Source organism: Mobula birostris, chromosome 9, assembly GCF_030028105.1.
Source record: "Mobula birostris isolate sMobBir1 chromosome 9, sMobBir1.hap1, whole genome shotgun sequence".
NCBI classification, from domain to species: domain Eukaryota; kingdom Metazoa; phylum Chordata; class Chondrichthyes; order Myliobatiformes; family Myliobatidae; genus Mobula; species Mobula birostris.
The window spans coordinates 101,556,988-101,845,345 of record NC_092378.1 but is presented as its reverse complement, the minus strand read 5'-3'; positions in this window follow the sequence as shown (position 1 = coordinate 101,845,345).

Below are 288,358 nucleotides of genomic sequence, written 5' to 3'. Positions count from 1 at the left end.
AATTGAACCCCGGTCACCTGTACTGCAAAGCACTGTGCTAACCATGCCAAATTTACTTTGGATCCCATGGATTATTCATACTTGGACCAGTCTCCCATATGAAACCTTGTCAAAGATTTTACTGCCATCCATGTGACTACATCAACACAGTGCCCTCATCAAAATACTTTGTCACTTCTTTGAAAATTCTAAGCAGTTGGCCAGACAAGATCATGGTTTTTATTAAAAACCATGCTTTCGGTTAAACCCTGTTTTCTTCAAATGTGGATGAATCCTCATTCTTTTCCAATAACATTCACTGTTGTTACACTTGCAGTCCTTTAATTACATGGTTTATTCCTGCTGCCCTTTGAGAACAATAGTAATCGATCGTTTGACCAGGTCATCCCTCCCTGACCACAGTCTCTATGTAGCCAATAGCCCATGCTTTGAAGCCAGCCTATCTTGGTCATTCTCCTAAACTTGTTGAATCCAAAACTTCTTTTTGTTCTCCATTCTGACTTACATGATCTCCACAGGTAAAATCTGTGATGTCTCCCTTATTCACAGGCTGTAAATCTTCAGTTGTCAAGTCTCAACTTTCCAAACCACCTGGACATCAGTACACAAGAAGTCAGCTCAAGCTAGGCCGAAGACATTCTAAGGAACCAGATATATAAGCATTTGGATAGAAAAGGATTGATTATAGATAGTCAACGTGATAATGTATAGGAGGTCATGTCTAACCAGTCTTACAGAGTTTTTCAAGAACTTAGTAGGAAATTTGATGAAGGAAAGGCAGTAGATGTCTGCATAGACTTTAGTAAGCACTTTAACAAACTCCCTTCTGGGAGGCTGGTCAAGAAGGTTCAGTCATGTGGCGTTCTGAATGAGGCAGTAAATTGGATTCAACTTTGACTTTGCGGGAGAAGCAACAGAGAGGTGGGTAGGTGCTTGCCTCTCCGGAGGCCTGTGACTAGTGGTATACCACAGGAATCAGTGCTGGGTCGTTTGATGCTTGTCTTCTGTATCAATAATCTGGTTAATGGGTTCACCAAATTTGTGGATGACACCAAGTTTGGGGTTCTGATGGACAGCAAGGAAGACTATCGAAGCTTGCAGCAGGATCTGGACCAACTGGAAAAATGGATTGAAAAATGGCAAATGGAATTTAATGCAGGCTAGTGTAAGGTGTTGCACTTTGTGAGGATAAACCAGGGGAGGTCTTACACAGTGAACAGTAGGGCACTGTGGGATGTGGTAAAACAAAGAAATCTGGGAATACAGATCCTTAATTCCTTGAAAATGGCATCACAGGTATTTGGGTCATAAAAGGAGCTTTTGGCACATTGGCCATTAGTCAAAATGTTGACTGCAGGAGAAGGGATGTTATGTTGAAGTTGTAGAAGGCAGTGGTGAAGACTAACTTGGTGCAGTTGTGATAACCTATCTAAAAGAAATAGATCAGTAAGATTCAAAGAGTACAGAAAAAAATTATAAGGATATTGCCAGGACTTGAGAACCTGAGTTATAGGGAAAGGTTGAAGAAGTTATGACTTTATTCGCTGGAGTATAGGAGAATGAGGGGAGATTTGATAAAGACATACAAAAATATGAGGGGTATAGATAGGGTAAATGCAAGCAGGCTTTTTCCACCGAGATTGGATGAGACTAAAACTGGAGGTCATAGGTTAAGGGTGAAAGGTGAAATATTGAAGAACCTGATGGTGAACTTTTTCATACAGATGGTGTTGTGAGCATATACATAAATAGCACCAGCTGCTGTTGGAAGTGGTGCATATGGATTCAATTTAAATATTGAATGGGAACATATGGAGTGCTATGGTCCAATTGTGGGTCAATGGGACTCATCATCATGATCAGGTGCCATGCCCAGTTTGAGCTTTGACTGCCATGGCCCACACACTCCTGTTTCGGATCAAGTGGATCAATTCATTGGTATTCATTTCCAGTTCTCTGGCTACTGTCTCCATCATCATTTGTCTTTCTCTTCCTCTTGCTTTCTTCCCTTCAATCCTTCCCATAATTACCATGCATTCTAACTCCTCTTTCCTAATCACATGCCCAATGAAGTTATGTTGCCTTTTCATGATCTCACACATTGTTTCTCTTTTTGTGTTTGCTCTGTTCATGACATCCTCATTAGATATTCAGTGGGACTAAGCAGAATAATAGTTTAGAACAGACTAGATGGGCCGGGCAGCTGTTTCTTTGCCACGGTGCTCTATGATTCTATGACTCTAATTCAGCAGAACAATCTTAATGAAGATATATTTTATTTGTTCAATTAATTTGGGTAATGCTGTATGTTTATCCACAGTCTTCGGTTGTTTTGCCACTCTTGTCTTTAACCTTATGCTGTTTTCTTGTCCATCCATAAACTTAGTGAACAGTCCACTGACACTCAGGAAATGCCACTTTTTAATGTTCAAATACCATCACAACGTGAGGAGGAAAGTCTGAATTTATCAGCATTTTGTATGTTGGTGTATGAGTCTTTCTCTTGTGATGACTTTGACATTAACACTTTAAAAGTTGGGAGAAAAATAAGCTTGGTGGAAGCATACTTGATACTTATTTACTGACTTTGTGACAGTTATACTCCAAGGGTTCAGAGAAACAGATAACTGATTCTCCATCCTGCTTGTAGTTGTCGTACAGAATTTCCTCTAAAAGTTGCTCTAAAAGTTCATTAAAAAGCCCTTTGATTAATTGCTGCATGGTGATGTATGGAACGTAATAATTTTTATGTGTGGAAAACAGAAATCTGCCTTTAAAATACAGCCTCCTGACCCAGTTACTCTTTATCTTAAGGTAAATAAGCTCCTGCTGCAGTTTTGGTTACACTGTCCAACCTGGGCTGATCAACATTCCTTCAGGTGTAGATTACACTTGACAACAATTTTTTTCAGAAGTGCTGCTTCCTCAGAAATCTTAGCTGCTATGATAGACTGATTTGAAGCTGAACATGAATATAATTTTAGACTACTTGCATCACATAGGAATTTGAAGAAACAAGAAATGAATCTTTATTGAATATAATACATTTCATTGCATAACGGTGCTAACGCTTTGCAATAGTTCAACTAAGCTAAAGATATTTTGCTGATGATTTTCATTCGCACTCAGTATCTGAGGCTTCTCTCTGAAGTATCCAACAATAATCAGCCAGAGTTGAGGGATTCCAGTTGCCTTGATACCGTTTCTCCATGACCGCAATGTCCTGGTGAAACCTTTCACCGTGCTCATCACTGACAACGACAAGATTTGCACGGAAGCAGTCTACAAGGGAATGCAGAAAATGAATCTTAAGTGACATGTTACACTTCATGGTTTTGTATGCTTGAAGCATGTTGTCAACCAGCTGCAGGTAGTTTGGTGCTCTGTACTTGCTAAGATATTTTTCAACAACAACTTTGAATGCCTTCCGTGCAATTTTCTCTGGTCCCACTAGATGTTCTTTGAATTGCCTATCCTTGATGTCCTGTTTGATTTGTGGACCAACAAAAATGCCTTCCTTAATCTTGGCATCAGTTATTCTGACTGGAATTATGAATTGAAATAATAAATATTGTACATGCAATTTTTTAAAAATGGTACACAATAGAGAAATTTCATGGTGATTTTCATGATCAGCAGCCCAAAACTCATAAGATGCACCCAGAAGTATTCAGGAAGCAAAACCTTTGTTATCAGATGCATTAATTGAAGATTAATCTATTGAATATCCAGTGCTGTTAAATGCTTTCTGGAGCACATTTCTGAAGCATGTATACTGCTCGATTGTGTACTCACATCTGCAGATGCCTTAACGCTGCATCATTTTAACACAAATTCTAGACAGTTACATAAAAAGAGATGGAATTGTAACAATCTGTGGACACATGATTGTAACAGCTTCCATTACCATCCTTACTGACGAATAACCCCTGAATAATCAAACAAAAGAAGCCATCAGTTGGAATTCTAAACCTAATACACAATTCAATCAAACAGATTCCATTGAGGAACTTTTTGAAATGAAAATAGAAGAATAAGAGGAGATTTGATAGATGCATAGAAAATTATGAGGGGTATAGAGTTGGGTGGGACTACAATTAGAGGTCATGGGTTAAGGGTAAAAAGTGAAAAGTTTAAGGCAAACATGAGGGGAAACATCTTCACTCAGAGGGACATGAGCATGTGAAATGAGTTGCCAGCACAAGTGGAGCATGTGAGCTCAATTTCAACATTTAACAGAGGCTTGGATACGTACATTGATGGGAGGGGAATGGAGGGCTATAATCCCAGTGCAGGTTAATAGCAGTAAGCAGTTTAAATGGTTTTGGCATAGACTAGATGGGCCAAAAGACCTATTTCTGAGCTGTACTTCTCTATGACTCTAAAAGAATATTCTGCTTGTGAAAAGAATCTTTAAGTGCCCTCCTGAATATTACAATATGACTTACATCTAACAAACCTTTATAAGATATTTCCACGAATCCTACTGGCACTACTGGGTTTGGTGCCAGCAGTTTCTCAATCAAAAATCATCCAGAAAAGAAAAATAATCAGAAATCTTCCCAGTGGGCTAATGAAAAGCAAATGAGGCAACCAGTTACAAGTGGCCTCTGCACCCCTGTTTGAAGGAGGCAAAAGAATCAACCACTGGCCCACAGGTCCCTCGGAACATTCATCATTATGATCCTCACATTAGAAAAGTTACAGTCCTGTCAGTGAGTGTATTCATCGCCAAATAATCAACTGGAGACCAAATGGACTTGCAAGTGAGAAGGTATCCTTGAATGTAATCATCCTTCCTTTGGTTGAGATGCCTTCAATTGCCAATGTAAACGCTCTGGTAAACACTTCCTAATCTTTTCTGTTTCTTTGTCTCACACTTCCTGCAAGAAGAAAGAAGTCTTCTTCCTCTTCTTCCAGACTCTTCTTGACACCATCAATTTTGTCCATCATTCCAATTACCCATTCATGTGTCTTGGCTAGTCATTTCTGAGGTTCATTCACATGAACACTGAAGTCCAGTACTTCCTGAGGAGTTCTCACTCCTCCCATCCTGAAGGCACTCTGGTGTTGGTCTCCAAATGGAATCCAGTGGTGAGGCAGCAGCTCCCAGAAAATTCCCAGCAGAGAGTCCATGCCACCCAACCCTCTGAATTTGTGGCATTCTGAGCCCCTGTACACACTTGTACTTTTCTCTTTCCTATTATCCTTTCAGAAGTGACAAAACCATCTCCTCTGACTTCCCTGAAACTGTAACTGTCTTTTGCATAGATGCTGCCGGGCCTGCTGAGTTCCTTCAGCATTTTGCTGCTGTCTTCATCCTCCTTGGTCACACACTACCCCTGTTGTTCTTGCCTGACATTAGCATCTTTCTCTGCGCTGACAGCTCTTATAGCATCAACAGACTTTTAAACTTCCTCAGCACTGCAATGCAGTCCTCTCTTAAAGCGTCCAGCTCTTGGTTCAGACCATGCATCAACTCCATGAACAAAAATATTGTCAACACAGAACTCTTGCCCAGTTTTCTGATCACCCTTGGAATAGTCATTACCTCACTACTATGCACGATGCTCTTCCATCTCACACCTCCCACTTTACTCGTGAATTCTCATAATCACATGACGCTGCAGTCAACCAGCTCAGTCACACTTCCAAGCAAATTCTGGACTCTCCCTTCTAACCATGGAACATAGAACATAGAAATTCTACAGCACATTACAGGCCCTTCGGCCCACAATGTTGTGCCGACCATGTAACCTACTCTAGAAACTGCCTAGAATTTTCCTACTCTTAGTATTTTATTTTTCTATGCTCCATGAATCTATCCAAGAGTTTCTTAAAAGACCCTATTGTATCTGCCTCCATCACCATCACTGGCAGTGCATTCTATGCACCCACCACTCTCTGTGTGAAAAACTTACCTCTGACATCCCCCTTGTACCTACTTCCAAGCACCTATGCTCCCTCGTATTAGCCACTTCAGCCCTGGGAAAAAGCCTCTGGCTATCCACACGATCAATGCCTCTCATCGTCTTACACACCTCTATCAGGTCATTTCTCATCCTCTATCAAGGATTGCTGGTTCTCACATCCTCCAAAAATGCTTCTCCACAGTTCAATATGCTCTAGACTTCACTGCTCCCAATGGACTACCCTTCATTCAGCAACATCTCATCTTGCTCCAAGTCTTTGGCTTGCCCATTGCCTTTCTTTGCATGCTGCTCCAATAAAGGAAGGATGTGGAGGTTTTGGAAATGCTGCAAAAGAAGTTTACCAGGATACTGCCTGGATTAGAGTGGATGAATCACAAGGAAAGGTTGGACATTCGGACTATTGTCTCCAGACCACCAAGCACTGAGTGAAGCCCAGACAGAAATTTATAAAATTATGATAGGTCTAGATAGGGTAGGCAGTCAAGGTCTTTCTCCCAGGCTATAAGTGTCAGATGGATTTAAGGGGAAAGAAGCGAAACGCTTATACGGGATGCATGGGCGAAGCTTTTTTTTCACACAGAGCATGTAGATGTCTGGAATAAGCCGCCAACAATAGTAGTGGAAGGAGTGACGTACATTCAAGAGGCTGTTTGGTAAACACATGAATATGCAAAGAGTGAAGAGATATGGATCATGTGCAGTCAGGAAAGATTTAGTTTAATTTTACATCATATTCAATACAGACACTGTGGGATAAGGAAGCTGTTCCTGTGCTGTACTGTCTGGGTTCTGTGTTTTTCTCAACCTTGTGGCCTCCACAGATACTTTGGTGAGGGTCTTCTTCTACCTTCTGCCCCACCTACTCTGATATACTGCAATATCTGCTTCAGTTGCCACCCCATTGTGAAACAGCCTTGTCCCGAGTCTACTGGGAGAGACAAGAGCAACTAGTCCTACAAACCTACTGTACAGAATGCCTTTAATATTCTCTCTGTGCCTTCAAAGGAAGGTTCTTTGTTGAGACACAAGAGTTCAGGTTTATTGTCATGAGCATACATACCCAGGATATTAATGCCATGAAAATTACCTTTTTGCAGTGGCAGCACAATACATTACAAACATGACAAACATCAATTACATCAACTTAAATTAGCATAAATTATTCATAATTTACATGATAGAATAAACAAATGATTGCCAGTGCTGGAATCTGGAGCAAAAGATAAATTGCTAGAGGAACTTAGTTGGTTAGTTAACAAACGTGGAGACAAAGGGATGGGTCACATCTGAGAGTGTAGAGCAAAGATAGCCAGCATATAGAAGTGTGAGGGAGAGGTGAAGCAAAAAAGTAGCGTGTTGAAACAAGAGAAGAGGGAAAAACAAGGTAAGTGTATGGAGCCAGGTAGAGGAGAAGAGGAGGAACACTGGAGGCTTCCTATTCTAAGTCAATGCTATTCAGCCTGGTGATTTCTACCATGTTGACTGATGCCTTCAGAGATGGCAATGTAGGCCTCGGCATTAGATTCCACACTGATGGGAAACTGTTCAAACTCAGGAGACTCCAAGCAAAAACTAAGGTAATGACAGACATCGTCAGTGACCTCCATTTTGCTGATGATGTACCAACTTTAGGCTTAAAAACAACACCAAGAAGACAGAAGTAATGCATCAACCAGTTCCAGGGAAATCATACATTGAACCAAACATCACAATCAATAGTCAAAGACTCAACCCAGTGAACAGGTTCGCATACCATGGCAGCACTGTGTCCCAGAACATCGTCAGCGATGATGAAGTAAATGCCAGGATCACCAAAGCAAGTGAAGCCTTCGGCAGACTGTATACCAATGTCTGGAGCAGAAGAGGCATAAGTCTACAGATGAAGCTGAAGATTTATAAGGCCATAGTACTTCCCACTCTGCTTTACACCTGCGAAACATGGACAATGTACTAACAGTATGTCAAGAAACTGAACCATTTCCACACAGTCAGTCTCAGAAAGCGCCTCAAAATTAAGAGGCAAGACAGAATCCTTGACACTGAGGTACTTACCAAGGCAGGCCTGTGCAGTATTTACATCATCCTGATGCAGTCCCAGTTACGCTGGGCAGGCCATGTAGCTCATATGCCAGACCGGGGGCTGTCAAAGAGACTGCTTTATGGTGAACTACAGAAGGAAAGCGTTCCCATGGAGACCAAAGGAAACACTATAAAGGCACCCTGAAAACTTCAATAAAAGCCTTTGGCATCAACACAGACACAAAGGAGCTTAATGCCTAGGATGGGGTTGAGTGGCACTTCTCCCTCCACAGAGGTGCAATGACACATGAAGCAGAAGGGACAGTTGCAGCAGAAAGATGTAGGCTAGCCAGGAAAGCCCGAGCCAGCAACCCCCAGCCCAACATGGCTGCCGTCTTTGTCCACATTGCCAAAGAACCTTTCGAGCATGGATTGGCTTCCCCAGCCATCTGCATATCCACAGACCAGTCCAGCCCCAACAAATCTCGGATGAATAGAGTGGTTCTCTTCGTTGTACAATGGACGAATGAATGAAAAGTAGAAAGTAATTGCCTAACTAAACCAATCCCTTCTGCCTACTGAGTGTCCACATCCTTTGATTCTCTACACATTCAAAGGTTTCAAAGGTACATTTAATGTCAGAGAAATGTATACAATATACATTCTAAAATGCTTTTTCTTCACAATCATCCATGAAAACAGAGGAGTGCCTCAGAGAATGAATGACAGTTAAATGTTAGAACCCCAAAGACCCCCGCCCCAGCTCCCCCCACCCTCCCACGGGTAAACAGCAGCAAGCAACAATCCCCCCTCCTCCTACTGGTAAAAAAAAACATCAGCACCTTCCACCGAGCACACAAGCGTGAGCAAAGCAACAGCAAAGATACAGACTTGGAGGATTCCAAAGAGTACTTGATCACCCGGTATTCGACATACCACAGGCTCTCTCACTCTCCCTAATAAGGGAGAAAGAGGAGTCTCCATTTCATCATCATGTACTCTGTGTCTCCATTCATGTACTTATCAAAGAGACACTTAGGTGTCTCGATCATATTTGCTCCTTCTACCGTCTAGCACCTTCCAGACACCCAGCACTCTGGGTAAAAAACTTCCCCACTCATCTCCCTTGAACTTAGCCCCCTCATATTAAATGCATGCCCTTTAACATTAGACATTTCGACCCTTGTGAGAAAGATACCAGCAGTCTATCCATGACTCATAATCTGATTAAGTTCTATCAGGTCTCCATTCTGCCTCTGCAGAGAAATTAACCCACGTTTGGACAATTTGCCCTCAGAAGCGTCTGCATCCTTCCTACAACGGGGCAACCAGAACTGAACCCAATAATCCAGCTATGGTCTAACCAGAGTTTTATAAACTGCAACACAATTTCTTGCTTGACCTTTGTGTAACACCTGCCATCTATTGGGCCTGAAACCTTGACATCATGATGAAAGCATCATTGCACAACTCCTCAATTTGATCTGTTCTCAGTTAACAATATTTAACTCTGACAGATCCAATTCTGTAAACGTCAGCATGCTTTGGTGAGAGTTGATAATGAAAACACTGCACAGTCCTTATCAGATAAACCCTGGGGTCAGAGGTCCTGCAATAGTACTGTTAATGAACGTGTACAGTTTGCTGCTGGCCTCTAGTCAACGTGATGTGTTCTACATACGACAGAGGTGTGGATAAATGAAACTTATATGCTTTGGACCTTTAATGAACTAAATGTTGTTCAAGACAGTGGCTTGTCGAATATACACCACCTTTGTGGTTAATAAATGAGCAAAGTTCATTGCTCCAAGTATTTTTCTCTCTATCTTGTTGTAATGCTGTTTTGTTTCTTTTATTGTTTACTTTGCACAGATGTAAATAATGTATGATATTCTGTAGGCTAATTTAAGTTAATTTCAGGTTTTGGCCCAAAACGTCAACTATACTCTTTTCCCAGATGCTGCCTGGCCTGCTGAGTTCCTCCAGCATTTTGTCTGTGTTCCTCAGATTTCCAGCATCTGCAGATTTTCTCCTGTTTATATTTTAACTTCTGTTTGTATTCAACTTGCAATGTACTATGCTGCTACTATAAAAAGCGAGTTGCAGTTTCCATCGAGGTCACATTTACAGTGGTTGCTTTTCAGCTGTTACTTTAGGTTCATAGAGATAGTTTTTGAGGGCAGAGGGGGTATTGGGGGTCAGGTTAGAGCTTAGGGACAGGGATGTGGGGAATTTGAGGTCACACTGGTGCCTGAGCCTCCACTCTGCATCCAACGGCCAGCAACACGAGCACAGGACAACTGTGGTTGGATGTTGGATGTCAGGCCAGCAGAGAGGCGTGGACAAGGGCTTGTTGTCATTCCCCCTCCTCGGGTCACTGAGTTGTCAGTGAGTTCCAGAGTTGGGATTCCAAGTGGGCAAGAGGAGCGGTTAATAGCCCCCTAGGTATGCAAATCACTAAGACCAGAGTTCAAGGCCTAGTTGTTTGAGGTCCTATCCTTGGCTCGGCAAACCTCGAGTTTGAGGCCTCGTTTCAGGGATCTGTGGGTCCTGGGGTCAATGCTGAGGATCAAGGCTCAGGGATCAATTGGAAGTCCGGAAATCAAAGCGTGAGCCCAAGTCTGTAGATCTCAGCGAGTCCATTGGGGAAATGGGAGCTCAGTGTCTGCAGGCCCAAATCTGAGTCCACTGGAGAATAGAGGCTGAAAACGGCCCGTCCTGGGTTTGGAAGTGTGTGTGTGGGGATGTGTTTGTGTGTGTGTGTGTGGAATGGGCTTGTTTTCCTGTTACAAGCAAGAGAAATTCTGCAGGTGCTGGAGATCCAAAGCAACACACACAAAATGCTGGAGGAACTCAGCAGGCCAGGTAGCATCTATGGAAAAGAGTACAGTCAACATTTTGGGCCAAGACCCTTCATCAGGACTGGAGGAAAAAGATGAGGAGTCAGAGTTAGAAGGTGAGGTGGGGGAGGAAGAAACACAAAGTTTTAGATGAAACCGGGAAGGGGAGGGGTGAAGTAAAGAGCTGGGAAGTTAATTGGTGAAAGAGATACAGGGCTAGAGAATGGGGAATCTGATAGGAGAGAACTGAAAGCCGTGGAGGAGAAAGAAAAGGGGGATGAGCACCAGAGAGAGGTGGTGGGCAGGTAAAGAGAGAAGGAGAGAGAGAGGAAAAGGAATGGGAAATGGTCGGGGGGAAGGGATGGATTACCGGATGTTCGAGAAATTGATGTTCATGATAGGAGAGGGTTGAAGAACATGGAAGAAAGGGAAAGAGAGGAACACCAGAGGGACATGATGGGCAGGTAAGGAGATAAGGTGAGAGGGGGAGATGGAAATGGGGCATGACGAAGGAGAGGAGGGCAGGGGACAATTACCGGAAGCTCAAGAAATTGATGCTCATGCCATCAGGTTGGAGGCTACCCAGCTGTAATATGAGGTCTTGTTCCTCCAACCTGAGTGTGATATTATGACAGAAGAGGAGGCCATAGACTGACATGTCGAAGCGAGAATAGGAAGTGGAATTAAAATGGGTGGCCAACTTGAGAACCCGCTTTTCCTGGCGGACGGAGAGTAGGTGCTCGGCGAAGCAGTCTCCCAATCTGTGTCGGGTCTCCCTGATATACAGGAGGCCACACCGGGAGCACCGGACACGGTGTTGCTGTTATTGTATTCTTGCTTGTTGTGTTCGGCGTTGTTCTGCCGAGCTTTGTAAGCATGTTATGTTGGCACTGGAACGTGTGGCGAAACTTGCGGGCTGCCCCCAGCATACCTTCAGCGGTGTTGTTTGTAAACACCAACAACGCATTTCACTGTGTGTGTTAATGTATATGCAATAAATAAATTTGAATCCTGCAGCTTGAGTTTTGATCTTGATCTTAAAAAGCTAATTGTCAAGGCATTAATATCCTGGGTATGTTTAATTATGACAACAATAAACTTGAAGTACAGGTGATGCCACTGGCTAATCTCAGTCCCAGCTCAACATCGGTGCAAATGATCTGCAAGAACCTGCTGTTGTTGTCAATGTGACCCACCAACTCGGAACCTCACACTCTTGATCTGCTTCTACAGCTCCAGTTCTCTTACTGTGATTACTGAAGCCTTGGTCCAGTGATCCTGCAGGTCCCCTTTCCCTCCATGACTGTGCCTACCCGAACCGTGTCAAAGATTCGCTAGCACTAAAGGACTTCCTTCGGCACGGTTCCGTGCAAGTTAATAATGAAAGCACCATGCAGAGCTAATCAGATAAACCCCAGGAGACAGAAGGCCCTGCAATATTATTCATAATGAATGTGCACAGTTCATGGCTGAGCAACTGCAGCTAATACATTGTGCTCTACATAAAACAGAGATATAGGTGGATAAAACTCTGTCATCGCAAATATCAGTCATAACCGATCTACAGTATAAAGTAAACATTGTTTTTATAGCATCTTATTAATTTAAAGAATTTAAAACTAGTCATAAAGCTTGGTTTTGATTAATTAATCTAAAAATGAAAATATTCTGGGTCTGATGAAGAAAGTCTCATTATTATGCCACTCAATGCCTTTCGCACAGATCCACAGAGTGGTAACAGCTCGAATTCTGAGTGAAAATGTAAGTTCTAATTAGTGAGTACAAATCATCAGCACATTGTCAATGTTTCTTGGAGTCCCTCTGCCTTTACCCATAGAACTGATTTAGAGTTCTGCTCCCCTGAGAAAGACTAGCTTCCGAATTGTTCGGAAGTATTTACATGGCAAATATTTAGCATGGCATTAGAGTACTGGGAGGTTTGCAAGGAAGGCTAGGATTTCTCTGAGTGAATCATTTGACTGGGACTTGTATCCAATGCTTGGGGACTCGAGTGCAATAGTGCAGACGGGCACCTCAGCATAGGAGTGAGGGTGTTACTCTGGCAGAGGTGCTGTCTTGAGTGAAATGTTAAACCTAATCCCCACCTGTTCCCTCAACAGAGACTGGAAGTACCAAGGAGAGCATGATTACTGGCCAGTAGTTATCCCAGGCATGATCACAAAAACTGATTATCTTCGTAACCTCAAGACTTGACCAGGGCCATTGCAGACAAGGTGGTTACCACTGTACGAGTTCTATGAAAGGCAATGTGAGAAATCCCCCAATAACTTGCTTCTACATAGAACATAGAACAGTACAGCCCAGGAACAGGCCCCTGATCCTACAATGCACCAGCTAAGAAAATTAAAGAAAACAAATCCCCCTACCTACACAATGTCTACATCCCTCCATATTCCTCATATTCTTGTGTCTATTTAAATGTCTCTTAAAGCCTCTAATGTATTTGCCTGTACCACCTTAGCAGGCAGACCCTTCCAGGCATCACCACTCTCTGAGTAAAAAATTTACCCCTCGCATCCCCTCGTATACCAATTCTTATTTGTATGAGCTGTAAGCTCAAAGTGTGGACATCAATCAGGACACCTACTTTTTAACTGGGCTTTGACAATATCGTCCCCTAAGGCTAAAAGCCACCTTCCTTGAATGCAGATTGAAATCTGGTTCTTGCTGTTGCTGCTCACCCTGGTCATTGTCCTGTGGTTTACATTCTACTTTGGGTGAGAGGTTTCTTAGCCCAGATCTGGGAACCTAAGGGCAGTTTTGTAATTGCATTGTTCAACGAGGGGGAGAAGCACCCAGGATTCAGCATTTGCAGCACAGAATGCTCTTCCCCGTGGGGGCAAAACGGAAGCAGAGCATTTGGTGCACCACTTTACACTTTACATCACTGATCAGGGTTTGATTCCTGCCGTACGTTCTCCCTGTGACCATGTGTGTTTCCGCCAGATGCTCCAGTTTCCTCCCACATTCCAGATATATAGGGTTATGGTCTGGGTGAGTGAGTTGTGGACATGCTATGTTGGCACCAGAAGCATGGCAATGCTCGTGTGTAGACCCCAGCACAATCCTTGGACTGCTTTGGTCATTGACACAAAACAAAGCATTTCACTGTATGTTTCGATGCAAACGTGGCAAATAAAAATAATCTTTCAAAGTGATCTTCACTGTGTAAACAGAAATGATCATTTAGTGGCACTCAGTCCCAGAGGGAGCTGGTGATAACAGGACTGGAACGAGTAGACATACAGTGTGAGTCCCAAAGTTCACCTCCTGGTTATCAAACCAAAAGTGTAACCATGGGAATTTGTATGGATACAAGCTATGCCTGTTTTTTGTCAGCTTCCTAGAACAGTCCATGTTCCAAGCCTACTGCAGTAGCTCTTCCCAGCTCTTCAAACCAAAGGTATAGCTATTGGCACTCATATGGAGCAACACACATCAAAGTTGCTGGTGAACGCAGCAGGCCAGGCAGCATCTCTAGGAAGAGGTACAGTCGACGTTTCAGGCCGAGACCCTTCATCAGGACTAACTGAAGGAAGAGCTAGTAAGAGATTTGAAAGTGGGAGGGGGAGGGGGAGATCCGGAATGATAGGAGAAGACAGGAGGGAGAGGGATGGAGCCAAGAGCTGGACAGGTGATTGGCAAAAGGGAGATGAGAGGATCATGGGACAGGAGGCCCAGGGAGAAAGAAAAGGGGGAAGGGGGGGAACCCAGAGGATGGGCAAGGGGTATAGTCAGAGGGACAAAAAGGAGAGTGAGAGAAAGAATGTGTGTATAAAAATAAATAACAGATGGGGTATGAGGGGGAGGTGGGGCATTAGCGGAAGTTAGAGAAGTCGATGTTCATGCCATCAGGTTGGAGGCTACCCAGACGGAATATAAGGTGTTGTTCCTCCAACCTGAGTGTGGCTTCATCTTTACAGTAGAGGAGGCCGTGGATAGACATATCAGAATGGGAATGGTATGCAGAACTAAAATGTGTGGCCTTTGGGAGATCCTGCTTTCTCTGGCAGACAGAGCATAGGTGTTCAGCAAAGCGGTCTCCCAGTCTGCGTCGGGTCTCACCAATATATAGAAGGCCACATCGGGAGCACCGGACGCAGTATATCACCCCAGCCGACTCACAGGTGAAGTGTCACCTCACCTGGAAGGACTGTCTGGGGCCCTGAATGGTGGTAAGGGAGGAAGTGTATGGACATGTGTAGCACTTGTTCTGCTTACAAGGATAAGTGCCGGAAGGAGATCAGTTGGGAGGGATGGGGGGGACGAATGGACAAGGGAGACACGTAGGGAGCGATCCCTGTGGAAAGCAGAGAGAGTGGGGGAGGGAAAGATGTGCTTAGTGGTGGGATCCCGTTGGAGGTGGTGGAAGTTACGGAGAATAATATGTTGGACCCGGAGGCTGGTCGGGTGGTAGGTGAGGACCAGGGGAACCCTATTCCTAGTGGGGTGGCGGGAGGATGGAGTGAGAGCAGATGTACGTGAAATGGGGGAGATGCGTTTAAGAGCGGAGTTGATAGTGGAGGAAGGGAAGGCCCTTTCTTTAAAAAAGGAGGACACCTCCCTCGTCCTAGAATGAAAAGCCTCATCCTGAGAGCAGATGCGGCGTAGACGGAGGAATTGCAAGAAGGGGATGGCGTTTTTGCAAGAGACAGGGTGAGAAGAGGAATAGTCCAGATAGCTGTGAGAGTCAGTAGGCTTATAGTAGACATCAGTGGATAAGCTGTCTCCAGAGACAGAGACAGAAAGATCTAGAAAGGGGAAGGAGGTGTCGGAAATGGACCAGGTAAACTTGAGGGCAGGGTGAAAGTTGGAGGCAAAGTTAATAAAGTCAACGAGTTCTGCATGCGTGCAGGAAGCAGCGTCAATGCAGTCGTCGATGTAGCGAAGGAAAAGTGGGGGACAGATACCAGAATAGGCACGGAACATAGATTGTTCCACAAAGCCAACAAAAAGGCAGGCATAACTAGGACCCATATGGGTGCCCATAGCTACACCTTTAGTTTGGAGGAAGTGGGAGGAGCCAAAGGAGAAATTATTAAGAGTAAGGACTAATTCCGCTTGACGGAGCAGAGTGGTGGTAGAGGGGAACTGATTAGGTCTGGAATCCAAAAAGAAGCGTAGAGCTTTGAGACCTTCCTGATGGGGGATGGAAGTATACAGGGACTGGATATCCATGGTGAAAATAAAGCGGTGGGGGCCAGGGAACTTAAAATCATTGAAAAGTTTAAGAGCATGAGAAGTGTCACGAACATAGGTCGGAAGGGATTGAACAAGGGGGGATAAAACCGTGTTGAGGTATGCAGAAACGAGTTCGGTGGGGCAGGAGCAAGCTGAGACAATAGGTCGGCCAGGACAGGCAGGTTTGCGGATCTTGGGTAGGAGGTAGAAACGGGAAGTGCGAAGTGTGGGAACTATAAGGTTGGTAGCAGTGGATGGGAGATCCCCTGAGCAGATAAAGTCAGTGATGGTGTGGGAGACAATGGCCTGGTGCTCCTCAGTGGGGTCACGATCGAGGGGTAAATAAGAGGAGGTATCCGCGAGTTGTCACTGTGCCTCGGCAAGGTAGAGGTCAGTACGCCAGACTACAACAGCACCCCCCTTATTGGCGGGTTTAATGATAAGATTAGGATTAGTGCAGAGGGAGTGGAGAGCAGAGCGTTCCGAAGGAGTGAGGTTGGAATGGGGACAAGGTGCGGTGAAGTCGAGACGGTTGATGTCCCGTCGGCAGTTAGCGATAAAGCGATCCAGAGCAGGCAGAAGAACAGAGCGGGGTGTCCATGAAGAAGAGGAGGGTTGAAGATGGGAGAAGGGGTCATCGGTGGAATGGAAGGGTCCTTGCCGAAGAAGTAGGCTCAGAGACGGAGACGGCGGAAGAAGAGTTCCGCATCGTGGTGAACACGGAACTCGCTGAGGTGTGGGCGAAGGGGGACAAAGGTGAGGTTCTCAAACGCATCTCCCCCATTTCACGTACATCTGCTCTCACTCCATCCTCCCGCCACCCCACTAGGAATAAGGTTCCCCTGGTCCTCACCTACCACTCCACCAGCCTCCGGGTCCAACATATTATTCTCCGTAACTTCCACCACCTCCAACGGGATCCCACCACTAAGCACATCTTTCCCTCCCCCCCCTGCATTCTGCAGGGATCGCTCCCTACACAACTCCCTTGTCCATTCATTCCCCCCCATCCCTCCCCACTGATCCCCCTCCTGGCACTTATCCTTGTAAGCGGAACAAGTGCTACACATGTCCATACAATTCCTCCCTTACCACCATTCAGGGCCCCAAACAGTCCTTCCAGGTGAAGCGACACTTCACCTGTGAGTCGGCTGGGGTGATATACTGCGTCCGGTGCTCCCGATGTGGCCTTCTATATATTGGTGAGACCCGACGCAGACTGGGAGACCGCTTTGCTGAACACCTATGCTCTGTCCGCCAGAGAAAGCAGGATCTCCCAGAGGCCACACATTTTAGTTCTGCATACCATTCCCATTCTGATATGTCTATCCACGGCCTCCTCTACTGTAAAGATGAAGCCACACTCAGGTTGGAGGACCAACACCTTATATTCCGTCTGGGTAGCCTCCAACCTGATGGCATGAACATCGACTTCTCTACCTTCCGCTAATGCCCCACCTCCCCCTCGTACCCCATCTGTTATTTATTTTTATACACACATTCTTTCTCTCACTCTCCTTTTTCTCCCTCTGTCCCTCTGACTATACCTCTTGCCCATCCTCTGGGTTCCCCCCCCCTTGTCTTTCTTCCCGGACCTCCTGTCCCATGATCCTCTCGTATCCCTTTTGCCAATCACCTGTCCAGCTCTTGACTCCATCCCTCCCCCTCCTGTCTTCTCCTATCATTTTGTATCTCCCCCTCACCCTCCAATTTTCAAATCCCTTACTCACTCTTCCTTCAGTTAGTCCTGACGAAGGGTCTCGGCCTGAAACGTCGACTGTACCTCTTCCTAGAGATGCTGCCTGGCCTGCTGCGTTCACCAGCAACCTTGATGTGTGTTGCTTGAATTTCCAGCATCTGCAGAATTCCTGTTGTTGGCACTCATATGGATATCGGCTAAGCCTGGTTTATTGTCAGCTGCATGGAACAGTCCATGTTCCAAGCCTACACCAGTAGCGCTCACCAGCTGTTCCTATGCTACATCAACCACTGCAATGGTGCTGCTTCTTGCACCCATGCTGAGTTCATCAACTATCAATTTTGCCTCCAACTTTAACCCTGCCCTCAAACTTACTTGGTCCATTTCTGACACTTCCTTCCCTTTCTCGATCACCCTGTGTCTGTCTCTGGAGACAGTCTATCCACTGATATATTTTATAAATCTGCTGATTCTCACTGCGAGCTGGACTATACCTCTTCCCACCCTGTCACTTGTAAAAATGCCATCCTTTCTCTCATCCTTTCTCCGCCACATCTGCTCTCTGGATGAGGCTTTTCACTCCCGAGCTCGTTAGATGTCTTCAAAGTAAGGCACTCTCTTTCCTAAACCATTAACAATGCCCTCACCCACATCTCTTCACTTTCACACACGGCTGCCCTCACTGCATCTTCCCACCAAAATATCAGGGATAGGGTTCCTCTTGTCCTCACCTATCCCCCCTCCCATTAGCCTCCACATCCAACACATAATTCTCCGTAAGTTCCACCATCTCCAACAGGATCCCACCACCAAGCACATCATTCCCTCCCCACCATTTTCAGCTTTCCAAAGGGATCACTCCCTCCATGTCTCCCTTGTCCATTTGTCCCTCCCCACTGATCTCCCTCCTGGCACTTACCCTTACAAGCGGAATAAGTGCTACACCTGCCCCTACACTTCCTCCTTCACTACCACTCAGGGCCCCTAACAGTCCTCCCAGGTGAGGTGATATTTCACCTGTGAGTATGTCAGGGTCATATACTGTGTCTGGTCCTCCCAGTGTGGCCTCCTGTATATCAGAGAGACCTGGCATAAAATTGTGAGACTGCTTCACCGAGCACCTGTGCTCCACACACCGGAAAAAGCGGGATCTCCTGGTAGCCACCCATTTCAAGTTTTCCCATTCGGACATGTCAGTCCATGGCCTCATCTACAGCCGCAATGAGCAAAACTCAGGTTACAGGGGCAGCGCCTGATATTCTGTCTAGGTAGCCTCCAGCCTGATGGCATGAACATCGATTTCTTGAACTTCCAGTAAATGCTCCCTCTTCACCATTCCCCATTCCCGTTTCCCCCCTCACCATTTTCCTTACCTGCCCATCACCTCCCCCAGGGTTCCTCCCCCTTCCCTTTCTTCCATGGTCTTCTGCCCTCTCCGATTAGATTCTCCCTCCTTCAGCCCTGAATCTCCTTCACCAATCAACTTCCCAGCTCTTTACTTTCATACTGACTTCTCATCTTTTTTTTCAGTCCCGATAAAGGGTCTTGGCCCGAAACATCGGCTATTCATTCTTTTCTTTAGCTGCTGCCTGGCCTGCTGAGTTCCTCAAGCATTTTGTGTGTGTTGTCCAGGTTACCTCGTTTCATTTAATTTTGAGAAGCAGAAACACATAGAAAACCTACAGCACAATACAAGCCCTTCAGCCTGTGATGCTGTGCCGAACAAGTTCCATGCTATTAGTTTGAAATACTTATTTTTCCCTGTATTGGAAAATCTCTGATCCCAAAGAACAGCATGGGGGGGGCACAGTAGCGTAGTGGTTAGTACAGCATTTTACAGTGCCAGTGACCTGGGTTCAATTCCCACCACTGCCTGAAAGCAGTTTGTGCATTCTCCTCATAACCGTGTTGGTTTCCTCTGGGTGCTCTTGTTTCCTCCCACAGTCCAAAGGCGTACCAGATGGTAGGTTAATTTGGTCATTATTAATTGTCTGGGAATAGTCTGGGGTTAAATCAGGGGTTTGCTAGGCAGCTCGGGTCAAAGGCTCTACTCTGCACTGTAGCTCAATAAATAAATAAATAACTGTACAGCCATTAGGGGCCTAGCATAGCTGATCACTCTTAATCCCTTTCTTCCCACCCATGTTAAAAGTGATGGGGCACCTGCAATAGGCTGGGGTCAGGTTTCACTGTGGGTACAGGTCACTGGGGAGTGACAAATTTTGATGCACACTGACACAATCTCTTTGATACGAGTGTCTCACATGGAGGTCTACTGGTACCCGAATTATATTGGCTAAGCTGGGACCTCAGAGTGTATTCAAGTGCTGATACGGTCGATGCTCTCCATGCCCTCTAGCTGAAGCCACCTGAATTTCCCCTTGGATTCACCAAGAATTACCCACGAAGTCTATGAAAATCATAAGGTTCCGACTGTGCAGGTACTTGTGTTAATGAGGGCTAAACCTGCTGCTAGAACACCTGACAACTTCTATAGAGAACGCTGGAGAACGCTGGAGAACGCTGGAGAATGCTGGAGAATGCTGGAGAACACCGGAGAACACTGGAGAACACTGGAGAACACTGATCCACAAAGCAACCAAGGTCTATGGAAATCATAAGGTTCCGACTGTGCAGGTACTTGTGTTAATGAGGGCTAAACCTGCTAGAACACCCAACAACTTCTATAAATGAACCAGGGAGAACATTCTGACAGGCTACATCACTGTCTGATGGAGTGGCGGGGGACTATTGCACAGGATCGAAAGAAGATACAGAAACTTGTAATATTTGTCAGCTCCATATACAGTATAAACTTGCTGTCCTGTCACCAAGGTTGAGCAGTTCACCTACCTGGACAGCGAGCGTCATCTCCAACGATGCTATGGTAGTAAGGGATGTTGACAATCGACTCTCCGGAGCCAGCAGTGCCTTCAGGCGCCTCCAGAAACAGGTGTGGAAGAATCACCAGCTGCATCTGTCCAGGCTGCTGTCACCACAACACTGCTACGTGGCTCCGAAACCCGGGTCTCATACCACAAGCAAATCCGGTTGCTCGAGGTCTTCCATCAGCACTGCCTCCGCTCCAACATGGGTATCAGCTGGCAGGATTGTGTCTCCAACAACAAGGTCCTGGAGAGGGCTCAGCTTCCAAACTTGGGAACCACTTTGCTGCTCAAGCAGCTCCGCCAGCCAGGCCCCACATCTCAAGTGGACAGCTCCAGGTTACAGAAAGCAGTACCCTACGGAGAAGTCTCTCAGGGAAAGAGGTACAAAGACCAACTTAAGCAGCAGCTCTCTCAGGCAAATATCGAGGTCAAGGAGTGGCAGCTGCCGGCTTGTGACAGAGACCGCTGGAGAACGCTGATCCACAAAGCAGCCAAGCATTTTGAGGAATGCAGAAGAGTGACTACTGAAGAAAAGAGGAGACGCAGGAAGGATCCTACTACACAAGAGCCCACATCCCAACCGTTCCCTGCTACTTCAAAGTCGGCAGATCCAAAATCGGCCTCCACAGTCACTGACAATCATGCAGTCGCTCATGAGGAATCTTCTTCCCTCCTGATATTCACAAGCAAACACCCAGCCATTGTCATCAACACTTCCCGTAATTCACTTATTTATTTTTCTCTATATTTATCATGTATTGCATTGTACCACTGCTACTAAGTTAACAAATTTCACCGTATATGCTGGTGATATTTAACCTGATTCTGATTGTCTACTTGTATTAGCTCTTTGTTTTGGAAAGGGCATTGATACAAAATGAACTGGCTGCTCACCTCCATTCACCGCACTGTATGACGAGAGAACTATAAATGAAAGCATCTCAGGACAACAACTGGCTGAGGAGACACTTAACTGAGGTGGGTAAAATTATGAGGGGCTGAAAGAGTGGGAACCCTCATCCCATTGAAATAGTACTTGGGTGTGTATGTGAAGATATATACCCTGCAGGGCTATAGAACAAGTGCTAGGCTGTGGAATTAGACTGAGAGACTCTTTTCTGATTGATACAGACACGATGGGCCAAGTGGCATCCTTCCCTGTGGCAGTTTTCTATGTTTCCGTGATTTGTGCAAAAAGTTTTCATTCCACAGATTCAATCTGCACCTCCATTAAACATTGAAGGAATTTAAAATGCCAGCTGTGGTTATTTTGGTCTGTGATATGTAACAACACAATCAAAACAATCTTGAAAGAGTAATTCATAAAATTCGATTTGATCTCTTTAAACCATGCTGCTCCAAACCTCCAGAGAGAAAAAAAATCTCACAGAAGGCAAACAGCTTCGTCTCTTGTCATTCTCAGTGCCATTTACCCAGATGAGTAAAATCAACACTCACAATGCATTGCACTACATAGGAAACCATTTTAATTTTGCACGAATCATCCATCAAGGTAAGATCACAATAGATCAGCTACATGGGTCTTGAGTTATCATTGCTGGGGTAAGGCCTAGCTATACTGGTACTTGTAAAACATCGAGGCACTGAGCCTTAGACTGTTACCGATGAAGGTTCAGTAAAAACAATTGTTCAGAAACTCTATTATCTGATGCTGCAGACTTCATCGGAATTAACTTACAGACTTAGAGAAGTCCTTATACAGGATTTAGGACCCCAATGCAATGTACAGGAGACTACAGAGAGAGCTTACAAGCACGGTGATACCCTTTCGTTTGGATAAAGCACATCTTAGTATCTCAACCCGTACCCCGGAAATCTAAACTCCACACAAGCAGCCTGAGGTCATGTTAATGATGCTCCTCAATTTTATTGACTTACATCTATCCCAGAGTGAAACAAAGATCAAGAGTCAAACTGGAAGAAGCCACAGATAAAATTTCAACAAGGAAAAGTGGCTTACTTCTCTTGACTTAATTAGGAGCCATACCTAATTAAGCATTTCAACACATGCCAGGTCAGGACATAACTATTTTGCCTGCCCTTGCTCCTCACGGAAAGGTACATTAGCAGGAGATCTGTTGCCTGCCAGCGTGTAGGAGGCATGCAGAGCCAGTGACAGCAGGGAGATGGGGGGCTGTATCCTTGGAGTTGCACAGCAGACACCTGCCAGCCTGTCCCAAGGTCAAGTAGCCGGGCTTGAGGAAATGTACCTGGGGTGGGGGCAAAGGCTTCCCATTGGGGATGACTAATCCACTAGGGTGGGGATTTTGAATGGACAATCCTACTTGCTGAGGTGATTCACTTTGTGGAGACGATTCCCAGATGGCTTCCCGCTAAGTAAGAAACGCTCCTTTGAAAGAGGAAGGGGATCCCAGTGTTGTAGAGATTGTACTGGGGAGGGAGTAGATCTCACTAATGGAGGATTCCTGAGGGGGAGTGCCACATGGTAGCATAAAGGGCAGCACGTTAGTGCGCAAACTCTGATCAGGGTTCCATTGCCTGTGAGGAGTTTATACGCTCTCTCCGAATGATGTGGGTTTCCAGTCTGTTTTCTGTTCGTCCATCACTGTCTGGTTTGGATCAGCTATCAAGCAAGACAAGAACAGACTCCAAAGAACAATCAGGGCTGCAAAAGGATTATTGGTGTGAAGCTTCCCTTGATCCAGGACTGACATGCATCGAGAGTCAGGAAGCGAGCAAGCAACATCATTGTAGACCCATCACACCCTGGACATCACCTGTTCCAACTCCTTCCTTCTGGTAGGCGCTTTAGATCACTGTATGCCAGGACAAATAGGTACAAGAACAGTTTCTTTCCGTATGCCATCAGTCTAATGAACACTTGAGTTTTAGTCTATTATAAACCAAGATAACCTGTACATACACAGGTATACTTCATTGTATATAGTTCACGATTATTTACACTATTGTTTGCTTTTTGATTCTGTACAGCGAGAGCTCAGGGAAACTGGCATCAAGTTCCCTGTATGTGTCCACATACTTGGTGATAATAAAGGATTCTGATTCTGATTCCTCTGGGTGCTCTGGTTTTATTCCACTTTCCAAGGTTGTACAGGATAGAGTCAGTGAGTTGTGGGCAAACTCTTTAGGAAGCATGGTGACACTTGCAGGATGCTTCGCTGATCTGATTTGACAGAAACACCTCATTACACAGTACATTACAATATTTTGGTGTACACGTGACAAATAAAACTAATCTTAATCTTTGTTTATCTCCCACTGGTGAGGAGCATCACACTGGGGAGGAGATTCATGTTGAGAAGATCCCGAAGGTGCTTCCCATTGAAAGAGGGACTACACAAAGGGAGAAGCACCACGATCCGGAAGGGAATTCCAGCCAGAGGGAAGTGTCCTTCAGGATGAGAGTTCCGGAATGCTTTCCTACTGTGGAAAGGATAACTTGCTAAATGACCTACTCTCTGTGGGGTGCAGGCTCTCCCAAGGAGTAGAGTTTCCTTTGGGGAGAGATGCTGAGGGGCTCTCCAAGGAGGTCACCTTTCCATAATTAAAAAAAACCTAGTCCCTAGAGGAGCCAGTGACCTACTCCTGCTCCTATTCAAGGTCCAAGATCTGCAAGATTCAAGATTGCTTATTGTTGTTCTTCAGTACATGAGTGTAAAGGGGGATCAAATGATTGCTACTCTGGATCCGATACAGCATAATAAAAGAGAAAAACATTAAAAATATAAATATAAACGCAATGAAAGGGGTGGCACAGTAGCATAGCGGTTAACATAACGCTTTATAGTACAGAAGACCTGGATTCAATTTCCACTGCCGCCTTTAAGGAGTTTGTACATTCCACCTGCGTGTTTCCTCTCTGTGATCGAGTTTCCTCCCCCCGTCCAAAGACGTACCGGTTGGTTAATTGGTCACTGTAAATTGACCTGTGATTAGACTAGGATTAAATGAAGGGATTACTGGGTGGTGTGGCTCGAAGAGTTGAAGATGCCTATTCCGTGCTGTATCTCAATAAATAAAAATTCTATAAAACACAATGTATAACTAACTGCTTAAATGTACCTTATATACATAGTCTGATTCTAGGTACTGTACATAAATTGACGCTAGGTACAGGAATACCTGTACATAAGGTGGCTGGCAGGAAATTATGAAGTGCTGAAGCGACTCTTGGTAAGAGGAATTCTTCTTGGTAGCAGCAGGACATGTGGAAACACCTTATGACAGTAACTGTGTGGTGTAGGCGTGAGGAGTGGAAACACTGCAGAACAGTGACTGTGTCAGTGTAGCTGTGAGGAGTGGAAACATTGTAGGACTGTGACTGTGTCAGATTAGGTGTGAGGAGTGGAAACACTGTAGGACAGTGACTGTGTCAGTGTAGGCGTGAGGAGTGGAATCACCGTAGGACAGTGACTGTGTCAGTGTAGGTGTGAGGAGTGGACCCACCGTCGGACAGCGACTGTGTCAGTGTAGGTGTGAGGAGTGGAAACACCGTCGGACAGTGACTGTGTCAGAGTAGGTGTGAGGAGTGGAAACACCTTATGACAGTGACTGTGTCAGTGTAGGCGTGAGGAGTGGAAACACCATCGGACAGTGATTGTGTCAGTGTAGGCGTGAGGAGTGGAAACACCGTCGGACAGCGACTGTGTCAGTGTAGGCATGAGGAGTGGGAACACCGTAGGACAGTGACTGTGTCAGTGTAGGCGTGAGGAGTGGACCCACCGTCGGACAGCGACTGTGAGAGTGTAGGCGTGAGGAGTGGGAACACCGTAGGACAGTGACTGTGTCAGTGTAGGCGTGAGCACTGGAAACACCGTCAGACAGCGACTGCGTCAGTGTAGGCGTGAGGACTGGGAACATTGTCGGACAGCGACTGTGTAAGTGTAGGCTTGAGGAGTGGACCCACCGTCGGACAGCGACTGTGTCAGTGTAGGTGTGAGGAGTGGAAACACCTTATGACAGTGACTGTGTCAGTGTAGGTGTGAGGAGTGGAAACACAGTCGGACAGCGACTGTGTCAGTGTAGGCGTGAGGAGTGGGAACACTGTAGGACAGTGACTGTGTCAGTGTAGCCGTGAGGAGTGGGAACACCGTCGGACAGCGACTGTGTCAGTGTAGGCGTGAGGAGTGGAAACTCCGTAGGACAGTGACTGTGTCAGTGTAGGTGTGAGGAGTGGAAACACTGTAGAACAGTGACTGTGTCAGTGTAGGCGTGAGGAGTGGAAACACCGTTGGACAGCGACTGTGTCAGTGTAGGCGTGAGGAGTGGGAACACCATCGGACAGCGACTGTGTCAGTGTAGGCGTCAGGAGTGGAAACACCGTCGGACAGCGACTGTGTCAGTGGAGGCATGAGGAGTGGAAACACCGTCGGACAGCGACTGTGTCAGTGTAGGTGTGAGGAATGGAAACACTGTCGGACAGCGACTGTGTCAGTGTAGGCGTGAGGAGTGGGAACACTGTCGGACAGCGACTGTGTCAGTGTAGGCGTGAGGAGTGGAATCACCGTCGGACAGCGACTGTGTCAGTGTAGGAGAGAGGAGTGGAATCACCGTCGGACAGCGACTGTGTCAGTGTAGGCGTGAGGAGTGGGAGCACCGTCGGACAGCGACTGTGTCAGTGTAGGCGTGAGGAGTGGGAGCACCGTCGGACAGCGACTGTGTCAGTGTAGGCGTGAGGAATGGGAACACCGTAGGACAGTGACTGTGTCAGTGTAGGCGTGAGCACTGGAAACACCGTCAGACAGTGACTGTGTCAGTGTAGGCGTGAGGAGTGGAAACACCGTCAGACAGCGACTGCGTCAGTGTAGGCGTGAGGACTGGGAACATTGTCGGACAACGACAGTGTCAGTGTAAGCGTGAGGAGTGGACCCACTGTCGGACAGCGACTGTGTCAGTGTAGGTGTGAGGAGTGGAAACACCTTATGACAGTGACTGTGTCAGTGTAGGTGTGAGGAGTGGAAACACAGTCGGACAGTGACTGTGTCAGTGTAGGCGTGAGGAGTGGGAACACTGTAGGACAGTGACTGTGTCAGTGTAGCCGTGAGGAGTGGGAACACCGTCGGACAGCGACTGTGTCAGTAGGCGTGAGGAGTGGAATCACCGTTGGACAGCGACTGTGTCAGTGTAGGCGTGAGGAGTAGAAACTCCGTAGGACAGTGACTGTGTCCGTGTAGGTGTGAGGAGTGGAAACACTGTAGAACAGTGACTGTGTCAGTGTAGGTGTGAGGAGTGGAAACACCGTTGGACAGCGACTGTGTCAGTGTAGGCGTGAGGAGTGGGAACACCGTCGGACAGCGACAGTGTCAGTGGAGGCGTGAGGAGTGGAAACACCGTCGGACAGCGACTGTGTCAGTGTAGGTGTGAGGAGTGGAAACACTGTCGGACAGCGAATGTGTCAGTGTAGGCGTGAGGAGTGGGAACACTGTAGGACAGTGACTGTGTCAGTGTAGGCATGAGGAGTGGAATCACCGTCGGACAGCGACTGTGGTAGTGTAGGCGTGAAGAGTGGAATCACCGCCGGACAGCGACTGTGTCAGTGAAGGCGTGAGGAGTGGAAACACTGTCGGACAGCGACTGTGTCAGTGTAGGCGTGAGGAGTGGAATCACCGTCGGACAGCGACTGTGTCAGTGTAGGAGAGAGGACTGGAATCACCGTCGGACAGCGACTGTGTCAGTGTAGGCGTGAGGACTGGGAACACTGTAGGACAGTGACTGTGTCAGTGTAGGTGTGAGGAGTGGAAACACCTTATGACAGTGACTGCGTCAGTGTAGGTGTGAGGTGTGGAAACATCGTCGGACAGTGACTGTGTCAGTGTAGGCGTGAGGAGTGCGACCACCGTCGGACAGCGACTGTGTCAGTGTAGGCGTGAGGAGTGGAATCACCGTCGGACAGCAACTGTGTCAGTGTAGGCGTGAGGAGTGCAAACACCGTCGGACAGTGGCTGTGTCAGTGTAGGCGTGAGGAGTGGGAACACCGTCGGACAGCGACTGTGTCAGTGTAGGTGTGAGGAGTGGAAACACCGTAGGACAGTGACTGTGTCAGTGTAGGTGTGAGGAGAGGGAACACCCTCGGACAGCGACTGTGTCAGTGTAGGTGTGAGGAGTGGGAACACCGTCGGACAGCGACTGTGTCAGTGTAGGCGTGAGGAGTGGAAAGTCTGTAGGACAGTGACTGTGTCAGTGTAGGAGAGAGGAGTAGAAACACCGTCGGACAGCGATTTTCTCAGTGTAGGCGTAAGGAGTGGGAACACTGTAGGACAGTGACTGTGTCAGTGTAGGGGTGAGGAGTGGAAAAACCGTCGGACAGCGACTGCGTCAGTATAGGCATGAGGAGTGGGAACACCGTTGAACAGCGACTGTGTCAGTGTAGGCGTGAGGAGTGGTAACACCATCGGACAGCGACTGTGTCAGTGTAGGTGTGAGGAGTGGAAACACCTTATGACAGTGACTGCGTCAGTGTAGGTGTGAGGAGTGGAAACATCGTCGGACAGTGACTGTGTCAGTGTAGGCGTGAGGAGTGCGAACACCGTCGGACAGTGACTGTGTCAGTGTAGCCGTGAGGATTGGGAACACCGTCGGACAGCGACTGTGTCAGTGTAGGCGTGAGGAGTGGGAACACCGTCGGACAGTGACTGTGTCAGTGTAGGTGTGAATAGTGGAAACACCGTGGACAGTGACTGTGTCAGTGTAGGCGTGAGGAGTGGAAACACCGTCGGACAGCGACTGTGTCAGTGTAGGCGTGAGGAGTGGAATCACCGTCGGACAGTGGCTGTGTCAGTGTAGGCGTGAGGAGTGGGAACACTGTCGGACAGCGACTGTGTCAGTGTAGGTGTGAGGAGTGGAAACACCGTAGGACAGTGACTGTGTCAGTGTAGGTGTGAGGAGAGGGAACACCCTCGGACAGCGACTGTGTCAGTGTAGGTGTGAGGAGTGGGAACACCGTCGGACAGCGACTGTGTCAGTGTAGGCGTGAGGAGTGGAAAGTCCGTAGGACAGTGACTGTGTCAGTGCAGGAGAGAGGAGTAGAAACACCGTCGGACAGCGATTTTCTCAGTGTAGGCGTAAGGAGTGGGAACACTGTAGGACAGTGACTGTGTCAGTGTAGGCGTGAGCACTGGAAACACCATCAGACAGTGACTGTGTCAGTGTAGGCGTGAGGAGTGGAAACACCGTCAGACAGCGACTGCGTCAGTGTAGGCGTGAGGACTGGGAACATTGTCGGACAGCGACTGTGTCAGTGTAGGTGTGAGGAGTGGAAACACCTTATGACAGTGACTGTGTCAGTGTAGGTGTGAGGAGTGGAAACACAGTCGGACAGTGACTGTGTCAGTGTAGGCGTGAGGAGTGGGAACACTGTAAGACAGTGACTGTGTCAGTGTAGCCGTGAGGAGTGGGAACACCGTCGGACAGCGACTGTGTCAGTAGGCGTGAGGAGTGGAATCACCGTTGGACAGCGACTGTGTCAGTGCAGGCGTGAGGAGTAGAAACTCCGTAGGACAGTGACTGTGTCCGTGTAGGTGTGAGGAGTGGAAACACTGTAGAACAGTGACTGTGTCAGTGTAGGTGTGAGGAGTGGAAACACCGTTGGACAGCGACTGTGTCAGTGTAGGCGTGAGGAGTGGGAACACCGTCGGACAGCGACAGTGTCAGTGGAGGCGTGAGGAGTGGAAACACCGTCGGACAGCTACTGTGTCAGTGTAGGTGTGAGGAGTGGAAACACTGTCGGACAGCGAATGTGTCAGTGTAGGCGTGAGGAGTGGGAACACTGTAGGACAGTGACTGTGTCAGTGTAGGCATGAGGAGTGGAATCACCGTCGGACAGCGACTGTGGTAGTGTAGGCGTGAAGAGTGGAATCACCGCCGGACAGCGACTGTGTCAGTGAAGGCGTGAGGAGTGGAAACACTGTCGGACAGCGACTGTGTCAGTGTAGGCGTGAGGAGTGGAATCACCGTCGGACAGCGACTGTGTCAGTGTAGGAGAGAGGACTGGAATCACCGTCGGACAGCGACTGTGTCAGTGTAGGCGTGAGGACTGGGAACACTGTAGGACAGTGACTGTGTCAGTGTAGGTGTGAGGAGTGGAAACACCTTATGACAGTGACTGCGTCAGTGTAGGTGTGAGGTGTGGAAACATCGTCGGACAGTGACTGTGTCAGTGTAGGCGTGAGGAGTGCGACCACCGTCGGACAGCGACTGTGTCAGTGTAGGCGTGAGGAGTGGAATCACCGTCGGACAGCAACTGTGTCAGTGTAGGCGTGAGGAGTGCAAACACCGTCGGACAGTGGCTGTGTCAGTGTAGGCGTGAGGAGTGGGAACACCGTCGGACAGCGACTGTGTCAGTGTAGGTGTGAGGAGTGGAAACACCGTAGGACAGTGACTGTGTCAGTGTAGGTGTGAGGAGAGGGAACACCCTCGGACAGCGACTGTGTCAGTGTAGGTGTGAGGAGTGGGAACACCGTCGGACAGCGACTGTGTCAGTGTAGGCGTGAGGAGTGGAAAGTCTGTAGGACAGTGACTGTGTCAGTGTAGGAGAGAGGAGTAGAAACACCGTCGGACAGCGATTTTCTCAGTGTAGGCGTAAGGAGTGGGAACACTGTAGGACAGTGACTGTGTCAGTGTAGGGGTGAGGAGTGGAAAAACCGTCGGACAGCGACTGCGTCAGTATAGGCATGAGGAGTGGGAACACCGTTGAACAGCGACTGTGTCAGTGTAGGCGTGAGGAGTGGTAACACCATCGGACAGCGACTGTGTCAGTGTAGGTGTGAGGAGTGGAAACACCTTATGACAGTGACTGCGTCAGTGTAGGTGTGAGGAGTGGAAACATCGTCGGACAGTGACTGTGTCAGTGTAGGCGTGAGGAGTGCGAACACCGTCGGACAGTGACTGTGTCAGTGTAGCCGTGAGGATTGGGAACACCGTCGGACAGCGACTGTGTCAGTGTAGGCGTGAGGAGTGGGAACACCGTCGGACAGTGACTGTGTCAGTGTAGGTGTGAATAGTGGAAACACCGTGGACAGTGACTGTGTCAGTGTAGGCGTGAGGAGTGGAAACACCGTCGGACAGCGACTGTGTCAGTGTAGGCGTGAGGAGTGGAATCACTGTCGGACAGTGGCTGTGTCAGTGTAGGCGTGAGGAGTGGGAACACTGTCGGACAGCGACTGTGTCAGTGTAGGTGTGAGGAGTGGAAACACCGTAGGACAGTGACTGTGTCAGTGTAGGTGTGAGGAGAGGGAACACCCTCGGACAGCGACTGTGTCAGTGTAGGTGTGAGGAGTGGGAACACCGTCGGACAGCGACTGTGTCAGTGTAGGCGTGAGGAGTGGAAAGTCCGTAGGACAGTGACTGTGTCAGTGTAGGAGAGAGGAGTAGAAACACCGTCGGACAGCGATTTTCTCAGTGTAGGCGTAAGGAGTGGGAACACTGTAGGACAGTGACTGTGTCAGTGTAGGGGTGAGGAGTGGAAAAACCGTCGGACAGCGACTGCGTCAGTATAGGCATGAGGAGTGGGAACACCGTTGAACAGCGACTGTGTCAGTGTAGGCGTGAGGAGTGGTAACACCATCGGACAGCGACTGTGTCAGTGTAGGTGTGAGGAGTGGAAACACCTTATGACAGTGACTGCGTCAGTGTAGGTGTGAGGAGTGGAAACATCGTCGGACAGTGACTGTGTCAGTGTAGGCGTGAGGAGTGCGAACACCGTCGGACAGTGACTGTGTCAGTGTAGCCGTGAGGATTGGGAACACCGTCGGACAGCGACTGTGTCAGTGTAGGCGTGAGGAGTGGGAACACCGTCGGACAGTGACTGTGTCAGTGTAGGTGTGAATAGTGGAAACACCGTGGACAGTGACTGTGTCAGTGTAGGCGTGAGGAGTGGAAACACCGTCGGACTGTGACTGTGTCAGTGTAGGCGTGAGGAGTGGAAACACCGTCGGACAGTGACTGTGTCAGTGTAGGCGTGAGGAGTGGGAACACCGTCGGACAGTGACTGTGTCAGTGTAGGTGTGAATAGTGGAAACACCGTCGGACAGTGAATGTGTCAGTGTAGGCGTGAGGAGTGGAATCACCGTCGCACAGTGACTGTGTCAGTGTAGGCGTGAGGAGTGGAAACACAGTCGGACAGCGACTGTGTCAGTGAAGGCGTGAGGAGTGGAAACACCGTCGGACAGCGACTGTGTCAGTGAAGGCGTGAGGAGTGGAATCACCGTCGGACAACGACTGTGTCAGTGTAGGCGTGAGGAGTGGAATGACTGTCGGACAGCGACTGTGTCGGTGTAGCCGTGAGGAGTGGAATCACCGTTGGACAGCGACTGTGTCATTGTAGGCCTGAGGAGTGGGAACACTGTAGGACAGTGACTGTGTCAGTGTAGGCGTGAGGAGTGGAAACACCGTCGGACAGCGACTGTGTCAGTGTAGGTGTGAGGAGTAGAATCACCGTCGGACAACGACTATGTCAGTGTAGGCGTGAGGAGTGGAATCACTGTCGGACAGCGACTGTGTTGGTGTAGCCGTGAGGAGTGGAATCACCGTTGGACAGCGACTGCGTCAGTGTAGGCGTGAGGAGTGGAAACACAATCGGACTGCGACTGTGTCAGTGTAGGCGTGAGGAGTGGAAACACCGTCGGACAGCGACTGTGTCAGTGAAGGCGTGAGGAGTGGAATCACCGTCGGACAGCGACTGTGTCAGTGTAGGCGTCAGGAGTGGAAACACCGTCGGACAGCGACTGTGTCAGTGGAGGCATGAGGAGTGGAAACACCGTCGGACAGCGACTGTGTCAGTGTAGGTGTGAGGAATGGAAACACTGTCGGACAGCGACTGTGTCAGTGTAGGCGTGAGGAGTGGGAACACTGTCGGACAGCGACTGTGTCAGTGTAGGCGTGAGGAGTGGAATCACCGTCGGACAGCGACTGTGTCAGTGTAGGAGAGAGGAGTGGAATCACCGTCGGACAGCGACTGTGTCAGTGTAGGCGTGAGGAGTGGGAGCACCGTCGGACAGCGACTGTGTCAGTGTAGGCGTGAGGAGTGGGAGCACCGTCGGACAGCGACTGTGTCAGTGTAGGCGTGAGGAATGGGAACACCGTAGGACAGTGACTGTGTCAGTGTAGGCGTGAGCACTGGAAACACCGTCAGACAGTGACTGTGTCAGTGTAGGCGTGAGGAGTGGAAACACCGTCAGACAGCGACTGCGTCAGTGTAGGCGTGAGGACTGGGAACATTGTCGGACAACGACAGTGTCAGTGTAAGCGTGAGGAGTGGACCCACTGTCGGACAGCGACTGTGTCAGTGTAGGTGTGAGGAGTGGAAACACCTTATGACAGTGACTGTGTCAGTGTAGGTGTGAGGAGTGGAAACACAGTCGGACAGTGACTGTGTCAGTGTAGGCGTGAGGAGTGGGAACACTGTAGGACAGTGACTGTGTCAGTGTAGCCGTGAGGAGTGGGAACACCGTCGGACAGCGACTGTGTCAGTAGGCGTGAGGAGTGGAATCACCGTTGGACAGCGACTGTGTCAGTGTAGGCGTGAGGAGTAGAAACTCCGTAGGACAGTGACTGTGTCCGTGTAGGTGTGAGGAGTGGAAACACTGTAGAACAGTGACTGTGTCAGTGTAGGTGTGAGGAGTGGAAACACCGTTGGACAGCGACTGTGTCAGTGTAGGCGTGAGGAGTGGGAACACCGTCGGACAGCGACAGTGTCAGTGGAGGCGTGAGGAGTGGAAACACCGTCGGACAGCGACTGTGTCAGTGTAGGTGTGAGGAGTGGAAACACTGTCGGACAGCGAATGTGTCAGTGTAGGCGTGAGGAGTGGGAACACTGTAGGACAGTGACTGTGTCAGTGTAGGCATGAGGAGTGGAATCACCGTCGGACAGCGACTGTGGTAGTGTAGGCGTGAAGAGTGGAATCACCGCCGGACAGCGACTGTGTCAGTGAAGGCGTGAGGAGTGGAAACACTGTCGGACAGCGACTGTGTCAGTGTAGGCGTGAGGAGTGGAATCACCGTCGGACAGCGACTGTGTCAGTGTAGGAGAGAGGACTGGAATCACCGTCGGACAGCGACTGTGTCAGTGTAGGCGTGAGGACTGGGAACACTGTAGGACAGTGACTGTGTCAGTGTAGGTGTGAGGAGTGGAAACACCTTAAGACAGTGACTGCGTCAGTGTAGGTGTGAGGTGTGGAAACATCGTCGGACAGTGACTGTGTCAGTGTAGGCGTGAGGAGTGCGACCACCGTCGGACAGCGACTGTGTCAGTGTAGGCGTGAGGAGTGGAATCACCGTCGGACAGCAACTGTGTCAGTGTAGGCGTGAGGAGTGCAAACACCGTCGGACAGTGGCTGTGTCAGTGTAGGCGTGAGGAGTGGGAACACCGTCGGACAGCGACTGTGTCAGTGTAGGTGTGAGGAGTGGAAACACCGTAGGACAGTGACTGTGTCAGTGTAGGTGTGAGGAGAGGGAACACCCTCGGACAGCGACTGTGTCAGTGTAGGTGTGAGGAGTGGGAACACCGTCGGACAGCGACTGTGTCAGTGTAGGCGTGAGGAGTGGAAAGTCTGTAGGACAGTGACTGTGTCAGTGTAGGAGAGAGGAGTAGAAACACCGTCGGACAGCGATTTTCTCAGTGTAGGCGTAAGGAGTGGGAACACTGTAGGACAGTGACTGTGTCAGTGTAGGGGTGAGGAGTGGAAAAACCGTCGGACAGCGACTGCGTCAGTATAGGCATGAGGAGTGGGAACACCGTTGAACAGCGACTGTGTCAGTGTAGGCGTGAGGAGTGGTAACACCATCGGACAGCGACTGTGTCAGTGTAGGTGTGAGGAGTGGAAACACCTTATGACAGTGACTGCGTCAGTGTAGGTGTGAGGAGTGGAAACATCGTCGGACAGTGACTGTGTCAGTGTAGGCGTGAGGAGTGCGAACACCGTCGGACAGTGACTGTGTCAGTGTAGCCGTGAGGATTGGGAACACCGTCGGACAGCGACTGTGTCAGTGTAGGCGTGAGGAGTGGGAACACCGTCGGACAGTGACTGTGTCAGTGTAGGTGTGAATAGTGGAAACACCGTGGACAGTGACTGTGTCAGTGTAGGCGTGAGGAGTGGAAACACCGTCGGACAGCGACTGTGTCAGTGTAGGCGTGAGGAGTGGAATCACCGTCGGACAGTGGCTGTGTCAGTGTAGGCGTGAGGAGTGGGAACACTGTCGGACAGTGACTGTGTCAGTGTAGGTGTGAGGAGTGGAAACACCGTAGGACAGTGACTGTGTCAGTGTAGGTGTGAGGAGAGGGAACACCCTCGGACAGCGACTGTGTCAGTGTAGGTGTGAGGAGTGGGAACACCGTCGGACAGCGACTGTGTCAGTGTAGGCGTGAGGAGTGGAAAGTCCGTAGGACAGTGACTGTGTCAGTGCAGGAGAGAGGAGTAGAAACACCGTCGGACAGCGATTTTCTCAGTGTAGGCGTAAGGAGTGGGAACACTGTAGGACAGTGACTGTGTCAGTGTAGGCGTGAGCACTGGAAACACCGTCAGACAGTGACTGTGTCAGTGTAGGCGTGAGGAGTGGAAACACCGTCAGACAGCGACTGCGTCAGTGTAGGCGTGAGGACTGGGAACATTGTCGGACAGCGACTGTGTCAGTGTAGGTGTGAGGAGTGGAAACACCTTATGACAGTGACTGTGTCAGTGTAGGTGTGAGGAGTGGAAACACAGTCGGACAGTGACTGTGTCAGTGTAGGCGTGAGGAGTGGGAACACTGTAAGACAGTGACTGTGTCAGTGTAGCCGTGAGGAGTGGGAACACCGTCGGACAGCGACTGTGTCAGTAGGCGTGAGGAGTGGAATCACCGTTGGACAGCGACTGTGTCAGTGCAGGCGTGAGGAGTAGAAACTCCGTAGGACAGTGACTGTGTCCGTGTAGGTGTGAGGAGTGGAAACACTGTAGAACAGTGACTGTGTCAGTGTAGGTGTGAGGAGTGGAAACACCGTTGGACAGCGACTGTGTCAGTGTAGGCGTGAGGAGTGGGAACACCGTCGGACAGCGACAGTGTCAGTGGAGGCGTGAGGAGTGGAAACACCGTCGGACAGCTACTGTGTCAGTGTAGGTGTGAGGAGTGGAAACACTGTCGGACAGCGAATGTGTCAGTGTAGGCGTGAGGAGTGGGAACACTGTAGGACAGTGACTGTGTCAGTGTAGGCATGAGGAGTGGAATCACCGTCGGACAGCGACTGTGGTAGTGTAGGCGTGAAGAGTGGAATCACCGCCGGACAGCGACTGTGTCAGTGAAGGCGTGAGGAGTGGAAACACTGTCGGACAGCGACTGTGTCAGTGTAGGCGTGAGGAGTGGAATCACCGTCGGACAGCGACTGTGTCAGTGTAGGAGAGAGGACTGGAATCACCGTCGGACAGCGACTGTGTCAGTGTAGGCGTGAGGACTGGGAACACTGTAGGACAGTGACTGTGTCAGTGTAGGTGTGAGGAGTGGAAACACCTTATGACAGTGACTGCGTCAGTGTAGGTGTGAGGTGTGGAAACATCGTCGGACAGTGACTGTGTCAGTGTAGGCGTGAGGAGTGCGACCACCGTCGGACAGCGACTGTGTCAGTGTAGGCGTGAGGAGTGGAATCACCGTCGGACAGCAACTGTGTCAGTGTAGGCGTGAGGAGTGCAAACACCGTCGGACAGTGGCTGTGTCAGTGTAGGCGTGAGGAGTGGGAACACCGTCGGACAGCGACTGTGTCAGTGTAGGTGTGAGGAGTGGAAACACCGTAGGACAGTGACTGTGTCAGTGTAGGTGTGAGGAGAGGGAACACCCTCGGACAGCGACTGTGTCAGTGTAGGTGTGAGGAGTGGGAACACCGTCGGACAGCGACTGTGTCAGTGTAGGCGTGAGGAGTGGAAAGTCTGTAGGACAGTGACTGTGTCAGTGTAGGAGAGAGGAGTAGAAACACCGTCGGACAGCGATTTTCTCAGTGTAGGCGTAAGGAGTGGGAACACTGTAGGACAGTGACTGTGTCAGTGTAGGGGTGAGGAGTGGAAAAACCGTCGGACAGCGACTGCGTCAGTATAGGCATGAGGAGTGGGAACACCGTTGAACAGCGACTGTGTCAGTGTAGGCGTGAGGAGTGGTAACACCATCGGACAGCGACTGTGTCAGTGTAGGTGTGAGGAGTGGAAACACCTTATGACAGTGACTGCGTCAGTGTAGGTGTGAGGAGTGGAAACATCGTCGGACAGTGACTGTGTCAGTGTAGGCGTGAGGAGTGCGAACACCGTCGGACAGTGACTGTGTCAGTGTAGCCGTGAGGATTGGGAACACCGTCGGACAGCGACTGTGTCAGTGTAGGCGTGAGGAGTGGGAACACCGTCGGACAGTGACTGTGTCAGTGTAGGTGTGAATAGTGGAAACACCGTGGACAGTGACTGTGTCAGTGTAGGCGTGAGGAGTGGAAACACCGTCGGACAGCGACTGTGTCAGTGTAGGCGTGAGGAGTGGAATCACCGTCGGACAGTGGCTGTGTCAGTGTAGGCGTGAGGAGTGGGAACACTGTCGGACAGCGACTGTGTCAGTGTAGGTGTGAGGAGTGGAAACACCGTAGGACAGTGACTGTGTCAGTGTAGGTGTGAGGAGAGGGAACACCCTCGGACAGCGACTGTGTCAGTGTAGGTGTGAGGAGTGGGAACACCGTCGGACAGCGACTGTGTCAGTGTAGGCGTGAGGAGTGGAAAGTCCGTAGGACAGTGACTGTGTCAGTGTAGGAGAGAGGAGTAGAAACACCGTCGGACAGCGATTTTCTCAGTGTAGGCGTAAGGAGTGGGAACACTGTAGGACAGTGACTGTGTCAGTGTAGGGGTGAGGAGTGGAAAAACCGTCGGACAGCGACTGCGTCAGTATAGGCATGAGGAGTGGGAACACCGTTGAACAGCGACTGTGTCAGTGTAGGCGTGAGGAGTGGTAACACCATCGGACAGCGACTGTGTCAGTGTAGGTGTGAGGAGTGGAAACACCTTATGACAGTGACTGCGTCAGTGTAGGTGTGAGGAGTGGAAACATCGTCGGACAGTGACTGTGTCAGTGTAGGCGTGAGGAGTGCGAACACCGTCGGACAGTGACTGTGTCAGTGTAGCCGTGAGGATTGGGAACACCGTCGGACAGCGACTGTGTCAGTGTAGGCGTGAGGAGTGGGAACACCGTCGGACAGTGACTGTGTCAGTGTAGGTGTGAATAGTGGAAACACCGTGGACAGTGACTGTGTCAGTGTAGGCGTGAGGAGTGGAAACACCGTCGGACTGTGACTGTGTCAGTGTAGGCGTGAGGAGTGGAAACACCGTCGGACAGTGACTGTGTCAGTGTAGGCGTGAGGAGTGGGAACACCGTCGGACAGTGACTGTGTCAGTGTAGGTGTGAATAGTGGAAACACCGTCGGACAGTGAATGTGTCAGTGTAGGCGTGAGGAGTGGAATCACCGTCGCACAGTGACTGTGTCAGTGTAGGCGTGAGGAGTGGAAACACAGTCGGACAGCGACTGTGTCAGTGAAGGCGTGAGGAGTGGAAACACCGTCGGACAGCGACTGTGTCAGTGAAGGCGTGAGGAGTGGAATCACCGTCGGACAACGACTGTGTCAGTGTAGGCGTGAGGAGTGGAATGACTGTCGGACAGCGACTGTGTCGGTGTAGCCGTGAGGAGTGGAATCACCGTTGGACAGCGACTGTGTCAGTGTAGGCGTGAGGAGTGGGAACACTGTAGGACAGTGACTGTGTCAGTGTAGGCGTGAGGAGTGGAAACACCGTCGGACAGCGACTGTGTCAGTGTAGGTGTGAGGAGTAGAATCACCGTCGGACAACGACTATGTCAGTGTAGGCGTGAGGAGTGGAATCACTGTCGGACAGCGACTGTGTTGGTGTAGCCGTGAGGAGTGGAATCACCGTTGGACAGCGACTGCGTCAGTGTAGGCGTGAGGAGTGGAAACACAATCGGACTGCGACTGTGTCAGTGTAGGCGTGAGGAGTGGAAACACCGTCGGACAGCGACTGTGTCAGTGAAGGCGTGAGGAGTGGAATCACCGTCGGACAACGACTGTGTCAGTGTAGGCGTGAGGAGTGGAATGACTGTCGGACAGCGACTGTGTCGGTGTAGCCGTGAGGAGTGGAATCACCGTTGGACAGCGACTGTGTCAGTGTAGGCGTGAGGAGTGGGAACACTGTAGGACAGTGACTGTGTCAGTGTAGGCGTGAGGAGTGGAAACACCGTCGGACAGCGACTGTGTCAGTGTAGGTGTGAGGAGTAGAATCACCGTCGGACAACGACTATGTCAGTGTAGGCGTGAGGAGTAGAATCACTGTCGGACAGCGACCGTGTTGGTGTAGCCGTGAGGAGTGGAATCACCGTTGGACAGCGACTGTGTCAGTGTAGGCGTGAGGAGTGGAAACACCGTCGGACAGCGACTGCGTCAGAGTAGGTGTGAGGAGTGGAAACAGCGTCGGACAGCGACGGTGTCAGTGTAGGCATGAGGAGTGGAAACACCGTCGGACAGCGACTCTGTCAGTGTAGGCGTGAGGAGTGGAAAAACCGTCGGACAGTGACTGTGTCAGTGTAGGCGTGAGTAGTGGAAACACCGTCGGACAGCGACTGTGTCAGTGAAGGCGTGAGGGGTGGAATCACTGTCGGACAGCGACTGTGTCGGTGTAGCCGTGAGGAGTGGAATCACCGTTGGACAGCGACTGTGTCAGTGTAGGCGTGAGGAGTGGGAACACTGTAGGACAGTGACTGTGTCAGTGTAGGCGTGAGGAGTGGAAACACCGCCGGACAGCGACTGTGTCAGTGTAGGTGTGAGGAGTGGAATCACCGTCGGACAACGACTGTGTCAGTGTAGGCGTGAGGATTGGAATCACTGTCGGACAGCGACTGTGTCGGTGTAGCCGTGAGGAGTGGAATCACCGTTGGACAGCGACTGTGTCAGTGTAGGCGTGAGGAGTGGGAACACTGTAGGACAGTGACTGTGTCAGTGTAGGCGTGAGGAGTGGAAACACCGTCGGTCAGCGACTGCGTCAGTGTAGGTGTGAGGAGTGGAAACACCGTCGGACAGCGACTGTGTAAGTGTAAGCGTGAAGAGTGGATTCACCGTCGGACAGAGACTGTGTCAGTGTAGGAGAGAGGAGTGGAATCACTGTCGGACAGCGACCGTGTCAGTTTAGGCGTGAGGAGTGGAATCACCATCGGACAGCGACTGTGTCAGTTTAGGAGAGAGGAGTGGAAACACCGTCAGACAGCGACTGTGTCAGTGTAGGAGAGAGGAGTGGAATCACCGTCGGACAGCGACTGTGTCAGTGTAGGAGAGAGGAGTGGAAACACCTTATGACAGTGACTGTGTCAGTGTAGCCGTGAGGATTGGGAATACCGTTGGATAGTGACTGTGTCAGTGTAGGCGTGAGGAGTGGAAACACAGTCGGACTGCGACTGTGTCAGTGTAGGCGTGAGGAGTGGAAACACCGTCGGACAGCGACTGTGTCAGTGAAGGCGTGAGGAGTGGAATCACTGTCGGACAGCGACTGTGTCGGTGTAGCCGTGAGGAGTGGAATCACCGTTGGACAGCGACTGTGTCAGTGTAGACGTGAGGAGCGGGAACACTGTAGGACAGTGACTGTGTCAGTGTAGGCGTGAGGAGTGGAAACAACGTCGGACAGCGACTGCGTCAGTGTAGGTGTGAGGAGTGGAAACATCGTCGGACAGCGACTGTGTAAGTGTAAGCGTGAAGAGTGGAATCACCGTCGGACAGCGACTGTGTCAGTGTAGGCGTGAGGAGTGGAATCACCGTCGGACTGCGACCGTGTCGGTGTAGGCGTGAGGAGTGGACTCACCGTTGGACGGCGTCTGTGTCAGTGTAGGAGAGAGGAGTGGAATAACCGTCGGAGAGCGACTGTGTCAGTGTAGGAGAGAGGAGTGGAAACACCGCCGGACAGCAACTCTGTCAGTGTAGGCGTGAGGAGTGGAAACACCATCGGACAGCGACTGTGTCAGTGTAGGAGAGAGCAGTAGAAACACCGTCGGACAGCGACTGTGTCAGTGTAGGCGTGAGGAGTGGCATCACCGTCGGACAGCGACTGTGTCAGTGTAGGAGAGAGGAGTGGAAACACCTTATGACAGTGACTGTGTCAGTGTAGGCGTGAGGAGTGGAAACACCGTTGGACAGTGACTGTGTCAGTGTAGGCGTGAGGAGTGGAATCACCGTCGCACAGCGACTGTCTCAGTGTAGGCGTGAGGAGTGGAAACACAGTCGGTCTGCGACTGTGTCAGTGTAGGCGTGAGGAGTGGAAACACCGTCGGACAGCGACTGTGTCAGTGAAGGCGTGAGGGGTGGAATCACTGTCGGACAGCGACTGTGTCGGTGTAGCCGTGAGGAGTGGAATCACCGTTGGACAACGACTGTGTCAGTGTAGGCGTGAGGAGTGGGAACACTGTAGGACAGTGACTGTGTCAGTGTAGGTGTGAGGAGTGGAATCACCGTCGGACAACGACTGTGTCAGTGTAGGCGTGAGGATTGGAATCACTGTTGGACAGCGACTGTGTCGGTGTAGCCGTGAGGAGTGGAATCACCATCGGACAGCGACTGTGTCAGTGTAGGAGAGAGGTGTGGAAACACCGTCGGACAGCGACTGTGTCAGTGCAGGCGTGAGGACTGGACCCACCGTCGGACAGTGACTGTGTCAGTGTAGGTGTGAATAGTGGAAACACCGTCGGACAGTGACTGTGTCAGTGTAGGTGTGAGGAGTGGAATCACCGTCAGACAGCGACTGTGTCAGTGTAGGCGTGAGGAGTGGAATCACCGTCGGACAGTGACTGTGTCAGTGTAGGCGTGAGGAGTGGGAACACCGTCGGACAGTGACTGTGTCAGTGTAGGTGTGAATAGTGGAAACACCGTGGACAGTGACTGTGTCAGTGTAGGCGTGAGGAGTGGAAACACCGTCGGACTGTGACTGTGTCAGTGTAGGCGTGAGGAGTGGAAACACAGTCGGACAGTGACTGTGTCAGTGTAGCCGTGAGGATTGGGAACACCGTCGGACAGCAATTGTGTCAGTGTAGGCGAGAGGAGTGGGAACACCGTCGGACAGTGACTGTGTCAGTGTAGGCGTGAGGAGTGGGAACACCGTCGGACAGTGACTGTGTCAGTGTAGGTGTGAATATTGGAAACACCGTCGGACAGTGAATGTGTCAGTGTAGGCGTGAGGAGTGGAATCACCGTCGCACAGTGACTGTGTCAGTGTAGGCGTGAGGAGTGGAAACACAGTCGGACAGCGACTGTGTCAGTGAAGGCGTGAGGAGTGGAAACACCGTGGGACAGCGACTGTGTCAGTGAAGGCGTGAGGAGTGGAATCACCGTCGGACAACGACTGTGTCAGTGTAGGCGTGAGGAGTGGAATGACTGTCGGACAGCGACTGTGTCGGTGTAGCCGTGAGGAGTGGAATCACCGTTGGACAGCGACTGTGTCAGTGTAGGCGTGAGGAGTGGGAACACTGTAGGACAGTGACTGTGTCAGTGTAGGCGTGAGGAGTGGAAACACCGTCGGACAGCGACTGTGTCAGTGTAGGTGTGAGGAGTAGAATCACCGTCGGACAACGACTATGTCAGTGTAGGCGTGAGGAGTGGAATCACTGTCGGACAGCGACTGTGTTGGTGTAGCCCTGAGGAGTGGAATCACCGTTGGACAGCGACTGTGTCAGTGTAGGCGTGAGGAGTGGAAACACAATCGGACTGCGACTGTGTCAGTGTAGGCGTGAGGAGTGGAAACACCGTCGGACAGCGACTGTGTCAGTGAAGGCGTGAGGAGTGGAATCACCGTCGGACAACGACTGTGTCAGTGTAGGCGTGAGGAGTGGAATGACTGTCGGACAGCGACTGTGTCGGTGTAGCCGTGAGGAGTGGAATCACCGTTGGACAGCGACTGTGTCAGTGTAGGCGTGAGGAGTGGGAACACTGTAGGACAGTGACTGTGTCAGTGTAGGCGTGAGGAGTGGAAACACCGTCGGACAGCGACTGTGTCAGTGTAGGTGTGAGGAGTAGAATCACCGTCGGACAACGACTATGTCAGTGTAGGCGTGAGGAGTGGAATCACTGTCGGACAGCGACTGTGTTGGTGTAGCCGTGAGGAGTGGAATCACCGTTGGACAGCGACTGTGTCAGTGTAGGCGTGAGGAGTGGAAACACCGTCGGACAGCGACTGCGTCAGAGTAGGTGTGAGGAGTGGAAACAGCGTCGGACAGCGACGGTGTCAGTGTAGGCATGAGGAGTGGAAACACCGTCGGACAGCGACTCTGTCAGTGTAGGCGTGAGGAGTGGAAAAACCGTCGGACAGTGACTGTGTCAGTGTAGGCGTGAGTAGTGGAAACACCGTCGGACAGCGACTGTGTCAGTGAAGACGTGAGGGGTGGAATCACTGTCGGACAGCGACTGTGTCGGTGTAGCCGTGAGGAGTGGAATCACCGTTGGACAGCGACTGTGTCAGTGTAGGCGTGAGGAGTGGGAACACTGTAGGACAGTGACTGTGTCAGTGTAGGCGTGAGGAGTGGAAACACCGTCGGACAGCGACTGTGTCAGTGTAGGTGTGAGGAGTGGAATCACCGTCGGACAACGACTGTGTCAGTGTAGGCGTGAGGATTGGAATCACTGTCGGACAGCGACTGTGTCGGTGTAGCCGTGAGGAGTGGAATCACCGTTGGACAGCGACTGTGTCAGTGTAGGCGTGAGGAGTGGGAACACTGTAGGACAGTGACTGTGTCAGTGTAGGCGTGAGGAGTGGAAACACCGTCGGTCAGCGACTGCGTCAGTGTAGGTGTGAGGAGTGGAAACACCGTCGGACAGCGACTGTGTAAGTGTAAGCGTGAAGAGTGGATTCACCGTCGGACAGAGACTGTGTCAGTGTAGGAGAGAGGAGTGGAATCACTGTCGGACAGCGACCGTGTCAGTTTAGGCGTGAGGAGTGGAATCACCATCGGACAGCGACTGTGTCAGTTTAGGAGAGAGGAGTGGAAACACCGTCAGACAGCGACTGTGTCAGTGTAGGAGAGAGGAGTGGAATCACCGTCGGACAGCGACTGTGTCAGTGTAGGAGAGAGGAGTGGAAACACCTTATGACAGTGACTGTGTCAGTGTAGCCGTGAGGATTGGGAATACCGTTGGATAGTGACTGTGTCAGTGTAGGCGTGAGGAGTGGAAACACAGTCGGACTGCGACTGTGTCAGTGTAGGCGTGAGGAGTGGAAACACCGTCGGACAGCGACTCTGTCAGTGAAGGCGTGAGGAGTGGAATCACTGTCGGACAGCGACTGTGTCGGTGTAGCCGTGAGGAGTGGAATCACCGTTGGACAGCGACTGTGTCAGTGTAGACGTGAGGAGCGGGAACACTGTAGGACAGTGACTGTGTCAGTGTAGGCGTGAGGAGTGGAAACACCGTCGGACAGCGACTGCGTCAGTGTAGGTGTGAGGAGTGGAATCTCCGTCGGACAGCGACTGTGTCAGTGTAGGAGAGAGGAGTGGAATCACCGTCGGACAGCGACTCTGTCAGTGTAGGGGAGAGGAGTGGAATCACTGTCGGAGAGCGACTGTGTCAGTGTAAGAGAGAGGAGTGGAAACACCGCCGGACAGCGACTGTGTCAGTGTTGGTGTGAGGAGTGGAAACACCATCGGACAGCGACTGTGTCAGTGTAGGAGAGAGGAGTGGAAACACCATCAGACAGCGACTGTGTCAGTGTAGGCGTGAGGAGAGGGAACACTGTAGGACAGTGACTGTGTCAGTGTAGGCGTGACGAGTGGAAACACCGTCGGACAGCGACTGTGTCACTGTAGGTGTGAGGAGTGGAAACACCTTCGGACAGCGACTGTGTCAGTGTAGGCGTGAAGAGTGGAAACACTGTCGGACAGCGACTGTGTCAGTGTAGGCGTGAGGAGTGGAAACACCGTCGGACAACGACAGTGTCACTGTAGGCGTGAGGAGTGGAAATACTGTCGGACAGCGACTGTGTCAGTGTCGGCGTGAGGAGTGGGAACACCGTCAGACAGTGACTGTGTCAGTGTAGGTGTGAATAGTGGAAACACCGTCGGACAGCGACTGTGTCAGTGTAGTCGTGAGGAGTGGAATCACCGTCGGACAGTGACTGTGCCAGTGTAGGCGTGAGGAGTGGAATCAACGTCGGACAGTGACAGTGTCAGTGTAGGCGTGAGGAGTGGAATCACCGTCGGACAGCGACTGTGTCAGTGTAGGAGAGAGGAGTGGAATCACCGTTGGACGGCAACTGTGTCAGTGTAGGAGAGAGGAGTGGAAACACCGTCGGACAGCGACTGCGTCAGTGTAGGTGTGAGGAGTGGAAACACCGTTGGACAGCGACTGTGTCAGTGTAGGCGTGAAGAGTGGAAACACTGTCGGACAGCGACTGTGTCAGTGTACGCCTGAGGAGTGGAAACACCGTCGGACAGCGACTGTGTCAGTGTAGGCGTGAGGAGTGGAAAAACCGTCGGACAGCGACTGTGTCAGTGTAGGCGTGAGGAGTGGGAACACCGTCGGACAGTGACTGTGTCAGTGTAGCTGTGAATAGTGGAAGCACCGTCGGACAGTGACTGTGTCAGTGTAGGTGTGAGGAGTGGAATCACCGTCAGACAGCGACTGTGTCAGTGCAGGTGTGAGGAGTGGAAACACCTTATGACAGTGACTGCGTCAGTGTAGGTGTGAGGAGTGGAAACACCGTTGGACAGCGACTGTGTCAGTGTAGGCGTGAAGAGTGGAAACACTGTCGGACAGCGACTGTGTCAGTGTACGCCTGAGGAGTGGAAACACCGTCGGACAGCGACTGTGTCAGTGTTGGCGTGAGGAGTGGAAAAACCGTCGGACAGCGACTGTGTCAGTGTAGGTGTGAGGAGTGGAAATACTGTCGGACAGCGAATGTGTTAGTGTAGGCGTGAGGAGTGGGAACACCGTCGGACAGTGACTGTGTCAGTGTAGGTGTGAATAGTGGAAACACCGTCGGACAGTGACTGTGTCAGTGTAGGCGTGAGGAGTGGAATCACCGTCGGACAGGGACTGTGTCAGTGTAGGCGTGAGGAGTGGAATCACCGTCGGACAGCGACTGTGTCAGTGTAGGAGAGAGGAGTGGAATCACCGTCGGACAGCGACCGTGTCAGTGTAGGCATGAGGAGTTTAATCACCGTCGGACAGCGAATGTGTCAGTGTAGGAGAGAGGAGTGGAATCACCGTCGGACAGCGACTGTGTCAGTGTAGGAGAGAGGAGTGTAAACATCGTCGGACAGCGACTGTGTCAGTGTAGGCGTGAGGAGTGGACCCACCGTCGGACAGCGACTGTGTCAGTGTAGGCGTGAGGAGTGTAATCACCGTCGGACAGCGACTGTGTCAGTGTAGGAGAGAGGAGTAAAAACACCGTCGGACAGCGACTGTGTCAGTGTAGGCGTGAGGAGTGGGAACACCGTCGGACAGTGACTGTGTCAGTGTAGCTGTGAATAGTGGAAGCACCGTCGGACAGTGACTGTGTCAGTGTAGGTGTGAGGAGTGGAATCACCGTCAGACAGCGACTGTGTCAGTGTAGGCATGAGGAGTGGAATCACCGTCGGACAGCGACTGTGTCAGTGTAGGAGAGAGGAGTGGAATCACCGTCAGACAGCGACCGTGTCTGTGTAGGCGTGAGGAGTGGAATCTCCGTCGGACAGCGACTGAGTCAGTGTAGCAGAGAGGAGTGGAATCACCGTCGGACAGCGACTGTGTCAGTGTAGGAGAGAGGAGTGGAATCACTGTCGGAGAGCGACTGTTTCAGTGTAGGAGAGAGGAGTGGAAACACCGTCGGACAGCGACTGTGTCAGTGTAGGTGTGAGGAGTGGATACAGCATCGGAGAGCGACTGTGTCAGTGTAGGAGAGAGGAGTGGAAACACCGTCAGACAGCGACTGTGTCAGTGTAGGCGTGAGGAGTGGAATCACCGTCGGACAGTGACTGTGTCAGTGTAGGCGTGAGGAGTGGAATCACTGTCGGACAGCGACTGTGTCAGTGTAGGAGAGAGGAGTGGAATCACCGTTGCACGGCAACTGTGTCAGTGTAGGAGAGAGGAGTGGAAAAACCGTCGGACAGCGACTGTGTCAGTGTAAGCGTGAAGAGTGGAAACACTGTCGGTCAGCGACTGTGTCAGTGTAGGCATGAGGAGCGGAAACACCGTCGGACAGCGACTGTGTCTGTGTAGGCGTGAGGAGTGGACCCACCGTCGGACAGCGACTGTGTCAGTGTAGGCGTGAGGAGTGTAATCACCGTCGGACAGCGACTGTGTCAGTGTAGGAGAGAGGAGAAAAAACACCGTCGGACAGCGACTGTGTCAGTGTAGGCGTGAGGAGTGGGAACACCGTCGGACAGTGACTGTGTCAGTGTAGCTGTGAATAGTGGAAGCACCGTCGGACAGTGACTGTGTCAGTGTAGGTGTGAGGAGTGGAATCACCGTCAGACAGCGACTGTGTCAGTGTAGGCGTGAGGAGTGGAATCACCGTCGGACAGCGACTGTGTCAGTGTAGGAGAGAGGAGTGGAATCACCGTTGGACGGCAACTGTGTCAGTGTAGGAGAGAGGAGTGGAAACACCGTCGGACAGCGACTGTGTCAGTGTAGGTGTGAGGAGTGGAAACACCTTATGACAGTGACTGCGTCAGTGTAGGTGTGAGGAGTGGAAACACCGTTGGACAGCGACTGTGTCAGTGTAGGCGTGAAGAGTGGAAACACTGTCGGACAGCGACTGTGTCAGTGTACGCCTGAGGAGTGGAAACACCGTCGGACAGCGACTGTGTCAGTGTAGGCGTGAGGAGTGGAAAAACCGTCGGACAGCGACTGTGTCAGTGTAGGTGTGAGGAGTGGAAATACTGTCGGACAGCGAATGTGTTAGTGTAGGCGTGAGGAGTCGGAACACCGTCGGACAGTGACTGTGTCAGTGTAGGCGTGAGGAGTGGAATCACTGTCGGACAGCGACTGTGTCAGTGTAGGAGAGAGGAGTGGAATCACCGTTGGACGGCAACTGTGTCAGTGTAGGAGAGAGGAGTGGAAACACCGTCGGACAGCGACTGCGTCAGTGTAGGTGTGAGGAGTGGAAAAACCGTCGGACAGCGACTGTGTCAGTGTAAGCGTGAAGAGTGGAAACACTGTCGGTCAGCGACTGTGTCAGTGTAGGCATGAGGAGTGGAAACACCATCGGACAGCGACTGTGTCTGTGTAGGCGTGAGGAGTGGACCCACCGTCGGACAGCGACTGTGTCAGTGTAGGCGTGAGGAGTGTAATCACCGTCGGACAGCGACTGTGTCAGTGTAGGAGAGAGGAGTAAAAACACCGTCGGACAGCGACTGTGTCAGTGTAGGCGTGAGGAGTGGGAACACCGTCGGACAGTGACTGTGTCAGTGTAGCTGTGAATAGTGGAAGCACCGTCGGACAGTGACTGTGTCAGTGTAGGTGTGAGGAGTGGAATCACCGTCAGACAGCGACTGTGTCAGTGTAGGCGTGAGGAGTGGAATCACCGTCGGACAGCGACTGTGTCAGTGTAGGAGAGAGGAGTGGAATCACCGTTGGACGGCAACTGTGTCAGTGTAGGAGAGAGGAGTGGAAACACCGTCGGACAGCGACTGTGTCAGTGTAGGTGTGAGGAGTGGAAACACCTTATGACAGTGACTGCGTCAGTGTAGGTGTGAGGAGTGGAAACACCGTTGGACAGCGACTGTGTCAGTGTAGGCGTGAAGAGTGGAAACACTGTCGGACAGCGACTGTGTCAGTGTACGCCTGAGGAGTGGAAACACCGTCGGACAGCGACTGTGTCAGTGTAGGCGTGAGGAGTGGAAAAACCGTCGGACAGCGACTGTGTCAGTGTAGGTGTGAGGAGTGGAAATACTGTTGGACAGCGAATGTGTTAGTGTAGGCGTGAGGAGTGGGAACACCGTCGGACAGTGACTGTGTCAGTGTAGGCGTGAGGAGTGGAATCACCGTCGGACAGCGACTGTGTCAGTGTAGGAGAGAGGAGTGGAATCACCGTCGGACAGCGACCGTGTCAGTGTAGGCATGAGGAGTTTAATCACCGTCGGACAGCGAATGTGTCAGTGTAGGAGAGAGGAGTGGAATCACCGTCGGACAGCGACTGTGTCAGTGTAGGAGAGAGGAGTGGAAACATCGTCGGACAGCGACTGTGTCAGTGTAGGCGTGAGGAGTGGACCCACCGTCGGACAGCAACTGTGTCAGTGTAGGCGTGAGGAGTGTAATCACCGTCGGACAGCGACTGTGTCAGTGTAGGAGAGAGGAGTAAAAACACCGTCGGACAGCGACTGTGTCAGTGTAGGCGTGAGGAGTGGGAACACCGTCGGACAGTGACTGTGTCAGTGTAGCTGTGAATAGTGGAAGCACCGTCGGACAGTGACTGTGTCAGTGTAGGGGAGAGGAGTGGAATCACTGTCGGAGAGCGACTGTATCAGTGTAGGAGAGAGGAGTGGAAACACCGCCGGACAGCGACTGTGTCAGTGTTGGTGTGAGGAGTGGAAACACCATCGGACAGCGACTGTGTCAGTGTAGGAGAGAGGAGTGGAAACACCATCAGACAGCGACTGTGTCTGTGTAGGCGTGAGGAGTGGACCCACCGTCGGACAGCGACTGTGTCAGTGTAGGCGTGAGGAGTGTAATCACCGTCGGACAGCGACTGTGTCAGTGTAGGAGAGAGGAGTAAAAACACCGTCGGACAGCGACTGTGTCAGTGTAGGCGTGAGGAGTGGGAACACCGTCGGACAGTGACTGTGTCAGTGTAGCTGTGAATAGTGGAAGCACCGTCGGACAGTGACTGTGTCAGTGTAGGTGTGAGGAGTGGAATCACCGTCAGACAGCGACTGTGTCAGTGTAGGCGTGAGGAGTGGAATCACCGTCGGACAGCGACTGTGTCAGTGTAGGAGAGAGGAGTGGAATCACCGTTGGACGGCAACTGTGTCAGTGTAGGAGAGAGGAGTGGAAACACCGTCGGACAGCGACTGTGTCAGTGTAGGTGTGAGGAGTGGAAACACCTTATGACAGTGACTGCGTCAGTGTAGGTGTGAGGAGTGGAAACACCGTTGGACAGCGACTGTGTCAGTGTAGGCGTGAAGAGTGGAAACACTGTCGGACAGCGACTGTGTCAGTGTACGCCTGAGGAGTGGAAACACCGTCGGACAGCGACTGTGTCAGTGTAGGCGTGAGGAGTGGAAAAACCGTCGGACAGCGACTGTGTCAGTGTAGGTGTGAGGAGTGGAAATACTGTCGGACAGCGAATGTGTTAGTGTAGGCGTGAGGAGTGGGAACACCGTCGGACAGTGACTGTGTCAGTGTAGGCGTGAGGAGTGGAATCACTGTCGGACAGCGACTGTGTCAGTGTAGGAGAGAGGAGTGGAATCACCGTTGGACGGCAACTGTGTCAGTGTAGGAGAGAGGAGTGGAAACACCGTCGGACAGCGACTGCGTCAGTGTAGGTGTGAGGAGTGGAAAAACCGTCGGACAGCGACTGTGTCAGTGTAAGCGTGAAGAGTGGAAACACTGTCGGTCAGCGACTGTGTCAGTGTAGGCATGAGGAGTGGAAACACCGTCGGACAGCGACTGTGTCTGTGTAGGCGTGAGGAGTGGACCCACCGTCGGACAGCGACTGTGTCAGTGTAGGCGTGAGGAGTGTAATCACCGTCGGACAGCGACTGTGTCAGTGTAGGAGAGAGGAGTAAAAACACCGTCGGACAGCGACTGTGTCAGTGTAGGCGTGAGGAGTGGGAACACCGTCGGACAGTGACTGTGTCAGTGTAGCTGTGAATAGTGGAAGCACCGTCGGACAGTGACTGTGTCAGTGTAGGTGTGAGGAGTGGAATCACCGTCAGACAGCGAATGTGTCAGTGTAGGCGTGAGGAGTGGAATCACCGTCGGACAGCGACTGTGTCAGTGTAGGAGAGAGGAGTGGAATCACCGTTGGACGGCAACTGTGTCAGTGTAGGAGAGAGGAGTGGAAACACCGTCGGACAGCGACTGTGTCAGTGTAGGTGTGAGGAGTGGAAACACCTTATGACAGTGACTGCGTCAGTGTAGGTGTGAGGAGTGGAAACACCGTTGGACAGCGACTGTGTCAGTGTAGGCGTGAAGAGTGGAAACACTGTCGGACAGCGACTGTGTCAGTGTACGCCTGAGGAGTGGAAACACCGTCGGACAGCGACTGTGTCAGTGTAGGCGTGAGGAGTGGAAAAACCGTCGGACAGCGACTGTGTCAGTGTAGGTGTGAGGAGTGGAAATACTGTTGGACAGCGAATGTGTTAGTGTAGGCGTGAGGAGTGGGAACACCGTCGGACAGTGACTGTGTCAGTGTAGGCGTGAGGAGTGGAATCACCGTCGGACAGCGACTGTGTCAGTGTAGGAGAGAGGAGTGGAATCACCGTCGGACAGCGACCGTGTCAGTGTAGGCATGAGGAGTTTAATCACCGTCGGACAGCGAATGTGTCAGTGTAGGAGAGAGGAGTGGAATCACCGTCGGACAGCGACTGTGTCAGTGTAGGAGAGAGGAGTGGAAACATCGTCGGACAGCGACTGTGTCAGTGTAGGCGTGAGGAGTGGACCCACCGTCGGACAGCAACTGTGTCAGTGTAGGCGTGAGGAGTGTAATCACCGTCGGACAGCGACTGTGTCAGTGTAGGAGAGAGGAGTAAAAACACCGTCGGACAGCGACTGTGTCAGTGTAGGCGTGAGGAGTGGGAACACCGTCGGACAGTGACTGTGTCAGTGTAGCTGTGAATAGTGGAAGCACCGTCGGACAGTGACTGTGTCAGTGTAGGGGAGAGGAGTGGAATCACTGTCGGAGAGCGACTGTGTCAGTGTAGGAGAGAGGAGTGGAAACACCGCCGGACAGCGACTGTGTCAGTGTTGGTGTGAGGAGTGGAAACACCATCGGACAGCGACTGTGTCAGTGTAGGAGAGAGGAGTGGAAACACCATCAGACAGCGACTGTGTCAGTGTAGGCGTGAGGAGTGGGAACACTGTAGGACAGTGACTGTGTCAGTGTAGGCGTGACGAGTGGAAACACCGTCGGACAGCGACTGTGTCACTGTAGGTGTGAGGAGTGGAAACACCTTCGGACAGCGACTGTGTCAGTGTAGGCGTGAAGAGTGCAAACACTGTCGGACAGCGACTGTGTCAGTGTAGGCGTGAGGAGTGGAAACACCGTCGGACAGCGACAGTGTCACTGTAGGCGTGAGGAGTGGAAATACTGTCGGACAGCGACTGTGTCAGTGTCGGCGTGAGGAGTGGGAACACCGTCAGACAGTGACTGTGTCAGTGTAGGTGTGAATAGTGGAAACACCGTCGGACAGCGACTGTGTCAGTGTAGTCGTTAGGAGTGGAATCACCGTCGGACAGTGACTGTGTCAGTGTAGGCGTGAGGAGTGGAATCAACGTCGGACAGTGACAGTGTCAGTGTAGGCGTGAGGAGTGGAATCACCGTCGGACAGCGACTGTGTCAGTGTAGGAGAGAGGAGTGGAATCACCGTTGGACGGCAACTGTGTCAGTGTAGGAGAGAGGAGTGGAAACACCGTCGGACAGCGACTGCGTCAGTGTAGGTGTGAGGAGTGGAAACACCGTTGGACAGCGACTGTGTCAGTGTAGGCGTGAAGAGTGGAAACACTGTCGGACAGCGACTGTGTCAGTGTACGCCTGAGGAGTGGAAACACCGTCGGACAGCGACTGTGTCAGTGTAGGCGTGAGGAGTGGAAAAACCGTCGGACAGCGACTGTGTCAGTGTAGGCGTGAGGAGTGGGAACACCGTCGGACAGTGACTGTGTCAGTGTAGCTGTGAATAGTGGAAGCACCGTCGGACAGTGACTGTGTCAGTGTAGGTGTGAGGAGTGGAATCACCGTCAGACAGCAACTGTGTCAGTGTAGGCGTGAGGAGTGGAATCACCGTCGGACAGCGACTGTGTCAGTGTAGGAGAGAGGAGTGGAATCACCGTTGGACGGCAACTGTGTCAGTGTAGGAGAGAGGAGTGGAAACACCGTCGGACAGCGACTGTGTCAGTGCAGGTGTGAGGAGTGGAAACACCTTATGACAGTGACTGCGTCAGTGTAGGTGTGAGGAGTGGAAACACCGTTGGACAGCGACTGTGTCAGTGTAGGCGTGAAGAGTGGAAACACTGTCGGACAGCGACTGTGTCAGTGTAGGTGTGAGGAGTGGAATCACCGTCAGACAGCGACTGTGTCAGTGTAGGCGTGAGGAGTGGAATCACCGTCGGACAGCGACTGTGTCAGTGTAGGAGAGAGGAGTGGAATCACCGTTGGACGGCAACTGTGTCAGTGTAGGAGAGAGGAGTGGAAACACCGTCGGACAGCGACTGTGTCAGTGTAGGTGTGAGGAGTGGAAACACCTTATGACAGTGACTGCGTCAGTGTAGGTGTGAGGAGTGGAAACACCGTTGGACAGCGACTGTGTCAGTGTAGGCGTGAAGAGTGGAAACACTGTCGGACAGCGACTGTGTCAGTGTACGCCTGAGGAGTGGAAACACCGTCGGACAGCGACTGTGTCAGTGTAGGCGTGAGGAGTGGAAAAACCGTCGGACAGCGACTGTGTCAGTGTAGGTGTGAGGAGTGGAAATACTGTCGGACAGCGAATGTGTTAGTGTAGGCGTGAGGAGTGGGAACACCGTCGGACAGTGACTGTGTCAGTGTAGGCGTGAGGAGTGGAATCACTGTCGGACAGCGACTGTGTCAGTGTAGGAGAGAGGAGTGGAATCACCGTTGGACGGCAACTGTGTCAGTGTAGGAGAGAGGAGTGGAAACACCGTCGGACAGCGACTGCGTCAGTGTAGGTGTGAGGAGTGGAAAAACCGTCGGACAGCGACTGTGTCAGTGTAAGCGTGAAGAGTGGAAACACTGTCGGTCAGCGACTGTGTCAGTGTAGGCATGAGGAGTGGAAACACCGTCGGACAGCGACTGTGTCTGTGTAGGCGTGAGGAGTGGACCCACCGTCGGACAGCGACTGTGTCAGTGTAGGCGTGAGGAGTGTAATCACCGTCGGACAGCGACTGTGTCAGTGTAGGAGAGAGGAGTAAAAACACCGTCGGACAGCGACTGTGTCAGTGTAGGCGTGAGGAGTGGGAACACCGTCGGACAGTGACTGTGTCAGTGTAGCTGTGAATAGTGGAAGCACCGTCGGACAGTGACTGTGTCAGTGTAGGTGTGAGGAGTGGAATCACCGTCAGACAGCGAATGTGTCAGTGTAGGCGTGAGGAGTGGAATCACCGTCGGACAGCGACTGTGTCAGTGTAGGAGAGAGGAGTGGAATCACCGTTGGACGGCAACTGTGTCAGTGTAGGAGAGAGGAGTGGAAACACCGTCGGACAGCGACTGTGTCAGTGTAGGTGTGAGGAGTGGAAACACCTTATGACAGTGACTGCGTCAGTGTAGGTGTGAGGAGTGGAAACACCGTTGGACAGCGACTGTGTCAGTGTAGGCGTGAAGAGTGGAAACACTGTCGGACAGCGACTGTGTCAGTGTACGCCTGAGGAGTGGAAACACCGTCGGACAGCGACTGTGTCAGTGTAGGCGTGAGGAGTGGAAAAACCGTCGGACAGCGACTGTGTCAGTGTAGGTGTGAGGAGTGGAAATACTGTTGGACAGCGAATGTGTTAGTGTAGGCGTGAGGAGTGGGAACACCGTCGGACAGTGACTGTGTCAGTGTAGGCGTGAGGAGTGGAATCACCGTCGGACAGCGACTGTGTCAGTGTAGGAGAGAGGAGTGGAATCACCGTCGGACAGCGACCGTGTCAGTGTAGGCATGAGGAGTTTAATCACCGTCGGACAGCGAATGTGTCAGTGTAGGAGAGAGGAGTGGAATCACCGTCGGACAGCGACTGTGTCAGTGTAGGAGAGAGGAGTGGAAACATCGTCGGACAGCGACTGTGTCAGTGTAGGCGTGAGGAGTGGACCCACCGTCGGACAGCAACTGTGTCAGTGTAGGCGTGAGGAGTGTAATCACCGTCGGACAGCGACTGTGTCAGTGTAGGAGAGAGGAGTAAAAACACCGTCGGACAGCGACTGTGTCAGTGTAGGCGTGAGGAGTGGGAACACCGTCGGACAGTGACTGTGTCAGTGTAGCTGTGAATAGTGGAAGCACCGTCGGACAGTGACTGTGTCAGTGTAGGGGAGAGGAGTGGAATCACTGTCGGAGAGCGACTGTGTCAGTGTAGGAGAGAGGAGTGGAAACACCGCCGGACAGCGACTGTGTCAGTGTTGGTGTGAGGAGTGGAAACACCATCGGACAGCGACTGTGTCAGTGTAGGAGAGAGGAGTGGAAACACCATCAGACAGCGACTGTGTCAGTGTAGGCGTGAGGAGTGGGAACACTGTAGGACAGTGACTGTGTCAGTGTAGGCGTGACGAGTGGAAACACCGTCGGACAGCGACTGTGTCACTGTAGGTGTGAGGAGTGGAAACACCTTCGGACAGCGACTGTGTCAGTGTAGGCGTGAAGAGTGGAAACACTGTCGGACAGCGACTGTGTCAGTGTAGGCGTGAGGAGTGGAAACACCGTCGGACAGCGACAGTGTCACTGTAGGCGTGAGGAGTGGAAATACTGTCGGACAGCGACTGTGTCAGTGTCGGCGTGAGGAGTGGGAACACCGTCAGACAGTGACTGTGTCAGTGTAGGTGTGAATAGTGGAAACACCGTCGGACAGCGACTGTGTCAGTGTAGTCGTTAGGAGTGGAATCACCGTCGGACAGTGACTGTGTCAGTGTAGGCGTGAGGAGTGGAATCAACGTCGGACAGTGACAGTGTCAGTGTAGGCGTGAGGAGTGGAATCACCGTCGGACAGCGACTGTGTCAGTGTAGGAGAGAGGAGTGGAATCACCGTTGGACGGCAACTGTGTCAGTGTAGGAGAGAGGAGTGGAAACACCGTCGGACAGCGACTGCGTCAGTGTAGGTGTGAGGAGTGGAAACACCGTTGGACAGCGACTGTGTCAGTGTAGGCGTGAAGAGTGGAAACACTGTCGGACAGCGACTGTGTCAGTGTACGCCTGAGGAGTGGAAACACCGTCGGACAGCGACTGTGTCAGTGTAGGCGTGAGGAGTGGAAAAACCGTCGGACAGCGACTGTGTCAGTGTAGGCGTGAGGAGTGGGAACACCGTCGGACAGTGACTGTGTCAGTGTAGCTGTGAATAGTGGAAGCACCGTCGGACAGTGACTGTGTCAGTGTAGGTGTGAGGAGTGGAATCACCGTCAGACAGCAACTGTGTCAGTGTAGGCGTGAGGAGTGGAATCACCGTCGGACAGCGACTGTGTCAGTGTAGGAGAGAGGAGTGGAATCACCGTTGGACGGCAACTGTGTCAGTGTAGGAGAGAGGAGTGGAAACACCGTCGGACAGCGACTGTGTCAGTGCAGGTGTGAGGAGTGGAAACACCTTATGACAGTGACTGCGTCAGTGTAGGTGTGAGGAGTGGAAACACCGTTGGACAGCGACTGTGTCAGTGTAGGCGTGAAGAGTGGAAACACTGTCGGACAGCGACTGTGTCAGTGTACGCCTGAGGAGTGGAAACACCGTCGGACAGCGACTGTGTCAGTGTTGGCGTGAGGAGTGGAAATACTGTCGGACAGCGAATGTGTTAGTGTAGGCGTGAGGAGTGGGAACACCGTCGGACAGTGACTGTGTCAGTGTAGGTGTGAATAGTGGAAACACCGTCGGACAGTGACTGTGTCAGTGTAGGCGTGAGGAGTGGAATCACCGTCGGACAGGGACTGTGTCAGTGTAGGCGTGAGGAGTGGAATCACCGTCGGACAGCGACTGTGTCAGTGTAGGAGAGAGGAGTGGAATCACCGTCGGACAGCGACCGTGTCAGTGTAGGCATGAGGAGTTTAATCACCGTCGGACAGCGAATGTGTCAGTGTAGGAGAGAGGAGTGGAATCACCGTCGGACAGCAACTGTGTCAGTGTAGGAGAGAGGAGTGGAAACATCGTCGGACAGCGACTGTGTCAGTGTAGGCGTGAGGAGTGGACCCACCGTCGGACAGCGACTGTGTCAGTGTAGGCGTGAGGAGTGTAATCACCGTCGGACAGCGACTGTGTCAGTGTAGGAGAGAGGAGTAAAAACACCGTCGGACAGCGACTGTGTCAGTGTAGGCGTGAGGAGTGGGAACACCGTCGGACAGTGACTGTGTCAGTGTAGCTGTGAATAGTGGAAGCACCGTCGGACAGTGACTGTGTCAGTGTAGGTGTGAGGAGTGGAATCACCGTCAGACAGCGACTGTGTCAGTGTAGGTGTGAGGAGTGGAATCACCGTCGGACAGCGACTGTGTCAGTGTAGGAGAGAGGAGTGGAATCACCGTTGGACGGCAACTGTGTCAGTGTAGGAGAGAGGAGTGGAAACACCGTCGGACAGCGACTGTGTCAGTGTAGGTGTGAGGAGTGGAAACACCTTATGACAGTGACTGCGTCAGTGTAGGTGTGAGGAGTGGAAACACCGTTGGACAGCGACTGTGTCAGTGTAGGCGTGAAGAGTGGAAACACTGTCGGACAGCGACTGTGTCAGTGTACGCCTGAGGAGTGGAAACACCGTCGGACAGCGACTGTGTCAGTGTAGGCGTGAGGAGTGGAAAAACCGTCGGACAGCGACTGTGTCAGTGTAGGTGTGAGGAGTGGAAATACTGTCGGACAGCGAATGTGTTAGTGTAGGCGTGAGGAGTGGGAACACCGTCGGACAGTGACTGTGTCAGTGTAGGCGTGAGGAGTGGAATCACCGTCGGACAGCGACTGTGTCAGTGTAGGAGAGAGGAGTGGAATCACCGTCGGACAGCGACCGTGTCAGTGTAGGCATGAGGAGTTTAATCACCGTCGGACAGCGAATGTGTCAGTGTAGGAGAGAGGAGTGGAATCACCGTCGGACAGCGACTGTGTCAGTGTAGAAGAGAGGAGTGGAAACATCGTCGGACAGCGACTGTGTCAGTGTAGGCGTGAGGAGTGGACCCACCGTCGGACAGCGACTGTGTCAGTGTAGGCGTGAGGAGTGTAATCACCGTCGGACAGCGACTGTGTCAGTGTAGGAGAGAGGAATAAAAACACCGTCGGACAGCAACTGTGTCAGTGTAGGCGTGAGGAGTGGGAACACCGTCGGACAGTGACTGTGTCAGTGTAGCTGTGAATAGTGGAAGCACCGTCGGACAGTGACTGTGTCAGTGTAGGTGTGAGGAGTGGAATCACCGTCAGACAGCGACTGTGTCAGTGTAGGCATGAGGAGTGGAATCACCGTCGGACAGCGACTGTGTCAGTGTAGGAGAGAGGAGTGGAATCACCGTCAGACAGCGACCGTGTCTGTGTAGGCGTGAGGAGTGGAATCTCCGTCGGACAGCGACTGAGTCAGTGTAGCAGAGAGGAGTGGAATCACCGTCGGACAGCGACTGTGTCAGTGTAGGAGAGAGGAGTGGAATCACTGTCGGAGAGCGACTGTTTCAGTGTAGGAGAGAGGAGTGGAAACACCGTCGGACAGCGACTGTGTCAGTGTAGGTGTGAGGAGTGGATACAGCATCGGAGAGCAACTGTGTCAGTGTAGGAGAGAGGAGTGGAAACACCGTCAGACAGCGACTGTGTCAGTGTAGGCGTGAGGAGTGGAATCACCGTCGGACAGTGACTGTGTCAGTGTAGGCGTGAGGAGTGGGAACACCGTCGGACAGTGACTGTGTCAGTGTAGGTGTGAATAGTGGAAACACCGTCGGACAGTGACTGTGTCAGTGTAGGCGTGAGGAGTGGAATCACCATCGGACAGGGACTGTGTCAGTGTAGGCGTGAGGAGTGGAATCACCGTCGGACAGCGACTGTGTCAGTGTAGGAGAGAGGAGTGGAATCACCGTCGGACAGCGACCGTGTCAGTGTAGGCATGAGGAGTTTAATCACCGTCGGACAGCGAATGTGTCAGTGTAGGAGAGAGGAGTGGAATCACCGTCGGACAGCGACTGTGTCAGTGTAGGAGAGAGGAGTGGAAACACCGTCGGACAGCGACTGTGTCAGTGTAGGCGTGAGGAGTGGACCCACCGTCGGACAGCGACTGTGTCAGTGTAGGCGTGAGGAGTGTAATCACCGTCGGACAGCGACTGTGTCAGTGTAGGAGAGAGGAGTAAAAACACCGTCGGACAGCGACTGTGTCAGTGTAGGCGTGAGGAGTGGGAACACCGTCGGACAGTGACTGTGTCAGTGTAGCTGTGAATAGTGGAAGCACCGTCGGACAGTGACTGTGTCAGTGTAGGTGTGAGGAGTGGAATCACCGTCAGACAGCGACTGTGTCAGTGTAGGCGTGAGGAGTGGAATCACCGTCGGACAGCGACTGTGTCAGTGTAGGAGAGAGGAGTGGAATCACCGTTGGACGGCAACTGTGTCAGTGTAGGAGAGAGGAGTGGAAACACCGTCGGACAGCGACTGTGTCAGTGTAGGTGTGAGGAGTGGAAACACCTTATGACAGTGACTGCGTCAGTGTAGGTGTGAGGAGTGGAAACACCGTTGGACAGCGACTGTGTCAGTGTAGGCGTGAAGAGTGGAAACACTGTCGGACAGCGACTGTGTCAGTGTACGCCTGAGGAGTGGAAACACCATCGGACAGCGACTGTGCCAGTGTAGGCGTGAGGAGTGGAAAAACCGTCGGACAGCGACTGTGTCAGTGTAGGTGTGAGGAGTGGAAATACTGTCGGACAGCGAATGTGTTAGTGTAGGCGTGAGGAGTGGGAACACCGTCGGACAGTGACTGTGTCAGTGTAGGCGTGAGGAGTGGAATCACCGTCGGACAGCGACTGTGTCAGTGTAGGAGAGAGGAGTGGAATCACCGTCGGACAGCGACCGTGTCAGTGTAGGCATGAGGAGTTTAATCACCGTCGGACAGCGAATGTGTCAGTGTAGGAGAGAGGAGTGTAAACATCGTCGGACAGCGACTGTGTCAGTGTAGGCGTGAGGAGTGGACCCACCGTCGGACAGCGACTGTGTCAGTGTAGGCGTGAGGAGTGTAATCACCGTCGGACAGCGACTGTGTCAGTGTAGGAGAGAGGAGTAAAAACACCGTCGGACAGCGACTGTGTCAGTGTAGGCGTGAGGAGTGGGAACACCGTCGGACAGTGACTGTGTCAGTGTAGCTGTGAATAGTGGAAGCACCGTCGGACAGTGACTGTGTCAGTGTAGGTGTGAGGAGTGGAATCACCGTCAGACAGCGACTGTGTCAGTGTAGGCATGAGGAGTGGAATCACCGTCGGACAGCGACTGTGTCAGTGTAGGAGAGAGGAGTGGAATCACCGTCAGACAGCGACCGTGTCTGTGTAGGCGTGAGGAGTGGAATCTCCGTCGGACAGCGACTGAGTCAGTGTAGCAGAGAGGAGTGGAATCACCGTCGGACAGCGACTGTGTCAGTGTAGGAGAGAGGAGTGGAATCACTGTCGGAGAGCGACTGTTTCAGTGTAGGAGAGAGGAGTGGAAACACCGTCGGACAGCGACTGTGTCAGTGTAGGTGTGAGGAGTGGATACAGCATCGGAGAGCGACTGTGTCAGTGTAGGCATGAGGAGTGGAAACACCGTCGGACAGCGACTGTGTCTATGTAGGCGTGAGGAGTGGACCCACCGTCGGACAGCGACTGTGTCAGTGTAGGCGTGAGGAGAGTAATCACCGTCGGACAGCGACTGTGTCAGTGTAGGAGAGAGGAGTAAAAACACCGTCGGACAGCGACTGTGTCAGTGTAGGCGTGAGGAGTGGGAACACCGTCGGACAGTGACTGTGTCAGTGTAGCTGTGAATAGTGGAAGCACCGTCGGACAGTGACTGTGTCAGTGTAGGTGTGAGGAGTGGAATCACCGTCAGACAGCGACTGTGTCAGTGTAGGCGTGAGGAGTGGAATCACCGTCGGACAGCGACTGTGTCAGTGTAGGAGAGAGGAGTGGAATCACCGTTGGACGGCAACTGTGTCAGTGTAGGAGAGAGGAGTGGAAACACCGTCGGACAGCGACTGTGTCAGTGTAGGTGTGAGGAGTGGAAACACCTTATGACAGTGACTGCGTCAGTGTAGGTGTGAGGAGTGGAAACACCATTGGACAGCGACTGTGTCAGTGTAGGCGTGAAGAGTGGAAACACTGTCGGACAGCGACTGTGTCAGTGTACGCCTGAGGAGTGGAAACATCGTCGGACAGCGACTGTGTCAGTGTAGGCGTGAGGAGTGGAAAAACCGTCGGACAGCGACTGTGTCAGTGTAGGTGTGAGGAGTGGAAATACTGTCGGACAGCGAATGTGTTAGTGTAGGCGTGAGGAGTGGGAACACCGTCGGACAGTGACTGTGTCAGTGTAGGCGTGAGGAGTGGAATCACTGTCGGACAGCGACTGTGTCAGTGTAGGAGAGAGGAGTGGAATCACCGTTGGACGGCAACTGTGTCAGTGTAGGAGAGAGGAGTGGAAACACCGTCGGACAGCGACTGCGTCAGTGTAGGTGTGAGGAGTGGAAAAACCGTCGGACAGCGACTGTGTCAGTGTAAGCGTGAAGAGTGGAAACACTGTCGGTCAGCGACTGTGTCAGTGTAGGCATGAGGAGTGGAAACACCGTCGGACAGCGACTGTGTCTGTGTAGGCGTGAGGAGTGGACCCACCGTCGGACAGCGACTGTGTCAGTGTAGGCGTGAGGAGTGTAATCACCGTCGGACAGCGACTGTGTCAGTGTAGGAGAGAGGAGTAAAAACACCGTCGGACAGCGACTGTGTCAGTGTAGGCGTGAGGAGTGGGAACACCGTCGGACAGTGACTGTGTCAGTGTAGCTGTGAATAGTGGAAGCACCGTCGGACAGTGACTGTGTCAGTGTAGGTGTGAGGAGTGGAATCACCGTCAGACAGCGACTGTGTCAGTGTAGGCGTGAGGAGTGGAATCACCGTCGGACAGCGACTGTGTCAGTGTAGGGGAGAGGAGTGGAATCACCGTTGGACGGCAACTGTGTCAGCGTAGGAGAGAGGAGTGGAAACACCGTCGGACAGCGACTGTGTCAGTGTAGGTGTGAGGAGTGGAAACACCTTATGACAGTGACTGCGTCAGTGTAGGTGTGAGGAGTGGAAACACCATTGGACAGCGACTGTGTCAGTGTAGGCGTGAAGAGTGGAAACACTGTCGGACAGCGACTGTGTCAGTGTACGCCTGAGGAGTGGAAACACCGTCGGACAGCGACTGTGTCAGTGTAGGCGTGAGGAGTGGAAAAACCGTCGGACAGCGACTGTGTCAGTGTAGGTGTGAGGAGTGGAAATACTGTTGGACAGCGAATGTGTTAGTGTAGGCGTGAGGAGTGGGAACACCATCGGACAGTGACTGTGTCAGTGTAGGCGTAAGGAGTGGAATCACCGTCGGACAGCGACTGTGTCAGTGTAGGAGAGAGGAGTGGAATCACCGTCGGACAGCGACCGTGTCAGTGTAGGCATGAGGAGTTTAATCACCGTCGGACAGCGAATGTGTCAGTGTAGGAGAGAGGAGTGGAATCACCGTCGGACAGCGACTTTGTCAGTGTAGGAGAGAGGAGTGGAAACATCGTCGGACAGCGACTGTGTCAGTGTAGGCGTGAGGAGTGGACCCACCGTCGGACAGCAACTGTGTCAGTGTAGTCGTGAGGAGTGTAATCACCGTCGGACAGCGACTGTGTCAGTCTAGGAGAGAGGAGTAAAAACACCGTCGGACAGCGACTCTGTCAGTGTAGGCGTGAGGAGTGGGAACACCGTCGGACAGTGACTGTGTCAGTGTAGCTGTGAATAGTGGAAGCACCGTCGGACAGTGACTGTGTCAGTGTAGGGGAGAGGAGTGGAATCACTGTCGGAGAGCGACTGTGTCAGTGTAGGAGAGAGGAATGGAAACACCGCCGGACAGCGACTGTGTCAGTGTTGGTGTGAGGAGTGGAAACACCATCGGACAGCGACTGTGTCAATGTAGGAGAGAGGAGTGGAAACACCATCAGACAGCGACTGTGTCAGTGTAGGCGTGAGGAGTGGGAACACTGTAGGACAGTGACTGTGTCAGTGTAGGCGTGACGAGTGGAAACACCGTCGGACAGCGACTGTGTCACTGTAGGTGTGAGGAGTGGAAACACCTTCGGACAGCGACTGTGTCAGTGTAGGCGTGAAGAGTGGAAACACTGTCGGACAGCGACTGTGTCAGTGTAGGCGTGAGGAGTGGAAACACCGTCGGACAGCGACAGTGTCACTGTAGGCGTGAGGAGTGGAAATACTGTCGGGCAGCGACTGTGTCAGTGTCGGCGTGAGGAGTGGGAACACCGTCAGACAGTGACTGTGTCAGTGTAGGTGTGAATAGTGGAAAGACCGTCGGACAGCGACTGTGTCAGTGTAGTCGTGAGGAGTGGAATCACCGTCGGACAGTGACTGTGTCAGTGTAGGCGTGAGGAGTCGAATCAACGTCGGACAGTGACAGTGTCAGTGTAGGCGTGAGGAGTGGAATCACCGTCGGACAGCGACTGTGTCAGTGTAGGAGAGAGGAGTGGAATCACCGTTGGACGGCAACTGTGTCAGTGTAGGAGAGAGGAGTGGAAACACCGTCGGACAGCGACTGCGTCAGTGTAGGTGTGAGGAGTGGAAACACCGTTGGACAGCGACTGTGTCAGTGTAGGCGTGAAGAGTGGAAACACTGTCGGACAGCGACTGTGTCAGTGTACGCCTGAGCAGTGGAAACACCGTCGGACAGCGACTGTGTCAGTGTAGGCGTGAGGAGTGGAAAAACCGTCGGACAGCGACTGTGTCAGTGTAGGCGTGAGGAGTGGGAACACCGTCGGACAGTGACTGTGTCAGTGTAGCTGTGAATAGTGGAAGCACCGTCGGACAGTGACTGTGTCAGTGTAGGTGTGAGGAGTGGAATCACTTTCTGACAGCGACTGTGTCAGTGTAGGCGTGAGGAGTGGAATCACCGTCGGACAGCGACTGTATCAGTGTAGGAGAGAGGAGTGGAATCACCGTTGGACGGCAACTGTGTCAGTGTAGGAGAGAGGAGTGGAAACACCGTCGGACAGCGACTGTGTCAGTGTAGGTGTGAGGAGTGGAAACACCTTATGACAGTGACTGCGTCAGTGTAGGTGTGAGGAGTGGAAACACCGTTGGACAGCGACTGTGTCAGTGTAGGCGTGAAGAGTGGAAAAACTGTCGGACAGCGACTGTGTCAGTGTACGCCTGAGGAGTGGAAACACCGTCGGACAGCGACTGTGTCAGTGTTGGCGTGAGGAGTGGAAAAACCGTCGGACAGCGACTGTGTCAGTGTAGGTGTGAGGAGTGGAAATACTGTCGGACAGCGAATGTGTTAGTGTAGGCGTGAGGAGTGGGAACACCGTCGGACAGTGACTGTGTCAGTGTAGGTGTGAATAGTGGAAACACCGTCGGACAGTGACTGTGTCAGTGTAGGCGTGAGGAGTGGAATCACCGTCGGACAGGGACTGTGTCAGTGTAGGCGTGAGGAGTGGAATCACCGTCGGACAGCGACTGTGTCAGTGTAGGAGAGAGGAGTGGAATCACCGTCGGACAGCGACCGTGTCAGTGTAGGCATGAGGAGTTTAATCACCGTCGGACAGCGAATGTGTCAGTGTAGGAGAGAGGAGTGGAATCAGCGTCGGACAGCGACTGTGTCAGTGTAGGAGAGAGGAGTGGAAACATCGTCGGACAGCGACTGTGTCAATGTAGGCTTGAGGAGTGGACCCACCGTCGGACAGCGACTGTGTCAGTGTAGGCGTGAGGAGTGTAATCACCGTCGGACAGCGACTGTGTCAGTGTAGGAGAGAGGAGTAAAAACACCGTCGGACAGCGACTGTGTCAGTGTAGGCGTGAGGAGTGGGAACACCGTCGGACAGTGACTGTGTCAGTGTAGCTGTGAATAGTGGAAGCACCGTCGGACAGTGACTGTGTCAGTGTAGGTGTGAGGAGTGGAATCACCGTCAGACAGCGACTGTGTCAGTGTAGGCGTGAGGAGTGGAATCACCGTCGGACAGCGACTGTGTCAGTGTAGGAGAGAGGAGTGGAATCACCGTTGGACGGCAACTGTGTCAGTGTAGGAGAGAGGAGTGGAAACACCGTCGGACAGCGACTGTGTCAGTGTAGGTGTGAGGAGTGGAAACACCTTATGACAGTGACTGCGTCAGTGTAGGTGTGAGGAGTGGAAACACCGTTGGACAGCGACTGTGTCAGTGTAGGCGTGAAGAGTGGAAACACTGTCGGACAGCGACTGTGTCAGTGTACGCCTGAGGAGTGGAAACACCGTCGGACAGCGACTGTGTCAGTGTAGGCGTGAGGAGTGGAAAAACCGTCGGACAGCGACTGTGTCAGTGTAGGTGTGAGGAGTGGAAATACTGTCGGACAGCGAATGTGTTAGTGTAGGCGTGAGGAGTGGGAACACCGTCGGACAGTGACTGTGTCAGTGTAGGCGTGAGGAGTGGAATCACCGTCGGACAGCGACTGTGTCAGTGTAGAAGAGAGGAGTGGAAACATCGTCGGACAGCGACTGTGTCAGTGTAGGCGTGAGGAGTGGACCCACCGTCGGACAGCGACTGTGTCAGTGTAGGCGTGAGGAGTGTAATCACCGTCGGACAGCGACTGTGTCAGTGTAGGAGAGAGGAGTAAAAACACCGTCGGACAGCGACTGTGTCAGTGTAGGCGTGAGGAGTGGGAACACTGTCGGACAGTGACTGTGTCAGTGTAGCTGTGAATAGTGGAAGCACCGTCGGACAGTGACTGTGTCAGTGTAGGTGTGAGGAGTGGAATCACCGTCAGACAGCGACTGTGTCAGTGTAGGCATGAGGAGTGGAATCACCGTCGGACAGCGACTGTGTCAGTGTAGGAGAGAGGAGTGGAATCACCGTCAGACAGCGACCGTGTCTGTGTAGGCGTGAGGAGTGGAATCTCCGTCGGACAGCGACTGAGTCAGTGTAGCAGAGAGGAGTGGAATCACCGTCGGACAGCGACTGTGTCAGTGTAGGAGAGAGGAGTGGAATCACTGTCGGAGAGCGACTGTTTCAGTGTAGGAGAGAGGAGTGGAAACACCGTCGGACAGCGACTGTGTCAGTGTAGGTGTGAGGAGTGGATACAGCATCGGAGAGCGACTGTGTCAGTGTAGGAGAGAGGAGTGGAAACACCGTCAGACAGCGACTGTGTCAGTGTAGGCGTGAGGAGTGGAATCACCGTCGGACAGTGACTGTGTCAGTGTAGGCGTGAGGAGTGGAATCACTGTCGGACAGCGACTGTGTCAGTGTAGGAGAGTGGAGTGGAATCACCGTTGGATGGCAACTGTGTCAGTGTAGGAGAGAGGAGTGGAAACACCGTCGGACAGCGACTGCGTCAGTGTAGGTGTGAGGAGTGGAAAAACCGTCGGACAGCGACTGTGTCAGTGTAGGAGTGAGGAGTGGAATCACCGTCGGACAGCGACTGTGTCAGTGTAGGAGTGAGGAGTGGAATCACCGTCGGACAGCGACCGTGTCAGTGTAGGCATGAGGAGTTTAATCACCGTCGGACAGCGAATGTGTCAGTGTAGGAGAGAGGAGTGGAATCACCGTCGGACAGCGACTGTGTCAGTGTAGAAGAGAGGAGTGGAAACATCGTCGGACAGCGACTGTGTCAGTGTAGGCGTGAGGAGTGGACCCACCGTCGGACAGCGACTGTGTCAGTGTAGGCGTGAGGAGTGTAATCACCGTCGGACAGCGACTGTGTCAGTGTAGGAGAGAGGAGTAAAAACACCGTCGGACAGCGACTGTGTCAGTGTAGGCGTGAGGAGTGGGAACACTGTCGGACAGTGACTGTGTCAGTGTAGCTGTGAATAGTGGAAGCACCGTCGGACAGTGACTGTGTCAGTGTAGGTGTGAGGAGTGGAATCACCGTCAGACAGCGACTGTGTCAGTGTAGGCATGAGGAGTGGAATCACCGTCGGACAGCGACTGTGTCAGTATAGGAGAGAGGAGTGGAATCACCGTCAGACAGCGACCGTGTCTGTGTAGGCGTGAGGAGTGGAATCTCCGTCGGACAGCGACTGAGTCAGTGTAGCAGAGAGGAGTGGAATCACCGTCGGACAGCGACTGTGTCAGTGTAGGAGAGAGGAGTGGAATCACTGTCGGAGAGCGACTGTTTCAGTGTAGGAGAGAGGAGTGGAAACACCGTCGGACAGCGACTGTGTCAGTGTAGGTGTGAGGAGTGGATACAGCATCGGAGAGCGACTGTGTCAGTGTAGGAGAGAGGAGTGGAAACACCGTCAGACAGCGACTGTGTCAGTGTAGGCGTGAGGAGTGGAATCACCGTCGGACAGTGACTGTGTCAGTGTAGGCGTGAGGAGTGGAATCACTGTCGGACAGCGACTGTGTCAGTGTAGGAGAGTGGAGTGGAATCACCGTTGGATGGCAACTGTGTCAGTGTAGGAGAGAGGAGTGGAAACACCGTCGGACAGCGACTGCGTCAGTGTAGGTGTGAGGAGTGGAAAAACCGTCGGACAGCGACTGTGTCAGTGTAAGCGTGAAGAGTGGAAACACTGTCGGTCAGCGACTGTGTCAGTGTAGGCATGAGGAGTGGAAACACCGTCGGACAGCGACTGTGTCTGTGTAGGCGTGAGGAGTGGACCCACCGTCGGACAGCGACTGTGTCAGTGTAGGCGTGAGGAGTGTAATCACCGTCGGACAGCGACTGTGTCAGTGTAGGAGAGAGGAGTAAAAACACCGTCGGACAGCGACTGTGTCAGTGTAGGCGTGAGGAGTGGGAACACCGTCGGACAGTGACTGTGTCAGTGTAGCTGTGAATAGTGGAAGCACCGTCGGACAGTGACTGTGTCAGTGTAGGTGTGGGGAGTGGAATCACCGTCAGACAGCGACTGTGTCAGTGTAGGCGTGAGGAGTGGAATCACCGTCGGACAGCGACTGTGTCAGTGTAGGAGAGAGGAGTGGAATCACCGTTGGACGGCAACTGTGTCAGTGTAGGAGAGAGGAGTGGAAACACCGTCGGACAGCGACTGTGTCAGTGTAGGTGTGAGGAGTGGAAACACCTTATGACAGTGACTGCGTCAGTGTAGGTGTGAGGAGTGGAAACACCGTTGGACAGCGACTGTGTCAGTGTAGGCGTGAAGAGTGGAAACACTGTCGGACAGCGACTGTGTCAGTGTACGCCTCAGGAGTGGAAACACCGTCGGAGAGCGACTGTGTCAGTGTAGGCGTGAGGAGTGGAAAAACCGTCGGACAGCGACTGTGTCAGTGTAGGTGTGAGGAGTGGAAATACTGTCGGACAGCGAATGTGTTAGTGTAGGCGTGAGGAGTGGGAACACCGTCGGACAGTGACTGTGTCAGTGTAGGCGTGAGGAGTGGAATCACTGTCGGACAGCGACTGTGTCAGTGTAGGAGAGATAAGTGGAATCACCGTTGGACGGCAACTGTGTCAGTGTAGGAGAGAGGAGTGGAAACACCGTCAGACAGCGACTGCGTCAGTGTAGGTGTGAGGAGTGGAAAAACCGTCGGACAGCGACTGTGTCAGTGTAAGCGTGAAGAGTGGAAACACTGTCGGTCAGCGACTGTGTCAGTGTAGGCATGAGGAGTGGAAACACCGTCGGACAGCGACTGTGTCTGTGTAGGCGTGAGGAGTGGACCCACCGTCGGACAGCGACTGTGTCAGTGTAGGCGTGAGGAGTGTAATCACCGTCGGACAGCGACTGTGTCAGTGTAGGAGAGAGGAGTAAAAACACCGTCGGACAGCGACTGTGTCAGTGTAGGCGTGAGGAGTGGGAACACCGTCGGACAGTGACTGTGTCAGTGTAGCTGTGAATAGTGGAAGCACCGTCGGACAGTGACTGTGTCAGTGTAGGTGTGAGGAGTGGAATCACCGTCAGACAGCGACTGTGTCAGTGTAGGCATGAGGAGTGGAATCACCGTCGGACAGCGACTGTGTCAGTGTAGGAGAGAGGAGTGGAATCACCGTCAGACAGCGACCGTGTCTGTGTAGGCGTGAGGAGTGGAATCTCCGTCGGACAGCGACTGAGTCAGTGTAGGAGAGAGGAGTGGAATCACCATCGGACAGCGACTGTGTCAGTGTAGGAGAGAGGAGTAGAATCACTGTCGGAGAGCGACTGTTTCAGTGTAGGAGAGAGGAGTGGAAACACCGTCGGACAGCGACTGTGTCAGTGTAGGTGTGAGGAGTGGATACAGCATCGGAGAGCGACTGTGTCAGTGCAGGAGAGAGGAGTGGAAACACCGTCAGACAGCGACTGTGTCAGTGTAGGCGTGAGGAGTGGAATCACCGTCGGACAGTGACTGTGTCAGTGTAGGCGTGAGGAGTGGAATCACTGTCGGACAGCGACTGTGTCAGTGTAGGAGAGAGGAGTGGAATCACCGTTGGACGGCAACTGTGTCAGTGTAGGAGAGAGGAGTGGAAACACCGTCGGACAGCGACTGCGTCAGTGTAGGTGTGAGGAGTGGAAAAACCGTCGGACAACGACTGTGTCAGTGTAAGCGTGAAGAGTGGAAACACTGTCGGTCAGCGACTGTGTCAGTGTAGGCATGAGGAGTGGAAACACCGTCGGACAGCGACTGTGTCTGTGTAGGCGTGAGGAGTGGAAAAACCGTCGGACAGCGACTGTGTCAGTGAAGGCGTGAGGAGTGGAATCACTGTCGGACAGCGACTGTGTCGGTGTAGCCGTGAGGAGTGGAATCACAGTTGGACAGCGACTGTGTCAGTGTAGGCATGAGGAGTGGAAAACCGTCGGACAGCGACAGTGTCAGTGTAGGTGTGAGGAGTGGAATCACCGTCAGACAACGACTGTGTCAGTGTAGGCGTGAGGAGTGGAATCACTGTCGGACAGCGACTGTGTCGGTGTAGCCGTGAGGAGTGGAATCACCGTTGGAAAGCGACTGTGTCAGTGCAGGCGTGAGGAGTGGGAACACTGTAGGACAGTGACTGTGTCAGTGTAGGCGTGAGGAGTGGAAACACCGTCGGACAGCGACTGCGTCAGTGTAGGTGTGAGGAGTGGAAACACCGTCGGACAGCGACTGTGTCAGTGTAGGCGTGAAGAGTGGAAACACTGTCTGACAGCGACTGTGTCAGTGTAGGCATGAGGAGTGGAAACACCGTCGGACAGCGACTGTGTCAGTGTAGGCGTGAGGAGTGGAAAAACCGTTGGACATCGACTGTGTCAGTGCAGGTGTGAGGAGTGGAAATACTGTCGGACAGCGACTGTGTCAGTGTAGGCGTGAGGAGTGGGAACACCGTCGGACAGTGACTGTGTCAGTGTAGGTGTGAATAGTGGAAACACCGTCGGTCAGTGACTGTGTCAGTGTAGGCGTGAGGAGTGGAATCACCGTCGGACAGCGACTGTGTCAGTGTAGGCGTGAGGAGTGGAATCACCGTCGGACAGCGACTTTGTCAGTGTAGGAGAGAGGAGTGGAATCACCGTCGGACAGCGACCGTGTCAGTGTAGGCGTGAGGAGTGGAGTCACCGTCGGACAGCGACTGTTTCAGTGTAGGAGAGAGGAGTGGAATCACCGTCGGACAGCGACTGTGTCAGTGTAGGAGAGAGGAGTGGAAACATCGTCGGACAGCGACTGTGTCAGTGTAGGCGTGAGGAGTGGACCCACCGTCGGACAGCGACTGTGTCAGTGTAGGCGTGAGGAGTGGAATCACCGTCGGACAGCGACTGTGTCAGTGTAGGAGAGAGGAGTAGAAACACCGTCGGACAGCGACTGTGTCAGTGTAGGCGTGAGGAGTGGGAACACCATCGGACAGTGACTGTGTCAGTGTAGCTGTGAATAGTGGAAACACCGTCGGACAGTGACTGTGTCAGTGTAGGTGTGAGGAGTGGAATCACCTTCAGACAGCGACTGTGTCAGTGTAGGCGTGAGGAGTGGAATTACCGTCGGACAGCGACTGTGTCAGTGTAGGAGAGAGGAGTGGAATCACCGTCAGACAGCGACCGTGTCGGTGTAGGCGTGAGGAGTGGAATCTCCGTCGGACAGCGACTCTGTCAGTGTAGGAGAGAGGAGTGGAATCACCGTCGGACAGCGACTCTGTCAGTGTCGGACAGAGGAGTGGAATCACTGTCGGAGAGCGACTGTGTCAGTGTAGGAGAGAGGAGTGGAAACACCGTCAGACAGCGACTGTGTCAGTGTAGGCGTGAGGAGTGGGAACACTGTAGGACAGTGACTGTGTCCGTGTAGGCGTGACGAGTGGAAACACCGTCGGACAGCGACTGTGTCAGTGTAGGTGTGAGAAGTGGAAACACTGTCGGACAGCGACTGTGTCAGTGTAGGCGTGAGGAGTGGAAACACCGTCGGACTGTGACTGTGTCAGTGTAGTCGTGAGGAGTGGAATCACCGTCGAACAGTGACTGTGTCAGTGTAGGCGTGAGGAGTGGAATCACCGTCGGACAGCGACTGTGTCAGTGTAGGAGAGAGGAGTGGAATCATCGTTGGACGGCAACTGTGTCAGTGTAAGAGAGAGGAGTGGAAACACCATCGGACAGTGACTGCGTCAGTGTAGGTGTGAGGAGTGGAAACACCGTCGGACAGCGACTGTGTCAGTGTAGGCGTGAAGAGTGGAAACACTGTCGGACAGCGACTGTGTCAGTGTAGGCATGAGGAGTGGAAACACCGTCGGACAGCTACTGTGTCCGTGTAGGCGTGAAGAGTGGAAACACTGTCGTACAGCGACTGTGTCAGTGTAGGTGAGAGGAGTGGAAATACTGTCGGACAGCGACTGTGTCAGTGTAGGAGAGAGGAGTGGAATCACCGTCGGACAGCGACTGTGTCAGTGTAGGAGAGAGGAGTAGAAACACCGTCGGACAGCGACTGTGTCAGTGTAGGCGTGAGGAGTGGGAACACAGTCGGACAGTGACTGTGTCAGTGTAGCTGTGAATAGTGGAAACACCGTCGGACAGTGACTGTGTCAGTGTAGGTGTGAGGAGTGGAATCACCGTCAGACAGCGACTGTGTCAGTGTAGGCGTGAGGAGTGGAATCACCGTCGGACAGCGACTGTGTCAGTGTAGGAGAGAGGAGTGGAATCACCGTCAGACAGCGACCGTGTCGGTGTAGGCGTGAGGAGTGGAAACTCCGTCGGACAGCGACTGTGTCAGTGTAGGAGAGAGGAGTGGAATCACCGTCGGACAGCGACTGTGTCAGTGTAGGAGAGAGGAGTGGATTCACTGTCGGAGAGCGACTGTGTCAGTGTGGGAGAGAGGAGTGGAAACACCGCCGGATAGCGACTGTGTCAGTGTAGGTGTGAGGAGTGGAAACACCATCGGACAGCGACTGTGTCAGTGTAGGAGAGAGGAGTGGAAACACCATCGGACAGCGACTGTGTCAGTGTAGGCGTGAAGAGTGGAAACACTGTCGGACAGCGACTGTGTCAGTGTAGGCGTGAGGAGTGGAAATACTGTCGGACAGCGACTGTGTCAGTGTAGGTGTGAGGAGTGGAATCACCGTCGGACAACGACTGTGTCAGTGTAGGCGTGAGGAGTGGGAACACTGTAGGACAGTGACTGTGTCAGTGTAGGTGTGAGGAGTGGAAACACCTTATGACAGTGACTGCGTCAGTGTAGGTGTGAGGTGTGGAAACATCGTCGGACAGTGACTGTGTCAGTGTAGGCGTCAGGTGTGCGAACACCGTCGGACAGCGACTGTGTCAGTGTAGGAGAGAGGAGTGGAATCACCGTCAGACAGCGACTGTGTCGGTGTAGGCGTGAGGAGTGGAATCTCCGTCGGACAGCGACTCTGTCATTGTAGGAGAGAGGAGTGGAATCACCGTCGGACAGCGACTCTGTCAGTGTCGGAGAGAGGAGTGGAATCACTGTCGGAGAGCGACTGTGTCAGTGTAGGAGAGAGGAGTGGAAACACCGTCAGACAGCGACTGTGTCAGTGTAGGCGTGAGGAGTGGGAACACTGTAGGACAGTGACTGTGTCAGTGTAGGCGTGACGAGTGGAAACACCGTCGGACAGCGACTGTGTCAGTCTAGGTGTGAGGAGTGGAAACACCTTCGGACAGCGACTGTGTCAGTGTAGGCATGAAGAGTGGAAACACTGTCGGACAGCGACTGTGTCAGTGTAGGCGTGAGGAGTGGAAACACCGTCGGACTTTGACTGTGTCAGTGTAGTCGTGAGGAGTGGAATCACCGTCGGACAGTGACTGTGTCAGTGTAGGCGTGAGGAGTGGAATCACCGTCGGACAGCGACTGTGTCAGTGTAGGAGAGAGGAGTGGAATCATCGTTGGACGGCAACTGTGTCAGTGTAGGAGAGAGGAGTGGAAACACCATCGGACAGTGACTGCGTCAGTGTAGGCGTGAGGAGTGGAAACACCGTCGGACAGCGACTGTGTCAGTGTAGGCGTGAAGAGTGGAAACACTGTCGGACAGCGACTGTGTCAGTGTAGGCGTGAAGAGTGGAAACACTGTCGGACAGCGACTGTGTCAGTGTAGGCATGAGGAGTGGAAACACCGTCGGACAGCGACTCTGTCCGTGTAGGCGTGAGGAGTGGAAAAACCGTCGGACAGCGACTGTGTCAGTGTAGGTGTGAGGAGTGGAAATACTGTCGGACAGCGACTGTGTCAGTGTAGGCGTGAGGAGTGGAATCACCGTCGGACAGCGACTGTGTCAGTGTAGGAGAGAGGAGTGGAATCACCGTCGGACAGCGACCGTGTCAGTGTAGGCGTGAGGAGTTTAATCACCGTTGGACAGCGAATGTGTCAGTGTAGGAGAGAGGAGTGGAAACATCGTCGGACAGCGACTGTGTCAGTCTAGACGTCAGGAGTTGACCCACCGTCGGACAGCGACTGTGTCAGTGTAGGCGTGAGGAGTGTAATCACCGTCGGACAGCGACTGTGTCAGTGTAGGAGAGAGGAGAGGAAACACCGTCGGACAGCGACTGTGTCAGTGTAGGCGTGAGGAGTGGGAACACCGTCGGACAGTGACTGTGTCAGTGTAGCTGTGAATACTGGAAACACCGTCGGACAGTGACTGTGTCAGTGTAGGTGTGAGGAGTGGAATCACCGTCAGACAGCGACTGTGTCAGTGTAGGCATGAGGAGTGGAATCACCGTCGGACAGCGACTGTGTCAGTGTAGGACAGAGGAGTGGAATCACCGTCAGACAGTGACCGTGTCTGTGTAGGCGTGAGGAGTGGAATCTCCGTCGGACAGCGACTGTGTCAGTGTAGGAGAGAGGAGTGGAAACACCGTCAGACAGCGACTGTGTCAGTGTAGGCGTGAGGAGTGGGAACATTGTAGGACAGTGACTGTGTCAGTGTAGGCGTGACGAGTGGAAACACCGTCGGACAGCGACTGTGTCAGTGAAGGCATGACGAGTGGAAACACTGTCGGACAGCGACTGTGTCAGTGTAGGCGTGAGGAGTGGAAACACCGTCGGACAGCGACAGTGTCATTGTAGGCGTGAGGAGTGGAAATACTGTCGGACAGCGACTGTGTCAGTGTCGGCGTGAGGAGTGGGAACACCGTCGGACAGTGACTGTGTCAGTGTAGGTGTGAATAGTAGAAACACCGTCGGACACTGACTGTGTCAGTGTAGGCGTGAGGAGTGGAATCACAGTCGGACAGTGACTGTCTCAGTGTAGGCGTGAGGAGTGGAATCACCGTCGGACAGCGACTGTGTCAGTGTAGGAGAGAGGAGTGGAATCACCGTTGGACGGCAACTGTGTCAGTGTAGGAGAGAGGAGTGGAAACACCGTCGGACAGCGACTGCGTCAGTGTAGGTGTGAGGAGTGGAAACACCGTCGGACAGCGACTGTGTCAGTGTAGGTGTGAAGAGTGGAAACACTGTCGGACAGCGGCTGTGTCAGTGTAGGCATGAGGAGTGGAAAACACCGTCAGACAGCGACTGTGTCTGTGTAGGCGTGAGGAGTGGAAAAACCGTCGGACAGTGACTATGTCAGTGTAGGCGTGAGGAGTGGAATCACAGTCGGACAGTGACTGTGTCAGTGCAGGCGTGAGGAGTGGAATCACTGTCGGACAGCGACTGTGTCAGTGTAGGAGAGAGGAGTGGAATCACCGTTGGACGGCAACTGTGTTAGTGTAGGAGAGAGGAGTGGAAACACCGTTGGACAGCGACTGCGTCAGTGTAGGTGTGAGGAGTGGAAACACCGTCGGACAGCGACTGTGTCAGTGTAGGCGTGAAGAGTGGAAACACTGTCGGACAGCGGCTGTGTCAGTGTAGGCATGAGGAGTGGAAACAACGTCGGACAGCGACTGTGTCTGTGTAGGCGTGAGGAGTGGAAAAACCGTCGGACAGCGACTGTGTGAGTGTAGGTGAGAGGAGTGGAAATACTGTCGGACAGCGACTGTGTCAGTGTAGGAGAGAGGAGTGGAATCACCGTCGGACAGCGACTGTGTCAGTGTAGGAGAGAGGAGTAGAAACACCGTCGGACAGCGACTGTGTCAGTGTAGGCGTGAGGAGTGGGAACACAGTCGGACAGTGACTGTGTCAGTGTAGCTGTGAATAGTGGAAACACCGTCGGACAGTGACTGTGTCAGTGTAGGTGTGAGGAGTGGAATCACCGTCAGACAGCGACTGTGTCAGTGTAGGCGTGAGGAGTGGAATCACCGTCGGACAGCGACTGTGTCAGTGTAGGAGAGAGGAGTGGAATCACCGTCAGACAGCGACCGTGTCGGTGTAGGCGTGAGGAGTGGAATCTCCGTCGGACAGCGACTGTGTCAGTGTACGAGAGAGGAGTGGAATCACTGTCGGACAGCGACTGTGTCAGTGTAGGAGAGAGGAGTGGATTCACTGTCGGAGAGCGACTGTGTCAGTGTGGGAGAGAGGAGTGGAAACACCGCCGGATAGCGACTGTGTCAGTGTAGGTGTGAGGAGTGGAAACACCATCGGACAGCGACTCTGTCAGTGTAGGCGTGAAGAGTGGAAACACTGTTGGACAGCGACTGTGTCAGTGTAGGCGTGAGGAGTGGAAACACAGTCGGACAGCGACAGTGTCACTGTAGGCGTGAGGAGTGGAAATACTGTCGGACAGTGACTGTGTCAGTGTCGGCGTGAGGAGTGGAAACACCTTATGACAGTGACTGCGTCAGTGTAGGTGTGAGGAGTGGAAACATCGTCGGACAGTGACTGTGTCAGTGTTGGCGTGAGGAGTGGAAACACCGTCGGACAGCGACTGTGTCAGTGAAGGCGTGAGGAGTGGAATCACCATCGCACAGCGACTGTGTCAGTGTAGGTGTGAGGAGTGGAATCACCGTCGGACAACGACTGTGTCAGTGTAGGCGTGAGGAGTGGGAACACTGTAGGACAGTGACTGTGTCAGTGTAGGTGTGAGGAGTGGAAACACCTTATGACAGTGACTGCGTCAGTGTAGGTGTGAGTTGTGGAAACATCGTCGGACAGTGACTGTGTCAGTGTAGGCGTGAGGAGTGGAAACACCTTATGACAGTGACTGCGTCAGTGTAGGTGTGAGGTGTGGAAACATCGTCGGACAGCGACTGTGTCAGTGTAGGAGAGAGGAGTGGAATCACCGTCGGACGGCGACTGTGTCAGTGTAGGCGTGAGGAGTGGACCAACCTTCGGAGAGCGATTGTGTCAGTGTAGGCGTGAAGAGTGGAATCACCGTTGGACAGTGACTGTGTCAGTGTAGGCGTGAGGAGTGGAATCACCGTCGGACAGCGACTGTGTCAGTGTAGGAGAGAGGAGTGGAATAATCGTTGGACGGCAACTGTGTCAGTGTAGGAGAGAGGAGTGGAAACACCATCGGACAGTGACTGCGTCAGTGTAGGTGTGAGGAGTGGAAACACCGTCGGACAGCGACTGTGTCAGTGTAGGCGTGAAGAGTGGAAACACTGTCGGACAGCGAATGTGTCAGTGTAGGCATGAGGAGTGGAAACACCGTCGGACAGCTACTGTGCCCGTGTAGGCGTGAAGAGTGGAAACACTGTCGGACAGCGACTGTGTCAGTGTAGGCGTGAGGAGTGGAAACACCGTCGGACAGCGACAGTGTCACTGTAGGCGTAAGGAGTGGAAATACAGTCGGACAGCGACTGTGTCAGTGTCAGCGAGAGGAGTGGGAACACCGTCGGACAGTGACTGTGTCAGTGTAGGTGTGAATAGTAGAAACACCGTCGGACTGTGACTGTGTCAGTGTAGGCATGAGGAGTGGAATCACCGTCGGACAGCGACTGTGTCAGTGTAGGAGAGAGGAGTGGAATCACCATTGGACGGCAACTGTGTCAGTGTAGGAGAGAGGAGTGAAAACATCGTCGGACAGCGACTGCGTCAGTGTAGGTGTGAGGAGTGGAAACACCGTCGGACAGCGACTGTGTCAGTGTAGGCGTGAAGAGTGGAAACACTGTCAGACAGCGACTGTGTCAGTGTAGGCATGAGGAGTGGAAACACCGTCGGACAGCGACTATGTCCGTGTAGGCGTGAGGAGTGGAAAAACCGTCGGACAGCGACTGTGTCAGTGTAGGTGTGAGGAGTGGAAATACTGTCGGACAGCGACTGTGTCAGTGTAGGCGTGAGGAGTGGAATCACCGTCGGACAGCGACTGTGTCAGTGTAGGAGAGAGGAGTGGAATCACCGTCGGACAGCGACCGTGTCAGTGTAGGCGTGAGGAGTTTAATCACCGTTGGACAGCGAATGTGTCAGTGTCGGAGAGAGGAGTGGAAACATCGTCGTACAGCGACTGTGTCAGTGTAGGCGTCAGGAGTGGACCCACCGTCGGACAGCGACTGTGTCAGTGTAGGCGTGAGGAGTGTAATCACCGTCGGACAGCGACTGTGTCAGTGTAGGAGAGAGGAGAGGAAACACCGTCGGACAGCGACTGTGTCAGTGTAGGCGTGAGGAGTGGGAACACCGTCGGACAGTGACTGTGTCAGTGTAGCTGTGAATAGTGGAAACACCGTCGGACAGTGACTGTGTCAGTGTAGGTGTGAGGAGTGGAATCACCGTCAGACAGCGACTGTGTCAGTGTAGGCGTGAGGAGTGGAATCACCGTCGGACAGCGACTGTGTCAGTGTAGGAGAGAGGAGTGGAATCACCGTCAGACAGCGACCGTGTCGGTGTAGGCGTGAGGAGTGGAATCTCCGTCGGACAGCGACTGTGTTAGTGTACGAGAGAGGAGTGGAATCACTGTCGGACAGCGACTGTGTCAGTGTAGGAGAGAGGAGTGGATTCACTGTCGGAGAGCGACTGTGTCAGTGTGGGAGAGAGGAGTGGAAACACCGCCGGATAGCGACTGTGTCAGTGTAGGTGTGAGGAGTGGAAACACCATCGGACAGCGACTCTGTCAGTGTAGGCGTGAAGAGTGGAAACACTGTTGGACAGCGACTGTGTCAGTGTAGGCGTGAGGAGTGGAAACACAGTCGGACAGCGACAGTGTCACTGTAGGCGTGAGGAGTGGAAATACTGTCGGACAGTGACTGTGTCAGTGTCGGCGTGAGGAGTGGAAACACCTTATGACAGTGACTGCGTCAGTGTAGGTGTGAGGAGTGGAAACATCGTCGGACAGTGACTGTGTCAGTGTTGGCGTGAGGAGTGGAAACACAGTCGGACTGCGACTGTGTCAGTGTAGGCGTGAGGAGTAGAAACACCGTCGGACAGCGACTGTGTCAGTGAAGGCGTGAGGAGTGGAATCACCATCGCACAGCGACTGTGTCAGTGTAGGTGTGAGGAGTGGAATCACCGTCGGACAACGACTGTGTCAGTGTAGGCGTGAGGAGTGGGAACACTGTAGGACAGTGACTGTGTCAGTGTAGGTGTGAGGAGTGGAAACACCTTATGACAGTGACTGCGTCAGTGTAGGTGTGAGTTGTGGAAACATCGTCGGACAGTGACTGTGTCAGTGTAGGCGTGAGGAGTGGAAACACCTTATGACAGTGACTGCGTCAGTGTAGGTGTGAGGTGTGGAAACATCGTCGGACAGCGACTGTGTCAGTGTAGGAGAGAGGAGTGGAATCACCGTCGGACGGCGACTGTGTCAGTGTAGGCGTGAGGAGTGGACCAACCTTCGGAGAGCGATTGTGTCAGTGTAGGCGTGAGGAGTGGAAACACCGTCGGACAGCGACTGTGTCAGTGTAGGCGTGAAGAGTGGAATCACCGTTGGACAGTGACTGTGTCAGTGTAGGCGTGAGGAGTGGAATCACCGTCGGACAGCGACTGTGTCAGTGTAGGAGAGAGGAGTGGAATAATCGTTGGACGGCAACTGTGTCAGTGTAGGAGAGAGGAGTGGAAACACCATCGGACAGTGACTGCGTCAGTGTAGGTGTGAGGAGTGGAAACACCGTCGGACAGCGACTGTGTCAGTGTAGGCGTGAAGAGTGGAAACACTGTCGGACAGCGAATGTGTCAGTGTAGGCATGAGGAGTGGAAACACCGTCGGACAGCTACTGTGCCCGTGTAGGCGTGAAGAGTGGAAACACTGTCGGACAGCGACTGTGTCAGTGTAGGCGTGAGGAGTGGAAACACCGTCGGACAGCGACAGTGTCACTGTAGGCGTAAGGAGTGGAAATACAGTCGGACAGCGACTGTGTCAGTGTCAGCGAGAGGAGTGGGAACACCGTCGGACAGTGACTGTGTCAGTGTAGGTGTGAATAGTGGAAACACCGTCGGACTGTGACTGTGTCAGTGTAGGCATGAGGAGTGGAATCACCGTCGGACAGCGACTGTGTCAGTGTAGGAGAGAGGAGTGGAATCACCATTGGACGGCAACTGTGTCAGTGTAGGAGAGAGGAGTGGAAACATCGTCGGACAGCGACTGCGTCAGTGTAGGTGTGAGGAGTGGAAACACCGTCGGACAGCGACTGTGTCAGTGTAGGCGTGAAGAGTGGAAACACTGTCGGACAGCGACTGTGTCAGTGTAGGCATGAGGAGTGGAAACACCGTCGGACAGCGACTATGTCCGTGTAGGCGTGAGGAGTGGAAAAACCGTCGGACAGCGACTGTGTCAGTGTAGGTGTGAGGAGTGGAAATACTGTCAGACAGCGACTGTGTCAGTGTAGGCGTGAGGAGTGGAATCACCGTCGGACAGCGACTGTGTCAGTGTAGGAGAGAGGAGTGGAATCACCGTCGGACAGCGACCGTGTCAGTGTAGGCGTGAGGAGTTTAATCACCGTTGGACAGCGAATGTGTCAGTGTCGGAGAGAGGAGTGGAAACATCGTCGTACAGCGACTGTGTCAGTGTAGGCGTCAGGAGTGGACCCACCGTCGGACAGCGACTGTGTCAGTGTAGGCGTGAGGAGTGTAATCACCGTCGGACAGCGACTGTGTCAGTGTAGGAGAGAGGAGAGGAAACACCGTCGGACAGCGACTGTGTCAGTGTAGGCGTGAGGAGTGGGAACACCGTCGGACAGTGACTGTGTCAGTGTAGCTGTGAATACTGGAAACACCGTCGGACAGTGACTGTGTCAGTGTAGGTGTGGGGAGTGGGAGCACCGTCGGACAGTGACTGTGTCAGTGTAGGTGTGAGGAGTGGAGTCACCGTCGGATAGCGACTGTGTCAGTGTAGGTGTGAGGAGTGGAATCACCGTCAGACAGCGACTGTGTCAGTGTAGGAGAGAGGAGTGGAAACACCGTCAGACAGCGACTGTGTCAGTGTAGGAGAGAGGAGTGGAATCACCGTCGGACAGCGACTGTGTCAGTGTAGGAGAGAGGAGTGTTAACACCATCGGACAGCGACTGTGTCAGTGTAGGTGTGAGGAGTGGAAACACCTTATGACAGTCACTGCGTCAGTGTAGGTGTGAGGAGTGGAAACATCGTCGGACAGCGACTGTGTCAGTGTAGGCGTGAGGAGTGGAAACACCATCGGACAGCGACTGTGTCAGTGTAGGAGAGAGGACTGGGAACACCGTCGGACAGTCACTGTGTCAGTGTAGGCGTGAAGAGTGGGAACACTGTCGGACAGCGACTGTGTCAGTGTAGGCGTGAGGAGTGGAAACACCGTCGGACAGCGACTGTGTCAGTGTAGGCGTGAGGAGTGGAAAAACCGTCGGACAGCAACTGTGTCAGTGTAGGAGAGAGGAGTGGAATCACCGTCGGACAGCGACTGTGTCAGTGTAGGCGTGAAGAGTGGAAACACTGTCGGACAGCGAATGTGTCAGTGTAGGCATGAGGAGTGGAAACACCGTCGGACAGCTACTGTGCCCGTGTAGGCGTGAAGAGTGGAAACACTGTCGGACAGCGACTGTGTCAGTGTAGGCGTGAGGAGTGGAAACACCGTCGGACAGCGACAGTGTCACTGTAGGCGTAAGGAGTGGAAATACAGTCGGACAGCGACTGTGTCAGTGTCAGCGAGAGGAGTGGGAACACCGTCGGACAGTGACTGTGTCAGTGTAGGTGTGAATAGTGGAAACACCGTCGGACTGTGACTGTGTCAGTGTAGGCATGAGGAGTGGAATCACCGTCGGACAGCGACTGTGTCAGTGTAGGAGAGAGGAGTGGAATCACCATTGGACGGCAACTGTGTCAGTGTAGGAGAGAGGAGTGGAAACATCGTCGGACAGCGACTGCGTCAGTGTAGGTGTGAGGAGTGGAAACACCGTCGGACAGCGACTGTGTCAGTGTAGGCGTAAAGAGTGGAAACACTGTCGGACAGCGACTGTGTCAGTGTAGGCATGAGGAGTGGAAACACCGTCGGACAGCGACTATGTCCGTGTAGGCGTGAGGAGTGGAAAAACCGTCGGACAGCGACTGTGTCAGTGTAGGTGTGAGGAGTGGAAATACTGTCAGACAGCGACTGTGTCAGTGTAGGCGTGAGGAGTGGAATCACCGTCGGACAGCGACTGTGTCAGTGTAGGAGAGAGGAGTGGAATCACCGTCGGACAGCGACCGTGTCAGTGTAGGCGTGAGGAGTTTAATCACCGTTGGACAGCGAATGTGTCAGTGTCGGAGAGAGGAGTGGAAACATCGTCGTACAGCGACTGTGTCAGTGTAGGCGTCAGGAGTGGACCCACCGTCGGACAGCGACTGTGTCAGTGTAGGCGTGAGGAGTGTAATCACCGTCGGACAGCGACTGTGTCAGTGTAGGAGAGAGGAGAGGAAACACCGTCGGACAGCGACTGTGTCAGTGTAGGCGTGAGGAGTGGGAACACCGTCGGACAGTGACTGTGTCAGTGTAGCTGTGAATACTGGAAACACCGTCGGACAGTGACTGTGTCAGTGTAGGTGTGGGGAGTGGGAGCACCGTCGGACAGTGACTGTGTCAGTGTAGGTGTGAGGAGTGGAGTCACCGTCGGATAGCGACTGTGTCAGTGTAGGTGTGAGGAGTGGAATCACCGTCAGACAGCGACTGTGTCAGTGTAGGAGAGAGGAGTGGAAACACCGTCAGACAGCGACTGTGTCAGTGTAGGAGAGAGGAGTGGAATCACCGTCGGACAGCGACTGTGTCAGTGTAGGAGAGAGGAGTGTTAACACCATCGGACAGCGACTGTGTCAGTGTAGGAGAGAGGAGTAAAAACACCGTCGGACAGCGACTGTGTCAGTGTAGGTGTGAATAGTGGAAACACCGTCGGACAGTGACTGTGTCAGTGTAGGTGTGAATAGTGGAAACACCGTCGGACAGTGACTGTGTCAGTGTAGGTGTGAGGAGTGGAAGCACCGTCAGACAGCGACTGTGTCAGTGTAGGCGTGAGGACTGGAATCACCGTCGGACAGCGAATGTGTCAGTGTAGGAGAGAGGAATGGAAACACCGTCAGACAGCGACTGTGTCAATGTAGGTGTGAGGAGTGGGAACACTGTAGGACAGTGACTGCGTCAGTGTAGGCGTGAGGAGTGGAAACACCGTCGGACAGTGACTCTGTCAGTGTAGGCGTGGAAACACTGTCGGACAGCGACTGTGTCAGTGTAGGCGTGAGGAGTGGAAACACCGTCGGACAGCGACAGTGTCAGTGTAGGCGTGGAAACACTGTCGGACAGCGACTGTGTCAGTGTAGGCGTGAGGAGTGGAAACACCGTCGGACAGCGACAGTGTCAGTGTAGGCGTTAGGAGTGGAAACACCGTCGGACAGCGACTGTGTCAGTGTAGGTGTGAGGAGTGGAAATACTGTCTGACAGCGACTGTGTCAGTGTAGGCGTCAGGAGTGGGAAAACCGTCAGACAGTGACTGTGTCAGTGTGGGTGTGAATAGTGGAAACACCGTCGGACAGTGACTCTGTCAGTGTAGTCGTGAGGAGTGGAATCACCGTCGGACAGTGACTGTGTCAGTGTAGGTGTGAGGAGTGGAAGCACCGTCAGACAGCGACTGTGTCAGTGTAGGCGTGAGGACTGGAATCACCGTCGGACAGCGAATGTGTCAGTGTAGGAGAGAGGAATGGAAACACCGTCAGACAGCGACTGTGTCAATGTAGGTGTGAGGAGTGGGAACACTGTAGGACAGTGACTGCGTCAGTGTAGGCGTGAGGAGTGGAAACACCGTCGGACAGTGACTCTGTCAGTGTAGGCGTGGAAACACTGTCGGACAGCGACTGTGTCAGTGTAGGCGTGAGGAGTGGAAACACCGTCGGACAGCGACAGTGTCAGTGTAGGCGTTAGGAGTGGAAACACCGTCGGACAGCGACTGTGTCAGTGTAGGTGTGAGGAGTGGAAATACTGTCTGACAGCGACTGTGTCAGTGTAGGCGTCAGGAGTGGGAAAACCGTCAGACAGTGACTGTGTCAGTGTGGGTGTGAATAGTGGAAACACCGTCGGACAGTGACTCTGTCAGTGTAGTCGTGAGGAGTGGAATCACCGTCGGACAGTGACTGTGTCAGTGTAGGTGTGAGGAGTGGAAGCACCGTCAGACAGCGACTGTGTCAGTGTAGGCGTGAGGACTGGAATCACCGTCGGACAGCGAATGTGTCAGTGTAGGAGAGAGGAATGGAAACACCGTCAGACAGCGACTGTGTCAATGTAGGTGTGAGGAGTGGGAACACTGTAGGACAGTGACTGCGTCAGTGTAGGCGTGAGGAGTGGAAACACCGTCGGACAGTGACTCTGTCAGTGTAGGCGTGGAAACACTGTCGGACAGCGACTGTGTCAGTGTAGGCGTGAGGAGTGGAAACACCGTCGGACAGCGACAGTGTCAGTGTAGGCGTGGAAACACTGTCGGACAGCGACTGTGTCAGTGTAGGCGTGAGGAGTGGAAACACCGTCGGACAGCGACTGTGTCAGTGTAGGCGTCAGGAGTGGGAAAACCGTCAGACAGTGACTGCGTCAGTGTAGGTGTGAGGAGTGGAAACATCGTCGGACAGTGACTGTGTCAGTGTTGGCGTGAGGAGTGGAAACACAGTCGGACTGCGACTGTGTCAGTGTAGGCGTGAGGAGTAGAAACACCGTCGGACAGCGACTGTGTCAGTGAAGGCGTGAGGAGTGGAATCACCATCGCACAGCGACTGTGTCAGTGTAGGTGTGAGGAGTGGAATCACCGTCGGACAACGACTGTGTCAGTGTAGGCGTGAGGAGTGGGAACACTGTAGGACAGTGACTGTGTCAGTGTAGGTGTGAGGAGTGGAAACACCTTATGACAGTGACTGCGTCAGTGTAGGTGTGAGTTGTGGAAACATCGTCGGACAGTGACTGTGTCAGTGTAGGCGTGAGGAGTGGAAACACCTTATGACAGTGACTGCGTCAGTGTAGGTGTGAGGTGTGGAAACATCGTCGGACAGCGACTGTGTCAGTGTAGGAGAGAGGAGTGGAATCACCGTCGGACGGCGACTGTGTCAGTGTAGGCGTGAGGAGTGGACCAACCTTCGGAGAGCGATTGTGTCAGTGTAGGCGTGAGGAGTGGAAACACCGTCGGACAGCGACTGTGTCAGTGTAGGCGTGAAGAGTGGAATCACCGTTGGACAGTGACTGTGTCAGTGTAGGCGTGAGGAGTGGAATCACCGTCGGACAGCGACTGTGTCAGTGTAGGAGAGAGGAGTGGAATAATCGTTGGACGGCAACTGTGTCAGTGTAGGAGAGAGGAGTGGAAACACCATCGGACAGTGACTGCGTCAGTGTAGGTGTGAGGAGTGGAAACACCGTCGGACAGCGACTGTGTCAGTGTAGGCGTGAAGAGTGGAAACACTGTCGGACAGCGAATGTGTCAGTGTAGGCATGAGGAGTGGAAACACCGTCGGACAGCTACTGTGCCCGTGTAGGCGTGAAGAGTGGAAACACTGTCGGACAGCGACTGTGTCAGTGTAGGCGTGAGGAGTGGAAACACCGTCGGACAGCGACAGTGTCACTGTAGGCGTAAGGAGTGGAAATACAGTCGGACAGCGACTGTGTCAGTGTCAGCGAGAGGAGTGGGAACACCGTCGGACAGTGACTGTGTCAGTGTAGGTGTGAATAGTAGAAACACCGTCGGACTGTGACTGTGTCAGTGTAGGCATGAGGAGTGGAATCACCGTCGGACAGCGACTGTGTCAGTGTAGGAGAGAGGAGTGGAATCACCATTGGACGGCAACTGTGTCAGTGTAGGAGAGAGGAGTGAAAACATCGTCGGACAGCGACTGCGTCAGTGTAGGTGTGAGGAGTGGAAACACCGTCGGACAGCGACTGTGTCAGTGTAGGCGTGAAGAGTGGAAACACTGTCAGACAGCGACTGTGTCAGTGTAGGCATGAGGAGTGGAAACACCGTCGGACAGCGACTATGTCCGTGTAGGCGTGAGGAGTGGAAAAACCGTCGGACAGCGACTGTGTCAGTGTAGGTGTGAGGAGTGGAAATACTGTCGGACAGCGACTGTGTCAGTGTAGGCGTGAGGAGTGGAATCACCGTCGGACAGCGACTGTGTCAGTGTAGGAGAGAGGAGTGGAATCACCGTCGGACAGCGACCGTGTCAGTGTAGGCGTGAGGAGTTTAATCACCGTTGGACAGCGAATGTGTCAGTGTCGGAGAGAGGAGTGGAAACATCGTCGTACAGCGACTGTGTCAGTGTAGGCGTCAGGAGTGGACCCACCGTCGGACAGCGACTGTGTCAGTGTAGGCGTGAGGAGTGTAATCACCGTCGGACAGCGACTGTGTCAGTGTAGGAGAGAGGAGAGGAAACACCGTCGGACAGCGACTGTGTCAGTGTAGGCGTGAGGAGTGGGAACACCGTCGGACAGTGACTGTGTCAGTGTAGCTGTGAATAGTGGAAACACCGTCGGACAGTGACTGTGTCAGTGTAGGTGTGAGGAGTGGAATCACCGTCAGACAGCGACTGTGTCAGTGTAGGCGTGAGGAGTGGAATCACCGTCGGACAGCGACTGTGTCAGTGTAGGAGAGAGGAGTGGAATCACCGTCAGACAGCGACCGTGTCGGTGTAGGCGTGAGGAGTGGAATCTCCGTCGGACAGCGACTGTGTCAGTGTACGAGAGAGGAGTGGAATCACTGTCGGACAGCGACTGTGTCAGTGTAGGAGAGAGGAGTGGATTCACTGTCGGAGAGCGACTGTGTCAGTGTGGGAGAGAGGAGTGGAAACACCGCCGGATAGCGACTGTGTCAGTGTAGGTGTGAGGAGTGGAAACACCATCGGACAGCGACTCTGTCAGTGTAGGCGTGAAGAGTGGAAACACTGTTGGACAGCGACTGTGTCAGTGTAGGCGTGAGGAGTGGAAACACAGTCGGACAGCGACAGTGTCACTGTAGGCGTGAGGAGTGGAAATACTGTCGGACAGTGACTGTGTCAGTGTCGGCGTGAGGAGTGGAAACACCTTATGACAGTGACTGCGTCAGTGTAGGTGTGAGGAGTGGAAACATCGTCGGACAGTGACTGTGTCAGTGTTGGCGTGAGGAGTGGAAACACAGTCGGACTGCGACTGTGTCAGTGTAGGCGTGAGGAGTAGAAACACCGTCGGACAGCGACTGTGTCAGTGAAGGCGTGAGGAGTGGAATCACCATCGCACAGCGACTGTGTCAGTGTAGGTGTGAGGAGTGGAATCACCGTCGGACAACGACTGTGTCAGTGTAGGCGTGAGGAGTGGGAACACTGTAGGACAGTGACTGTGTCAGTGTAGGTGTGAGGAGTGGAAACACCTTATGACAGTGACTGCGTCAGTGTAGGTGTGAGTTGTGGAAACATCGTCGGACAGTGACTGTGTCAGTGTAGGCGTGAGGAGTGGAAACACCTTATGACAGTGACTGCGTCAGTGTAGGTGTGAGGTGTGGAAACATCGTCGGACAGCGACTGTGTCAGTGTAGGAGAGAGGAGTGGAATCACCGTCGGACGGCGACTGTGTCAGTGTAGGCGTGAGGAGTGGACCAACCTTCGGAGAGCGATTGTGTCAGTGTAGGCGTGAGGAGTGGAAACACCGTCGGACAGCGACTGTGTCAGTGTAGGCGTGAAGAGTGGAATCACCGTTGGACAGTGACTGTGTCAGTGTAGGCGTGAGGAGTGGAATCACCGTCGGACAGCGACTGTGTCAGTGTAGGAGAGAGGAGTGGAATAATCGTTGGACGGCAACTGTGTCAGTGTAGGAGAGAGGAGTGGAAACACCATCGGACAGTGACTGCGTCAGTGTAGGTGTGAGGAGTGGAAACACCGTCGGACAGCGACTGTGTCAGTGTAGGCGTGAAGAGTGGAAACACTGTCGGACAGCGAATGTGTCAGTGTAGGCATGAGGAGTGGAAACACCGTCGGACAGCTACTGTGCCCGTGTAGGCGTGAAGAGTGGAAACACTGTCGGACAGCGACTGTGTCAGTGTAGGCGTGAGGAGTGGAAACACCGTCGGACAGCGACAGTGTCACTGTAGGCGTAAGGAGTGGAAATACAGTCGGACAGCGACTGTGTCAGTGTCAGCGAGAGGAGTGGGAACACCGTCGGACAGTGACTGTGTCAGTGTAGGTGTGAATAGTGGAAACACCGTCGGACTGTGACTGTGTCAGTGTAGGCATGAGGAGTGGAATCACCGTCGGACAGCGACTGTGTCAGTGTAGGAGAGAGGAGTGGAATCACCATTGGACGGCAACTGTGTCAGTGTAGGAGAGAGGAGTGGAAACATCGTCGGACAGCGACTGCGTCAGTGTAGGTGTGAGGAGTGGAAACACCGTCGGACAGCGACTGTGTCAGTGTAGGCGTGAAGAGTGGAAACACTGTCGGACAGCGACTGTGTCAGTGTAGGCATGAGGAGTGGAAACACCGTCGGACAGCGACTATGTCCGTGTAGGCGTGAGGAGTGGAAAAACCGTCGGACAGCGACTGTGTCAGTGTAGGTGTGAGGAGTGGAAATACTGTCAGACAGCGACTGTGTCAGTGTAGGCGTGAGGAGTGGAATCACCGTCGGACAGCGACTGTGTCAGTGTAGGAGAGAGGAGTGGAATCACCGTCGGACAGCGACCGTGTCAGTGTAGGCGTGAGGAGTTTAATCACCGTTGGACAGCGAATGTGTCAGTGTCGGAGAGAGGAGTGGAAACATCGTCGTACAGCGACTGTGTCAGTGTAGGCGTCAGGAGTGGACCCACCGTCGGACAGCGACTGTGTCAGTGTAGGCGTGAGGAGTGTAATCACCGTCGGACAGCGACTGTGTCAGTGTAGGAGAGAGGAGAGGAAACACCGTCGGACAGCGACTGTGTCAGTGTAGGCGTGAGGAGTGGGAACACCGTCGGACAGTGACTGTGTCAGTGTAGCTGTGAATACTGGAAACACCGTCGGACAGTGACTGTGTCAGTGTAGGTGTGGGGAGTGGGAGCACCGTCGGACAGTGACTGTGTCAGTGTAGGTGTGAGGAGTGGAGTCACCGTCGGATAGCGACTGTGTCAGTGTAGGTGTGAGGAGTGGAATCACCGTCAGACAGCGACTGTGTCAGTGTAGGAGAGAGGAGTGGAAACACCGTCAGACAGCGACTGTGTCAGTGTAGGAGAGAGGAGTGGAATCACCGTCGGACAGCGACTGTGTCAGTGTAGGAGAGAGGAGTGTTAACACCATCGGACAGCGACTGTGTCAGTGTAGGTGTGAGGAGTGGAAACACCTTATGACAGTCACTGCGTCAGTGTAGGTGTGAGGAGTGGAAACATCGTCGGACAGCGACTGTGTCAGTGTAGGCGTGAGGAGTGGAAACACCATCGGACAGCGACTGTGTCAGTGTAGGAGAGAGGACTGGGAACACCGTCGGACAGTCACTGTGTCAGTGTAGGCGTGAAGAGTGGGAACACTGTCGGACAGCGACTGTGTCAGTGTAGGCGTGAGGAGTGGAAACACCGTCGGACAGCGACTGTGTCAGTGTAGGCGTGAGGAGTGGAAAAACCGTCGGACAGCAACTGTGTCAGTGTAGGAGAGAGGAGTGGAATCACCGTCGGACAGCGACTGTGTCAGTGTAGGCGTGAAGAGTGGAAACACTGTCGGACAGCGAATGTGTCAGTGTAGGCATGAGGAGTGGAAACACCGTCGGACAGCTACTGTGCCCGTGTAGGCGTGAAGAGTGGAAACACTGTCGGACAGCGACTGTGTCAGTGTAGGCGTGAGGAGTGGAAACACCGTCGGACAGCGACAGTGTCACTGTAGGCGTAAGGAGTGGAAATACAGTCGGACAGCGACTGTGTCAGTGTCAGCGAGAGGAGTGGGAACACCGTCGGACAGTGACTGTGTCAGTGTAGGTGTGAATAGTGGAAACACCGTCGGACTGTGACTGTGTCAGTGTAGGCATGAGGAGTGGAATCACCGTCGGACAGCGACTGTGTCAGTGTAGGAGAGAGGAGTGGAATCACCATTGGACGGCAACTGTGTCAGTGTAGGAGAGAGGAGTGGAAACATCGTCGGACAGCGACTGCGTCAGTGTAGGTGTGAGGAGTGGAAACACCGTCGGACAGCGACTGTGTCAGTGTAGGCGTAAAGAGTGGAAACACTGTCGGACAGCGACTGTGTCAGTGTAGGCATGAGGAGTGGAAACACCGTCGGACAGCGACTATGTCCGTGTAGGCGTGAGGAGTGGAAAAACCGTCGGACAGCGACTGTGTCAGTGTAGGTGTGAGGAGTGGAAATACTGTCAGACAGCGACTGTGTCAGTGTAGGCGTGAGGAGTGGAATCACCGTCGGACAGCGACTGTGTCAGTGTAGGAGAGAGGAGTGGAATCACCGTCGGACAGCGACCGTGTCAGTGTAGGCGTGAGGAGTTTAATCACCGTTGGACAGCGAATGTGTCAGTGTCGGAGAGAGGAGTGGAAACATCGTCGTACAGCGACTGTGTCAGTGTAGGCGTCAGGAGTGGACCCACCGTCGGACAGCGACTGTGTCAGTGTAGGCGTGAGGAGTGTAATCACCGTCGGACAGCGACTGTGTCAGTGTAGGAGAGAGGAGAGGAAACACCGTCGGACAGCGACTGTGTCAGTGTAGGCGTGAGGAGTGGGAACACCGTCGGACAGTGACTGTGTCAGTGTAGCTGTGAATACTGGAAACACCGTCGGACAGTGACTGTGTCAGTGTAGGTGTGGGGAGTGGGAGCACCGTCGGACAGTGACTGTGTCAGTGTAGGTGTGAGGAGTGGAGTCACCGTCGGATAGCGACTGTGTCAGTGTAGGTGTGAGGAGTGGAATCACCGTCAGACAGCGACTGTGTCAGTGTAGGAGAGAGGAGTGGAAACACCGTCAGACAGCGACTGTGTCAGTGTAGGAGAGAGGAGTGGAATCACCGTCGGACAGCGACTGTGTCAGTGTAGGAGAGAGGAGTGTTAACACCATCGGACAGCGACTGTGTCAGTGTAGGTGTGAGGAGTGGAAACACCTTATGACAGTCACTGCGTCAGTGTAGGTGTGAGGAGTGGAAACATCGTCGGACAGCGACTGTGTCAGTGTAGGCGTGAGGAGTGGAAACACCATCGGACAGCGACTGTGTCAGTGTAGGAGAGAGGACTGGGAACACCGTCGGACAGTCACTGTGTCAGTGTAGGCGTGAAGAGTGGGAACACTGTCGGACAGCGACTGTGTCAGTGTAGGCGTGAGGAGTGGAAACACCGTCGGACAGCGACTGTGTCAGTGTAGGCGTGAGGAGTGGAAAAACCGTCGGACAGCAACTGTGTCAGTGTAGGTGTGAGGAGTGGAAATACTGTCGGACAGCGACTGTGTCAGTGTAGGCGTGAGGAGTGGGAACACCGTCGGACAGTGACTGTGTCAGTGTAGGTGTGAATAGTGGAAACACCGTCGGACAGTCACTGTGTCAGTGTAGGCGTGAGGAGTGGAATCACCGTCGGACAGCGACTGTGTCAGTGTAGGAGAGAGGAGTGGAATCACCGTCGGACGGCGACTCTGTCAGTGTAGGAGAGAGGAGTGGAAACACCGTCGGACAGCGACTGTGTCAGTGTAGGCGTGAGGAGTGGAATCACCGTCGGATAGCGTCTGTGTCAGTGTAGGCGTGAGGAGTGTGAACACCGTCGGACAGCGACTGTGTCAGTGTAGGCGTGAGAAGTGGACCACCCGTCGGACAGCGACTGTGTCAGTGTAGGCGTGAGGAGTGGAATCACCATCGGACAGCGACTGTGTCAGTGTAGGAGAGAGGAGTAAAAACACCGTCGGACAGCGACTGTGTCAGTGTAGGTGTGAATAGTGGAAACACCGTCGGACAGTGACTGTGTCAGTGTAGGTGTGAATAGTGGAAACACCGTCGGACAGTGACTGTGTCAGTGTAGGTGTGAGGAGTGGAAGCACCGTCAGACAGCGACTGTGTCAGTGTAGGCGTGAGGACTGGAATCACCGTCGGACAGCGAATGTGTCAGTGTAGGAGAGAGGAATGGAAACACCGTCAGACAGCGACTGTGTCAATGTAGGTGTGAGGAGTGGGAACACTGTAGGACAGTGACTGCGTCAGTGTAGGCGTGAGGAGTGGAAACACCGTCGGACAGTGACTCTGTCAGTGTAGGCGTGGAAACACTGTCGGACAGCGACTGTGTCAGTGTAGGCGTGAGGAGTGGAAACACCGTCGGACAGCGACAGTGTCAGTGTAGGCGTGGAAACACTGTCGGACAGCGACTGTGTCAGTGTAGGCGTGAGGAGTGGAAACACCGTCGGACAGCGACAGTGTCAGTGTAGGCGTTAGGAGTGGAAACACCGTCGGACAGCGACTGTGTCAGTGTAGGTGTGAGGAGTGGAAATACTGTCTGACAGCGACTGTGTCAGTGTAGGCGTCAGGAGTGGGAAAACCGTCAGACAGTGACTGTGTCAGTGTGGGTGTGAATAGTGGAAACACCGTCGGACAGTGACTCTGTCAGTGTAGTCGTGAGGAGTGGAATCACCGTCGGACAGTGACTGTGTCAGTGTAGGTGTGAGGAGTGGAAGCACCGTCAGACAGCGACTGTGTCAGTGTAGGCGTGAGGACTGGAATCACCGTCGGACAGCGAATGTGTCAGTGTAGGAGAGAGGAATGGAAACACCGTCAGACAGCGACTGTGTCAATGTAGGTGTGAGGAGTGGGAACACTGTAGGACAGTGACTGCGTCAGTGTAGGCGTGAGGAGTGGAAACACCGTCGGACAGTGACTCTGTCAGTGTAGGCGTGGAAACACTGTCGGACAGCGACTGTGTCAGTGTAGGCGTGAGGAGTGGAAACACCGTCGGACAGCGACAGTGTCAGTGTAGGCGTTAGGAGTGGAAACACCGTCGGACAGCGACTGTGTCAGTGTAGGTGTGAGGAGTGGAAATACTGTCTGACAGCGACTGTGTCAGTGTAGGCGTCAGGAGTGGGAAAACCGTCAGACAGTGACTGTGTCAGTGTGGGTGTGAATAGTGGAAACACCGTCGGACAGTGACTCTGTCAGTGTAGTCGTGAGGAGTGGAATCACCGTCGGACAGTGACTGTGTCAGTGTAGGTGTGAGGAGTGGAAGCACCGTCAGACAGCGACTGTGTCAGTGTAGGCGTGAGGACTGGAATCACCGTCGGACAGCGAATGTGTCAGTGTAGGAGAGAGGAATGGAAACACCGTCAGACAGCGACTGTGTCAATGTAGGTGTGAGGAGTGGGAACACTGTAGGACAGTGACTGCGTCAGTGTAGGCGTGAGGAGTGGAAACACCGTCGGACAGTGACTCTGTCAGTGTAGGCGTGGAAACACTGTCGGACAGCGACTGTGTCAGTGTAGGCGTGAGGAGTGGAAACACCGTCGGACAGCGACAGTGTCAGTGTAGGCGTGGAAACACTGTCGGACAGCGACTGTGTCAGTGTAGGCGTGAGGAGTGGAAACACCGTCGGACAGCGACTGTGTCAGTGTAGGCGTCAGGAGTGGGAAAACCGTCAGACAGTGACTGCGTCAGTGTAGGTGTGAGGAGTGGAAACATCGTCGGACAGTGACTGTGTCAGTGTTGGCGTGAGGAGTGGAAACACAGTCGGACTGCGACTGTGTCAGTGTAGGCGTGAGGAGTAGAAACACCGTCGGACAGCGACTGTGTCAGTGAAGGCGTGAGGAGTGGAATCACCATCGCACAGCGACTGTGTCAGTGTAGGTGTGAGGAGTGGAATCACCGTCGGACAACGACTGTGTCAGTGTAGGCGTGAGGAGTGGGAACACTGTAGGACAGTGACTGTGTCAGTGTAGGTGTGAGGAGTGGAAACACCTTATGACAGTGACTGCGTCAGTGTAGGTGTGAGTTGTGGAAACATCGTCGGACAGTGACTGTGTCAGTGTAGGCGTGAGGAGTGGAAACACCTTATGACAGTGACTGCGTCAGTGTAGGTGTGAGGTGTGGAAACATCGTCGGACAGCGACTGTGTCAGTGTAGGAGAGAGGAGTGGAATCACCGTCGGACGGCGACTGTGTCAGTGTAGGCGTGAGGAGTGGACCAACCTTCGGAGAGCGATTGTGTCAGTGTAGGCGTGAGGAGTGGAAACACCGTCGGACAGCGACTGTGTCAGTGTAGGCGTGAAGAGTGGAATCACCGTTGGACAGTGACTGTGTCAGTGTAGGCGTGAGGAGTGGAATCACCGTCGGACAGCGACTGTGTCAGTGTAGGAGAGAGGAGTGGAATAATCGTTGGACGGCAACTGTGTCAGTGTAGGAGAGAGGAGTGGAAACACCATCGGACAGTGACTGCGTCAGTGTAGGTGTGAGGAGTGGAAACACCGTCGGACAGCGACTGTGTCAGTGTAGGCGTGAAGAGTGGAAACACTGTCGGACAGCGAATGTGTCAGTGTAGGCATGAGGAGTGGAAACACCGTCGGACAGCTACTGTGCCCGTGTAGGCGTGAAGAGTGGAAACACTGTCGGACAGCGACTGTGTCAGTGTAGGCGTGAGGAGTGGAAACACCGTCGGACAGCGACAGTGTCACTGTAGGCGTAAGGAGTGGAAATACAGTCGGACAGCGACTGTGTCAGTGTCAGCGAGAGGAGTGGGAACACCGTCGGACAGTGACTGTGTCAGTGTAGGTGTGAATAGTAGAAACACCGTCGGACTGTGACTGTGTCAGTGTAGGCATGAGGAGTGGAATCACCGTCGGACAGCGACTGTGTCAGTGTAGGAGAGAGGAGTGGAATCACCATTGGACGGCAACTGTGTCAGTGTAGGAGAGAGGAGTGAAAACATCGTCGGACAGCGACTGCGTCAGTGTAGGTGTGAGGAGTGGAAACACCGTCGGACAGCGACTGTGTCAGTGTAGGCGTGAAGAGTGGAAACACTGTCAGACAGCGACTGTGTCAGTGTAGGCATGAGGAGTGGAAACACCGTCGGACAGCGACTATGTCCGTGTAGGCGTGAGGAGTGGAAAAACCGTCGGACAGCGACTGTGTCAGTGTAGGTGTGAGGAGTGGAAATACTGTCGGACAGCGACTGTGTCAGTGTAGGCGTGAGGAGTGGAATCACCGTCGGACAGCGACTGTGTCAGTGTAGGAGAGAGGAGTGGAATCACCGTCGGACAGCGACCGTGTCAGTGTAGGCGTGAGGAGTTTAATCACCGTTGGACAGCGAATGTGTCAGTGTCGGAGAGAGGAGTGGAAACATCGTCGTACAGCGACTGTGTCAGTGTAGGCGTCAGGAGTGGACCCACCGTCGGACAGCGACTGTGTCAGTGTAGGCGTGAGGAGTGTAATCACCGTCGGACAGCGACTGTGTCAGTGTAGGAGAGAGGAGAGGAAACACCGTCGGACAGCGACTGTGTCAGTGTAGGCGTGAGGAGTGGGAACACCGTCGGACAGTGACTGTGTCAGTGTAGCTGTGAATAGTGGAAACACCGTCGGACAGTGACTGTGTCAGTGTAGGTGTGAGGAGTGGAATCACCGTCAGACAGCGACTGTGTCAGTGTAGGCGTGAGGAGTGGAATCACCGTCGGACAGCGACTGTGTCAGTGTAGGAGAGAGGAGTGGAATCACCGTCAGACAGCGACCGTGTCGGTGTAGGCGTGAGGAGTGGAATCTCCGTCGGACAGCGACTGTGTCAGTGTACGAGAGAGGAGTGGAATCACTGTCGGACAGCGACTGTGTCAGTGTAGGAGAGAGGAGTGGATTCACTGTCGGAGAGCGACTGTGTCAGTGTGGGAGAGAGGAGTGGAAACACCGCCGGATAGCGACTGTGTCAGTGTAGGTGTGAGGAGTGGAAACACCATCGGACAGCGACTCTGTCAGTGTAGGCGTGAAGAGTGGAAACACTGTTGGACAGCGACTGTGTCAGTGTAGGCGTGAGGAGTGGAAACACAGTCGGACAGCGACAGTGTCACTGTAGGCGTGAGGAGTGGAAATACTGTCGGACAGTGACTGTGTCAGTGTCGGCGTGAGGAGTGGAAACACCTTATGACAGTGACTGCGTCAGTGTAGGTGTGAGGAGTGGAAACATCGTCGGACAGTGACTGTGTCAGTGTTGGCGTGAGGAGTGGAAACACAGTCGGACTGCGACTGTGTCAGTGTAGGCGTGAGGAGTAGAAACACCGTCGGACAGCGACTGTGTCAGTGAAGGCGTGAGGAGTGGAATCACCATCGCACAGCGACTGTGTCAGTGTAGGTGTGAGGAGTGGAATCACCGTCGGACAACGACTGTGTCAGTGTAGGCGTGAGGAGTGGGAACACTGTAGGACAGTGACTGTGTCAGTGTAGGTGTGAGGAGTGGAAACACCTTATGACAGTGACTGCGTCAGTGTAGGTGTGAGTTGTGGAAACATCGTCGGACAGTGACTGTGTCAGTGTAGGCGTGAGGAGTGGAAACACCTTATGACAGTGACTGCGTCAGTGTAGGTGTGAGGTGTGGAAACATCGTCGGACAGCGACTGTGTCAGTGTAGGAGAGAGGAGTGGAATCACCGTCGGACGGCGACTGTGTCAGTGTAGGCGTGAGGAGTGGACCAACCTTCGGAGAGCGATTGTGTCAGTGTAGGCGTGAGGAGTGGAAACACCGTCGGACAGCGACTGTGTCAGTGTAGGCGTGAAGAGTGGAATCACCGTTGGACAGTGACTGTGTCAGTGTAGGCGTGAGGAGTGGAATCACCGTCGGACAGCGACTGTGTCAGTGTAGGAGAGAGGAGTGGAATAATCGTTGGACGGCAACTGTGTCAGTGTAGGAGAGAGGAGTGGAAACACCATCGGACAGTGACTGCGTCAGTGTAGGTGTGAGGAGTGGAAACACCGTCGGACAGCGACTGTGTCAGTGTAGGCGTGAAGAGTGGAAACACTGTCGGACAGCGAATGTGTCAGTGTAGGCATGAGGAGTGGAAACACCGTCGGACAGCTACTGTGCCCGTGTAGGCGTGAAGAGTGGAAACACTGTCGGACAGCGACTGTGTCAGTGTAGGCGTGAGGAGTGGAAACACCGTCGGACAGCGACAGTGTCACTGTAGGCGTAAGGAGTGGAAATACAGTCGGACAGCGACTGTGTCAGTGTCAGCGAGAGGAGTGGGAACACCGTCGGACAGTGACTGTGTCAGTGTAGGTGTGAATAGTGGAAACACCGTCGGACTGTGACTGTGTCAGTGTAGGCATGAGGAGTGGAAACACCGTCGGACAGCGACTATGTCCGTGTAGGCGTGAGGAGTGGAAAAACCGTCGGACAGCGACTGTGTCAGTGTAGGTGTGAGGAGTGGAAATACTGTCAGACAGCGACTGTGTCAGTGTAGGCGTGAGGAGTGGAATCACCGTCGGACAGCGACTGTGTCAGTGTAGGAGAGAGGAGTGGAATCACCGTCGGACAGCGACCGTGTCAGTGTAGGCGTGAGGAGTTTAATCACCGTTGGACAGCGAATGTGTCAGTGTCGGAGAGAGGAGTGGAAACATCGTCGTACAGCGACTGTGTCAGTGTAGGCGTCAGGAGTGGACCCACCGTCGGACAGCGACTGTGTCAGTGTAGGCGTGAGGAGTGTAATCACCGTCGGACAGCGACTGTGTCAGTGTAGGAGAGAGGAGAGGAAACACCGTCGGACAGCGACTGTGTCAGTGTAGGCGTGAGGAGTGGGAACACCGTCGGACAGTGACTGTGTCAGTGTAGCTGTGAATACTGGAAACACCGTCGGACAGTGACTGTGTCAGTGTAGGTGTGGGGAGTGGGAGCACCGTCGGACAGTGACTGTGTCAGTGTAGGTGTGAGGAGTGGAGTCACCGTCGGATAGCGACTGTGTCAGTGTAGGTGTGAGGAGTGGAATCACCGTCAGACAGCGACTGTGTCAGTGTAGGAGAGAGGAGTGGAAACACCGTCAGACAGCGACTGTGTCAGTGTAGGAGAGAGGAGTGGAATCACCGTCGGACAGCGACTGTGTCAGTGTAGGAGAGAGGAGTGTTAACACCATCGGACAGCGACTGTGTCAGTGTAGGTGTGAGGAGTGGAAACACCTTATGACAGTCACTGCGTCAGTGTAGGTGTGAGGAGTGGAAACATCGTCGGACAGCGACTGTGTCAGTGTAGGCGTGAGGAGTGGAAACACCATCGGACAGCGACTGTGTCAGTGTAGGAGAGAGGACTGGGAACACCGTCGGACAGTCACTGTGTCAGTGTAGGCGTGAAGAGTGGGAACACTGTCGGACAGCGACTGTGTCAGTGTAGGCGTGAGGAGTGGAAACACCGTCGGACAGCGACTGTGTCAGTGTAGGCGTGAGGAGTGGAAAAACCGTCGGACAGCAACTGTGTCAGTGTAGGAGAGAGGAGTGGAATCACCGTCGGACAGCGACTGTGTCAGTGTAGGCGTGAAGAGTGGAAACACTGTCGGACAGCGAATGTGTCAGTGTAGGCATGAGGAGTGGAAACACCGTCGGACAGCTACTGTGCCCGTGTAGGCGTGAAGAGTGGAAACACTGTCGGACAGCGACTGTGTCAGTGTAGGCGTGAGGAGTGGAAACACCGTCGGACAGCGACAGTGTCACTGTAGGCGTAAGGAGTGGAAATACAGTCGGACAGCGACTGTGTCAGTGTCAGCGAGAGGAGTGGGAACACCGTCGGACAGTGACTGTGTCAGTGTAGGTGTGAATAGTGGAAACACCGTCGGACTGTGACTGTGTCAGTGTAGGCATGAGGAGTGGAATCACCGTCGGACAGCGACTGTGTCAGTGTAGGAGAGAGGAGTGGAATCACCATTGGACGGCAACTGTGTCAGTGTAGGAGAGAGGAGTGGAAACATCGTCGGACAGCGACTGCGTCAGTGTAGGTGTGAGGAGTGGAAACACCGTCGGACAGCGACTGTGTCAGTGTAGGCGTAAAGAGTGGAAACACTGTCGGACAGCGACTGTGTCAGTGTAGGCATGAGGAGTGGAAACACCGTCGGACAGCGACTATGTCCGTGTAGGCGTGAGGAGTGGAAAAACCGTCGGACAGCGACTGTGTCAGTGTAGGTGTGAGGAGTGGAAATACTGTCAGACAGCGACTGTGTCAGTGTAGGCGTGAGGAGTGGAATCACCGTCGGACAGCGACTGTGTCAGTGTAGGAGAGAGGAGTGGAATCACCGTCGGACAGCGACCGTGTCAGTGTAGGCGTGAGGAGTTTAATCACCGTTGGACAGCGAATGTGTCAGTGTCGGAGAGAGGAGTGGAAACATCGTCGTACAGCGACTGTGTCAGTGTAGGCGTCAGGAGTGGACCCACCGTCGGACAGCGACTGTGTCAGTGTAGGCGTGAGGAGTGTAATCACCGTCGGACAGCGACTGTGTCAGTGTAGGAGAGAGGAGAGGAAACACCGTCGGACAGCGACTGTGTCAGTGTAGGCGTGAGGAGTGGGAACACCGTCGGACAGTGACTGTGTCAGTGTAGCTGTGAATACTGGAAACACCGTCGGACAGTGACTGTGTCAGTGTAGGTGTGGGGAGTGGGAGCACCGTCGGACAGTGACTGTGTCAGTGTAGGTGTGAGGAGTGGAGTCACCGTCGGATAGCGACTGTGTCAGTGTAGGTGTGAGGAGTGGAATCACCGTCAGACAGCGACTGTGTCAGTGTAGGAGAGAGGAGTGGAAACACCGTCAGACAGCGACTGTGTCAGTGTAGGAGAGAGGAGTGGAATCACCGTCGGACAGCGACTGTGTCAGTGTAGGAGAGAGGAGTGTTAACACCATCGGACAGCGACTGTGTCAGTGTAGGTGTGAGGAGTGGAAACACCTTATGACAGTCACTGCGTCAGTGTAGGTGTGAGGAGTGGAAACATCGTCGGACAGCGACTGTGTCAGTGTAGGCGTGAGGAGTGGAAACACCATCGGACAGCGACTGTGTCAGTGTAGGAGAGAGGACTGGGAACACCGTCGGACAGTCACTGTGTCAGTGTAGGCGTGAAGAGTGGGAACACTGTCGGACAGCGACTGTGTCAGTGTAGGCGTGAGGAGTGGAAACACCGTCGGACAGCGACTGTGTCAGTGTAGGCGTGAGGAGTGGAAAAACCGTCGGACAGCAACTGTGTCAGTGTAGGTGTGAGGAGTGGAAATACTGTCGGACAGCGACTGTGTCAGTGTAGGCGTGAGGAGTGGGAACACCGTCGGACAGTGACTGTGTCAGTGTAGGTGTGAATAGTGGAAACACCGTCGGACAGTCACTGTGTCAGTGTAGGCGTGAGGAGTGGAATCACCGTCGGACAGCGACTGTGTCAGTGTAGGAGAGAGGAGTGGAATCACCGTCGGACGGCGACTCTGTCAGTGTAGGAGAGAGGAGTGGAAACACCGTCGGACAGCGACTGTGTCAGTGTAGGCGTGAGGAGTGGAATCACCGTCGGATAGCGTCTGTGTCAGTGTAGGCGTGAGGAGTGTGAACACCGTCGGACAGCGACTGTGTCAGTGTAGGCGTGAGAAGTGGACCACCCGTCGGACAGCGACTGTGTCAGTGTAGGCGTGAGGAGTGGAATCACCATCGGACAGCGACTGTGTCAGTGTAGGAGAGAGGAGTAAAAACACCGTCGGACAGCGACTGTGTCAGTGTAGGTGTGAATAGTGGAAACACCGTCGGACAGTGACTGTGTCAGTGTAGGTGTGAATAGTGGAAACACCGTCGGACAGTGACTGTGTCAGTGTAGGTGTGAGGAGTGGAAGCACCGTCAGACAGCGACTGTGTCAGTGTAGGCGTGAGGACTGGAATCACCGTCGGACAACGAATGTGTCAGTGTAGGAGAGAGGAATGGAAACACCGTCAGACAGCGACTGTGTCAATGTAGGTGTGAGGAGTGGGAACACTGTAGGACAGTGACTGCGTCAGTGTAGGCGTGAGGAGTGGAAACACCGTCGGACAGTGACTCTGTCAGTGTAGGCGTGGAAACACTGTCGGACAGCGACTGTGTCAGTGTAGGCGTGAGGAGTGGAAACACCGTCGGACAGCGACAGTGTCAGTGTAGGCGTGGAAACACTGTCGGACAGCGACTGTGTCAGTGTAGGCGTGAGGAGTGGAAACACCGTCGGACAGCGACAGTGTCAGTGTAGGCGTTAGGAGTGGAAACACCGTCGGACAGCGACTGTGTCAGTGTAGGTGTGAGGAGTGGAAATACTGTCTGACAGCGACTGTGTCAGTGTAGGCGTCAGGAGTGGGAAAACCGTCAGACAGTGACTGTGTCAGTGTGGGTGTGAATAGTGGAAACACCGTCGGACAGTGACTCTGTCAGTGTAGTCGTGAGGAGTGGAATCACCGTCGGACAGTGACTGTGTCAGTGTAGGTGTGAGGAGTGGAAGCACCGTCAGACAGCGACTGTGTCAGTGTAGGCGTGAGGACTGGAATCACCGTCGGACAGCGAATGTGTCAGTGTAGGAGAGAGGAATGGAAACACCGTCAGACAGCGACTGTGTCAATGTAGGTGTGAGGAGTGGGAACACTGTAGGACAGTGACTGCGTCAGTGTAGGCGTGAGGAGTGGAAACACCGTCGGACAGTGACTCTGTCAGTGTAGGCGTGGAAACACTGTCGGACAGCGACTGTGTCAGTGTAGGCGTGAGGAGTGGAAACACCGTCGGACAGCGACAGTGTCAGTGTAGGCGTGGAAACACTGTCGGACAGCGACTGTGTCAGTGTAGGCGTGAGGAGTGGAAACACCGTCGGACAGCGACAGTGTCAGTGTAGGCGTTAGGAGTGGAAACACCGTCGGACAGCGACTGTGTCAGTGTAGGTGTGAGGAGTGGAAATACTGTCTGACAGCGACTGTGTCAGTGTAGGCGTCAGGAGTGGGAAAACCGTCAGACAGTGACTGTGTCAGTGTAGGTGTGAATAGTGGAAACACCGTCGGACAGTGACTCTGTCAGTGTAGTCGTGAGGAGTGGAATCACCGTCGGACAGTGACTGTGTCAGTGTAGGCGTGAGGAGTGGAATCACCGTCGGACAGCGACTGTGTCAGTATAGGAGAGAGAAGTGGAATCACCGTCGGACGGCGACTGTGTCAGTGTAGGAGAGAGGAGTGGAAACACCGTCGGACAGCGACTGTGTCAGTGTAGGCGTGAGGAGTGGACCCACCGTCGGACAGCGACTGTATCAGTGTAGGTGTGAGGAGTGGAATCACCGTCGGACAGCGACTGTGTCAGTGTAGGCGTGAGGAGTGGAATCACCGTCGGACAGCGACTGTGTCAGTGTAGGAGAGAGGAGTAGAAACATCGTCGGACAGTGACTGTGTCAGTGTAGGTGTGAGGAGTGGAAACACTGTAGGACAGTGACTGTGTCAGTGTAGGTGTGAATAGTGGAATCACCGTCGGACAGTGACTGTGTCAGTGTAGGCGTGAGGAGTGGAAACACTGTAGGACAGTGACTGTGTCAGTGTAGGCGTGAGGAGTGGAAACACCGTCGGACAGCGACTGTGTCAGTGTAGGAGAGAGGAGTGGGAACACCGTCGGACAGTGACTGTGTCAGTGTAGGCGTGAGGAGTGGAAACACCGTCGGACAGTGACTGTGTCAGTGTCGGCGTGAGGATTGGAAAGACCGTCGGACAGTGACTGTGTCAGTGTAGGCGTGAGGAGTGGGAGCACCGTCGGACAGTGACTGTGTCAGTGTAGGTGTCAATAGTGGAAACACCGTCGGACAGTGACTGTGTCAGTGTAGGTGTGAGGAGTGGAATCACCGTCAGACAGCGACTTTGTCAGTGTAGGAGAGAGGAGTGGAAACACCGTCAGACAGCGACTGTGTCAGTGTAGGAGAGAGGAGTGGAATCACCGTCGGACAGCAACTGTGTCAGTGTAGGAGAGAGGAGTGTTAACACCATCGGACAGTGACTGTGTCAGTGTAGGCGTGAGGAGTGGAATCACCGTCGGACAGCGACTGTGTCAGTGTAGGAGAGAGGAGTGTTAACACCATCGGACAGCGACTGTGTCAGTGTAGGTGTGAGGAGTGGAAACACCTTATGACAGTCACTGCGTCAGTGTAGGCGTGAGGAGTGGAATCACCGTCGGACAGCGACTGTGTCAGTGTAGGAGAGAGGAGTGGAATCACCGTCAGACAGCGACCGTGTCGGTGTAGGCGTGAGGAGTGGAATCTCCGTCGGACAGCGACTGTGTCAGTGTACGAGAGAGGAGTGGAATCACTGTCGGACAGCGACTGTGTCAGTGTAGGAGAGAGGAGTGGATTCACTGTCGGAGAGCGACTGTGTCAGTGTGGGAGAGAGGAGTGGAAACACCGCCGGATAGCGACTGTGTCAGTGTAGGTGTGAGGAGTGGAAACACCATCGGACAGCGACTCTGTCAGTGTAGGCGTGAAGAGTGGAAACACTGTTGGACAGCGACTGTGTCAGTGTAGGCGTGAGGAGTGGAAACACAGTCGGACAGCGACAGTGTCACTGTAGGCGTGAGGAGTGGAAATACTGTCGGACAGTGACTGTGTCAGTGTCGGCGTGAGGAGTGGAAACACCTTATGACAGTGACTGCGTCAGTGTAGGTGTGAGGAGTGGAAACATCGTCGGACAGTGACTGTGTCAGTGTTGGCGTGAGGAGTGGAAACACAGTCGGACTGCGACTGTGTCAGTGTAGGCGTGAGGAGTAGAAACACCGTCGGACAGCGACTGTGTCAGTGAAGGCGTGAGGAGTGGAATCACCATCGCACAGCGACTGTGTCAGTGTAGGTGTGAGGAGTGGAATCACCGTCGGACAACGACTGTGTCAGTGTAGGCGTGAGGAGTGGGAACACTGTAGGACAGTGACTGTGTCAGTGTAGGTGTGAGGAGTGGAAACACCTTATGACAGTGACTGCGTCAGTGTAGGTGTGAGTTGTGGAAACATCGTCGGACAGTGACTGTGTCAGTGTAGGCGTGAGGAGTGGAAACACCTTATGACAGTGACTGCGTCAGTGTAGGTGTGAGGTGTGGAAACATCGTCGGACAGCGACTGTGTCAGTGTAGGAGAGAGGAGTGGAATCACCGTCGGACGGCGACTGTGTCAGTGTAGGCGTGAGGAGTGGACCAACCTTCGGAGAGCGATTGTGTCAGTGTAGGCGTGAGGAGTGGAAACACCGTCGGACAGCGACTGTGTCAGTGTAGGCGTGAAGAGTGGAATCACCGTTGGACAGTGACTGTGTCAGTGTAGGCGTGAGGAGTGGAATCACCGTCGGACAGCGACTGTGTCAGTGTAGGAGAGAGGAGTGGAATAATCGTTGGACGGCAACTGTGTCAGTGTAGGAGAGAGGAGTGGAAACACCATCGGACAGTGACTGCGTCAGTGTAGGTGTGAGGAGTGGAAACACCGTCGGACAGCGACTGTGTCAGTGTAGGCGTGAAGAGTGGAAACACTGTCGGACAGCGAATGTGTCAGTGTAGGCATGAGGAGTGGAAACACCGTCGGACAGCTACTGTGCCCGTGTAGGCGTGAAGAGTGGAAACACTGTCGGACAGCGACTGTGTCAGTGTAGGCGTGAGGAGTGGAAACACCGTCGGACAGCGACAGTGTCACTGTAGGCGTAAGGAGTGGAAATACAGTCGGACAGCGACTGTGTCAGTGTCAGCGAGAGGAGTGGGAACACCGTCGGACAGTGACTGTGTCAGTGTAGGTGTGAATAGTGGAAACACCGTCGGACTGTGACTGTGTCAGTGTAGGCATGAGGAGTGGAATCACCGTCGGACAGCGACTGTGTCAGTGTAGGAGAGAGGAGTGGAATCACCATTGGACGGCAACTGTGTCAGTGTAGGAGAGAGGAGTGGAAACATCGTCGGACAGCGACTGCGTCAGTGTAGGTGTGAGGAGTGGAAACACCGTCGGACAGCGACTGTGTCAGTGTAGGCGTAAAGAGTGGAAACACTGTCGGACAGCGACTGTGTCAGTGTAGGCATGAGGAGTGGAAACACCGTCGGACAGCGACTATGTCCGTGTAGGCGTGAGGAGTGGAAAAACCGTCGGACAGCGACTGTGTCAGTGTAGGTGTGAGGAGTGGAAATACTGTCGGACAGCGACTGTGTCAGTGTAGGCGTGAGGAGTGGAATCACCGTCGGACAGCGACTGTGTCAGTGTAGGAGAGAGGAGTGGAATCACCGTCGGACAGCGACCGTGTCAGTGTAGGCGTGAGGAGTTTAATCACCGTTGGACAGCGAATGTGTCAGTGTCGGAGAGAGGAGTGGAAACATCGTCGTACAGCGACTGTGTCAGTGTAGGCGTCAGGAGTGGACCCACCGTCGGACAGCGACTGTGTCAGTGTAGGCGTGAGGAGTGTAATCACCGTCGGACAGCGACTGTGTCAGTGTAGGAGAGAGGAGAGGAAACACCGTCGGACAGCGACTGTGTCAGTGTAGGCGTGAGGAGTGGGAACACCGTCGGACAGTGACTGTGTCAGTGTAGCTGTGAATACTGGAAACACCGTCGGACAGTGACTGTGTCAGTGTAGGTGTGGGGAGTGGGAGCACCGTCGGACAGTGACTGTGTCAGTGTAGGTGTGAGGAGTGGAGTCACCGTCGGATAGCGACTGTGTCAGTGTAGGTGTGAGGAGTGGAATCACCGTCAGACAGCGACTGTGTCAGTGTAGGAGAGAGGAGTGGAAACACCGTCAGACAGCGACTGTGTCAGTGTAGGAGAGAGGAGTGGAATCACCGTCGGACAGCGACTGTGTCAGTGTAGGAGAGAGGAGTGTTAACACCATCGGACAGCGACTGTGTCAGTGTAGGTGTGAGGAGTGGAAACACCTTATGACAGTCACTGCGTCAGTGTAGGTGTGAGGAGTGGAAACATCGTCGGACAGCGACTGTGTCAGTGTAGGCGTGAGGAGTGGAAACACCATCGGACAGCGACTGTGTCAGTGTAGGAGAGAGGACTGGGAACACCGTCGGACAGTCACTGTGTCAGTGTAGGCGTGAAGAGTGGGAACACTGTCGGACAGCGACTGTGTCAGTGTAGGCGTGAGGAGTGGAAACACCGTCGGACAGCGACTGTGTCAGTGTAGGCGTGAGGAGTGGAAAAACCGTCGGACAGCAACTGTGTCAGTGTAGGTGTGAGGAGTGGAAATACTGTCGGACAGCGACTGTGTCAGTGTAGGCGTGAGGAGTGGGAACACCGTCGGACAGTGACTGTGTCAGTGTAGGTGTGAATAGTGGAAACACCGTCGGACAGTCACTGTGTCAGTGTAGGCGTGAGGAGTGGAATCACCGTCGGACAGCGACTGTGTCAGTGTAGGAGAGAGGAGTGGAATCACCGTCGGACGGCGACTCTGTCAGTGTAGGAGAGAGGAGTGGAAACACCGTCGGACAGCGACTGTGTCAGTGTAGGCGTGAGGAGTGGAATCACCGTCGGATAGCGTCTGTGTCAGTGTAGGCGTGAGGAGTGTGAACACCGTCGGACAGCGACTGTGTCAGTGTAGGCGTGAGAAGTGGACCACCCGTCGGACAGCGACTGTGTCAGTGTAGGCGTGAGGAGTGGAATCACCATCGGACAGCGACTGTGTCAGTGTAGGAGAGAGGAGTAAAAACACCGTCGGACAGCGACTGTGTCAGTGTAGGTGTGAATAGTGGAAACACCGTCGGACAGTGACTGTGTCAGTGTAGGTGTGAATAGTGGAAACACCGTCGGACAGTGACTGTGTCAGTGTAGGTGTGAGGAGTGGAAGCACCGTCAGACAGCGACTGTGTCAGTGTAGGCGTGAGGACTGGAATCACCGTCGGACAGCGAATGTGTCAGTGTAGGAGAGAGGAATGGAAACACCGTCAGACAGCGACTGTGTCAATGTAGGTGTGAGGAGTGGGAACACTGTAGGACAGTGACTGCGTCAGTGTAGGCGTGAGGAGTGGAAACACCGTCGGACAGTGACTCTGTCAGTGTAGGCGTGGAAACACTGTCGGACAGCGACTGTGTCAGTGTAGGCGTGAGGAGTGGAAACACCGTCGGACAGCGACAGTGTCAGTGTAGGCGTGGAAACACTGTCGGACAGCGACTGTGTCAGTGTAGGCGTGAGGAGTGGAAACACCGTCGGACAGCGACAGTGTCAGTGTAGGCGTTAGGAGTGGAAACACCGTCGGACAGCGACTGTGTCAGTGTAGGTGTGAGGAGTGGAAATACTGTCTGACAGCGACTGTGTCAGTGTAGGCGTCAGGAGTGGGAAAACCGTCAGACAGTGACTGTGTCAGTGTGGGTGTGAATAGTGGAAACACCGTCGGACAGTGACTCTGTCAGTGTAGTCGTGAGGAGTGGAATCACCGTCGGACAGTGACTGTGTCAGTGTAGGTGTGAGGAGTGGAAGCACCGTCAGACAGCGACTGTGTCAGTGTAGGCGTGAGGACTGGAATCACCGTCGGACAGCGAATGTGTCAGTGTAGGAGAGAGGAATGGAAACACCGTCAGACAGCGACTGTGTCAATGTAGGTGTGAGGAGTGGGAACACTGTAGGACAGTGACTGCGTCAGTGTAGGCGTGAGGAGTGGAAACACCGTCGGACAGTGACTCTGTCAGTGTAGGCGTGGAAACACTGTCGGACAGCGACTGTGTCAGTGTAGGCGTGAGGAGTGGAAACACCGTCGGACAGCGACAGTGTCAGTGTAGGCGTGGAAACACTGTCGGACAGCGACTGTGTCAGTGTAGGCGTGAGGAGTGGAAACACCGTCGGACAGCGACAGTGTCAGTGTAGGCGTTAGGAGTGGAAACACCGTCGGACAGCGACTGTGTCAGTGTAGGTGTGAGGAGTGGAAATACTGTCTGACAGCGACTGTGTCAGTGTAGGCGTCAGGAGTGGGAAAACCGTCAGACAGTGACTGTGTCAGTGTAGGTGTGAATAGTGGAAACACCGTCGGACAGTGACTCTGTCAGTGTAGTCGTGAGGAGTGGAATCACCGTCGGACAGTGACTGTGTCAGTGTAGGCGTGAGGAGTGGAATCACCGTCGGACAGCGACTGTGTCAGTATAGGAGAGAGAAGTGGAATCACCGTCGGACGGCGACTGTGTCAGTGTAGGAGAGAGGAGTGGAAACACCGTCGGACAGCGACTGTGTCAGTGTAGGCGTGAGGAGTGGACCCACCGTCGGACAGCGACTGTATCAGTGTAGGTGTGAGGAGTGGAATCACCGTCGGACAGCGACTGTGTCAGTGTAGGCGTGAGGAGTGGAATCACCGTCGGACAGCGACTGTGTCAGTGTAGGAGAGAGGAGTAGAAACATCGTCGGACAGTGACTGTGTCAGTGTAGGTGTGAGGAGTGGAAACACTGTAGGACAGTGACTGTGTCAGTGTAGGTGTGAATAGTGGAATCACCGTCGGACAGTGACTGTGTCAGTGTAGGCGTGAGGAGTGGAAACACTGTAGGACAGTGACTGTGTCAGTGTAGGCGTGAGGAGTGGAAACACCGTCGGACAGCGACTGTGTCAGTGTAGGAGAGAGGAGTGGGAACACCGTCGGACAGTGACTGTGTCAGTGTAGGCGTGAGGAGTGGAAACACCGTCGGACAGTGACTGTGTCAGTGTAGGCGTGAGGAGTGGGAGCACCGTCGGACAGTGACTGTGTCAGTGTAGGTGTCAATAGTGGAAACACCGTCGGACAGTGACTGTGTCAGTGTAGGTGTGAGGAGTGGAATCACCGTCAGACAGCGACTTTGTCAGTGTAGGAGAGAGGAGTGGAAACACCGTCAGACAGCGACTGTGTCAGTGTAGGAGAGAGGAGTGGAATCACCGTCGGACAGCAACTGTGTCAGTGTAGGAGAGAGGAGTGTTAACACCATCGGACAGTGACTGTGTCAGTGTAGGCGTGAGGAGTGGAATCACCGTCGGACAGCGACTGTGTCAGTGTAGGAGAGAGGAGTGTTAACACCATCGGACAGCGACTGTGTCAGTGTAGGTGTGAGGAGTGGAAACACCTTATGACAGTCACTGCGTCAGTGTAGGTGTGAGGAGTGGAAACATCGTCGGACAGTGACTGTGTCAGTGTAGGCGTGAGGAGTGCGAACACCGTCGGACAGTGACTGTGTCAGTGTTGGTGTGAATAGTGGAAACACCGTCGGACAGTGACTGTGTCAGTGTAGTCGTGAGGAGTGGAATCACTGTCGGACAGTGACTGTGTCAGTGTAGGCGTGAGGAGTGGAATCACCGTCGGACAGCGACTGTGTCAGTGTAGGAGAGAGGAGTGGAATCACCATCGGACGGCGACTGTGTCAGTGTAGGAGAGAGGAGTGGAAACACCGTTGGACAGCGACTGTGTCAGTGTAGGCGTGAGGAGTGGAATCACGGTCGGATAGCGTCTGTGTCAGTGTAGGCGTGAGGACTGGGAACACCGTCGGACTGCGACTGTGTCAGTGTAGGCGTGAGGAGTGGACCCACCGTCGGACAGCGACTGTATCAGTGTAGGTGTGAGGAGTGGAATCACCGTCGGACAGCGACTGTGTCAGTGTAGGAGAGAGGAGTAGAAACATCGTCGGACAGTGACTGTGTCAGTGTAGGCATGAGGAGTGGGAGCACCGTCGGACAGCGACTGTGTCAGTGTAGGAGAGAGGAGAGGAAACACCGTCGGACAGTGACTGTGTCAGTGTATGTGTGAGGAGTGGAATCACCGTCAGACAGCGACTGTGTCAGTGTAGGAGAGAGGAGTGGAAACACCGTCAGACAGCGACTGTGTCAGTGTAGGAGAGAGGAGTGTTAACACCATCGGACAGCGACTGTGTCAGTGTAGGTGTGAGGAGTGGAAACACCTTATGACAGTCACTGCGTCAGTGTCGGTGTGAGGAGTGGAAACATCGTCGGACAGTGACTGTGTCAGTGTAGGCGTGAGGAGTGGAATCACCGTCGGACAGCGACTGTGTCAGTGTAGGCGTGAGGAGTGGAAACACAGTCGGACAGCGACTGTGTCAGTGTAGGCGTGAGGAGTGGAAACACAGTCGGTCAGTGACTGTGGCAGTGAAGGCGTGAGGAGTGGAATCACCGTCGCACAGCGACTGTGTCAGTGTAGGTGTGAGGAGTGGAATCACCGTCGGACAACGACTGTGTCAGTGTAGGTGTGAGGAGTGGAAATACTGTCGGACAGCGACTGTGTCAGTGTAGGCGTGAGGAGTGGGAACACCGTCGGACAGTGACTGTGTCAGTGTAGGTGTGAATAGTGGAAACACCGTCGGACAGTGACTGTGTCAGTGTAGGCGTCAGGAGTGGAATCACCGTCGGACAGCGACTGTGTCAGTGTAGGAGAGAGGAGTGGAATCACCGTCGGACGGCGACTGTGTCAGTGTAGGAGAGAGGAGTGGAAACACCGTCGGACAGCGACTGTGTCAGTGTAGGCGTGAGGAGTGGAATCACCGTCGGATAGCGTCTGTGTCAGTGTAGGCGTGAGGAGTGGACCACCCGTCGGACAGCGACTGTGTCAGTGTAGGCGTGAGGAGTGGAATCACCGTCGGACAGCGACTGTGTCAGTGTAGGAGAGAGGAGTAAAAACACCGTCGGACAGCGACTGTGTCAGTGTAGGTGTGAATAGTGGAAACACCGTCGGACAGCGACTGTGTCAGTGTAGGCGTGAGGACTGGAATCACCGTCGGGCAGCGAATGTGTCAGTGTAGGATAGAGGAATGGAAACACCGTCAGACAGCGACTGTGTCAATGTAGGTGTGAGGAGTGGGAACACTGTAGGACAGTGACTGCGTCAGTGTAGGCGTGAGGAGTGGAAACACCGTCGGACAGTGACTCTGTCAGTGTAGGTGTGAGGAGTGGAAACACCATCGGACAGCGACAGTGTCAGTGTAGGCGTTAGGAGTGGAAACACCGTCGGACAGCGACTGCGTCAGTGTAGGTGTGAGGAGTGGAAATACTGTCTGACAGCGACTGTGTCAGTGTAGGCGTCAGGAGTGGGAACACCGTCAGACAGTGACTGTGTCAGTGTAGGTGTGAATAGTGGAAACACCGTCGGACAGTGACTGTGTCAGTGTAGTCATGAGGAGTGGAATCACCGTCGGACAGTGACTGTGTCAGTGTTGGCGTGAGGAGTGGAATCACCGTCGGACAGCGACTGTGTCAGTATAGGAGAGAGAAGTGGAATCACCGTCGGACGGCGACTGTGTCAGTGTAGGAGAGAGGAGTGGAAACACCGTCGGACAGCGACTGTGTCAGTGTAGGCGTGGGGAGTGGACCCACCGTCGGACAGTGACTGTGTCAGTGTAGGTGTCAATAGTGGAAACACCGTCGGACAGTGACTGTGTCAGTGTAGGTGTGAGGAGTGGAATCACCATCAGACAGCGACTTTGTCAGTGTAGGAGAGAGGAGTGGAAACACCGTCAGACAGCGACTGTGTCAGTGTAGGAGAGAGGAGTGGAATCACCGTCGGACAGCGACTGTGTCAGTGTAGGAGAGGTGTGTTAACACCATCGGACAGCGACTGTGTCAGTGTAGGTGTGAGGAGTGGAAACATCGTCGGACAGTGACTGTGTCAGTGTAGGCGTGAGAAGTGCGAACACCGTCGGACAGTGACTGTGTCAGTGTAGGTGTGAATAGTGGAAACACCGTCGGACAGTGACTGTGTCAGTGTAGTCGTGAGGAGTGGAATCACCGTCGGACAGTGACTGTGTCAGTGTAGGCGTGAGGAGTGGAATCACCGTCGGACAGCGACTGTGTCAGTGTAGGAGAGAGGAGTGGAATCACCGTCGGACGGCGACTGTGTCAGTGTAGGAGAGAGGAGGGGAAACGCCGTCTGACAGCGACTGTGTCAGTGTAGGCGTGAGGAGTGGAATCACCGTCGGATAGCGTCTGTGTCAGTGTAGGCGTGAGGACTGGGAACACCGTCGGACTGCGACTGTGTCAGTGTAGGCGTGATGAGTGGACCCACCGTCGGACAGCGACTGTATCAGTGTAGGTGTGAGGAGTGGAATCACCGTCGGACAGCGACTGTGTCAGTGTAGGAGAGAGGAGTAGAAACATCGTCGGACAGTGACTGTGTCAGTGTAGGCGTGAGGAGTGGGAACACCGTCGGACAGCGACTGTGTCAGTGTAGGCGTGAGGAGTGGGAGCACCGTCGGACTGCGACTGTGTCAGTGTAGGCGTGAGGACTGGGAACACCGTCGGACAGTGACTGTGTCAGTGTAGGAGAGAGGAGTGGAGTCACCGTCGGACAGCGACTGCGTCAGTGTAGGAGTGAGGAGTGGAAACACCATCGGACAGCGACTGTGTCAGTGTAGGCGTGAAGAGTGGAAATACTGTCGGACAGCGACTGTGTCAGTGTAGGCGTGAGGAGTGGGAACACCGTCGGACAGCGACTGTGTCAGTGTAGGAGAGAGGAGTGGAAACACCGTCAGACAGCGACTGTGTCAGTATGGGAGAGAGAAGTGGAATCACCGTCGGACAGTGACTGTGTCAGTGTAGGAGAGAGGAGTGGAATCTCCGTCGGACAGCGACTGTGTCACTGTAGGCGTGAGGAGTGGAAACACCGTCGGACAGCGACTGTGTCAGTGTAGGCGTGAGGAGTGGGAACACCGTCGGACAGTGACTGTGTCAGTGTAGGTGTGAGGAGTGGAATCACCGTCAGACAGCGACTGTGTCAGTGTAGGAAAGAGGAGTGGAAACACCGTCAGACAGCGACTGTGTCAGTGTAGGAGAGAGGAGTGTTAACACCATCGGACAGCGACTGTGTCAGTGTAGGTGTGAGGAGTGGAAACACCTTATGACAGTCACTGCGTCAGTGTCGGTGTGAGGAGTGGAAACACCTTATGACAGTCACTGCGTCAGTGTCGGTGTGAGGAGTGGAAACATCGTCGGACAGTGACTGTGTCAGTGTAGGCGTGAGGAGTGCGAACACCATCGGACAGTGACTGTGTCAGTGTAGCCGTGAGGATTGGGAATACCGTTGGACAGTGACTGTGTCAGTGTAGGCGTGAGGAGTGGAATCACCGTCGGACAGCGACTGTGTCAGTGTAGGCGTGAGGAGTGGAAACACAGTCGGACTGCGACTGTGTCAGTGTAGGCGTGAGGAGTGGAAACACCGTCGGACAGTGACTGTGGCAGTGAAGGCGTGAGGAGTGGAATCACCGTCGCACAGCGACTGTGTCAGTGTAGGTGTGAGGAGTGGAATCACCGTCGGACAACGACTGTGTCAGTGTAGGCGTGAGGAGTGGAATCACTGTCGGACAGCGACTGTGTCGGTTTAGCCGTGAGGAGTGGAATCACCGTTGGACAGCGACTGTGTCAGTGTAGGCGTGAGGAGTGGGAACACTGTAGGACAGTGACTGTGTCAGTGTAGGCGTGAGGAGTGGAAACACCGTCGGACAGCGACTGTGTCAGTGTAGGTGTGAGGAGTGGAAACACCGTCGGACAGCGACTGTGTCAGTGTAGGTGTGAGGAGTGGAAACACCGTCAGACAGCGACTGTGTCAGTGTAGGCGTGAAGAGTGGAAACACTGTCAGACAGCGACTGTGTCACTGTAGGCGTGAGGAGTGGAAACACCGTCGGACAGCGACAGTGTCAGTGTAGGCGTTAGGAGTGGAAACACCGTCGGACAGCGACAGTGTCAGTGTAGGTGTGAGGAGTGGAATCACCGTCGGACAGCGACTGTGTCAGTGTAGGAGAGAGGAGTAGGAACATCGTCGGACAGCGACTGTGTCAGTGTAGGCGTGAGGAGTGGGAGCACCGTCGGACAGTGACTGTGTCAGTGTAGGTGTGAGGAGTGGAAATACTGTCGGACAGCGACTGTGTCAGTGTAGGCGTGAGGAGTGGGAACACCGTCGGACAGCGACTGTGTCAGTGTAGGAGAGAGGAGTGGAAACACCGTCAGACAGCGACTGTGTCAGTATGGGAGAGAGAAGTGGAATCACCGTCGGACAGTGACTGTGTCAGTGTAGGAGAGAGGAGTGGAATCTCCGTCGGACAGCGACTGTGTCACTGTAGGCGTGAGGAGCGGAAACACCGTCGGACAGCGACTGTGTCAGTGTAGGCGTGAGGAGTGGGAACACCGTCGGACAGTGACTGTGTCAGTGTAGGTGTGAGGAGTGGAATCACCGTCAGACAGCGACTGTGTCAGTGTAGGAAAGAGGAGTGGAAACACCGTCAGACAGCGACTGTGTCAGTGTAGGAGAGAGGAGTGTTAACACCATCGGACAGCGACTGTGTCAGTGTAGGTGTGAGGAGTGGAAACACCTTATGACAGTCACTGCGTCAGTGTCGGTGTGAGGAGTGGAAACACCTTATGACAGTCACTGCGTCAGTGTCGGTGTGAGGAGTGGAAACATCGTCGGACAGTGACTGTGTCAGAGTAGGCGTGAGGAGTGCGAACACCATCGGACAGTGACTGTGTCAGTGTAGCCGTGAGGATTGGGAATACCGTTGGACAGTGACTGTGTCAGTGTAGGCGTGAGGAGTGGAATCACCGTCGGACAGCGACTGTGTCAGTGTAGGCGTGAGGAGTGGAAACACAGTCGGACTGCGACTGTGTCAGTGTAGGCGTGAGGAGTGGAAACACCGTCGGACAGTGACTGTGGCAGTGAAGGCGTGAGGAGTGGAATCACCGTCGCACAGCGACTGTGTCAGTGTAGGTCTGAGGAGTGGAATCACCGTCGGACAACGACTGTGTCAGTGTAGGCGTGAGGAGTGGAATCACTGTCGGACAGCGACTGTGTCGGTTTAGCCGTGAGGAGTGGAATCACCGTTGGACAGCGACTGTGTCAGTGTAGGCGTGAGGAGTGGGAACACTGTAGGACAGTGACTGTGTCAGTGTAGGCGTGAGGAGTGGAAACACCGTCGGACAGCGACTGTGTCAGTGTAGGTGTGAGGAGTGGAAACACCGTCGGACAGCGACTGTGTCAGTGTAGGTGTGAGGAGTGGAAACACCGTCAGACAGCGACTGTGTCAGTGTAGGCGTGAAGAGTGGAAACACTGTCAGACAGCGACTGTGTCACTGTAGGCGTGAGGAGTGGAAACACCGTCGGACAGCGACAGTGTCAGTGTAGGCGTTAGGAGTGGAAACACCGTCGGACAGCGACAGTGTCAGTGTAGGTGTGAGGAGTGGAATCACCGTCGGACAGCGACTGTGTCAGTGTAGGAGAGAGGAGTAGGAACATCGTCGGACAGCGACTGTGTCAGTGTAGGCGTGAGGAGTGGGAGCACCGTCGGACAGTGACTGTGTCAGTGTAGGTGTGAGGAGTGGAGTCACCGTCGGATAGCGACTGTGTCAGTGTAGGTGTGAGGAGTGGAATCACCGTCAGACAGCGACTGTGTCAGTGTAGGAGAGAGGAGTGGAAACACCGTCAGACAGCGACTGTGTCAGTGTAGGAGAGAGGAGTGGAATCACCGTCGGACAGCGACTGTGTCAGTGTAGGAGAGAGGAGTGTTAACACCATCGGACAGCGACTGTGTCAGTGTAGGTGTGAGGAGTGGAAACACCTTATGACAGTCACTGCGTCAGTGTAGGCGTGAGGAGTGGAAACATCGTCGGACAGCGACTGTGTCAGTGTAGGCGTGAGGAGTGGAAACACCATCGGACAGCGACTGTGTCAGTGTAGGCGTGAGGAGTGGAAACACCGTCGGACAGTGACTGTGGCAGTGAAGGCGTGAGGAGTGGAATCACCGTCGCACAGCGACTGTGTCAGTGTAGGTGTGAGGAGTGGAATCACCATCGGACAACGACTGTGTCAGTGTAGGCGTGAGGAGTGGAATCACTGTCGGACAGCGACTGTGTCGGTTTAGCCGTGAGGAGTGGAATCACCGTTGGACAGCGACTGTGTCAGTGTAGGCGTGAGGAGTGGGAACACTGTAGGACAGTGACTGTGTCAGTGTAGGCGTGAGGAGTGGAAACACCGTCGGACAGCGACTGTGTCAGTGTAAGTGTGAGGAGTGGAAACACCGTCGGACAGCGACTGTGTCAGTGTAGGTGTGAGGAGTGGAAACACCGTCAGACAGCGACTGTGTCAGTGTAGGCGTGAAGAGTGGAAACACTGTCAGACAGCGACTGTGTCACTGTAGGCGTGAGGAGTGGAAACACCGTCGGACAGCGACAGTGTCAGTGTAGGCGTTAGGAGTGGAAACACCGTCGGACAGCGACAGTGTCAGTGTAGGTGTAAGGAGTGGAATCACCGTCGGACAGCGACTGTGTCAGTGTAGGAGAGAGGAGTAGGAACATCGTCGGACAGCGACTGTGTCAGTGTAGGCGTGAGGAGTGGGAGCACCGTCGGACAGTGACTGTGTCAGTGTAGGTGTGAGGAGTGGAAATACTGTCGGACAGCGACTGTGTCAGTGTAGGCGTGAGGAGTGGGAACACCGTCGGACAGCGACTGTGTCAGTGTAGGAGAGAGGAGTGGAAACACCGTCAGACAGCGACTGTGTCAGTATGGGAGAGAGAAGTGGAATCACCGTCGGACAGTGACTGTGTCAGTGTAGGAGAGAGGAGTGGAATCTCCGTCGGACAGCGACTGTGTCACTGTAGGCGTGAGGAGCGGAAACACCGTCGGACAGCGACTCTGTCAGTGTAGGCGTGAGGAGTGGGAACACCGTCGGACAGTGACTGTGTCAGTGTAGGTGTGAGGAGTGGAATCACCGTCAGACAGCGACTGTGTCAGTGTAGGAAAGAGGAGTGGAAACACCGTCAGACAGCGACTGTGTCAGTGTAGGAGAGAGGAGTGTTAACACCATCGGACAGCGACTGTGTCAGTGTAGGTGTGAGGAGTGGAAACACCTTATGACAGTCACTGCGTCAGTGTCGGTGTGAGGAGTGGAAACACCTTATGACAGTCACTGCGTCAGTGTCGGTGTGAGGAGTGGAAACATCGTCGGACAGTGACTGTGTCAGTGTAGGCGTGAGGAGTGCGAACACCATCGGACAGTGACTGTGTCAGTGTAGCCGTGAGGATTGGGAATACCGTTGGACAGTGACTGTGTCAGTGTAGGCGTGAGGAGTGGAATCACCGTCGGACAACGACTGTGTCAGTGTAGGCGTGAGGAGTGGAAACACAGTCGGACTGCGACTGTGTCAGTGTAGGCGTGAGGAGTGGAAACACCGTCGGACAGTGACTGTGGCAGTGAAGGCGTGAGGAGTGGAATCACCGTCGCACAGCGACTGTGTCAGTGTAGGTGTGAGGAGTGGAATCACCGTCGGACAACGACTGTGTCAGTGTAGGCGTGAGGAGTGGAATCACTGTCGGACAGCGACTGTGTCGGTTTAGCCGTGAGGAGTGGAATCACCGTTGGACAGCGACTGTGTCAGTGTAGGCGTGAGGAGTGGGAACACTGTAGGACAGTGACTGTGTCAGTGTAGGCGTGAGGAGTGGAAACACCGTCGGACAGCGACTGTGTCAGTGTAGGTGTGAGGAGTGGAAACACCGTCGGACAGCGACTGTGTCAGTGTAGGTGTGAGGAGTGGAAACACCGTCAGACAGCGACTGTGTCAGTGTAGGCGTGAAGAGTGGAAACACTGTCAGACAGCGACTGTGTCACTGTAGGCGTGAGGAGTGGAAACACCGTCGGACAGCGACAGTGTCAGTGTAGGCGTTAGGAGTGGAAACACCGTCGGACAGCGACAGTGTCAGTGTAGGTGTGAGGAGTGGAATCACCGTCGGACAGCGACTGTGTCAGTGTAGGAGAGAGGAGTAGGAACATCGTCGGACAGCGACTGTGTCAGTGTAGGCGTGAGGAGTGGGAGCACCGTCGGACAGTGACTGTGTCAGTGTAGGTGTGAGGAGTGGAGTCACCGTCGGATAGCGACTGTGTCAGTGTAGGTGTGAGGAGTGGAATCACCGTCAGACAGCGACTGTGTCAGTGTAGGAGAGAGGAGTGGAAACACCGTCAGACAGCGACTGTGTCAGTGTAGGAGAGAGGAGTGGAATCACCGTCGGACAGCGACTGTGTCAGTGTAGGAGAGAGGAGTGTTAACACCATCGGACAGCGACTGTGTCAGTGTAGGTGTGAGGAGTGGAAACACCTTATGACAGTCACTGCGTCAGTGTAGGTGTGAGGAGTGGAAACATCGTCGGACAGCGACTGTGTCAGTGTAGGCGTGAGGAGTGGAAACACCATCGGACAGCGACTGTGTCAGTGTAGGAGAGAGGACTGGGAACACCGTCGGACAGTCACTGTGTCAGTGTAGGCGTGAAGAGTGGATACACTGTCGGACAGCGACTGTGTCAGTGTAGGCGTGAGGAGTGGAATCACCGTCGGACAGCGACTGTGTCAGTGTAGATGTGAGGAGTGGAAACACCGTCGGACAGCGACAGTGTCAGTGTAGGTGTGAGGAGTGGAATCACCGTCGGACAGCGACTGTGTCAGTGTAGGCGTGAGGAGTGGAGTCACCGTCGGACAGTGACTGTGTCAGTGTAGGAGAGAGGAGTAGGAACATCGTCGGACAGTGACAGTGTCAGTGTAGGCGTGAGGAGTGGAATCACCGTCAGACAGCGACTGTGTCAGTGTAGGAGAGAGGAGTGGAGTCACCGTCGGATAGCGACTGTGTCAGTGTAGGTGTGAGGACTGGAATCACCGTCAGACAGCGACTGTGTCAGTGTAGGAGAGAGGAGTGGAAGCACCATCAGACAGCGACTGTGTCAGTGTAGGAGAGAGGAGTGGAATCACCGTCGGACAGCGACTGTGTCAGTGTAGGAGAGAGGAGTGTTAACACCATCGGACAGCGACTGTGTCAGTGTAGGTGTGAGGAGTGGAAACACCTTATGACAGTCACTGCGTCTGTGTAGGTGTGAGGAGTGGAAACATCGTCGGACAGTGACTGTGTCAGTGTAGGCGTGAGGAGTGCGAACACCGTCGGACAGTGACTGTGTCAGTGTAGGTGTGAATAGTGGAAACACCGTCAGACAGTGACTGTGTCAGTGTAGTCGTGAGGAGTGGAATCACCGTCGGACAGTGACTGTGTCAGTGTAGGCGTGAGGAGTGGAATCACCGTCGGACAGCGACTGTGTCAGTGTAGGAGAGAGGAGTGGAATCACCGTCGGACGGCGACTGTGTCAGTGTAGGAGAGAGGAGTGGAAACACCGTCGGACAGCGACTGTGTCAGTGTAGGCGTGAGGAGTTGGATCACCGTCGGATAGCGTCTGTGTCAGTGTAGGCGTGAGGACTGGGAACACCGTCGGACTGCGACTGTGTCAGTGTAGGCGTGAGGAGTGGACCCACCGTCGGACAGCGACTGTATCAGTGTAGGTGTGAGGAGTGGAATCACCGTCGGACAGCGACTGTGTCAGTGTAGGAGAGAGGAGTAGAAACATCGTCGGACAGTGACTGTGTCAGTGTAGGCATGAGGAGTGGAAACACCGTCGGACAGTGACTGTGTCAGTGTAGGCGTGAGGAGTGGAATCACCGTTGGACAGCGAATGTGTCAGTGCAGGAGAGAGGAGTGGAAACACCGTTGGACAGCGACTGTGTCAGTGTAGGAGAGAGGAGTGGAATCACCGTCGGACAGCGACTGTGTCAGTGTAGGAGAGAGGAGTGTTAACACCATCGGACAGCGACTGTGTCAGTGTAGGTGTGAGTAGTGGAAACACCTTATGACAGTCACTGCGTCAGTGTAGGTGTGAGGAGTGGAAACATCGTCGGACAGCGACTGTGTCAGTGTAGGCGTGAGGAGTGGAAACACGATCGGACAGCGACTGTGTCAGTGTAGGAGAGAGGACTGGGAACACCGTCGGACAGTCACTGTGTCAGTGTAGGCGTGAAGAGTGGAAACACTGTCGGACAGCGACTGTGTCAGTGTAGGCGTGAGGAGTGGAATCACCGTCGGACAGCGACTGTGTCAGTGTAGATGTGAGGAGTGGAAACACCGTCGGACAGCGACAGTGTCAGTGTAGGAGAGAGGAGTAGGAACATCGTCGGACAGTGACAGTGTCAGTGTAGGCGTGAGGAGTGGAATCACCGTCAGACAGCGACTGTGTCAGTGTAGGAGAGAGGAGTGGAGTCACCGTCGGATAGCGACTGTGTCAGTGTAGGTGTGAGGAGTGGAATCACCGTCAGACAGCGACTGTGTCAGTGTAGGAGAGAGGAGTGGAAACACCGTCAGACAGCGACTGTGTCAGTGTAGGAGAGAGGAGTGGAATCACCGTCGGACAGCGACTGTGTCAGTGTAGGAGAGAGGAGTGTTAACACCATCGGACAGCGACTGTGTCAGTGTAGGTGTGAGGAGTGGAAACACCTTATGACAGTCACTGCGTCTGTGTAGGTGTGAGGAGTGGAAACATCGTCGGACAGTGACTGTGTCAGTGTAGGCGTGAGGAGTGCGAACACCGTCGGACAGTGACTGTGTCAGTGTAGGTGTGAATAGTGGAAACACCGTCGGACAGTGACTGTGTCAGTGTAGTCGTGAGGAGTGGAATCACCGTCGGACAGTGACTGTGTCAGTGTAGGCGTGAGGAGTGGAATCACCGTCGGACAGCGACTGTGTCAGTGTAGGAGAGAGGAGTGGAATCACCGTCGGACGGCGACTGTGTCAGTGTAGGAGAGAGGAGTGGAAACACCGTCGGACAGCGACTGTGTCAGTGTAGGCGTGAGGAGTTGGATCACCGTCGGATAGCGTCTGTGTCAGTGTAGGCGTGAGGACTGGGAACACCGTCGGACTGCGACTGTGTCAGTGTAGGCGTGAGGAGTGGACCCACCGTCGGACAGCGACTGTATCAGTGTAGGTGTGAGGAGTGGAATCACCGTCGGACAGCGACTGTGTCAGTGTAGGAGAGAGGAGTAGAAACATCGTCGGACAGTGACTGTGTCAGTGTAGGCATGAGGAGTGGAAACACCGTCGGACAGTGACTGTGTCAGTGTAGGCGTGAGGAGTGGAATCACCGTTGGACAGCGAATGTGTCAGTGCAGGAGAGAGGAGTGGAAACACCGTTGGACAGCGACTGTGTCAGTGTAGGCGTGAGGAGTGGAATCACGGTCGGATAGCGACTGTGTCAGTGTAGGAGAGAGGAGTGTTAACACCATCGGACAGCGACTGTGTCAGTGTAGGTGTGAGGAGTGGAAACACCTTATGACAGTCACTGCGTCAGTGTCGGTGTCAGGAGTGGAAACATCGTCGGACAGCGACTGTGTCAGTGTAGGCGTGAGGAGTGGAATCACCGTCGGACAGCGACTGTGTCAGTGTAGGCGTGAGGAGTGGAAACACAGTCGGACAGCGACTGTGTCAGTGTAGGCGTGAGGAGTGGAAACACAGTCGGACTGTGACTGTGGCAGTGAAGGCGTGAGGAGTGGAATCACCGTCGCACAGCGACTGTGTCAGTGTAGGTGTGAGGAGTGGAATCACCGTCGGACAACGACTGTGTCAGTGTAGGTGTGAGGAGTGGAAATACTGTCGGACAGCGACTGTGTCAGTGTAGGCGTGAGGAGTGGGAACACCGTCGGACAGTGACTGTGTCAGTGTAGGTGTGAATAGTGGAAACACCGTCGGACAGTGACTGTGTCAGTGTAGGCGTCAGGAGTGGAATCACCGTCGGACAGCGACTGTGTCAGTGTAGGAGAGAGGAGTGGAATCACCGTCGGACGGCGACTGTGTCAGTGTAGGAGAGAGGAGTGGAAACACCGTCGGACAGCGACTGTGTCAGTGTAGGCGTGAGGAGTGGAATCACCGTCGGATAGCGTCTGTGTCAGTGTAGGCGTGAGGAGTGGACCACCCGTCGGACAGCGACTGTGTCAGTGTAGGCGTGAGGAGTGGAATCACCGTCGGACAGCGACTGTGTCAGTGTAGGAGAGAGGAGTAAAAACACCGTCGGACAGCGACTGTGTCAGTGTAGGTGTGAATAGTGGAAACACCGTCGGACAGCGACTGTGTCAGTGTAGGCGTGAGGACTGGAATCACCGTCGGGCAGCGAATGTGTCAGTGTAGGAGAGAGGAATGGAAACACCGTCAGATAGCGACTGTGTCAATGTAGGTGTGAGGAGTGGGAACACTGTAGGACAGTGACTGCGTCAGTGTAGGCGTGAGGAGTGGGAGCACCGTCGGACAGCGACTGTGTCACTGTAGGCGTGAGGAGTGGAAACACCGTCGGACAGCGACAGTGTCAGTGTAGGCGTTAGGAGTGGAAACACCGTCGGACAGCGACAGTGTCAGTGTAGGTGTGAGGAGTGGAATCACCGTCGGACAGCGACTGTGTCAGTGTAGGAGAGAGGAGTAGGAACATCGTCGGACAGCGACTGTGTCAGTGTAGACGTGAGGAGTGGGAGCACCGTCGGACAGTGACTGTGTCAGTGTAGGTGTGAGGAGTGGAGTCACCGTCGGATAGCGACTGTGTCAGTGTAGGTGTGAGGAGTGGAATCACCGTCAGACAGCGACTGTGTCAGTGTAGGAGAGAGGAGTGGAAACACCGTCAGACAGCGACTGTGTCAGTGTAGGAGAGAGGAGTGGAATCACCGTCGGACAGCGACTGTGTCAGTGTAGGAGAGAGGAGTGTTAACACCATCGGACAGCGACTGTGTCAGTGTAGGTGTGAGGAGTGGAAACACCTTATGACAGTCACTGCGTCAGTGTAGGTGTGAGGAGTGGAAACATCGTCGGACAGCGACTGTGTCAGTGTAGGAGAGAGGACTGGGAACACCGTCGGACAGTCACTGTGTCAGTGTAGGCGTGAAGAGTGGAAACACTGTCGGACAGCGACTGTGTCAGTGTAGGCGTGAGGAGTGGAATCACCGTCGGACAGCGACTGTGTCAGTGTAGATGTGAGGAGTGGAAACACCGTCGGACAGCGACAGTGTCAGTGTAGGTGTGAGGAGTGGAATCACCGTCGGACAGCGACTGTGTCAGTGTAGGCGTGAGGAGTGGAATCACCGTCAGACAGCGACTGTGTCAGTGTAGGAGAGAGGAGTGGAAACACCGTCAGACAGTGACTGTGTCAGTGTAGGAGAGAGGAGTGGAAACACCGTCAGACAGCGACTGTGTCAGTGTAGGAGAGAGGAGTGGAATCACCGTCGGACAGCGACTGTGTCAGTGTAGGAGAGAGGAGTGTTAACACCATCGGACAGCGACTGTGTCAGTGTAGGTGTGAGGAGTGGAAACACCTTATGACAGTCACTGCGTCTGTGTAGGTGTGAGGAGTGGAAACATCGTCGGACAGTGACTGTGTCAGTGTAGGCGTGAGGAGTGCGAACACCGTCGGACAGTGACTGTGTCAGTGTAGGTGTGAATAGTGGAAACACCGTCGGACAGTGACTGTGTCAGTGTAGTCGTGAGGAGTGGAATCACCGTCGGACAGTGACTGTGTCAGTGTAGGCGTGAGGAGTGGAATCACCGTCGGACAGCGACTGTGTCAGTGTAGGAGAGAGGAGTGGAATCACTGTCGGACAGTGACTGTGTCAGTGTAGGCGTGAGGAGTGGAATCACCGTCGGACAGCGACTGTGTCAGTGTAGGAGAGAGGAGTGGAATCACCGTCGGACGGCGACTGTGTCAGTGTAGGAGAGAGGAGTGGAAACACCGTCGGACAGCGACTGTGTCAGTGTAGGCGTGAGGAGTTGGATCACCGTCGGATAGCGTCTGTGTCAGTGTAGGCGTGAGGACTGGGAACACCGTCGGACTGCGACTGTGTCAGTGTAGGCGTGAGGAGTGGACCCACCGTCGGACAGCGACTGTATCAGTGTAGGTGTGAGGAGTGGAATCACCGTCGGACAGCGACTGTGTCAGTGTAGGAGAGAGGAGTAGAAACATCGTCGGACAGTGACTGTGTCAGTGTAGGCATGAGGAGTGGAAACACCGTCGGACAGTGACTGTGTCAGTGTAGGCGTGAGGAGTGGAATCACCGTTGGACAGCGAATGTGTCAGTGTAGGAGAGAGGAGTGGAAACACCGTCAGACAGCGACTGTGTCAGTGTAGGCGTCAGGAGTGGACCCACCGTCGGACAGCGACTGTGTCAGTGTAGGTGTGAGGAGTGTAATCACCGTCGGACAGCGACTGTGTCAGTGTAGGAGAGAGGAGAGGAAACACCGTCGGACAGCGACTGTGTCAGTGTAGGTGTGAGGAGTGGAATCACCGTCAGACAGCGACTGTGTCAGTGTAGGAGAGAGGAGTGGAAACACCGTCAGACAGCGACTGTGTCAGTGTAGGAGAGAGGAGTGTTAACACCATCGGACAGCGACTGTGTCAGTGTAGGTGTGAGGAGTGGAAACACCTTATGACAGTCACTGCGTCAGTGTAGGTGTGAGGAGTGGAAACATCGTCGGACAGCGACTGTGTCAGTGTAGGAGAGAGGACTGGGAACACCGTCGGACAGTCACTGTGTCAGTGTAGGCGTGAAGAGTGGAAACACTGTCGGACAGCGACTGTGTCAGTGTAGGCGTGAGGAGTGGAATCACCGTCGGACAGCGACTGTGTCAGTGTAGATGTGAGGAGTGGAAACACCGTCGGACAGCGACAGTGTCAGTGTAGGTGTGAGGAGTGGAATCACCGTCGGACAGCGACTGTGTCAGTGTAGGCGTGAGGAGTGGAATCACCGTCAGACAGCGACTGTGTCAGTGTAGGAGAGAGGAGTGGAAACACCGTCAGACAGTGACTGTGTCAGTGTAGGAGAGAGGAGTGGAAACACCGTCAGACAGCGACTGTGTCAGTGTAGGAGAGAGGAGTGGAATCACCGTCGGACAGCGACTGTGTCAGTGTAGGAGAGAGGAGTGTTAACACCATCGGACAGCGACTGTGTCAGTGTAGGTGTGAGGAGTGGAAACACCTTATGACAGTCACTGCGTCTGTGTAGGTGTGAGGAGTGGAAACATCGTCGGACAGTGACTGTGTCAGTGTAGGCGTGAGGAGTGCGAACACCGTCGGACAGTGACTGTGTCAGTGTAGGTGTGAATAGTGGAAACACCGTCGGACAGTGACTGTGTCAGTGTAGTCGTGAGGAGTGGAATCACCGTCGGACAGTGACTGTGTCAGTGTAGGCGTGAGGAGTGGAATCACCGTCGGACAGCGACTGTGTCAGTGTAGGAGAGAGGAGTGGAATCACTGTCGGACAGTGACTGTGTCAGTGTAGGCGTGAGGAGTGGAATCACCGTCGGACAGCGACTGTGTCAGTGTAGGAGAGAGGAGTGGAATCACCGTCGGACGGCGACTGTGTCAGTGTAGGAGAGAGGAGTGGAAACACCGTCGGACAGCGACTGTGTCAGTGTAGGCGTGAGGAGTTGGATCACCGTCGGATAGCGTCTGTGTCAGTGTAGGCGTGAGGACTGGGAACACCGTCGGACTGCGACTGTGTCAGTGTAGGCGTGAGGAGTGGACCCACCGTCGGACAGCGACTGTATCAGTGTAGGTGTGAGGAGTGGAATCACCGTCGGACAGCGACTGTGTCAGTGTAGGAGAGAGGAGTAGAAACATCGTCGGACAGTGACTGTGTCAGTGTAGGCATGAGGAGTGGAAACACCGTCGGACAGTGACTGTGTCAGTGTAGGCGTGAGGAGTGGAATCACCGTTGGACAGCGAATGTGTCAGTGTAGGAGAGAGGAGTGGAAACACCGTCAGACAGCGACTGTGTCAGTGTAGGCGTCAGGAGTGGACCCACCGTCGGACAGCGACTGTGTCAGTGTAGGTGTGAGGAGTGTAATCACCGTCGGACAGCGACTGTGTCAGTGTAGGAGAGAGGAGAGGAAACACCGTCGGACAGCGACTGTGTCAGTGTAGGTGTGAGGAGTGGAATCACCGTCAGACAGCGACTGTGTCAGTGTAGGAGAGAGGAGTGGAAACACCGTCAGACAGCGACTGTGTCAGTGTAGGAGAGAGGAGTGTTAACACCATCGGACAGCGACTGTGTCAGTGTAGGTGTGAGGAGTGGAAACACCTTATGACAGTTACTGCGTCAGTGTAGGTGTGAGGAGTGGAAACATCGTCGGACAGTGACTGTGTCAGTGTAGGCGTGAGGAGTGCGAACACCATCGGACAGTGACTGTGTCAGTGTAGCCGTGAGGATTGGGAATACCGTCGGACAGTGACTGTGTCAGTGTAGGCGTGAGGAGTGGAATCACCGTCGGACAGCGACTGTGTCAGTGTAGGCGTGAGGAGTGGAAACACAGTCGGACTGCGACTGTGTCAGTGTAGGCGTGAGGAGTGGAAACACCGTCGGACAGTGACTGTGGCAGTGAAGGCGTGAGGAGTGGAATCACCGTCGCACAGCGACTGTGTCAGTGTAGGTGTGAGGAGTGGAATCACCGTCGGACAACGACTGTGTCAGTGTAGGCGTGAGGAGTGGAATCACTGTCGGACAGCGACTGTGTCGGTTTAGCCGTGAGGAGTGGAATCACCGTTGGACAGCGACTGTGTCAGTGTAGGCGTGAGGAGTGGGAACACTGTAGGACAGTGACTGTGTCAGTGTAGGCGTGAGGAGTGGAAACACCGTCGGACAGCGACTGTGTCAGTGTAGGTGTGAGGAGTGGAAACACCGTCGGACAGCGACTGTGTCAGTGTAGGTGTGAGGAGTGGAAACACCGTCAGACAGCGACTGTGTCAGTGTAGGCGTGAAGAGTGGAAACACTGTCAGACAGCGACTGTGTCACTGTAGGCGTGAGGAGTGGAAACACCGTCGGACAGCGTCTGTGTCAGTGTAGGCGTGAGGAGTGGAAAAACCTTCGGACAGCAACTGTGTCAGTGTAGGTGTGAATAGTGGAAACACCGTCGGACAGTGACTGTGTCAGTGTAGGTGTGAATAGTGGAAACACCGTCGGACAGTGACTGTGTCAGTGTAGGTGTGAGGAGTGGAAGCACCGTCAGACAGCGACTGTGTCAGTGTAGGCGTGCGGACTGGAATCACCGTCGGACAGCGAATGTGTCAGTGTAGGAGAGAGGAGTGGAAACACCGTCAGACAGCGACTGTGTCAATGTAGGTGTGAGGAGTGGGAACACTGTAGGACAGTGACTGCGTCAGTGTAGGCATGAGGAGTGGAAACACCGTCGGACAGTGACTCTGTCAGTGTAGGTGTGAGGAGTGGAAACACCATCGGACAGCGACTGTGTCAGTGTAGGCGTGGAAACACTGTCGGACAGCGACTGTGTCAGTGTAGGCGTGAGGAGTGGAAACACCGTCGGACAGCGACAGTGTCAGTGTAGGCGTTAGGAGTGGAAACACCGTCAGACAGCGACTGTGTCAGTGTAGGTGTGAGGAGTGGAAATACTGTCTGACAGCGACTGTGTCAGTGTAGGCGTCAGGAGTGGGAACACCGTCGGACAGCGACTGTGTCAGTGAAGGCGTGAGGAGTGGAATCACCGTCGCACAGCGACTGTATCAGTGTCGGCGTGAGGAGTGGAATCACCGTCGGACAGCGACTGTGTCAGTGTAGGAGAGAGGAGTGGAGTGTAAGCATGATGTGGCAGTGCATGGGGAGAAGACGGGTGCTGACAGGCTGTGCAGGAAAGTGTCTGATGCGTATGTTGTGGTGGTGGGGAGGGTTAATGGGTGGAGGTGTGATCAGCCTGATGGGTTGGGGGACATTACTCAGGGATGCAGCTATGTGGAGTTCGCATGTTCACCTTGTGACCATGTGGACATCCCCCATTTTGTTCCCTCTCCTCCCACATCCCATATATGCACCGGCTGGTCAATTAGTTGCCCCCTTCAGATTGTCCGTGATGTGCAGGTGAGGGGTAGAACCTGAGGGGTGCTGATGGGAGTTTGGTCAGAATAAGTGACCGGGAAAATGAGAGAGAATGGGGTTACCGGCATGGACACAATAGGCTGACTGGCCTCTTTCTGTTTCATAAGGAAGCATGAAAGTGCATTCATGCTTTAAGAAATAGCATATGGAGTTCTCGCTGCTGTCCAAGTCAGCAGAAATTTCATTCAACAGCACCTAGAGTGAACACAGGCTCATGCTGTATGGGGCAGCTGGCCATGGATGAGTTGGCCAATGAACTTCCTACATTGTTGCACACATCACATCCAATAATGTAAAATTGCCCTGGAAAGGTAGTCTGGAAATACAAGTCTTTCATCAAAACTCTTCATTTTGTTTGTGCCTCTTGTGCATAAGTTTCTATAAGATATAGGAGCAGAGTTCAGCCTTTGGCCCGTCCCGTTTGCTGTGCCGTTTCATCACAGCTGGTTCAATTTTCCTCTCAGCCCCAATCTCTTGCCTTCATGCCCTGACCAATCAAGAATCTATCAAACTCTACCTTAAATATTCATAAGACTCAGCCTCCACTGCTACCTGTTGCAAAGAATTCCACAGGTTCATCCCTCCCCATCGATAGAAATTCCTCCTCATCTCTGTTCTGAAAGGACACCTCTCTCTTCAGAAGCTGTGTCCTCTGGTCATAGACTCTCCCACCATAGGAAACATACTCTCCACATCCACTCTATTAAACCCTTTCACCATTGATAGGTTTCAATGAGGTCACCCCTCATTCTTCTGAATTCCAGTGAATACAGGCCTAGAGCCATCAAATGCTCTTCATATGACAAGTCATTCAATCCCAGAATCATTTTTGTGAACCTTCTTTGAGCCATCTCCAATTTCAGCACATCCTTTCTAAGGGGCCCAAACCTGTCCACAACAAGTGAGGCTTCACCAGTGCTTTATAAAGTCTCAACATTACATTCTTGCTTTTATATTCTAGTCCTCCTGAAATGAATGCTAACAATGCATTTGCCTTCCACACCATAGACTCAAACTGCAAACTAATCTTTAGTGAATCCTGCACAAAGACTCTCAAGTCCTTTTGCACCTCAGTTTTTTTTACATTTTCTTTCCATTTAAAAAAATAGACAACCCTTTCATTTGTTCTACCAAAGTGCATGACCAGACACTTCCTAACACTGTATTCCATCACTTCACTGCCCATTCTTCTAATCTGCCTAAGTCCTTCTGTAGCCTCTCTACTTCATCAAAAATATCTACCCCTATCCCAATCTTCATATTGTCTGCAAACTTTGCAACAAAGCCATCAATTCCATCATCCACATCATTGACATATGACATATAAAGTATTGGTCACAACACAGACCCTTGCAGAACACTGCTAGTCACCAGCAACCAGCCAGAAAAGGCTCCCTTTATTCCCACACTTTGCCTCCTGCCAATCAGCCACTGCTTTATCCATGCTCGAATTTTCCTCATAATACCGTGGGCTCATTGCTTGTTAAGCAGCCTCATGTGTTGTCAAAGACCTTCTGAAAATCCAAGTACACAACATCAACTGACTCTCCTTTGTCTATTCTGCTTGTTATTTCTTCAAGAATTCCAACAGATTTGTCAGGCAAGATTTTCCCTTGAGGAAACCACGCTGACTACGGCCTATTTTATCATGAGCCTCCAAGTACCCTGAGACTTCATCCTTAATAATTGACTCCAATATCTTCCCAACCACTGAGGTCAGACTAACTGGCCTATAGTTTCCTTTCTTCTGCCTGTCTCCCTTCTTGAGGAGTGGAGTGACGTTTGCAATTTTCCAGTCTTCTGGAACCATTCCAGAATCTAGTGATTCTTGAAAAATCATTACCAATGCATAGATGATCTCTTCAGTCACTACTTTGAGAACCCTAGGGTGTACACCATTTGATCCAGGTGACCTACCTACCTTCAGACATTTCAATTTCCCAAGAACCTCCTGTCTACTAATGGTAACTTCACTCACTTCATGCCTCCTGACACCTGAAAATTCCACCATACTGCTAATGTCCTCCACAGTGAAGACTGATGCAAAATATTTATTCAGTTCATCCCTCATTTCCTTGTCCCCCATTACTACCTCTCCAACATCATTTTCCAATGGTTTGAAATCCACTCTCACCTTTTAGACTTCATGTATCTGAAGAAACTTTTGGTATCCTCTTTAATATTATTGACTAACTTAGTTTGGTATTCCATCTTTACCTTATTACTGACTATTTTAGCTACCTTCTGTTGTTTTTTAAAAGCTTCCCCAATCCTCTAACTTTCCATTATTTTTCTCTATTACATGCCCACTCTTTGGCTTACATGTTGGCTTTGACTTCTCTTGTTAGCCATGGTTGTGTCATCTTGCCTTTAGAATACTTCTCCCTCTTTGGGGTGTATACCTCCTGTGCCTTCCAAATTGCAGCCAGAAATTCCAGCCACTGCTGCTCTGCTGTCAATCCTGCCAGTGTTCTTTTCCAGTCAGTTCTGGCTCACTCTTCTCTCATCACTTTGTAATTTACTTTACTTCACTGTAATACTGATACATCTGACTAGCTTCTCCTGCTCAGATTTCAGGGTAAACTCAATCATATTATGATCACTTTCCCCTAAGGGTTCTTTTACCTTAAGCTGTCTATCAATTCCGGTTCACTGCACAACACCCAGTCCAGAATAGCTGACCCTCTAGTGGGCTCAGCCACGCGCTGCTCTAAAAAGCCATAAAAGCCATCTTGTAAGCATTCTAGAAATCCCCCCTCTTGTAATCCAGCACCAACCTGATTTTCCCAATCTACCTGCATGTTGAAATCCCCAATGACTATTGTAACACTGCCCTATTGGCATGCATCTTCTTCCCATTCTTTGGATCTATTCCCTCAGCTTCATAATTTCCAATCCATCTGTGTCCAGCACACTGGCCTCTGAACCTCATGGAATCAAGAAAATTACAGCATTCAAACAGGCCTTGTGACCCATCTAGTCCATTCCAAATCCAGTTAAGCTGCCTTCTCCCATCGACCTGCACCTGGACCATAGCCCACCAAACCCCTGCCATCCACATACCTATCCAAACTTCACTTAAAAGTTGAAATCGAGCTCTCATGCACCACTTGTGCTGGCAGCTCATTCCACACACTCATTACCCTCTAAATGAAGTTTCCCCTCATGTTCCCCTTAAACTTTTCACCTTTCACCCTTAACCAATGACCTCTAGTTGTCGCCCTGCTCATCCTCTGTGGAGAAATTGACTTTTTCATAACATCTTCTCTTATCATTGGCCGCATAAATTCTTCTAACCATCTCACTTATTCTAAGCAGTCCCCAGTTGAATTGTCAGTGCTTCCTACACTAAGGCCCAACTTAAACATTATCCTCAAATTGGAAAGGTCAGATGTATCACAGATATAGAGTCGAATAACAGAGAAACAGGCCTTTCAGCTGTTAACTCCATGCTGACCCATCTACACCAATGCTGCACTGATCCCATTTCATTCTCCCCACATTCCTCCCACCAGCTTCCTCCAGATTTTACCACTCACCAGACACAGAGAACAATTCACAGTGGGAGGTGGGAGGACGCCAGTGCCCCCAAATGTAAGCTCCATGCAGACAGCACCAGAGGTCAGCTTGGAACCGGGTAACTGGAGTTGTGAGGCAACAGCCCCACTATCTGCCCTACTACTGACAAACAGATGTCCCCCCGCAACTGTGGAAGCTGATTGGCACCCGCTGACACTGCTCTCTGGGCCATGATCACTGAACGTCCCCCCAGGCTTTTTTAAATTTCCATTGAAGCCCTTCCCTCATTACACTATAGTATTAGAACATAAGAACTGGAAATAAATGGTCATTTATCAATCATTCCCTCACCCCCCCCCCGCCCCATCAATTGCTTGCTGTACCATTCAATTAGATCATGGCTGACATTTTATCTCAGTTCTACTTCTCTGTTAGATAACCCTTGATTTTCTTAAGGTCTAATAGTTCAGTGTGGTGTCACCTGGTCCTGATGTAACAACAGCACATCTCAATCTTGCCCTTGAATTCTCTTGAAATATGGGGCAGCATATAGATTCCATTCCTATTTGCTTTAAAGATGAACTATTGTCCTCTATCTTATTATCATTTAACCTTGCACTTTATTGTCTACCAGCACTGCACTTTCTCTGTACTACATCACAGTTTGCACTGTCTTCTATCCCCTTTTCTGTTACCTTGATGTTGTTATGTTTTCCCAGTTCCGTATTCCCAGTTCCTCCGTCTCTGCCACATCTGCTCCCAGGATGAGGCTTTCCGTTCAAGGACATCTCAAATGTCCTCTTTCTCTAAGGATCGTGGTTTCCCTTCTGCCGTCATCAATGATGCCCTCACCCGCAGCTCCTCCATTTCCCGCACTTCGGCCCTCACCCCATCCTCCCGTCACCACAACAGGGACAGAGTTCCCCTTGTCCTCACCTACCACCCGACCAGCTTCCGGATCCAGCACATTATCCTCCGCAACTTCCGCCACCTTCAACAGGACCCCACCACTAAGCACATCTTTCCCTCTCCACCCCTCTCCGCTTTCCGCAGAGATTAGTCCCTCCGCGACTCCCTGATCCACACGTCCCTCCCCACAGATCTCCCACCCAGCACTTATCCCTGTAAGCATAAATGCTACACCTGTCCCTACACCTCCTCTCTTGCCACCATTCATGGCCCCAAACAGTCCTTCCAGGTGAGACAACACTTCACTTGTGAGTCTGTTGGAGTCATCTATTGCATCCGGTGCTCCCGGTGCAGCCTCCTCTACATCGGTGAAACCCGACACAGATTGGGGGACCACTTCGTCGAGCACCTCCGATCTGTCCGCCACAACAGACAGGATCTCCCGGTAGCCACCCACTTCAACTCTGCTTCACATTCCCATTCAGATATGTCCATACATGGCCTCCTCTACTACCATGATGAGGCTAAACTCAGGTTGGAGGAGCAACACCTCTTATACCGTCTGGGTAGTCTCCAGCCCCTGGGCACGAACATTGAATTCTCCAACTTCTGGTAATTCCTTCCTCCTCCCCTCTCCCAACCCAGTTTCACTCTGCCCTCTCCCCCAGCTGCCTATCACCTCCCTCATGGTTCCGCCTCCTTCTACTACCCATTGTGCTTTCCCCTATTCTTCCTTCACCTTTCCTGCCTATTCCCTCCCTGCTTCCCCTCCCCCACCCCTTGATCTTTCCCCTTACTGGTTTTTCACCTGACACCTACCAGCCTTCTCCCTCCCACCCTCCCCCCACCTTCTTTATAGGGCCCCTGCCCCCTCTCTCTTCAGTCCTGACGAAGGGTCTCGACCCAAAACGTTGACTGTTTGTTTCCACGGATGCTGCCCGACCTGCTGAGTTCCTCCAGCATGTTGTGCATGTTAGTTATGTTTTAAGCTGATGTGTGTGGATAGGCAAAACAGTCTTTTGACTGATTCTCAGCACATGACAGTAATGAAACAATTACACTGGACAACAAAGATTTGGCTTCCTGGATATTTTTGGGTGTATTCTAGGGATTTTGAGCTGCTGATCATGAAAATCACCATGAAATTTCCCTATCACGCACCAATTTTTTGAAATCACCTACATCTGTTATTTCAATTCATAAATCGAGTCAAATAAAATGTTACGCACGATGTAAGCTATAAGTTTTCTGTCTTGTCCGGACATGCCTGGGCATACTTAGGCAGGGTGGATGCTGCTTGGCAGGACAGGACACGCACCCACTGTTCTATGCATTGTGTATACCTGTGTATCGGTTTGTGATCACACTGATGCGCATGCTCTATGCACATAGGATATTGTTTGTATTCATTATAATACAGCAATTGTATTTTCAGGAGTACTTCTGATAGCAAAATGTCTCGCCAATGTTGCAACAGGTGTGATACTTTATATTATCATGGAGGGTTGGAGGGTTGTGGATGTTGTTCCTTTATTAAAGAAAGGGAGTAGAGATAGCCCAGGAAATTGGTTACGAGATTTGGACGTATCTTTAAACCCTCATTGGGTAAATCTTGAATCTAATTCATCACAAGGGTTTTCCTTGGATTCAGTTTTAGGAACTTCACTTCCTTTTACTTCTTTTAAATTATATAAACAAATGAATAACCCAATAATTAAGCATACTTTACGTATATGGTTTCAATTCCGAAGATTTTTTGGGTTTAATCAATTTATTCTAGCAAGTCCCATTATATCAAATTTTCTTTTTCAACCTTCCACGATGGATCAAGCTTACTTTGATTAGAAAACCAAAGGTATAATATCTTATCGCGATTTATTTTTGGATAATTGTTTTATGTCTTTTGATCAACTCTCTAGTAAACATAATTTACCCAGATCTCACTTTTTTAGATATTTACAGATTAGAAACCTTTTAATTACTGTTTCCCCTAATTTTCCACACCCATATCCAATGGACATTTTGGAAAAAATCTTAGATTTAAATCTCTCTCAGAAAAGTGTAGTAGCAATTATATATAATATAATTATGAATTTATGTCCTGATGCTTCTAATAAAATTAAAGCTGACTGGGAAAGAGAACTTGAGATTAATATACCGACTGAAAAATGGGAAAAAATTCTTCAGTTGGTGAATTCATCCTCTGTATGTGCTAAGCATAGGTTGATACAGTTTAAAGTAGTGCACAGGGCTCATATGTCCAAAGATAAACTATCTCGTTATTACTCATATTAATCCAATATGTGACAGATGCCAGTCTGAGATAGCTTCTTTAACCCACATGTTTTGGTCATGTCCCTTGTTGGTGAAATATTGGAAAGATATTTTTGATATTATTTCAACAGTCCTAAACATAGACTTACAACCTCATCCAATTACTGCTATCTTTGGACTACCAATGATAGACTTAAATAATTTAACCTCTTCATCACGAAGGATGATTGCATTTCTTACTTTAATGGCTAGAAGGTCCATTTTGTTGAATTGGAAAGAGATTAACCCTCCTAAGGTATTTCAATGGTTTTCACAAACTATGGTGTGTTTGAATTTGGAGAAAATTAAAAGTGCAGTTTATGACCCTTCCATTAAGTTTGAAAAAACTTGGAGGCCATTCATTCAGCATTTTCATTTGATGTAATTTGATCATTTCCAAACTTGTTTTATCTCTCTGTACTGTTGTTGGAGGGGAATGGAGTCGTCGACACTAAGGTTTTCTTCTTTTCCATTTTTAAGTTGTTAGTTTTGCCCAAGTCTTTTAGTTTAGTTGATTAATTTTGTTTTTCTTTGGGGATGGGTTTGTTTTTTTTTTTGGTTTTGTTTTTTTTTCTTTTTTCATGATTTTTTTCCAGTTTTTTTTTTGATTTGTATTATCCATTGTCAGTTCTACATGATTGGGAGCTTTGTTAACTTACACTATTTGATTTTACAATTACTTTTCCTAAGTGTAACAATATATCTCCTACTGTTTGTATTATTGCTATGTTTTGTTTCTATATTTCAAAATTAATAAAAAGATTGAAAAAGAAAAAGAAATTATAGACCAGTGAGTATTACTTCAGTGGTTGGTAAGTTGATGGAGAAGATCATGAGAGGCAGGATTTATGAACATTTGGAGAGGTATAATGTGATTAGGAATAGTCAGCATGGCTTTGTCAAGGGCAGGTTGTGCCTTACAAGCCTGATAGAATTTCTTGAGGATGTGACTAAACACATTGATGAAGGAAGAGCGGTAGATGTAGTGTATATGGATTTCAGCAGGGCATTTGATAAGGTACCCCATGCAAGGCTTATTGAGAAAGTAAGGAGGCATGGGATCCAAGGGGACATCGCTTTGTGGATCCAGAAATGGCTTGCCTACAGAAGGCAAAGAGTGGTTGTAGACGGGTCATATTCTGCATGGAGGTCAGTCACCAGTGGAGTGCCTCAGGGATCTGTTCTGGCACCATTACTCTTCGTGATTTTTATAAATGACCTGGATGAGGAAGTGGAGGGATGGGTTAGTAAGTTTGCTGATGACACAAAGTTTGGAGGTGTTATGGATAGTGTGTAGGGCTGTCAGAGGTTACAGCAGGACATTGATAGAATGCAAAACTGGGCTGAGAAGTGGCAGATGGAGTTCAACCCAGATAAGTGTGAAGTGGTTCATTTTGGTAGGTCAAATATGATGGCAGAATATGGTACTGATGATAAGACTCTTGGCAGTGTGGAGCATCAGAGGGATCTTGGGATCCGAGTCCATAGGACACTCAAAGTAGCTGCACAGGTTGACTCTGTGGCTAAGAAGGCGTACAGTGTATTGGCCTTTATCAATCATCGAATGGAATTTAGAAGCTGAGAGGCTTCTATAGGACCCTGGTTAGATCCCACTTGGAGTACTGTGGTCAGTTCTGGTCGCCACACTACAGGAAGGATGTGGAAGCCATAGAAAGGGTGCAGAGGAGGTTTACAAGGATGTTGCCTGGATTGGGGAGCATGCCTTATGAGAATAAGTTGAGTGAACTCGATCTTTTCTCCTTGGAGTGACTGAGGATGAGAGGTGACCTGATAGAGGTGTACAAGATGATGAGAGGCATTGATCATGTGGATAGTCAGAGGCTTTTTCTCAGGGCTAAAATGGTTGCCACAAAAGGACACAGGTTTAAGGTGCTGGGGAGTAGGTACAGAGGAGATGTCAGGGGTAAGTTTTTCATTCAAAGTGTGGTGAGTGCATGGAATGGGCTGCCAGCAACGGTGGTGGAGACAGATATGATAGGGTCTTTTAAGAGACTTTTGGATAGGTACATAGTGCTTAGAAAAATAGAGGGCTATAGGTAAGCCTAGTAATTTCTAAGGTAGGGACATGTTCGGCACAGCTTTGTGGGCTGTAGGGCCTTTATTGTGCTGTAGGTTTTCTATGTTTCTATGTTTCTATTATATTTGTGGTGAGTATATGCTTAATCCTCAAAGACAGAGCATGACTCCTCTTATTAAGAAAGCCAATGAGCTCTACTTTGGGTGTAAAATTAGCGACCAAGACCAAGCCTGAGCTCCTCACATGTGCTGCGCAACATGCACTGTCGATCTCAGAACTTGGCTCAGAGGTACTCGGAAGTCAATGCCATTCGCTCTCCCAATGATATGGAGAGAGCAGAAGGATCGCGTGATGGACTGATACTTCTGTCTGACCAGTGTGAAGGTTTCTCTTCTGAAAATAAAAAATCTATTGAATACCCTAATCTCCCTTCGGCCAAGAGACCTATGCCACTTGACAATGGTCTTCCAGTACCGAAGTAAACATAGACATGGAGTCTACAGGAGGCAGATGAAGATGCCATGATGCACAAGTCAGGAATGGAAAATTACACTGATACAGATCGTGAACCCTTTATATCGAGCAAGCCTCATGTAATAACTCAATCTGAGTTAAATGACTTAGTCGGAGACTTGGGTTTGTCAAAGGCAAAAGTAAAACTACTGGGCTACTGGATTCAAGACTGCAAGGTTAGAATCTGCTGTCACCAAGCACAAAAATTTCCATGAAAAATTTCAGTATTTGAGACAGATGTTTCCCAAAATAACCGATGTCAAGATTAAGGAAGGTATCTTTGTTGGTCCACAAATAAAACAGGCCATCAATGACAGACAATTTGAAGAACTTCTAGTGGGACCAGAGAAAATTGCACGGAAGGCATTGAAGGATGTTGTTGAAAATTTTCTTGGCAACTACAGAGCACCAATCTACCTGCAGCTGGTTGACAACATGCTTCAAGCATGCAAAACCATAAAATGCAACATGTCACTCAGGATTCATTTTCTGTATTCCCTTTTAGACTGCTTTCCTGCAAATCTTGGCGCTGTCAGTGACGAGCATGGTGCAAGGTTTCACCAAGACATTGTGGTCATGGAGAAATGGTATCAGGGCAACTGGAATCCATCACTGCTGGCTAATTATTGTTCGGCACTTAAGCGAGAAGCCGCAGACACTGAGTAGAAATAAAAATCATCAACAAAACATTTTTAGCTCAGTTGAACTGTTGCAGAGGGTCAGCACCATTATGCAATTAAACATATTATATTCAATAACAGTTAATTTCTTGTTTCTCCAAACTCCTATGTCTGAAATTATATTTATCTTCAGCTTCATAAAATAAAATCCTGAGGTAAATGTTGAAAAAGTTTGCTGTCCAGTGTAATTAATTGCTTGCTATACTTGCACTTTAACCTTCAGTGCTTCATGTATAAGGACAGCCAAGACCCTATAAACAACAAAACCTCCATGAATTTAGGTAGAAAATGCTTGTTTATTTTCTCTGCTGTATCCCTTTCCTCATATAACTTCTCCTAGCTCAATCCATAGGAGTCCTTGTTCTTTTATGGCTCTCAGTAGCCAGATCTTGTATTTTACTTCCTCTGTTTATCAATAGCCTATGATGTTCGACTCCTTGTCACAATATGGCCTGTTTCGCCTGCCTTCCTTAAATTCACAAAGAATATTGCCCCAGTATATCCATTGCGTTAGACAGTTCCTGTCACACAGAATTTGTTTATTTCAGTGTGAACTATGCTCTCACCCCTTTCTAGTCTCCTCCTTCCGATATCTGCCCTCCTTCAACTATTCTAAGTGTCTTGGCCTCAACCGGCTTACTTACACGTTAGATGTCCAATCCCTCAGCAGCAAAAGAGCCAGGGTAAGACCAGTCAATCTCACTCCACCTTCATCTTCAGTCACCGAGTTGATGTTGGCCCTATATTGAATCTATGTGATGCTGAGGATTTATAAGGCACTGGTGAAGCCTCACCTTGAGCATTGTGAGCAGTTTTGGGTTCCTCATCTTAGAAAAGATTTGCTGGCATTGGAGAAGGTTCAGAGGAGGTTCACAAGGATGATTCCTGGAATGAAAGGCTTATCATACGAGGCTTATCAATATTGATGTTAAGGATACTATCAGAACGAGCTATTCAAGTGCAAAAAGATTTGTTTGTTTGTGTTATCAATTACACGAAAGCATTTAATAAAGTGAAGCACAGTAAGTTATTTGAAATATTACAGAAAACTCTAGATCTAGATTCAAAAGACCTCCGCCTAATCAGAGATCTGTACTGGGAACAAACTGCCGCTGTAAGAATAGATGGAGAAGTGAGTCAGTTTATGAAAATCAAGAGAGGTGTTAGACAAGGGTGTGTTTTCTCCCCTGATTTATTTAATGTGTACAGTGAAACAATATTACAAAAAATAAGAGACATCTTGGGAATCAAAGTTGGCAGTGAAAACATCAATAATTTCAGATATGCAGATGACACAGTGTTAATTGCAAGTTCGGAGGAAGAACTACAAAACTTAATTGATATAGTTGTTGAAGAAAGTGCAAAAATGGGTCTATCTATCAATTGAAAAAAGACAGAATGTATGGTGATATCCAAAAAGAAGGAGAATCCTATCTGCAGGCTGAGAATAAGTGGGGAAGACATAAAATAAGTACAGAACTTTTGCTACTTAGGAAGCTGGGTGACATCAGATGGCAGGTGCGACGTGGACATCAAAAGAAGAATAGGAATGGCAAAGGACGCTTTTACGAGAATAAAGAGTATACTGACCAATTCTAAACTAGGCATGACAACCCGGCTCAGAGTATTGAAATGTTACGTTTATCCAGTTATGTTATATGGCTCAGAATGTTGGACAATACCTAGCAGCATGAAGAAACGAATTGTAGCTGCAGAGATGTGGCTTTTGAGGAGGATGCAAAGAATATCATGGACAAAACAAATATCTAACGAGATATGTCATGAACAGAGCAAAAAAAAAAGAGAAATAATGTATGAGATCATGAAAAAGCAACGTAACTTCATTGGACATGTGATTAGGAAAGAGGAGTTAGAATGCACGGTAATTATGGGAAAGATTGAAGGGAAGAAAGCAAGAGGAAGCCAAAGACAAATGATGATGGAGACAGCAGCCAGAGAACTGGAAATGAATACCAATGAATTAATCCACTTGACCCAAAACAGGAGTGTGTGGGCCATGGCAGTCAAAGCTCAAACTGGGCACGGCACCTGATCATGATGATGATCATATGAGGAACATTTGATGGCTCTGGGTCTGTACCCGTGGGAATTCAGTAGGATGAGGGGGGGGATCTCATTGAAACCTTTTGAATGTTGAAAGGCCTAGACAGAGTAGATGTAAAAAGGATGTTTCCCATGGTGGGGGAGTCTAGGACAAGAGGGCACAGCCTCAGGATAGAGGGGCGCCACTTCAAAACAGATGCGGAGAAATTTCTTTCGCCAAAGGATGGTGGATTTGTGGAATTTGTTGCCACATGCAGTTGTAGAGGCCAGGTCGTTGGGTGTATTTAAGGCAGAGTTTGATAGGTTTTTGATTGGACATGACATCAAAGGTTACTGGGGTTGAGGAGGAGAAAATAAAATGATCAGCCATGATTGAATGGCGGAGCAGACTCGCTGCGCCAGATGGCCTAATTCTGCTGCTATATCTTATGGTCTTATGGACATCTCTGACTCCCCAGCAAAAGTTCAAAGTTCAAAATAAATTAATTATCAAATACTTATATGTCACCATATACAACCCTGAGATTCATTTTCTTGCAGGTATTCACAGTAAGTACAAGGAAACACAATTGAGTCAATGAAAACCTACACACAACAAGTCAAGCAAACAACCAGTGGAAAAAAGACAACATACTGTGTAACTATAAAAAGAAAATAAACAAAATAATAATAAATAAATAAGCAATAAATATCAAGAACATGAGATGAAGAGTCCCTGAAAGTGAAACCATAGGCTGTGAGAATAGTTCAGTGTTAGGGTGAATAAAGTTGAGTGAAGTTATCCCCTCTGAATCAAGGGCCTGATGGTTAAGGGGTAATACTGTTCCTGAACCTGGTGGTGTTCAAAGTTCAAAGTACATTTATTTTCAAAGTATGCCTACTATGTACAACATTGAAATATGCGAAAAAAGAACAAATCGTGCAAACATTAAAAAGTAAACAAATAACACTCAGAACTAACGTTCAGGAAGGTGAGTCCACAGTCACAAAGCCAGTTCATCACTGCGACTGGAACAGGAGCCCATCGGTCACAGGCAACAGCCTCAGATCAGCGCAAAGACGAGTAAACCTCACCAACCAATGAGCTGAATATCAGCCCATCCCTCGCTTCCAGCCCCGACGCCCCGACACCCTGACCTTTTCAATCCGGCCCTGTGCTTTAATCAGTCATACATCTGCCCGTTCCATGCTCTCCAGACCAGGTCCTAACACTTCAATTCTGCCCAGTCATGGCTAACCACCGGCTAATTCCTTGTTGTCACGCCAAGGTCCCAACATTCTGATATAGCCTGTACTCACTGCACCACTGCACTGCATCGCCAAGATTCTAGTTCACAGGATCCCCCAGAACACCGCAAAAACGCTAGGTTGTACAGGAGGTTCAAAAGCACAAATCCAAAAAGAAGTTACAGGCTATTGATTGCAGTGATCATTGACCAAAAAAAGTGTGATTAATATAGTCGTTAGTAGACTTGTTTGCAGCCAGTAAAGTGTCACCGTGGCTCACCAGCGCCATCTTAAGACAATAAGATATAGGGCATTTGGCCCATCAAGTTTTTCTCTGATTTCGTCATGGCTGATCCACTTTTCCTCTCAGTCCCAATCTCCTGCCTTCCCGTCGTATCCCTTCATGCCCTGACCAATCAAGAATCTATCAACTTCTGCCTTAGATATACACAAAGACTCAGCCTCCACAACTGCCTATAGCAAGAAATTCCACAGATTCACCATTCTCTGGCTAAAATATTCCTCCTCACCTCCATTCTAAAAGGCTGCACCTCTATTCTGAAGCTGTGTCCCCTGGTCTTAGACTCTGCTACCACAGGAAACATCATCTCCATATCCACTCTGTCAAGGCCTTTCACCATTCGTTAGGTTTCAATGAGATTTACCCCTCATTCTTCTGAATTCCATTGAGGACAGTCCCACATGCATCAAACACTCCTCGTGTGCTAACACTTACGTTCCCAGAATCATTCTCGTGAACTTCCTCTGAACCCTCTCCAACGTCCGCATATTCTTTCTTTGACAGGGAGCCAAAATTGCTCACAATACTCCGTGAGGCTTCATCAGTGCCCTATGAATTGAATTGAAATGACTTTATTTGTTACATCCTTCACATATATGAGGAGTAAAATTCCTTATGTTACATCTCTGTCTAAATGTGCAATGTGCAATTTATAGTAATTTGTAATAAATAGTATGTACACCAGGACAATCAATATAGCATAGAAATACAATTGTGTCAGCATGAATTAATCAGTCTGATGGCCTGGTGGAAGAAGCCGTCCCGGAGCCTGTTGGTCCTGGCTTTTATGCTGCTGTATCATTTCCCGGATGGTAGCAGCTGGAACAGATTGCAGTTGGGTTGACTCGAGTCCCCAATGGTCCTTCAGGCCCTTTTTACACACCTGTCTTTGTAAATGTCCTGAATGGTGGGAAGTTCACATCTACAGATGCGCTGGGCTGTCCGCACCACTCTCTGCAGAGTCCTGCGATTGAGGGAAGTACAGTTCCCATACCAGGCAATGATGCAGCCAGCCAGTCTCAACCTTATATTCTTGCTGTCAATTCTTGTCCACTTGAAATGAACGCTAACATCGTGTTTGCCTTTCTCACCACAGACTCAAGCCGCAAATTAACCTTTAGGGAATCCTGCACAAGGACTTCCGAGTCCTTTGCGCCCCAGTTTTTTGTATTTTCTCTCCATTTAGAAAATAGTCAACCCTTTCATTTCTTCTACCAAAGTGCATGACCATACACTTCCTGACACTGTATTCGATCTGCCACTTCTTTGCCCATTCTCCTAATCTAAGTCCTTTTTGAGCCTCTCTACTTCCTCAAAAATACATGCCCCTCTACTTATCTTCATAGTGTCTGCAAACTTTGCAACAAAACCATCAATTCTATCATCCACATAATTGACATATAACATAAAAAGAATCAGTCCCAACACAAGACCCCTGTGACACAACCCTAGCCACCAGCATCCACCCTTTATTCCCACTTTTTGCATCCTGCCAACTAGCCACTGCTTTATCCATGCTAAAAAGAGGTGTAGGAGGTGGAAGAATTTCTGTGGGAATCACACAGTGATCACTGTAGGAATCAGGGACTAGAGTTCAATCCAAAAGTCCCCTAAGCAAGCAACTAAGCTGAACGTCCAGGATATCAACAAGAGAGCAATGTAATCTGCTGCCCCAGGACCAAATGGTATACCCTACAGGGTATATAAAAAATGCTCAAAACTCCTCTGGAGGTTGTGGAAGATAAGGAGGAAGATTTGGACCAAAGGCTCTATCCCACCAGGCTGGAAAATGGCTGAAGGATGCTTTGTTCTAAAGGAAGAAGATTCCTCTGCAATCTTCCAGTTTAGGACGATCTTCTTCCTAAACTTGGAGTGCAAGATATTATTCTCAGTGCTTGGAGATGACTGACCTCTTGCTTAATGGAGGACCACTATATCAACACATCCATACAGAAAGGTGGCATCCTGGGTTTTTCTGGGTGCCTTGAACACAAATCAGTAATCAGTCAATTGATCCGTGAGGCCAGACAAAAGGAAGGCAACTTAATAGCCATCTGGTTAGACCTAGCCAATGGCAATGGATCAATTCCTCACATCCTGGTGCAGGCTGCCCTGGACCACCACCATATCCAGCCAGTAACATGAGACATGACCACCAGCTACCTCGGTATATTCAAGTTATGCTCACTTCAGCCCACTTTATAACCAGGTAGCAAGACCTCCAAAAAGGGATTCCAACCAGCTGTACCATCTCCCCCAAATTGTTTGTCATGGGTATGAACCTCCTCATATCAGCAGCATGAGGTCCAGTGTTGAAGCCCAGGATCCGACAACCTGCAATACGGGGATTGATGGATAGCACCACAGTAACCACTCTGCAAATGAGAGACATCACTGGCAATCCATGCCTGAGATGGCAAGGCCTTGGCTCAGCACAAGTGCAAGGGATAGGTGTGCAATGGACAAGCAGAGGTACAGAACCAGGAGGACAAAAGGCTGGTATTGAAGCAGTGAATCTGGGGGTGACGGGATGCCTGGACAAAATGGGAGCTTCCCAAGTGCAAGATCACTTGGACAGAGCTTTGGAGACTGGAACCCTTCCGCATTCCTTTCCTCCTGCGGTCTATGTATGACACCTTCCCCACACCATCACAGCTGCACACAGAGGTGGTGCAAACCACACTTCAACCAGACATCGTACTCTGGCCCACTGAAGACATAGAAAATCATCCTGGTGGAGGAAGGATGTGAAGGGGATCACAGGAGGAAGGCCCTGAAGTGCCAGTCCTTAGTCCAGGATCGCAGGGACAAGGGTGGCAATGTGGCTATTCCCTGTGGAGATTGGCTGTAGAGCGTTTCTAGCAAGGTCAGCATGGAAGTTGCTGTCTGCTCTGGGCCTTGGTGAAAAGAGCAAAAACCAAGCAGCTCGCAGGATGGGGGAGGAAGCAGAAAACGCCTCCTGCTGGATATGGAGCAGGCGAGGGGAGTTGAGCTAGAAGTCAGGAGCAGATGGGCAGTGACTTGGCCGCAGCTGCTAACTCACCAACTGGAGAGTGTAGTGGTTAAGGGTCAAAACACCCTATGAAGCTTGGGCACCACCTGATACCACATGCTCCTGGCCAAAGGCTACCGCTACTTCATCAGGTAAATGTAGAGAGCACCCCAGTGTACTATGCAAGCAAAATCCATGCTAGAATCTCTCCTGTACTACCATGGGCTCGTAGCTTGTTAAGCAGCCTCATGTGTGGCACCTTGTCAAAGGCCTTCTAAAAATCCAAGTACACAACATCAACCGATTCTCCTTTATCTAACCTGCTTGTTATTTCTTCAAAGAATTCCAACAGATTTCTCAGGCAAGATTTTTTTCTTGGGGAAACTAAGTCACCTGGATCAGATGGTGTACACCCCAGGGTTTTGAAAGAGGTGACTGAAGAGATTTTGGAGGCATTAGTCATGATCTTTCAGAAAGATCATAACTAATGCCTCCAAAATCTCTTCAGTCACCTCTTTCAAAACCCTGGGGTGTACACCATCTGATCCAAGTGACTTATCTACCTTCAGACCTTTCAGTTCCCCAAGAAACTTCTCCCTAGTAATGATAACTTCACACACTTCATGACCCCCCTAACACCTGGAATTTACGCCATACTGCTAGTGTCTTCCACAAGAATGATGCAAAATACTTATTCAGTAAAATACTCAGCTATTTAAGAAGAGTTGGAGGCAGCAGAAAGGAAACCTGTTAGCCTGATATCAGTGGTTGGGAAGTCGTTGGAATTGATTGTTAGGGATGAGATTACAGAATACCTGGAGGCATATGGCTGCTTAGCAAGATAAGAACCCATGGAATTACAGGGAAGTTACTAGCATGGGTGGAAATTTGGCTGGTCAGCAGAAAAGAGAGAGTGAAAATAAAGGGACCCTGTTCTGGCTGGCTGCCAGTTACCAGTGGAGTTCCACAGGGGACTGCTCCTCTTTATGATGTATGCCAATAATTTGGACTATGGGATTAATGGATGTGTGGCTAAATTTGCTGATGATACAAAGATAGGTGGAGGAGCAGGTAGTGTTGAGGAAACAGAGAGCCTGCAGAGAGACTTAGATAGCTTAGGGGAATGGGCAAAGAAGTGGCAAATGAAATACAATGTTGGAAATTGTGTGGCCATGCACTTTTGTGGAAGAAATAAATGGGCAGACTATTATTTAGATGGGGAGAGAATTCAAAATGCAGAGATGCAAAGAGACTTGGGAGTTAACCTCCAGGTTGAGTCAGTGGTGAAGAAGGCAAATGCAATGTTGGCATTCATTTCTAGAGATATATTTCTAGAGAATATAAGAGCAGGGATGTGATGTTGAGGCTCTATAAGGCACTTGTGAGACCACACTTGGAGTATTGTGTGCAGTTTTAGGCTCCTTATTTTAGAAAGGATACACTGACTTTGGAGAGGGTTCACAGAAGATTCACAAGAATGATTCCAGGAATGAAAGGGTTACTCTATGAGGACTATCTGGCAGCTCTTGGGCTGTATTCTGTGAAGTTCAGAGAATGAGGGGGGATCTCATAGCAGCTTTCAAAATGTTAAAATGCCTGAACAGATTAGATATGGCAAAGTTATTTCCCATGGTAGGGGAGTCTAGGACAAGAGGGCACGACTTCAGGATTGAAGGACGTCCATTTAGAACAGAGATGCGGAGAAATTACTTTAGTCAGAGGGTGGTAAATGTGTGGAATTTGTTGTCCCAAGTGGCTATGTAGGTCAAGTCATTGAGTGCATTTAAGGCTTAAATATAACACCTTCAAGTCCTGTATTCACTCTTTTCAATTTTGTCCACCTTTTATATTGCAATCCTGCTGATTGCAATATTGCCCTATCATCAGTCTCTCCTCACTACACATTGCCTCTGTTTGTAAACCAACTACCTCATCTTCAGCTCTATCACTCCGGATCCCATCCCCCTGCCAAATTAGTTTAAACCTTCCCAAACAACTCTAGCCTACCTGCCCACAAGGATATTGGACCCCCTCAGATTCCGGTGTAGCCCATCCCTTTTGTACGGGTTCCCCCGAAAAGATCCCAATAATCCATAAACCTGAACCCCTGTACCCTGCTCTAGTTGCTCAGTCACATGTTCACCTGCCAAATCATCCTATTCTTACCCTCACTGGCACACGGCACAGGCAGCAATCCAGAGATTACTACCCTGGATGTCCTGTTTCTCAGCTTTCTACCTAGCTCCCTAAAGTCTCCCTCAGGACCTCCTCATCTTGTCTACCCATGTCATTGGTGCCAATATGTACCAAGACTTCTGGCTGCTCACCCTTGTTCTTGGACCTAAACCACGAAATCCCCAATCCTGGCACCAGGGAGGCAACATCATATCTGGGTGTGTCTGTTGTGCCCACAGAACCTCATCTCTGTTCCTTTGACTGTGGAATCTCCTATCAACACTGCAGACCTCTTCACCTCAATGATCTGCTGAGCCACAGCACCAGACTCAGTCTCAGAGATCTAGTAACCGTGGCTGAGACCTGATAACCGTGGCTGGGATCTAGTAACCGTGACTGCCCCCTGGTAGGCCGACCCCTTCAATAGGATCTAAAGTTGTATATTTATTTTGAGGGGAACGGCCACAGGTGCACTCAGCACTGGCTGTGCATTTCCCCTCCTTCTCCTGTTAGTCACCCAGTTACCTGTCTCCTGCAGCCTCGGGGTGACTACCTCCCTGTAGCTCCTATCTATCACCTCCTCATTCTCACATTCTCTCAGGAGCTGCAGCTCAGTGCACCTCCTGTAGATGTGTTTATCTGGGAGACTGGAGGTCCTACATCCCACACACAGTGCAGAACACGGCCCCTGGAGCCATCCTCACTAAACTGCTGTGCCCTAACAGATAGGGAATGAACAAATAAGAACAGTTTACAAGATACTTTACCTCACCCAAGCCTGATGAGCCAAAGTCACTCTGTACACTGGCACACTCAAAAGAATGGATGCTGAAAGAATGGACGCTACGCTTGCACCCGTGTTATATTTTATTGGCCCTTTCCACTGAATCCATCTTGCTAACTGGTCGCTGCTCAACTCAGAGAAAATGCCACGAAGCTCTGCCTTTAAAATCTCAATCAGCTTCCTGATTGAAAACCAGCTCCTTTTATGTACTCCTGACATTGATTGTCCAACTCAGAGAAAACTGCCGCGAAGCTCTGCCTTTAAAATCTCTATCTCTGTCCTAATTGAAAGCCAGCTCTTTTTACGCGCCCCTAACTTCGGTGATCTTAAATCAGAAGTTTAGTGTGGGTTCTGAGGCTCCTGAACATCTTTCCTGATAGCATAAGTGAGAAGACAGCATGGCCTGGATGGTGGGAGTCCTTGATAATGGATGTTGCTTTCTTGTGACACCACTTCTTGCAGATGTGCTCAATAGAGAGAAGAGTTTTACCTGTGATGGACTGCGCTGAATCCATTACTTTTTGTATGCATTTCCATTCAAGGATATTGGTGTTTCCATACCAGACCACAATGCAACCAATCAATATATTCTCCACCGCACATCTATAAGAGTTTGTCAAAGATTTAGATTTCATTCCGATTCTTCCCAGACTTCCAAGAACATAGGGGCGCAGCCATTCTTTGAAATGGCTCTTATGTGCTGGACCCAGAACAGATTATCTGAATGATAATGCAAAGGAATTTAAAGTTGATGGCCTTCTTCATCTCTGACTAGCTCATGTACCTCCACTTTCCTCCTTGGTCTTACTGACATTGAGTGGGAAGCTGTTGTTGTGGCACCACTCAGCCAAATTTTCTGTCTCCCTCCTGTATGCTGACTCGTCACCACCTTTGATACAGCCAATGACAATGGTGTCATCAGCAAATTTCAATATAGCATTGGAGCTGTGCCTATCTCACATTTATAAGTATAAAGGGAGTAGAGCAGGGGGCTAAACACAGCCTTGTAGTACATCTGTGCTGATGGAGATTGTGGAGGAGATGTTGTTGCCAATTTGAATTGACTGGGGTCTGCAAGTGAGGAAATCGAGTATCCAGTTGCACAAGAAGGTATTGAGGGCTTGGTCTTGAAACTCAAACAACACGCACAAAATGCTGGTGAACGCAGCAGGCCAGGCAGCATCTCTAGGAACTGTTGACGTTTCAGGCCGAGACCCTTCGTCAGGACTAACTGAAAGAAGAGCTAGTAAGAGATTTGAAAGTGGGAGGGGGAGGGGGAGATCCGAAATGATAGGGAAAGACAGGAGGGGGAGGAGTGGAGCCAAGAGCTGTAAAGTTGATTGGAAAAAAGGGATACAAGGCTGGAGAAGGGGGAGGATCATGGGACGGGAGGCCTAGGGAGAAAGAAAGGGGGAGGGGAGCCCGGAGGAAGATGGAGAGCAGGCAAGGAATGATTGTGAGAGGGACAGACAGAGAAAAAGAAAGCGGGGGGGGGGAGATAAATAAATAAATAGATAGATAGATAGATAAATAAATAAATAAATAAAGGGTGGGGTAAGAAGGGGAGGACAGGAATTAACGGAAGTTAGAGAAATCAATGTTCATGCCATCAGGTTAGAAGCTACCCAGACGAATATAAGGTGTTGTTCCTCCAACCTGAGTGTGGCTTCATCTTAGAACTCAATTCCGCTTTGTGCAAAAGTTAGCACTGGGAACTCAGATAGGTTAAGCCATGCCAAAGGTGTAATTTTCCTGGCCGTTGATAATCTCCATCTGCAGGGCTGGCCTTGGACTTTTCCTTACCGTTTTCAGGAGTCTCAGGATCAGGGTATCAGAGTTGGTGGATAGATGAGCCAGACACTGGGATGGCGTAGCTTCTGGGTCCTGCAGCTCATTGCGATAGGTCGGGTTATCTGATAAACCTGAAATAAGAATGGCAGAAAGCAACAGTGCTATTGAGAGATGGGAGTGTGTAAGACGGCTATGTTTGGATCGGTCATGGAGGAGAGGCAACAAGCTTGTTGTCACCCTCAATGATCCACAGTAGTCATGGGCTCTGTGGCAGAAGAGTCCCTCTCCTCTCTCTGACCGAGAGGAACCTCCACTCGTTCATTGCTGCAGACAGTGCTTGAGACAGGATAGAGACTGAGTACACTTCGTGTGAGGAGGATAGTCAGGAGATGAGTGTGAGAGTGTTAGGCAGTGGGGAGTGTGCACGTGCTGGCAGGTGAGATTAGTCTCTCCACTGACCTTCATAACACTAAGGGAGATCATTTAAGGGAGACATAATATAATTAGGAATAGTCAGCATAGCTTTGTCAAAGGCAAGCCGTGCCTTACGAGCCTGATTGAATTTTTTGAGGATGTGACTAAACATATTGATGAAAGTAGAGCAGTAGATGTAGTGCATATGGATTTTAGCAAGGCATTTGATAAGGTACCCCACGCAAGGCATATTGAGAAAGTAAGGAGGCATGGAATCCTAGGGGACAATGCTTTGTGGATCCAGAAATGGCTTGCCCACAGAAGGCAAAGAGTGATTGTAGACGGGTCATATTCTGCATGGAGGCCGGTGACCAGTGGTGTGCCTCAGGGATCTGTTCTGGGACCCCCTACTCTTCGTGATTTTTATAAATGACCTGGATGAGGAAATGGAGGGATAGGTTAGTAAATTTGCTGATGACATAAAGGTTGGGGGTGTTGTGGATAGTGTGGAGGGTTCTCAAAGGTTACAGCAGGACATTGATAGGACGAAAGACTGGGCTGAGAAGTGGCAGATGGCGTTCAACCCAGGTAAGTGTGTGATGGTTCATTTTGGTAGGTCAAATATGATGGCAGAATATAGTATTAATGGTAAGACTCTTGGCAGTGTGGAGGATCGGAGGGATCTTGTGGTCTGAGTCCACTGGACACTCAAAGCTGCTGTGCAGGTTGACTTTGTGGTTAAGAAGGCATATGGTGCATTGGCCTTCATCAACTGTGGGATTGAGTTTAAGGGTCAAGAGGTAATGCTGCAGCTGTATAGGACCCTGGTCAGACCCCACTTAGAGTACTGTGCTCAGTTCTGATCGCCTCACTACAGGAAGGATGTGGAAACCATAGAAAGGGTGCAGAGGAGATTTACAAGGATGTTGCCTGGATTGGGGAGCATGCCTTATGAGAACAGGTTGAGTGAACTTGGCTTTTTCTCCCTGGAGTGACGAAGGATGGGAGGTGAACTGATAGAAGTGTATAAGATGATGAGGGGCATTGATCATGTGGATAGTCAGAGGCTTTATCCCAGGGCTGAAGTAGCTAGCACGAGAGAGCATAGTTTTACTGTATTTTGGAAGTAGGTACAGAGATGTCAGGGGTAAGTTTTTTACACAGAGAGTGGTGAGTGCGTGAAATGGGCTGCCGGCAACGGTGGTGGAGGCGAAAACAATAGGGTCTTTTAAGACATTCCTGGACAGGTACATGGAACTATGGGTAAGCCTAGGTAATTTCTAAGGTAAGGACATGTTTGGCACAGCTTTGTTGGCTGAAGAGCCTGTATTGCGCTGTAAGTTTTCTATGCTTCTATGTTTCTATCTTTCAATGTAAGCTCCCTTCCAATGCACAATACTTTCAGTGATTCCTCCCTGTCCATTGTGGTCCCCAGCAGGATGACCTTCGGCATGCTTGATCAAAGCCACCATGAGTACCTCTTTCTGCCTCTGTCCTTGTGCAATCTTTGATGAACTTCAATCAATGCGAGCACTTGCTTGTTGGAGCGGCGGTGTGAGGTTCAATAATAATCTACTAGGCACTTGGCAAAGGCAAATGAAAAGACACAAGGTGTAAGTGGAGCAGCCATTATGTGAGTGGGCAGATTTAGAGCGGTCAGGATTTGGGTGAAAAGAGTCAAAGGTTCTAAGTAAGTCTCTCGTATTTTTTTTTCTACTTTGTCTTTTAGTACATAGCTAGTGTGGTGAGAATGAGTCCAAGGTCAGTGGAAGCTAGATGATAGGGCAAAGTAGTTATATACAGACCTGCAAACAATAGCCAGACGTGTTATGAAAGGGAATTTCAGTATGAAGGTACAATAGATTGGGAAAATCATGTTGGTTCTAGATCCCAACAGAAGAAATTTGTAGAACGCCTATGAGATGACTTCATAGAGTAACTTGTCGTTGTGCCCACTAAGAAAAAGGCAATTCTGGATTGGGTGCTGTGTAATGAGCCAGATTTGATTAGGAAGCTTAAGATAAAGGAATCTTTAGTAGACAGTTAATATAGTATGATAGAATTCATCCTGCAATTTGAGAGGGGGAAACTATAATCAGATGTATCAGTAATGCCTTTTTAGAGCAACTTGTAGTTGTGCCCACTAAGAAAAAGGCAATTCTGGATTGGGTGCTGTGTAATGAGCCAGATTTGATTAGGAAGCTTAAGATAAAGGAATCTTTAGTAGACAGTTAATATAGTATGATAGAATTCATCCTGCAATTTGAGAGGGGGAAACTATAATCAGATGTATCAGTAATGCCTTTTTAGAGCAGCTTGTTGTTGTGTCCACTAAGGAAAAGGCAATTCTGGATTGGGTGTTGTATAAAGGGAATTACACAGACATGAGAGAGGAACTGGCCAATGCAGATTGGAAGGGGCACTGGTAGGGATGATGGCAGAACAGCAATGGCTGGTGTTTCTGGGAGCAACTCGGAAGGTACAGTATAGATACCTCCCAAAGAAAAGAAGTATTCTAAAGGAAGGATGAGGCAATCATGGCTGACAAGGGAAGTTAAAGCCAACATAAAAGCAAAAGGGAAGACAAATAATATCAGAAAAGTAGTGTTAAGTTAGGGAATTGGGAAGCTTTTAAAAAACAACAGAAGGAAACTAGGAAAGCAATTAGGAGAGCAAGGGTTAAATATGAGGTGACCTGGCCAATAATATGAAAAAGAATACCAAAGATTTTTTTTTCAGATATATGAAGAATAAAAGAGAGACAAAAAAAGATATTGGACTACTGGAAAATAATGCTGGAAAGGTAGCAATTGGGGGACAAAGAAATGGCAGATGAATTTAATAGCTATTTAGTGTCAGTCTTCACTGTGGAAGACACTAGCAGTATGCCAGAAATTCAAGAGTGTCAGGAGGCAGAAGTGAGTGTAATTGTTATTACTAAGGAGAAGGTGTTTGGCAAGCTGAAAGGTCTGAAAGTATATAAGTCACCTGGACCAGATGGACTACACCCCAGGTTTCTGAAAGAAGTAGCTGAAGAGATTGTGAAGGCATTAGTGGTGATCTTTCAAGAATCGCTAGATTCTGGGATGATTCCAGAGAACTGAAAAATTGCAAATGTCAACCCATTCTTTAGGAAGGGAGGGAGTTAGAAGAAATAAAATTATAGACGAGTTAGCTTGGCATCAGTGGTTGGAAAGATGTCAGAGTCTATTATTAAGGACGAGGTTTCAGGTACTGGAAGCACATGGAAAAATAGGCCAAAGTCAGAATAGTTTCCTTAAAGGGAAATCTTGCCTGACAAACCTGTTGGAAACCCTTGAGGAAATAATAGGAAGGATGGACAAAGGAGAGTCAGTGGATATTGTTTTCTTGGATTTTCAGAAGGCCTTTGACAAGGTTCCGTACATGAGACTGCTTAACAAGAGAAGAGCCCACAGTACTACAGGAAAGATACTGGCACGGATAGAATATTGGCTAACTGGCAGGAGGCATAGAGTGTGTATAAAGGAGGCATTTTCTGGCTTTCTGCCGGTGACTAGTGGTGTTCCACAGGGGTCTGTGTTAGGACCATTTCCCTTTTTATGTTATATGTCAATAACATGGGTGACGGAATTGATTGCTTTGTGGCCATGTTTGTGGGACAATACAAAGACAGATGAAGGGGCAGGTAGTGTTGAGGAAGTAGTGACTCTACAGAAGGTCTTACAAATTAGGAGAATGGGCAAAGAAGTGACAGACAGATATAGTGCAGGGAAGTATATGGTTATGCTCTTTGGAAGAAGGGATAAAGGCATAGTCTATTTTCTAAAAGGGAACAAAATTCAGAAGTCAGGGTGCAAAGGGACTTAGAAGTCCTCATGCAGGATTCCTTAAAGATTAATGTGCAAGTTAAGTTGGTTGTAAGGAAGGCAAATATAATGTTAACATTCATTTAAAGTGGATATAAAATGAAGGATGTAATGCTGAGGGTTTATACGGCATTGGTCAGACCACACTTGGAGCATTGTAAGCAGTTTTGGGCCACTTACCTAAGAACGGATGTGATGTCACTGGAGAAGGTCCAGAGGAAGTTCAGGAGAATTATCTCAGGAATGAAAGGGTTAACATATGACAAGTATTTGATGGCTCTGGGGCTGTATCCGCTAGACCTTAGAAAAGGGCGGGGGAGGGAAGGGCTCATGAAACCGATGGAATATTGAAAGGCCTAGATAGAGTGCATGTGAAGAGGATGTTTCCTGTGGTGGATTGTCTAGAACCAGGGGCCACAGCCTCTGAATAGAGGGACATCCCTTTAGAACAATGATGAGGAGGTATTTCTTTAACCAGGGGATGATGAATCTGTGGAATTCATTGCTACAGATGGCTGTGGAGACCAAGTCATTGGGTATATTTAGAGCAGAAGTTGATAGGTTCTTGATTAGTAAGTGCATCAAAGGATACAGGGAGAGAAAGCAGGAGAATTGTGTTGAGAGGGATAATAACTCTGCTATGATGGAATGCCAGAGCAGACTCAATTGGCTAAATGGCCTAATTCTCCTCCTATGTCTCATAGTGTTATGGAATGGTGCATTGACATCTGGCAGGGTTTGTGTTCAACAATGAACCCCCAAAGGGTTTGGAGCCTGAACATCACTGGCACAGGTCAACAGGAGCATGAAGCTTTAAAATTATTCACATTTGACATACAGTAATAGGGAGATAAGCAAGAAAACCACAAGCCAATGGCACTGGAACTCCCACACAGCACCATCTGTGCACTCGTCTCTCCAGGCTATCGTTTCAAACTGATTGCTTCACAGAATTTGTCAGTGTAACGGGCAGTCTGATCTAAATGTTTACATGTATAGAATCCTGTAATATAGAGGTGATTGAAACCAAACCAAGAATGGTGCTTTCAGGTGTCAAGTTGCCCTGCGGCCAAATAAAGGGTCTCACTGATGGTATCTCCTCCAGCCTGGCCTCAGCTGCTCTGTCTCAAGATTTTCTTCAATTATAATCTCCTTCCCATTATTCACTCAAAAAGAGTTCGTTCTTCAGTACTGGGGTGATGAGGGAGGGGTCATGATGATTTGCAGTCAGATGTAGAGAGAAAGGAGGAATAAGGAAAATCAAAGGATGAGGGGTAAAATACTATCTCGATGCATCTTTCTTAAATTGGAATGTTGGTGACCGGGGACATGCGGGGAACAGGTGGGAATATAAACGTGCACAGAATAAGGAGCAGTGTATTCTAATGGTCATCCTAATAGTACCCATGTACACCCTCTCCACATACTCATCAGTCCAGCATCGTCACAATCTAACCATATTCTACAATCTCATTTATCCATCTCTTTACAAATCCCTCAATTCCTCAATTCCACCAATCTTGCATCCTGTCTCCCATGCACTTCACCCTTTTACCCTCCCTCTCTCTTCAAATATTTCTTAACTCCATTACCAAGCTCCAACACTTATCCCAATCTCACCTACTATCCTTCACAAATATACTCTGCCTATAAACATCCCCTACTACTGTCTACTAATTCTTTCCACAAATCTCAATTCATTCTATCCAAAAAGCCTCTCAATCTCACCTAACAGATTGCTCCAACTATCTCTCTACTCTGTTAATGCACCTTCTCAAAATATCTCTCCATTCGCTTATCACAACTGCAAGTGTTCCTTAGCTCTACCAAACCACCTCCTGCCCTCACTCCTACTTATTCACATATTGCAGACATCCCAAATCTATCAACTGACTTCCTCCAAGTATTATTTCATCTTCCCACTTCCTCAAGTAGTCCTTAATTCCACCCTTCCATGCTCTCTCCATACTACTTAATCACTCACTTTAAAAGTCCATTCTTCCTATCTGGCATTCTTCAAATATCCCGCAGACCAGTTATCCATTTTCTACAAATATGCTACAATCTCAACTGTGATCCTAGTCTAATTCCATCTAAAAACCACTCTGTATCCTTCAATCCAACCTACTTTGCAACAACAAGCATATCCCAGTCCGACACTACCCCCATCCCCTTAAATATCCAACTCCATTTCCATCTACCTTTCATCTCCAAATACCCCTGAATCCTAATGATCAATCTTCTCTCTGCATCTCTAATCATTCTTTCCAATCATTCCTAATCTATGTAATTTTTGCAAATATCCCCGCAAATGCACCTTCTCAGTCCACCTCACCCAAGTACCTTTTGCATCTATCCAAATATTCATTTTCACCACCTACTCTTCCTCCACAAGTATCCCCCAGAACCACTATCCAGTTTCCTCAACCCTAAACTACCCTTCCCCAAATATTCCTTAACCTCACTACCCTGCTTCTGTTGATATCTTTACACTTGACTTAACACTTTTCCAGAAGCACATGAATACCTTGAATGCGCCCTCAACATTTATCCATACTTTCTTCTCATAAGGTCATTGAGCCATACTCCAGAGAAACAGCTACTTCAGCCCTCCATTGTCACGCCAAGTATCAAACACTATCCTTACTAATTCCATTTGTCAGCACTTAGTCCTTACTCTCCCTCTAATATCTTAGCATCCCTCGATCTGATGTAACCAACCCTTAGAAATCTCATCCAACCATTTAGATTTTCTGCTACCATCAAAGGAATATCCAACCTCCCATACTTCTCCAAATACACTTGAGCCCTGACTGCCCACCTTCTCCCAATAATCCCTAAACCCATACACTGTCTTTCCAAATTCCTTCAATCCCACCAACACAACCCCTCCAACTAACCCTTATCACCAGCTACCCTCCTTCTCCAATATGTCTATATCTCATCCTCCACCTCACCAAATGCCCCTCGACGTAACACACCTTCCATCTCAAGATATTCTAATCCCACCTCTGCTTCTGTAAATTTTCATCATTCTTTCCTACCCATGTTATCTAAATCATTTCAATCCCACCTACTCCTTCTCCAAATATGCCCTCTACTCTATGTAGCTCCTTCACAAATATACCTCAGTCCCACCCAGTCAATCTATCTTTGATCTGCAAACATTCCTCAACTTATCTTCATTTCCCTTGCTAAATATACCTCTAGCCCACCAACCTCCATTCCCTAATCTTCTTCCATAGATCCCACATTGCAAACTTCTCCATCTCACGCAGCACATTTCCCTAATATTTGTGAATCCAATCTGCTCAATGTCTACAAATATCTCACAATCCCCTCTAAATATATCTCACTCTCACCTACTATCCTTTCCAAATCCAATTTAAGCCATCCACCCACTTTTTCCAAATGTCAGCCATTAATTCTGCCTTCTCCAAATTCCCCCACTTACAGTAATCCATCCTCTTCCTCCTTCTCTTTTTGTGCCTGAGATATTTTCATCTCTTAATCATTTTTTTTTATCTTTCAAACATCAGCAGGTTTATGAAAACTTACTGATGTGAAATAGTCCATTTAACCTTTAAGGTATGGAACTGTAAATCTGTCTGACTGAGCTATAATTGTGCTTGTGTTTCATTCCTATTCAAGGCACGAAGCACAATTATGTGGAAGAATAGGACCAATGGGCTGTTGACCCATCATTCTACAATGTACAATGATTTCTTCAAAGTTTAGCAGTATTTTGGGTGCCTTTAACAAGAGGCTTCATCCATAACATCGCTACACCTGGATGTGAAACAACCTAAATAATGGAATTCAAAAAAGAAACACTTAAATTTAACCAGTATCTTTCACCTGCCCTGGATGTACCAATTTACGCAGAGCAAGTGAGGTGCCAGAGATCCAAGTTCAATCCTGACCTCAGGTGATGGTTGTGTAAAGTCTGCATGTTCTGCCTGTGACTGTGTGGATTCTCTTCAACAGCTCATTTTCCCTCCTACATCTCAAACAGGGGTTAATAGGTTACTTGGCCACTGGCAATTGTTCCTCCACACAGGTAAGTGGGAGAACCCGGAGAAAGTTGATGAGAATGCAGGGAGAATAAAAACTGGGATTAATGTGGGGCTAGTACAACATGAATCCACAGACTCGGTGGGCTGAAGGGCCTGTTTCTGAGTTGTATTGCTCTATAACTCTAAGCTACCACAAATAGCAAGTGATAATGAGCAGATTTTTTTTTTTTTAGTAATGTCAAATGAAAAAGGAAAATCAGCCTGGATAACATGTATGCTTCAAGAAAGTGTTGGGAATCTTTGACTTTCACCAGTGACTGAATGAAATAATTCATACAATAGCTATAGCCTTAATACTGCCCCTCTGCTTTGCCAAACCATCATTCTCTGCTGGGACTTGTACATTGAATCATGTTAGTTGGGTCTTGAAGTGGCACAGTGATGTGGCAGTTGGTACTGCTCCTGCCGATCCTCACTAACTTTTATCGTTGCACCATGGAAAGCCTCCTATCCGGATGCATCATGCTTGGTGTAGCAACTGCTCTGCCTACATTCGGAAGAAATGTCAGAGTGTTGTGGATATAACTCACCACTTTATGAAACCAGCCTCCTCTCCATGGTCTTCGTCTACACTTCCCACTGCCAGAGAAAGGCAGCGAACGTAATCAAAGACCCCATCCCATACCAGGTGTTCTCTCTTCTCCTGCCTCCCATCAGACAGAAGATACAAAAGCCTGAAATAAAGTACCACTAAGATCAAGGGCAGATTTTATCCTGCTGTTATAAAACTGTTGAAGGAACCTGGTGTAAAATAGGATGAACCCTGGTCTTCTTAGTGCACCTTGTCATCTACCTTGCTCTGCTCTTGTACCTTACTGTCTACCTGCTCTGCTCTTGTACCTTACTGTCTACCTGCTCTGCTCTTGTACCTTACTGTCTACCTTGCTCTGCTCTTGTACCTTACTGTCTACCTTGCTCTGCTCTTGTACCTTACTGTCTACCTGCACTGCTCTTGTACCTTACTGTCTACCTGCTCTGCTCTTGTACCTTACTGTCTATCTTGCTCTGCTCTTGTACCTTACTGTCTACCTGCTCTGCTCTTGTACCTTACTGTCTACCTTGCTCTGCTCTTGTACCTTACTGTCTACCTGCACTGCTCGTTCACTGTAATTCTAACACTTTCCTCTGCATCCTCATCGTCATAGAGTCATAGAAAAGGACAGCACAGAAACAGACCCTTTCCACCATCTCGTCCATGCCAGACCATTTAAACTGCCTACCCCATCAACCTGTGCCGGGACAATAGCCCTCTATACTACTACCACCCATGTACCTATCCGAACTTCTCTTAAACTTGGAAATCACACTCAGATGCATCACTTTCACTGGGGGCTTGTTCCTCACAGGAGGTTTAAACATCAAGACAGCAGGCGGTGGGTGCTGCTTTTGGAAGCAGGCCTCTGTACTCGAGTGACCCTTCTCTCTCGCTCTCTATTTCTGATCGTGAGCGAGAGCCTGTCGGCTGTCGCTCCTCGAGTCGGGCATCTCGGAGAAGCGACGCAGGAGATTGTCACGTCGGAACAACAAGTTGCTGGACTGCACACTCACTGTTGCAGGAGCGACCTCTCTCTCCCTCGATGTAAAGGGAGACTCTGGCTGAGATACTGAACTGTAGTTTTTGATAAACTCTAGACCAAGGTCTGTTCGGTGGCTTTGCTATTGCTTGCAGGGTGGGGGTGAAGGGTTCGGTGCTTCTTCTGGAGCAAGTGGTGGAAGCATTGATGCTTCCGTTGTGGTTTGCACATGGGAGGGAGGCTTTGGGCTTCTGATGTTTCTATCATTCATTCTTTGGGGTTTCTTGTTTCATGGATGTCTGTGAAGTGTCAGAATTTCAGGTGGTAAACTGTATATATTCTCTGATATTAAATGGAACTATTTGAGGAGCCGTTTGACATGAGTGAAAATATATTACATGACTACAGATAAAGAGGAGGAGGTTGCTCTACTATAGTTGGCATTAATACAATGGGCTGAAGGGCTTCTTCTGTGTTGCAGTATGTCAGTGTGATGTGTGTGAGGGAAGCTCCCTCTGAATGGGGCCCTCTGCCAGGTGAAGAAGTACATCAGGCAAGAGGATTTTTCTCACATTGAATGAGAGGGGCCGGGATGAGCAATAGCAAAATCAGCAACACCCTCATAAATCTGAAAAGCAATCCGCAGAAATCAATATTTTTCATCAAGGCCAAACAAGGGGTGGCTATTATCAGGAGAAATCGGTTTAAGTTGATGTGCTGATGAAGTTCAGGGACTGGGGATGCGGAGAGGTAATAAAGAAAGGAGTGAAAAAACAAAGATATGTTCTGTGTTCCTGGGTTTAAGCTTCACTTGTTAACTCCATCTATGAATATGATTGGACAGAATTACTGAGGTCTCCGACCACGGATTTTGACAAATGGAAATGGTTTTGTAGAGATATTGCACTTCCAGTGATATTCACCTTGGTTAACCATCAATTCAGTTGATAAAAAGCAGGGAGGAAAGATGTGTGTCCTATACATTGTACATTCCTCACTCTGGTTAAGTGGCAGTCCTGTAAGGTGGGTAATGTGACGATGATTTAATCCTCTCACAGACTTCGGTACACAGCAAGTGAAAAGATCTTAAACTGAGACTGGGAGCAATGGACTTTCTGCGAAATTATCTGGAATTAATCAAGGTTTGTCCTGGGACTCCTCGCCTTTCAAGCAAATGTGCTAGGGTTATAATTTTCTCTTGGCATGTGTGTGGTAGGTACTATGGACAAGTACTGACCGAGCACAGCATAGGCTCCAATGAATTGCTCTTGGACTGGAGGTGGTCTATGACACTCTGTGACTCAGCTTACCCTTTGAGGAAGGTACATAAGCCAATCACTTTTGGCACTTAAGAAGCTGGGATCTGCAGCAAAATAACAAACCACTGAAGGAACCCAGCAGGTCGAGCAGCACCTGTGAGGGGAAAGGAATTGTTGATGCTTTGGGCAAAGACCCGGCTCCATTTTGTGTCCTTCTCCCAAATTATCGACGAGCCCTCTCCTCGCATAGATGCAGCTCAACCCACTGAATTTCTCTAGCAGATTGCTTGCTGCACCTAAGGAGCTGTCTGAGCAGCCAGGAAACATTGAGGGGGGGAGTGGAAGTGGGGGGGGGGTGGAGAACGGGGACATGGAGAGTTCTTTTCCTTCTTCATGCTCATTCCTCTTAGGCTTCTCGTTCATCGGCTGATAGGTCACAAACAATTTGTTGATATTATTTCTGACACGTATTTAACTGGAGCCCTGTGGCCTTGCTGGAGATGAAAGCCACAGTGCCATGAGCACCTTCATGTGTTAGCCAAACATCCAATGGACGACCCCACTGCCACTGGACTGTGTGAAGTACTGAGCTCTCACACAGTGCCCAGTAACGTGCAGGGCAGGAGGGCCAGTCAGCCAGCCAGCAGGCAAAGTCACCAAGCTCACTCTCCATGGCTCACACTCTCAGGGCAAAAATGGCAGAAAGGTCACCTCAAATGTGTCTCCCTGGATTCCAGACCACACCGCTCCATACCGCACTGAACTCTTCCTCCTACAAGGCGTGTTGGACCCCCATGTCTGAAACATCACATGTTGTGAGAGGTGCTGAAGTAACGAAGTCCAAATAACGTCAGAATGAGAGCAAGAAGCTACCAACCACCGAGCCAGGACAACCTGGAAATCAACAGGATGCAGATGTTGGAAATCTGAATTCAATCCAGAAAATGCTGAAAATACTCAGCAGATCAGACGGGATCCATGGAGGGAGAAATAAAACCAACAGCTTAGCTCAAAGACACTTCACTGGAATTCTGATGAGACATCTACTCTATTTCTCATTCTGCAGATACTGTCTAATCTGCTAAATGTTTCCATAAATTTTGGTTTTTATTCCAGAACCATTTTTACCAATATAGTGCATAATCCTCTTTCCCGGTGTTAATGTCTGTCCCCAACACCCCTCCACTGTCTCACACTTTCTCCTTCCCTACATTTCTACTCACTCATTCTCATTCCTACTCCCTCATCTTTCTTTTCTACTCCTTCACTGTCTCTCCCTACCTCTCATTTTCTTTCCTTCCCTCACCCCTTCTTTCCTTTATATCCCCCAATTTCCACACCTACAGTATACTCTCTTTCCCACTATTCTCTATCTCTCTCCCACTACACATCCAATTTTTCTCCTTGCTCTGCTCTCTTCCATTCCACACCTGTTCTCTCTCCTCAATTTTTCCCTCAGTCACTCCTTCCTAACTTTCTCTTTCTCCACTCCCCCATCCTCTCTCACCCAACTCCCTGACTCTCCCTCTCACACCCCACTCTCCTGTCTTTTCGGCCCATGGGTACTCCCTCTCCATCCTGTCACTCTTTTATTCCTTACTTTTCTTCCTTGTCACTTTCTTTACCTCCTCTTCATGACCTACACTTCTTTCCTTCCTTCCAAGTCCTTTAAAGTTGCTCTCCATACTCTCTCCCTTCTCCCCCACCGTATGCCCGCATTCTCTCTCCTATCTTACTTTCTATCTTTGACTTTTGTCTACCTCCTCTCTTCCTCCTTCTTTCTAATCACCTTTTCCCCCCTCCTCCTCCATCTCTCCTCACGCTCCCTTTTATCAGAGTGTCTGAACTCCAAGCCCTTGCCCTGAATTACTGTGGAATCTGTACACTCCGCGATTTCTGAACTTGTCCTCTTCAGCATGGTTCCTGTGCTCGTCATTCTGGGAAATGAAGAGCACTTTTTCCACAGGGCAGAATTTGCCTGCCCCTGTTACTGAGACCCAATGTGTCAGTGTTCTTTTTAGAAGCACACTCTTAGCTTTGATAGGAGGAACTAGATAGATCATTAACCAAAGTTCGTTGAGTCAGGGATCAAAACCTTTCACAGAAGGAAGGGAGGATTAAACACTGGAATATGTAGAATTTATGACTGAAGTGAGTCACCTTGGAGAGTTCAACTGAAGCTGCAGCTGAAATAATGAGCTGGAGACTTCACACTGAGACTCGAGCTGGAAGGATTCCACTGAAGATCACAAGCTGGGTGCGAGCTCTTGCTGTTGTCAGAGAGAGTAATCAAAACCTTTCATACTTTATTAAGGTTATTGAAAACCTCTTAGCATTGCGTCCTTGTGTCCATTCACTGCCCTGAGTGCTACTCAACCTCGTGGAACAGGGGACACAGGAGTCTGCAGGTGTTGGAATCTGGAGCAGGAAGCGAGCTGCAGGAGGGAGGAAGTCGACAGTCAATGTTTTGGGTTGAGACTCTCCCTCTGGACTGCACAGAACAAGGGCAGCTCCAGTAGGGTCAGGAAAGTTGTTTCCACTGGGAAGTGAGACTGGAACTATGGGATAGAGCCTCAAGATTCAGGGGAATAGATTTAGGACAGAGATGAGGAGAAACTTTTTCCCAGAGAGTAATGAGTCTATGGAATTCTCTGCCCAGGGAAGCTATCTCATTAAATATATTTAAGACACAGTTAGACAGATTTTTGCATAACAAGTGAGTTAAGGTTTATGGGAACAAAGGATGGTAGGTGGTCCTGACTTCATAGCTAGATCAGCATGACCTTATTGAACGGCAAGGAGAGGTACTTTATCCCCAGCTCTGGAAAGCTCCATTCACAGTCTAGGTGACCTAAAGCCCAGGGACACAGCAGCAGCAACCTTAAAGTTACTGAGGCCTACAGTCCAGAAATATCGCAGTGTTGCTCTGGATGGTACTGGGAAAATACAGAAGGAGCATCGGACTCGAGCCCCGTGCTTCATGAGGCTCACAGATCAGGAGTAACCTTGTGATGCTCTGAGGCATGGAGAGAAGGATGTTCCAGATATCTCCTAGATGGTCTTGAGACACGCAAGCTAGGAACACCCCATCAAATATTGAGGCCATAAGCCATGACACTTTCTGTCATGCGGGCTGACACAGAGACCGAAAGAACTTGGGTGCTCCGATACGGAGGACTACAGGCCAGAAACAACTCTTAATGTCACTTTGGCCCACAGGCCAGTGGATATTCCAGGAAACTTCAGGCTGCGCTGGGACCTCAAGTTAAAGAAATTCCTATAAGGCAACCTTACTGCCTGGAATGTTCCAACAATACCCAGATAGTACATAAAAAAATGTGAACTGGAAGAAGCACTATGTGACAAGCCTGCTATTGATCAGCGTTGATTTGTCTGTGACGTCAACTCCACGTTTCTGTTAGTTCCCCAGTAACCTTTCACCCCTTTGATCATTAGGTGTCTGTCGACCTCTGTTATAAAACATCTAGACTCTGTTTCCACTGACCAGACTACTATTGACATACCTTCTGCCTCTGGGTCTCAGTACCACCCAGGCCATTACCAGCATACCATCAAACTCTGGCCCTCAGTACTACACAGGCCATGAGAGGCACTCACAAGATCTTCCACCTCAAACCATATCCTTGGATTCCATGAATATCCAAAAATCTCTGTCTTGAGCTATCTCAATGGCTGAGGCATCATAAACTTCTGAGATGGAGGACTGCAAAGGCCCGAACTATATGAGTGAAAGAAATGTCACTCTTAAGTAGCCAAACCCTTATTTTGGAACTGTGAGTCCTAATTCCAGATTTAAATTCCTCCTTGTGTCTTTGTGCTTTAAAGGGATGTCAATGAGTCAAAGAGAGATGAGCATGGAAACAGGCTCTTCAATTAATAGCCAAACATCAAGTACTATTTTTGACACCAATCCTACCCTGATCCATTTTATCCTCTGCCCTGATTCTACTACTCACCAACACATCATGGGCAATTTATAGTGGCCAATTGACCTACTGATCTGCACGTCTTTGAGACGTGGGAAGAAACCCGAGTACCTCACGGAAACACAAATGGCCTAAAAAAGGAGAACGTAAAAAATCCACACAGACAGCGCCCAAAGTTAGGATTGAACTAGGGTTAATCTGACAACATGACTAACTGCACCGTTGATCCATCTGCTTGTTTCAAATCAGTTATAATTTCTTTAAAAGCCAAAAACATCTGTCACACCCTTTAAAATAGAACGTACTGTAGATCAGTACAACACATAAACAGATCCTTCAGCCTATTTTGTCAATGACAACCTTGATGCAATTTTCACTCATCTCATCTGCCTGCATATGGTCTAAATCTCTCCGTTCCCTGTCTGTTCATGTGCTTGTCTAAATGCCTCTTAAAAATTGCTATCTTATCACTTCTACCACTTCTACAGTGCTTTCCATGCACCTACCGTTCTTTGAGTAAATAAGGTGTCTAGTAAGTCTCTTCAAAATAATGTAAATATTACTGAGAGAGGAGAAGATGGCAACGCGACGCAGTGCGTGCGGCCTCTCCGGTGAATGATATCTGTATTTGTCAAATAGGATGCCGTGCACAATCCTGAATTTGATGGAGACAGATGTGAGAAGCACAGAGGAACATCTGGAGAAACTTCTGAAATGCCCACTTCACTGCCACTGCTACTGTGCGATCGAGAATCTCCGGAGGGGAAGGCCCCGAATCCTCAGCTTTGCCTATTGCTTGGCGGCCGGGGCCGGAGTCAAAGCATTCAGCAGAGATGGTGCTCGGTGCTCAGTATCAGAAAGCTGGTCGGAGGCTCGAAGTTTTCGGATGGACTCAAGAGTCGGCTGTGGTCGGGTGCTTCCAGGGTGCTGCATCGGCAAGTTTGTGGTGCTGGAGGTTCATGGCAGGGAGAGTTTTCTTCATTCTACCATCTGCATGAGATGATGGGACTTTCGAGACTTTGAGACTTTTTTTTACTGTGCCCATGGTCTGTTCTTTATCAAATTATGGTATTGCTTTGCACTGTTGTAACTATATGTTATAGTTATGTGGTTTTTGTCAGTTTTTTAGTCTTGGTCTGTCTTGTGTTTCTGTGATATCATTCTGGAGGAACATTGTATCATTTCTTAATGCATGCATTACTAAATGACAATAAACGAGGACTGTGTGTCCTCATAATCTAATCTAATCTAAATATAGATTCTCAGTCTACCAAGCCAACCTGCCCTTTGTTCATTCATACCTTCCTTTGTTTAGTTGTAAAGTTAACTGAATCACTTTCAGACTTAATGTAAAATTCCATCATATTATGATCACTCTTTCCTTGGGAATGTTTTTCAACAAGGTTATTAATCTCATTGCATAACACTAGATCTAAAATTGTCTGCTCCCCAGAAGGTTTCTCAACACTGTGATCCAGAAATCCATCCCATTTACACTTCAGTAATCCTAAACTGTTAGGCACAAAAGACCAAATAAGGCCACATTTCATAGTGTATGCAAGATTGCAACCTGTGTTAAGTGCCTGGAATGGCAAAGTCTTCCATCCATTTCCAGGTGTAAGCATGACAGTGCTCAGTTGTCAAAACGCAGCAGTGAAAGATGGTTTCAGAAACAGAACCTTGAGGAAGAAGGAGCACAGATTCTGGGTGCAGCTACTCTCTAAGTGCCTGCTGTATCAAAAAGACCAAGTACTGTGGGGGTCCAGAGGAAAGGACCCCGAGCAACAGTGTGCCAGTCCAAACTCTGTCCAACAGAGAGCTTTTGCATTGCGAGGGAAACTTTCTAACAGGGAAACGCCAAGAGGGAGACTGCAAGACAGAGCTCATGTAGACAAAACTGAACTGAATTTGTGCAACATTAACATCCCTGTAACCTGGAAGGTAAACCTCAAAGTGTTATGGTTATGTGGAGCTTAAGGCGTACAAAATTGTGGAAAATTAATGTTGCTTTTCTTTAACAGTAAGTTTGCAAATGTCATTGAGCATATTTGCTTCTTCGGGGAAGGTTTAAATTACAAAAACATAAGCTTTTAAAAAATAAACTATAGTATCTTGACTGTTTGGAAGTAGCTGCTGCCCATCCACAGTGGAAGGATGTACTTATTTATCTTTCAGAGAGGACCCAGGAATAAAGGGTTGACACTCACCACTGACAATCAGGACTTTGCTTCCTCTCAGCCCTGGCCTGGGGATCTGAACAGGCTGAACCCTCAGCCCAGTAATCCTCACCCAGAAGCAGACCCCACCCGACTGCCAGCTACCCCCTGATTTAATACATTTTTGTCCAAAGCATTCATCACTCTCCTGTTTCCTGCTGAAACAATGCACAAGTGAAGCAAAACACAAATGGCGGGAGGAGCTCAGCAGGTCAAGGAGCAAACGTAGACAGAAATGGACAGTCATTCGTCCAGTTTAGATTAGATTAGGTTATGAGGACACGCAGTCCTCTTTTATTGTCATTTAGTACTGCATGCATTAAGAAATGATACAAGTTTCTCCAGAATGATATCACAGAAACACAAGACAAACCGACTGAAAAACTGACAAAAACCACATTATTATAACATATAGTTACAACAGTGCAAAGCAATACCGTAACTTGATAAAGAACAGACCATGGGCACGGTAAAAAGTCTCAAAGTCTCTCGAAAGTCCCATCATCTCATGCAGGCGGCAAACCTCCAGCGTCGCAAACTTGCTGATGCAGTATTCTGGAAGCATCTGATCACAGTCCAACTCAGAGTCCGTCCGAAAACTCCGAGCCTCCGACCAGCTCTCCGACACCAAGCACCGAGCATCATCTCTGCCAAGCGCTTCGACCCCAGCCCCGGCAACAGGCAATAGGCAAAGCCGAGGATTTGGGGCCTTCCCCTCCAGAGATTCTCGATCGCACAGTAGCAGCGGCAACGAAGCAGGCATTTTAGAAGTTACTCCAGATGTTCCTCCGTGCTTCTCACGGCTGTCTCCATCAAATCAGGATTGTGCACGGCATCCTAGTTAACACGTTGCCTCTATACCTGCTACCAGGCTGTCAGAGTTCCTCTGGTGATTTAGTTTTTCCTCCAGGCTCCTGTGTCTGCAGTTCCTAGTCAAACATTTGAGAGTCTGTTACACGGGACAAACCTCTCAGTGTCAGTGACAGCTGGATCCTAGACTGACTACAGCTCCACCTTCATTATTATAGCTCCAAGCAACCTCTTCTCCAAACCTCTAGGCCTGGGACTGAACACCTCCCTTTCTAACTGGATCCTTGGCTTCATGACCAGCAGTTAGTAAAGACAGGCAACAACACATCTACCCCAATTATCCTCAACACCGATGCCCAGAAGGCTGCCTCATCAGCCCCCTACTTCACTGCCACAGGCTGTTTCCGAGATCATAATACAGAATATAGTGCAGAGCTGGTATAGAATCGACAATCACCTGCAAAATCATAACTTAGGTCAGGTTACATGCATCACCCACCCAACGGGGGGAAGCAACATTAAGGTCACATTCCTGGTCATCAGGTAGTATTTGCTGTTGCAGACAGACTCTGAGAGAGTTTGCTTCACAGCAGCTGTGGTAGTGTTCACCCACCCTCAGCTCCTAGCACAGTCAAACACAAGACTTGCTTAGGTGAAGATAGAAATGGACTATGTGCCAGTGCAAATGCAAGTCATGTCAGGAAGTGACAAAGTGATGTAAGCACATGTTAGTTTGCAGCCAAGTAGACATCCACTTCTGACTGTTCAGGTGTCTCCAGATGTTGTTATAGTAGGAATTAGCCAGCAGACAGGCTCATGGATCATTTCCAGAAATGCAATTGTCATCTTTTCTGAAACAAACTGATGATTCCAGAAATTAAACAATGCATGCTCAAAGCAACCTCTGTATCAATCACTCTCAGGATAACGTTAACCTCAACCAACAAAGCTTTTGGAACAACACAAGAAAAATTGGGCCAGATTAATCAAGAGCGCCCATCTGGAATTTGTTATTCTGGAACTAGGAAGATGACAGAGTACCCCCCCCCCCACATTAGAATTCAACAGCAAAGTCCCAAAAGTGCCTCAGATCCTTCATGAACTCATAGACTAAGCACACAATCCCCTTATGACTTAACTCTATCATCCCCACAAGCTAACCTGAAATCTCAGCACATATACAGTATATATATATATATATATATATACACAGAGTGTGAGTGTGAGAGAGAGAGAGAGAGAGAGAGAGAGGAGAGAGACAGACAGAGAGAAGGGGGGGAAGAGAGAAACAGACAGACAGACAGAGAAAACAAAGTGTCAGAAAGGAAGTTTTAGAGAGCCAGTACTGACCATACTGTTCAATGTGGCCAGTATTTCTTTACTGATGACCTTAGGTCAGTGGAATTATCTTCAAGCCTTGCCTCCATTTCCCTTTCTGAGAAAGAAACACAATCTCTCCCTTTCATATTTTGAATTTCATTTTCTCTCCCAACCTGGAACTGGTGCGCAATGGTTGGATTAGAAGTTTTTGGAATTTAATAAATTGACTAAAAGAGTAAATTAGTTTGGAAATCAAAGAATAGCCAATTCTAAAGAACTTATCAATAATGGCAGCAGTTTTACCTGTCAAACATTTCTCCTCTGTGCATGCATTACAGATGCAATTTCATGCAGCAGTTTTCTTCGCTGGGTTGATTGGCACAGTTGTAAGGTAGTAAATCTAAATAGGTTTTGTGCCTTGCATTTTAGAATCTGCCTGTTTTAAAAATCAAGCTCCATCTCTTTCTACACCATTGAGAAGGCAACTCAAAAGCTATAATAAGGATTCCAACAATACTGCTTATCTTACTGGAGGTTTCATTACATGACTCCAGACAAACACATCTTCCTTCCCATCTCAGAGGTTTTCAAATTTACTATAAAACAAAAGTCACATGACGCTTAAAGGCGTACTTGTCTGGGGCATCCATGGGTCAGAGTTGACTAAGGATATCGTATCCTAGCTGTCTAGATACACAAGCCTGGGCAGTACGATATGGAGAGCAAGTTGTTGCCTCTGTAGCAAGCTCCCCCTCTCCACACATCTGATGAACCCAAAGGAATGGTATAGACCGATACAGTTTGGCACCAGCAGCGTGGCCAGGAGTTGCCATTCAGCGTTGAACCCAGTGCAGGATTGCCTTAGGGACTCCAGCTCCAGATTTACTCCCAAAACCTTCCCCATGAGTGGGTAAAGCCGCAAAGCAGGAGGTTAGAGGTCAGTTTTCCTTCTCCTTGGCGAGCTGCCAGCCATGGCTGATGATCCCCATTTGCCCAAAGCAATTGTTTTCAAGCAACTCATCTTTGCCCCTTCTCCTGTCAGTAGAAACAGTTCTGCAAGGCTTCGTAGCTAAGCCACACGTGAAGGCCAGGAGCTGGACTTGGTTGTCAGAGGCTATTTAAGGTGCACACCACTGGGAGCATTTAACAGGTAGTGGGAGCTTGTCCCCATTACCACCCCCGGCTATAACACCCTTAAGGAACCACTATTACTAGCTTTTATTAAATGTTGCTGATGTTCCAGCTGGTGGTCAGTTACAGCAGATTCCTAGAGACTTCCTTCAGTCCCCAAAAATGTGAGGACAATGCACTGCCAGCTCCAGCTCCTGTGAAACAATGGGCACCTATCTCCTTGTCATGGTCCGGTCCGTGAAGTCCGTATTCCGGTTCACGGTCCGCTTCATCGACCCTTGCTCCAGGTTTTCCTATCTACCCTGTTTCTGTTCTTGTTGAGCTGTCTTGTTGGGGATGGGAACCAGAGTGCCAGAGCTGACAATGTGGCTGGGGTGAAAATAAATGATGTTAAAAGTTCAAGCAAATCCGCTGATAGAAAGGTTGTGAGTGGTGGCAAAAATCTTCTGAGGTGTATATATTTCAATGCTAGAAGTATTGCGGGGAAGGCGGATGAGTTGAAGGCGTGGATTGACACGTGGAATTATGACGTTATAGTAATTAGTGAAACTTGGCTACAGGAGGGGCAGGACTGGCAGCTTAATATTCCAGGGTTCCAATGTTTCAGATGTGATCGAGGCAGAGGAATGAAAGGTGGGGGAGTAGCATTGCTTGTTAGGGAAAATATTACAGCAGTGCTCAGGCAGGACAGATTAGAGGGCTTGTCTACTGAGTCCTTATGGGTGGAGCTGAGAAACAGGAAAGGTATGGCCACATTAGTGGGATTGTATTACAGACCACCCAATAGTCAACAAGACTTGGAAGAGCAAATCTGCAGAGAGATAGCAGGCAACTGCAGGAAACATAAAGTTGTGGTGGTAGGGGATTTTAATTTTCCATACATTGATTGGGACTCCCATACTGTTAGGGGTCTAGATGGTTTAGAGTTTGTAAAATGTGTTCAGGAAAGTTTTCTAAATCAACATATAGAGGGACCAACTAGAGGGGATGCAATATTGGATCTCCTGTTAGGAAACGAGTTAGGACAAGTGACGGAAGTCTGTGTAGGGGAGCACTTTGGTTCCAGTGATCATAACAGCATTAGTTTCAATTTGATCATGGACAAGGATAGATCTGGTCCTAGGGTTGAGGTTCTGAACTGGAAGAAGGCCAAATTTGAAGAAATGAGAAAGGATCTAAAAAGCGTGGATTGGGACAGGTTGTTCTTTGGCAAAGATGTGATTGGTAGGTGGGAAGCCTTCAAAGGGGAAATTTTGAGAGTGCAGAGTTTGTATGTTCCTGTCAGGATTAAAGGCAAATTGAATAGGAATAAGGAACCTTGGTTCTCAAGGGATATTGCAACTCTGATAAAGAAGAAGAGGGAGTTGTATGAAATGTATAGGAAACAGGGAGTAAATCAGGTGCTTGAGAAGTATAAGAAGTGCATGAAAATACTTAAGAAAGTAATCAGGAGGGCTAAAAGAAAACATGAGGTTGCCTTGGCAGTCAAATTGAAGGATAATCCAAAGAGCTTTTACAGGTACATTAACAGCAAAAGGATTGTAAGGGATAAAATTGGTCCTCTTGAAGATCAGAGTGGTCGGCTATGTGCGGAACCAAAGGAAATGGGGGAGATCTTAAATAGGTTTTTTGCGTCTGTATTTACTAAGGAAACTGGCATGAAGTCTATGGAATTGAGGGAATCAAGTAGTGAGATCATGGAAACTGTACAGATTGAAAAGGAGGATGTGCTTGCTGTCTTGAGGAAAATTAAAGTGGATAAATCCCCGGGACCTGACAGAGTGTTCCCTCGGACCTTGAAGGAGACTAGTGTTGAAATTGCGGGAGCCCTGGCAGAAATATTTAAAATGTCGCTGTCTACGGGTGAGGTGCCGGAGGATTGGAGAGTGGCTCATGTTGTTCCGTTGTTTAAAAAAGGATCGAAAAGTAATCCGGGAAATTATAGGCCGGTGAGTTTAACGTCGGTAGTAGGTAAGTTATTGGAGGGAGTACTAAGAGACAGAATCTACAAGCATTTGGATAGACAGGGACTTACTAGGGAGAGTCAACATGGCTTTGTGCGTGGTAGGTCATGTTTGACCAATCTATTGGAGTTTTTCGAGGAGGTTACCAGGAAAGTGGATGAAGGGAAGGCAGTGGATATTGTCTACATGGATTTCAGTAAGGCCTTTGACAAGGTCCCGCATGGGAGGTTAGTTAGGAAAATTCAGTTGCTAGGTATACATGGAGAGGTGGTAAATTGGATTAGATATTGGCTCAATGGAAGAAGCCAAAGAGTGGTAGTAGAGAATTGCTTCTCTGAGTGGAGGCCTGTGACTAGTGGTGTGCCACAGGGATCAGTGCTGGGTCCATTGTTATTTGTCATCTATATCAATGATCTGGATGATAATGTGGTAAATTGGATCAGCAAGTTTGCTGATGATACAAAGATTGGAGGTGTAGTAGACAGTGAGGAAGGTTTTCAGAGCCTGCAGAGGGACTTGGACCAGCTGGAAAAATGGACTGAAAAATGGCAGATGGAGTTTAATACAGACAAGTGTGAGGTATTGCACATTGGAAGGACAAACCAAGGTAGAACGTACAGGGTTAATGGTAAGGCACTGAGGAGTGCAGTAGAACAGAGGGATCTGGGAATACAGATACAAAATTCCCTAAAAGTGGCGTCACAAGTAGATAGGGTCGTAAAGAGAGCTTTTGGTACATTGGCCTTTATTAATCAAAGTAGTGAGTATAAGAGCTGGAATGTTATGATGAGGTTGTATAAGGCATTGGTGAGGCCGAATCTGGAGTATTGTGTTCAGTTTTGGTCACCAAATTACAGGAAGGATATAAATAAGGTTGAAAGAGTGCAGAGAAGGTTTACAAGGATGTTGCCAGGACTTGAGAAACTCAGTTACAGAGAAAGATTGAATAGGTTAGGACTTTATTCCCTGGAGCGTAGAAGAATGAGGGGAGATTTGATAGAGGTATATAAAATTATGATGGGTATACATAGAGTGAATGCAAGCAGGCTTTTTCCACTGAGGCAAGGGGAGAAAAAAAACCAGAGGACATGGGTTAAGGGTGAGGGGGGAAAAGTTTAAAGGGAACATTAGGGGGGGCTTCTTCACACAGAGAGTGGTGGGAGTGTGGAATGAGCTGCCAGATGAGGTGGTAAATGTGGGTTCTTTTTTAACATTTAAGAATAAATTGGACAGATACATGGATGGGAGGTGTATGGAGGGATATGGTCCGTGTGCAGGTCAGTGGGACTAAGCAGAAAATGGTTCGGCACAGCCAAGAAGGGCCAAAAGGCCTGTTTCTGTGCTGTAGTTTCTATGGTTTCTAATTGAGGCAGCTGATGCTTGTTGGGGCTGGCTGCATAAATACCTTCAGAGACCCAGGTGTGGCTGCTGGATTGTTCTTGTCCTTACTCCTTGTATCCCTTCCTCTGCCTTCTGTTTCCTCGCCTGAAGCCCTACCTTGTCTCTCCGGTAACTCTCGCCTCGCCTGAAGTTCTTGTCTCGCCTTGCTTTGCCAGAAGCCTTGCCTTATCTTGCCGGTAACTCTTGCCTCACCTGAAGTTCTCATCTCGCCTTGCATTGCCTGAAACCTTGCCTTGTCTTGCTGGTAACTCTTGCCTCGTCTCACCTGCAGTCTTGTCCTGGAGCCACCCTGTACCTAGCTCCCTTCCTATCCCTTGTCTCCGCCCAGATAAGCCAGGCCATCTTGCTGTTACCTGGGGTTGGTTCTGTCCCTTCCTGTCCCTTGACTCCATTGGGTAAGCCAGGTCGTATTGCCGTTACCTACGGTTGGTTCTGTCCCTTCCTGTCCCTTGCCTCTGTCGGGTGGTGATCCGCGCCCTGCCCAGGAGGAGCCTGCCTAGCCTCAAGTATGAAGACTCCAGCCTCCTGCCTAGCCTCTAGCCTCTAGCCTGAAGACTCCAGCTTCCTGCCTAGCCTCTAGCCTGAAGACTCCAGCCTCCTGCCTAGCCTCTAGCCTGAAGACTCCAGCCTCCTGCCTAGCCTCTAGCCTCTAGCCTGAAGACTCCAGCTTCCTGCCTAGCCTCTAGCCTGAAGACTCCAGCCTCCTGCCTAGCCTCTAGCCTGAAGACTCCAGCCTCCTGCCTAGCCTCTAGCCTGAAGACTCCAGCCTCCTGCCTAGTCTCTAGCCTCTAGCCTGAAGACTCCAGCCTCCTGCCTCCTGCCAAGTCTCATCTCTAGCCCCTAGCCTCAAGCCTGAAGACTCCAGCCTCCTCCATCCTGCCAAGCTTCGCCTCTAGCCTCAAGCCTGAAGACTCCAGCCTCCTGCCTCCTGTGAAGCCTCACCTCTAGCCTCAAGCCTGAAGACTCCAGCCTCATCCTGCCTGCTTGCCAAGCCTCTTCCTTGCCTAGTTCTGGGGCCCGAGCCAGAGGCAAGACCCAGGTATTGGGTCCTTGTCCAGTCTCTGGCTCGGAGTCCATCCTGCCTCCTGCCAAGCCTCGCCTCTAGCCTCAAGCCTCAAGCCTGAAGACTCCAGCCTCCTGCCTCCTGCCAAGCCTCATCTCTAGCCCCTAGCCTCAAGACTGAAGACTCCAGCCTCCTGCTTCCTGCCAAGCCTTGCCTCTAGCCTCAAGCCTGAAGACTCCAGCCTTGTCCTGCCTGCCTGCCAAGCCTTGTCCTTGCTTAGTTCTGGGGCCCGAGCCAGAGGCAACATCCAGGTACTGGGTCCTTGTCCAGTCTCTGGCTCGGAGTCCAAGCCCGGGCTCCTAACTCTCTTGTCCAGTCCTGTTCCAGGTTCCTGGTTTTCCTGTCCATGTCCTTGCCATCGCCCTGTATCCTAGTCCTGTCCCTAGTACTTCAGTGTCTGTGTCTTGCACTTGGCTCCATTCCTAGCCACCACCTTATGACACTCCTTTTCCTGGACAATATGCTTTAAACCCCCATTCTCCCATGGTCTCCCATCGTATAACTAGGGGAAGCAGTAGAGTTACCCACAATGTCCATAGCAACATCCATCTCTCAATCAGCATCGCTGAATCTGGCACAGCAAGATCCCAGAAAATGTATGGGATCTTGCTGTGCCAAGATGAGCAACTGAGTCTGCTTCACCACAAAGGTGACTACACTTTTAAAGTACTACTGTAGAGTTATTTGGGATAGCCTGACGTGGAACAAAGCACAGGACCAAAAGAGGGACTTCCAAACAGTAAAGTACATGGTGACAGGTTGAGTCTACCAGTGACAGGGGAGTCACAGGAGCCTGTCAGAACTCCTTTTCACACCATGCCATTTCCAGAATGGTCCACGGTCCAGTCTCAGATGGTTCAGTTTAATAACAGTGAATGTATACAGTTTACAACCTGAAATTCCTACTCTTCACAGACATCCATGAAACAAGAAACCCCAAAGAATGAATGATAGTAACATCAGAACCCCAAAGCCTCCCTCCCCCTTCACACACGCAGAAACAGAAGCAGAAGCATTGGCCCTCCCTCTCCCCTCCCCCCACTTGCACCAGCAAATCACCCCCCCCACACGCGCGCGCGCGCGCGCACACACACACACACACACACACACACACACACACAGAACCACACACACCCACGCGCGCGCGCACACACACACCCACACAAACAGAAACACACACACACACCCACGCACACACACACACACACACACACACACACACACACAGCCACACGCACCCACGCGCGCGCGCACACACACACCCACACAAACAGAAACACACGCACACACCCACGCACACACACACACACACAGCCACACACACAACCATGCAAGCAATAGCAAAAGCCCCCAAAGGAACCTTGATCTGGAGTCTAAGAAAAGCTACAGTCCATCACCCAGCACTTCGGTGTCTCAGACGGGCTCTCTCTCACGAGCAAGGGCGATAGAGACCACTCCGTGCAACATCGAGAGGGGGAGACCAGCAGCTCGCTGTTGCACTGTTACAATTTTCTGTGTCACTTCTCCAAGGCCTCTCTCAAGAGAGGAGGATCACTCGAGTACAGGGGCCTTATTCCGAGAGCAGTGCCCACCCACCTGCTGCCCCGATGATTCAGCCTTCCCACAACAGTGGTCAGATACACAGTCACACTAATCATTGCTGGTAGGGTATGACCATGGGGCAATCGGTTTACCCATATTCCATCAATATTAGACAGGCTTGTGGAAAAGTTACAGAAAACAAATAAAACTGTAGCTGCTGGAATCTGAAACAAAAACTAAAATGTTGGAAGGCTCAGCCAATCAAGCAGCTGTGAAAAGAGAAACCAGTTAATGTTGCATTAACTCCTTTTTCTTCTAACAGTTGCTAACTGGTTGATCGGATTCATTAAAAAAAGGACTCAGACACGAGGAATCAAAGGTTATGGGAAAGGGGAGGAAAATGGATTTGAGAAATGTCTTATCATCAATGATCCAATTGGATGGCAACACAAACTTGAGGGGCTGAATGGCCTGTCCATTCCTATTACTTATGGTCTTACACATGACGGAGAATGAGGAGTACGAGAACTGAGTCACCTCTTGCCATTCCCTCCCTTGCTGACTGGTAACGCTACAAAGAGCTGAAGCATACAACAGAATCTAACTGAGGGTCTATCGCTTCTGTTGTACGTAGTCTCCCTAAACACCAGTGATTTGTGGTTTGCTCTTGTCTGCATCATTACAAAAATTAGAAGAATATTATGGACTTCACCAATGCAATGTTAATCTTTCTGCTATGATTTCACACTTTCCTCATAAACATTGAACTAAAGCATTCGCTCCGAATTTCCTTGACAGATAAATTTGTTTCTGCTGCTTTTCTTTCAAACCTTTTCATCACTTAAAATAACTATGTAAGTCACCTTTCTAAGCCACTGCCAATAGAATGAAGTAGTTATAAATCCCATGTGTTCATTTCCAATTTACTCAAAGTTAATTTTGTGCTCCAGTCAGAAAATGTGGATTTTCCTCCAGACCTCGTCAACAGCCTGGAAGCTGATCTTGAGGACCAACATTAGGTAAAGCAATGTCTAATGTACGTAAATTTACCCACCAAGGCATTCCTGGATATTCCAGATGCATCGCAACTTCATATGGCAACTGCTTTACCCAATGGCAGGGAGCTGGTCTATCATAAAAACCAGCCTCTCCCCCATGCAGTCTGTCTACACCTCCAATTGCATTGGGAAAGCAGGCAACATAACCAAAGGCCCTTCCCACCCTGTACTTCCTCCCTTCTCTCCACTTCCATCAGACACAAGGCATAAAAGCTCGAAACCATGCAGCACCATCTCAAGGACAGCTCCACTCGCTGTTATAATTCTATTGAAGAGACCTCTTGTATGATGAAGGTGAACTGGTGAAATCACAGTCTGCCTCTTCATGATTATCTGCACATTATCTCCCTGCACTACACTTCCATTACATTTTGCATTCTGTTATTACTTTTTTCCTTTGTACTACCTCAATGCATTTATATTCTGAAATGATATATGATGTTGTGGCCATTACAGAGATTGGATGGTGTAGGGGCAGGAATGGCTACATCAAGTGCCAGGCTTTAGATGTTTCAGAAAGGAGAGGGAGGGAGTCCAAAGAGGTGGGGGTATGGCACTGTTGATCAGAGATAGTGTCACAGCTGCAGAAAAGGAGGAAGTCATGGAGGGGTTGTCTACAGAGTCTCTGTGGGTGGAAGTTAGGAATAGGAAGAGATTAATAACTCTACTGGGTGTTTTTTATAGACCACCCAATGGTAACAGGGACATTGAGGAGCAGATAGGGAGACAGATTCTGGAAAGGAGCAATAATAACAGGGTTGTTGTAGTGGGAAATTAGTTTCCCAAATATTGATTGGCATCTCCCTAGAGCAAGGGGTTTAGATGGGGTGGAGTTTGTTAGGTGTGTTCAAGAAGGTTTCTTGACACAATATGTAGATAAGCCTACAAGAGGAGAGGCTGTATTTGATCTGGTATTGGGAAATGAACCTGGTCAGATGACAGATCTCTCAGTGGGAGAGCATTTTGGAGAGAGTGATCACAATTCTATCTCCTTTACCATAGCATTGGAGAGAGATAGGAACAGACAAGTTAGGGTAACGTTTAACTGGATTAAGGGGAAATATGAGGCTAACAGGCAGGAACTTGGAAGCATAAATTGGAAACAGATGTTCTAAGGGAAACGTACAGAAGCAATGTGGCAAATGTTCAGGGTGTAGTCCCACGCAAACGCACTACTAAAGAAACACACGGAGGCAGAGAAAGCTGAACTCAGAATGCCTTTATTGATTCAGAATGACGCACTTAAATCTCCCCTCCCATGGGCCCCTGTGACTTGTGGGGCAGATGTGACATCAGACTGTCCCCGGAAGGTCCGCCCTGAGCAGATAGTTCCAAGCGCGCTACCGCATGTCTGCCCGCGGCTCCCGATGGCAGTTCAAGTCTCGCCTGTGCGGGCCACCACCACCCCCCCCAGAAACGTCCATCGGGGGAGTGGAGGCCCCCAGTCTGTGTGGCTTGTGGCTTGGCTGGGTGGCCGGCCTGGCCGGCGCGGTGCGGGTACCCTCACTGGTTGCTCAATGTCCAAGTGCGCTAGTTTAAGGTGGTCCACTGTAAAAGTCTCTTCCCGGCCACCCACATCCATGACACATGTGGTTCCGTTGTGCCAGATCACCTTGAAGGGCCCTTCGTACGGCCGCCATAGAGGTGACCTGTGCATGCCCCTGCGAATAAAAACATACTCACAGTCTCGGAGGTCTTTAGGGGTGAAGGATGGCGTGGGACCATGCCTGGAGGTCGGGACCGGTGCCAGGGTCCCTACCTTGTCCCGCAGCCTCGTTAGTACCGCTGCTGGAGTTCCTTCTGAGCCTCGGGCCTCAGGAACGAACTCGCCTGGGAACGTCAGGGGAGCATCGTAGACCAATTCCGCCGAGGTGTCCAGGTCCTCCTTGGGGGCTGTGCGGGTGCCCAGTAGGACCCAGGGAAGCTCATCTGTCCAGTTGGGGCCCCTGAGGTGCACCATCAGGGCCGACTTGAAATGCCGATGGAATTGCTCTACCAAACCGTTGGACTGGGGATGGTACGCTGCGGTGTGATGCAGCTGGGTGCCCAGGAGCTGTGCCAGTGCTGTCCACAAACCAGGCATGAACTGGGCCCCTCTGTCAGAGGTGATGTCTGTTGGGAGGCCGAACCTGGCGATCCAGTTTGCAATGAGTGTCCTGACGCAGGACTCAGTGGACATGTCTGCGAGCAGTACGGCTTCTGGCCATCTGGAGAACCTGTCTACCATGGTAAAGATATACCTGGCACCCCGGGAGAGCTTTCACGTGCCGCTGGACTTTGGCGGTCTGGCAGTGTACGCAGGTCCTGGCCCAGTGTCTGACCTGTTTGCGCAAACCGTGCCAGACAAATCTGTCCGCTACCAGCTTGATGGATGCCTGGATGGACGGGTGGGCCAGGTCGTGCAGCGTGTCAGACACCCGGCGTCTCCAGGCTGCTGGTACCACGGGTCGGGGTTTGCTGGTAGACACGTCGTACAGGAGTCGATCCACTGCCGGGCCGATGGAGACGTCCTCCAACTGGAGCCCCGAAATGGCGGTGTAGTAGGCTGGGATCTCGGTGTCCGACTGTTGTGCTTCCGCCAGTGCTGCGTAGTCTATTCCTGAGGACGATATGCCTACTGAGTGGAGACAGGGGCGAGACAGTGTGTTGGCGATGACGTTGTTCTTCCCCGCGATGTGGCGGACGTCCGTGGTGAATTCTGAAATAAAGGACAGGTGCTCTGCTGCCGAGCCAACCGTGGGTCCGATACCTTGGCCAGTGCGAAGGTGAGGGGCTTGTGGTCTGTATACACAGTGAACTCCCTTCCCTCAAGGAAGTACTGGAAATGCCGGACAGCCAGGTAGAGCGCTAGCAACTCTCTGTCGAAAGCACTGTACTTCACCTCTGGTGGTCGTAGGTGCCGGCTAAAGAAAGCGAGTGATTGCCACTGGTCCTCGATGAGCTGCTCCAGGACTCGACCGACTGCCATGTCGGAAGTGTCGACTGTGAGTGCCGTGGGTACATCGACTCTCAGATGCACTAGGAGGGCTGTCTTTGCCAGCGCCTCCGTGGACTCCGCGTCCCATGCCACTTCTTTGGCCTTGCTGGCCATCAGGCTGAACAAGGGTCTCATGATGCATGTCACCACCAGCACGAACCGATGATAAAAGTTGACCATCCCTACGAACTCCTGCAGGCCCTTGACCGTGCTGGGCTTGGGGAATTAGTGGATGGCGTGGACCTTGTCCGGTAGGGGAACTGCGCCATGTCAGTTGACTCTGTGGCCCAAGAAGTCAATCTACGTCAGCCAGAACTGGCACTTCGCCAGATTGATTTCCAGTCTCTGGTCGCTCAGGCATTGGCGGAACTGGTGCAAATGTGCCACATGCTCTTGGTGCGAACTGCTGGCCACCAGGATATCGTCCAAGTAAATGAAAACGAAATCCAGGCCACGTCCCACCAAGTCCATGAGCCTTTGGAAAGTTTGGGCTGCGTTCTTGAGACCGAAAGGCATCCTCAGGAATTTGAACAAGCCGAACGAGGTGATGAGGGCTGTCTTGGGCACGTCGTCGGGGTGCACTGGGATCTGATGGTATCCCTTGACCAGGTCGATTTTCGAGAAGATGGTCGCTCCGTGCAGGTTCGCTGTGAAGTCCTGGATGTGGGGTACCGGGTATCTGTCAACAGTTGTGACGTCATTGACCCTTCTGTAGTCTCAGCAGGGCCTCCATCCTCCTGCGGACTTGGGCACCAGTGCAGCGGGGATGCCCACGGGCTGTCTGAGCAGCATACGATTCCCATCTCTTCCATCTTACGGAACTCCTCCTTAGTGAGGTGGAGCTTGTCGGGTGGGAGCCTGCGAGCTCGGGCGTGCAGCAGCGGTCCTTGCGTGGGGATGTGGTGCTGCACGCTGTGCTTGGGCTCGGCCGTGGAGAACTGCAGGGTGACTATGGAGAGGAATTCTGCCAACACCCTGGCGAATTCGTTACCCGAGAGGGTCACGGAATCCAGATGGAAGGCTGGTAGCTTGGCTTCTCTGAGCTGGAAAGTCTGGAATGTCTCGGCATGGAGCAAATGCCGGCCTTTTAGGTTGACCAGGAGGCAGTTGACTCGTAGGAAATCTGCCCCTAGTAGTAGCTGTGACACCGCTGTCAATGTGAAAGTCTAAGTGAAACGGCTGGACCCGAAATGCAGTGAGATAGTTCGCGGGCTGTACGTCCGAATACTGGTGCCATTTGCCGCGGTGAGTTTGGGGCCTGGGACCACGTTACGAGTGTCCATGTTCGAGGGGAGGAGTACACTGACTTCGGCCCTGGTGTCTACCAGGAAGCGCCGCCCAGAGTGTCGGTCCCAGAGGTACAGGAGGCTGTCTCGGTGGCCAGCCGTCAGAGCCATTAATGACGGCTGGCCCCGGCATTTCCCGGAAAAGCACAGGGTGGACGGCAGCGGCGCGCGCCTGAGCCCCATCTTTGGTGATAGAAACACCACTGTTCTGAACTTTCGTCTTTTTCCCCCATGGCTCTCGACGGCTTCGAGTGTGGGGTCTGGGCTTTGGGGTGTGCGATTGTGGCTAGGCCAATGCAAGCTGCTCCACATTGCTTGCTCTGCCAAAGGACGTCTGCTTTAACGGCGACCCTGTGTGGTAGCACACTGACCACGTAGTAGTACCGCATGGTGTCAGCGGTAAGGTCTCTGATATTGAACTGGGCCTCAGCCTGCTCAAACCAAACATGGGGCTGAGTGACCCAGAAAGTCAGGAGCTTCAGAGAGACCACGCTGTGCGAGTTGCTTGAACTCATGGCTGGTCACTGAGTCGCCGGCTCCAGATGCCGTCTGGAACATCAGGGTCACCAATGTAGTTGCGTGCAAAAATGCTACTAAAGGAACACACGGAGGCAGAGAGAGCTGAACTCAGAATGCCTTTACTGATTCAGAATAGTGTGCTTAAAGCTCCCCTCCCATGGGTCCCTGTGACCAGTGGGGCGGACATGACGTCAGACTGTCCCCAGAAGGTCCGCCCCGAGCAGGTAGTTCCAAACACGCTACCGCGTGTCTGCTCACAACTCCCGATGGCGGTTCGAGTCCCGCGTGTGCGGGCCGCCACAAGGGGATATTTGCGTGGGGTTCTGCATAGGTACGTTCCAATGACACAGGGAAATGATGATAGGTACAGGAACCATGGTGTACAAAGGCTGTTGTAAATCTAATCATAAAGAAAAGAAGAGCTTACCAAAGGTTCAAAACACTAGGCAATGATAGAGATCTAGAAGATTATAAGGCTAGCAGGAAGGAGTTTAAGAATGAAATTAGGAGAGCCAGAAGGGGCCATGAGAAGGACTTGGCAGACATGACTGAAGAAAACCCCAAGGCATTCTACAAGTATGTTAAGAGCAAGAGGATAAGATGTGACAGAATAAGACCAATCAAGTGTGACAGTGGAAAAGTGTGTATGGAACTGGAGGAGATAACAGAGGTACTTAATGAATACTTTGCTTCTGTATTCACTACAAAAAAGGATCTTGGTGATTGTAGGGATGACATACAGTGGACTGAAAAGCTTGAGCATGTAGATATTAAGGAAGACGATGTGCTGGAGCTTTTGGAAAGCATCAAGTTGGATAAGGGACCGGATGAGATGTACCCCAGGCCACTGTGGGAAGCGAGGGAGGAGATTGCTGAGCCTCTGGTGATGATCTTTGCATCATCAATGAGGACAGGAGAGGTCCTGAAGAATTGGAGGGTTGCAGATGTTGTTCCCTTATTCAAGAAAGGGAGTAGAGTTAGCCCAGGAAATTATAGACCAGCGAGTCTTACTTCAGTGGTTGATAAGTTGATGGAGAAGATCCTGAGAGGCAGGATTTATGAACATTTGGAGAGGTACAATATGATTAGGAATAGTCAGCATGGCTTTGTCAAGGGCAGGTCGTGTCTTATGAGCATCATTGAATTTTTTGAGGATGTGACTAAACACATTGATGAAGGTAGAACTGGAGATGTAGTGTATATGGATTTCAGCAAGGCACTTGATAAGGTACCCCATGCAAGGCTTATTGAGAAAGTAAGGAGGCATGGGATCCAAGGGGACATTGCTTTATGGATCCAGAACTGGCTTGCCCACAGAAGGCAAAGAGTGGTTGTAGATGGGTCATATTCTGCATGGAGGTCAGTCACTAGTGGAGTGCCTCAGGGATCTGTTCTGGGACCTCTACTCTTTGTGACTTTTATAAATGACCTGGATGAGGAAGTGGAGGGATGGGTTAGTAAGTTTGCCGATGACACAAAGATTGGGGTGTTGTGGATAATGTGGAGGGCTGTCAGAGGTTACAGCGGTACATTGATAGGATGCAAAACTGAGCTGAGAAGTAGCATATGGAGTTCAACCCAGATAAGTGTGAGGTGGTTCATGTTGGTAGGTCAAATATGATTGCAGAATATAGCATTAATGATAAAATCTTGGCAGTGTGCAGGATCAGAGGGATCTTGGGGTCGGAGTCCATAGGACACTCAACGCTACTGCGCAGGTTGACTCTGTGGTTAGGAAGGCATACGGTGCATTGACCTTCATTAATCATAGGATTGAGTTTAGGAGCCGAGAGGTAATGTTGAAGCTATATAGGACCTTGGTCAGACCCCACTTGGAATACTGTGCTCAGTTCTGGTTGTCTCACTACAGGAAGGATGTGGAAACCATAGAAAGGGTGCAGAGGAGATTTACAAGGATGTTGCTGGATTGGGGAGCATGCCTTATGAGAATAGATTAGTGAACTCGGCCTTTTCTCCTTGGAGCGATGATGGATGAGAGGTGACCTGATAGAGGCGTATAAGATGATGAGAGGCATTGATTGTGTGGATAGTCAGAAGCTTTTTCCCAGGGCTGAAATGGCTAGCATGAGAGGGCACAGTTTTAAAGTGCTTGGAAGAAGGTACAGAGGAGATTCAGGTGTAAGTTGTTTTTACACAGAGAATGGCAAGTGCGTGGAAATGATAGGGTCTTTTAAGAGACTCCTGGATAGATGTATGGTGCTTAGAAAAACATAGGGCTATGGGTAACCCTAGGTAATTTCTAAGGTAAGGACATGTTCAGCACAGCTTTGTGGGCCAAAGCACCTGTATTGTGCTGTAGGTTGTCTATGTTTCTATGTTTCTGTTTCTATCTGTATGGATAAAAAATAAATATTTCACTGTACTGCTGTATATGTTGTTCGGGTATATTCTTAGTTTATGGAATATAGCAAATATTAATTTCAAAAGCAACCTGTCTTCAGATCTGAATGTGGATTGTTGATTGAATTTAAAATGCAGCTCAGAACAATGGTTTCCTGGAGCAGCAGACAGGAGCTGATTGCAGACCAGGAAACATTCCATTGACCTGAGATGTCTGCATATGCATGAATGTAGTTTAGGCACAGTGGAGATTAACACTTATTTTGGGAGTGTTAGTGTGAAGATCTTGGTGTTTGAGAATGATATGTAACTCAAAGGAGGTATTCTGAATGCATTGGGACTATAGAATTGTCCTGCTGTTACCTTTGATCTTTTTGTATATAAAAATGTCACGTGATGTTGCATCAGGCAGTTTCTCTCCAGAATGACTCCAAGTGCTGTCAGATGGTGCGTGCTGAATAAAAACTTTAATTCTACCAGCTGTGTGTCTCTCTGGTGGCTTTCATTGACAGTCACAACACGTGACTGTAATAAGCCGATTGCCAGTTATACATTGCAACATTATACAGCAACTTACCAAGAACAGGAGTCCTCTCAGAGTGCCCAGAGTCATTCACCTGCTCCCCACTGTTCCCATTGTCCATATTCTTGGGAGTTAATTGGAGCACCTTGGGGAAACCCAAAGTCATGTGACTTGTCTGGTTATTGAACCACTGTAAATTGACCTGATTACTGTTCCCCCCATGTAGGTGGGTAGGAGATTCATGGAGAGATGGTGGGCATGTGAGAGGGAACTGGGTTACAGGGAAATAATTAGAGGAAGGAGACAGATGACAATGTTGAGAATTGATTTTGACTTAATGGGCTGAATGGCCACACTCTACATCACATGAAAGTGTGAAATTAACATTTACAACAATAAATGTCATCTTTAACACAGTGAATCTGCTGCAGGTGCTTCAGCAGAGAGTGGTTGAAATGTATTTCAAACAAGGGAAAAGCTCGATCAAAGAGCTCTGTGCTTCGAAAAGAACACAGAAGAGAGAACTCAGAATGATACAGCACAGGAAGATGCCCTTCGGACAATGTGACTGTGATCCCAATCCAAAGTAAACACATCCTTCTGTATCTCTCCATTCCCTAACCGTTGACGTGCCTGTCTAAATGTCTCTTAAGCTTTGCTACTGTTTCAGCTCCACTGCTTCTCCAGGCAGTGTGTTCCAGATACCCAGCAGTCTGTGTGAAAAACAACTTGCCTCATAAATCGATCAACTCTCCCCCTTCTCACCTTAAGTTATGCTCTCTAGTATTTGAAATTTACACCCGGGGGGGAACTATCTGCTGTATGAAGGAGGAAGGAGCTGGAGAGTTAGAGTGACTGAGTTGGGCAACTGAGGTCATTAATGAAAGGCAGGGCAGCTAGTGGAACAATGTAAAGACACCAGAATTGGAAAAGAGCTGTGGTCTGTGCTTCAAGAGAAAGAGAGGGATAAATGGGGGTTGGTGGTAACTAATAGGAGCACAGACCTTTTTATTTTTGTCATATTTCCTTTAATAGAAGTAAATTAATCAGCCATTAAGTCTATTCCAACTCTGAGGTAGTCCTTTTCTCCCCATATTTCCCTGGTAACTTATTCCCACTGACAGCCCTCTGAATCTCCTTTGAGAGAAAGTGCCCCAGCTAGGTCTACCAAACCACATATGTGGCTTCAGCAGGGCACACAACGACAAGCCGGAGCGTCAAAGGGAGAATGCGAAAACTCGACACAAAACAGCCTGTGAGGTCAGGACTGAACTGCAAATTGCTCCTGGTGGTAGAATCTGATGCGCGTCAATGGGAGGGCGGGGAGAATGGACGACAGGGGAGGAATGTCATTGCTTGTGAACCAACGTACACTGAATGGACTTAGTGGCCTCATTTCCATTCATCACGAAATAGAGACTGAAAAAATAGATGCTTTGATTGCTCAAGTAAGTACTGTGGTCAGCAGTGATGACTTGGGCTGAAGGGTCTGGTTACATGCTGTATAACTCAATGACTCGAATGGACTGACCTCAATAATCCAGCTGAATAAAACATCATTGTTTGTGGCTGAAGGCACTGATATGCTCCTTAGCTATTGTACACTTGACTCAACGTGCATTGTTGATCCCATCCTAGGCAGCTCTACAAAGCACCTTGCTGTCAGCTCCCGTCTGTGTACTGCACACAGCGGACGAAAAGAACGGATTCACTCTATCCTTGCCTACCAATGTACCCCTGTCATGTACAGTGTGTGACAGACAATTAGGGATGGTTCACTGCTCAGTGAATCTGTATGGCCTGTGTCCACCCAGTGCGAATTTCCTGACTTTTGAGTGATATACTTAAAATTAGCTCAGAGTTTGTCAGGGGTGTAATAGAAAACGTATCGGCCATGCCTGAACTATGTGATGTGGATTCAAGTCCAGTCTTGGGAATAAAAGAAATGGATTGAAGGTTGAACCTTACTCTCACTGGAGGCAGAAGTGAGGACTTTACTCCCAGATCCAGGCATGGACCCGGGGTTCAGTCCTCCGTCTCCTCCATGGAACAACTTTGCACCTAGAGTAGCCAGTGTGGTGGATATATCACTGGACTAAAATTCACTTTTTGATCCTTCAAATAAGCCTCGAGTGCCATTAGAAGTTCTGACAAAGCTGCATGAATTTGTTAAAAACTAAAAACTGATAAATAAGTCTTCCAGGAAGGGAATCTTGCCTTATCACATGGACCCACACCAATGGAATTAGCTCCCAATTTCCCACATAAGCACTGGAACTATGACAGTTGACGAGCCTGCTGACTGCCGCCATTTTGCGATCAGCCAAAGCCTTTCTGAAGCCATATCCAAAAGGCGAATGGAATGAACACCATTTCCAGTAGGAGGCATCCCAGCCCCATCTCAGCATAAAACAGACTCCTTCCCTGTCTGTCAGATTCAGCCTTGGAAGGAAAATAAAATTTTACAGAGGCTCAAATTCTTTATTTTTATGTGCGAGTTATAGTAAATTACTGCGGTCACTGCCGCAGGCTATCTCTGTGCTCACTGGTTAAAAAGATCTGCAGCCAGACGAATGTTGCCTTGGAGGTGCACACAGCATCGAGAGAAATACAATTCCGACCTTTCACCTCCAATCACATGGATTAGGGTAATGAATCACACAATGGTGAAGGTACGACCGATTAGAGATAAAAGTGGGAAGATGTGCCTGGAGGCTGTGGAGGTGAGCGAGGCCCTCAATGAATACTTCTCTTCAGTATTCACCAATGAGAGGGAACTTGATGACGATGAGGACAATATGAGTGAGGTTGATGTTCTGGAGCATGTTGATATTAAGGGAGAGGAGGTGTTGGAGTTCTTAAAATACATTAGAATGGATAAGTCCCTGGGGCCTGACGGAATATTCCCCAGGCTGCTCCACGAGGCGAGGTAAGAGATTGCTGAGCCTCTGGCTAGGATCTTTATGTCCTCATTGTCCACGAGAATGGTACCAGAGGATTGGAGGGAGGCAAATGTTGTCCCCTTGTTCAAAAAAGGAAGTAGGGATAGTCCAGGTAATTATAGACCAGTGAGCCTTACGTCTGTGGTGGGAAAACTGTTGGAAAAGATTCCTAGAGATAGGACCTATGGGCATTTAGAGAAACGTAGTCTGATCAGAGACAGTCAGCATGGCTTTGTGAAGGCAGATTGTGTCTAACAAGCCTGATAGAGTTCTTTGAGGAGGTGACCAGGCATATAGATGAGGGTAGTGCAGTGGATGATATCTATATGGATTTTAGTAAGGCATTTGACAAGGTTCCACACGGTAGGCTTATTCAGAAAGTCAGAAGGCATGGGATCCAGGGAAGTTTGGCCAGGTGGATTCAGAATTGGCTTGCCTGCAGAAGACTGAGGGTTGTGGTGGAGGGAGTACATTCGGATTGGAGGGTTGTGACTAGTGGTGTCCCACAAGGATCTGTTTTGGGACCTCTACTTTTCGTAATTGTTATTAACGACCTGGATGTGGGGGTAGAAGGGTGGGTTGGCAAGTTTGCAGACAACACAAAGGTTGGTGGTGGTGTGGATAGTGTAGAGCATTGTCGAAGATTGCAGAGAGACATTGATAGGATGCAGAAGTGGGCTGAGAAGTGGCAGATCGAGTTTATCCTGGAGAAGTGAAAAGTGGTACAGACAAACTCCAAGGCAGAGTACAAAGTAAATGGTAGGATACTTGGTAGTGTGGAGGAGCAGGGGGATCTGGGGGTACATGTCCACAGATCCCTGAAAGTTGCCTCACAGGTAGATAGGCTAGTTAAGAAAGCTTATTGGGTGTTAGCCTTCATAAGTCGAGGGATAGGGTTTAAGAGTCGCGAGGTAATGATGCAGCTCTATAAAATGCTGGTTAGGCCGCACTTGGAGTACTGTGTCCAGTTCTGGTCACCTCACTATAGGAAGGATGTGGAAGCATTGGAAGGTACAGAGGAGATTTACCAGGATGCTGCCTGGTTTAGAGAGTATGCATTATGATCAGAGATTAAGGGAGCTAGGGCTTTATTCTTTGGAGAGAAGGAGGATGAGAAGAGACATGATAGAGGTATACTAGATATTAAGAGGAACAGATAGAGTTGGATAGCCAGTGCCTCTTCCCCAGGGCACGACTGCTCAGTACAAGAGGACATGGCTTTAAGGTAAGGCGTGGGAAGTTCAAGGGGATATTAGAGGAAGGTTTTTTACTCAGAGAGTGGTTGGTGCGTGGAATGCACTGCCTGAGTCAGTGGTGGAGGCAGATACACTAGTGAAATTTAAAAGACTACTAGACAAGTATATGGAGGAATTTAAGGTGGGGGGTTATATGGGAGGCAGGGTTTGAGGGTCAGCACAATATTGTGGGCCGAAGGGCCTGTGTGGTGGGCCGAAGGGCCTGTACTGTGCAGTACTATTCTATGTTACAAAACAGAAGGAAGACATTCAGCCTGCTGAATTCCAACTGCTCATGTGCAAACCAATCTGGTCAGCTTTGCTACCTTCCCCCCACACCACCACCTCTCCTTATAGATCTGCAAAGTAATTATTCAATTGCCCCAAAATGAATACTACCCCACCCATGCTCCTCTCTCCAGCACCCTGCCCAAGTGTTGAGTAAAGTTTCATATTGTGTTATTTTAAAGTTCGATCTTCCCCTAAACCCTGACAGGGCAGCAGCACCACCCCCACCCCAGTACTGTCCATCTCACGGTGCAGCACCACCCCAGAACTGTCCATCTCACGGTGCAGTACCCCCTCAGAACTGTCCATCTCATGGTGCAGCACCAGCCCCACCCCAGTACTGTCCATCTCACGGTGCAGCACCCCCTCAGTACTGTCCATCTCACGGTGCAGCACCCCCTCAGTACAGTCCACGGTGCAGCACCCCCTCAGTTCTTGCCAAAGATATGCAGCTACCACCGGCGGGCGTCAGCCGTGCTGCTTTGCAGAGGCTGCCCGGCTTCTATCAGGACCTACTGAGAGTCTGGAACATGGTTGCCTCAGGCCGGGAATCCCTTCCTCTGGCAGAGGGCGGGGTCCTGGCCGACCCTTGCCCTGTCTCAACGAATGTCAGTGCAGCTCAGGTGTGTGAAACGACTCAGGCTGAGCTGCTGGTCGGGCCCAGGCCCCGCAGCCTTACCCGAGAGACGAATCCACACAACTTGAGCCGTCTTTCATCGACACCCACAATCCCATTCAGGGATGCAGGTAGGAGGTACCTTTATGGGCTGCTGCTCCACACCCTCCACTTCCTAGCATTTGTCCACCGTCCCGACACGCCATGGCGGTCGGTCTTTCCACCTGGAGGTGAGGGGGGTCCCCAATGGAAGTCCCTCTGCAAGGGAATCCTTCCCATGCACCTTGGGGATCTCGGCTGGAGGGTGCTGCATAAAGCGGTGCCCTGCAATAAGTTCTTTAGTTTGTACACGGATCTCCCAGCCGCGTGTCACTTCTGCGGACTGGAGGAGACCGTGTACCATATGTACGTGGAGTGTGTGAGGCTGCAGCCCCTTTTGGCGTATTTGCGTGGGCTGCTTCTCGCCTTTTGGTTGCATTTCAGTCCCACCCTATTCATATATGGTCATCCAGTAAGGAGGGGGGCACAGAGGGATGAGGATGTCCTTGTCAACTTGCTCCTGGGGCTGGCGAAAATTGCCATCCATGGCTCCTGGAAAAGGGTGGCAGGAGGTTCTCCCCGGGCGGACTGCCTGGCTATGTTTAGGGGGTATGTTCGTGCCCGGGTGAATATTGAAAAGGAATACGCACAGTCCACGGCGACCGTCGAGATGTTCCGGGACCGTTGGGCTCCGCGGGGTGTAAATGCCATCATTGATGAGGATGGCAATATATCGGTTTAACATGTGTTGTCTGTTTGTAGTGTAGTAAATGTGTTAGTCACTGGGTTTGTAAATATTGTATAGCACCGACATTTGTAATAAAGAATTTTGTAAAAAAAAAAAAAAAAAATCAGTACAGTCCATCTCACGGTGCAGCCCCACCCCAGTACTGTCCATCTCACGGTGAGCACCACCCCAGTACAGTCCATCTCACGGTGCAGCCCCACCCCAGTACTGTCCATCTCACGGTGAGCACCACCCCAGTACTGTCCATCTCACGGTGCAGCACCACCCCAGTACTGTCCATCTCACGGTGCAGCACCCCCTCAGTACAGTCCATCTCACGGTGCAACACTCCATCAGCACTGCCACACTGACTTGCTGCAGTCCCTCAGTACTGTCCCTCTGACAGTGTGACGCTCTCTCAGTGCTGTCCCTCTGACAGTGTGACACTCTCTCAGTGCTGTCCCTCTGACCGTGTGACACTCTCTCAGTGCTGTCCCTCTGACCGTGTGACACTCTCTCAGTACTGTCCCTCTGACCGTGTGACACTCCCTCAGTGCTGTCCCTCTGACAGTGTGACACTCCCTCAGTGCTGTCTCTCTGACAGTGTGACACTCCCTCAGTACTGTCCCTCTGACAGTGTGACACTCTCTCAGTACTGTCCCTCTGACAGTGTAACACTCCCTCAGAACTCTCCCTCTGACAGTGTGACACTTTCTCAGTGCTGCCCCTGTCAAATTCTTCCTCATAAGCTAACCGTTTCACCCAGGCTGTTGGTCCAGTAAAGCACGTCTGAACTGTTTCATTGTGTTAGCGTCCCTCCATTAGCAGGGAGTCTGATATAACACACATTGCTGTGCACGTAGTAACACCGGTGTCCTACGTATTCACCTGAGTGCTCAGCTGATCATCAAATGGTCTGGTCGGATCTAGGACTACAATCAAACCTCCACGCAGATTGAATGCTGCCAAACCACCCAAAAAGCTGAACACCACACCACCAAATTGAAACATCGTGAGTGTGCTGATGCCCTGAAATCCTCTATGGAAACCGCTCTAAGCAGACTGGTTGAGAATCCACCAGACGATGTTACTGAGCACTGGAATGCCTTCAAAGAAACGGTCTACAGTGCTGCCTGGGACACCTCGGGGAAAGCCAAGCACAAGCATCGGGACTGGTTCGATGAGAGCAACCAATCCGTGCAAGAGCTTCTGAGAGCTACGGCAGCTGCACACCAGGCTCTTCTTCAACACCCAAACTCAAGTTCCAAAAAACGTGCCTTTTTGAGTGCAAAATCAACTTTGCAGAGGCAGCTCAGAGTGATGAAAGACCAGTGGTGGGCCAACAAGGCCAAGGAGCTGCAAGCCTTTGCTGACTGTAATGACTCAATAAGCTTCTATGAACAATCAAGGTTGTGTATGGTCCATCAAAACAAGGCACCTCACAACTCCTGAGCAAGGGCAGTACATCCATCTTCACTGAGAAATCAGAGCACGGGAAAAGGTGGCAAGAACACTTCCACAAGCTGCTGAACAGACCAGGAACCATCACTGATGAAGTACTGGGCAGAGTACATACTGTTCGAGCTAGATATTCACCCTACTCTTCACGAGGTCACCAAAGACATCAAACAGCTAAAACCCAACAAAGCAGCAGGGCCTGACTGTGTCGCAGCCGAGATCTACAAGTATGGTGGTCACACACTGACATCGTGCCTGCACCGGCTGTTCGCAAAGTTGTGGGGAGCTGCAGAACTACCAGAAGTCTTCAAAGACGCATCAATCGTGACCATCTACAAGAACAAGGGAGACAGGAGAGACTGCAACAATTACCATGGCATCTCTGTTCCGTCAGTTGAGGGAAAATGCCTCGCAAAGATCATCCTTAGATGCTTGGCCTCCAACATCAGTGACAACATCCTTCCAGAAAGCCAGTGTGGTTTTCGAACAGGCGGTAGTACAATGGATATGATTTTTACACTGAGGCAGCTCCAAGAGAAATGTGTTGAGCAGCAGAGAAGTCTCGATGTCACATTTGTTTATCTAAACAAAGCATTTGACACTGTTGGTAGAGATGGCCTGTGGAAGCTCCAACCAAAATACGGTTGCCCCCCACTCCTAACCAACATCATCCATCAGTTCCACGAAGGCATGGAAGGCCGCATCAACATGTGTGGTGAGTTGTCAGACCCATTTTCCATCAGCAACGGCGTGAAACAGGGTTGTCTTCTGCCTCCTACTCTGTTTGGACTATTCTTCACTGCTGTTCTTTAGGATGCCTCATCTGACCTGAAGTCAGGGGTCTTCCTGCAAACGAGGGCTGATTGCAGGCTCCTCAACCTCGCAAGATTGAAAGCAAAAACAAAAGTCAAGGACATTGTGGTGTATGAGCTACAGTTTGCTGATGACTGTGCACTGGTTGCCCACTCTCTCAAGGACTTACAGGAGATCACCTGTCACCTTGCCAGTGCAGCCAAAAGCTTCGGACTGACAATCAGCCTGAAAAAGATGGAAATTTTGTACCAACCAGCTCCTGGCTCAAGCTACGAAGAACCAACTGTCCTCATTGATGACACTCCTCTCAATGCTGTCAACAAGTTCTTCTACCTGGGGAGCACAATAACATCCTCAGCTTCTCTGGATATAGAGATTGAGTCAAGAACCAGAAAAGCTTGCTTTGCCTTTGGTCAGCTGAAAGATCGAGTTTGGTCACAGAACATCGGGTTGGCCACCAAGTGCAAGGTATACAGGGCCGTTGTCATATCAACCTTGTTATATGATGTGAGACATGGTGCCCATATCAGAGACACTTACGCTAGCTTGACCAACTGCAGCAGCGTCACCCACATTCTCTGATGAAGATCACCTGGCGAGACAAGGTCTCCAATACTGAGGTCCTCTCTCGAGCTGGAATGCCAGCAGCTTCAACCTTGGTGATGTCAGCCCAACTGTGCTGGGCAGGACACGTTGTCAGAATGCCTGACGTAAGACTGCCCAAGGACATCTTGTATGGCCAACTGTCCAGTGGTACCTGAAAATGAGGAGGCCAGTGACTACGGTACAAGAATGCTCTGCACAGGAGCCTCAAGAAAGCTGACATTGCCCCATCAACATGGGAGGATCTGGCTCAAGATCACTCACAGTGGAGGGATGCCATCAGAAAAGATGTGGACGCTGCTGAGAACAAGCTCAACGAGGCAACAGAGGAAAGGCACAGGAAGCACCACAACAGAGCTTCTGCCCCTGCTACCCGTCCAGGCCTCACCTGCCAAGTATGTGGCAAGCAGTGCCTGTCAAGGATCGGCCTGTACAGCCACTCCAGGACGCACATATCAAACCCCACTAACTGACTGAAAGGAATCAACATTGTCCTATGGGATCCAGAGAGAGGGGGACGTAAATGAAGCATAATTTCCTTATTTTTTATTCAATTCCTCTCGCAGTAAATGAGGATTCATTACTGTACCTGTGTACCAGTGCTGGCCGACTTATGCACCAGAACACCCAAATCTCTCTGAATCTCAGGGTTCTGTAAAACCTCACCCAATTCGATAGTAGGCTTTATTTTTATATTTTTCTGCTGAAATGGACAATTTCACGTTTTCTAATATTATACTTCGGTTGTTAAATATCTGTCCACTTAATTGACCCGGGTGAACCTGTTTGTGGTTATCTTACATTGATATTTCACAGGTTTTACATAGAATAATAGGAGAGGGAAACGGGCCCAACTCCCCCATGCTGGCCAAGGAGCTCATCTGAGCTGGTCCCAATTGCCCAAGTTTGGCGTTTCAGTGAGGGAATGGGTGTGGGAGAATGTGGTGCGCAATCAAATGATAGAGTTGGGTCGACTGTGAGTGGGTGAGTTCAGAGCAACCAAAACACTCTCTTGTCCCTCTAGCTGGAGAATCTTCCAGTGCTGTAATATTGTTCTTATTTTATTTAGAAATACAGCATACAACAGGCTCTCTCGGTTTAATGAGTCGCATCACCCAGCAACCCACCTATTTAACCTTCGCCGAACCATAGGACAATTAACCTACTAACCAGCACGTTTATAAACCACTTACAGACGGCATCCAAAATGATCTCCGAACTCCGAACTCTGATGCCCCAAGCTGTAATGGCATCCTGCCAACCACTATGCTGCCATGCAACCCAAAATAAAAAGATAGTTACCCAGGCAACCCTGCAATGGGGAAGAGAGGGCCTCCCTGACTGCCAGCTGAGTTAATTACCTAAGTTCTCCCCAAAATAATTCAACAATAGCCCTGGGACTTCCATCCTTTTCTTTCCTCGCCCTCACAGTACAAACACAGTAGCTTCAGTACTGGCACCCACCTCACAAAGTAACTTTCAGTTCCCCTTCTTTTCCTGTAGCTCTCCTCTCCAGAGGCGGCAGCGTTTCTCTGCACCTTCACTGGCCTGCCATTGGTATGTCACAGCTGCAGATAGAGCTCCAGTCTGGCAACAGACAACCCCTGCTGCCCCTGGTGGGACATTGTAGAAGGAGCTTCCGTGTGTTTCGCTCCATACCATCAGTGTAAACGGAGCTGAACTCTACATCCAAACCTTCCTTTCCACTAGACGCTGTGAATTTGCTTTCAGATTTAAAGAATCTAAAACAGTAGCTCAGGAAATTTGGCATGTTCCCATTGTTCCTTCCCGATTTGTATCGATGTACCACAGAAAGCACCCTGTCTGCATGCATCGTGGTCTGGTGTCATAATTGCTTAGCTGAAGTGCGTTGTGGGGGAAAATTGCGAGTTTATTGATTTCTGAAAGGATGGTAAATGGGCTTACTCTGTGAGTACTTTGGTGTTAACAACTCCGAAGGCTGTAGGAGGCAGTCACACTTGGTGGAACTGCAGTCATCGTTCAGGTATAGACTTGTAAACTTTGTTGTGGACAGACAAGCAGGTACAGTGGGAGTAACATATAGTTACCCTCCAACTGCACTCTGATTAGGATGCTGTATGAATGACAACTCCAGCATTTTCTTCAGCACACAGCCTAATTTGTTTAAAACCCTGGAATTCCCTGTTGTGTAATAGAACATTAAGTCTGGTCTAATTTTATGTAGACAACTGACCTCTTTAATGAAGAGGTGATGTGTTCCACCTACAGGTTTAGCCACAGTCCCCAATCCAGCATTTCCAATGCACTTGAGTCCCAAAATTCTCACTGCACGGGAGACTGAGTGACAGATGGCTGAAAGAGGACCAAGGAGTAGACTATAAAATACTACTGCCACCAGGCTGCAACCCTGGGGAATGTGCCTGATACAGTGCCTTTGCAGGGAGTGGGGTTTGTGGTGCAAAAGGGGAGGTAGAGGAAGGAACAGGAGGAAGTTGGCCAGTCCTCTGTATGACCCATGACCTCCAGGTTAGTGGCTAAGCTGTGGAAGTCTTCTTTATGTTCCCTTCTGAAGAAATCACAAGCTTGCATATAAAATATCTGCTATGATACACTTACCAGCGAAGGGTTGATTTTCAATTCCTTTGAAATTCTTCAGAAGGGCATAGTAATGTGGCACTAACAGAGACAGCAGCCCGGGTTCGATTCCACTACTGTCAGTAAGAAGTTCGTATGTTCTCCCTGTGAATGCATGGGCTTTCCTCCGAGTGCTCCAATTTTCTCCCACATTCCAAAGGCATATGAGTTAGTAGATTAATCAGTCACATGGGTGTAATTGGGCAGCGTGGACTCGTTGGGCTAGAAGGGCCTTGATCGCGGCTGCAATTCACAACCTCTGATTGAGAAACCCCAAACACTCGGAGCTGGAAGACGCTAAAGCGTGCTTGGAAAGAGAAGAATTGGTGAGATGGAGGCAATTGTTGGGAAATGACTCTGAAGGAATCTCAAAGACTAGAGGGACCTTCTGAGCTGTAACAATGTCCTTTCAGTCACTAAAACCCTTCAGAAATTTGAGAGTAGCTTGAACTTACAATCCATGTAAATTGTACAGAATGCAGCATAGGAAATGTTTTGCTGGTGGTTATAACTCGGCTAGGTGGAGACAGCCTGTAACCCAGCCAAGGATTTGCAGAGTCACACAACAGTATTTTGACATATTCAATCAGAACCTGAGGCAATGAGATGTATTAATTGTTGCTATCAAATCTTTGTAGCTGGGAAGAGGTGAACCTCGTTAGTCGCCAGGAAAACAGATCACTCGTTGACTGACCACCACCATAAGTATGAAGCTTTAAGTTCATAACTCAGAGAGTCACAAAAAGTCAAAGTGAGAGTCAAACTATTTGTCGTATACACAAAGAAATGCATGCAAAGGTCTCATGAAAATTTACTGCTGCATCAGCACAGGTGAATACTATCATTCACAGGAAAAACATAAATTATGCCCAATTTTTACAAGAAAGAACTCAATTAGATTTTTTTTTAAACTCGAATTTTAATACAAAGTGATAAAGTGTGTTTGGTATGCTGAGTGATTTGGGTTGCGCCTGTTGTTTGCCGATCAGAAATTGCAGTCTTAACCACATTTTCAAGTTAATGTTGTCTCTCAACTTTAACAAAATAAGGAAGATATTAAGTCCCTGTATGGTGCCATTGTACAGCTGCAGGTAGTTCAATCCTTACCTGTTGTCACACTAAACCAAGGACAACCTTCCCTTGAAGATGATGCTAAAGAGCCTTCATCTCTGTTGGAAGAGGGGTAGGTGCTAGGTTGTTGTTCCCACTTAGTGCAAGTCTTTTTTGTGACCTGGCCTCACAGATCACTTCATACAAAACAACACAAAACTGCCTGGTGTCCAGATAAAAAGGGTTTTAAAGTGTAGGTAATTGAACAAGGGTCCAAAGGGAGGACAGAGTACGTAACTCTTCTTTCAACTACAACAATGATCATGGGAAATTATGATAGAAACATCATCGAGAAGTGGAATAGAGACATGGGCTAGTCCTGCTGTCAGGATCTCCTGCTCTGCTAGGTATTGGATACCCGCCAATCCCTTTGGCACAATTTGTAAATGAGACAAACAAGTGCAATTAAGAATGCAGCAAGCCCTCTGCACATTCATTATCAAGGTGAGGAAACTCCACTGATACAGCTGGCATGTGTACCACTTTGAGAATTGTAATGTGTGCCCATCTGCCTTCAATGTGTTGATAAATGTTTTGTGCGGAACCTGATGCTGCATTTCATTTTTCTTCCTCTTTTAATGGGGAATCCCAGGCCCCCTGTGCACATTGTACCAGAAAAATGAGCAAATGACTTCTTGTTGATTATTGAACACAATCTTTATTTAACATTTATCCCATTAATAATAGAAAACCATTCAGTTTGGCTATAGCAGAGTGCCAAAGCAGAAGTGAGCCTTTGAGTATTGGTTCATGCCCTCGTTATCCTGGCTTCCATCTCTCCCACTGTCCTAAATTCCCTCAATTTCCCTCTAACAGATGCTCACTCATACTTTTGCTGCAGATAGTTCTAGCAAATGGTCATCTTTAAGCAATGAACTATGCGTCTCTGCTAGAAAATTACCATCATTAACCAACAGCTGACCATTCTTACACCACCAGCCTTGATGAAATCTGCACTAATTACTTCACACGTGCACTCGGAGTACTACATCAAGAATATTACATTCTTCCGAGGGCTCTTGACGGTTCCTTCCTGAGCAGGCTTATGTCCCACAATCTTGAGCATAATGTCCCTGGCTTCTACAATTAAAGCATTGTCCTCATTGGTGGGAGATTAAACTGGGTCATAGCAGGATGCTGGTCCCTTTCCATATGAAGCCTGTGATCCCCTTATCATCCCCTTTGCCCTGACAGTCATCTCTCATTTTCTCAAATCACTTGGCTCTGATGTACCCTTCCCTCTGTTGTTTACTTACGTCAGCTGTTTCATTTCTTGTCCCGAATCTTTTTTCCCAAGCCCTAGTTATTCAGTGGAAAGCCCATTACACATTATCTTTCTGTTCCTCAGGGTAATAAAGCTCTATTTCCACTGGAGTGATATATGATTGTCCTTACCGGGCTAAATTAGCACCTAAATTCTGTCTATTCAAACCTGGTGTGTAAACAACATCAAATTAATCCCAGACCCAATTGGCAAATATTATTGGGAACACACTCAAAATGCTGGAGGAACTCAGCAGGCCAGGCAGCATCTATGGAAAAGAGTAAACAGTCGATGTTTCAGGCCAAGAGAGGTGTCTCAGCCCGAAACGCCAACTGTTTACTCATTTCAGTTTTATTGTCACTGGCATGTGTCGTGAAATTTGTTAACTTAGCAGCAGCAGTTCAAAGCAATACATGATAATGTTGAAATTTTTAAAAATAAGTAAGTAAATCAATGACAGTAAGTATATAAATGCATATTGAATATATTAAAATGATGCAAAAGCAGAAATAATATATATTTTTAGCGAAGTGAGGTAGTGTTCAAGGGTTTGTGACGGGGTCCTGAATTACCCCTATGAACTGTGCTTTTGAAAAGAGAGAGCGAGGTGAAGCCTGCTTGGAGAGGGTGTTATGGTTTCTCTGCAGCATGTTTACACTTTGCAAGGACACTGGCAACTTCTGTGTTCTTACAGAGAGAGAAGGGAGGAGCTATTTGATGGACAGCTGGTGTTCAGCACGGTGAGATAAATAGAAGGTCAGCTGATAAACTGACAGACACATGGTTTTGGACACTGGATGTGGTTTGTTGTGCCCACAGAAAAGGGTGGGTTTTTGGAGGATCGATCAGGCAGATCGATCAGTGGCTCTCACAGTGTGAAAAGGGTGTGACCGATGGGGAGTTATTTGTGTGTCCGACCCTTGCCTGGGTTAATAATTCCACCACAGAAGAATGGTCCCCTTTGTTGTGGTCACAGACAGTGACTTCTAAAGGATTTCGGAGGACAACAGGAAGATCGACAGCATCAGCTCACCTGAAGACTCAAACCTCTCTCTCTCTCTCTCTCTCTGTCTCCATCACTATTCAACTCAATACCATGAAATGAACTGAACTGTACTCATCATCATAAGACTATCTATTTACCCCTAGGCTTGAAGAAGCTTGGTTTTCACATATTTCCACACTTATACATATCTAATCATTGCTAACCTGTTTTATATATCTGATTTTATATTACTGTATTGCGTAGTTACTAATAAATATCATTAGTTAATAGCAATACTGGACTACAAAGTGTTTTCCATTTCTGCTGGTTCTTTAACCCATCATGGGGTATGTGACAGGTTCAATGTCCATTCAGGAATCGGATGGCAGTGGGGAAGAAGCTGCTCCTGAATCACTGAGTGTGTGCCTTCAGGCTTCTGTACCTCCTTCCTGATGGTAAAAATGGGAAGGGCATGCCGTGGGTGATGGGGGTCCTTGATAATAGGCATCGCCTTTCTGAGGCACCGCTCCTTGAAGATGCCTTGGATACTACGGCGGCTGGAATCCAAGATGGAGCTGACTAATTCTTCAACTTTCTGGAGCTTCTTTCGGTCCTTGCAGTAGCTAACCCCCAACATACCAGACAGTGATGCAGCCTGTCGGAATGCTCTCCACAGTTCATCTCTAGCATTTTCAAGAGTTTTAGTTGTCAAACCAAATCTCTTCAAACTCTTAATGAAATATAGCCGCTGTCTTGCCTTCTTTATAGCTGCATCGATATGTTGGCACCAGGTTAGATCCTCAGAAATCTTGACACCCAGGAATTTGAAATTGCTCACTCTCTCCACTTCTAATCCCTCTATGAGGATTGGTTTGTGTCCCCTCGACTTACCCTTCCTCAAGTCCACAAGTCAAGTTGTTGCTGAGTGCACGGTTGTTGCTGCGACACCACTCAACTAGCTATATTATCTCACTTCCACATGCCCGCTCACCCCCATATGAGATTTTACCAACAATTCAGTAAATTTATAGGTGGTATTTGAGTTAAACCTAGCCACACAGTCAGAGATATCGAGGGAGTAGAGCAGTGAGCTAAGTGGAAGCTGACAGCTGTTATACCATCTAAGTGTTGGAGGACTAGGCATAGTCAAATTGAAAGCATTGGTTCAAAGCTTAGTCTGGTGTCCTGGCTAGATCAGCAGATCGAGCAGCTTATCACGCTCTGTACAAGATGCCAAAACATCCAGAAGATATCAAGCGCAGTGCCTCTCCATCCCTGGGAATGGCCAGCATTACCCTCGCAGAAGACTTATGTGGATTTTGTTGGACCATTCATGACCACAAATTTTTTGGTCGTAGCGGATGCAGCTACAAAGTGGACAGAAGTATTCCCAATAGCCTCCAATAGAGCCTCACATACTATTGATGTGTTGAGCAGCCTCTTCTCAAGGGCTGGTGTTCCAGAACACTTAGTCAGTGGCAATGGACCACAGTTTGTTGTGGAACAGTCAGGCATTCCTGAAAATGAATAGAATAAGACATATTAGATCTGCACCGTACCACCCAGCTACAAATGACTTAGCAGAAAGATTTGTCCAGAGTCTAAAGAACACACTGTAAGTGATGTCAGCAGAACACACTTCATTAACGCCGAATCAGAAGCTCACCACTTTCCTCCTTGCGTATCATAATGCAATACACCCCACAACCAACAACTCACCAGTGATGCTGTTCCTGGGTCATCCCCTGCACTCACGCTTGGATCTCCTCAAACCCAATCTCAGAAGGAGTATGAAGGACAAACAGCTGAGACAGATTGAGGGCTTCTCAAACAAGGAGGTTCGATGTTTCATTTCTGGACAAGCAGTCCTGGAGAAGGACTACGGAGGGGATCAAAGTGGGTACTTGGAAAGATTAAGAACAGAACTAGACCACTCTCCTACACAGTGGAGATTGTGTCTGATGTCATCTGGAGATGACACGTTGATCAGTTGAGGAGAGCAGAGTCAATTGTTAGAGAAAAAAGGTGTCTAGAGTTGTTGAATCACTTTCTGCAGTCTCAAGAGTAAACTCCTACAACAGCACGGAAGAGGTCCCAGAATTTGAAATTATTTCACAGCCACAAGTCTGTCCCGCCAAGTAGAGTAACCACCCACTCCCCCCACGCCTGTCAGGAAAGAATTTATCCCACAAGCATAAGAAATCGTATGCAGTGATTAAATCTTTAGGCCTGAATAGGACAATATAATATTTACTATGCTGTGGATGTCTATATGGTAGTTGTATTATATAGTATACTGTGTATATACAAGTTGAGATGCATTTTATGCTAAGTTGGAGCTAATGGCTAAGCAGGGAGGAGTGTTTTGTATTTAATGTTTCAGTAATATTTGAGTAATATTGTAAATATATTGTTTGATTAAGCATTCTTTGTTGTTTATATAATTTATTTTGGGTTAAATGTTAAAGTACCTGAATGGCATACGTCATCACACCACCATGTCATGTGCGCACCTTGCTAAAGTTAAAAAAAAAACGTGTTTTTCCTTCAACAACAGGAATTCTGCAGATGCTGGAAATCAAGCAACACACATCAAAGTTGCTGGTGAACACAGCAGGCCAGGCAGCATCTCTAGGAAGAGGTGCAGTCGACGTTTCAGGCCGAGACCTTTCGTCAGGACTAACTGAAGGAAGAGTGAGTAAGAGATTTGAAAGTGGGAGGGGGAGGGGGAGATCCAAAATAATAGGAGAAGAACATGAGGTTTTGCTCCTCCAACCTGAGGGTGCCTACCAAGAAATCCTATTTTTTGCTGACAGAGCGAAGGTGCTCAACTCATATGGAGCTGAGAGGGCATACAGGAGCGAGATATACCAGCTAGTTGAGTGATGTCACAACAAGAACCTTGTACTCAATGTCAACAAGACCAGGAAATTAATTGCAACATACAAAAATGCCAACTTAACTCAGCAGGTCAGGCTGCATCAATGGAGAAGAATCAACAGTCGATGTTTTGGGATTTTCCCTTGATCAGGACTAGAAAGGAAAGGGGAAGATGCCAGAATAAAAAGGTGGTTGGGGGGGGGGGGAAAGGAGGGCAATGAGAAGGTGATAGTTGAAGGAAAGGTAAAGGACTGGAGAAGAAGGAATAGAAGAGGGAAAGGGGAGGGCGAGAAAAATTATTGGAAGGAGAAATCGATGTTCAAACCATCAGGTTGAAGGCTACCTAGGCAGAATATGAGCTGTTGCTCTCCCAACATCAGAGTGGCCTTATCATGGCAGAAGAGGAGGCTGTGGACTGACATGTCAGTACAGGAATGGGGATAGGGATGAGACTGGCTGGTGACCGGGAAATTCGTTGTTTGTGGATAGAACTTGGGTGTTCAACAAAGTGGTCTGCAAATTTATGTCGGAAATCACCAATGTACAGAAGGCCGCATTGGGAGTACCGGATGTAGTAGATGGACTTCAACAGATGCACAGGTGAAGTGTTGCCTCACCTGGAAGTACTGTTTGGGACCCTGAAAGGAGATGAGGGAGGAGGTGAATATGCAGGTGTAGCACTTCACCTGCAAATTCCAGCATCTGCAGAATCCCTTCTGTTTATCTTTTGCACAGAGACTCGTGGATGCACAGAACGTCCTGCCAGGGATGGTGGGAGAGGTAGATATATTAGGTACATTTAAGAAACACATGGATGATAGACAAATGTGGAGCTATGTAGCTGGGAAGGATTAGATTGATCTTAGAGTTTGTTAAAAAGTTGGCATGACATTGCGAGACGAAGGGCCTGTATTGTGCTGTAATATTTGATGTTCTGTGACACAGAGGGAATTGCATGCAAACTACAAAAAATATATTTGCCATAGTCTTCTGGTGCCACATCAGAAGGATATCCAAGGGGTGTATTTGGTTGAGGCTGAAGCAGAGATGACCACACTTACTCTGCAGAGCACGAACATCACACCCAGACAGCAGATTCACATGAACTAATACCAGTAGGAACCAGATATGCAAAGATAGTCTGTTGACCCAAATATTTGGAACTACAGTGGATTCTGGTTAATTGGGTCATCGTCTGATCAGGGCAGCCACTTATTTAGAACAAAAATTTATTGAGAAAAGAGCTGGGATTCCCTTAGTTTATCTGGGACACTATGCCACTTATTTAAGCAGGAAACTGTTGTTGAACAGTTTCTAATTAGCATCAGATGCGTACACTTCTGTGGGCATTATACACTTCACCAAGCTTAGAGTGAACAATTTAGCATCACTTGCATGTGCTTGTGTTCAAAAATCAGTGATTTTTTTTCACTGTTAGTTCATGAGAAATAAGCAGAATGACAATTTAGAACTGTTTTGCTCACTGCAGATGTAAGAATTCAGACTTGGAGATGTCAGAAACAGCCAGGAGTGAAAATGAAATGATTTCACTACTTCAACAAGTTAGGAACTATGAAGAATTTGAAGGTATTGACAATCACCCATGAATCAATTGTCATTGGTATCAATATGTACCACAACTTTTGGATGTTCACCCTCCTCCTTTAGATTGGATGTCAACCCAATCTGAGACATCCTTGACCTTGACACCTGGGAGGCAACTTATCATCGGGGTATCTCTTTCACATTCACATAATCTCCTGTCTGCTCCTCTAACTATTGAATTCTTTATCATTACTGAACTCCTCTTCTCCCCCACCCCACCCCCTTCTATTCTGAGCTGCAGAGCCACACTCAGTGTCTGAGACCTGGTCACTGCAGCTTCCCCCTTGTGGGTAATTCCCCAACCCTAACAGTATCCAAAGTGGTATACTTATTATTAATGGAAATGGCCACTGGAGTACTCTGTAGTGGCTGCCTATTCCTTTTCCCTCTTTTGACAGATCCCCAGAAACTTGCCTCTTGCAACAAAGGGGTGACTACCTCTCTCTAGCTCTAATCTATCTCTTCCTCAGGCTCCTGTATGATCCTAAGGTCACTGAGCTGCAGCTCCAGTTCCTTAATACAGTCTCTAAAGAGCTGCAGTTCGATGCATCTCATAGAGAATTTGTAATCAAGGAGACTGGAAGTTTCCCAGAGCTCCCACATCTGCTATTAACCCTGGACTCATTCTTCTCACACTAACTCTGTACTAACAATTGGAAGATAAAACCTTACCAGAAATTTTCACCCCTTTCTTGCCAAAGCCTGTTGAGTGAAAGCCTGACCACTCCAACACTGACCCACTCACAAAACCGCCACTCCCACAATGGACTTACATCTCGCTTCTTTTTAATGGTCTTTGCCCAGTGTCTAATGGACTGCTATGATTGAAGCCTGCTAAAAGTTCCCAATAGGCCCCAAGCTCTTTTTAAACCTCACACCACCTCAAGCAAACAAGCGAATTTCAGTGATTGAGGATCGATCTGTTAATGAGCTAGAGATCATTCTGCAACATATTTCTGATTAGTTGTTCCTTTTTACTAAAACATATTAAATCTACTTATTGGTTCAGCTTCAGCCTTTAATTTTGGCTGATGTTGATGCCAATGACACCTGAAGTGCAAATACATCATACTGAATTTTTACAAAACCCAAATTAATTACTTCAATTTTATTTACAAATTACTTCATCAATTTCTCTTTCTAGTTTGTTCTTTATTCAGAGAGTAAATGGAAAGGTGTTCATTTCATTAGGATTCCTTGATATGAAAAGCATTGGGAAAGAACTTCATCTATTGATATTCGACGGAGTGGAGGGTGCACAAAAACATTTCCTTCCATTCAGATTCTATATGCTGGGAGAGAACTGGGCTTTAATCATTAGATTCTGTGCAATAAGAGTGAAGGGAGAGGCTTTGCTCCATTGCAACTTTAACAGTGTTAATGAATATGGAGAAGGTTGGCATTTGGTCTGTCTCGAATGACAGTGGGTGGTGGTGATCATCATTCCAAGCCTGGGCAGAAGGTATGGAGATCCTGAGATGTCCAGTTGTCATGTTCCTCCTCTTGGCCTCACCAGTGTAGTCCAAAGGAAAGCTTCTGGCACCAGCTTGGCTGCAGGAGCTGCTGGAATAATGTTCAGCGACGTCCAGCCGCCTTAGGGGCTCCACTCTGGATTTGCTGTCTGGGTTTACTCCTGTAACCTTCGTCCCTTCCACAAGGCAGTAGGGTTATTTGTCCATAGCTGGGGATCTGATCTGGTTCACGAGCTGCAGGGCATGTCCACACGCTGGTGGGTCTGCGCACTACGTGTACAGTAGCAGACCTCCTCCCCATCCTCTGTAGTTCAGCCCTGAGTCTGAAAGGAGTTCAGTTTCTGTGTGTCACCAGCAAGGAGGCATTACATGAGGCTTGCTGTTGGAGAGGCTATGTACTGGCAGGGAGAGACTTATACATTCAGCTCTCCCTTTCACAAGACTGCTAACCAGTGGAAAAACTGAAAGTGAGAGCGACAAGCACTACCCACTACACCAGTGGTCCCCAACCACCGGGCTGCAGACCGGTACCAGGCCGCAAATCATGTGCTACCGGGTTGTGAGGAAACGATATGAGTCAGCTGCACCTTTCCTCATTCCCTGTCACGCACTGTTGAACTTGAACATAGGGTTGCCAACTGTCCCATATTTGTTGGGACATCTCGTATATTAGGCTAAATTGGTTTGTCCCATACGAGACCTCCCTTGTCCCGAATTTCCCCCGCTAAGGTAGACCGTTCCTATGAAACCGTTCGTAAGCCGAAATGGCATAAACCGAAGAAGCAATTACTATTAATTTATATGGGAAAAATTTTTGAGCGTTCCTGGACCCCAAAAATAACCTACCAAGTCATACCAAATAACACATAACACCTAAAATAACTCTAACATATAGTAAAAGCAAGAATGATATGATAAATACACAGCCTATATAAAGTAGAAATAATGTATGTACAGTGTAGTTGGGAAGATTAAGCCAAAACCGATATGTGGGGAAAAGAAATTGGCATGTACGCACGTGCCCATGTCACGCATGCGCACATAGGGGCCGCGCAAGGCTTCATGGACATGGTAGTCTTTCTCGGGGTCAACACAAGTGTCCTATCAACACAAACAAAAATTGCTGGTGAACGCAGTAGGCCCGGCAGCATCTATAGGAAGAGGTACAGTCGACGTTTTGGGCCGAGACCCTTTGTCAGGATTTGACTGTTACTTTTGTTCCTTATTTGGGAGTGAGAAAGTTGGCAACCCTAACTGTAAAAGACATGTTCAGGTGAGTTTAACCCTGCTTGAACACCACTGCCCCCCCCCCCGCCATCCGGTCGGCCGGTCCGCAAGAATATCGTCAATATTAAACTGGTCGGCGGCGCTAAAAAGGTTGGGGATCCCTGCACTACACTACCACACTAGATGCATCACAACAGCCATTTGAAAACTGTTACTCATTTTTAACATCCTGTAACTCATCCAAGGAGTGGGGCTCAGAATTTAGAAATCAATGGCTTAGGCTACAAGGTTTCCATACGATAAGAGTAAATAAGAATGGGGACTATGTTAATGGACTCCCTTTTTGTTAGTGACAGGACAACCTATTCCTTTTGTTCCTGATGGCACAACTGAATGTGCTGATAAAGAGTTAATTCAGTCCTACAAGGGGGGTAAAATACGTCTTCCTCTCCAGTGGAGAGTGAGATTATAGCCAATGGACAAGGAAATACATTCTGGGTGATGGTACAAGGACAGACCCATCCTGTGTTCGTGGATAAGGGTAAACTGACTAAGAGAGAATGAAAACATTTATAACTATCTCGCCCCTTTTGTATTAAAGGTTCCTGCTAGAATGTTACTTTGTTCTGATTTAAAGCTTATCTTATGTTTTGTTGGATATCGGGCTTCTGAAAAGCCTTGTGAATTGTGAAAATTTTATTATTGTTCCAGGAAAAGATGTACATTTTGTGATATATGCTAATTGGAAGCATAGCGGGCCTATAAATGTTTAGAAATGTTGTAAACCTCATGTGACTGGCCTCATGCTACTTTTTTTTGTGAAACAAGTGCCGAATAGATTGTAATTTGACTCTTGCATCCCCGATCACATCTAGTGTTTGTTAATCTTACTCATCCTGCTTGAATTGGTGACAGGATTTTCCTTTTACTTACCCCTAGGGATGAGGGTGTATATTTTAATGTGAATATTGAGGTTAATCCTTGGATCTGTAAAATAAGTGTGATAATATTAGTTTTAATCTTGTAGATCTTGTCGACCATCTCAACTCTAAAATTATAGTTGTCATTGATGCAATCACCTCCACAAAAGTAAAAACAGTTTCTGGAAAGAAAAAAAGCACCATGGAGAAACACCTTGCTGGTTAAACTCCAAAAAAGAGAGTGTTGAAAAGCTAAACGCAGGTGGCAGAAAACAAAACTCCAGATATTTATAAAGAAACTCTTCACAACTATATGTGCAAGGCAGTCCTTCTTCTCTGATATTATAAACAAAAGCAGCAATAATGCACGTGCTTTATTTGCTGCAGCTGATCGGTTCATCCTCCTGCATCAGCAGCACCTTAACTTGCTTTCCTTTTTACTGTCAAAATTCAGAAGATTAGCCATGCATTAAGTGTCTCTGCATCAAGTCAGAAGTTAGAGTCACCCTCTCACTCTCTTAGAACTAATTTAGTTAAGATGACACAATTCAACCCTATTGACTATAAAACTCCAGAAAAAAGTTGTGCTACACCTGAAATCCTCCTCCTGTTCCCTTGACATTTTATCTACAACCTTTTTTAAAAATGTTTTTAATTGCATGGTGCCAGACATTCTGCAAATAGTCAACACTGCTCTTCTATCAGGTTGCTTCCCAAAAGCCCTGAAAACTGCAGTTATTAAGACTCTTTTAAAAAAGACCAACCCAGATGCCTCAGTAATTATAACTACAGGCCTATATCAAACTTACCATGTTTAAGTAAAATCATTGAAATGGTTGTTTATCAGTAATTGAACAGCTTTTTGGCACTAAGCAACTGTACGGATGTTTTCCATTCTGGATTTCGACGACACCATAGCACTGAGAATATTGTGCTCAAGGTTTTAAATGACAACCACTCAAGCCATGACAATGGTAAAATTTCAGTTTTGGTTCTACTGGATCCCGGTGCTACTTTTGACACAGTTGACCATGGTATATTACTGAACAGACTGGAAAGTTGGATGGGACTTTCCAGTACAGTCTTAATTTGGTTTAAATTGTATTTACAGGACAGGAACTATTCTGCATTGATTGGTCGCTGCATATCTGACCGAACAAAAATGATACACAGAGTGCCTCATGGGTCCATACTACAGCTTCTTCTAATTAATATATAAATGCTCCTTCTAGCTCAAACCTTGCATGTCAGGTCACTTGTCTGAGTGCTACTGGTACCATGTGACCCAGTACTACCTGTCCCATGGTCGGGTGCTCAGCGACGAAACCGGCTACCCCACCAGGCTCGCCTGGTGAGGAGAGTGGCTAGACACCCTGCAGGATGAAAACCAAGACCTGTCAAAGGGCGGATGAACCCTCTCGTAGGGTCAATGGCCATCTAGCAAACACGTGCCATGAAGCGCAGGAAAGGGCATCCCTTGCATCGAAGCTTGGTCTGGCCATTCACTGCGACAGAACTTCCCCCAGCCGTCTTGGACCCCACCATGCCGCTGGATCCGGGAGGGGATGTCAAGAGGGTGGGTCTGGACCTGTGCAACCCCCTACTCATCTAAACCTATTCACGCACATGCCGTTCCTTTCTGAACTGAAAGGAACCATCATCATCCTATGGGATGGATAGCCAGAGAGAGAGAGCTCAAACCATGGTAAGCAACAAAATATCTTACCATAATTATGCGGATGACACTCAAATTTGTAAAACAGTGTCACCCAGTGACTTTGGTCCCATACAGTCACTAAAAAACTGTATTGAACAAATCACCAATTGGATGTGCCAATATTTCCTGCAGTTAAGCAAAGAGAAAACTGAAATAATTAATTTTGGTGCCAAAAAAGAACGATTAAAAGTCAGTGCTCACTTAGAATCCCTGTCGTTACAGATCACAGATCAAGCCAGAATTTTAACTGCCACATTAAGACAACTACAAAGTCAACCTGCTACCATCTTAAAAATATAGCAAAAGATAAAGGGCTTACGTCTCAACAAGATCTAGAAAAACTCGTCTATGCATTTATTTTTAGTAGGCTTGACTACTGTAAGGGCGTTTTTTTCTACAGGTCTCTGTAAAAAAAGACCGTCAGACAGCTGCCGGAGTCCTCACTAAGACCAAGAAAGTAGAACACATCTCTTCAGTTCTCAGATCACTACACTGGCTTCTTGTCCAACAAAGGATTGACTTTAAAATAACACCACTGGTTTATAAAGCTCTGAACAGTCTAGGGCCAAAGTACATCTCCGATCTCTTGCTCCATTATGAACCTTCCCAAGCTCTCAGGTCATCTGGGGTGGGTCTGTTTACCATCCCCAGGGTCAAAACTAAGCATGGTGAAGCAGCTTTTAGTTACTCTGCTCCGCATATCTGGAATAACCTTCCAGAAGATCGGAATCTGCCTCGAATTTAAGCCCTTTTAAATTGAGACTTAAAATTTTTATATTCACTGCACTTTTTAATTAGAATCTCCCACACTGTGACTTTTATTTCTTTATTTTTATGTATGATTTTATTCTCTTTATATTATCTGAAATTTGATTTTCAATTTTTATATCTTGTTTTACGTAAAGCACTTTGAACTGCTTTGTGTTTGAAAAGTGCTATCCAAATAAACATGCCTTGCCTTGCCTTAATCATCCAAGGGATATTCAAATGCATTCTTTGTTTTAAGCAGAAGAAAGAGTTCTATGTACATCTAACCTGACATTACAAAGGAAAAAGTGGTAGGCAAACTGAATTGCTGAGTGTGTGCCTTCAAGCTTCTGTACCTCCTACCTGATGGTAACAGTGAGAAAAGGGCTTACCCTGGGTGCTGGAGGTCCTTAATAATGGACGCCACTCCCTGAAGATGTCCTGGGTACTTTGTAGGCTAGTACTCAAGATGGAGCTGACTAGATTTACAACCCTCTGCAACTTCTTTTGGTCCTGTGCAATAGCAACCCCATACCAGACAGTGATGCAACCTGTCAGAATGCTCTCCACGGTACATCTATAGAAGTTTTTGAGTGTATTTGTTGACATACCAAATCTCTTCAAACTCCTAATGAAGTATAGCTGCTGTCTTTCCTTCTTTATAACTACATTGATATGTTGGGACCAGGTTAGATCCTCAGAGATCTTGACATCCAGGAACTTGAAACTGCTCACTCTCTCCACTTCTGGTCCCTCTATGAGGATTGGTATGTGTTCTTTTGTCTTACCCTTCCTGAAGTCCACAAACAGCTCTTTCGTCTTACTGACATTGAGTGGCAGGTTGTTGCTGTGGCATGACTCCACTAGTTGGCATTTCTCACTCCTGCACACCCTCTTGTCACTACCTGAGATTCTACCAACAATGGCTGTGTCATCAGCAAACTTATGGATGGTATTTGAGCTATGCCTAGCCACGTAGTCATGTGTTTATAGAGAGTAGAGCAGTCGGCTAAGCACACACCCTTGAGATGCACCAGTGTTGATCGTCAGCGAGGAGGATATGTTATCACCATTCTGCACAGATTGTGGTCTTCCAGTTAGGAAGTCGAGTATCCAATTCATAGTCATAGTCATAGTCATACTTTATTGACTATTTGCAGAGGGAGGTACAGAGGCCCAGGTCCTGCAACTTCTCAATCAGGTTTGTGGGAATGATGGTATTAAATGCTGTGCTATAGTCGATGAACAGCATCCTGACATAGGTGTTTGTGTTGTCTAGGTTGTCTAAAGTTGTGTAGAGAGACATTGAGATTACGTCTGCCATTGACCTATTGTGGCAATAGGCAAATTGCAATGGGTCCAGGTCTTTGCTGAGGCAGGAGTTCAGTCTAGTCATGACCAACCTCTCAAAGCATTTCATCACTGTCAATGTGAGTGCTACTGGGTGATAGTCATTAAGGTAGCTCACATTATTTTTCTTAGGCACCGGTATAATTGTTGCCTTTTTGAAGCAAGTGGAACTTCCGCCCATAGCAGTGAGAGGTTGAAAATGTCCTTGGGTACTCCCACTAGTTGGTTGCCACAGGTTGGACCTTCCACCTTGTGAGGGTTCACTCCCTTTAAAGACAGCCTAACATCGGCCTCTGAGACAGAGATCACAGGGTCATCAGGTGCAGCAGGGATCTTCACAGATGTAGTTGTGTTCTCTCTTTAAAAGCGTGCATCTTAGTTCATCTGGTAGTGAAGCATTGCTGCCATTCATGCTATTGGGTTTCGCATTGTAGGAAGTAACGTCTTGCAAACCCTGCCAGATGCAAACTTCAGAGGTGTAGAGGGACTTAGGAGCCCTTGTGCAAGTCTCCCAGAAGGTTAATTTACAGATTGAGTCCGTGCAAAGAAGGCATCCATTTCAAGGGGAATAGAATGTAAAAGCAAGCAGATAATATTGAAACTATATAAGACACTAGTCAGGCCGCATTTGGAGTATTGTCAACAGTTTTGGGCCCCGTATCTCAGAAAGGATGTGTTGTCCTTGGAGTGAGTCCACAGCAGGTTCATGAGAATGATTCTGGGAATAAAGGGGTTAACATATGAGGAGCATTTGGCAGCTTTAGGCCTGTACTCACTGTAATTTACAAATATGCAGGGGGATCTCACTGAAACCTACCAAATGTTGAAAAGGACTAGACAGGTTGGATGTAGAGAAGATGTTTCCTATGGTGGGGGTATCCAGAACTAGAGGGGAAAGTCTCAAAATTGAGGAGTAACCTTTAAGAACATAGATAAAGAGGCACATTTTTATACAGAGAGTAGTGAACCTGTGGAATACTCTTCCTAAGACTGCCGTGGAGGCTAAGACTCTGAGTATATTTATGGTAGAAGTTGATCGTTTCCTGATCAGTCAAGGCACCAAAGGATATGGTGAGATGGCAGGTGTATGAGGTTGAGTGGGATCCATGATCAGCCATGATAGAATGGCAGAGCAGACTTGATGGGCTGAATGGCCTAATTCTGCTATTATGTGTTATGGTCTTATGGTCTTACAGACATATATTCAAGGGGTGGCTGTAGCATTTTAGTTTTGTAAAACATTGAATGAATGTCTGTCTGGTCAATGACTATTTAACTCTTTTTGATCTTGTAGCATGTGAGGTCTGTAAAGCAATCACTGAGAATGTCTGTCTGGCTTATTGTTTTTATGTAAATTTTAATGCACTTTGTAAGACTGAGGAAGGTTATGTGTCTGGACATGAGTGAATGAGATAACAAGTGACAATTAAAATGTCTAATTGATTTATACGGACTGTGTTAATGGACACATAATGTATTTGAAAAAAACAGGCTGTGTCAATGGCATGAGGACAAAAGGTCAAACACTTTGTCTGTCTTGTGGCTTCTCTCCACTTGTGCAGCTTGTGGATATACTGTTATTTGCATTTTCTTCGGACTTCAACTAGGACCAGGATTGCGATTAATGCCTAGGACCCAGGGGAGGTTTCACAAGTTGGAAAACGGAGACTCCCCTTCCCTGACAGCAACAATCAAATGGCAACTGAGAATTGCGAGCCCAGAAATCTTTGTGACTTACTGTCTTTATTTTACTTATTCTGCATGCTTTATGATAATAAATTAGGCTATTGTGCTTATATGCTCATTACCACATCTCCTGGACACTTGAATAGATGGGTCTGGTTAACACAGCCTGTTACAGACACAATCCCCACAGTGGAGGTAGGGGCAGGCACATTAGAGGCATTTAAGCTACTCTTAGATGGCCACATGGATTAAAAATGTAGGGCTACGAAGGAGGGAAGGATTAGATTGATCTCAGAGTAGGTTAAAAAGTCGGCAAACATTGTGTCCATAAGACTATAAGACATAGGAGCAGAATTAGGCCATTCAGCCCATTGAGTCTGCTCCGCCATTCTATCATGGCTGATCCCGGATCCCACTCAACCCCACACACCTGCCTTCTCAATAAGACCATAAGGTAGTGGAGAAAATAGGCCTGTACTGTGCTGTGCTTTATCTTCTATGTAAGTCGTTCAGCCCTGATCTTATTGTAACATCAACCCCTCATTCTTATGTACTTGCAGCACCCCTGCACTCCTGTGCTAATTAAAGACCCGAGGGCCTGAGTTATAGGGAAAGATTTCATAGATTAGGACATTACTCGGAGGACCATATGAGTCTGATGGGTGATTTTATGGAGATGCATAAAATCACGAGGGGCATCAATAGAGTGAGCACACAAAGTCACTTTCCCAGGAAAAGAGAGTCAAAACGGTGGCTAGAGGACATAGGCTTAAAGTGAGAGAGGGAAAGATTTAAAAGCAATCTGAGAGGCAAATTCTTCATATTGGTGTGTCGAGCTGCCAGGGGAAGTGGTTGAGCCTGGTACGATAACAATATTTAAAAGACACTTGGACAAGTACATGGATAGGAAAGGTAGAGGGATATTATATGCTATAATATGTTTAATAATGTCTTTTAGCACTTCCCCTGCAGCTAATGTTAAGTTAACGGGCTTTTACAGTAGTTTCCCACTTGCCTTTCCATTTTAAATAAAGAAATTTCATTTGGTATTTCATCATTTGCTACTTTGCAATCTAATGGAAACTTTCCTAATCTAGGCAATTTATGCAATGAACCCACTCATAAAGCACTTTATCAAAGATGCTCCATCAGACCTGAAAATGTGATTAGATTGAATCAGATTAGATTTACTTGACACATTGAAACATATGGTGAAATGCACCATTTGTGTCAAATCAAACCAGCAAGGATTGTCCGGGGTAGCCCACAATTTTCCCTTGTACATAATTTTTCAGAGTTCCTCACTCCCTTCCAACCTCCCTGTTCACTTTAGCAAGCTCTGCTTCCATCCCTCATTATTGCACTTATTGAAGATTTGAGTACTAACTTTGAACCCATTCTTGTTTCCCTCAAGCTGAACAAAATTTTCAATTGTTGAAACCTTAGGGCACTTTCATAATGTTGTCATTAATTAACCCTTACTTATTGCACCAAACCAGATTTAATGTAGCCTGATTTCTGGTTAACTTCAAATATGTTGTTTTAAGAAACAATCCCAAAGATACTTTAGTCTCCCTTTGCACATATGATTTTTCTAGAAAACATAGAATAATATTATTACCTCCATACCTTTGTGATGAGTACCCATTATTTGTTCTTTAATGCTCTTTCCCACTATATAGTAAGTGTAGGGGAGCCAGTTTTCCACTCCCATAAATGACTTCTTGTCTTTATTATACTCTTATCTACATTCAGGTGACTTCTACCCTCTTGAACCTGGTCCATCCCTCTTTATTGCACTAAGTTCATTATTGAGCCTCTCCCCCATCTGACCTACTTTCTTGCCTTTCCTAACTCTCACAATTCCAACATCAGTTTCCAGTCTATTGGGTTCCACAGCCATGTCTCTATAATGACAATCAGATCATAGTTATTTATTTCTGCTTACACTCAGTTCTTCAGTTTTATTTCTATTGTTACAGCATGTGCATTCAGATCAGAGTTTTCAGGTTTGTCCTTCTAGTATTTCGGTAAACTCCAGCCTTTATCTACTGATTCACTCCTAGATTTCTATTCTCTGTCCCTGTTACAGACTGCTTATCATTCCCCGTATAAAGAACATTCTCTTTAGCTCTTGATGTATATCATCCTCCCAACACTGACTGTTGTGCTAAGTGTTCAATTCAACATCACTAAGACACTGGTCCCAGCATTTGTATTCATTCCTCATGGCAATCGAAACCCACTCTACTACACCAGCCTTTCAGCCATGTGCTCATATAAACTAATGTAACACTGTCACCGCGGCTCTTAATAAAACAGGCTCAGTAGCTAACACTGGTTAACAGCCACGTGACTCAGTCTTGCATGGGTAACAGTGAGAAGGCCACTTTCGATAAGCAACACATATGTAGGGTCAGTATGATTCAAGTTGGAATGTTCCAAGGAGGGGACAAAAGTTGTGATGAATGCAGTGTATATACAGCCCCAAGCAAAGTTATCATTCACCTTACACTGGCATAAAGTTAATGTGGAAGTCTATTTACCAATATTTCAACTTGAATAAACGGTTAATAGAAATAGAAAATAAAAAGGGCCCATTGCAGCTAACCAGTCTAAATGTGCACATGAACATTGGAGCTCGTTTCTGAAGCAGCTAGGTGTATCGCTTTACTCACAGCGTTGAACCCACATCACTAGCCACAATTCAAACTTCTATTGAAGAACATCATGAACAAACTGGCTAAATCAGAGGTACTAGCACTTCCTCCTTGACACCATTCGTCTGCACAAAGCACTTCTTGCAATAGGATCTCCCCTTGGGGTGGGATCTCCCAAGCATCTTTCCTCGTGCTCTTCTCCACACCTCCTTCTCTTCCAACACCTCCCAACAAATCAGACAAACCCAGACTACTGCCCCTCAGAAATCTGATCCCAGCCAGCTCTCTCAAACATTCCATGGCATCCCACCAGACAGAATATTACCAAAACAAACCTGATTGGCAGACACAACTTTCCTAAGTTGAGCAAACAGTTCCTTATCTTGCCTGAAGTCAAAACACTAGTCTATGAAGCATAACTAGCTGAACACACTGTGTTTGCTGAAAAGCTGCTAAAATAAAATACCTAACTGCACAGCAGTAGAAGCACAATAAAACATATCCTTAACCAGGGCATTACACTAATATAAAGGATTTAACCAATTGAATTGACTTCATTACTTACATCCATTTTATACATGAGGAGTCAAAATCTTAACATTATGCCTCTGTCTAAATGGCCAATGTGCAATTTATAGTCATTTGTAATAAATAGTATGTACAACAATATAACATAGAAATACAGTTGTGTCAGCGTGAGTTAATCAGTCTGATGGCCTGGTGGAAGAAGCTATCCCAGAGCGTGTTGGTCCTGGCTTTTATGCTGCGGTACCATTTCCCCTATGGTAGCAAGTGGAACAGGTTGTGGTTGGGGTGATTCAAGTCCCCAATGACCCTTTGGGCCCTTTTTACACACCTGTCTTTGTAAATGTCCTGAATAGTGGGGAAGTTCACAACTACAGATGCGCTGGGCTGTCCGCACCACTCTCTGCAGAGTCCTGCAAAGGAGGGAAGTACTGTTCCCATACCAGACAGTGATGCAGCCAGTCAGGATGCTCTCAATCATGCCCCTATAGAAAGTTCTCAGGATTTGGGGGCCTATGCCAATCTTATTCAACCACCTAAAGTGAAAGAGGCGCTGTTGTGCCTTTTTTCACCACACAGCCGGTACGTACAGATCATGTGAGATCCTCGGTGATGTTTATGCCAAGGAACTGGCTGTTCATCCTTCCAACCCCAGGTCCATTGATGTCAACAGGAATTAGCCTGTCTCCATTCCTCCTGTAGCCCACAACCAGCTTCTTTGTTTTTGTGATGTTAAGGGAGAGGTTGTTTTCTTGACACCACTGTGTCAGGGTGATGACTTCTTCTCTGTGGGCTGCCTTTTTATTATTTGAGATTAGGCCGATCAGTGTAGTATCGTCAGCAAATTTAATTAGCAGATTGGAGCTGTGGGTGGTGACACAGTCATGGGTGTACAGAGAGTAAAGGAGGGGGCTTAGGACACAGACTTAAGAGGCACCTGTGTTGAGGTCAGAGGGGCAAAGGTGAGGGAGCCCACTCTTACCACCTGCTAGTGCTCTGACATGAAGTTCAGGATCCAGCGACACAAGGCAGGGTGAAGGCTAAGGTCTCTGAGCTTCTTGTTGAGCCTAGAGGGAATTATGGTGATGAATGCTAAACTGTAGTCCAAGAATAGCATTCTCACATAAAGTTTCAAAGGTACATTTAATGTCAGAGAAATGTATACAATATACATCCAGAATGCTTTTTCTTCGCAACCATCCATGAAAACAGAGGAGTTCTCCAAAGAATGAATGATAGTTAAATGTAAGAACCCTAAAGTCCCCCCAGCTGCCTTCCCTCCTGTGCACAAGCAGCGGTGAACAACAATCCCCCTCCCCCCACCAGCAAAAGAAAAGCGTTGACACCCGCCACCAAGTACTCAAGCATGAGCAAAGCAACAGCAAAGACACAGATTTGTAGGTACCCCAAAGACTATATTATTCACCCAGCATTCGACATACCATAGGTGCTCTCTCTCTCTCTCTCTCTCTCTCTCTCTCTCTCTCTCTCTCTCTCTCTCTCTGTCCTTACTAAGGGAGAAAGAGATGTCTCCATTTTACAGCAAGAGGGGAGACATAACAAACAACTCGCTGGTTTACGATGTTAAAATTCCATTGTGTCACTTTTTCCGAGCTCTGTGCAGAAAGATCTTGGATCTCTGGGCACACAGCCTTAGAGCTTCCATTTCCCATGACACACCGATCTCCTGCTCGGACACCAACCTTCAATCCGCCCGTCTCCAGAGCCACGAGATCTTGGCCATCCGAAGGCAAGCCCTTGGCATGCTGAATAACAGCCAGTCGTGAAAGCCCAAGAGTGGGTCCCATTCCCGCAAAGAACCATAGTTAGTATGTAACTCCAGGTCAGGGTCTTCAAAAGAACCCTGAATGGCAAAAATAGAGATATGAAAGATGGAAATAGAGCTGTTTCTGAAGTTGCAAGCAAAGGATTCACCATTAGGCGCCATTAATCCTCCTAAGCTCCTCCTCCATAAGCATCCTACTTCTCCAGATGTGTAAGGACGGTGTGTAGAGCTGTGGCTATTGCGTCATCTGTCGATCGGTTGTGTCAGTAGGCAAATTGTAGGGGGTCCAGTGTGGGTGGTAGCATGCTACAGATGTAGTTCTTGTATAGCCTCTCAAAGCATTTGCTTATTATTGAGGTGAGTGCGACAGGGCGTCAACTGTTCAGACCTGTTACCTTGGCAGAGGTTGGGAATCCATTCGGGAAGACAGAAGGAAGCAATACAGAGACCAAAGCAAACATTAAAAAGGAAAAAAAAAGTTAGAGTGGAGTCCAGAAAAGTCAAATGCATAGGACACAAAAGTTATTAAATTCCATAAAGGTAATGAGTGTAAGGGCACTTTAACCAAATGCCCATAGTATTTGAAACATGATCAGACAACTTGTGGCACAAAGCAGTATGATTTAATGGCAATTTCAGAAATGTGGTTACAGAATGGTGATGATTGGGAATTAATTATTCAAGGGTATCAGATAATACAGAAGGATAGACAGGAAGGTAAAGGAGGTGGGGTAGCACTCTGAATCTGAACCAGAATCAGAAACAGATTTTACTACCACCAGCATGTGACGTGAAATTTGTTAACATAGCAGCAGCAGTTCAATGCAATACATAATCTAGCAGAGAGAAAAAAAATAATTAGAATAAATAATAATAATAAACAATTAAATCAATTACATATATTGAATAGATTAAAAAACATGCAAAAACAGGAATACTGTATATTAAAAAACGTGAGATAGTGTACAAAGATCCAATATCCATTTAGGAATCGGATGGCAGAGGGGAACAAGCTGTTCCTGAATTTCTGAGCGTGTGCCTTCAGGCTTCTGTACCTCCAACCTTGGCTGGCTGGTGGCGCAATGGCATCAGTGCCGGACTCTGGAGCGAAGGCTCCCGAGTTCAAATCTAAGTCAGGCCACTCCCTGAGCACGCCTTCCTTCCATGCGGGGTTGAGCGACAAGCTAGCCACTCAGCCTCGAGAAAAAAAGGGTCAAGTCAGGAACGTTCATATCGTGACCCGGTTAATTCGAAAGGAGACCAATCCTGACACCACGTGCCAGACAAGAATGGCTGACTGTCTGGTGCGACACGCTAAAAAAAAAACCTCCAACCTGATGGTAACAGTGAGAAAAGAGCATGCCCTGGGTGCTGGAGGCCTTTAATAATGGACGCTGCCTTTCTGAGACACTGCTCCCTAAAGATGTCCTGGGTACTTTGTAGGCTAGTACCCAAGATGGAGCTGACTAGATTTACAACCTTCTGCAGCTTCTTTCAGTCCTGTACAGTACCTCTCCATACCAGTGATGCAGCCTATCAGAATGCTTTCCATGGTACAACTATAGAGGTTTTTGAGTGTATTTGTTGACATGCCAAATCTCTTCAAACTCCTATTGAAGTATAGCCACTGTCTTGCCTTCTTTATAACTACATCGATATGTTGGGACCAGGTTAGATCCTCAGAGATCTTGACACCCAGGAACTTGAAGCTGCTCACTCTCTCCACTTCTGATCCCTCTATGAGGACTGGTATGTGTTCCTTCGTCTTACCCTTCCTGAAGTCCACAATCAGCTCTCTCGTCTTACTGATGTTGAGTGCCAGGTTGTTGCTGTGACACCATTTCTCTAGTTGGCATATCTCACTCCTATGCGCCCTCTCATCACCACCTGAGATTCTACCAACAATGGCTGTATCATCAGCAAATTTATAGATGATATTTGAGCTATGCCTAGCCACACAGTCATGTGTATATAGAGAGTAGAGCTTAAACCAAGGATGATAGTAAGAGATGATATAAGATTTAAGGAGCAGAATGTTGAGTCCTTCAGAGAAGGTATTAGAAATAGTAAAGGAAAAATATCACTGGAGAGGAATTGACTAAAAGCCAGTTTGTGGAGCACGCAATAAAAAAATCTGAAGCATGGGGGACTTTAATTTGCACACAGAATGGGCGTGTCAAGTTGGTCAAGGCAGCCTTGAAGAGGGCTTCGCCGAATGTATCCGTGATAGTTTTCTTGAACAGCATATTGGTGAACCCACAAGGGAAAATGCCACCTTTTGCAATGAGGCAGGTAAAATTAACAACTTTATAGTTCGACATCCTCTTGGAAAGAGTGATCACTCGATGATTGAACTTCTCACAAAATTGGAGGATGCAAATGTTCGATCTAAAACCAATGTATTATGTCTAAAGAAGGGAGATGACATCAGTATGAGGGTGGAACTGACTACCATAGACTGGGAGCACAGGATATATGGTGGGACGGTTGAAGAACAGTGGAAGACTTTCAAAGAGAATTTTCACAGTGCTCAACGAAAGTGTGATTCTAGTTAAAAGTAAGGGTAGGAATGCCAGCCTTCGATAACTTGAAATAAAAGAAGGCATCAAACTAAAACTTCGTGTATATGATGTCGCAAAGAATAGTGGGAAACTAAAAGATTGGGAAAACTTTAAAAAGCAACAAAGAACTTTAAAAAGCAGCAAGCAAAGAAAGAGAAGATAGATTGTGAAAGTAAACAATAACAAAACACAAAAACAGACAGTAAAAGTTATATAATTTTATAAAGTGGAAAAGGATGGCTAAAGTAAATATAGCTCCAATGGAAGATGAGAAGGAGCAATTAGTATCAAGCAAATGGCCGAGGCCTTCAATGACTATTTTATGTTGATCTTCATGGCGGAGGACACAGCTAATATGCCAAAGAGTGATGTTATGGATGTGGTGAGAGGTGAGGTCCTTGATGCACTAAAGAAGTGCATCACTGTCACTAAAGAAGTAGTAATAAGCAAATTAATGGACCTAAAGGCAGAGAAGATCCCTGGTCCTGATGAGGTCAATCCCAAGGTACCAAAAGAAATGGTGGAAGAGATTGCAAATGCACTTGTGATAAGTTACCAAAGTTCTCTGGACTCTGAGCAGGTACCAGCAGATTGGAAGACAGCGAATGTAACGCCACTGTTTAAAAAAGAATTTAGGCAAAAGGAGTGCTTGAACATAAATTGCAAAGATTGGCTTTCAGGTGCAACAGGTTATCAAGAAGGCAAATAGAATGTTGGTCTTCATTGCTAGACAGATTGAATTTAAGAGAAGGGAGGTTATTCTGTAAATTATAAATACAATCTACTGGGAAATTTTCAAGGTATAACTATCCAGAATAAGTTTAAATCTTCTCTTTGAAGGGAATTCAGTGAGTCCCTCTCTCACTGCACCCCTTCTGTGATCTCTACTGCTCTCTGACTCTTTGACCATGTGCTCACATCAAGCCACACTTCACCTGCAAGTCTGTTGGGAGTGTCTACTGTATCCGGTGCATCCAATGCAGCCTCCTCTACACAGCTGAGACCCAGCATAGACTGATGAATCACTTTGTCAAGCACCTTCACTCCATCTGCAAAAAGCAGGATTTTTGATGGTTAACCAGTTTAATTCCAATCACCATTCCCATTCCAAGGAACAACACCTCATATTCCATCTAGGTAGCATCTAACCTGATGGCATGAACATCGATTTCTCCAACTTCTGGTAATTTCTCCCTCTCCCTTCTCTCCTCTTTAATTTACCAAACTAGCACTTCTCCTACCTCTTCCCTTCTCCTTACCTGCCTATCACCTTCCTCTGGTGCCTCTCCTTCTTCCCTTTCTCTCATGGCCCACTCTCCTCTACTATCTCCAGCCCCTTCTTCTCTGGCCCTTTACCTTTTCCACATACCACCTTCCAATATCTTATTTCATCCCACCACCTCTCCCCACCCACCTGGCTTCACCTATCACCTTATATTTCCTTCCCACTCCCCCCCCCCGCCCTTTCCCTTCTTATTCGGGCTTCTTCCCCCTTCCTTTCCAGTCTTGATGAAGAATCTCGGCCTGAAACCTCGACAGCGTACTCGGTTCCACAGATACTGCCTGACCTGCTGAGTTCCTATAGCATTTTGTGCATGTTGCTCTAGGTTATGCGGTAACTGTATAGGGTACTGGTAAGACCACACTTGGAACACTGTGTGCAGTTCTGATCTCCTTACTTGAGGCGCAGGGTAAGTTCACTAGGTTGATTCTGGAGATGAGGGGGTTAGCCAATAAGGATAGATTGAGTTGCCTGGAACTATACTTCAGAATCAGGTTTATTATCACCAGCATGTGACATGAAATTTGTTAATTTAGCAGCAGCAGTTCAATGCAATACATAATATAGAAGAAAAAAACATAATAAACAAAATTTTTAAAATTATAATAATAAACAAATAAATCAATTACAGTAGACATATATTGAATAGATTAAAAAACGTGCAGAAATCAGAAATACTGTATATTAAAAAAAAGTGAGGTAGTGTCCAAGGGTTCAATGTCCATTTAGGAATCGATGGCAGAGCTTTTCCTGAATCGCTGAGTGTGTGCCTTCAGACTTCTGTACCTCCTACCTGATGGTAACAGTGAGAAAAGGGCATGCCCTGGGTGCTGGAGGTCCTTAATAATGGACGCTGCCTTTCTGAGACACCGTTCCCTGAAGATGTCCTGAGTACTTTGTAGGCTAGTGCTCAAGATGGAGCTGACTAGATTTACAACCCCCTGAGGCTCCTTTCGATCCTGTGCAGTAGCCTCCACCCCCCGCTCCACCACCATACCAGACAGTGAAGCAGTCTGTCAGAATGCTCTCCACAGTACAACTATAGAAGTTTTTGAGTGTATTTGTTGACATGCCAAATCTCTTCAAACTACTAATGAAGTATAGCCACTGTCTTGCTTTCTTTATAACTACATTGATATGTTGGGATCAGGTTAGATCCTTAGAGATCTTGACACCCAGGAACTTGAAGTTGCTCACTCTCTCCACTTCTGATCCCTCTATGAGGATTGGTATGTGTTCCTTCATCTTACCCGTCCTGAAGTCTACAATCAGCGCTTTCGTCTTTCTGACATTGAGTGCCAGGTTGTTACTGCAGCACCACTCCACTAGTTGGCATATCTCACTCCTGTACGCCCTCTTGTCACCACCTGAGATTCTACCAACAATGGTTGTATCGTCAGCAAATTTATAGATGGTATTTGAGCTGTGCTAGCCACATAGTCATGCAGTGGGCTAAGCACACACCCCTGAGGTGGGCCAGTGTTGATCGTCAGCGAGGAGGATATGTTATCACCAATCCGCACAGATTGTGGTCTTCCAGTTAGGAAATCGAGGATCCAGTTGCAGGGGCCCAGGTTCTGCAACTTCTCAATCAGGTTTGTGGGAATGATGGTATTAAATGCAGACCTATGGTCGATGAACAGCATCCTGACATAGGTGTTGGTGTTGTCCAAGTGGTCTAAAGCCATGTGGAGAGCCATTGGGATTGCATCTGCTGTTGATCTATTGTGACAATAGGCAAATTGCAATGGGTCCAGGTCCTTGCTGAGGCAGGAGTTCAGTCCAGTCATAACCAAACTCTCAAAGCATTTCATCACTGTAGATGTAAGTGCTACCGGGCAATAGTCATTAAGGCAGCTCACGTTATTCTTTGGCACTGGTATAATTGTTGCCTTTTTGAAGCAAGTGGGAACTACCGCCCATAGCAGTGAGAGGTTGATAACGTCTTTGAATACTCCTGCTAGCTGGTTGGCACAGGTTTTCAGAGTCTTACCAGGTACTCCATCAGGATCTTCCACCTTGCAAGGGTTCATTCTCTTTAAACACAGCCTAACATCGGCCTCTGAGAGGGAGATCACCAGGTCATCAGGTGCAGCAGGGATCTCCACAGCTGTAGTTGTGTTCTCCCTTTCAAAGTGGGCATGGAAGCTGGAATTCAGATGGATAAAAGGGGATCTTATAGAAAGTTATAACATTATGGAAGGGATCAATAAGGAAGAGGCAGGAAAGTTGTTTCCACTGGAACCAAGGGGCGTAGCCTTAAGATTCAGAGGAATAAATTTAAAATGGAGATGAGAAGAATCTGCTTTTCCTAGGGAGTAGTGAACCTGCAGAATTCTCTCGCTAGACAAGCAATAGAGACAGAATATTTAAAATACAGCCAGCATTTTGCACAGCAGGAGAATTTTGGCTTATAAGGAAAAGGCAGGTAGGTGAAGCTGAGTCCAGGACAGATCAGGCATCATCTTATGAATGGCAGGGCAAGCTCAAGAGGCCAGATAGCCTATCCCTGCTTCTATTTTTTCAAAGTTCAAAGTACATATATGTCACCATTGACAATGCTGAGATTCATTTTCCTGTGGGCATACTCAGCAAATTTATAGAATAGCAACTCTAATTTATAGATTAGTAACTGTAGTAGCTAAGAAGTTACTATATAACAGCAACTTCTTACATTTTTATGTTCTTAGTTCTCCTGTCTTATTGTCCTTAGCCAGTTTGTGACATGTGAGTTTTTGAACAATGGAGTGAATGGGTAGGTTCTGGTCTTTGTGATTCTCCACAATGGCAGGGACTAGGAAAGAGTTTGACCCATTGTGATTCTGCATAATGCAGTGAGTGGGAAGAGGGTGGGGCCATTGAGATTGAATGACCAGGCTAATTACTAGTTCCTGTTGTCTACTGACATCGAGGAACAGCTGTGATGTTGCAACAGCAAGTATCCTGTGAATCATCAGAATAAGCATATTTCAAATCTTGCTTTGATCTCAGCTGTGAGCCAGCTTTCAAAGTGATGGCTTAAATATTCCCTCTTCTGCAAAGCCACTTAAAGACCTCTCTCGCTAGCTATCCACTGATCACATTTTTATAGGTGTATTTATTTCTAATTTGGATCTAATGGTGGCATTCTGTCTTTGAACTGATCTCAGTCAGAACTTCATAAATAGTCCTGGCTAAACTCATGGCTCCCATTGAAAGTCTATTAATATGCTATTAAGGCTCTTTGGGTGGTGGACCCTGATTACTTTTTAGGGGGTGGGAGGGATATTCGTCATCTGTAGTTAGCAAGCTGCTGAGACTGTTTTTACCATTTCAGAAGGACAGCTAGGGAAGTTGGGGATGAAAGAAGGAGCCACAATGTGCAAAGCTAGTTTCTTCTAATCAGCTGTTCCTCAACATCTAGAGTAATCCGTCTCCTGGAACAGGTTTATACTGCACAGGACCACAACGGGTAGAGCTGCTGCCTCACGATTCCAGTGACATAGGTTTGATCCTTCCCTCCAGTGCCCTCTTGGTGGAGGTTGCACATTCTCCCTAGGTTTGCACGGATATAAAGACTCCTTCATGCAGGCTTTCCACATTGACCCTGTGAAATTATCGGCCAATACATCCACTTAATATTCTCCACACACAATCATCATACACAATACTCACGCTGTTAAGGCTAGATGATGTTGTCTCATTATAATCCCTCACATTCTGCTTTTTCGATCCACTTGTATCGTTCATAATATCTCAATGAGCAAATCTATTATCCCATAACTGAAACGGCTCCCTACAATTGTTTTCAGCTCACCATCAAGGACATGCAAATTATTTCTGCTTTACCCAATTGAATATGGATTCTCACACTCAAATGAGACACCCTGCCATATTGGCCTTCAGGCTTTGCTTGCCTTCCTGGAACAATGGATGCTCCTCCTGGCATTTCTCTCACCCACAACAATATCCAAGTTTCTTTTGCTATGCTAGAGAACTTTCTACCTTTCCTCTGTCTATGCCTGCAGCCTCTCTCTCCTCCATGCCAACATAGTGTGTGCTGTGGTGTCTGTTCTTCACAGCAGTGCAAGCTATTGTCTGAAGATGGTTTCAAAGGTCTGTTGTCCTGTTGGGACCAACGCAAGTCTCGGTGTCCTGCAAGTCTAGATGCAAACCACCCTTCCTCTCATTTCTTGTCTAATTTCATAATGATCTTTGAGTGTATATAAGTAGTTATTGGTGATGTAGCTTGGCATTTAGCTCAGGTGAAACCCACCATCTACTAATTTTAGCCTTGAACATATTGATTAACTGAACCTCTCCAGCTCTGCAAAGCAAGGAATCCCAATGCTCATTGTCCTTTGCATAAAGATATTTCTTACCTCAGCCTGAACTGTTCAGCTCCATACCCTGTCTATACCCCTCATTCTGGACTCTTCATCTAGCAGGATTAGCCATTCAGATTGACACTATAAATCCTTCCTCGTGTTCCAATGAAATCACCTTGCATTCTTCTAAACTGCAGTGAGCATGCACCCATCCAATCCATTTCTCTTTCCAGGACAACATAATCAGCCCAGGAAACAATGTGCTAAACAGATCTGAAACCTTTAGATCCGTGGTAATCTCAAATTCAAGTGTTTTAAAACCTAATCCCAGCAAGTCTGCTCTGGATACAGCTTCCTTCAATGTTGATTAAGGATCCTAATGGTGCATTTAATGGCTCTTGTGTAAAACTTAATAGACAGTCCTAGTAATTCTATTACCAGGACTGTCTATCACCATCAGGGAACAGAGACTTCACCTGGACCAGCTTTGATCACTGCCTAATCTGTCCTTTCGACCATTAAGTCACAATGCCCATGTACCTTCAGCTGCTAATAATCAGCACCATTAAATTTGAGGCCCTCCCGCTTAGATGTTTTGATTTCACTGCAAGTATCTCAGGAAAGGAGCTTTGACTCACTCTGCAGGAAGGTTATAAAACATCAATACTCAGAGTGGTTTTACACAATTAAGTCTGCATCTCAGCAAAGAGTATGAATTCCATTCCTCCACTTAAATTACTTCATTTGAATTTTACTGTAATGAACCTTCAGAATCTGTTGCCTTTTTGTCAAGCTTATAAAGCTTTTCCTTTGATCGAACTTGATCTTCAACTGCTTTTGATGGCCATGAATAGAATAGTTCTCTTTGTTTTAGTATCATCTTCTTAGGCCTTCATCTCCCAGTGGAGCATTGGCCATGGATAAACTCGCTTTGGAGTTCATCAATATTTCTGTAATGCACTACACAGGGGATTGGCCCTTACTGCTTCAACAGAGCCCTGTTGACAGATCTTACCCACTTCCACCTCTCACAGAGGGGATGTAGGGCTGGACTTTGAGAGGTTAAGTGCCTTAAAATAATAAATAATTCTTTAAACGTTAGCCTTTGCTGATTTACATCATACCTTTCACTGTACATTCTACTGTAGGCAGTCCACCCTTAATACCTTCATAGCTTGATTTATTCAGTGTTATGTTCCATTTCACTTTGAATTATATTGTATTTAATCTTCTAAAACAATTCTATATTATGATCACTGTTCCCTTAAGACACATTAACTACCAGATTATCAATTAACACATTTTCATTGTGCAATACTAGAACTAAAATAGCTTCCCATAAGTTCATGTTCCAAATTATTGCTGCTCATTTAGTTCACCTAGTCTGTATATAGATTAAAGTCCCCTAAGATCATTATAATGCTCTAGTTATATTTGTCTATAATCTCTTTATTTACACAGGGATTGCTTTATGTTACCAGTGCTGTCTGGGGACCTGTAGATAGCTCCCACCAATATTTTCTGTCCTGTGCTTTCTCTTGGCTCCACCCTTCTTCTTCAGATTCTACTCTAATTCCATCTGCTAGTTTTCAGATGATACCACTATAGTTGGCTGCATTTCAAATAACGATGAGTCGAAGTACAGGAAGGAGATAGAGAGCCTAGTGACATGGTGTCATGACAACGATCTTTCTTTCAATGTCAACCAAAGAACTCAACAATTGACTTCTGAAAGGGGAGCCGTGCACAATCTCCTGTCTACATCAAAGGTGATGTGGTGGAGAGGTTTCAGAGCTTCAAGTTCCAAGCTGGGGACATCATCAATAGGCTGCACAAGTCCAACCATGTTGACGTGATGGTGGACAAACAGCGCCAAACCTCTGCTTTCTCAGGAATCCAAAGAAATTCGGTATGTCCCCAAGGACTTTTATCGATGCACCATAGAAAGAATTCTGGCTGGATTATTCATTATGGCAACCACTCTACCTGTGACCTCAAGAAAATACAGAGAGCTGTGAACACAGCTCAGCACGTAATGGGAACCAGCTCCCCTCCATGAATTCTGTCTGTGCTCCTCACTGCCTCAATAAAGTAATCAGCATATTAAAAACCCTACCCACACCAGACATTCTCTCTTCTCCCCTCTCCCAACAAAAGTGTACAACACCAGGTTGAAAGACTGCTTGTATCTCTCTATTATTGGACTCTTGAACAGACCTCTTGTATGATAAGGCGGACTCCTGGCCACCCATTCGATCTCATCCTGATCTTGTACTGCACATCTGTTGGTAGCTTTTACACTTTATTCAGCATTGTGATTGCTTTATCTTATTCTAGCCCATTGCACTGTGTGATTTGTATAAACAGCATGCAGGACAAGTGTCTCACTGTGTCTTGGCACATGTGAAAATAGTAAACCGATATCAATATGCAAACTGATTCTGCTTCATAATTTCTGGAGGTAAGACCCTTGCTTGTTACAGCTTTCGCCTAGCTCTTTAATATCACTCCAACTCATTTACCATTATAACTGCTTCTTCCAAGTATTTAATGTTTTATTTCTAAACTGGTCAATTTGCAGTCATTCCTCTGTAATGACCATCAGATCATTCACTACCATTGAATTCTATTTGTTGCATTAGTTCACCGGTCACTTTACAGCTGCTACATACATTCACATAAAAAAAAATTTCCACCAGTTCTTTCTGCTCCCAACTTTAATTCCAGATTTTCCCTTAAGTTCAGACACACACCTTGCTCAGGCTAGCATGAATATCTATACTATTCTACATTATTATATATAAAGAGTAAAAGAAAAGTGAGAGTAGATATTGGAGAACTGAAAAATTACGTTGGAGGGGTAGAAATAGGGGAGCAAGGAAATGCCAGATGAACTGAATAAGTATTTAGCATCAGTCTTCACTGTGGAAAACACCAGCAGTACACCAGAAGTTCGAGTACCAGTGGCAGGAGTGCCATTGCAATTACGTATTAGCGAGAAGGTGCTTGGGAAGCTGGAAGGTCTGGAGGCGGATAAGTCACTTGGACAGGATGGACTATACCCCAGGGTTCTGGAAGAGATTGTGGAGGTATTAGCAATACTCTTTCAAGAATGAATAGATTCTAGCATGGTTCCGCAGGACTGAAAAATTGAAAATGTCACTCCAATCTTCAAGAAGTAAGTGAGGCAGAAGAAAGGAAATTATAGGCTAGTTATTCTGGCCTCAGTGGTAGGGAAAATGTTAGAGTCAACTGTTAAGGATGTGGTTTTGGACTACTTAGAGGCACATGATAAAATAGGCCAAAGTCACCATGGTTTCCTTAAAGGAAAATCTTGCCAGACAAATCAGTTGGAATTCTTCGAGGAAATAACAAGTAAGATAGACAAAGGAGAATCAGTGGATGTTGTGTACTTGGATTTTCAGAAGGCCTTTAACAAGGTGCCACACATGAGGCTGCTTAACAAGATAAGAGCTCAGAGCATTGCAGGAAAGATGCGTGGTGACTCAGATGGTGATGAGGGCGCATACAGGAGTGAGATATGCCAACTAGTGGAATGGTGCCGCAGCAACAACCTGGCACTCAACGTCAGTAAGATGAAAGAGCTAATTGTGGACTTCAGGAAGGGTAAGAAAAAGGAACACATCCCAATCCTCATTGAGGGATCAGAAATGGAGAGAGTGAGCAGTTTCAAGTTCCTGGGTGTCACAATCTCTGAGAATCCCAATATATTGATGTAGTTACACACATCAAAGTTGCTGGTGAACGCAACAGGCCAGGCAGCATTTCTAGGAAGAGGTGCAGGACGAAGGGTCTCGGCCTGAAACATCGACTGCACCTCTTCCTAGAGATGCTGCCTGGCCTGTTGCGTTCACCAGCAACTTTGATGTGTGTTGCTTGAATTTCCAGCATCTGCAGAATTCCTGTTGTTTGTGATATTGATGTAGTTATAAAGAAGGCAAGACAGCGACTATACTTCATTAGAAGTTTGAAGGGATGTGGTATGTCAACAAATACACTCAAAAACTTCTATAGATGTACCGTGGAGAAGATTCTGACAGGCTGCATCACTGTCTGGTATGGAGGAGGGATGGGCTACTGCACAGGACCAAAAGGAGCCTCAGAGGGTTGTAAATTTAGTCAGCTCCATCGAGGGTACTAGCCTACAAAGTACCCAGGACATCTTCGGGGAGAGGTGTCTCAGAAAGGCAGTGTCCATTATTAAGGACTTCCAGCACCCAGGACATGCCCTTTTCTCACTGTTACCATCAGGTAGGAGGTACAGAAGCCTGAAGGCACACAGTCAGCGATTCAGGAACAGCTTCTTCCCCTCTGCCATCTGATTCCTAAATGGACATTGAACCCGCGAACACCACCTCAGTTTTCTAATATATATTATTTCAGCTTTTTGTATGATTTTTAACCTATACATTTACTGTAATTGATTTAATTATTTATTTATTTATTATCATTATTATTTTTTCTTCTATATTGTGTATTGCATTGAACTGCTGCTGCTAAGTTAACATATTTCATGACAAATGCCGGTGATAGTAAACCTAGTTCAGATTCTGATTCTCATTCTGGTTGGAGCATTAGCTGATTGGCAGGAGGCAAAGAGTAGGAAAAAGGGGAGCCTTTTCTGATTGGCTGCCAGTGCTAGTGCCGTTCCACAGGGCTTGGTGTTGGAGCTGCTCCTTTTTACCTTTTACATCAATTTAGATGATAGCTTGGCGGCCAAGTTTGTAGACGATACGAAGATAAGTGGAGAGGTAAGTAGTCTTGAGGAATCAGGGAGGCTGTAGAAGGACTTAGACAGTTTAGGAAAATAGGCAAAGGAATATCAGATGGAATATTGTGTCAGAAAGTGCAAGGTCATGCACATTGGTAGAAGGAATAAAGGCATGGACTATTTTCTAAACGGGAAGAAAATTCAAAAATTCGAGGTGGAATGGAACTTGGGAATCTTTGTACAGGGTTCCCTTAAGGTTAATTTGCAGGTTGAGTCAGTGGTGAGGAAGGCAAATGCAATGTTAGCAACACCTTATAGAGGACTAGAATATAAAAGCAAGGATGTATTGCTGAGGCTTTACAAGGCACTGGTGAGGCCTCACTTAGAGTATTGTGAGCAATTTTCGGCACCTTATCTGAGAAAGGACGTGCTGACATTGGAAAGGGTTCAGAGGAGATTCATGAGATTGATTTTGGGAATGAAAAGATTATCATATGAGGAGTGATTGATGGCTCTGGGCTTGTACTCACTGGAATTCAGAAGGATGAAAGGGAATCTCATTGAAACCTATCAAATGCTGTAAGGCCTAGATAGAATGGATGTGGAGAGGATGTTTCCTATGGTTTGGGAGTCAAACCAGAGAGTACAGCCTCAGAGTAGAGGGAAACAAGTGCTACACCTGCCTCTACACCTCCTCCCTCACTACCATCCAGGGCCCTAAACAGTCCTTCCAGGTGAGGTGACACCTCACCTGTGAATCTGCTGGGATCACTTACTGTGTACTGTGTGGCCTCCTGTATATCGGTAAGACCGACGTAGATTGGGAGACCGCTTCGCCAAGCATCTACGCTCCATCCACCAGAACAAGCAGGATCTCCCAGTGGCCACCCATTTTAATTCTACTTCCCATTTCCATTCCAGTATGTCCAGCAATGGCCTCCTCCACTGTCGGGATAGGGCCACACTTAGTATGGAGGAACAGCACCTTATATTCTATTTGGGTAGCCTCCAACCTGATGGCATGAACATCGATTTCTCAAACTTCTGATAATGCCCTCCCAACTCCCCACTTCCCCACTTCCCATTCCCTTTTCCTTCTCTCACCTCATCTCACCAATCAACTTCCCAGCTCTTTACTTCATCCCTCCCCCTCCAGGTTTCACCTATTACCTGGTGGTTCTCTCTCTCCTCCCTCCACCTTTTAAATCTACTCCTCAGCATTTTCTCTCCAGTCCTGCTGAAGGGTCTCGGCCTGAAACGTCGACTGTACTTCTTTCCATAGATGCTGCCTGGCCTGCTGAGTTCCTCCAGCATTTTGTACGTGGTGCTTGGATTTCCAGCCTCTGCAGATTTTCCCTTGTTCAGACTAGAGGGGCATCCCTTTAGAACGGAGTTGAGGAGAAATTTCTTCAGCCAGAGGGTGGTGAATCTGTGGGATTTGTTGCTATAGGTGGCTGTGAAGGCCAAGTCATTAAGTATATTTAAAGCAGAGATGCAGATTTGATAGATTCCTGATTAGTCAGGGCATGAAAGGTTACGGGGAGAAGGAAGAAGAATGGGGTTGAGAGGGAAATGGATCAGCCACGATGAAATGGGCCAAATGGCCTAATTCTGCTCCTATGTCTTATAGCCTTATTGCTTTATCCTTTCTCTTTGCCTCTCTAAATTTCCCTTCACCAGAACTGATGTATACCCATTCAGCTACCTTCTGTCAACACCTCCACTAGTTTTAATTATATTTTAATTATATAATTTTAACCTACTTTGTTTTTATTTATTAAAGTTATACATATTATAAATAATATATGTTTAATTCATAATAAAATACAAAGTAACTTTAATTATAACATCAGTTATTCATCTCGGGCTTCCAGCCAAGTACAGATATTGATTATAACCAATGTTTTGATGACAAACTCTGCTATCATCCCTGAAGAAGATTATGATCGAGATGTCGGATACAATCAATATCTGTACCTGGCTGGAAGCCCAAGAAGAGTTTATTCGTCATGTACACCAAGAAAGCACTAGATCCTTTTTCATCAGTTATTCGATTTATAAGGACATTGTCCCTGCCTGACTCCAATTACAACTGTCCCAGCAGAACATCTCCCTCATTCTCCCTTGCTGGTGCCTGTGTCCCATGATCTGAAGCCCATTTCTCCCACACCAAGCCTCAGATCTTATTAACCCTATGTTTATTTGTACAGTGATGAATGGATACTAGGTAAAGCTCTCTCTGCATTGTCCCATCATAGGTAGGGATGTTACTAATCATATACAGAGTAAAGTTCCCATCAAACATTCTCAGACAGGGATGAGTGCTGGTTAAATACAGAAAATGTGCCAAAAAGAAAGCATCAAATGTGAGGAAAATACAAAGATGGAACACAGTAAAAAAAAAGGAAATTGCAAAAAATAAAATCCTTAGGAGAGGAGAAGATTCAGAGAAACAGGTCAATGAAATAGAATGAACATTGAGCAAAAGCATTTATCTCTGTAAATCCAGATCTCACTGACTTGGCCAATTTATGCTGATTTTAAGGGATTTTGACTTCACAGTATGTAACACAGAAATCAAAGTCTTCACTCTTAGTGGAGAATCTCGAAGACTCCAGCTGTTTCCACCATGGATAGCAAGAGAAAGTACAGTGGATTTACGATGTAACTGACTTATTCTGACATTTTAAAATGTGTTCCCCTTAAAAATAACAGGCCTGAAAGAATTGGACAAAGCTTCTGCTGAAATTGTTTTTTGGGGCGAGGCAATCAGAGTTCATGTTTCTTGCTGGCTGCTAATGGGACGCCAATCGCTCTAATTTCCACTTGTGTGGGAGAATTGGCCATGAGCTTGAAGCAAATCGGCCGTTGTCATTGCAACCAATGGTCTGTAACAACCAATTTCACAGACAAGTAGCTCTCGTCTCAACCAGGGTCACTGACAGACATTAGTCAGGATTTGCAACTCCAGCAGAAAGCAGATTTGCAATATTACTAAGCGGTATTAAATTAATATGAGATTAAACTTATGCAGTGCCAAATCATTCACAAATGCTTACTGCTTAAGAAATTTGGTAAGATAAAATAAATCATTCCCTTTTATGCCATGAATATTCTCACAGATAATTTTTTGATGCAACAATAGATTAATGAATAAATTGCCTCACTCAGCCGGAGAATTTAGTCTAATTCTTTGGGGTATCTATGATTTTGCTTTCATTTCCTACTTGAATTTGAACAAAAATACCTATTCCTTAATGAAATCTCACAGAGCTTCAAGCCAGAGTGTTTCAGACCCAAAGGGTGAGGCTTGGAAGGCTGTGGCCAGAATCTGTGCAGATTCTACTTTAACTTCCTAGCAACCTGGGATGCATCCCATTTGGACTGAGTTCCTTTGCCATCTTAAGGCTGCCAACCTTTCTAGTACCTCCTCCTTATTTTTATTTCATTCAGTATCCTGGCAACCACGATGCCCTGGCAAGAAACAATTCACTGACAAACATCGAAGCAATATAATCGTGTAGCAGAAAATCAGAAGTGAAGTGAACAAGAGAGAAAGTGATCACGAACAGAAGATGGGTGACACAGGTTAGTGTCAACCAAGGAAAAGCAATGAAGGCTAGTTAATGGCATTTAATCTGTCTGAAGGCAGACAAAGAAGAGGAAAAATGTCTGTAGGAATAGCTGGCCGGTTGCTTGTTTCTCTTTATTGATGCAGCCTCAATATTTTTTCTTGCAGATTTCCAGCATTTTTTAGTTAATTTCCAGGATTGGCAGGTTCTTTTTAATCCTCAGCCAATACTGAAATGACTCAGATTTTCTCTCTTCACAGATGCTGACTGACCAGTTAGACATGCTTCCTTCATTCTCTGTTATTTCAAATTTCCAGCAACTCTTGAATGTATCCTGAGTGGGGGCATCATGGCCTGGTACAGCAATTCCAGTGCACAGGAGTGCAAAAGACTGAGAGAGTAGTTGACACAGCCCTGTCCATCACGGCCACAGCCATCCCCAACATTGAAAGCACTGCATGAGGTGCTGCCCCAGGAAGGCAACATCAATCCCCAAGGATCTCCACCATCTGGGTCACAGCCTCTTCTCGCTACCACCATTAGGCAGGAGCCTAAAGTCCCAGATTCAGCAACAGCCACTGTACTTCTCTACGATCATCACGTTCTTGAATCAACCTGCATAATTTTAATCCTATCTCAAGAATGCAACACTACAGACCACCTCTTCCACTACCATGGACTTGTTTCTCATTGTGTTTTGCTTTGCACTAATAACTTGTTTTACACAATTCTTTTTCTTTAGTTTTGTATAATTTATGGTCAGTGTCACTTTCTCAACCCACACGCCTATGATGCTACAGCAAGCAAAGTTTCATTGTTCCTGTACCTCAGTGTAATTGTTCACATAAAAATCAACTCAACTTGATTTAAGATTAGATTAGATTGGATTATGAGGACATTCAGTCCTCGTTTATTGTCATTTAGAAATGCATGCATTAAAAAATGATACAAACTTCCTCCAGAAACACAAGACAAACCAAGACTAAAACTGACAAAACCACATAATTATAACATATAGTTGCAACAGTGCAAAGCAATACCGTAATTTGATAAACAGCAGACCATGGGCACGGTAAAAAAGAGTCTCAAAGTTCCGATAGCCTCATCATCTCACACAGACGGTAGAAGGGAGAAACTCTCCCTGCCATGAACCTCCAAGCGCCGCCAACTTGCCGATGCCGCACCATTGGAAGCACCCGACCACAGCCGACTCTGAGTCCATCCGAAAACTTCCAGCCTCCAACCAGCCCTCCGACACCAAGCACCAAACACCATCTCTGCCGAGCACTTCGACCCCGGCCTGACCGCCAAGCAACGAACAAAGCCGAGGACTCAGGGCCTTCCCCTCCGGAGATTCTGGACCACACAGTTGCAGCAGCAGTGAAGCAGGCATTTCAGAAGTTTCACCTGATGTTCCTCCATGCTCTCACGTCCATCTCTACCAAATCAGGATTGTGCACGGCACCCTACTTAACAGATAACAGACATCAGCAGTGGAGTGGCCGCTGCGAGCTGCGTCGTACTGCCATCTTCTCCTCCCGACTAAAATGTTCTACCTCTCACATTTTCAGCAGATTTTATTCTTCTCCTCTACCTATTTACACCTTCTTCAGAGAGATTAACTGCCTTTAAGAAAACATCCTCCCTAAGGTAACACCAATCTTTATCATCCACTTCCCCTGATCTCCACCCTATCCCAACCATTCGTCGTTTTTCTCCATCCCTCGCACTTCTCTGCAACTTGAGAATTGTTTGCTTTACTAACTGCTCTAGGTTCATATACCTGAAGCATTGCTATCACCACAGATGCTGCCCGGTCTGCTGAGTATTCCCAGCATTTTCAGATGCTATCTCAGGTCTCCAGCATCTGCAGGGCTTTGTGGTTTTTCTATTACTTTTCCATCCATGTACATCCATCAATAGATTTCCATTTTAACCACAATTACAGACATCTACCTAAAAACCCTTACACTGGTAAAATGCCATGAGATGATATTTGGATTCCCTTTCAAACTGATCAACAAGCTACATACATTATTACTGAAAAATGCTAGAGCATCTTGAAGGGTGGTGGGAGGTTGGTGTGGATGGGCGTGAGGGTGCTGGAAGTGGGGTGAAATTGGTGGTGGCCATGAAGGTGCCCCAGGTGGGTAGGGCACTTGGGATCTGCTGGCCGTGTAGATCAGAAGGAGGTGAAACAGCCATCAGCACGGAGGGAGAATTGAAGGTCACAACGGATTCCGGGGAGGGAGGGTCAAAGACAGAAACAAAGTTCAAAGCAGATTTACTGTCAAAGCACATACGGCATATGTCACAACCTAAGATTCATTTTCTTGTGGGCATTTACAGTAAGTACAAAGAAACACAATAGAATCAGTAAAAGAATGGAAACAACCAATGTGTTGAATGATGACAAACTGTGCAAATACAAAAAGAATATAATAATAATAATTAATAAATAAGCGATAAATATCAAGGACGTGAGAGGAAATGTTGTTAACAGTGAGCCCATGGATTCAGTTCAGTCACAGGGTGAGTGAAGTTATCCTTTCCGGTTCAAGAGCCTGACCGTTAAGGGGTAATATCTGTTCCTGAACCTGGTGGTGTGAGTCCTGAGGCTCCTGTACCTTCTTCCTGATGGCAGCAGTGAGAATAGAACATGATCTGGATGGTGAGCCTCCTTGATGATGGATGTTGCTTTCCTGTGACAGCGCTCCATGTAGATGGGCTCGGTGTTGGGGAGGGCGTTACCCACGATGGACTGGGCTGACCCGCTGCTTTTTGTATGCTTTCCCATTCAAGGTCATTGGTGTTTCCACACCAGGCCATTATACTCTCAATATAGTCAATGTACTCTCCACTGCGCTTCTATAGATGTTTATCAGAGTTTTAGATGACATGCTGAGTCTACACAAACTCCTAAGGGAGTAGAGGTGTTGCTGTGCTTTCTTTGTAATGGCACTTATGTGCTCGTCCCAGGACAAATCCTCTGATATGATAAAGCCGAGGAATTTAAAGTTGTTAACCTCTCCAGCTCTAATACCCCGATGAGGACTGGCTCATGGACCTCTGGTTTCCTCCTCCTGAAATTAATAATCAGCTCCTTGGTCTTGATTTTCAAACTCCCTCCTATATGCTGATTCATCATTACCTTTTATTCAGCCACTAACGGTAATGTCATCAGCAAATTTAATTATGGCACTGGAGCTGTGTTTAGTCTCACATTTATATGTGTAAAGCGAGTAGAGCAGGGGGCTAAGCACACAGCCTTATGGTGCACCTGTACTGATGGAGATTGTGGAGGAGATGTTGTTGCCAAACTGAACTGACTGGGGTCTGCAAGTGAGGAAATCGAGGAATCAGGTTGCATAAGGAGGAATCGAGACGGAGGCCTTGGAGCTTATTGATTACTATTGAGGGGATGATAGTATTGAATGCAGATCTGGAGTCCATAATGACAGGGGTCCCCAACCTTTCCGCGGATCCGTTTAATACTGACAATATTCTTGCGGACCTGCCGACCGGTTGGGGGTGGGGGGTGTTAATCACAACTGGAATATAGGTGGTAGGTCAACTAAGTCACTTTTAAGTGGCTAATACCTCAATTTCGTTTCTAAAAGGGTTTATCTAACAAATTTAATATTAAACACACAGCACATATTTTCCTCATATGAACATATAAAATCATTGCAACACACCAATATCGCTGAATCAGTGGGAGCCCTGGGCTTGTTTTCCTGCAACAAGACGGTCCCATCGAGGGGTGATGGGAGACAGCGATACTCGAAGGGGGTTCCTTATGTCCAGTCTATTCCACAATTTAGTTTTCATTGCATTCATTGCAGAAAACTCCGCTTTGCAGAGATATGATGTTGGAAATGGAAGCAACGTTTTCAGTGCTTTCGTGGCTATCTCAGGATATTTAGCCTTGACTTTGATCCAGAATACTGGCAGAGATGTTATGTCAAACATACTTTTCAGCCCACCGTCATTTGCAAGCTCGAGGAGTTGATCTTCTTCCTGCGCTGACATGGATGACGCGTGGGTAATGACCTCGCGTGCGTAATGACCTCACATGCGTTCAAGTTCCAACAGTGGGCATGACAGGGAATGAGGAAAGGTGCAGCTGACTCATATCGTTTCATATCGCCAAATCATATCGCTTCCTCGCAACCCGGTAGCACATGCTTTGCGGCCCGGTGGTTGGGAACCGCTGCATAACAAGCATCCTGATGTTGCAGGGTTCAGTGAAGAGCCAATGAGATGGCATCTGCTGCTGTCCTGTTGTGCCAGTAGGCAAATGGGAGTTGTTTCTCAGGCAGGATTTAATATGTTTTATCACCAACCTCTCAAACCACTTCCTCACAGTGGATGCAAGTGCTACTGGACAATAGTCATTGAGGCATCAGTATAGTTGAAGCATGCTTAAAGCAGGTAGTTACCTCAGACTGCCAAAGCGAGAGGTTAAAGATATCAGCTAGTTGATCAGTACAGTTCTTTGGTCAGATGCTCCACCTGTGCTGAATGCTTTCCATGGGTTCACCTTCCTGAAGGATGCTCTTACATCGACCTCTAAGACTGAAATCACAGGGTCATCTGGGGCTGTGGGAGTTTGTGATGGTTCCTCCAAGTTCTGATGGTCAAAGTGAGCACAGAAAGCATTGAGCTCATCTGGAAGTGAAGCCCTGTTGTCACCCATGCCACTTGGTTTCACTTTGTAAGAGGTCATATCATTCAGGCCCTGCCACAGCTGTCGTGCATCCTTTGTTGATTCAAGTTTAGTCCAGAACTGCCACCTCCCTTTGAATGGCCTGCCAGAGACTGTTAAGTTACAAAAAATAAAATAATAAATACTACAAAAGAGACTTAGTGAAGCACTGTTCATGGACCATTCAGAAATCTAGTAGTGGAAGGGAAGAAGCTGTTCTTAAAATGTTAGGGTGGGTCTTCAGGCTCCTGTAGCTACTCCCTGATGGTAGTAATGAGAAGAGAGCATGTCCCAGATGGTGAAGGTCCTTGAAAGCTGTGCTTTTTGAAGACGTCCCTGATGATGTGAAAGATCGTGGCATGATGGAGCTGGCTGAGTTTATAATCCACTGCAACCTCTTTTGATTCTGCTCATTGGAGCCTCCACACCAGCTGGTGATGCAACTAGTCAGGATGCTTTATACCATACATCTGTAGGAGCTTGCTACTTGATGACATAGCAAATCTCCTCATACACCTAATGAAGTATAGTTGCTGGCATGATTACATCAATGAGGTGGGCCCAGGATAAATCTTCTGAGATGTTGGTGCTCAGGAGCTTGGCGTTGCTCACCCTTTCCACTGCTGACCCCTTCACTGGGGACTGGTGCACGTTCTCTTGACTTCCCCTTCTGGAAGTCTACAATCAAACCTGCAGACGACAGGGGTGCGACCATAGTGTGGCTGATTGCTGAGACCAGGCGGCAACTCTCAAACATCTCTTCTTACTTACGCCTTGTAAAGGACCCTAATCCAGACCATCAGGCCACTGGTCTCCTGCACCATCACTAAACTCATCAACCCTGGAGATCTTTCTTCCCCTGCCACCAACCTCATGGTTCCTTTACCCTGCCCTGCTCGTTTCTACCCCCTATCCAAGATCCACAAATCTGTGTGACCAGGTAGGCTCATTGTTTCTGCCTGCGCCTGCCCCACCGAACTTGTGTCCTTGTACCTCAACTCCATTCGATCCCCCTTGATTCTGTCCCTTCTCACCTACATCTGCAACACTTCACATGCTCTCGATCCCAACAACTTTCAATTCAATGGATGTCCAGTGGATTTTCAGCATGGATGTCCAGTCTCTATAGACTTCTATCCCATATCAAGAAGGCCTCAAATCTCCCTGCTTCTTTCTGGACAACAGATCTAACCTGTTCCCTTTCTCAACCACCCTCCTCCATTGGGCAGTACTGGTTTCCACCTACAACAATATTTATTTTGGTTTCTCCCACCTTCTCCAAACTCAAGATGTAGCCGTGGGCACCCATATGGGCCCCAGCTAAACCTGCCTTTTCGTGCCTAAGTGAAACAGTCCATGTTTCAAACCTTCCTTAGTAATTCTCCCCAACTCATCCTGCTCTACACTGACAACTGCATTGGTGCTGCTTCATGCACCCATGCTGAGCTCATCAATTTCATCAACCTTGCCTTCTACTTCCACCCTGCCCTTAAGTTCACTTGATCATTTCTGACATCTCTCTCCCCTTTCTCAATCCTTCTGATTCCATCTCGAGAAAAACTGTCTACCAATATCTTTTATAAAACTACCAATTTCCATGGCTATATTGACTATGCCTCTTCCCACCCTTTCTCCTGTAAAAATGCTGTCTTTTTTCCCATTTCTTTTGTCTTTGCTGCATCTGTCCCTAGGAGGAGTCTTTCCTTTCCATGACATCAGAGATGTTTTCCTTCTTCAAAGAGCGAGATTTCCCTTCCTCCACCATTGATGCTGTCCTCACCCACATCTCCTCCATTTCCCAGACATCCACGCTCACCCCATCTTCCCAGTGCCATAACAGGGAGAGTTTACCTCTCCCACTTTCCACTTTTCACTGCAATCACTCCCTCCATGATTTCCTTGTCCATTTGTCCCTCCCCACTAAACTCCCTCCTGGCACAAAAGCCTTCAAGTGACAGAAATGCTACATCTGCCCCTTCACCACCTCTGCCACCTCCATTCAGGGCCCAAACAATCCTACCAGGTGAGGCAACACTTCACTATACCTCTTCCTAGAGGTGCTGCCTGGCCTGCTGCGTTCACCAGCAACTTTTATGTGTGTTACTTCACCTGTGAATCAGTTTGGTTCATCTGTTGTACCTGGTGCTCCCGATACAGCCTCCTCTACATTGGTGAGTCCCGACGTAGATTGGCGGGGGGGGGGGGGGGGAGAGTCTGCTTTGTTGAGCACTTCCATTCGATCCGCAGAAAGCCACACTTCCTGGTCTCATCCCTATCCCCATTCCAGTATTGACATGTCAGTCCATGACCTCCTCTTCTGCCATGATAAGGCCATTCTGACGGAAGAACAACACCTCATATTCTATCTAGATAGCCTTCAACCTGATGGTTTGAACATCAATTTCTCATTCCAGTAATTTTGCCCCTCCCCCTTCCCTCCTCTATTGCCCACTCTTGCTTCTTAGCTCACCCACGATCCACTCTCCTCTCCTATCAGATTCCTTTTTCTCTAGTCCTTTACCTTCACCTATCACCTTCTCATTGCCCTCCTTCCCCCACCCTCACCTTCTTATTCCAGCATCTTCCCCCTTCCTTTCCAGTGCCGATGAAGGGAAAATCCCAAAACATCGACTGTTGATTCTTTCCCATAGAAGCTGCCTGACCTGATGAGTTACACCAGCATTTTGTATGTTGCAATCGATTCCTTGGGTGTTGACATTGAGTACAAGGTTTTTGTTGCGACTCCATTTGATGAACTGTACGACTCCCATCTGCCAACAGCAGTGGGTGTCATCAGCGCATTTATAGATTTGAGCTGCACCTAGCCTCTCAGTCATGGGTATAGAGGGAGTAGTGCAGTGGGCAAAGCACACATCATCTTCAGTTCACCAGTGCAAACGTAGGCTTTCACAAATAAGAACAAAAACAGCAGAAGCATTTTATGTTTAAGAAAATCCATAGCAACTCATCTATTGTAATCCAAAACACTGAACACAAATAGCAATAAAAAAAACTTACACAATTATGTCATCACATCAGACCAGCCTCTTAAGGTGAAACCCAACTCGATGTTGATGGTTGGGTATTACATACACTTGCACCAATTGCATTGCCATACGCAGCACCCCTCACCCCCACTCCTCAGAACTCACTAAAACCAGCACTGTGAGCCTATCTGGAGCTCAGACAAGCTGGCCGGGTGGAGGAACAGCAGGTGCCTCTGCTCGTCCAGAAGTCTGTTGACACACTGATGGTCATGTCGTGACAGCAGGGGAATGGTACCAGAATACTTCAAATCTTGGTGGGCTGGTTTAAGGCAATCTACCAAAATACATTCAGGTTTAAGCCTTCTTGTCTACATTAAAAGTTTTTTCTCTCCATTCCAAAACACGGAACGGGCCATCATAAGGGGGACTAAGGAGATGTTGGTGTGCATCATGGTGGACAAAAACAGATGAGGTGGAGTGTAGGTCAACAAGAACCCAAGAGTGTTGTCTGCCGTGATGGGAGGTAGGAATAGATGAAAAGGAATTGAATTTACTGTAGAGGGTGGAATGCTATTGAAAGGCTGATCAAGTGCTCATGGAGCCAGAAGTAAAATCATCTTGGTATTCGTAATGGTTGCCGACAAGAGCAGGTCCTCTTTTGGAGCTGTTCTGACCCCCAGCAGGACCCACGGGAGATGATCATCCATCAGGGAAGCCTGCAGAGCAGCCTTTAAGAAGTGGTGAAGCCACTCACATAGGCCTTTGGACTGTGTGTGATAGGTTGTGGCCTAACACTGAGGTTCTAGGCCATCACAGCCCAGAGGTCTGAAATGAATTGGAGACCGTGGTCAGAGGAGATATCAGGTGGAGTGCCATACCAAGCCACCCAGGTGTTGATGAACGCACAATCCACACCTGCAGCCATCGTCAATGTTAGAGGGATGACCTTAAGCCACATCAGTTGCATGAAACCGGCGGGGGGGGGAGGGCATGGAAGAGGACCAACAAGGTTCATATTGACATTGTCACTCAGGGACTTCAAAAGGTGCCAATAGGTCACCAATAGGTGACAAGGTAGTTCATTTCTGCCCACTGGCACAGGCTGCAGTCCAATCACACACGGCCTTTCTAAGGACGTGCCACACAAACTTTAGTGCAATCAGTTTCTGTGAGGCTTTCCAGCCCGGATGTGAGAGGCCATGTATGGAGTCAAAAATAGTCCGCTTACAGTTTGCCAAGGTGACCAGTTGAGACATTGTACAGGAGAGAAACCCCAGCTTCCCTGAACTTAATGTCAGCCATTCTCAGGCCCGTGACTGCTGTTTGGTAAGCCTGAACCCCTGGCTCAGTAGCTTAGTTGACTGCCAGCATACTCAACTCTATGTGTACGGCCTCAATGGCTGGCCATGAGAGGTATTCAGCCAAGGCATTATTTATTCCCCTTGACATGTTGTATATCAGTTGTGAACTCTGATATGTCAGCCAGTTGGCCTTGCTGCTGTGCAGACCAAGGGTCTGGTATTTTGGCCATTGTGTGCACAAGGGGTTTGTGGTCAATGAACATTGTGAAATGGTAACCCTCTAGAAGAAAGTGAAAATGGCGGATAGCCAGATAGAGACCGAGAAGCTCATGGCCAAACGTGCTGAACTTCCTTTTCAGGGGACTGAGATGCTAGCCGAAGAAAGCAGGGGGCTGTCACCCACCTCCAACCAACTGTTCATGTACAACACCCACAGCATAGTTTGAGGTGTGAGTAGTAACTGCTATGGGTGTGTAGAGGAGTGGGTGTGCCTGTAAGGTTGCCTTGGAAAGAGCTTGTTTGGCATTATCAAATGCCTTGGTCATGTCCACTGACCAGTCAAGCACATGATGAGGGGGTATTGCCTTTAAGCGCCCTCTATAGGGGAAGCATAAGTTCAGCAACGTGTGGAATGAAGCGGTGATAGATATTCACCATACCTAAAACTCCTGTAGTCTTTTAGTAGTGCAGGGGGGCGGGGTATCCATAAAAGCAGCTACTTTTGATGGGAGGGGTTTTGTACCTTCCACAGAGATGTGATGCCCAAGAGGACGTTTCGGGCCATGACTCTTCATCAGGACTGATGAAGATTCTCGACCCAAAATACCAACTGTTTACTCTTTTCCTAAGATGCTGCGTGGCCTGCAGAGTTCCTCCGGCATTTTGTGTGCGTTGCCCTGAAAAGGTGTCCGAATTCAACAGTAGATGACCCTGGAAGCTGGTACCCTTAGTGTTCACTGATGTCCCAATACGCTGGCAATGTCAGAACAGCCTCATAAAGTGAACCCCAACTCAATGTCAGTGGTTGTGAATTATGTACATTTCCACCAATTACATTACCCTGCACAAGCTGAGTGTTTAACACCCCTTTTAAAATGGGTCAAAATTGAGGGGGAACCTTTTGGAACAGAGATAAGGAGGATTTTTTTTTTTAGCCAGAGAGTAGTGAATCTGTGGAATGCTCTGCTACAGGTTGCAATGGAGGCCAAGTCTGTGGATATATTTAAGGTGGAAGATGATAGATTCCTGATTGGTCAGGGCATCGAAGGATATGGAGAGAAGGCATGTGTATGGGGTTGAGTGGGACCTGGGATCAGCCACAATGGAATGACAGAGCAGACTCGATGGGATGAATGGCCTAATACTACTATGTCTTATGGCCTTATCCATACTAATCCCATTTTTATTCTCCCAGGGACCATGTGCATTCCCTCCAGATGCTGCAGTTTCCTCCAACATGCCAAAGACTTGAGGGTTGGTCAGTTAATTGCCCGCTGTATATTTTCCTGATTGTGTAGGCGGGTCAGATTGGGCAGATGGGGCTTGTCAGCCATGGTTGGCAGCTCAAGTAGGAGAAGGAAAACTCTGATCTCAAATCTCCGCTGCCTTGCAGCTGTACCCACCATGGAGAAGGCTTCAGGAGTAAACACCAAGGGGAAGTCCAGAACTAGTCCCTAAGGCCATCCTACATTGAGTTCAAAGCTGACTGGTAACTCCTTCAACGCCGCTGTTGCCAAATTGTATCAGTGTCTGCTGTTTCTTGGATTCATCATCTGTGTAGAGTGGGGAGACTGCTGCATGGGCCAACAGCGTGCTCTTCATATTGTACTGTCCTGGCTTGTGTACTGACTCAATGTCGACAACTAGGATGGAACATCAGTGCTCAACCCCAACCAACAGAGGGCTTCCAAGGTAGGTCATAGATTGATAGAAATCTGGGAAGATCTTTTGGATTGTTCTCTGAGCTGCCAGAGACTCAAAGGGCCAAATACCTTCTTTGCATGCTGCAAGAAAATACGGAAATATAAAATGAGAGATTCATGCACTCAAAATGCCAGAGGAATTCTGCAGATCAGACAGCAACAATGGAAATGAATAAACAGTCAATGTTTCAGGCCAAGACCCTTCTTCTGGACTGGAAATGAAGGGGCATGATCCCAGAATAGAAAGGTGGAGGGAGGGGAAGGAGGACTAGCTGGAAGGTGATAGGTGAAGCTAGGTGGGTGAGAATGGTAAAGGGCTGGAGATGAAGGAATCTGATAGGAGGGGAGAGTGGACATTGGGAGAAAGGGATGAAGGAGGAGCACCAGGGGGAGGTGATGGGTAGGCGAAGAGAAGAGGTAAGAGACCAGAGTGAGGAATAAAAGAGGAAGGAAGGGTGAGGGGAAAAAATTACCTGAAGGAGAAATCAATGTTCATGCCATCAGGTTGGAGACTATCTAAATGGAATATGACGTGTTGTTCTACCTCTCTGAGAGTGGTCTCATCATGGCAATAGAGGAGGCCATGGACCAACGTGTTGGAACAGGAATTGGGACAGGTATTAAAATGGCGAAATTCCACTTTTAACAGATGGAGCACAGAATGCTCAGCAAAGAGGTCATCCAATTTACATTGGGTCTCACCAATGTAGAGGAGGCTGCATTGGGAGGACTGGACAGAATAGACAACCCTGAAAGTTTTACAGGTGAATTAGGGGTCCGAATGGAGGGAAGGCAATAGGTGAATGGGCTGATGTAACATTTCTGTCACTTGCAGGGAAATGCAAGATTAGTGAGGAGGGATGAATGGACAAGGGAGCCATGGAGGGAGCGAACCCTGCGGAAAGCAGAAAGTGGATGGAGATAAAGATGTGTTTGGTAGTAGGATTCCATTGAAGATGGCGGAAGTTGTGGAGGATGATGTGTTGGATATGGAGGTTGTAGGTGAGGACAAAAGGAACTCTATCCCTGTTAAGGCAGCGAGAAGATGGGGTGAGTGCAGAAGTCAGAGAAATGAAGCAGATGGAGGTGAGGGCAGCATCAAGGTGGAGGAAGGGAAATCCTGCTCTTCGATGGTGTGTTGCAGAGACAGTGCAGGTGGAGTTCCGATGCCCATGTGATTGGCTCAGTTGTGAGGTTAGGTCACTCTGAACTCTGAGAGGAGAAGTCGGGGCCCAGGCGGAGGAGATTCGGTGCCCATACAATCGGCTCGGGTGCGAGGTTGGATTGCTCTGGGTGCTGAGTGGATTCAAGGAGCTTGAGAATGGCTTCAGGCTGGCTGGTGGAATCTGGGCCTGGAGCAAGTGACTGAACAATGTGGTCCAGGCCTGGAGCCTTTCACTGCAGCAGTGCCCGGGTCCTAGCACAGGGTATGATATGCTGTTTAGACAATTTAAACGCAGGCCCAGATCAGAGGCAAGAGCTGATTTCACTCACTCTCCACGATGTTCACTCCTCTCTCCAGGGTGCAAGAGCCTCTGTCCGTTGTTTGGTCAATTTAAATGTCAGCCAAGACATACTGAAACGACAGAGTATCGAGATCCAGGACGAGACCCAATTTCACTCGTTCTCTGCGATGGTCATCTCCATGTCACTGAGGCTGTGAAGACTGCCCCGGCTGCTGTGCTTCATGCCCACTAATATGATGAACTGATAAGCGAGGCTTTGGGCCTACTCTGAGCTACTCCGCTGTTCGGATCCGAGGTCTCAGTTTTGGCCGGAAAGTTATTCATTTCAATAGTTTGGCTGATTTGTTTTATCTTTCTTTCTCTTGCACATCAAGTGTTGGTCTTCTATTTTTATTCTTTTTTTTCTTTAATTGGGTTCTTTCAGGTTTCTTGCTTTGAGCAAACAAATCTCAAGGTTGTATAATTTATACTTTCTTTGATCAACAATGTACTTAAATCTTGAAGAAGGAGGACATCTGGAAAGAAAAGCTTCATCCTGGGAATAGATGCAGTGGAGGCAAAGGAACTGAGAAAAGCGAATAGCATTTTCACAGGAGACACTTTGGGAAAGGTATAGTCAACATAGCCATGGGAATTGGTAGGTTTATTAAAGATGTTGATAGACAGTTTGTCTCCAGAGATGGAGACAGAGAGTTTGAGAAAGGGGAGATAAGTGTCAGAGAAATGGATCAAGTAAATTAAAGGGCAGGGTGGAAGTTGGAGGCAAAGTTGATGAAATTGACAAGGTCAGGATGAGTGCATGAAGCAGTCCCAATGCAAATTGTCAATGTAAAGCAGGGAAATTGAGGAGCATTACCAGGGAAGGCTTGGACCCTGGACTGTTCCATGTAGCCAATGAAAAGGCAGGTACAGCTGAGACCCGTGCAAGTGCCTATAGCTACCTCTTGAGTTTAGAGAAAGTGTGAGAAGCCAAAGGAAAAAGTGTTGAGGGTGAGGACCCATTCTGCCAGATAGGGGAGGTGGTGGTAGAGGGGAACTAGTTGGATCTTTAGTTGAGAAAGAAGCTGAGAGCTTTAAGGACTTGTGATGGGGGATAGAAGTGTATAGTGACTGGATATCCATAGTGAAAATGAGGCTGTCGGGACAGGGAATTGAAGGTTGTTGAGAAGTTCAAGACTATGTGAAGTGTTGCCGATGTAAGTGGGAAGGCACTCATTCAAGGGGGTTAGAATACAGATTGCAGCTCAGTGGGGAAGTTTAAGGTATGTAGATATGAGTTCAGTGGGGCAGGAGTAAGTAGAGACAGTGGGCCTACCCAGGCTGTCAGATTTTTGGATCTTGGGTAAAAGGTAGAAAAAGGCAGTATGGGGTAAGGGAACTGTAAGTTTGGTGGAAGTGGATGGGAGATCTCCAGAGATGATGAGATTAGTGACGGTGTTAGAGACTAAATTCTCTTCTTCCACCATTGATGCTGTCCTCACCTACATCTCCTCCATTTCCTGGACATCCGTGCTCAGTCATACTCCTGCCATCATAACAGGGATAGAGTTGCTCTTGTCCTCCCCTATCATCCCATAAGCCTCCGCATCCAACACATCATTCCCCACAACTTCTTCTATCTTCAACAGGATCCTACCACAAAACACCTCTTTACCTCCTCCCATCTCCGCTTTCCACTGGGATCACTCCGTCTGTGATTCCCTTGTCCATTCATCCCTCACCACTAATCTCCCTCCTGGCACGTATCCCTCCAGGCAACAGGAATGCTCCCTGCCCACTCACCTCCATTCAGGGTCCCAACCAGTCCTTTCAGGTGATGCAACACCTAATGCAGGTGCTCCCAATGCAGCCTTGCCTACATTGGTGAGACCCGACGTAGATTGGGGGACCACTTTGTTGAGCACCTCCACTCCATTTGGCAAAAGCAGAATTTCCCAGTGGCCATTTTAATTCCTATCCCCATTCCTGTTCCGACATGTTGGTCCATAGCCTCCTTTTTTTGCTACATTGAGACTATACTCAGATTGGAGCAACACCTCATATTCAGTCTAGGTAGCTCCAACCTGATGGTATGAGTATCGATTTCTCCAACTTCCGATAATTTTTCCTCTCCGCCTTCCCTCTTCTATTCCCACTTTGGCCTCTTACTTTTTCACCTTTTTTGCCTATCATCTTCCCCGGGGCCCCTGCTTCTTCCCTTTCTCCCATGGCCCACTTTCCTCTCTCTTCAGATTCCTTCATCTCCAGCCCTTTACCTTTCCCACCCACCTGGCTTCAACTACCACCTTCTAGCTAGTCCTCTTTTCACTATCCACCCGTCCATCTTTCTATTCTGACGTCTTTCTCCTTCCTTTCCAGTATTTAAGAAGGGTCTTGGCCCAAAACATCGACTGCTTATTCATTTCCATAGATGCTGCCTGACGTGCTGAGTCCCTTCAGCATCTCTTGTGTGTGTTGTTCTGGATTTCCAGCATCTGAAGAATCTGTTGTGTTTATGAAACATTAATTGCTTGATTGGCGTGCAGTACCTAAAATTGGGGGGAAAAATCTTCATTCAGTGGACTTGCATTGTAAATGAAAATCAATCTCAACTGAAAGTTGGCTGAACTGAGTGAAGTACACAGGACCATAAAGGTCAAATGTGACCTGACTGCTACCTTTGCTTTCAGTCACAGTCAATTTTAATCAGCTAAACAAGGAAGGATTCTTATTTAATATTTCATTTTCTCAACTTCTGGCAATGCTGACTACTTTTGGGTGCATCCCGAGTCATTGACGCTCCTAGATTGTTTTGGCACACCCTGGAATGACTGAGTGACCTCTCAGATATCACTTGCTTTGTATCTTCCTGTCCGAACCAGCCCCTGCCTGCATTGCATCTGAAAACTCCATTAGGTCACGGATATAGGGCTGCTTTTAAATCAGGTTCAATGAACAGATTTCATTTCAAGTTATATTTTTTACAGCAATGCGATGTACAAGTATGTTACCAAAATCACACCTAGAAACAGATAGAAGACAACTACCGGTCTTTCAAATGACTGTCACATGAGGGAAATGTAATATAGATACAACACAGGCTCAGGAAAATAAAACATTTCCATCACCACTCAAAGAAGCAGGAAAATCAATGGCAATGTAATATACTAAGTCTTTCCCTTATCAGGCTTAGCCTGGTGCTTCCATTTGTCTGTGTTCTTACTATCTATCATGGTAATATTTTAACATATTTTTTCCCAGTTAGACACTGTGATTATTAAATGTAACCTTTAACAACACCAGAAGGGCTTGGATCTCAGCCAGAGCATAGCTTTGGAAACTGAATCTGCTAAAAACACAAAACATATATTTTAAAATGTAACTGTCTTGCTGGCACTGACCGCGTGTTTTGTTCTATTAACATATTTTGTGATGTAAATTGTCATCACTCTTTGTAAGCTGTTAGAAAAAATTACAGCTTTGGGGAGAACTTTGGAGGCTTGCTGTACTTTTGTGGCAAAATATTTCCATATATTTACATATTTATCGCCTAATCGGGTTTAGAATGAAATTAATCAGAAAATGCTTGTAAAAGTTTCCCGTATATAGAAAGTTTTTTCTTAAGAGGTCTGCATATTTTACATGATGAACCTTAATAATTCTTTCATCTGCAGTTACTGTGTCATACGAACCAAAAGACTAAACTTTCTGAGGTTTTTATAGATACAGCATAGCAGGAAAGAGCTGGAGGGGGTAGTTTTGCATGGATTACTGAGCAAGGATATCAGGAATACCGAATCAGGATATCCTAATACAGAGAGGAATAATAAAAGAATAGTGGGAAGGACATTATAAAACATGGAAGCGTACAAAATCAATGTATGAGTATGCCATTCAGTCCTTTGAACTTGCTATGTCATTCAACATAATATTATGTTCCTGCTCTTTGTCTCTCTTTACCCATGAATTATTATGAAGTATATTCAGCAACTTGACCTCTACAGCTACCAGCAGCCTCTGAGTGAAGAACCCTCTCCTCAGCTTCATCCTAAATCGCTTTCTCTGTAACCCTGGACTCTGAGCTCTCATTCTAGGTCCCTAGCCTAAAGAAAATACTCTGCCCACATCCAGTTTGTCTATTCCAATTTGATGTTTTTGAATTCAGAATCAGAACCAAGTTTAATATCACCGGCATATGTTGTGAAATTTGTTATTTTGTGGCAACATTGCATTTCAATGCATAATAATAAAAAAACTAAAAATTACTATAAATATATGCAATCCCCTCACCGGGCATGTATGCAAACATGGCTCGTTAGCAACCTCTGCTAACAGCCATCTGACAGTGGTGGGAAGGCCAGCTTTCATAAACAATGTAAGTCTAGGGTCGATATGATTTGGGGTTCAACCAAACAGGAACGTTGTGATGTTCCTAGTAAAGAAACCTTGATTTGAGTGAATGCTGTGTATGCCTGTACACAATCATCGGTCGGCAAGAAGTGACAGATCCTACACCACGTAAAATTATAAAGGAAATATATTTACTTATTTCAGCTTTATCAGTTATTTGACAAAAGAAAAGAGCCCATGACAGTTAAGCCAGTCCAATATGCACATAAACATTGGAGCCCATCTCTTCCAAAACTGGACATTTGGGGGTATATCTCTTACTCAAGACCCCACAGTCAGCATGAAAACACCCACCATATTTTGGAACGCCCCTCGAAGACCATCTTGAGCAAACTTGCTCTCTCTTCCTCTCAGGAGTATTGCCCTTCTTCGGAGCCGTTCATCTACACAAAGCACTTCTTACAACAGAGACTCTCCTTCCAATGGCATTCTGTGGCATCTTCCCTTCTGTCCCACTGCGCAGCTCCCACCAAAATACCCCAAACTCCAACTATCGTCTATCACAAAACTCTCTCCACCCTGCTCTGTCTAGAATTTTCTCCAGGTCAATAATTATATAATAATTAAAATAAGAGTGCAAAAAGAGAAGGAAAAATAGTGGGGTGGTGTTCATGGATTCACTGTCCATTCACAAATCTGATGGTGGAGGGGAAGAAGCTGATCCTGAAAAGTTGATTCATGTGTATGTCGTCAGTCTCTTTCACCTCCTCCTTGGTAGAACAATGAGAAGAGGGTGATGGAGGTCCTTAATGATGGATGGCAGGTTTTCGAGGCATCACCTTTAGAAGATGTTCTCGATGCTGGGGAGGCTAGCAGAATCAAAGGTTATGGGGATAAGGCAGGATCTGGATACTAATTGTGGATGATCAGCCATGATCACAGTGAATGGCGGTGCTGGTTGGAAGGGTCAAATAGCCTACTCCTGCACCTATTGTCTATTGTCTATTGTCTATTGTCAATGATTAAGCTGGCTGAGTTTACAACATTTGAAGCTTTTTCTGATCCTGTGTCATAGCAACCAGTCATGCAACCATAGTACATCTGTAGAAATCTGTGAGTGTCATTGGTGATATACCAAGCCTCCTGAAACACACAATTAAATAAAACCGCCATCATCCCTTCTATGTAATTGCATCAATATGCTGGGCCCAGGATAGACCTTCAAAGGTGTTGAAGCCCAGGATCTTGAAACTGTCCACCCTTTCCACTGCTGATTCCTTGATGAGGACTGATGTGTGTTCCTTGGATTTCCCTTTCCTGAAGTCCACAATCAGTTCCTTCATCTTACTAATGTTGAGTGCAAGGCTGTTGCATTCAACCAGCTGATCTATCTCATTCCTGTACACCTCCTCATCACCATCTGAAAATCTGCCAATAATAGTCGTGTTGTTGTCAGATTTATAGATAGCATTTGAACTGGGCTTGACACACAGTTGTGGGCATAGAGAGAGTAGAGCAGTGGACTAAGCATTCCTGTACACCAGTGTTGATTGTCAGCAAGGAGGAGATTTTTTTTTTCTGATCTGCACAAGCTGTGGTCTTCTGGTGAAGAAGTCAGGATCCAGCTGCAGAGGGAGGTCTCTGTTTTGGAGCTTGCTGAAACAGTTTCAAAAACAGCTACTTTCTTCAACCATTCAGTTCTTGAACCAACTAGCACATTGCTAATTAAAGATTCAAAGAATCAAAGTATGTGTATTATCAAAGTATGTATACAGAATACAGCTTTCAGATTCATCCTCCTACAGGCAACCACGAAACAAAGAAACACCATGGAACCTGTTGAAGATAAAAGAACAAATTACACAAACGGCAAAAAGCGTGTAGTCAAGTGGTATTTGGTTTAGTCCAGTTCAGAGTCACACCACTAGTCTACTGCAGGCCACAACATAAAGCATTCTTCACTGAAGCGCCACAGATCATGTTGATCGCCCCAGTGAAACTGCTCAAAAACAGCAAAAAAAGAGTAACCAGAATCCAGGACGACATGCATCAGCCCACAGCCTCTCTGATTGATCATTGCAATGTGGATCCCGAAACTCCTGCACTTTCCTCCAATGGCAGCTAGCAAGAGGGAGAGGAAAGTTGGTCAAATGCAGGCAGACAGTGCCAAACACCTCCCCGTCATTCACACTCGTTCTCGTCGACTTCCATCTTGCTCGATGCCTCAACCGGAGAAAAGCAAAAGAGTCGATCATGGGCTCGCCAGGCTTCCAGACCTGCAGGAGGCACACTCCACTCCAAGCCTCACCAAACTCCCTCAGAGATAGCAAAGTACCAGATCACTTAGTCGATCCATAAACACACCATCAAGATGTAAGTTACAGGTTCCAATCACAAATAGCAGAGTCATATTGGAAAGAAGAAGAAGTAGAAGTAGTTTTGTGAACTGTCTGCAGGACGTCACCATTGTTAACTGGCACCATCTCGTTCGGTAATGACAAGACTATGTTCACTTTCATCACTTTAGACAAAAATAGACTTTGTTGTTCTAATTATTTTCATGTAAAATTGTGTATAATTTATGTTTAATTTATGTTTTTCACATGAATGCTACCTATATGATGCTAGGTTCCTGTGACGCTGCTGCAAGAAAGTTTTTCATTTCACCTGTGCATCCATGTATGTGTGCACGTGACAGTAAACACAAATTTGACCTTGACTTTGTCTATTTTGAAAGGAAGAAAAGAACACTGAAGGTATGTGACGTCAAGCAGTGAAGTGCAGAAGATTTAAAAGGTCAGAAATCCTGATTTGGGTTTAATTCGGAGAAGGAAGTCTGAGAATCGGAGCGGGAGTGCGGCGGAAGCCATTAGGAATTTTTCGTTTTTTCATCAGAGTTAAGAGAGGCGGGACTGCGCAGGCACGTGATATTGGGCAGTGAAGCACAGAAGATTTAAAAGGAACACAGCCTTATACAGCGGGAAGCAGAGTGAGCCAGGAGCAGAGTGAAGGCTTAAGGGCTTTGGCTCAACAGGCTTAGGCGGAAACGGGTGAGGCGAAGTAGGTTTGGTTTTCAATTTTTTCTGTTATTTGAGGAAAGGGGGCAAGTATGAGTGTGAGGGCAGCTTGTTGTTCTTGGTGTTGGATGTGGGAGGTCCTGGAGTCTCCTAGCCTCCCGGACATCCTCATCTGTGCCAGGTGCGCCGAGCTGCAGCTCCTAAAGGACCGCATTAGGGAACTGGAGCTGCAGCTCGATGACCTTCAGGGAGAGTGAGGAGCTGATAGAGAGGAGTTACAGGCAGGTGGTCACATTGAGGCCATGGAAGGAAGAGAAGTGGGTCACAGTTAGGAAGGGTAAAGGGAAGTGTCAGGTAATAGAGAGTACCCCAGTGGCTGTTCCCCTTGACAATAAGTACTCCTGTTTGAGTACTGTTGGGGGGGGGACAGCTTACCTGGGGGAAGCAACAGTGGCCGTGCCTCTAGCACAGAGTCCAGCCCTGTAGCTCAGAAGGGTAGGGAAAGGAAGAGGAGGGCAGTAGTAATAGGGGACTCGATAGTTAGGGGGTCAGATGGGCGATTCTGTGGACGCAGTCAGGAGACCCGGATGGTAGTTTATGATTATGAAGACACATAGTCCTCTTTTATTGTCATTTAGTAATGCACATTAAGAAATGATACATTATTTCCTCTGGTGTGATATCACAAAACACAGGACAAAACAAGACTGAAAAAACTGACAAAACCACATAATTATAACATATAGTTACAAATAGTGTAACAATACCATAACCTGATGAAGAAGTCCATGAGCACAGTAAAGTTCAAAGTTTCTCAAATGTCCCACATCTCACGCAGACGGGGGAAGGAAGAAAAACTCTCCCTGCCAGGCTGACCACGGTCTGACTCTGAGTCATCCGAAAACTTCGAGCTCTGATCAACTCTCCAACACCGAGTACTGAGCGCCACCTCTGTCCGAACGATTTGACCTCCTTCTCGGTCGCCAAAAGCAGGCAAGGCCGGGAATCTTGAGGCCTACCCTCCAAAAGATTCACGACCACACAGTAACAACAGCAGCAAACGGGCGTTTCAGAAATTTCTCCAGATGTTCCTCTGTGCTTTCACGTCCATTCTCCATCAAATCAGAATTGTCCACGGCCCCTATTTAACAGATACGATATCATTTTTCACCGGAGGGCTGCGCACACGTGGCGCGCTGCCATCTTCTCCCCCCGCCAATTTGCCTCCCTGGTGCCAGGGTCCGGGATGTTTCTGATCGTGTCCAAGATATCCTGAAGTAGGAGGGTGAGGAGCCAGAGGTCATGGTACATATAGATACCAATGACATAGGTAGGAAAAGGGAAGAGGACCTGAAAAGAGAATATAGCGAGTTAGGAAGGGAGTTGAGAAGAAGGACCGCAAAGGTAGTAATCTCTGTCACTGCCTGTGCCATGTGACAGTGAGAGTAGGAATGCAATGAGGTGGAGGATAAATGCGTGGCTGAGGGATTGGAGCAGAGGGCAGGGATTCAAGTTTTTGGATCATTGGGACCTCTTTTGGCGCAGGTGTGACCTGTACAAAAAGAATGGGTTGCACTTGGATCATAAGAGGACCAATATTCTGGCGGGGAGATTTGCGAAGGCTCCTGGGGAGACTTTAAACTAGAATGGTTGGGGGGTGGGAATCAAATTGAAGAGACTAGGAGAGAGGAGATTAGTTCACAAATAGAGAAAGCTAGTAGACAGTGTGTGAGGGAGGATAGGCAGGGGACAGAGAATGAGAACACACAGACCGAAGATGTAGAGGAGAAGGAAGAAAAAGATAACAAAGTTGTTTGCTCCATTAGGAATAAACAGAGAGTAAGAGGTAGAGAGTTTCTTAAATTCATCTATTTTAATGCTAGGAGCATTGTAAGAAAGGTGGATGAGCTTAGAGCATGGACTGATACCTGGAAATATGATGTTGTAGCTATTAGTGAAACATGGTTGCTGGAGGGATGTGTTTGGCAACTAAATATTCCTGGATTTCGTTTCTTCAGGTGTGATAGAATCAGAGGGGCAAGAGTGGGAAGTGTTGCATTGCTTGTCAGAAAAAATATAACAGTGGTGTTTTGGCAGGATAGATTAGAGGACTCATCTAGGGAGGCTATTTGGGTGGAATTGAGGAATGGGAAAGGTGTAGTGATGCTTATAGGGGTGCATTATATACCACCTAATGGGGAGCGAGAATTGGAGGAGCAAATTTGTAAGGAGATAGCAGATATTTGTAGTAAGCACAAGGCTGTGAATGTGGGAGATTTTAATTTTCCACACATAGACTGGGAAGCCCATTCTGTAAAAGGGCTGGAAGGTTTGGAGTTTGAAAGATTTTTTGAAAAATGTGTGCAAGATAGTTTTCTGCAGCAATACATAGAGGTACTAACTAGAGAAGGGGCAGTGTTGAATCTCCTGTTAGGGAATGAGATAGGGCAGGTGACGGAGGTATGTGTTGGGGAGCACTTCGGGTTCAGTGATCACAATACTATTAGTTTCAATATAATTATGGAGAAGGATAGGACTGGACCCAGGGTTGAGGTTTTTAATTGGAGAAAGGCTAACTTTGAGGAGATGCAAAAGGAGTTAGAAGGAGTGGATGTCATGGTCTGGTCCATGAAGTCCGTTTTCTGGTTCACGGTCTGGTCCATCGACCCTTGCTCCGGGTTTTCCTGTCTACCCTGTTTCTGTTCTTGTTGTGCTCTAATTGAGGCAGCTGATGCTCGTTGGGGCTGGCTGCATAAATACCTTCAGAAACCAGGGCGTGGCTGCTGGATTGTTCTTGTCCTTGCTCCTTGTATCCCTTCCCCTGCCTTCTGTTTCCTCGCCTGAAGCCCTGCCTTGCCTTGCCGGTAACTCTCGCCTCACCTGAAGTTCTCGTCTCGCCTGACATTGCCTGAAGCCTTGCCTTGTCTTGCTGGTAACTCTCGTCTCGTCTCACCTGCAGTCTTGTCCTGGAGCCACCCTGTACCTAGCTCCCTTCCTGTCCTTTGCCTCCGCCCAGGTAAGCCAGGCTGTCTTGCTGTTACCTGTGGTTGGTTCTGTCCCTTCCTGTCCCTTGCCTCCATCGGATAAGCCAGGCCATATTGCCGTTACCTGCAGTTGGTTCTGTCCCTTCCTAACCCTTGCCTCTGTTGGGTAAGCCAGGCCGTATTGCTGTTACCTACGGTTGGTTCTGTCCCTTCCTAACCCTTGCCTCCGTCGGGTAAGCCAGGCCATCTTGCCATTACCTGCGGTTGGTTCTGTCTCTTCCTGTCCCTTGCCTCTGTCAGGTGGTGATCCGCGCCCTGCCCAGGAGTACCATGTCCTGCCCAGGAGTATCGCACCCTGCCTTGACTTGTCTGAAGCCAAGCTTCTAGCCTCTGGCCTCCAGCCAAGCCTCTAGCCTCCTGCCTCCTGCCAAGCCTTGCCTCTGGTCTCCAGCCTCAAGCCTGAGGACTCCAGCCTCCTGTCAAGCCTCAAGCCTGAAGACTCCAGCCTCCTGCCTAGCCTCAAGCCTGAAGACTCCAGCCTCCTGCCTAGCCTCAAGCCTCGCCTCAAGTCTCTAGCCTCCTGCCAAGCCTCACCTCAAGTCCCTATGACTCCAGCCTCGTCCTGCCTGCCAGCCAAACCCCGTCCTTGCCTAGTTCTGGAGTCTGAGCCAGAGGCAATACCCAGGTACTGGGTCCTAGTCCAGGCTCTGGCTCCAGCCTCGTCCTGCCTGCCAGCCAAACCCCGTCCTTGCCTAGTTCTGGAGTCTGAGCCAGAGGCAATACCCAGGTACTGGGTCCTAGTCCAGGCTCTGGCTCGGAGTCCAAGCTCGGGCTCCTAGCTCTCTTGTCCAGTCCTGTTTCAGGTTACCGGTTTTCATGTCCATGTCCTTGCCCTCACCCTGTATCCTAGTCCTGACCCTAGTCCTTCAGTGTCTGTGTCTTGCACTTGGGTCCGTTCCCAGCCACCGCCTTATGACAGCGAATTGGCACAATCTGTTTTATGGGAAGGATGTAATAGAGAAATGGAGGTCATTTAAAGGTGAAACTTCGAGGGTACAGGATCTTTATGTTCCTGTTAGGTTGAAAGGAAAGGTTAAAAGTTTGAGAGAGCCATGGTTTTCAAGGGATATTGGTAACTTGGTTCGGAAAAAGAGAGATATCTACAATAAATATAGGCAGCTTGGAGTAAATGAAGTGCTCAAGGAATATAAAGAATGTAAAAAGAATCTTAAAGAAATTAGAAAAGCTAAAAGATGAGGCTGCTTTGGCAAGTAAGGTGAAAATAAATCTGAAGGGTTTCTACAGTTATATTAATAGCAAAATGATAGTGAGGGATAAAATGGGTCCCTTAGAGAATCAGAGTGGACGGCTATGTGCAGAGCCAAAAGAGATGGGGGAGATTTTGAACAATTTCTTTTCTTCGGTATTCACTAAAGAGAAGGATATTGAATTGTGTAAGGGAAGGGAAACAAGAAGGGTAGTTATGGAAAGTATGACAATTAAAGAAGAGGAAGTACTGGCGCTTTTAAGGAATATAAAAGTAGATAAGTCTCCGGGTCCGGACAGGATATTTCCTAGGACCTTGAGGGAAGTTAGTGTGGAAATAGCAGGGGCTCTGACAGAAATATTTCAAATGTCAATTAGAAACGGGGATGGTGCCGGAGGATTAGCGTATTGCTCATGTTGTTCCATTGTTTAAAAAGGGTTCTAAGAGTAAACCTAGCAATTATCGGCCTATGAGTTTGACGAGTGGTGGGTAAATTGATGAAAGTATTCTTAGAGATGGCATATATAATTATCTGGATAGACAGGGTCTGATTAGGAACAGTCAACATGGATTTGTGCATGGAAGGTCATGTTTGACAAATCTTATTGAATGTTTTGATGAGGTTACTAGGAAAGTTGACAAGGGTAAAGCAGTGGATGTTGTCTATATGGATTTCAGTAAGGCCTTTGACAAGGTTCCACATGGAGGGTTAGTTAGGAAGGTTCAATTGTTAGGTATTAATATCGAAGTAGTGAAATGGATTCAGCAGTGGCTGGATGGGAGACGACAGAGAGTAGTGGTGGATAACTGTGTGTCAGATTGGAGGACGGTGTCTAGTGGTGTGACTCAGGGATTTGTACTGGGTCCAATGTTGTTTGTCACATACATTAATGATCTGGATGATGGGGTGGTAAATTGGATTAGTGAGTATGCAGATGATACTAAGATAGGTGGAGTTGTGGATAATGAAGTAGGTTTTCAAAGCTTGCAGAAAGATTTAGACCACTTAGAAGAGTGGGTTGAAAGATGGCAGATGGAGTTTAATGCTGATAAATGTGAGGTGCTACATTTTGGTAGGACTAATCAAAATAGGACATACATGGTAAATGGTAGGGCATTGAAGAATGCAGTAGAACAGAGGGAACTAGGAATAATGGTGCATAGTTCCCTGAAGGTTGAATCTCATGTGGATAGGGTGGTGAAGAAAGCTTTTGGTATGCTGGCCTTTATTAATCAGAGCATTGAGTATAGGAGTTGGGGTGTAATGTTGAAATTGTATAAGACATTGGTAAGGCCAAAATTGGAGTATTGTGTACAGTTCTGGTCACCAAATTATAGGAAAGATGTCAATAAAATTGAGAGAGTACAGAGGAGATTTACTAGAATGTTGCCTGGGTTTCATCTCCTTTGTTACAGAGAAAGGTTGAACAAATTGGGTCTTTATTCTTTGGAGCTTAGAAGGTTGAGGGGGGACTTGATAGAGGTATTTAAAATTATGAGGGGGATAGATAGAGTTGACGTGGATAGGCTTTTTCCATTGAGAGTGGGGGAGATTCAAACAAGAGGACATGAGTTGAGAGTTAAAGGACAAAAGTTTAGGGGTAACATGAGGGGGAACTTCTTTACACAGAGAGTGGTAACTGTGTGGAATGACCTTCCAGCAGAAGTGGTTGACGCAGGTTCGATGTTGTCGTTTAAAGTTAAATTGGATAGATATATGGACAGGAAAGGAATGGAAGGTATGGGCTGAGTGCAAGGTCGGTGGGACTAGGTGAGAGTAAGAGTTCGGCACGGACTAGAAGGGCCGAGATGGCCTGCTTCTGTGCTGTAATTGTTATATGGTTATATGGTTATAAAACCAAAATGTTGCTAAAATGGAGAGAGCTTGAATGATGCTGGTGTACAAAGCGATGGGGATGTTTTTATACGTGAAACTCAAATGATTAGCATACTGCAAGTATGCAAAAGGAAAATTAAATATTGCTGTTAATTGCAAAGAATGTGGCATATAAACTAAGGAGAGTTGTGCTCCAATCGTAGTCCATACCAAGCCTAGTAGTTCTGATCTCCTTACTTGAGGAGTAATGCTTGTGTTTCAAAGGAAGAGCACCAAGATTCCCAGGATGAAGTGATTGGTTTCTGAAAACAGGTTGAACAGTTAGCCGAACTTCAATGGGGTCCAGATAAATTCGAGGGTATCAAACTGAGGCTGACGTTGAGAAGATACTTTCTCTCATCTGGAAGTCTAAAGCTAGGGGCTAGAGTTTTAAATAAGGAGTTACCCCTTTGAAGCAGAGATGAGGAGGAATTTCTTCATTCACCTGAACTTTCCTACCCTAGTATAATTTATTGAATAAATTCAATGCTATGATAAATAATTTTTTTGTCTATAGATGACTCAAGCGTTATAGGAAACAGACAAGAAAGTGATTTGGCCAGAACACTTCTGCCAGTGACAGAACTGAAGGATCAGTAATTCTTAAGAACCCAATGCTGAAAATGCTGCACACCCTATTGTGGGGCTGGAAGAGTTTACAGAGGTAGGAAGAAGTTTTAACACTGGGATGCAAAGGTTGAATCTGTAGTAGATATCAATGCCCATGTTGTCCAGCACTGGGGAGCCAGGAAGTGAGGTAGTGCACATTGAACTGACATAGTGTAGAAAAACTGGAACTTATCATTGCTATGGAGGAAAGTTTTTCCCCAATGTGTAAAGTTATTCTGTATACCATCATTTAGAACTTTGAAAATCAACAAAGGATAGAGAACCATCCCTCTGGATTAGTTGAGCTTCCATCCCCTCAGTCTAAGACCAACCTGCACGGTCTTACAGCAGCAATACCATAGCTACTGTTAGCATGATTCTTGACTTTACTGTACATACAGAGGTGTGGAATGCCTTGGATTGAACATTTGTCGCTGACACAACATTAACATTGATTAATCAATTACATATGATAAATAGATATGGAACCAACCCAGAATGGTTTCAGACTATTGACACCTTCCATTATCAGCTGTCAGCCAGTTCTTAATGAATGCCTGGAGCTGAACTGAATGGTGCCTAACCTCTAACCCCTAGTCCACTCTTCCTGATCTGGGCCAAGGTTTTATTGAGCTACTGACAGTGTAATTTCATCCTGCTAAGGCTGTTAAAGTGTGAATTTAATACATTCCAAATGGAATGCTTTGTGAACAGCTCTGACTGCAGAGGAATAGTCCCTCAACTTTGTTTATTTTATCAGAGAGGTTATCCAGCCCATCTGTATAGTCTGCATCAATTCTCTCCAAGAGCAATTCAGTTAATCTCTCTGTTTCAAGACCCCTATAAATTGACTCCTTTACTTTAAATCAATTCCATGTTCAAAGCTGTTACTGTGTGTGTTTTTACTACTTTTCCTGCTCATCCCCCATCTCTTTTATCAGTCACTATCTGCCCCGGTTATTAGCCCTCCAGCCATTGTATATGAATGATGAGGCCATTCCTCCTTCAGGCATATTCTACTATCCACTGTGAAAGCAGCTGACCTATATCTCAGCTCCATATGGGGCAGCTTGGAAGTCCCACTATGTCTAACTCAACTTGCCCATGTCAGTCTTTCAGGAGTATGCAGTGCTGGGAAGAGTTTTACCAGGAATATATCCTGCCACAGGAGAAGTAGGTCAAGGATAACTGCAGGGCAGTTGGGGACCAAGTGAAACTGTGTGATCATGAGTTTGGAAAGTTCAGGTTTACTGCAAAGTTATAATGGCACGTAAGTCAGAGGTCAGTGTCCCAGATTGATCGGGGTTACGGCAGGAGCACCGTGATGAGTGGAGCAGGGTCACTCTGGGAGACCAGTGCTGGATAGGTCAAGAGTTCCTCAGGGTTCAGACCATCTACCATCAAGCTAAGCAACAAAGTTTGGCACAGCACGGTCACTCCCAGCCTCACTGAGAAAAGTCCTCTGCACAAGCACCTGGGAACTGGTGTCTTTATTGGAAGAGCTGTCCCACAGACCTGGGCAAGTCATATTCATGCAATCACACTAGACCTTACAGGCAACATGCCAGGATCCTCACTCACAATCACAATCAAGGATGTTGCCAGGACTTGAGGACCTGAGTCACAGGGAAAGGTTGAATAGCTTAGGTCTTTAGTTCCTAAAGTGTAGGAGAACGAGGGGAGACTGGATTGAGGTACAAAGTTACGAGGGTATGGATAAGCAGGCATGCTCCACTGAGGTTAGGTGAGACTAGAACCAGAGGTCATCATTTGAGGGTGAAAAGTGAAATGCTTAAGGGGAACATGAGGAGGAACTTCTTCACTCAGAGGGTGGTGAGAGTGTGGAACTGCTGCCAGCATTAGTGGTGGATGCAGGTTTAATTTCAACATTTAAGAGAGATTTGAATAGGTACATGGATGGGAGGGATATGGAGGGCTATGGTCCAGATGCAGGTTGATGGGACTAGGCAAGTTAATGGTTTAGCATAGTAGTCATAGTCATAGTCATACTTCATTAATCCCGGGGGAAATTAGTTTTCGTTACAGTTGCTCCATAAATAATAAATAGTAATAGAACCATAAATAGTTAAATAGTAGTATGTAAATTATGCCAGTAAATTATGAAATAAGTCCAGGACCAGCCTATTGGCTCAGGGTGTCTGACCCTCCAAGGGAGGAGTTGTAAAGTTTGATGGCCACAGGTAGGAATGACTTCCTATGATGCTCAGTGCTGCATCTCGGTGGAATGAGCCTCTGGCTGAATGTACTCCTGTGCCCACCCAGTACATTACGTAGTGGATGGGAGACATTGACCAAGATGGCATGCAATTTAGACAGCATCTTCTTTTCAGACACCACCGTGAGAGAGTCCAGTTCCATCCCCACAACATCACTGGCCTTACGAATGAGTTTGTTGATTCTGTTGGTCTAGATGGGCCAAATGACCTACGTTTCTGTGCTGTCGTGCTTTATGACTCCATAACTAAATCCTGTTGCTTTGGCAGACAGATGTCCCGAAAATGGTAGTAGAGGGGCATACAGGTGGGAAGGAGAAATCCTGGATCCCCACCCATTATTGCACTGTGGGAGCGCCTTCACCAGAAAGACTGTCATAGTTCAAGAAGGCAGCTTGGCACCATCTTCTCAAGAGCGCCTAGGGATGAGTAATAAATGCTGCCCACCTCTATGCTTACGTTATTGAACTGCACCTTGTAACCATATAATCACATGACAATTACAGCATGGAAACAGGCCATCTCAGCCCTTCTAGTCCATGCCGAACTCTTACTCTCACCTAGTCCCACCGTCCCGCACTCAGCCCATAACCCTCCATTCCTTTCCTGTCCATATATCTATCCAATTTAACTTTAAATGACAACATCGAACCTGCCTCAAACACTTCTGCTGGAAGCTCGTTCCATACAGCTATCACTCTCTGAGTAAAGAAGTTCCCCCTCATGTTACCCCTAAACTTTTGCCCTTTAACTCTCAACTCATGTCCTCTTGTTTGAATCTCCCCCACTCTCAATGGAAAAAGCCTATCTCCGTCAACTCTATCTATCCCCCTCATAATTTTAAATACCTCTATCAAGTCCCCCCCTCAACCTTCTACGTTACAAAGAATAAAGACCTAACTTGTTCAACCTTTCTCTGTAACTTAGGTGATGAAGCCCAGATAACATTCTAGTAAATCTTTTCTGTACTCTCTCTATTTTGTTGACATCTTTCCTATAATTTGGTGACCAGAACTGTACACAATATTCCAAATTTGGCTTCACCAATGCCTTGTACAATTTCAACATTACATCCCAACTCCTATACTCAATGCTCTGATTAATAAAGGCCAGCATACCAAAAGCTTTCTTCACCACCCTATCCACATGAGATTCAACCTTCAGGGAACTATGCACCATTATTCCTAGATCCCTCTGTTCTACTGCATTCTTTAATGTCCTACCATTTACCATGTATGTCCTATTTTGATTAGTCCTACCAAAATGTAGCACCTCACATTTATCAGCATTAAACTCCATCTGCCATCTTTCAGCCCACTCTTCTAACTGGCCTAAATCTCTCTGCAAGTTTTGAAAACCTTCCTCATCATCCACAACACCACGTATCTTAGTATCATCTGCATACTTACTCATCCAATTTACCACCCCATCATCCAGATCATTAATATATATGACAAACAACATTGGACCCAGTACAGATCCCTGAGACACACTACTAGTCATCAGCCTCCAATCTGACAAACAGTTATCCACCACTACTCTCTGGCATCTCCTATCCTGCCACTGCTGAATCCATTTCACTACTTCAGTATTAATACCTAACGATTGAACCTTCCTAACTAACCCTCCGTGTGGAACCTTGTCAAAGGCCTTACTGAAGTCCATATAGACAACATCCACCACTTTACCCTCGTCAACTTTCCTAGTAATCTCTTCTAAAAATTGAATAAGATTTGTCAAACATGACCTTCCATACACAAATCCACATTGACTGTTCCTAACCAGACCCTGTCTATCCAGATAATTATATATACCATCTCTAAGAATACTTTCCATCAATTTACCCACCACTGACGTCAAACTCACAGGCCGATAATTACTAGGTTTACTCTTAGAACCCCTTTTAAACAATGGAACAACATGAGCAATACGCCAATCCTCCGGCATCATCCCCGTTTCTAATGACATTTGAAATATTTCTGTCAGAGCCCCTGCTATTTCCACACTAACTTCCCTCAAAGTCCTAGGGAATATCCTGTCAGGACCCGGAGACTTATCCACTTTTATATTCCTTAAAAGTGCCAGTACTTCATCTTCTTTAATCATCACTGTTTCCATAACTTCCCTACCTGTTTCCCTTATCTTACACAATTCAATATCCATCTCCTTCATGAATAGTGAAGAATAGAAATGGTTCAGAATCTCTCCCATCTCTTTTGGCTCCACACATAGCTGTCCACTCTGACTCTCTAAGGGACCAATTTTATCCCTCACTATCCTTTTGCTATTAATATAACTGTAGAAACCCTTGAGATTTATTAATACCCTTGTATTAAACATACAGATCGGTAATATCTGAAAGTCAACTTACAGCTGAAATTACTTGCTTAGTGTAGCAGGCGTGGTTTGACTGTTTATGTTTGTCTGGTTTACTTCTTTCTAAACAATAATCTCTTCTCTGATTGAAAATCTCTTTAATCTTTCAGCAGCAATGTTCTGGATGGATCAGTCCTGCTCGCCAGTTTAATTCATGTGAGGCCAGACGGACGGCATTGGGTGTTGAAAGCTCTTCCTCTACCTTCTGGCTTTACTTTGTGCTGTTTGTCACTTTCAAACATACCAGAGGACTTTCAAAATGTATCATAGGAAACACATAGCCAATCTGCAGGCAGTCAACTGCACAACACAATGTTAAAATAATCCCAGCTCAAGTGATGGTGGTTGAGGGATAAATATTTGACAATGCTGGTTTGGTACTGAGGACCAGGCATTAGTACTGAGGAAGTGCTGCACTGTGGATAGATTGTACTGAGGGGAGAGCCGAATAATCCACACATTTGTAAAGCTCTGGTTAAGCACATCTCAAATACTGCATTCAGTTCCAGTCACACCATTATAGGAAAGATATGGAGGCTTTGGAGAAGGGCAGAAGAGTTCTGCTGCAAATGTACTTGGATTAGAGGGTATGTGCCATGGGGACAGATCTGACAAACTTGGGTTGTTTTCTCTGGAGTGGCAGAAGCTGAGGGAAGACTTGAAGAAGTTTATTTGACAAGTATCACTCGAGTAGACAGACAGCACCTTTTTCCCCGGATTGAAACCTGGTACCAGAGGGCATGCATTAAGGTGAGAAGGAGTAACTTCAAACGAGATATCCAAGTGTGGAATGTGCTGCCAGGGGAGGTAGTGGAGGCAGATAGGATGGAGGAATTTAGGATGCTCTTAGATAGGTACATGAATATGCAACGATTGGGGAGTAATGGACATTTAGTTAGGCAGACATTAGCTAGACATTTAGTTTCTCGTTCTGCATTGCCGGCTGAAGGACCTGTTCCAATCCTGTACAGTTCTATATTCTGGCACCGAGGAACTACTTAACGGGCCACACATTAGTACTGACAGATTGCACTGTCAGGATGATAATTTGAACGATACCCTGAACTGAAGCCTCTACCATCCCAGTTGCATACAGGAAAATTGTTTGATGTCCATTTGAAAGAAGATGAATGAGGTTCTCCCTGTTCTAAATAATATGTTTACCTCAGTCAGAAGGAAGCAGCTTGACTGATTGTTTAATGTCTGGAACCCACTTCCTTCATGAGAATAGTGATAGCACGTGCAATGATGCTTCATTGGTTGCACAGGGCCTACCCGCTGTTGTCCGTAACGAGTTTGCACGTGCTCCCCGTGACCGCGTGGGTTTCCTCTGGGCGCTCCGATTTTCTCCCACGTTCCAAAGGTGTGAGCTAGGGGCAAGCTACCTTGGTGCCAGAAGGATACCAACACTTGCGGCTGCACCCAGCTCATTCTTGGACTCCGATGGGCAGTGACACATTTCACTCTATGTTTCGATGTTTCAATGTCCATGTGACAAATAAAGCTAATCTTTAAACTAATTTTTCCAATAGTGTGGAAGAATCTACAAAAAGTGTAATTCTTTCTTCCTATTTAGTGATCGGGATTTGGAACTCTGACTGCTTTTCCTGCCGTACAGTTAACATAAGTCTTTCCATTGCTGGGAAAGACGGTGTGATGGGTTACGATGATGTCTATTTGATTCAATATCATGCCAAAGAGATGGTAAGACAGCAGAGGAGCTCAGATCAGGAGGGTGAAAGAACCCAAGTGTGGATGCAGCAATAACAGTTTACAGTGTGTGAAACTGTGCAAAATTAATGAGAGTTCAGATTCAAAGCCAATTATCACAGTTAACAGCTTGTCTTCGAAGTACTGGTGTTGCAACATGTCTTCTGATAAATACCTAACTAGGGGATTGAGTTTTTCAGTCATTCCTGACACAATTTCAGTACAAAAGAGTAATCAGATTCCATCCTCTGAGAGAAATGAGGGGAAAACCTATTACTGAATGCATCAAAGCATTGTAAAACTGGTCACAGCCCTAACAACATGCATATAGAATCTTAAATCTTTTAAGTTCATCATAGAAAAAGTCACTTGTGTCTAATTATCTGCAACATAATTCATTAACAAATCTCCAGTGGAAATTCAAATCATTGCAAACACAATCAGCTCTATAAAACATCAAAGGCCAGTCTTCGTCCCTTTCTCCTTCTCTCTCTCCCAACTTTCATTGCTCCACATTTTCCCACTCCAATACTTCTGTCCCACACAACCACTTCCCCATTCCTCGTTCTTCCCCTCCTCTATGCCTACCTCACCCATACCTCCCTTATACTTCTCTCTCTCTCTCTCTATACCTCTCTCACACTCCCCCTCTCTTCCCTCCAAGCACCAGCTTTATCTCTCCCTCCCTTCCTCCCACCCTTATTCACAGTTGGAGAGGAACCTTAAATTACAAAATACATTTATTAGCAAGTAATCTAAATTATACAACCTTCAGATTTGTCTTCTTACAGACAGCCACAAAGCAAGAAATACAAAAGAACTCAATTAAAAAAAAATAAAGACCAACAAACGATGTGCAAAGAATGGGGAAAAAAGTAGAAATCAGGCAAACAATAGAAGCGAGCAACAACATTCTGAAACCAGGAAGTCCTTAGATATGAACCCCGGAGCAACCCAGGGTAGGCCTGCACCTCAGTATCAGTCCATCATATTAGTGGGGACAGAGCACAGTATTCTTCATAGTCTCTGAGAGCTAATCCATTTACATTGTCCAAACAGCATCTCGTACCTCACACTAGGACCCGGGCACCACTGCCACAAAAGGCTCCGGGCCTAGAATACTCCACCCAGCGACTCACTCCAGGCCTAGGTTTTGCCGCCCAGCCCAAAGCCGCTTTCGAATTCTCCAAATCGGCATGGCACTCAGAGTGATCCAGCCTCGCCCCGGGCCAGTTGTACAGGCATCAGAACTCCTCGGCCTTGACCTCTCCTCTCCGAATAGCTTACTCCCTCTGCATCGAAACTGCAACATACCAGCACAGTTCATCCCTTGAATTTGCTTCGCCCTTGCTAGCCTCTTCATTGTTTGCTTCAGGAAAGGTGTTATTAGTAATGTTTTTAGTCGAATTCCTTGCCTTTTGAACTACCAATAAGCTATTGCACGCTTTCAGTAGCGCCATCTCAGACTTTACTGTTTCAATGTTTCATTACCACTTCCTGCTATCTCTGCTTGGAATCTAGAATTTCAATCTCATTTTACAGCTACACTGAAGTGTGATGCAGGTCCTGTTAGAAGTGGGGTTGCTGTGGTTAACTTACTGGATGAGAAATCTGGAATTCATGAGAAAACCCTGTTGTAATCTTTGATCTCAGTTCAAAGATTGGTTCTGTCATTACTTATTCAACACAAGTCATGAGGTGCTGAGTTAATGTACAAAGGTCTAAGCCTTCTTTAATATGGCATGGTTTGTTCATTCTACAAGCCCTGCAATCAACTTTTCAACACGGACTCCCAGGCTAAATGTGCTCCAAGCATTCCGGTATGCAGCAACCATGCCAGGCAAAGGTAGAAAGCCCAGAGGAAAAAGCCCTTTATGGTGAGGGGAACGTAATTGGGAGAAATGTACATAATTCACAACCACTGATATTGTTGGGTTTTCGATATAAGAGGCTGGTCTGACATGATGACATTGTTACGTAAGGATTGTTAGCACACTTTTGTGTTTAGGTTTGGGAGTTCAGTAAAATGTGTTACAGGTTTTATGAAACATGCAACACCTCAGTTTGACTTATTTGTGAAAACCTACATTGGTGACCCCGATACTCTAGGACAATTCTGGAGTTACCGAACGTGTCAGCCAACACAGCTGCTTTGAAACAGCCGGAGTTTTGGGAGCAAAATGCCGTCGTTTGGTTTGTACAAGCTGAGGCTCAATTTCCTCTGCGAGAACTCTCCACCGACGACACCGAATTTCACTATGTGGTAGAGTCGCTCAACAACTCCACGGCTGTGAGAGTGGTGAGTCCACTTGACACCCACCTGAACATGATAGATACCGATTGCTTAAAACTCACCTTTTACAGACTTTTGGACTCTCAGACTGTGGGCATGTCAAACAGTTGTTCTCCTTGCCCTGCATTGGCCTTCGGAGCTACTGGACCACATGCCGTCTCTCCTGGGAAATCACCATCCTTCTTTTATTTTTAAAGAGCTCTTCATGCAACAAATGCCTGATGAAGTTTGCATAGCCCTGCTAATTCACCCGTGATGGACTATAGGGAGCTTGCTAAAATGGCTGACTTTCTACATTCGGCCAGGCAGCAGTGCATCGTTCCTCCTCCTTTCTCTACCTCAATAAGCCCAGTTAGCAAGGCCCCCAACATAAAGACACCTGCGGCTGTAAAACAGATGATGCTGGGACTGTGCTTCTACCATGCGCGCTTTGGTATAAATACTTGAAAGTGCTGACTGCCTTGCAGCTTTGACAGTGCCAGTGCATCGGGACACCAGATGTCGTCCGTCTAGCATCGACATGGCCATAGATGTGGCTCCAGGTGTTCATCAGCACCTGGGTTGCTCAGTTTGGCACCCCATCTGATATTTCCTCTGACCACAGTCCCCAATTCGTTTCACACCTCTGGGCTGCGATGGCCCAGAACCTGACCATTAGGATACATCACACTACAATGTATCACCCACAGTCCAATGGCCTATGCAATTCATTTCACCACTCCCTAAAGGCTGCTCTGAGGGCTTCCCTGACAGATGCATGTTGGCGTAATCATCTCCCAGGGGCCCAGCTAGGGCTCAGAACAGTTCCAAAAGAGGACCTGCATTCGTCTACAACTGAGTTGGTATATGGGCAGCCATTACAAGTGCCAGGTGATTTCATTCCTGATGCCATGACTGCCAGGTCAGCCTTTCAATAGTGTTCCACCCTCCTCTGTAAATTCAGCTCGTTTTCACCTATTCCTACCTCCCATCATGGCGTACAGCACCCTTGAGTTCCCGTTGACCTACACTTCACCTCGTTTGATGCATACCAATGGCCTCCTTATGATGGCCCGTTCCGCATTTTGGAATAAGGAGAAAAGACCTTTATCATAGATAAGAGGGGTTAACCTGAATGTATTTCTGTAGATCGCCTTAAACCAACCCACCAAGATTTGGAGTATTCTGCTGCCATGCCCCTGGCATCACAACATTACCATGAGTGTGTCAACACACCTCTGGACAAGCCAGAGGCCTCTGTGGTCCCTCCACCCATGGAACACAGGACCCAAGCTCCAGACAGGCTCACAATGCCAGTTTTAGTGAAATCTGGGGGGCAGGGGTGGTTCTGTGTAGAGTAACGTAATTGGGAGAAATGTACATAATTCACCAACCCTGACATTGAGCTGGGGTTTCACTTTAAAAGACTGGTCTGATGTGATGACGTTGTTAGGTAAGGATTTTTAGTGCACTTCTATGTTTAGGTTTTGGAGTTCAATAAAATGTATTATGGGTTCAGTAGACATAAAATGCCTCACTTAGTTTTATTGGTGAAAACCTACAATGGGACAAATCAGGTGTACCTCTGAGAATCAGATCTTCCAGGAAGTCTATCCCCTTGAATCCCTGTACCTACACCTTGATCCAACCTTCAGTGCAGATGTTCATAGCAACTCAAAGGACATCATTGAATTCCAGTTCGGTTCTATAACTGAATGGCACTCACTCGCTCAATTGACATCCCAAATCAGCACATTGACCCATCACCCCACCCTCAACCCGGCCCTCATTCTCAAACCTTCTCTGGGGGTAAAGGAATTCAAGATTCAAGATTCAGGATACATTTATTATCAAAAATGTAGAAATTTTACTCCTTGAGATTTGTCTGCTTACAGGCAGCCACAAAAGCAAGAAACCCAAAGAAGCCAATTATAAAAAATAACTGCATAGAAAGAGAAAGAAAAAAAAAACACAATCATGCAAACAATAGAGGCAATGACAGTGTTCCAAAACAGATTGAGCTCTTCGATCCACTCCCTGGAGCAGCCGAGTAGGCCCAAGCCTTGGTTTCAGCCTTGGAGCTTCTGAGCCAAAAACCCTGCGTCAATCCTGAAGCATCCACAATTCCTTTCCCCCCTCCACCAACACCCCAACACAGCTGTCGTTTGACCTGTTGAGTTCCTCCAGCAGATTGTTTGGTCCAGATTTCCAGCATCAGTAGTCTCACGTATCTCCGAAGAAAATAGAAAAATAGAAGGAAGTCTTGGTTGTGCATTTGATTATGGGAGCTCTTTATTCCAAAGTTGTATACCTTGCTAACTTAACGTACCGACAATCCCAAGGCAAGGTTTTGTCCGAAAAACACCTTGCATTTGTCGAACAACTTTATCAAGGCTCTAAAGATATTTAAGGGAAACAAATGTTAACCAAGCCATCCAAAAAGATATGAAAGCAGCTAATCAAAGCCTGGAAGAAGAATCCTATCAAAGGGAGGACTCTATTTTATATGTTTATTGATTGAGATACAGCAGTGCCCTTCTGGCCCTTCGAGATGCTCCACCCCACAACGCTCTGATTTAATCTCAGCCCAATCACGGAACAATTGACAAAGACCAATTAACCTACCAACCAGTACATCTTTGGACTGTGGGAGGAAATCGGAGCACCCGGAGGAAACCCATGCAGTCACGGGAAGAACTTGCAAACTCTTTACAGGCAGCAGTAGGAATTGAACCCAAGTCACTGGTACTGCAAAGCGTTGAACTGACCACTACGCTACCGTGCCGCCCCAAATTAATAAGGTGAGAGAGATAGAGGTGCAAAAAGGTACAGGAACCTACATTCTTGGCAGTGGAAGGAATGGCCATCAGTGGTGGAGGGATAAAATCTGGAGAGGTTCAAATTATGGAGGAGCTTTCATCATAGTGGTAGGTGGAAACAAGTCCACGAAAGAATTGCATAACCATAACGAAATGCCAGTTCAGGTTCACAGGCATAGGAGGAAGACAAGGGAGATCATAGATGCTGGTACTTAAAGGAAAAAAGTCTGAGTTGCTGTTTTGGATCGAGACTGGCATTAGGACTGAAAGGGAACAGGAAAGGTGGCCTGTTTAAAGCTATGCAAAGGGGAATGGGGCAGGAGACTGATGGAATGGATCAGGAGGGGGTGACGGGCAAATGTAACCAGGTGGGACAGAAACCTATTGGTGATAAGTGGAATCAGATGGGGAGGGATTGATAGGAAATAGAACCAGGCCTGGGAGGGGGAGGAATGAGTAAAGGAAGATGAAACGGGAAAGATAGTACCGTAGTAGCTAACATAATGCCATTACTGCGCCAGAGACCCGGGTTCAATTCTGCCACTGTCTGTAAGGACTTTGTACACTGTCCCCTTGAGCGCATGGGTTCCAGTTTCCTCCCACTTTCCAAAGGTATACGTACAAATAAGCTAACTGGTCACATGCAGGTAATTGGGTGGCACGGGCTCATTAGACCTATTACCATGCTGTATCTCCAAAAAAAAACACCAGATGGACAGGTGAGCGCATGTGGCAGGAGAATACCAGGGGTGAGGGTTACATGTAATTAGAAAGTTCAATGTCCATTCCTTTGGGTTCTAAGCTACCCAAGTGAAATATGAAATGTTTTCACAATTTCTATTTGGCCTCACCACAGCGGAGAAGGCAGGTCAGTGTGGAAATAGGAAGGAGAGTTGAAGTGACATCCATCTGAAAATCTCTGGTGGTCATACTTCGCAAAATGGTCGCCTAGTCTACCCTTAGTTTCACCGATAAAGAGGAGGCCACATTGGGAGCATGTGGCTCAGTAGACCAAGTCAAAAGAGGTGCAGATGAACTTCTGCCTCACCTGGAAGGGCTGATTGTACCCCTGGGTGGTGGTGAAGGAGGAGGTATATGGACAGGTATTACACCTTGTCTGGTCTTGAGCAGAAAGCTTCATCTTGACAATGATAGGGATTGCATTTTTATGAGGCATGGTGGAAGGAGGTGTAGTGAAAGTAGCTCTGGCAGTCACTGAGATTGTGGAAAATATCAGCAGCTGACTCTCTCCTAAGGTGGAGACAGAGAGACCTAGAAAATGAAAAGTGTTGGTTGAGGTGATGAAATTAGTAAGTTCTGTATGAGTCCAGGAAGTTGCACCAGTGTAGCAAAGAAAAAGTTGGGGGTATGTTACACCTAAGATCTTCCTGATGGGAGATAGATGTATATAGATTCCGGGCGTCCATGTAAAGATGAGCCCGTTAAGACCAGGAAATTGGAAGTTATTGAGGTGGTGAAGGACATGAGAAGTGTTCTGGATTTTATTGGGAAGGCACAAGATGAGTGTAAACTGTATTCCAGGTATGTCAAATCAATTGGATGAAAGCAGGCAGCAATAATGGGCCTTCCAGGGCAGTCCTGTTTTTTTGGATCTTGGATACGCAATAGAACTGGGCAGTGTGGGGATTGGAACACTACTTAAGATGTAAGGTGTGGAGGAAAGATGTTCTAATGTGATGAGGTCTGTAATGGTTCAGGATGTGTCAGTGTGTATTTGTTAGTGTGGTCATAGTCGATTGGAAAGTAGAAGGTGGTGCAAGTTTGAGGTTGGTGCACCTCTACCCAGCCCCTTCCTCCACCTTGGTCCATCTGCCCACCATGCCTGGCCCAAGTCGTTCCACCTTTCACCGACCAGTTTCTGTCCAAAACCAACCCTTCCCCCACATTCACATTGCTCTGTACTGGCAATTTTTCCTTTTCCCACTCATTGCTGACGTAGGGTCTTGATGCAAAACTACCTTTTGCCTCTGTAGATTCTGTTTGAGCATTGAGCTCTTCCAATAATCTGTTTCTTTTTTTGGTTCAGTAGGCACGGGGTGGATTACATTAGAACAGGGACCACAAAAAGAGTTCATTGTGTTTTTGGAGGAAACTGCCAAGCTGAAGCATATGAATGAGGAATAGGCTGGGCATGCATGAGCCATGAGGGTCAGGCATGATGGTCACTAGAAAAAGCAACAGCCAGATGGAAACAGATCTCAATGGAACTAATATTCAGTCTGCCACCACACAGGTGAAGAAATATCATCAGCTGTCTCTCTGCTGCCATTTCCTTGTTAACAGCTCACTCTCAAGAAGAGCCCACACTGCAGATTGTGCTCCATTTCCCAGCTGATGCTCAAGACAAAATGCCTTAGTAGATGTTTCATGCTAAGTAAAACTTGCTTGAAATAGTCTGTAGCTCAGGACAGCAGGATCTGTAAAAGGCTAAACTAATCTGACAGTTAACTTTATAAACACATGCAGAACAAGATCCCAGGAGTTCCAACTAAATTTCTTTCAGTGAGGTGTGGAACCTCATCAACATATCTATGCAATGATTGGTTCCTCAATGTGTACATGAATATTGATACAGTATAAAATTATGCCTACCTGACCTCCACAGAAAGCAATCCAAAGATAACAAGGACTTAATGCATAGTAATGTATATTAAACTTTCTACAACAAACCACTGGTGAACACGCTCAGAAGCCGTTTCTTTGATTGTCGGGTGTTTTGTGATATCTCAGTTCCAACTTACAGAGTAGAGTCTGGCCAACGCCAGTGTAGAGACACAAGATGGGAGGTGGTGAGGTGCTTGGGAGTGGAGTGGTGTAGGAGATGAAACTACAGTGTCTGCCCACCACATAGATTGGTGTTGCTCTAGGAGTGCTATAGAGGCTCAATGCTGAGCCTTGTGATAGAAGTTAGCCTTAACAAAATCCCACGGCTGGAGCTGTTGTGCGAACACAGGCTCTACCCAATTCATAACACTGAGGACAGAGAACAAAAGCAATTTGTGGAATTGGAATGAAGTTTGTCAGCTGGCGGAGTAAATGGCTCACTGGAAATGAACCAGTAGTCAGTGGAAAATTGGATAATAAACATAAACTATTATCATGCGACACAGACCAGGATATCTCCAAGAGAACATGCAGCAACAGATTGAAGGCAGCAAATCTGGGCAATCCATTCTCCATTACTGCCCCACAGAATTAATTTGGTTGGGTTCCATTATCTAAATGATGCAGATCAGTCCTCTATTTTATCATTAATGGAAACACATTTATTTAATACCAGGATAAAGAATGGTTTACGTTCCAAAAATACAAGTGTTCCTTTTAATGCGTCAGCTCCCCGCAGAAGCCTTTCAAGGAAGGCCGCAACATTCTGTACCTGATAAGCATCAAGGCTTTCTGCACTTTAATAAGCACTTGGCTTTCATAGTAAAAAATAATTCACCTTAATAAAATTTCACACTACACAAAACTGTGTGCAGAATTGATAACTAAAAAAAAGAACTAAATGGTTTCAGATGTTTTGAAAGCGTTGGTTGGGACAACATGGAAGACGCTTTATTGTGTAACTAACTCATTCTCTGACCTGTCCTTGACAGTGAGGCATGGAACATTTGAAGACCAGGTCCGACATCCTTCACCCTGATGAGCTGAAAGTCTTGCAGTCATACAGCTTTGAGCGCAATATCTGGTCTGTGGCTCCGAGCTGTACAGTGATTAATTTCCCTTGTCTCCTTTGATTACTGTGTAATAACGTGTTCATTTACATTGAATAAATTGATAAGGCGATTAAAAGGAAGGAAGCAAATTAGCTGAGAATATTAAGCTTTAACAAATGGTCTTAGATAAACAGGAACCTTTGTTACTGTTGTTATCTAACTCTGCAAGCTGTGATATCAGAGGTTGGTCTATAAGCACCAATATTGATGTTGGGTGTAAATGGTGAACTTGGGCATCCATAGGTCCCTGGCATGGTCTTTGGGGATGAACCCTGGTCATTCCAGCATGTGTAAGTGTCCTTTTAACAACAGCTTGTAATTTTGGAATCCTTAACATATGCCAATATGTTTCACTGAACTATAATTTAAAAAATAGACAACAAGCACCTAAATGATTAACTATTAAATATTGGGAAGAAGAGAAACTTCATGTTCAAGTTCAAGACAAGTTTCTTGTCACTTAACTATTTACATGTATACTGTCAAACGAGGCAACGTTTCTCTAGACCAGGCTGTAAAGCACAGCAGTACACATAACACACATAAAGCACACAGTAACAGAGGAAAGTAAGAATTAAATCTACAAATAAATTACACAGAGATAAACAAAGTGCATAAATTAAATATTGTAGGGACAGTACAAATCATCCAGTGACATTTCGAATGCAATGCGGCAGGAAGTTTTGAAGTTAAAAACCTGAGGGAAGAAACTGTTTCCCATCCTGACCGTTCTTGTCTTTATGCATCAGAGTCTCCTGCCTGATGGTAGAATGTCAAAGAGGATGCTGGATGGATGGGTGGGATCCTGGATTTTGAAGGTTAGGCCTTGACAAAGCTGGTGTGATAGCATCTGCTGATGTTCATGAGTCCAGAATTGGTGGAATACACATAACAGACTGGAGAATGTTAACAAAAGGAAGATCAAGACAATGGAGAAACCTAGAAACAAGGGAAAGAATGGCTAACTTCTTTAGCAGGTTAAAAACAGAAGAATAGGAAGAGGAATTCAGCCATTTGAACCTTCAATCGGGTTGTCTTTGATCTAAAGATTATTTCCACTTACTACATTTAATTTATTCTCTTCAGTGCCATTCTGTCAAACAGCTCATATCAATCCTAGTCTTGAAAATCTTTATTGATCCCTGCATCCAAATTTTTTGGGATGAGGATTCTTGATTTTCATAATCAATTCCATGAAAGGTAAGTTCCTAATATCACTTGGAAATTCTCCAACTTTAATCAGTAATGGGTTCCTGCATCTCAAATCAAATGACATAATTTCTTTAGATCTATTCCTGCTTCTTTTTCTTCTTTTCACTTCCTTGATTGGAATCAGACCCATATTTATTTCACGTAATTTTATAATGTAACATATCTGGAAAAGAGGAAAAAGTCCATTTTATTGAAAGTAGTCCAAGTGGTCATAGTGTTGCTGAGCAGTAGTGATTAAGGTTGTATCTGTTGGCTCAAGAACGGAATAGTTGAAGGGAAGTAACAGATTCTTGGACCTGGTGGTGTGGTATTTCAGATTTCTGTACCTCCTGCACAAAGGTAGCGGTGAGAAGGCTTGCGGCTCCATCTCCACGCCCACCGCATCAGCTGAGGCAAGGGGTGGCACAGGTAATGTAGCAGTTTGTGTGATGCTATCACAGCACCAGCTATAAGATCAGGGTTCAAATCCTGTCGCTGACTGTAAGGAGTTTGTTTGTAACCTTCTCCCAGTGAACTTGTGCGTATCCTCCCACGTTCTAAAAGATGTCCGGTTAAGGTTAATGAGATGTGGGCATGCAATATTGGTGCTGACACTTGCAAGCTGCCAAGCATAATCCTTGCTGATTTGATTTGACGCAACTGTCACATTTCATTGTATGTTTTGATCTCTTTAATTACCAGAGGGCAATCAGATAGAACTGTCAACCTGGACGATAGGACACGTCTCAGCTTCTTGCAGTCATAACATCAAACCATATCTATTGCATGCTCCAGACAATGTGATAGGACGCATCCAAGAACTAGACACCAAAATTCACTTTTCTGCCCTCCTAATGCACCGGTTATGTAAAGAGTTGGCTTGTGTAAGGAGAGACATGCCAGAAAGTCTTCCCCTCAGAAAAGAGGGTGATTATGGTGTTCCCTGACTTACCTGTCCCAGGTGACATAGATGGGGTGAGAACCAGCTATGCAGAGGGTGAAGCACTTGCAAAAAATTCCCCCTGGTTTTAGGCCTTCAGTGTAGTCCACCAGCAGGAAGGTCCCGCCCATGGTGCTCGCCTATTGTGGACCAAGGACAATACCTACTCAGTGCTCAGGAAGAAATCAGCCTTCCCATTGATCTCCAAGGCTGGAACAAAGACCAAGGGGATGACAATGATTGCACTTGCACTGGATCTGCACATAGAATGCATGAAGTCAACAACAAACACCACCTAAAAAACGACCAAATGTTCCATCCAGTATGCCATGAGGAGCCACAGGACTTCTTAACAGCATTTATAAAACCAGCTGTTGCCAAAGATTCTGCAAGAAAGATTATCTTTTTCACAAACGAGATGACACTGACCTTAACAAAGTCTCTGGATTTGGACTGTCTGTAGAATTTTCCAAGGCGTTGTTAAGCTCAGGTTTCTTAACTCCATAAAACATTCCTGAGAAAGTGATGATGAGAAATAATTAAATCAAATGATACACAGAGTCATAAGAAATAGACAGGAGGCAAACAGTTCAATCTGCAGGAGAAAGCTTACATTAATCAATAGTTCTGCTGGAATTCTTTTGTATTTTAACAAGGTGGGTTTGGAGTTGGACCACATGAGCAATCGGACTGTAGTGGATGGCAGACAGAATGGATCTCTCTTAGAGCTGGTGGGTGACCCCTTCGTGGTCACCTTCAAATGATCACCAGAATAAGTTGTATTCAAAATCAGAGGGACATTAGTGAGAGTTGAACTTAAAGTTATAGTTAAAAATTAAAGAACTACCTAGTGGCCACTTTATTAGGTACACCTGTACACTTGCTTGTTAATACGAATATCTAATCAGCCTATTATGTAGCAGCAACTCAATGCATATCTAATGCATACAGACATGGTCAATGGGTTCAGTTGTTGTTCAAACCAAGCATCAGATTGGGGAGGAAATGTGAAGTAACTGACCTTGACCATGGTATGATTGTTGGTGCCAGATGGGGTGTTTTGCGTATCTCAAAAAACTGCTGATCTGCTATTTTCAAGCACAACAGAGAATGGTGTAAAAATATCCAGTGAGTGGCAGTTCTGTGGCAAGAACACTGAGAGAGCTAATGGGAGAGGTCAGAGGAGGATGGCCAGACCTCTTCAACTCAAATAACCATGCATTACTACAGCAGTGTGCAGAACAGCATCTCTGAACACATAACATGTCAAACCTTGAAGTGGACAGGTTACAGCAGCAGAAGTTCTTGAACCTCCTGTACCTAATAAATCCCACATATTCACCACCCTCTGGCTAAAGAAATTTCTCCACATCTCTGGTTTAAATGGCTGGCCATAGCCAAAGGCTGTGCCCTCTTGTCCTAGACTCCCCCACCATGGGAAGCATCTACTCTGTCTAGACCTTTCAATATTCAAAAGGTTTCAACGAGATCCCCCCTCATCCTTCTGAATTCCAGCAAGTACAGACATAGAGCTATCAAACATTTCTCATATGATACCCCTTTCATTCCTGTAATCGTCCTTGTGAACCTCCTCTGGACCCTCTCCAATGCCAGCACATCTTTTCTAAGATGAGGAGCACAAACTTTCACAATACTCAAGGTGAGGCCTCACTAGTGCCTTAAAAAGCCTCAGCACCACATCCTGCTCTTGTATTCAAGACCTCTTAAGACAAATATGCGGACCTGCCTCTCGGTTTTTTTTTGCACTACCTTACTTTCTGTTTTCTATTTTCTATTTATGATTTATAATTTAATTTTTTAATAATTACTATCGATTTGTAATCCAGGGAGCGCGAAGCGCAGAATCAAATATCACTGTTATGATTATACGCGCTAATATCAATTGTTTGGCAACAATAAAGTAAAGTAAAATGTTAACATTGCATTTGCCTTCCTCACCACTGACTCAACCTGCAAGTTAACCTTTTGAGTGTTCTGCACAAGGACTCCCAAGTCCCTTTACACCTCAGATTTTTGGATTTTCTCCCCATTTAGAAAATAGGCTGCACATTTACTTCTTCTACCAAAGTTTATGACCACGCATTTTCCAACATTGTATTTCATTTGCCACTTTCTTGACCATTCTCCTAATCTGTCTAAGTCCTTCTACAGCCTACCTGCTTCCACAACACTACCCTTCCCTCCACCAATCTTCGTATCATCTCCAAACTTGGCAACAAAGCCATCTATTCCATCATCTAAATCAGTGGTCCCCAACCTCTGGGCCGCGGACCAATACCAGGCCGTAAAGCATGCAGCGGTACAGCGGTAGCCGGAATGCACCCAGCACATCTTTAAGAAAAAAGCTGAGATAAACAAGCTAATTAATTAGGCCCGGAGGTTGGGGACCACTGATCTAAACCATTGATATATAGCATAAAAAGAAGTGGTCTCATACGTTAAAAGATACTTTATACTTTATACTTCACTTTATTGTAGCCTAACAATTGATACTAGAATGTACAATCATCACAGCGATATTTGATTCTGCGCTTCCCACTCCCTGGATTACAAATATTAAATATTAAAAATAGTTAAAATTAGTAAATACTAAAAATTTAAATTATGTAAAAATCGAAAGTAAGGTAGTGCAAAAAAACCAAGATGCGGGTCCGAATATTTGGAGGGTACGGCCCAGATCCGGGTCAGGATCCGTTCAGCAGTCTTATCACAGTTGGAAAGAAGCTGTTCCCAAATCTGGCCGTACGAGTCTTCAAGCTCCTGAGCCTCCTCCTGGAGGGAAGAAGGATGAAAAGTGTGTTGGCTGGGTGGGTCATGTCCTTGATTATCCTGGCAGCACTGCTCCAACAGCATTCGGTGTAAAGTGAGTACAAGGACGGAAGATTGGTTTGTGTGATGTGCTGCGCTGTGTTCATGATCTTCTGCAGCTTCTTTCGGTCTTGGACAGGACAACTTCCATGCCAGGTTGTGATGCACCCTAGAAGAATGCTTTCTACGGTGCATCTATAAAATCTAGTGAGGGTTTTAGGGGACAGGCCAAATTTCTTTAGTTTTCTCAGGAAGTAAAGGTGCTGGTGGGCCTTCTTAGCAGTGAACTTTGCTTGGTTGGACCAAATCAGATCATTTGTGATATTGATCCCGAGGAACTTAAAGCTTTTGACCTGTTCCACTTGCGCACCACCGATGTAAATTGGGTCGTGCTACTCCTTCTGAAGTCAACAACCAATTCCATCGTCTTGCTGATGTTGAGAGATAGGTTATTGTCTTCGCACCATGCCACCAGGTTCTTAATTTCCTCTCTGTACTCAAACTCATCATTTCCCGAGATACAGCCTACAATTGTTGTGTCATCAGCAAACTTATATACTGAGTTTGATGGAAACTTGGCTACACAATCATGGGTGTACAGTGAGTACAGCAGGGGGCTGAGTACACAGCCTTGTGGGGCACCGGTGCTCAGAGTGTTTGTAGAGGAGAGCTTGTCCCCTATTTTTACAGCCTGGGTCCTGTCTGTGAGGAAGTTAAAGATTCAGCTGCGGATCTGAGTGCTAAGGCCCAGGTTCCAGAACTTAGGAATCAGTTTATTTGGAATGATGGTATTAAAGGCAGAGCTGTAGTCAATAAAAAGGAGACTTATGTATGTGTCTTTATTCTCCAGGTGTTCTAAGGAGGAATGTAGGGCCAGAGAGATGGCATCTGCCATTGACCTGTTGCTCCAGTAGGTGAATTGCAAAGCGTCGAGGTTGACCGGTAGGCTGTGGTTGATGTGTGCCATAACCAATCTCTCGAAGCACTTCATAGCAATTGATGTCAGAGCCACAGGTCGATAGTCATTCAGGCATGCCACCTTGCTCTTCTTCAGCGCGGGATTATCGTTGCCTTCTTAAAACACTGAAGCAAGGAGCAGTTGAAGATGTCAGCAAACACTCCAGCTAGCTCGATTGCACAGGCCCGGAGAACCCGTCCTGGGTCGCCACCTGGGCCCGTCACCTTCCTTGGATTTATCTTCAGGAAGGCCCTTCTAACGTCCTCCTCGGTGACGATGAATCTCGATGCCACCAGGTCCGGTTCATCCGGAAGGAGTGGGACGCTCCTCTTCTGTTCAAATCTTGCGTAGAATACGTTAAGTTCGTCAGGAAGAGAAGCCCCACAGTTATTGATATTCCCAGCCTTTTCTTTGCACCCAGTGATCTCATTTAGACCCTGCCATAGTCTATTGGCATCCCTCTGGTTAGCCTGGGCTTCCAATTTTGCTCAATATTGCCTCTTGGCGCCCTTAATAGCTTTCCGGAGTTCACACCTGGATTCCGTGTAGCGACTGGTATCCCCCGACCTAAAAGCCGCAGCTCTAGCCTTTAAAAGGGACTTGACATCATAATTCATCCAAGGTTTCCGGTTAGGGAATACCCGGATCGTCTTGCGAGACACACAGTCCTCCGTGCATTTCCAAATAAAGTCCGTGACAGCTGAGGCATACTCATTGAGATTAGCTGCCGAGTCCTTGAATACTAACCAGTCCACCGATTCAAAGCAGTCACGGAGGACCTCATCCGTTTCCTCCAACCAACGTGACACTAATTTTGACACCGTGACCTCCCACTTTAGTTTCTGTTTGTAAGCCGGGAGAAGGAATACGGCCTGATTGTCCGATTTTCCGAAATGAGGTCGTGGGACGGAACAGTAGGCATCCTTGACAGCTGTGTAGCAGTGGTCAAGTATATTCGGGCCTCTAGTGGGGCAGGAGACATGTTAGTATAACTTTGGCAGTGCCTTTCTGAGGTTGGCCTGGTTAAAGTCCCCGGCTGTAATGAGCAAAGCCTCCGGATACCTAGCCTCAAGTTCACTGATTTTGGCATACAGTATGTTCAGAGCACACTCCACATCTGCCTGGGGGGGAATGTAAACCGCTGTCAGTATGACTGAGGTGAATTCCCGTGGCAGATAGTAGGGACGACACTTCACCAACAGGTGTTCCAGGTCCGGGCTGCAGGAGCTTGTCAGCGTCACTGTGACCGAGCACCACGCAGTGTTGATCAGTAGGCAGACACCACCTCCCCTTGTCTTGCCCGAAGACACTGTGCAGTCCATCCGATGGACTGAAAATCCCTCCAGTCGGATGGCACAGTCGGGGGTGGCAGGGGAGAGCCAGGTCTCAGTGAAACAGAATACACAGCAGTTCTGCATCTCCCTGCAGTAGGTGAGTCTCCCTTTAATATCATCCACCTTGTTCTCTATGGCTTGCACATTAGCTAGTAGGATGGTGGGCATAGGGACCCTGAAGCCCCTCAGCTTCAATCTGACCAACAGCCCAGCTCTTTTCCCATGCTTCCTCGGTAAATAGTGCATCCTTCCAGGTTTCCATCGATGCAGTGTGTTGTTGTCAGCTCTTTGAGGTTAGTGGACGCATCCCGCGGGGATCGATCGACGGGTCGCGTCATCAGATGCTCCGGGTCGAGCCAAGTAACAGGGGAGGCTCCACAGACACTTCCAGCTGCCGAGGGCCCGGGCTGTCGATTGGATCGGGCCCCGAAGCCAACACTTAATCCCGGATGGCCGGGCTCCTGGCTGAAACAAGTCCATAAGCTGAGTCACGGTTGCAGAGGCCTCCGCTCCAGCTGAGCCTCGGGTTCGATTTCCGAGGTCGACGGCGGAGACCTCACTTCCGGCAGCTGTGGATGGCCACCAACGGGGCTTTACGGTGGTCGCTCCAGGGAAGCATCTGGGGCACCTTGAGGTCTCCACCGTCACCTGTGTGGTCATCTGCTCCGGAGAGGTGCTGGTCGGAATGGGCCATGTCTCCAAGCGCTCCGGCACGGTAGCAGGCCACGGGTCTCCAGGAACATGGTGGGCCTCGCTGGTTGGGTCCAGGTGCGGTCCGGAGTTTAAGAAGCAGTTCTGGCGCGGTGGTCTCCAGCTGGGTCAGTAGCTTCGCCAGGGTGTTGTTGATCTTGATCTTGCTAGATTGGAGGTTTAGAAGGGTTTCTCGGTTATAGGATAGTGGAGAGGGCAGTTTGCTCAGGAGAGCACGCGCAAAGCCGCCAGTTACCGGCGCCATCTTTCTTTCATTCAGAAATGAATGAAACTCTTGATCTGCCAGTCTACCTTGATGTGGTCTTTCCACTTTACTTCACTACCTGCACTCTACTTTCTCTGTAGATAGCTCTTAATTAGTACTTATATTATATTATATAATATTGCCTTATATAATTTAGTGGACCACTTATTGAATTTTAATAAACAGAACTCAGGTATATGTTTCGTTGTGAGTCTTGAGTAGTTTTATCCCATACAGATGAAATTCAGGGAATATACTGTACGTGAGGAAGCAGTATCTCCAGGTTTGATAAACGATGTGCGGTGCTGAAATTGGAAGTTGGTAGCGAGCAGAATTGGGCAGGAACTTGTCACTGAAAGAAGACGGGGTCTGTGCCATTGCAGCTGTGACCGATCCTATCAAGAAGGCTGACGAATGGGAGGAAGCTCCTATGGCTAAGCAAAATCGGAAATGGATAAACCTATATGTCTTTTAGCACATAGGCAAAGAACACAGCAGCTGGAACCGCAACAGCGGATAAATGAAATGCTGGCGGAAATGAGACAAAGCTGCAGGAGAAGATGAAGTAATGGAAAGACTGAAAAAAGAATTGCCAGAAAATAGGCAGGAAAAAATAGAAGAAAGGAAAGAAATTGAGACAAGGTGCACTTACTTAGCTCTCCCAGTCTACAACATCATAGAATAAATTAAGGGAGGAGGTAAGGAGAGAATGGAGGAAACTAATAGAGTCTCTCAGGAGCACAGAGAATTAAGAGCAGCCTTTCAGGCGTCGGAAGTACATGCTGGCCGTCCAGCAGGTGAGAGCGTGACTGAATAGATGCAGCAGCAGTTACAGAAACAGAGTGCTGTAATCAGTGAGCTGCGGAGGAAGGGAAGGCTTCAGGCACGTGGTAGAAAAGGCTGGAAGAAAAAACTGTGGAAAGTGAAGGGGAAAGACAGTGGTATAGTGTGAGGAGCAAGGTAGAGCAGAAGGGGGTTTGGATCCTGAACTAATGATTTATGATATTGCCTTTGCTCACACATAGTTAAATGAAACCCCAACAGATCTGGGTATTTCCATTTGAAGAGGAGACATCAGGGGTCATTGTTTTCATGTTGAAGCAATAGCTGCAATGCAGAGTTTTAAGAAAATGTTCCTTGGGTTTAGATGGATGCTTCTAGCAGATTCACGACAAGAGTTAAGTATGGCCAATCCACCGTAACTTCAGAAGATACGAAGTGACACATCAGAGGCAGTTGTGAATATGGATGAAGTCATGATGACAATAAGATTATGACAATAATTCAGGGGAACGAGAAACACACAGAATGATTTGTTACAGAGTATTGTTTGCACTCCAGTCTAGGGTCAGATCAGAATCAGCTCTCCGTGCATAGTTGAGGACTCTCGGAGTTACCATGCCATGATTGGAATTGAGTGAGTCAGGTGTGACTCTGCTGAGCCGCTCCATACTGACCGGCTTCTGGAATTACTAATTAACACAACCTACACCACAGCCTCCCTGCACTGCGAGTGTTTGTAGGGACAGTGTAGAGAAAGCCTCACTCTGTAGCTAGCTCACTTTCTAGAAGCTTAATGGGCTTCTGATTGAACAACGGAGAGGGTGATCTGCTCTGTCCTCTGAGAATATGATGAGCTAGTGTTGGTATCTAACCCGCCCTGTCCCCGTCCTGGGAGAATTTGTTGGAACAGCACAGAGGGAGCATTACTTTGCACTTTTTTTACCTGCTCTGGACTTTCTGTGTGACTACAAACCATGCTCTGTATTGTATTTTACTGTTTACTTCCTCGATGTACTTATATACAGAATGATCTCACAAGATGACATGCCAACAAAAGCAGTATGTCAATATGAGTAGCTACAATAAACTAATACCAATAACCTCTGCTATCCAGGCCGTGTGAGACATTGTAGAGGGAGTTCAACTCTTTTTTTCACTTTTTCTCCTGGGTTCATTGGATGGAGCAGTACAGAGGGAGCTGTACTGCTTTACTCCCGTTTTGTGTCTTTTTGATAGGGCACTGTGGGAGATTTACCCTGCTCTCAACCCGCACTAGTAGTAGTTGATGGGCCCATACAGGGAAACTGTGTTCTGCATTTAATCCACTCTTTTTTCCTGCTACCTAACCTATGCTCTTCCTGACAGAATAACTACAGTAACAATAGCTTACCAAAGGTCTATACATCTATTGAGCTTTTGACAGAACAATGGAGACGAGCTTTACCCTCCCCTCTGAATGTTAATGGGACAGTGCGTACACTCTGGATCTAATCCAGGCTGTGCCAAGAATGGTTGATGGAACACTGTAAAGGGAGCTTTACTCTGTCTTTACTTCATTCTCTGTTTACTCTGAGAGCATTAGAGAGGAAATGTAGTGGAAGCTTCACCCCTTCTCCCTAAATTGTGCTGTCCCTGCCCTGAGAGTGTTTGATGGTGCATTTTACACTGCATTTAACATATGCTATACCTGCCCCATGAGTGTTTGGTGATGTAATTGGAAAATATTCCATTCGCAACACTCACACAGCTGCTAAATTTATTAAGGTTAAACTGGCAGCACTCATCAGCATAAAATCTGCTTGTGAAAGACAAGGGGTCAGTTATTATATAGGAAAAAATAAGACAGCAGTAAGTGAACCTGCTTCCAAACTACTTCTTATATTCTTGCTGTCAGAGTGTAGCAAAGAATGACAAATTACCTATTGCAATAATATGGATACAAATAGCATAAAGATATATTGCAGCATCACTAGCATCATTTACCACATATAAATCTCCCTGTGGAATATTGATAATTACCTCATGCTCTAAAAAACACTGTTCGCACACACTCGACCTCCACTCCTTCAACCCTTTCAACACTCCCAATCATTAGGGAGGCTGAGGGATTGATAGACAGGACTTACAGGGAGGAGGTAGTTACACCCAAGATGCAGGACACGGGCTATTGGGTGACCAACAGGAGGGGGAAAGGGGATTGGCAGCCAGTGCAGATTATCCCTGTGGCCGTATCCTCGATAACGGGTATACCAGTTTGGATCCTGTTGGGGTGAATGGCCGAGCAGCTGTCACAGCAGTGAGGTCTCTGGCACTGAGTCTGGCTTGAGGGCTCAGAAGGGAAGGGGGATGAAGAGGTGAGCTGTGGTGATAGGGGATTCATCAGTTAGGGGAACAGAAAGGAGGTTCTGTGGAAGAGAACAAGATTGCCAGATGGTTTGTTGCCCCACAACTGCTAGGGTCAGGGACATTTCTGATCGAGTCCACAACATTCTCAAGTGGGACTTTGAGCAGCCAGAGGTCATGGTCCACGTACAATTATATGGGTAGGAGGGGTGATGAGGTCCTGCAAAGTGAGTTCAGGGAGTTAGGTGCTAAGTTAAAGGACAGGACTTCAAAGACTGTGATTTCAGGATTGCTACCCGTGACACATACTAGTGAGGCTAGAAACAGAAAGATCATACAGTTTACCACATGGCCAAGAAGCCGGTGCAGGAGAGGGGTCTTCTGCTTTTTCGATCACTGGGTTCTTTTCCAGGGAAGGTGGGACTTGTCTGTACAGGAGGGATGGTTTGCACCTGAAGGACGACTGATATCCTAGATGGAAGGTCTGCCAGTGTTGCATGCGGGGGGTTGGGGGTGCAATGGGGAGTTTTAAGCTATAGTTGCAGTGGGATAGGAAACAGAGTGCCTGAAAAGATAATAGAGAGGTTCTAGAGAAAGATGTCGCTAAGCCTACATACAACGGCAGGAATCGAAAGGTTGACTAATCGTCACAGTGAGATAATGTTCTGAGATGCATATATTTCAATGCAAGGAGAATTGTAGGAAAGCGGTTGAGCTTAGGGCATAGATTACGATATTACGTGGAATGATGACATTGTAGCTGTTAGTGAAACTTGGTTGCAGGAGGTGCGGGAGAGACAGCTGAATGTTCTGGGGGTCCATTTTTTCAGATGTGATAGATCAAGATTGATTAAAGGAGGAGGGGGGTGTTACTAGTCAGGGAAAATATCAGAACAGTATTTAGGATAGACCAGAGAGCTCATCTAGTGAGGCTTTCTGAGTAGAACTGAGGAATAAGAAAGCATGACCATTTTAATGGGATTATATTAAAAACTATTCAATAGTCTGCAGGATTTAGAGGAAGTGTATAGAGAGATTGCAGACTGTTGCAAGAAACTTAAGAATCCGATAGCAGATGATTTTAACTTTTCATATATTGACTGGGACTCCCAAACTGTGAAAAGGCTGGATGAGGAAAGAGTTTGTCAAATGTGTTCAGGAAAGTTTCCTTATCAGTACAGGGAAGTCCCAACTAGATAGAGTGTGATACTGATCCCCTATTAGATAATAGAAAAGTACAGCACAGAAACAGGTCCTTCAGCCCACATTGTCCATTTGTACTGCCTAATCCCTTTGACCTGCACCAGGATTATAGACCTCGATATCCCTACCATCTACATACTTATCCAAACTTCTCTTAAACGTTGAATTCGAGCTCACATGCACCACTTGTTCCACACTCTAAAACACAAACAGGCTTTTTTGACTGAGGTTGGTTGGGACTACAACCAGAGGTCATGGGTTAAGGATGAAAAGTCAGAAGTTTAAGGGGAGCATGAGGGGAAATGTCTTCATTCTGAAGATGGTGAGAGTGTGGAATGAGCTGCCAGAGTAGGTGGTGGATATGAGTTTGGCTTCAGCATTTAGGAGAAATTTGGATAGCTACATGGATGGAAGGGGTAGGGAGAGCTAGGTGAAGGTCAGTTGGACTAGGCAGGTTACTGCTATACTGCTCTATGACTCCACAACTCTATGGTGTTTTTGGTTGCTGGGGGATGTGATATTGTGTGTGTATGGGGGGGTGGGGTAGGGAAATGTGGTGGGGACATGCCATGAAGGGAAAATAGGTTAGCTATGATGATGGGAGGTAAGAGGATGATAAGTAACATCTCCAACACTGCAGTCTGGCAGATGATGTGGTCACCAATTCATCACTAGATCATGCCCAGAACTCCCAGGTATGTCTTTATCTTATTACTAATGGTTGTCTCTGTATTGCTGCCTTGGCAGAACCCTTAAGTGATTGCCATGGGTATCACTTTTTTCCCAACTGGATAAGTGGTAATTTCGTAGATGGGGTTGTTTCCGGATTCCTGCTCCTTTGGAGGCAATTGCTGTTCATGTAAAACAGTGCAGTTTGCCAACTGTCCTTCAACATATTCAGGGCCAAGATAATTAGATCTTTAGTCTATTGGAGAGCCAAGAATTATGTTGAAGGAACGGGTATGGAAACGATTGATGCATGAATCAGGTTGGTCCTAATTCTGCTGAATGGTAGAGCAGTTTCAATTAGCTCTTCCCCTGCTCCTGTTCTTCATGCCTGCTAACCTTTCTCATTTTGCAGTGAACAATAATCCAAGTGACCAGAAGAGCCAGGCCTTGTCCCCATTGGACCAGGAATGTGTACATCTCCCTGTAGGGTACCTTAAAGAGTAGGACAGGTAACACTGGTGGAGGGTGAGACCCTAAGTGCCACACAGACATTAGCAGGCAAGGAGGAAGAAGAGGAATGT